Source organism: Pseudopipra pipra, chromosome 10 (assembly GCF_036250125.1).
Source record: "Pseudopipra pipra isolate bDixPip1 chromosome 10, bDixPip1.hap1, whole genome shotgun sequence".
NCBI lineage: Eukaryota > Metazoa > Chordata > Aves > Passeriformes > Pipridae > Pseudopipra > Pseudopipra pipra.
The window spans coordinates 16,885,591-17,130,071 of NC_087558.1; the positions used below are offsets into that span (position 1 = coordinate 16,885,591).

General features: G+C 39.9%; 1 protein-coding gene and 1 long non-coding RNA gene across 6 annotated transcripts in view; one reads left to right on the forward strand and one right to left on the reverse strand.

Annotated features, from left to right (window-relative positions):
* The window catches only part of LOC135419737 (uncharacterized), a 14,187-nt gene extending 5,836 nt beyond the window's left edge, over nt 1–8,351 (forward strand). Inside the window, exons 1-2 of the long non-coding RNA XR_010433128.1 lie at nt 1–5,257; nt 5,310–8,351. The exon at nt 1–5,257 is cut by the window's left edge and continues 5,836 nt beyond it. This is a non-coding gene — a long non-coding RNA (uncharacterized LOC135419737). The remainder of the gene's footprint in view (nt 5,258–5,309) is intronic.
* Nucleotides 8,352–102,431: 94,080 nt separating this feature from the next.
* Nucleotides 102,432–237,768, reverse strand: NYAP2 (neuronal tyrosine-phosphorylated phosphoinositide-3-kinase adaptor 2). 5 transcript variants are annotated; one of them, XM_064666505.1, is made up of 9 exons: nt 236,507–237,768; nt 229,672–229,914; nt 177,883–178,181; nt 161,980–162,033; nt 157,053–158,150; nt 138,198–138,407; nt 130,446–130,549; nt 106,219–106,492; nt 102,432–104,176 (listed from the first exon to the last, which is right to left on the reverse strand). In XM_064666505.1, the coding sequence occupies exons 2-8, from the start codon at nt 229,875–229,877 to the stop codon at nt 106,265–106,267; spliced, it is 2,199 nt and encodes a 732-aa protein (XP_064522575.1). In that variant the 5' UTR covers nt 229,878–229,914; nt 236,507–237,768; the 3' UTR covers nt 102,432–104,176; nt 106,219–106,264. The 5 variants fall into 5 exon arrangements, with proteins under 5 accessions (XP_064522575.1, XP_064522574.1, XP_064522573.1 ...); XM_064666504.1 differs by having other exon boundaries at nt 102,432–106,492; nt 237,262–237,768; XM_064666503.1 differs by having other exon boundaries at nt 102,432–106,492.
* Nucleotides 237,769–244,481: the final 6,713 nt, after the last annotated feature.

Consider the following 244,481-nt stretch of genomic DNA (forward strand, 5'->3'; position numbering starts at 1 on the left):
GAACTGGAAGCTCTGCACTGAGGTTAGCAGCAAACATTTTCCACTCATCTGAACATACGCTGGAATTGGAAACAGGGGCCAAAGAGGCCTCCTGCAATCCAATTTGCTTACAACTCATCTTCAGCTCTCTGCTGATGCTTAACTGTAGGGTTTAGGAAATAAAGCTTATAATTTACTGACCCATTTAGTATCAATATGGTGAAAAACCATAAAGAATGCACACTGTGAAATTAAATCGTGAAATAATGTTGAGGTGTTTGATAAAAAGTGAATACGATTGAGTATCTCTGATTACAAATACACACCATACACAGACAAATCAAGCCTATTTATCTGTCTGCACGGGTCCCCAAAAGATAGAAGACTGAATAAATTGAAAAAATATTGTGTAGGTGAGAGGGTGGGAGTGTGTTTTCTGAAGTGCATTCTAACATTCATTATGTGGCTCTGTGACATTACCAACACATGTGACTGATACAAACACAGCTCTACGTGTGCACACAGGCATGTGGGTGACCATGCACAAATTCATAAAGCACAAAGACCAACCTGGTTCTCTTTGGGGTTCGTGCTGCATTTTGTGTCCTACACTTTGAATTTTCATTTTTTTTGCTAAATTGGTGTCTCAGAAATCTTCTATAACTATTTGAAAGGACAAGATTTTTTCAACAGTTGCATCCCATGCTCTTCTGAGATATATGGATGTGTAGAAACAAGCTGAAAAGAGATGCTCCTGAGTCACCCCACTGCAGAGGGATGTCCCCAAGGAAATAAAGCAAACCAAAGACACTAACAGCCCAGCAATCAAAAGGAAAACACACCAGAGTCTTTGAGTCCTCCTAGGAGAATATGAGTGCTCAAGTCAGAGGAAGACCCGCCCTGGGGAACACAGTGGGTGCAGCTAACTTGCCTGTGCTACTCTTGAGAGAACAGAAGTCAAGAACTAGAAATACTAAAAGCTGAAAGACTATGAATGAGATGAAACTAGAACACAGAGTCACTGTTCTAGAACTTTCCTTCTCCCCTACCCGTTCCTTTCCCAATTTGGTGTCAAATTAGAATTAATTCTAAATCGGGTGTAATATGCTTGTAGGGAAGTCAGCTGCACTGGAATGTTGCTACAAAGCTTCCTATGAACAGGCTCCACTTCTATGCACTGCACTACAAAAATGATTAGCACCTCCTTGCCAGATTGCTCAGCTAAAGCTAAATTGAGGAAAGGGAAGGCAAGCCCTTTCTTGAGTATTCTGCAGATCCAGGTGGCTTGCTGGAGGCGGTGAAAAGGATTTCTTAAGGCTATATAAGGTAAAAAGGCTACTTCGAAGAGCAGGTTCTTCTGTTTCCATAGAAAAGTGAAAAGGATATTTACCTGCCAGTTTGCCTCTTTGGGATTACCTGCAGAAGACAATGCAAACCCCACATAGAACTAGCGGAGATAATTCTCAATTACCTTGGCCAGGAGTTTTTTTGGTTCATTGCTGAGTCTCACTTTTTTGATTTGAAACTCCAGCTTTTTAATGATCTACCGAAGGCAAAATGCCTTTACACCCACCCACTCCCAACATTTGAACTTGAGGAAATTTATAAACGGAAGGGGGAAGTGGACAAAAGGTATTGGATTATTGATGTTACACATAGGAACTAAGTTTATGTTTTACATTACAGTTAAACATTCCTGTTACCTCAGACAAATAAATAAAGGTTGCTTAGAGAATTACTCATTCATTTAGTGTCTAAGGGTGGTAGATGCAGCATGCAGGAGTACAGTAACATTCCCTTTACTAACTGAAACAGGTTTATAGCCTTCTAAAATAAGACTACTACAGACTGTGCAGTTTGGGTGATTATTCATGGCTCAGTCACCGCATACAGGGCATTGGCTTCTGCTGCATCTGAAGGTGCTTGACATCTCCTAAAGTCATGCCAAAAGTATTTCAAGTTGGCCTCTCAGAAAATGATGCACATTAAATTAGAGACCACATCTGAAAACTTCAGTTGATTTGCTTCATATGAACTTGAATTGAACCTCAACCTTAAAAAAACAAGGCATATTAAAACATAAAGACTGCTGAATGGTAACCATGACAACAATACTTCCAAAAAACCATAAGTATAGCCAACATTTGTATATGCTGTGAGTGATAATACATTCTTTTGTATACTTATTAATACCACTTTATGCTGTGTGCATGACTTTTCATCAGCAAAACTGTACATTATGCAGGACTTTCCAGCTCTTAATTTACCTTTGATGTTTTTAACAAAATGAAATTAGGTCCATACAAAATGAAATTAGTCAGGATGTTCCAGGTTTTAGGTTTGGGTTCAATATGGTCTCAAAATATTGTTCCAGTTTTAAAACTCTGTCTTTTGGTAAAATCTGGGCTGCAACTATGTGTTGTGTTCCACTGAGCCATAATATTGGTTATAATGTTTTCACTTTTTTTTCCCCCAGTTGTGACAAAAAGAGTGACATTTTTTTATGGTTTTGTTTTGGGAAGAAGGATACTAATTTTCAAATAGATTGTTATGTTAAATGTACCTTTTTTTCTATCTACATGTCTGTTATTTTTCAGTCCTTAGACTAAAGGACAATTCTTTAGTTTGGACCCTTGTTGACACTGAAGTAATGCTTTATGTCTCATTTTTATAATTCATTTCATCCCAACCAGGGTGCATTTTTAATCCCCTTTTCTCTAACTAAATTGAGGAATACAGCCCTTTACATCAGTTTGGAAAGAAATACGTTAGTTTATTTTGAAATATCCTGCCAAGGGACATTTTCCTAAATGAGTATTTTCTAATCTTTAATTAGTATCACAAATACTTTTGCTGCCTGCACATTCTTCCAGTGAAAGGTTGTATAGAGCGAGTCACTGCATTCTGCATGTCCTGTGGGACTGTGTGAGGAGCTACACACTCCCCTTTCACACAGTAAACGAAAGCTAAATTCTTGCTTTTCTTTTTTTTTTTTTTCTTCCTTTTCGTTAGGTCTGAAATGCTAAAGCTATAGGTGCAGTCCTGAGGGCTGAATGCTGATGCTCAGGCCTTCTTGGGTGGTACCAGGGTAAGGGTTGATGTAGCTCTATAATTCATCTGCCATCTCTTCTTTTGCTATTATGTTGCTTTTCTGACCTCTTATATATTTACTTCATAGCATGGATACGGTGTTTACTATTTCTTTGGGGACATAATGAATTGCAAAAACAGTGTCCTTTCCCCTAGCAAGACTAGAGCATAAATAGTTCAGTTGCTATCAATCAGGAGCACTACACATATATATAATTCCTTATGTGTTTTTATATGTGTATATGTAAATTTATATGTACATAAAATGTAGAACACTGACAGTGTGCTAACAGTCCATTAATTACTCGGATATGTGTCTTTGGCATCAAACACTTCCATTATACAGCACATGGAAGCAACAGCTAAGGCAGCCTTAGAGTGCAAAAATCTCTACTTTGGTGCCAGTAATGCATATAATTCTTAGCTCACCTGTGACAAACTGTGTTAAACTGCAATCATACCTTTTAATCCCCTCTATGCTTTGGGAACTAGACCTGGCTTGCATCTGGACTGTCCTCAATAACTGTCTCAGAATAGTGACTTCAGTGAGGCTTATCCATCCTGCAGGGATAAACCTTAAATATGAGCTGATGTTTAATTTGTCTTGACTTCTTCTGTCTAGAGAACCTGGTTGGCTTCTCACAGGCTAGAACCAGAGTGTAAACTAACACATAAGTAGTATGGACAAGAAGGGTGCTAAGATTTGACTGTAAACTGCTTCCCAAATTAGCATGATTGTAGAGGTGCTATTAAAACAAATTGTTCAAGGCTGTAAAGAGACCTCCAAAACTTGAATTTGTGAAGCTCTCATGGTCTTAAGCTTAGGGCTCCATTTCTTGCCTTTTTGAAATAAAGAGCTTGAAAATGGAAACTTTTCTTGTCCTTTCCACTTGCCTGTTCCAGGGTTCATGTAGTTTAGATTTAATTAATTCTCAGATAAAAGGACTGGTATATAAGCAGCAGTTTTTTATGAGTGACAGCTGAAGTGATGGCAGCATCTACTTTCTATTGATTTTTTTCAGTCTAAATTGTCCTTTTCTCAGTGCGTGGAACCTTGTTCTACTTTGGGGACAGCAGGAATATACAACCAAATAAATCCCATCTCCATCTGCATGCTCCCTCCTTTCTTCATCTGGCACTTATTGCATGAACATTACTATAAAGTTACCACAAGACAGTGCTGAGGGCACAAATGCACCTCATTAATTGTTCTAGGAATGAGAAATTAAAGAGTAGTGATATCCTGCAGGCTTTAAGGGATAGAAGAATCATTGGATGAGCAATAAAAATCTGTCAGTCTGTCCTCTTGGTTTGACCCTCCCTCTGGCTTTTCATTCAGCCCAGGCACCCCCTTGGGCACTCTCTGGACATGAGCTCCTGCATTGGCAGCAGTTCATGCCTGCTGCTGGCACCATGTACCCTGCAGTCAGCTCCTGTAACCAATGCCTATTCAAGCCATTGGGCAAAAGTCCAGCCTGGAATCAACCACAGCACTGCTACATCTTTGGGTGTCACCAACACTAATTGAAATGGCAAGCAAGGCCCTTTCATAGCTATCTGGTGCCAGCATACTCCTTCCATCTTAACTGCAGTTGGCCCAAGAAAACTTGACATTAAAAGCACTGTTAGCTGGGATTTATGTTGCTGTGATGCTGCAAAATCTTTAGCAAAATGGGACATGTAGAAGCAGCAGCAGCTGCTAAGACACCCTCTCTCCTCCCACGACAATACAGCCACGTTGTACAACCCCCCAGATGTGCAGGGCATCCCCATGCATGGCTCTGTGCCTGTGCTGGTCTGCACACAGTGCCATGCTGATGTGTCTGGGATCCACACTAGCTGGGTTAGCGCAAAATCCAAGCTCTCTGCAGTAAGATTTAAATTCTGGTTTGCAGATAATACGGAGAAAAGAGGCTCCCTCAAAGTCCTCTGTGAAAAATTACTGCTTCCCCAAACACTTAGGGTCTTTAAGAGACAAGCAACAAACTGACTTATTTCTCCTGTAAGTTGGGAAAACACATCCTTTACTGCTGCAGAGGTTCCTAAATGAAGCACAGCTGGATGGCTGCCAGTCAAGCCTTAGTGTAGTAGTCGACTGGGGAACAAGGATGCCCTGGCAACCACGTGTCAGTGAGGATGCTGCATAATTTTTAACAAATGGTTGTGAGCTAAGGCTGAGGGTGGAGGTGTGGTGGGGAGGGAGGTCTGCTTCCCAGGGATTTACATAGGAGCTGCTGCAGAGAGAGTGAGCAATTTCTAATGATGGAAAGCAATGCTGGAGCAATGGAACCTTAGATGTTTAAGGCTCAAGAGCCTTCAACAATTTTGCAGATGTACTTACTCTTTCTTCTGTCTGCTTGAAGCTGTAAATGCGACCAGGTGCCTCACCATCAGAGGATAGATATAAGGGGAGGTTATGCAGGCTCATTTTGAAAGGGGAAAAAGCTGTGCTGTGAACTGTGATTTCTTTATACCACACCAACATATGTTTGATCCCTGATTTAGTTTTGTAGCTTCAGTCTCCCTTTGTGTAAGTGTGCATCAGTGCCCTGGTGGTTAAGGAGTAGTTGTCATTTCAACATAAATTTTCCTGCTCTCCTAGAAAGCTGGATCAAGCCACTTCTTGTATGCTGAGGAGGCAAGGTAAATCTCTTCAGATAATTGCTACACATCATTTGATGACCCCACTCTGGGCCAAAGGTCTCCAGGGTAAAGGTTTTCATGCTTTCATAAACCTAAACTTCTGAGGAGGACAATGGAGACAGACCAGTGGTTTAAATAAATCTCCAGAGTACCACTGGAGTTGCAGCTATTAACTGAGCATGTTCATCAATTCTGCCTAGTAATGACAGCCCAAAACCTATAGCAGCTCTTTGTGAGGTGCAGGTGAGGTCTGGTGACTTTGCATATTCTGGAGAGTCCTCTTCCAAACTTTGGCACAACAGGAATGGTCACCGCTAAAGAACAGATGGTTTAATGCCACAAAAAGCTCCAGTTCATTGGGCAGTGGAATAAATTTGAAGCATATCTCATGTATTTCACAAAGATAATGTAAACCTATTATTTAATAGTCAGTTAATACTAGTCATATTAGTTAATATTTATGAAGTGTTTTAATTTTAAAATTTATTTTAAGTTCCCAGAGAAATCATTATGAAGTTGCTGTAGATGTTATTATTGCTATAACTGAGAGGAACAATAGGGTTCTATAATCTACACAAATGCTAATATTGTTTTGTTTCTTAACAGTACTTATGTGCTTTATAAAATGTTGTGTATTGTTCTCTGTGTCCTCCGATCCATGGTAACTTTATAATGATATAAAACATTGACATTCGGGGATTGGTTTTTACTGTCTTCTTTCATACAGACTTCCATAGAGGATTTGTTAATGGTATATGTGTGTGTTTGAATTAAACCCTTTAATGCTAGGGGAGGAGATCAGTTTGACGTGGAATTCAACTGCTGTTGTTTCTGTAAGGAGAAAAGGCCTGCTGGTTTTAAGTGTCTTTGAGTATATCTGGTTGACGGAACAGTTTCCTCAAGGAAGTATTCATTCAGTCAATGTCCTGAAGGGTTAAGAAAACAGAAACCCATAGTCTTAGTGAGTTGTTGTTATGTACGTTGCCAAGGGAACTGTAGCTGGAATGTTTAAATGCGTTGTTTCTCCCCAGACCCACAGGAGTGGAGCTTGAGTGTCTTGGTGTGCCCTAATCCTCTCAATTAGTTTTTGTGTGGTGGGGGGCTTATGAGGCTGAATCAGACTAAATACTTGTTAGTGACACTAGGTAACATTCCCACCATGCTGGATGGAGTGAGTTTATCATCATGCTCATCACTCATGAGAATTACAACCAAAAGCAGAAAAGGGAGTATATTGCTCTTATTGCTTCTCCCTGGACCCCACGGACTTCCTTTAGTAATGTATGTTATAGAAATTAATGATACCAAGGAGCTCTCCATAATACTTAGGTAAGAGAAATCATGAAGTTCATAGATCTTGACTCACATCTTTAGTATCTGTTTTGTTTTGCCTTACATGCCATTTAACTTGCTTCACTGGTGTAAAGCTGGAGGAACTGCTGTTGAAAATTACTGTATCAACAGAGGAGGTAAATTTTAGCCTTGTTTACATATAAAGGGTCTTGCATTATGACAGGTTAGTCTGCAGAAAGTAATCAAGCACTCCTTATTGCCAGATCAATTGCTGTAAGAAAAATACCCAAATGTATGTATCTGTAGAGGTTGACTGTGCCCTAGATCTTTCCAGAAGCTGGGAACAACACTCCTTTTATTGTGCCATCACTCTCAAATATTGGGCCTGTTCTTCCACCACGCTTTTTTCATGAGTTGTTGTCAGCACCCAGTTGGGTCAAAACTACCTGAGCAGCACTCAATCCCTTGTTGAGTCAAACATTTTTCCAAGCACAAACTGACCTACACTTTGACTGATTTATGTATTTCTTCTGGTATGTGGGAGGATTTGCATACAGGGGAATGTTTTCACTTTTGTACTTGTACCTCCTTCTATCACTCAACACACAGTTTTTAATACAGTCCCAGATAATTCTGTCTTAATATACTTTGAGCCAAGTCTTGCTCCAATGGACATGGAAAATACAGATTACCTTCTCCTTACAGCTGCCTGTCAGGCACTGGAAAGCTCAGTGCTTTCCCAAGGCATGGTTTCTAAACACCTGATAATTCTTGTTGCCTTTTATGGCTCCTAAGCAGGACCCACATCTTGAGCTATGGCTCCTGAAGCAGATAAAATCTCCATCCTGTCAGTGTTGGGCAGATTACACACATTTTACACATGAAAGTCCTGTGCATATGTCCTGCTGTGAAATTTCCTTTTTTGTTTCTGTCTCAGTATGACACCATTGATCAACAGGCCTTTCTTTCTGCACCCAGATCAAACAGTGAGCTTACTCTTCATCAGGTCCTGGGGTCCTCATCCTCCAGTTGTCCAGACTGAAAGTCATCTGAACTACAAAACAGTGAGGGAGACTGATTCACACTTGAGTGTTCTACAGGCAGTGATTCCAAAACTTTTTTCAAGCTCTTAGATTTATAAAAGTTAGGAAACCAGATGATAGTAATATAGTGATAGTAAAATCCTGGAGAGTCAAAGCTTCCATCAGTGGTCAGAGGCCAAATGTCCTATTTCCACTATGATCAGAATGAGCTCTGGGATGCTGACAGCACACATTTCCCAACTGTGATGAATCTGATGATTTAAAATAAAAGAACTAAGAAATAAAAGCCAAATATTGATCAAAGATTCTATGTCTCTTTTACTCCGTGTCTTTTGGGATCATGATGCTAAGAAGGGCAACTCACAGTTTTTGGTTTTTTCTACAACCTATTTTTGTAATTTCTGAAACTCCTGCACAAGTTAGTTTGACTACACATTTCTGCACAGTCCTGAAAGCTTAATGTAGGGCTGGACTGAAGTGCATTGGCAGGAGCTGAACATGGCTTGACTGCAATCTGCTTGGCTCAGGTTTATACTTCATCACCCAGATTCATTTACGTTTTTATTTAAAATAGTCTCTTAGAAGTCTTTTTAGGTATCTCAGGTCTTGTAAACTGAATGCAAAACAGAAGCTATGATATGAGCTGAGTTCGCTATGTAAAAGACAAAGAACCTATAAAAAACCCTATAAAAAGCAGTATAACCAAAGCCCTGCACTCCTCAGAGGAGTTAATCCTGCAATAGGTGCTAAAATCCAGAGCCTTAACAATGGGGTACCCCTTACATTTTTCTCTTGCCATTTGCAAGCAGAAGGTGAGGATGAGCAAAAATCTGCTTTTTCTTTTTATTAGGTGCAGGAAACTTTTGTTTTGGCAGCGCTTCTTTTTGTCATTCACAAAGTTTGTTTTTCTCTTGATTTTTTTGGGGAGCTTTTCTATTTCCTGTCAGAGTGTGGAGGAGAAAGCTGTTCTCCTTACTGCGCCCCTTACAGTGCCCCTCAGTTACACAGCACAAGGAAAAGAGAAACAGAATCCATGGCATCGTGCAGAAATGCTGCACTATATAGTTTGCCCTGGTTAAACATTCCCAGAAAGGGAATAACACAACGCTGTGGAGCTCCTGAACGTCTTTTGACCCTTGTGCTACAGAGACACTGGCATTTAGGATTAAATGGGAACAGCGCTGGATTCTGGGCAAATTGGTTTTCAGATTCAAACTACACAGATCAGAATTATTTCCTGTTGGTATTACTACAACCCTATCTCCTCCATACCTGAAATCAGTGGCATCTGGAGCCTTGAAAAACAATACTCAACAGCTGTGGGAGAATTTAATTTGATTTAGACATATACTCCAATCTTCAGCCACCTTTTTTGATCTCTCTCCAAACTGCTCAAAGTATGTATACAAAATAATGCTGAAAGTCTTGTATGTGAAGATTTTTTTGTTTGTAATTCTGTCCTTGTTTTGCCTTGTTTTCTTGACATCAAGGGAGATGTCAAACTGGAAAAGAAAAAACACTTATTTAATCGTATTTTTCAAACCCTACAAGAGGCAAGAGTTGCGTTTTGGATTGAGTTTGGGGTGGTCTCACTTTCTCCTCAGCACTTATCTTGTAATTCATGTTATCTTGCTCTAAAATGTTTTGGTGAAGGAACCTGTGCATTGAATCTAGTCAGCTCCTTATAGCTACTGGGGTTTTCTGAATTCTACCTCGGTGCATTCATGGCTAGTGGTGCCTAACGACAGAACGGATCAAACCACTAGATCTAAATAGCAGCTTACATGAAATTTGAATGTGCATTTGTAGTTTGTGAATCTTGTGTCAGCTGCTTTTTCTTTGCTGCTAGTATTTGAACCTTGCACATTCCTATGCTTTAAAGATGCACCTTCAAGATCAAACACTTTATCTGTTTGTAGTTATGCTTGTCCTTAAAGCATCATGTAGTCTTTAAAGCTGCAAGAACTATTCAAAACTAACACGCCTATGAGAGGCAAAGTCCGTGCAGAATGCTGGATGGCAGAGCAGGTTCTGGTTGTGCTCAAAGTCAACTGCAAGTGGGAGACAACAGGATTTTAATAATGTAAACAAGAAAAAAAAAAGCCCTATCCATTAAAAGTGCACATTGGAATTACATAGTAGCTGAGAAGAGGTTTCCACAGCAAACGTACTATTATGTAACAGAAAAGCCCTTTCTGATTTATAAGCAATATTATTGTAAACTATAAATTTTGGTTTTTCTGCTGTTCTGCCTATTAATAACTTTCCATTATGTTCAATTAATTAGTTATTGGAAAAACACCGAGACCAGGATCCGTACAACAAATCAAACCTTTCAGCACAATCCAGTACTGGGGATGCTGTCATACATCTGCCTTTTCTGCCAGGCTGTACTGTGTGGAACAACAACAACAACAGCAACAGCAACAACCCCAGAAGAACCCATGGCCTTTGATTAGCCCTTGCATTTTTACACTGGGATTTGTTCAGTTGATATAAAATGGTAACTCATGCAGTCCAAGTCAACATTACAGGGGGCCTCTATAGGGGGAAACACAGCCCCTAAACATGCTTCCCAGAGTCCCCCTGTCAGGTTTCAAGAATGCAGTTTTAACCATCCCTAAGATGAACCCCCCACCAACTTTTACAGAGGCCACCCTCTGCTCACAAAACCTAGTCCCTTCCCTGCAGGCATTCAGGACCCTTTGAAATGGAAAATTTATGCTGTACTGAAATAGTTCATACTATAATAAACAACTAGTGCCATCATTCTGCTGGTATTCAGAGCACAATTAAACCTGAACCTCATGTGAGGACTCCATTTGGGGTGGAAGATGGTGCTGTGGGGAGGACAGGCAGCTCACCCTCAGAGAGTCTTGCCTAGTGCAGCAGGTTTTACTGCTTGTCCTCCCCACCCCTGCAACCCCCTGAACAGCCCCGTTCTCCCTCCCCACATTTACTTGAGGCATAGAGGCTTATGGGGGATTATATAACTTATAGGTCAATTTGTTGTTTGGGCAGAAGAATGTGGTATGTTGGCTGAGGCTGTTTGTTTGCTTAAGTTCTCAGAGTTCAGTGAGGTCATTTTCTCATCTTCCCTGTGTTTTCTGTATTTTCCACAGACCTGCCAGCCTCAAACAACACCCTCTTTCTTCACATTAGAAATGGAAACACGTCCTCTGCAGGAATTTTCCACTTAATAGCTCCTGCTTTCCTACCGGGGGCCTCAGTGCACCACCACTGCAATGCTGTATTTCTTTCCACTGCAGTTTGACATTTTGCAGCCAGAACAACGAACGGCATTCACTCCATCCTGATTTTTGAAAAACATATCTCTATAGGCCCACTGAACGCACCCAGTGCAGCAATCACCAGGGGGAAATGGCAAAGGTATTTAAACATCATTACATGTCACTGAGGATATGACATTGTCTGGTAATAATGCTCTTTTATGCAGTCGTTTTTTCTTAGTCCCCCATTCCTCCCCCCTCCAACCCTTTATACACACAGGCAGACACCAAAGCCTCTGCCCTGCTCTCCTGTTACCAGCCACTCTCATGTTCTACACTTGATTGCAATTGTTTGCCGTTGTGAATTATTTCCTTTGCATGGTATTTGCAAACTGTGTATCAGGTCCTGACACCGTGAGGAGCAGAAATGCAGATTGCAGATAATCTGAGCAGTAAACAAGAAGCCTGCTTTAAAATGCGCTGAGTGACCTGTCTGAAAGCAGCAATATTTGCAGACTGTTTACTGCTGAGATGCAGGGATGTCGCTGAAATGCAGCAGCCTGAAGACTGGAGCAAAATGGGATCTCAGACACTCGGTCAAGCACAACGTGTAATTTTTTTATTTGTTGCTTACATTGTGCTTTTTCTAAATTTGGAGCAGTATTATAAATTATTAAAAGCTAATTTCCAAAAATCCCTTTGCTGTGTTTGTGAAATATTTTTTAATCCCTTTACAGGAAGCTAAATGGATGGAAGTAAACATGTTTATTGCTAGAAGGAAGGTTTCCCCTGTCTGCGCAGTGGTAGAGTCTCAGACAGCAAGGTCCCAGTAGGTCAGACTGGCACATTGAATTGCGTATCAAATGAAACTGGTATTCTGGAAAAAGGGTGGAAAGAGGAAGAGGGGTGTTAGTGAGGAGGTTGCTCAGGCCAGGAGGGTGGGCCACTGAAAAACAACAAGGAAAAAAATAGGATTGATGATTTGCAGGACACCTAGGGTATTTCTTTCAGGGGGTATTACTTCCACTTTTAACCAGGAACAAGAGCTGGAAGAAAAAAAAGCGGCAGGAGCTGACAGCTTTGTGCTGATCAAAGAGACGTAGCATTGAATGCCTTCTTTTGCTAGCTATTTATTAGAGAGAGAGAAGGGCTCCTTTGCCATTCTACTTGGGAGAGAAGGGATTAAAGATCAAAAAAAAAAAGGAGGGGGACCGGCATGACTTCTTTGTTCAGAAAATATTTCTCTCTCTTTTTTTTTTTTTTAATGGTATGCCGTGCTGTCCACTACAAGACAAAAAACACCCTTTCTTTTTATATCATTGCTCCTTTTCTTTTCTCAATGAGGAAAATTTCTGGTGATAAACAATTCCAGTATTGGGTTTTTTTTTTTTCTTAATGTAAAGAAGGCCCCCTTTGGGAAACTTAGTTAACTGTCTTTTAGCCTGATTAACCTAGGAAATAAAGCTTAAATGCACTGCTGGGATTCTATTAGGATCATCAGTTCATACAGATAACAGCAAAAGGTGTTAAAATGCACTTTGCTGGTGCAAGTGATCTCATGTTGTAAAAATTATTATCCCCAGCAGAACAGGGAAGGATTAAGGGGCCATGTCTACATCTGGGAAACTCCATAAGTGTTTTACTAGCATTAATACATGTATTAATCACACACATACACAAAAAAGGCCTGTCAGGATGGTGGCAAATGGCACAGTGCATTAAACCTACTCTCTTAAGTCAGTGAAATGTGAGCGTCTTTATTCCTAGAATTGCAATAAAGCTGTTAAGCAGTATGAATGCAGCTGGGGAAAGCCTGCTTGTGTGATTGTGGATCGCTGTGGATTACCTGTCTTGTAAAAAGAGAGACTGCTACCAAAACAGGACACTCCCATTGCAGAGACTTTGAAGAAATCTGGGGTAAATTCAGTATTCTGGCCCCAAATCAGCTGAACTACATACATACATACTGTATATGTATTTGATTGCGGTGACCTTACCGCTCATTTATATTCTGATTTCTGTTAAGTGGATCAGAAGGAGAAAATCTAACTGCACCCCATGCTTCTGTTCCCTCCTCTGCTCCTTATTTCAGGTTGCTGCTTCCCAGCACAAGTGAGAGTCAGGTTAAATGGCTGTGCAAGCAGGGCTGAGGTAGACACTGATAAAAACAAATGCTGTTGATCAGACATGTGAATAATTCAGCAGATGAATAGAGTGGAGTTTGACACAAGCAGCATTTTCCGCCTTCATTCCATTTCCATTTGCAGCCCCTAAATTTTGTTTCAGCTTGAGAGCAACCACAAATAAAAAATGAAACATGGACAAATACGTGACCAGCTTTTTATAAGGTCTATTACCAGCATTAGGCCAGCAAAACAAATAAATGGTGACAATCTTTAGGGTCCTTTTTGACTCTAGCCTTCACCACCACTGAAACAAATCTAAGTCCTTTAGATCAGGAATGCAACTCTTGGAAAAACCAGAAGTGCTCATATTTGTTCTGTAGTCTCCTTTCATCTATACTGTGTTTGTTGGCAATCACCACACTAGAGCAGCATCTAGGAATGTCTTGATAAAAACTACTTTAGCACCGTGATAGGGGTGATAGTGAGACATATTATTGACTTCATTGCTAAAAATATTATAGTTATACATGTTCAAATCCTGTCAAGCAGTTGCCTCTTTCATTCCAGTATTAAACACTTCTCTTTCAGTGGATATTTGGAATATTGTATATGTCTGTCACCACAGCAATGACATTTGTTATTTTGTTCATCAAAATGTCACCTGCCTATCAAGATATCTAGGATAAGTAGGACTGAGAAACTTGGTTGAATCATGCACAGGCTTTTTTCTGCCAGCAGATGTATTACAAGAGACACTTACATTGATGTGAAATAGCAACAGAATTCATCTTTCCTGCCTGTAAAGCTAAAGGAATTAACATTTGCCTTACAAGGATATTTTAGTGGTTCCTTCACACCATTAAGGGGCTGGATGGACTATTAAACCAGTCAGTTCCTGATAATGAAGGATTGTTCTTAGAGTAACTAGTACTGCAAAGAACTTTAAGAAGGAAGAGGACTCTGTAAATGCTAAGCACTGTAAGTGCCATAGTATTTTGAGCAAGTTAACTGGATACTTGGCTGCCCTCAAAGCCTGAAGAAAAGCTTAACCAAGGGCCTAGTAAGTCACCAGCTGACAAAAGAGACAGGAAATAGGGGTGCTAGAAAAGCTGAAAGCAACTTCTAAAGAGGGAGGCAAAGAAGAAATGAAACACTAAGCCCACAAAAATACAGTGAGTTTTTTAGAAGTGACACCATTATGACAAATGATCAACACTGTTTCAAATATACTGAATTTCTCCACCCATCCCTGAGTAGATCTTAAGTACCCTTCACCGCCTTGGAGTCCGATTTCAAGCCAAAATGTCTGTGTTAACTAGTTTTGCAAGTGCTACCACTAATTGAAACCACATAATGTTGCAGATATGAAATAAGACAGGCAGGGCATCCCTGCTGAAAAGCTACCCAGCAGGACAACCCCTTTGTTCTCTTGTAAAATAAACTGATTCAAGGGAAATGTTGTCTAAATCATTGCTTCTAAATGTATACAGAATTTCCTCCGTGCTCCTCCCATTTTTCTGATTAGCTATCAAAAGATTTTATTATTCTTGTAAATTACAAAAATGGTTGTAATATGCATACTTGTCATTTCTAGGTGTATAAATTTTGCTCTTACAGGGATTTTACATTGCAAATATTATGATCACCTGTGGGTAGGGTAGTTAATTAGCAGTCCGGGTCCTATTTCATTTAATTTATACCGGAGTAATCTAAACTAGGAGAATGATCACAGCCACACTCAGTAATTTAACTCCCTCCTTTCAAAGCTGTTTTATTAATTGTATTTTAGTTGTATGTTTTCAGGAAGCTTTTACGGTGCTTGCTTTCCTGAGCCATGTGATCTCCCTCCATTCTCAGCTCCCCTGAACCCGGGTTATTTGTCCTTCTGGGCAGCGTTGGCTGCATTCCATTGAGAAATTAGAAAGGATGCAGCTGTCATTATTTTGTCAATCATAAAATCTGAGACATGGAAAAAGTCTTAGGAAAGCAGGGGAGTCATGTAACTTCTATTGAGAAAACAGATTATTCCCCAATACTTTCAACAGTGCTTTCACTTGACCTAAAAGGGAAGGGTGAACTTTTATGATCAAGGCTTGGATTTCCCAGTGGATCACTGTGATGTGTGAACATAAACATCACTTTATATGTGGTTTGAAAATTCACAAAAGCCACCCTCAGCACTTCTTGGGGAATAACTTATTATATAATTTCATTTTGAGCCTCATCATCACTAAAAATGTTGGTGCTACAACAATCATTTAGCTACATACATTAATGCCAGTGGAATAGACAATATTCCTGTAGCCCAGACCAAAAGCATCCAAGTTATAGCATATTCCTTGTCACTGTGAATGGAAAAACAATAGCATAAAACCAGTAACGTGCATATAAGTTGTTCACTTGCATTTTGGAAATGAAGGCCTAGTTCCCTGTGTGCCCCTTTTAAATTGATCCTAAAGCGACTCTGAGATTTAGGAAGACTGACAGGGTTGTAAGGGCTTGAAAAAAATCCTATTTTTGTTTTTCTCTCTGAATAGATAGAAGAAAAATAATTTCATTGTAATGACAAGATTCCACAAAAAGATTGTGCAGTTTTTCTGCTGAAATTTTGATTGCAAAATAGTGGACAAATAGGTTAAGGCTTGCTTTTAACTTCTGTAAAAGAGCTGGCCTTTGGTGATGCCATTAGTATTCCCAGTTAACCATATTCTCATCATACATGCATTGCAATTTAAAATGAAATAACTTCATAAATTCCTACCAGTTTCTGTATGTCTGCTACAGATTATACACCAAAGATCAAAGTTCTAACATCTGTTCATGCTGGAAAATATCTTTTGCATGTGTATTTTCTTAACTAAAAATTCTTATTTAACTATGTCAAATAATTTGGTACTTAAAAAAAATTCCTTCCTGAGCAGTGCTTATCTTGTTTGTGTGTATGGAAGCACAAATCTCTATAGATACATCATTTTTAACTTAAACAGCTGGTAGCAGTCTAATTTTCTTGAGTCCATGGCCTTTGGAGACACAAATTTCCAGTCACTGGTTAGTCTCCAAGTAATGGGAAACCTTTTGTAAAATATGGCACTTCCAGAGGAGGAGGGAGGGCTTTCCTTTAGAATAAGAAAAGTGTCTGTGGATTGTGTTTGAAGATACAATGTATGATTAATGATTGTCTATTCACTTGAAAACAGCAACTCTTACTAAGTGAAATGAAAGTGCATCAGAGTAAAATGTGGTCTGACTGAAAAAAAGAACCGAGCCCAGGAAATCCAAGCACCAACTTTTTTTTTCTCAGCAGTGAAAAACAAAGGGTAGATGTATCAGGTTTAAATTTTCAGTGAAGAAGCCAGACATTTTGTTGCTTTCTGTCTACTGCATAGATTGGTCCTGAACTCTGCCAAGGGTTGCATGTTGCTTGTCTGGGCTAATGAGTAAGTTATCAAAATACAAGATATATGACAGCAGTCAAGGCATTAATGAGCAGAATTCTGAGGGCTGAGGGAGCCTTTGCAAATCCCCAAAATAGAGAGAAATCTCTGCTTGAATCATCTTCTGTTGTGAGTTGGTATGGCATCTGCTGCTCCAAGTCTAAAAGCGGAATGAATAGACAAAGAGTTTCAGATGTACAAGCTATGCTTAATCACCAAATAATAACAAATAGGAACTCCACAACAACCCTCTGTGAGATCACGCTCAAATTAGCTACACATTCAAGTTTTAGAGCAACAATTTCCTCACTTCTATTTATGGGAAAACTGTAGTATATATACCAGCCACAGAACTTCCAGCATCACATGACACGGATGATTTTCTAATTGACTCACCCTCTATATTGCCTCACACATGGTCTTTTAGGAGCTTTTTTTCACTGCAGAGCTCAATGAAGCTCACTGTAAAGCTCTTCTCAGGAGCACCTCCTGGCCAACTTCTGGGTGTGAAGAACAAAAAAATTGTCAGAACATTTCATGGTGCCTAAGAGAAATGTTTTGTCTGTCAACTTTGTATATTAATCCCAGCTATATCTATCTGCTTTCTGTGTTGTCATGTCAAACTGTGTCAGATGAGCCAGAGAAGAGTTTGATTTCTATGTAGTGTTTTTCATGCTGAAATTATTCCGCTAGACATAGGCAAGTTATGAGTATTATCAAGGGCTGTTAAATGTGCTCAGTGGGTAAGCTTCATAGAGCAGTCAAGTTGTGGTTAATGATAATTCACATGAAGCCCAGACAATGAGATCTCTTGTTTGAGTGGGAGAGTAGGAAAATCTTGGCCATAGACTCCGAGTATATCAGTATGTCCCTAACTTTTTTCCTTTCAAAACTCCCTCTTGCAGCAACCCAAACTTTACTTTTCATCTGCTCCTTAATGTGCCTTTTCCTCATTCAGCCAGACATAAAATACTGCACTTTGCTGCATAAAGGATGAAGTGTTTTAGAAGTAGATTAAAAGGTATTAGACACCTAAGCAATGCAGTTAGGATCACAGCAGGATTTTTCAGAGGTGAAAGCAGGAGGCCTTAAACGGGAATTATGTGGCCTTTTGCTTTTTTAGCTGCCCAAAAATTTAAAAGAAACAAAGCAACAACAGCAAAATCCTACTGTATTTCCTCTTGGGGGTCACTGGTCCAAGAATCATTTCCAGAGGAGCAGGCTGAATCATTTAGATTAAGAGGAAACTAGAATAGTAATTGGAAAAAGTGGAACTTCTTTTAGTATTTCAGAAGAACTACTGGGTCCATTGGAGTTTATATGGTTTACTGCAGAACAAAATGTATGTCCTGTCACTTGTGGCAGAAACCCTCCAGCACAGCTCGACAAGATTGTGTCTGAGGCCCTCAGATTACATTGTACTTGTGACCCACATTTACATTCCAGGTATTAATGAAAATAAAGTAGCACTCAGACCAGCAGCAATTAGTCTATTATTTCAAATAATGTTCTTTGAGTTGCTGCCTGAGCTATCTCTGCCAAATAATTTGAGATTAATTAACATTGTGCTATGGGTCTCTCTTGGTGAAGCAAATCTATTTTGGATGGAGCTCTACCACAGACAGTGAGATAAAGAGCATTTGCACATTTACCCAACGTGTAGAGCATCTGGGTGCCTGACTGATAATCAGCTTCAACACCAATACATAGTTGGGTGTTTAATACAGAGTCCTGGCCATGTACCCTGACACTTAGAATCGCCTCTAACCTTGGGGTTAAAAGTTTCTCAAAAAGCAAAGGCTCAGAGAGAGTTTTCTTACAATATGGGACACTGGTGTGGACATTCCGGTATTTCTCACTGCTAAGAAAGAAGATAATTTTTTTTCCAATTTCTTGCATGTATAAATCATGCCTCTCTGCATCTCCACTACTTGGCTTTAAACAAATACAAACATCATACAAATTGATGCCTGAAAGGGAAAGAATATGCTTTCTAGAAGACTGAGTGAAAACAAATGTCAGTTTTGGGTCGACTGAAACATTTCATTCCACCCAAAACCAATTGTTCACACAAGTCTAAATAAAAGGTGCTAGAACCAAGCAATAAAAGCTGTTGCCAGAAGCAGGGCTGGATCTGAGTTGGTGGTCTGAGGCTGCGTCACTGCTGTTCAGTTACTAGAGAAGAAATAGGTATATTTTCAATTGACAGATAAGAAAAACATAATGCCCTTTTTCTCTTCCTTCCCCACCTCCACTGCAGGTGGCTTCTCCGTCATATACTGTCCCACCCTCCCTCCCTGCTTTGAGCCACAATTAGCACGTATTTTCATAATAAAAATAAGCCTCTCCCTCTGTCCTCCCAGCTGTGTTTCCCACCCAGATTCCCATTATGAATCAAGACAAGTACATGTGTTTAAAATAACAAAAAATATGTCTTCCTTCCCTCCCCAGGCTTGCTGTCTTTTTCCACCCATCACCTCAGCTTCACTGAAATATTTCCTGGAGGGCTCCAGAGTTTCTGCTGAGATGAAGGTGCCTTAACCATCTGATTTCTCCTTCAGTGTTTTTAGAGCAAAATGTGACCAGGGCACTGGGCAATAACATCAGGAGTCCTTGTCACACTTGTTTAAGACAGTCAGATGAAATAGGCGCCAAAGGATAAGGCAAGCTGGATGGAGGCTCAAAGAAAGACCAGAGGGATGAAAACTCTACTTATCTATGTGATTCCACAGGGTTTACACTGCAGAGCTTAGCTTGCTGACAAACAGGCCCTGCAGAAGCACTCCCAGCTTGAACATTAAACTACTGTGCAGAGTACATAAGTATGGAAGAATATCCTAGCTGGGCAGATTTTTGTATGTTCTCCTAGATGGATTAAAAATAGATGCCAAGAAAATTTATTCATGCAGGAGTCCCTCCCCTATTCCGGCAGAAAATGAGAGGCTTTCCATAGGTTGATGTGGCATGTACAGCAACTCTTCTCTGATATGGAGGTACATAGACTGGTTGGAAATATTACATTTTTTCCATGATGAGGATAGTTGTGTTCAACATCTTTCTCCATACCTCACAATGGTTCCTCTAGAACACAGCTATTGAGATATTGAATATCTTAAGACACTCCAGAACAAGCCTATTTGTGTTTAAAGGTTATCAGTAAAAATGCTGGAAATATTTGAATGTGTGCTTTCTGAGAGAAGTTTCTGTCCTGTTTTAGTTCAGTGTTGCATGATTTCGAAGTTGAACACTATGCTACCATCTCTTGGAATCTGACCCAGGCTTTTTCAAATGAAATCCCACTTCATGCTTCTCAGCCTTCAACATCTGAGCTTCTTTTCAGTCTTCAGCTCACTACTCCACGTAACCAAATGAAACCAAGTTTTCATCCTTACTTGCCTTGAGCCTCTAATGGTAGCTGGGGTAGCTCCCCTACAGAAGAAAGATGTACTAGAAAAGTTTGTTCCAAGGTCCAAAATTGGCCTTGCTTGGGCACTTCTATGTAAAATTTTTCCCACAATGAAAAACACTGAGGATGTTCTCATTTTAAGTGACTTTTTCAATGAGAACCGCCATGACTTGCAAGAAGCTGCAAGGGTACTGGTTACTTGAAATGAGCTTGGCAGACTGATGCAGAAAAAGTTATTTTTTGCTTACCTAACCCAGAGGATTGCATTCATAAGCATGGGGTCATGGACATTGGCTCAGTTTGCTGCTGGCTGAAAGGGAATATTTTGTACAAAGATGTTAGAGTTTCGTATTCTACAGTTACCTTATCCCAGTATCTTACATCCATACACAGAATATCAGGCCTGGCTGATGAACTCTCCAACATGCCAAGTGTGAGCCCTGTTGGCAGAGCAGCACAGGTCCTGAAACCTGCCAAGCTCTCTGAGCTCTCAGGGTGGGTGGCCAAAGCAAGGGCCAGCTCACAGCTACTGGGGACATGCCAAAATTGAACCCCTAGCCTGTGGGATGGGCACCCACCTGGCTTGCTCTGCATGTGACATGTGCCCGAGTCAAGCAAACGTTCGGGCAGGTGCATCAGCCTTTCCTTTTTTAAAAAACAGGGCCTAGCTCAACATGATTTTCTGTCACTAAGAAGTATTCAGCCCAGTTCTTAGCATTAATTACAAGTATTCATAAGGGCATTATCCAGCAAGCCAGAGGGGACATTTAAAGGACACCTCTTAGTATATATGAAACTATTCCATTGCCTGTTTTCATTGCTCTGCAGGTACTTTGAGCAACTTATATTTATTTGTTCAGGCTTCTAAAGGCTGAAAAGGCAAGAAGCTTGCCATAGGTAAGCACCACCTCCATATGCTGAACAATTCAGGACCTTTTTCCCAGTTTTCCATTATGGGATCTCACAGCCAGTCCACCAGCTTTGATGCTTCCACATCTACCAAAGAGTTCATTAGGAAAAGGACAGTTTTGATCCTCAAAAAAAGTGCAGTGGATGACATCTCTGCTAGGGATTAACATTTCTTGCCTATGCTGGATTCATGCTCCAGAGGGGTAAATCTTGAGAATATAGTTTTTCCTTGAGAGCTCCTTCTCCAGCTGCCTTTGATGCAGAACAACACACAGGTGTCTCCCCTGGCAGAGCTCTATCTGGCACAGGCCGCGGCCAGTTTCACAGCCAACCACTATGGATTTAGGTTTCCATCTGAAAATACTGCATCTTATCTAGTCATTAACAGAGGCCAGAACAAGTCTTCAACCCACAGCATGGTTGTTTCTTAGCTTCATTCCCAGTACAAGTTAAAACATGTTTTTATTCTTCCCAAAACAGACTGTTTTCCCATGACTCCCTATCCCTGGAAGAAGAGCTTCTCTGTGAGGATTGCCTGCCTTTCAGCTTGGGCGGGTCCCAGCCCTGGCTCTGCACATCAGGCAGCTTGGAGGCAGCACTTATCAGCCAAATGGCAGCTGCAGCAAAAGGGCAGTTTGGCAAGTGGCATGTGGCCAGTGCATGGAAAGCAACATGGGCTTTAATGAAGAGGGGGAAGGGGTTTTTGGCTCTCTATGGCAGTACAGGTACCATATGCTCAGGGTTGACCCTGAACAGTATGGGTGGTTTGAAGCAAGACAGTTAATAGATCCTTTATTGCAGCCAATATTCTGTACTATTTGTACAAACAGAACCTGATCTCCCACAGCTCCTTTGGAAGGAAACCCTATCCAGACCTCTTAGGTCAGGTACAAGATGATGCCCTTAATGTAGAATGAGCATCTGCACAAGCTATCTTCACCCTAATCTTGATGCTATGAAGAATCTTTGGTGGTGGGAATGACCCACGCCCATCCCTCAGAGAGCATGATAAAGGACAGTAAGATTCAAAGGACTTGGTTGGCGTCTTGTGGGAGCAGGAAACTGAAACAACTACTGCCTTTCCATGGGCTGTCAGGCAAGTCAGAGTGCAAAGACTTGGGTAAAATGTTCTGATAGTCCTGTACATGAGGTGTGAACTGCACCAAAGGACCACAAGGAAAACCACACCTGTTTATGCCATGTTTACACCTAGTGAAGACACTTGTCAGAAAAGACACGTTTTTCATTTTCCTTTTTGCTTAGGAGTACAGTTTGCCTGCATAAAATTAATTTTAGAGAGAGTGTACCTTGGGAAGATAGAGTTCAAGGTAATGGATTTTTTTAATGTTTTGTTGTTAATTTATTTTGTGGGCAATGCTCAAAACATGTTAAATGCTGTACCAGCATGCCCAGGGCAAAACCCAACCAAACAAAAAAAAAGGTAAATTGAATCATTTACAGAGAACAGGCTGGTGCAGACTTTCTGCTGGGGTAATCAGGCAGGGGAGAAAGCATTAATGTTTCTGTATTATTAAGCTCTGGTGTGCTTGTCATAACCTTCCACCAGCTTCTGCATTTACTCACTAAAACCTGGCTACCAGATGGCATTATTTGGCTTTGCCTGTGCTTCTGAGACACCCTAGTATCATCCTGTATTCTATCCAGAACCCCTTGGTGTGTTGTTATACAGTAAGAAGAGTGAGTCTGGCACCTTTCATTAGCAAACCATGCAATAAATAGCATGAGATCCCCAGGAACAAGCTGGTGCTGTTTTAATGCTCATTTAAGTCTAGCATTTTTCTGGCCAACCTTCTCTGGATTTTAATCTATATCATAATTTCATATTTCTATTTTTGTTTCTGAAAACTTGTTTTCTTTTTACCTTCCTGCATCAGGAAAAGCAGGCATAAAAGCTTCAATCACTTCATTTCTTCCTCAGTAGTTTTCTGTCCTTATGATTCTAATGTCAGTATTGATTGGGTGTCAGTTAACCCCTAAATTTACTGCTATAAATAAAAAGCAAATTGGCCCAAATATATTTCTCATCATCTTCCGATTATTTATTTCCTGCAGTGTTTTCTGTTACTCTGCCTCACTCCAGTGATGCCTGTTAATATTTTTGGCTTTTAATACACATTTTAGAAAAATATTAATTTCTGAAACAGATTTTTCCCCCTATTAAGTCTCTGTGAAGAAACTCATGAAGAAGTTGTGGCATTTCATAATCAGTTGAGTAATCATCCTCACATATTAGTGATAGCTAAATTTTAGTTCTATTTATATTCTGCTTACAATTTCTGTTCTGTGAAGTTTGGGGCAACCCTTTCTAGAACTGAGTGCTGCTGTGAGCTATACTTTTCATCTCTCAGCTAGCTGAAGGGCCTGTGGTGGCTACCTCCAGCCTTAGGCAATGCAGAATTGTGTTTCATAGTCTATACAAGTGTTTTGCTTTTTTTGTTTAATCAGTTCTGAAGAACCATCACATCTATTGAAAGTTCCAGAAGCTCTTTTAAAACAAGCAGCTAGCAAGCCCTTAACTATGGGGCTTTATCAGTCAAGACTGGGATAAAAATCCCTAGATGAAAAAAAATGTTTGGCCCTTCAGCCTCAGTTCTCTTAAGGAAACAAGTACAGACCCTGCAAGATAAGTGAAGGATGCCTTTAGACCTGATGTTCTCTGAGTGTTCAGACTAGGCAGTGAACCCTGAGCTGCTTCTGGCTGTGGCCACCTAGACAGACCTTGGACCCCCATGGCCTCTTCAGCTCTTCCCCACAAAACTTATTCTTTTGGAGTCAGACTGTGACTTTTACAAACATTGGCTGCACTGACAAAGTGTGTGCATGGGGCATCGACTCTGAATTAGGAAAATCCCTCAGTGGGATCTATTTTAGATTATATCACAACTGCTTGTTATTACCTAATTTTAAAAGTATAAAAGGAAAATTCATGGTCATTTCCCTACATAAATAGTGAGGGAGAACCTTGACATCTTACTGCCATGAGTTGTGTTGTCTCATGTAGTAAACCTCTTCAGACAGGGCCTGGTGCAAACTACAAAGTCTGTGCAGTTGCACACACATTTGTCTCTGAGCTGAATTCCATTTCTAAAGCTCGAAGACCTCAAAGTATGGCTACAAAATTTTAGGACAGCACAGTTCCTTTTGGCAGTGCCTCCAAGTAATGGCTTTTGTTCTCTCAGGCTTGAAAGGTCTTGCAGTTAAATTGCACATAGAAATATGAAGACAAAGCAGTGAATATAGTGAGTGTTCATAGCCATTCATTCACAGTATTTCCATAATGAAATTGCTTGCCCATGTGGTTAAATAACATATCTAAGCATAATACATCTCTGCAGGAATAAAATTCTACATATTAAAATTCTATTTGTCACCTACTTTTAGATTCTTCTAGTGATATTACAGTGAAGTGACAGGAAGAATAGGAATAAACATTTTTAATTTGGTGACGTTCTCAGAATTTCTATAGGACTGAGTTCTGCCACAAAGACTTCATCTGTGCTTGGACATTTGATTCTTTTTCTCTATTTGTAACCCAAAGTGGAGCACAGGACAAAGGTAAATTCCCTCCTGAAACAGAGCACAGTACAAAGCCATTTCTTGTAAGGAGAAATCACAGATGTCTACCTTTTTTTCTTTCAACAGATAGTTTAATGCCATCTTTTCTTTTTTTTTAGAATCATAGAATCATCAAGGTTGGAAGAGACCTCTAAGATCATCCAGTCCAATCATCAACCCAGCACCACCACTGTAAGCCCTAAATCACATCACCCAGCACCAGATCTGGATGCCTCTTAAACACCTCCAGGGATTGTGACTCCACCACCACCCTGGGCAAACCTATTCCAATGTCTGACCAATGCAACCCTAACAGTGACATTTCTTTTCCTAATATCTAATCTAAATCTCTCCTGTCTCAACCTAAGGCCATAAATTTCCCAGTGAATGCATAATAAATTCTTCATCTGTTGCAATTTAGATCAATTCTTTAGATTAGATATAAGGCAGAAATTCTTTACTGTGAGGGTGGTGAGGTGCTGGAAGAGATTGCCCTCAGAAGTTGTGGATGCCCCATCCCTGGAAGTTTTCAAGGCCATGTTGCATAAGGCCCTGAGAAACTATATATAGTGGAAGGTGTCTCTATCCATGGAGGGGGTTAGAATGAGATGATCATTAAGATCTTTTCCAACCCAAACCATTCAATGATTCTGTGATTTCCTATGTCTGAAGACACTGCACTAGAGAAATGGCTTCTGGTTGCATTATTCTCTGTGCAGCAGAAGAGAGGTTTGTATTTGTTTATAGCATTTGTGAATTAATATCAATCAATAAATATGCCATTGAGGACCCCTAAGGAAATCCTCAGAGCTGCATTAACTGCATTCTCCAAAACCAGTGACCTCCGTAAAGACCTGATGAGACACTCCTGCTGGTGGTGAATGTCAATAACACAAGCAGAGAGAAAGCTGTATGGTCAGCCCCTGGGCTGAACCCCATATGTGCTAAAAACTTCAGCACAGCAGCCCTCACACTTTGCTTCTCTTTAAAAGTCACTATGCTATTGCCTTTTAGTCCCCTTATTTAATTTACAGTGGTAGTGTCTCTCATTGTGCTGTCTCTGCGAAACAGCTCTCTTTAGAGTTGCAAAAGCCTGCTTTGCTGAAGACACACATACAACCCCCTCATTTAGAGCTATATAAAAGAGCTAAGAAAATCTTCTGTTGGTGAACTTAGTGGAGGTTTTACCACTGACATCAGTGAGGCCAAGATCCATCTTTTTCAAGCAAGACTGAAACAGTAGGTGACTGGTGGAAATTAAGCAAGAGTTATAACTCCCAGGACAGAAAAACAGTAGGCTGTCATGTAAATCTTTGGTGTAACAGGATCAATGAGCGTCAATGGAGTTTTATGAGTATACATTTATTTATACATGTCTCCCTTTTGAGGCAGAGCTTACATGTCCTTGGGAAGTGCTTCAAAGCTCCCACACCTCATTATATAGATGTATGTAAATATGCCATGTGTAGTAAATACACTCATAAAGTTTTATTTTAGAAGTCGCCTTTCCAATCTCTTCTAATGTTATCACTAAGCAAACAGGCAAACAAAAGCCTCACAACCACATGTGGAGAAAAAAATTGTGAGTAGCATTTAAGCCACCTGTCCAGATAACTGCTTTGGGCCCATTGGATGTGCCAGCAATGGAAAGGTCAGAATGAAGATGCTGGCAAATGAGAATGAAGGGCCTATCCTAGCACAAGGTACGACTGTCGAAGATTTTGCTCCTCTGTCAGTCTGAATCCTGAGACTGCTGCTTGGGTTGGGGATGGCAGACAGCAGCAGGGCAGGTCCCTTCTGCAAGCTGACTTGTGTATGAAGGCTTGGTTAGCCAAATGTGTGAAGGGGGCTGACTGGGGCATCCGATGAAGTGGAAGGAGCAAGGTGTGCTCAGCTTTTGAAGCAGGAAATGTGGCAGGAAAAGCTGCAAGAGGACACTTGCTCCAATAGCCCTGGTGGTAACACAAAGCCAGCAGCACCCAGATGCCCTTGGAAAGGACAGAGACCCCACACAGACTCAGAAGTCTGCACAAGCAAGACAACTAAGTATGTGACCGGGAAAGCCTTACATTCAGACAACAAACAGCAGAGAAATCCAGGAACACTTTGAGTTCTGAGAAAAGTTCCAATCTCACTTCTCCATTCTAATCTGGTGAGGAGTGGCACACCCCAGCATACACCAGGATGAATGAATAGGCTAACTTTCCCAGTTATTTCTAGGGATAGGCTCCTCCTGAAGAGACCTGGACTGCCTTAAATGACGGGATGATATGATCATCCACTGCATGATGACTTTGCAGTAAAAATTGATGAATAAATCAGAGAGAGAGATCACACTTGGAAGACATATCAACAAATATAAGAAGTCATCCCCTGTAACCAGACCTTCCCCAATGTTGAAGTAAAAGTAATGGCTAGAAACTCCTGAGTAAATATATTTCCATAGATTGGTCTCCATTGTCAAAGCTTAAAAAATTCTGGAGAAGTACTGATTCAACAAGTTTATAACATTAATATTCCTATGGTGCAGATAATTTCCAAACAAAGAGAGAAAAGGGAAAAACAGATTCAAAAATGTGATGATTCCCCCCCCACCCTTAATTTAAAATAGACAAATACAGCAGTTCTGATTTGTGATATTTTCCAAAGACTGTATTTTGTGTGTTCCAGGGTGGAACAAAAAGAATTTGAGACCTTTAAAGTTGCCATAGAATGGAACTGTTGTTCTCAGGCCAGTTATTTAAGCAGACTTGAAGTTATAAGAAATTGCCTCAGAAATGAGAGATGTAAAGAAAGAGAGGGTCACAAGAGCTGAGAAATATGACTGTATGTTTAATTCAGGGAAGAAAACCAGTCTGCTGTCATCTCTCTGATTCCAAGGACTACTGTCTTAAGGACAACACATAAGACCTTTGGAATGGAATAACCTTAGGCAAGTGAGAACCCACCCATAAAGCACCTAATAATATCATAGCAGAGCAAGAGGACATTTTTTAAAAAGTTGCCTTTATCTCTCTCCAAATAGCCATGCAGATGCATAGCCCAGCCCAGCAACTTTGCAAGCAGTAACACCTGTGAATAGTTGATAAATTCTGCAAAAGTCACTGTTTCTCCTAGCTCTGCAACAAATAGAGACTAGAATTTATCAGATTAATAGTTACAGTTTGGCTGTCCAATGCTGAAAGCCAAAACTTTTTTTAATGGAAAAAAAACGTAAGATGGTCCTTTTTAAACATTTCAATGTTTCTGAAAAGAACTTTTATGCTGCTTCTGCACCTCATGAAATCATTATTTCTGGAGGAGTTATCACCTAGTTCAGCAGCTGACCAGCATTTCAGTATTGGCTTTCCTTTAAAAGAAGACATCAAAATAAGTGAAGAAAGTGGCAATGATTGTTACTAGAATTTCCCAATTTAAATACAAAGAATTAATCAGAATGCACAGTTTTACAAAACAGAGTGGTGATCAGGACAGAAGGCAGGCTGACTGCCTTTCTTTCAATGCTTATCCTGAAGCTGCTATATCAGCTAGTGAAGCTGCAAACCCTTTGGGACCCCGGGTGCCTCTTGCTAATGTCTGTAAAGTCCTTGTCACATTTTCAGCTCTGTGTTACTATTAAAGCCAAGTTGTAGATTCTAATTCTGTACAGAGAATGAAATGTGTATTAAAAGGCACAGTAGTGTGCAGCTCAAACACAGTGCCTCTCTGCTTCATCCCATTCAGGCAGTGTGTCCTTGTGCCTTGTTTGTACAGCATGGAGAATTCCTGATTTGCAGGTGAACAGTCCTTGCAATTGCTCACACTGCAAATGAAAGCACTTACTGCATACTCTTCAAAGGAAACAACTAGGAAGGGCCTACAAATGTGTTATACTGCACTGATAGCTGAAGATATGCAGTATGAATTTATTTTTGTTAACAGTCAGAGAAATAATGCCAGTTATTTTAACTCGCCCTTGGAGTTACAGCTCTGAAGGAATGTGCTAAATGCTATGCATTTCTCATGTGTCTATTTGAATATGAAGATTCAACAGCATGAGGCTACATCTGTTCCAAAGAAAAAAAGATCAGTGCTTGGCATCTTGGTGTGCACTGTGCTACAGTTCATCTGATTCCTTGCAATGCAGCTAAGATCTGCATTTTTAATATTGGCTGGCGGTGCCTCAGCTTTTGGGTTGTTAGCCTAAATTGCCTTACAGATGTTGGAGGTTCTGGGAGTGAGTACTCTTTACTGCTTTCAAAAGCCTTAAATGAAAAATCCAATATTATTTTGGGAGGCACTCCAGAATTATCAATTGCCTAAATACATGAATATTTCAAGTGCTCCTGAACATAATAGTGCTTGAAAACCTCATGCAATAATATTCTCCAATGCTATAGAGATTACTTCCCATTATATCTCTTTGAACATTGATTAAATATTATTTGCTACTCCTTCTAGAATTTATGAGAGGCTCTACGAGCCTTTAAAATATCTTGAACTTGGAGTTGCTTAGTCAAGTCAGAAGCCCTGTTGCTCAGTTTGAATATGTATCAAGTTCAGATTTTTTTCAAAGGCGGAAAAGCAGCACATTATTTTTCCAGGGGCTCAAGTTTTGCAAGTCATTCCGATACTTTTAGATAAAGATGCTGAAATAGTCTCAACACGTGCAATAAGCAGTGTTTAGTATCACACAGAGCTAAATTAGAAAATACACAGAAATGACTCCATTTGAACTTGTAAACCTCACAAATAAATGAATAAACAAACAAACTCCCTAAGTGTCCCAGTTTAACACAAAAAAAACGGAGCAGCAAATGCTGTCAACTGCATCTATGTCAAGAAGTAATTTTCATAACTGGCTTCATTTTTGGGTTGCAAGGGATGCAACAACCAGCCAGATGCAACATCTGAGACTTGCACTATTCAGCTACATTCATTTCACCCAGCATTAGCTATCCCAAAATGGCAAGTCTAAGCTGATTGTGCTGCCTCACCACTCACTGCAATGAGACTGGTATATCCAGAGATGTCTAAGAGAGCAAGCAATGAATAGCCCTTTGGAGGTGCTACACCTGGAGATAAATCTCTCCCTAGCTAAAAAACTGAATATAATTCAACTTAAGCTCAAGCAGATACTTGGGAGGATATGCAGTTCTGTTACTGTCTTACTGTTTCATTGGGTCAGTCCTGCAACGTGGACATTTGCATCTGGTAGAATCCGTGTTGCTGAACTGACCCCCATATGCACAATTCCTGACACTTTCAGAAGTCGCTTGTGTTCAACTGTTTATAAAATAGGAGTTTCAAAGCTGTATCACAGAGAATTTGTGGAAACAAGATTTTAAACCGGCACATGTGGGGATCTGCCTCATAAATGCTTGAATATGTAAAAAGTACTGTGTGACTTCTCTAATGAATAACAACTCAGCAGCACAGCTTGACTTTCAAATATTCATAACCAATTCATTAAATAAGAATGAATGGAAGAAAATTATGATCACAGATATTCCACAAACAGAAGAGAAAGCAAAATGACAGTTCTGATGTGTCCTCTGAATATTTTCTTGAGGAAACTATATTAATATTTAATGCATGTATTACCTTTTTCAGTCAGCTCTAATTTAAGTGAATTTCATTCTCTGTGAAATGTCTGCTAATAGAATACTAATGCTACTAATAGTTGCTTGCCATACTTGGAGAGACGGGAGTTAATATTACCAACGTCTGTGTCTAAAGATGTTTTTCTTAACACTGAATTAGAGAATGCTGTAACCATGTAAATTTATAAACTAGCACAATAGAAATGGAAACAGTGTGTCAGAGAGCTATTTAATCTATCTACATAAATACATAACCTCACAGATGGCAAACAACCCCAGATTTGAGCAACAGACTGTGAGCAATACTGATACTAGAGAAAAGCATGTCTCTCAAATGGCAAAAGCTGGGGTGTCTAACAGCAAAGTCAATACACCATGTTTCTAATTAGCCTGAATTGCCAAAGACCTGCCTTGAGCTGCCAGCTGATCTTCCCAGGTCTGTGACTCACCCTGTGGTGGAAGGTTCTCCTCATGCACCCCAGGCCCTGTTCCCTATGAGCTACCGAGCAACCTCTGACAGGGGTCTCCAGCCTAGTGAGCAGAGCACCCTGTTTTCAGGAATATCCCCAACCTGGGATATTCCTGAAAACACCTAGCCCTCCTCCTTTCAGGGATGGCCTCCCAGCCTTGCTGACTCACAGGCTTTCCAGGACTGATGGTAGAACTGGACCCCCGAAGCTTCATTGCCATCCACCAGATGTTTCAAGAGCAGATACTTGCCACCCTGAGTTGTTCGATTTCAATCCAGTTAAAACTACCTCATACTTAGGGAACACCTTTGTATCTACACCTTTGTAAAACTAAAAGCAAACTGCATGCAGGATTGAATGCAATCTCTTGATGTGAGGAGATGATTTATTCTATTTCCTGTCACTTTTTGCAGCTTAGTCTTTTCCTTCAAAGAGGAACAATGAAGTAAAAAATAATCACATATTCACATGATAATGTAATATCATTAAAAGGAACTAAAGGCTTAATGAGTGCACTAAACAAAGGTTATTTTACATGCCTGATGCTTGTGGTTTCTCAGTCGACTTTCTGATATCCATGGAAATGACTGACTTTAAGAAACAATGGTTCTATGCAAGTTTAAGGACTTAAAAACAAACATCCATACAATGGTATGAGTGATGGTCCTAGGACAGCAAATCTTCAAAGATATATCTAACTGGACGAAGAAACACCAAAAAAATATAAAAATGAATGAGCCCACACCTGCCTGTCACCTTGGAAGACCTTGCTTCCCAGTGAGCATACCCAAACACTGATGTTAAAAGTTTTAGGGACCACATCTGGCCCACCAAGAGCAGCTGAGCATAGGGTGAGATTGCTCGGGGCAACCACCACTTCTCAGTGCCTTCTGCCTCTTAGATGGATGCAAAGACAGAAATCTCATGGAGATTTAGAGGGGAAAACACTGACAAGTGTTTTGGTACTTCCCAGAGACTCCCTCTGAGCAGCATCCTCTCACCAGAGGTCTCAGGCTACACCAGGCATCAAGGTCCTTTCCATCCTTCCCCAGTGCTCCAGGGAAGCAGAAGGCAGGATGTTTGCAAGCAGTTTACTGGTACCTAGAGGAAGATTCAACCCTTACAGGACTTTTGGCAAAATCCCTCCTTGGCCCAGCATCTGGTAAAGCTCTGTCCTGCCAGCAATGAGCTGGGCTCTTGTGAGACTCATGTCATGGCTCATACCCCCTGTCTGGTTATCCTGAGACACGTGGTGCCTATGGCACCGGGATGTGTTCCCGTGTTTTGTATTACATCCCCACCAATATTACAGGCACAGCTTAACCCAGACTGGTGCTACAGCTGTACTGCAGGGTGGTGTCAGCTCATACCCCATGAGGGCCAAGCTTTAGCCTGTGCCCAGGCTAGGGAGGTATTAAGAGGCTGAATCTGTAATGGATCCTCACTGGACGATTGGTGTTCAAAGGCTTTGATTTCCTGCTTCTTGATTTTATCCCAACCCCTCTCATGTGTAAGTGAACCCCATTAATCCATCCTGGCCATATCCAATGGGCACTGGTGGAGGGAAGGAACTCAAACTTGGTTGAATATCGGTAACAGATGTGTGGGCAGCGGTGTGGGCAGCTGGCTGCTTGTGAGGGATCAATGGTAATGGCTGCAGGGAGATCTGAGAGCTTATATTCATGGCTGTAGAAAAGGAGAGGCTTTTTGCACAATGTTTTGGTGGATGACACAGAGCACTTTATTCATAGTGCTAGGACATTGCCCATAAGAGCTGAGCCTTTCTCTCCCCTCTTTCTGGAGCACGTGAAGTGCTCTGCTCAGACTAGGAAAACAAATTAGGTCATTGACCTTCCCCATGACCTTGACACAGATTCCAGTTTGCATTGACCAGCAGAGTGCCTACTTGAATGGGACCTGTCCTATCCTCTTTCTCACCATGCCTCGCCCATTTCAAAGCGGCAGAAACAGAATAGATAACCAAAGTTCAGAGATAAAGGATTTTTTTAATAGCAGAACCCTCTTGGGGCCTCCCTGTCTTCCTAATTTAAGGCAACTTAGTTATTTCGTTCTAATTCTGATATTTAGCAATGTTGACAGCTCTAATACATTGTAGATCCTTCAGATCATATTGTTAAGCCAGCTCACTTTTACAATTTAAACTGAAAAAAGACAGATGCCATAAATTGTGAGACTGATAGGTAGTGACAATTGCGCCTGCATTTAAACACAAAGTACATTTCGTTCCTCCTTGTGCTGCTTTCTCTAGTCAGAGAGCACTCAAACATTTTCACAGCAAGAATTGTATCTTAATAGTTTGGTTTATGGGCCACCTCTTGTGTCATGGGAGACCAACACAGATCACTTCTCCTCCCTGTTGGTTAAATATCAGAAGTATAACAACTACAGTTGTTTATATCAAGTTCCTCATAATAAAAAAAAATTAAGTATGCCTTCTAAAGTATATGACTGTGCATGTAAACAAGTGTTCAGTTATGGCCAGAGCTTTATAATCATTTAGACTGAGGCCTGCTAGATCCAAGGCACAGGCAGATATGCAGGCAGCAGCTTTTTGCAAACTAAGTTTTCTGCAACTGGGAAATCTCCAACATGTTCCCTGACTAGCTCTAGTCCTAGACTGGGAGTAAATAAACATGCAGAGGGTTTTCCCAGGAGTAGGTATTACACCAGTGTTAATGAGGGAATAAAACCCATTTTGTTCTACTCCTCTCCTAATGAATCCACGCTTTTGTAGGTTTGCCCAGAATTCATGCCAGTGATTGCTGCTTCACCAGGAAGGGACCTGAAAGGAACTGAGAATGTGATGTAGGGCCATTAACTGATGAGAAGAAAAATTTTGCAGCTAATCATAATGCAGTTTAATCAACAGAAGTAAAGAGTAGGGTCCAGACCCATGTGCATAGCCACAGCTTTCAACACACTTTAGGCTACTGGTTGGTTTTGGATCACAATTTGAATGTGGGTGATGACCAAGAAAAAGTGTTTTCCAAAGCAGTCATCACAAGCCTAATTTGGTCTCCTGTAAGTCAATAACGAATTCTTGAATTTCTGTCAACTGAAGCAAAGTTAAGCCAATGTTAAATAGTTTTGAAAAGCTCACCCAAAAATCTTACCCAGCCATTCAATTCCCGTTAAGGATCTGCCTGTATAAATTCACAAGCAATGCAGATGCACAGTTCTAACATGCAACTGCTCTCTCTGCACAAACAGGATGGAGTGGTTTACATGCAGTTAGCAAAATTGACACATCCATGATCCTTTTACAAATAGGCATTTGATTTCTCTGCATGGGGAATTCAAATGTGTGCTCAGCGCAGATATAAGCCATTGCCCACATATTTGTGCAGAGGGGAAGAGGGCTAGAATAAAACATTTTTTGTTGTGAGGTGACTTTTCTTGTCTAAGAAGACATCTTTCTCCTTCAGCTATGCAACCTTAAAGATGAAAGAAGGTTCTAGTTCACAGAAAAGCTATGTGCTTTGTTCAAGATAATCTTGAAAGTTACTGAGTATTTTGTTGTTCTAAATAATTATGCCAGCTGCAAACTATTAAGATTAAATATGTGACCCTAGACTGAGCAGAAGGCTAGTCTCCCACAAAGGGAGTTGAGCTGAAGTCTACATCAACTGAAGTAGGGATTTCAATATTGCTCCTCAATTTTATAAGAAAGATGTTCGTATACAATCCTGGCAGAAAGGCAAACAGGTGAGGAAGGTTGATATATGCATGCTCTGCCATGGGAATTTTTCTTTTTTTTTTTTAAGTAACAGGAAAGAAAAACTTGATTAGGAGGATGTTGTAAATCAGACAAGCAACTTTTTACAGAAGGGTTGATGACTTTTTAAAATTACTTCAATAGAAATCATCACAGCTATTAATATTCAATAGCTAAGTGAGAGCTCTTTAGAAATAAATAGAGAATACAGAAGGAGGCACTTGTGTATCAAAGTAGGAATTACTTATCTGTCTGTAAGGTGTCCCTGGGGACCTGTGCACTTCTCCTTGGTCACCAACATTTCAGTTTCTCATCTGTGAGTTCACCCTGACATTTTCACACAAAAGAACTGTATTTCTCGCTCAGGGTTTGAGTCCCTCTTTCCCTGGCCCCAAGCTGGAGCTGCTTGTCAGGAGAGCTTTGTGAGCCGGCTGTGTCTCACTGACTGTCCAGACACACCAGAAAACCACCAGCTGGTTTTCAGCTCCCAACCCATGTCTCAATATGCAGCAGAAGTTTGCTGCCATTCAAATAGAGCACTTCCCTCAGCCTTCTCCCTCTGCCGTCACTGTGCCATGCACGCTTGTAAACATTTTCAAGCATCATAGCTATAAAAAAGTGAAGCTTTATAGTAACAAAATACTTATTTGTCTCCTAAAGTGCTTGTCTGTAATTCAGTTTAATGATGCTGCACTTTCCTGTGGTCTTTCATTGCCTAGAGGGTACTTCGTATTGATTAAGCCATTGTGTAGGTCTCAGTAAAAAACAACCACATAAAATGCAGACTGGAAGGGGAAAAACCTTCCTCAGGTGGAAGGACACATATATCAGAGTAATGAAACTTTTGATTTGGAGAATTATTTAGAAGAAATACAAAAAGAAAGAAATTTAGTGCTTAAATAGAAACCTTAATGGAGAGGATAGGAAAACACTCAGTCATTTTGTTGTTCTCTGTCCTTTCTTAAACAAACTGACCATTCCCACCACAGATTATGAAACGTTGTTCTATATTCACTGCGTCAAGTCCCAGCGAGTGTATACAATTGCATTAGGTTTGTGTGGCCAAGTTTTGGTAGTGGGGGCTATAAGGGAGGCTCTGTGAGATGCCAGAAGCTTCCCCCCATGTCTGGTAGAGCCAATGCCAGGCAGCTCCAAGGATGGACCCACCACTGGCCAAGGCTGAGCCAATCAGGAATGATAGTGATGCCTCTGGGATAATATATTTAAGAAAAAAAAAAATATTTGTGTAGATGGAATTACGGCCAGAGAAGAGCGGAGTGACAACATGTGAACATGCAGACACCAGGTCAGTGGAGAAGAGGAGGAGGAGGTACTCCAGGTGCTGAAGCAGAGATTCCCCTGCAGCCCATGGTGCAGACCAAGGTGAGGCATCTGTGCCCCTGCAGCCCATGGAGGACCACGGAGGTGCAGAGATCCACCTACAGCCCACGGAGGAGCCCCACACCAGGTGGATGCCTGAGAGAGGGCTGTGAACCCATGGGAAACCCATGCTGGAGCAGGCTCCTAGCAGGGACCTGCTGACCCGTGAAGAGAGGAGCCCACGAGCACAGTTTTCTGGTAGAACTTGTGGCCCTGTGGGGGGACCCATGTTGGGGCAGCCTGCACCTGAAGGAAGGACTGAAGGACTTGTGGCCCTGTGGAAGAGCGACTCACATTGCAGCAGTTAATGAAGAATTTGTTGCCTGTGGGATGGATTCACACAGGAGAAGCTCATGGAGAACTGTCTCCCATGGGAGGGACCCCACACTGGAGCAGCAGCAGATAAAATCTGTGAGGAACCGACTGTAACCCCCACTTTACATCTCCCTGAGCCACTGGGCGGGAAAAAGTAGAGCTTGGGAAGAAGGGAGGGGTGGGGCAAAGGTGTTCTTAAGGTTTATTTTACTTCTCATTATCCTGCTCTGATTTTGTTAATAATAAATTCTATTAATATCCCCAATTTGAATCTGTTTTGCCCGTGACATTATTCGGTGAGTGACCTCTCCTGGACCTTAACTCAGAAACATTTGCAATATTTCCTCTCCCATATCAAGCTGAGGAGGGGACTGATAGAGTGGCTTTGGTGGGTATTCTGGCATCCACCTAGGGTCAACCCCATCCAACAATATATATACACTTATCTAAATTCCAAAATATTGGGGTTTGGCCAGTAGCAGTTCTTAGCAAACAATGATTTTTTTTTTTCCCAAAGGAAGTAAGTTATAAGGAATTAATAATCAAAATGTTATGTGATAAATGACAAAAAGTGATCCAACTAAACTATTATGCTTATATATTTAATCAGTGGTCTGAAAAATAGGACCTATCATTTGTATTTTTATGTCTCAGAGTAAAATGTTCAGAGACCTTTCAATACTTCAGATTGGTAAGAGTTAAGAAATTTCTTCTATTCTAGCTCCAGTATAATGAAAACTCTCTCAAATCCTGTAGAACAGGAGAACACATTTTCTAACGTATTTAGAGCAGCCATATAAGAAACAGGTAATGAAAAAAAAAAGTAAGGAGCCTCAGTGAAATATATATAAACCATCACCCTACAAGGACCAGACCCCATACCTGACTGCTAGGCTCCCACAGTGAGCATGGAAGTGCAGGCATCTTTAGCAGCATGCAGGATGCCAGGCAGAGAGCTCCCTTGCACAACCAGAAGGAAGCAATATACACAAAGAGCCTGGGGAAAAGTCTTGTGTTACTGCCTTTCATGTATAAGTTTACAGGCTGGTGCTCTACACTAAAAAGCGGTGGCAACTTCAGCTTTCCCTTCTTTGATGGTGATTTCTTGAAGCAAGCTGTGACTGACAAATAAAAATACTCCTTAGACCACATTGATGACCTCTTCTAGTAACAGTATCAGCCTGTAACTTCCAACTTTTGCATCTTAGTGTAAAACATCAGCTTCTAGGTATCTTTATTTTTTGCCTTTCAAAAGCAGAAATTGTTTTGAAAGATGCTGTGCACTATGTAGAAATTCAGGAACTGCTGAAATATTCTGCTAAGAACGTCATGTATGATAGCACCATGTGGGTCTTAAACCTGAGCTTTGGGGTCTCTAGATTGGAATGCCAATATAGAGCAACTCCCAAACTGAGTGCTGGCTCTGAAGTGAGAAGTAAAGTCCCCCTTTTTAATTCCATGTCTGTTTAACTTGCCGGCATGTGCACTCACTAGTGAGTAGCCTCAAAGCTGTCATAACCAAGGGTCTTTCTAAGTATTTTTCACTGGAAAATAATATTTTGTGCCGCTTTACAGCTCTTACATTATTAACCACACGATTGGCACAAACTGAAAAATGGTTTTTAGAATTCCTTTTAGACAATGCCTAAGTTACCAGTTTCTTAGACACTAATGAGATGTATGTGCTTTTAGTGTAGCACAGAGCTACACATAAGCAAAGCTAATTTTTATGGCCACAGCATTTTCTTACAGACATTCATGTGCAACACTCTTATCACATGGTAATATTCATGAAGGACTGGAAAACAAGCAAAATAAGACCTACAATTTGAATGATGTTAGAAATAACTCTACAGACGGTTTCCCCAGAACAGCAATCTAGCACTAATTGCTTCAGCCATACAAGAGGAAATACAGTCTTGACTGAAGGCCTGGAATTCTCTTTTTCAGAAGACGCATGGGCCTGGAAACATATTTGTGTTCCTAACTGTAAGCATGTGAATAATCCCATTAGAGAGATTTTGTGACTTGTTTTATGCTCAAAGTTAAAATCACAGTAAGTGTTTAGAGGATCTGTGCCTAAGGCAGACGTCAATATTGAAAGAAAAAAAGCAGTTAATACACATCAGCTTCTCCTTTTTTTTCTTTTTAAAGAGTGATACCATTTGCTATCTTATTTTTTGCTGGAAATTGCAGGAACAGAAAATTCAATTTTGTTTTTAATAAATAATTCATTGCACTTCTGATGTTTATACTTTTTTTTTTTTTTCTGTGAAATTACTTGAACTGGGAATTTCTCCCCATGCGTTTTGTGTCTTTTTTCACAGAGGCCTGATGAGGAGAAATAAATGCTGTAAAAAAACTTGTTGCTGGCCATTGCATTAAAAAATTTAATTTCAGTAGCTTCTTTGTTGTCCATTTACAGACATCTAAGTCATACTTAAATATATCTATAGCAAACAATTTAATCAATTAAATAGATTCCTGAAATAAATGCTTTTGTAAATGTTCCAGAATTTTTGAGTGTATTGTATCTATTCAGGCAACTAGCAATAAATATAATATTTATATAAAAAAATCACATAGAACATTACTACTACAGCCCAAGTAATAGAGCTTGAAATAATTTATGGCAAATAAACAGCACTTCAGGCATTTTCTTTGGCAACCATTAATAAACCATGAACTCCAGGATCACTACAAGTCATCACAGGTGATGTACAGTACTGCATTGTAGCTCATCCAGAAGAGAATAAGAAGTTTTCCCCATTCCATGTCTCTTGGGCTGAACATTTTATCACAGATGAGGGAGAAACAGTTTAGATAAACAGCTTTCAACTTAGAGCTGTTCAGCAGTGTAATCCATTGTGAGAAGCCTGGGTATGAATCATTGACACTGACCCACAGGGGTGCTCTCTGATGTAGGTTTAGTGAGGGATAACAACCATGTAGCCATACATTTGATGTATTTTCCAGATTTTAAGAATGTAACCTCTATAATTTGAGGCTAAGAGTCATAACCAAGATTAACACTTCGCTCCAAAGGAAGTAGCATGGGTATATAAATTGAAGAAAGAATTCAAAGTGATCTCATGTAACCTATGTAGATAGCTGAGACAGTAGTCACACAGCTTCTCTTGTGACATTTTCTGTCCAGTCTTAAAATTTGGATCCTGTGCAGTAAAAGAAATGCCAGTGTCTTCACAGTGTCCAACTCCTATGCAGGATCCACAGACTAGGTAACTGCATTTTGCTAGGTGCACTGCCTGGTGGTGGTGGCAGCTGAAAACAGCATGTTATACTAAAAATATATCAGCCTTAGAGAGTAGCTGCAGGATGTTTCTCAAAGCCTAGAGCAAAAAGTATCTACAAGTAAAGTTGTTTGGTAGATGTTCTTCATTTATGTCTTTTGAAAGAGATAATCACAGTGTGGCAGCTGTAAACAAAGGGAGGCTAATAAATTAGGTAACTTTGGAGTTTCAACAACCCTAGGAAAAGAAGCAACAAATGCCAAAAGAAGCTGCAAAATTGCACCTTTGTCATGCAAATCCATAACCTTCCTGGGTTCTAGTCCAAAATAATCAAGCTTTCCTTGCAAACAATCATTTCTCTCACCTCCACATAAAATAAATCCAGCCTCTAGAACAAAATGATAAAGGAAGACTGAGAACAACACGACCAGAGTGACTATGTTAGAAGGATTGCCTTTGGTTCTCTCTTACAAGATTTGCTAGCTAATTCTCTTCTTTCTTGGTACATGCTGTGCCAATATAATGGAGAGCAGACAGGAGAAGGGAGATGTGTATGGCCATTGAAAATACAGATGTGATTTTAAAAACCATGTAGAAGACAGCACAACTCCAATTGTCTTCTGGTCCCAAGGGAATCCAACCCATGTAAAAAATTAGCATCACTTAAATGACCTCCATCACATAGTTCCAGAAGAGTTAGCAGAAAAATCCATGAATATTGACATGCCTTCTGTGATAGAGATAGGCCATCTTTTTGCCTACTCAGAACACCAAAAGCAGGTTCTTCACACACTGTGCAATAAAATAAATGTGAATTCTGGTATAAGAATAACCCATCATGGGCTATAAAATGAGTTGGTGATGCTGCAGCTCACAAAGCTCCTGATCTGTTTCTGGAGGCTAGGAGAATACATCACTGAGGTGTGCCTGCCTTGCTCTCTCTCAGTATGGTTATTGACCTCTGTCAGAAGTAGAAAATGGGCTAGAGAGACTGTTGGTCTGGTCCAGTACAGTTATTCTGATGTCCTTGTTAAAAAATATTAGTCTGAGCATGGTTTTTAGAGGTACAATCATCAAAACCCTGTCTAAAGTCAAAGGCAAGTTGGATGTTCAGATCTTCTAAAAAATCAAGCTCTAAGTACTTTATTCATTGAGGCTAACAACCAATTTTGAAATTAGCAACCAGTCTGAATATTACATATGTAAATGGCACATCATTCTCCTGGTATGGTTCTCCTTTCCAGGAACACCTTAGGAACATCCTGTAATTTGTGTTCATAGAAAAGCTAACAAAAGACAGGTTTAAGCAGCACTGCCAGCTTGTGTGATGTTATCACAGGCCTGACAATATTTCATGTTTTCTTTAATGTCTAAAATCCTGGATTTATTATGAGAATCACAGATTAGACATTTGAAAAGGTAAGCTTCTTGTTCTCATGTCTGCAAAGAAAGCTTGAAAAATGGAATTTTAGACTCCATAATCAGAAGACAACCACCTTTGCAATCTTTACATTAAAAAAAAACACACACAAAAAAAATCCAAAAAACCACCACTATATATATTTTTTGGAACCTAACTCATAAACTGAATGTTTTGATTTACCATTAGTGCTTAGCTTCAGCTTTGCAATACAGTCATGTTAATGTCTAATTCTTTATGTTTTCCATATGAAATTGGCAGGCTTACACATTTTTTAGGGGCTGCAGTTTCATGACTGGTCAACATGAGTTTGCAAAGACCATAAACACAATTCCTTTCTCTCACACTTCTTCTGGATCATGACCAACCTGTTGAATTTCCACATTTAAAGTGAAGGAGGCAAATATTTATATTTAGAGCACATTCATATTCAACTGATGGGCCTTTATCAGCACTTCTGGACCTTGGTATCAGCACTGCTGAACTTTGGTATCAGCACTGCGTGGAGAGCTCTGACACTGGGCCAGAGCAATGTGTATTTTCTGCTTCTCTGACTGAGAGATACAAATGTTCAGTTTCCTCCAGATTTAAGAATAAACTGTTGTTGACTCTTGCTGGGAGAGTCAGCAGATTTAGAAAGAAGAATACAGACATTTAAACCTTGATGAGCAATACTCATCTCTGGTCTTACTGCAGTTGCCCTGAAGTTTGCTTTCAGCTCTCATTCCATGGCTCCCTTCTCAGCTGTCAGTGGACAAGTGGCAGTGTCCTCCCAGGGCATCCACCAGGTTTCTGGCCTCACCAGGAGGGCAGACGGTGCTGGGCATTGAACACACACCATGATCCTCCCCACCAAACCAGGCTTGCCTGATCCCCTGTGTTGGATTCACTCATAGTCCTCCTTAAGTCTGCCTTCTTTAGCAGCACTGGCAGGTGCAAAGAGACAAGTACTGCAATATCTGTCAGACACCCACAACTGAGTTCAGAGGGCAATTGTTAAGGCTGCAGATAGTAGTTTGTTGGATCCCTTTGTGATGCTCTCCAATGGGTTTCTACTGCCTCCCCATCTGCAGAACTCCTGCAGAAGCCTGCTTTCCCTGGAGCTCTCCAGGTATGCCCTGCTTTTCAGAGGCTTACTGTGATGTTTGATTTTCATACTGCTGGGAAAGAAAGAGACAAAGTTTCTGTTCTACTCTCTACTCTCTTGAGATAGGAAAAAAGTATAACCAAGCACTTTTTCCTTGACATTTGCTTAAGGCTACAGGAGAAGGGATGACATGAACACAACGCTCTGAGGACAGGAGTGAAAAGTAGAGCCTGATGACCTTCAGGTATCTCATTTATCTGAAAAATTGTCCCTGGTAAAGATGCTGCATGTTACTACCTCTGTCTGCTGAAAGCAGATGGCTTGCAAGGTTCTGTCACAAGGTGGGTTGGTTGCAAAGATAGTTCAACCAGCTGCATCCATACCCTTTACAAGTAGCAGAAAGACAGCCTCCAAAGGATGATTAAAAAAGAAGTCTGAAAACAAGCTTGAGGGTTTCTTTGTGTTTCATAGCTTGAGCTGCGGCCAGAAAGAGTTATCCATGCTTGGTGCTTCTCTTGGAAGCTTGGTAATAATAGACAGTTCCTGATCATCAAAAGCTGCCAGCTCCAGCTCTAAGCCACCACAAGCCCTCATGAGAGCTGGGCAGGCAGAGCTGGGACTTTGCTGCCCTTCCCCATCTGCCCATGGGAGCACCACCATGGCCACCACTCTAGAGTCTGGATATTCTTCATGCCAAATACAGACTCATTAAATAGACACCATGCAAAATTATTCTCTCACCAATATGCAATGTTTTTCTATCTTCAACCTCCATACAGAAAGATTTCAACAGATACTAACAATATTTTGTGTCAGATTTTTAAAAAAAAGAGAAAGAAATGGCAGAATAATATTGAAACTCATCTCCACCATGACTGAGTTGTAGAATATTTAGCTTTTGATAAGTGCTTATTGGTACATAAAGAGTAGCTTTCATCTGAAATATAGCCCTGTACTATCCCCAGCAGAAAACTAATCTCTCATTTAATATTTCCTTTTTTTAAATGGATAAAATTAATACCCTGTACAAAACTTTCCTGTTTTAGGGAGACTGTAAAGTAAGAGAGTTCAGTTTGCACAAATATTTTTGGTGTTTTGTCACCAAAAATCTGAGGGGGTGGAAGAGAAGGAAAAGGGTGGAGGAACCTCTTGATCCCTGAGTATTCCTAGATACCAGAAGTTCCTGACAAACCCTAAATGGAGCTTAGTAAAGAAGAATAGGACTAAGCCTCTGTAAATCAATTATTTTAATTGTAATTAATATTAAAAAAAATCTTGTAACTTCAATGTTATGCTTTCTGAGGCGTATAATACATAGTGACCAAAAGGCTGTATCTTTGCCTGCACCCCAAGTAGCTAAAATGGAAATGAAGTAGGTCTAAAAAGAAATAATATCTAATAAAATAATTGAGAAATATAATTATAAACATCACGTGGTATTTGCATGCATCAAGAACTTTTGATTTACCAGTCCCAGCCCCAGTATCACTTCTCACCTGCCCATTCCTGAACCTACATGGGATTTGCTCGTTTTTGGGGCAAGGGGAGAAATCACAGAGCCTAACAGCCAACTCTGCCACAACCCTGCAGTGAGTCCATTGCTATGAACCAGTTAATAAGGTAATTCTAGAAGCCCAAGTTTGTTTCCGTAGCTACACAACATTACACAAACATTTTGGTTGCAATTTTGTGGCAATGGTTTCACAGTTATTTGATTAAAATGCAGTGCCTTACTGCTTGGAGCCTGGGAGTGTCTGATATCAGTGAAAGCTCTTTAGAAGTGCTACGATTTAAAATTACAGCTTACCCTGTTTGAAGGGATATTTTTAGTCTATTTATTCAGAGTGTAAATATAGTTCTGTACATCACTGGTTTAATGTCTCTCTTGAGCTGGTCAGAAAGACACTTTACCCGGCACCAGACAAAGGTCAACAAATGGGTATCTTTTTTTCCCTCCTTCCTTTCTTTTTTTGTAAAGCTGCATTAAGGGTTTTAGAAAGCAAAGTATCTTGTCAGCAAAGGTTGCACATCTAACCCCCCTTTACTGCAGTGACCTACTTATAGGAAATACTCCTATTGAAAGGGGCTTTTTCCAAGATCTAGCATTTCAAACAAAAACATATCTAAAATTAGGTGGAAAGAGTTTAAGGGATCCCTGAGCAAAGATAATGGAAGGAATAAAAGGCGAGAGAAGGGAAATGGTGATGAATCACCATGCAGTCAGGAGGAGTGATGTAGTGCATATTTCTGTGAATGGCCATTCTCTGGCTTTATTATCAACAGCCCCATGAGTTATTTATTTCTGATTATTTGTTTGGGTGTCAGGGGGACTTTTTTGCCTGCAAACCCCTGGAAACCAAAGTTTTATGTACATACAAAAGGCATAGTGCAGGCAGCCACATCTCTGCTCAGCTGTTGCCCTTGCCCTTGACCTAAAGGGACCCTACTTTCCACACAACAACCCGAGAGCACATATTTGGTTTCTGTGTTAATGTAGCTCTGGGCTTTTCTTGAGCTGGGTTTGCTAGTTGTGCTGAACTGTAACAAATTCTTCATGGAGTGGTAGGGTTGGGTTGATTTCAGGTTTGATGTGTGCTGGGGGAATGGGAGAGGAGGTAGAATTTCTTCTATAATTCTCTCTCCTAAACACGTTGCACTTCCAGTTGGATCATACCTCAGTCTTACTGCATTTTACAGAACTGGGCATGCAGAAAAGACCACAAAAGTGGGCTCTGCAGTTTTCATTTCAGCGGAGTTCCCACCAGAATAAAAAAATATAACAGCAGAATTTTGTGTGGTGTTTCTCAGCATGTCATTTGGGAGGCACAGAAAACTAGCATCTCTCGTATCATGAACTGGGGAGTGAAATGTAAGCAAGGGCGAATGCATGTAATGTCCTTTTGTTGAGTTAGAGGTGACAGTTTTTTGAGCTGAATGCCAAGGGACAGAGGAGCTTGGCTGTCCAGAATCTGAGGCAAGGCAGTGAGTTTTCTGCAAATTTGCTAAAACATTTGTGACGAGGAGGCATGACACAGACACACAGATGTACATCGTGGGACCACCCTGAGAAGCTAGTGTTGTTTCTAAGGACACAAATTTATCATAGCACATGATAGCTATTCAGACACAACCTACTTTTAACATCTTTTCAAGACTTAATTTTTGAGATTGTCTATTTCTTACTAGCTTACAATAAATGAGAAAATTGTCCGCAAAGGAACAACATTTCAGTAAGAAATATGGTTCTAATGTGGGGTTTTTTCCAGTTTTGATTATATTTTAAGGCAAATCTCCCCAAAAATCATGTACCAGAGAGGCAGGAGAGACTTCGCAAGACATTTCAATCCTGTTCCCAGTTCACTACAGGTCTGGGCTTGTGTCATGATCTTTGTATGTCCCAGTTATTTATGAAAAGTGTCTGGTGAATATCTCAATCTCATCTAAGCACTCTGAAATTACATTCTTAACATTTAATCTATCACTCAGACACCGGTGTGACTAAATAGTAGAAATTAAAAAAAAAAATCAAATTAGTTTAATCCTTACTCCATTATCTGACCCCTCTTTTGTTCCCTTATTTACTCTCTCCATTTCAGAAAATGGAGATTTCTACTTTCTCAGGACCATTAAAATGCAGGGAACGATCTGGAGCAACGCTCCTCTCCCCAGGCTGCAGCGCAGAGGCTGTCGATCGCCAGCTCTGCACTCGCCTGGTGTGTGGAATACATATCGACGTCAAGGGGAGCTCCTCCTGCGGAACAAAGGTGGAATGCGCAGGCGGGATCCGCCGGGGCACCACCGAAAAAAAAGGGGGCTGCTCCTGTGCGGCAGATGAAAGATAAATACAGTCTCCATTGCAGGCAGAAGAATGGTGTGACGTAAGTGGTTTTCCTGTCGATTTTTATCTCACCCCAAAGGAACCGTTGACAAAAATCCCAAAATGCATAACATATGGAATAAAAATATTGGGGAAGTCTCTTGACACTCCAGCGAGGTACACGGGAGCCCCGAGAACAGGGCTGTAATTTCTGTGCTGTGTCTATGGTTGTGCGTCCCCTGAGCACTTTAAATTGAATTTGCAGTATCTGCAGGCTGTGACGGGACTCCCCTAAACACTGCAGTTCTCTCAACACAATACCTGCAAAAGCTTCAGTGTGCAAACAGCCCTTTCTGAATTCTGCTCATGGAAGCTGGGTGGGTTTCAGTGTGTTCTGAGCCACCAGCTGTCCTTTTTCATTTCTTTGTTAATTACGGATATAATAAGAAATGTGTACTTTAACCTGGACTTTTATAAATCTCTATAACCACATTGCTTAGTAAGAGAATTAAAACTTGTTAGCTCCTTCCCCAAGTGCTTTTGTATTTTTTAATTGCTACTACATTAAACACAGATTATTTATTATTATTTTATATAATTTGAAGTTTTAGGACTACATACAGTAGTCTGTATCCTGCTGCCTCTAGAAAAATACTATTTCTTATTTACAAGGCAGAATTACTATAGGCAGACAACAATGTGATCACTGCCTAAGCACATTGCCTACCCCACAGCAAGGACTGCACCTGGAAAATGTTTATTATAGCCAGAAATACAGCCCTCCCTAATATATTTTAGGATGTGACTCATGATAATGACTAATAGAAAGTTACTTTACTCATAAATCTGCCCTGTCCCTAATCCATCTGTTTTTCTTGTTCTTACAAAAGGCAAAACAATTTGGCAGAATGTTTTTACTCAGATATAATACATTTACATGATTGACTCTCCATTGCTGCTGGAAAAGCAAGCCATTATATCATGAGAATATACTGTAGGAATTCCTTTTTGGATAACATTTTTGCAATGGCAGTTCCAGGTGAGCCATCTAGAGGCAAAAGTAAGATTTTCTTAAGAATTCTCCACATTAGTAGTGTAATGAATTCCTTTTCAAATAAATGTCCTAAAAACCTCATAGCATCCTGTGTACCAAGAGCTAAGATTGCCATCTGCTAAATTCATAAATCTCTTACATGCTTTAATTTCCTGCATGCTCATGCTATGAGTTTAACAGTTTCCTCCACTTTTTAAAAATAATTTCTGAGAGAGGTTTGGATTGCTTTATGCTAATGTAATATCAAGAAAAGCCTATATTAACTATAATAAATAATATACCAATTATAGGAGGGAGTGTAGAGTTAAAACAACTTGGAATCTCTTCCTGCTCTTGACTCTCTGTGTGACACTGGAAAATTCTCTTAACTGGAGTCAGTTTTACCGCCCACAAAGTATGGCTCATGATTTTACCATCTTTGTAAAGCACTTTATGATCTTTGACTGAAATACCAAAATACTACAATAAAGATAAATACACAGGAAATAAAATGCATGGCCACATTCTGCCTTTACTTCCCTCTTGCTTAATCCTATTAAAATCAGAACTACACAGTGCATAAATCAAAGCAGAGCAAGCAGTCTTCTTTGCACTTAGCAGTAGCAGCATCACAACACAGCTTATGAGAGAGGCATAAAAGTCACCAATCTAAAACACAGCTGGGCTGATCTTAGAATAGGGGTGCACCTGGTGCACCCTGTGGGAGAGTTTAGAGTGGTTAGTAATCAAAAGCTTATTTACTATTAAAATTGCTAAATTCTTTTGAAAACATTTCTATTCACACAAATGTTCCCTGTGCCACCTAAACTGAACCTCTACTGAAATATGAGATTTTCTTGTCACCATGCTGGCTAAAGCACTGCAGCCAAAAGCCTGACCTCTACCACAGGCCCAGCACTCGCAGCTGATTACAGGGCACAGGGTTAGTAGGGCTGCCCAGGCTGTCAAGCAGGAGGTGTAGCTTCAGCTCCAGGGACTCAGAGTCCCAAATCCAGCTGAGACTATCCTGATTTAGAAATTGTTGGTGTCCAGTGCAGCCACAACTACACCAGATACTAAAAGTAGACACACATGCTCTGCCTTTGTACCAATTACAGCAACTGCAATGGGAAGCAGAAGTGAAAAACCTCCCTTAGTGGCTTTGTTCCAAGCCCACACATGGACATCTGCTACACACACAAAGTCACCCTTGGGAGCTGGAAGATTCCATCTTGGGCTACCAACAAGGCCTCAATGACTGTGTTTAAAAAAATCTGTATGAAGCCTGGGCTGTAATCTGTCTGCCACTTAACTTTTCCCAGTAGTACAGAATGTGAAGCATAAAAACATCTACACCAGCATATGTCTGACTGGACACACACTGCCTGTGAGTACTGGTGTGTGATGCTGGTCTACCAAGGGTGAAGGTTGTTCATGTGGAGGTGAACATGGCTGGGAGCTTTGGGAAGCAAGGAAGGATTGGAGTAAGGAATAGGTTGCTGATCTCTCCCTTCCCCAAGTTCACAGGGCATATTAGGATAGCCACTCTGGGAACACATTGTGTTCTTGTCAAAAAAATAAATGAAACAGATAAAGGCAAGGAGTCAACAGAGCAATGGTTCCCACTGGGAGCTAAAATGAGTCAGAAAGCATCTTATAGTCCGGAAATACAAGCTTTTCACGTGGCATGACAATATGCACGGAATGGGATGGTGAGGATGCATGGAACAAAGGGGAAAGTCAGGATACAAGAGCACATGGACTTCTGCCTGATCCTTTCCTGCAAGAGCTGGTGTTCTACTGGGGCTCCCAGGGACTAGACTGACCAAGTTCATAACCTCAGTATCTTGGCTGCTGGGGTGTGATTTAAATGAGGAGGTTGACCCCATGCCTGTTCCTTTCTGTACCTCTGGATCTGGTGAGCCATGGGCAGCCCTTTGTCTGGCTCCCAGCACGCTCCAGGTGCACGTGGCTACCTTCCGTGCCAGCGGTCAGCTGGACTCCGGTCCCCATTTGCTTCGGACAGCTGTGGTCTCCTGTGGCTTCCCTCTCTGACCCAACATCATAAATGCCTGATAACATATTGGAACAGTTCTTCTTTCACCCTTCTCTTCTGGGAAATACAGAGGATTTTTGTTAACCATTTAAATAGTGCCAGTGCTTGCTTTAATTTAGTCAGAGATGCCTGCTATCAGCCTAATAGTAATAAAAGAATTCGCTGATTTTCCACAGGTACAAGCAGGATAAGCCTCATGTATATATCACAGACACTTACTCAGACAGAATAAATAAATTCCATCCTACAGCTGTTTCCTAGGTAACTGAACCAAGACCACGGAAACAGGCTGTGTGCAGCTTAGAGTCGAAAAAACAAAACTGCAGCATTTCTTTCTGTCTCCAAACTTTTGATTTAGTGGGACTACAAATATGATAGAAATGTTTCAAGAATGAAATATGTAATTGGAAAATATGCACCTATTGTCATGCAGCCAAAACACATGATCCTGAGAGTCCTGCAATATATCAATTCTCTAAACTGGCCAGAACAAACCTGTCTGTGCTTGGATTTCTGCCAGCGCCCAAACCCCTGGAAACCTGAAGGAACCAGTCACCAAAAATTGTGTGGTTGTGCTTCTCAAACATGAAATCTAGCTACCTTAGGCAAATAGGCTTTATGTGTAAGGTGAGAGGAAGTCTCAGTCTCAGTCTCCGTCTCCTGCTCTACAAGGGACTGGTGAAATTTCTGGTATCTTCAAGCAATGCAAGGGCTCCCTGTCATTAACAAACCTGAAGGTCCCAGCAGATGGTACCACCTTGAATCAGCAAGATATGAGCAAAATTTTTCCTTAGTGAAACTGTCTGCATCCACAATGCAGATGTACTGCAGGAAAACAAAATCAGATCCTTTAAAGCCTTGTTCTGCCTTATTTTGTCCATGACAGAGACTTCCATATTTGCATTTCTATTCTTTTCAAATATACGCCTCTTATCAGTGAATGGGGCTCTCCATGTTTTCAACAGACTTCAGAGTCTGCTTTTGTGAGAGGTAACACCTCCTTGCATATTTGCATCTCCCTGAGATTAACTACACTTGATGATGACTGATTTTCTTGAGGTTTTCTTCTTTTTGTCACCCAGAGGAGCCTGGACACCTCATCACACTGGGGTAGTTCCTGGGTCTGTATGTGGACTACCATCCTGGGGAGCCAGCAGCAGAACCCACTTTCCTCAGGGATGGAGGAAGACCCTTCAGCTAAGCAGTGCCTTTCTCTGCCCACCAAGAAGGGACAACTGTTAGCAAAAATGGCTCTGCTGTCACACTGGTGAGTTAGAGGGGAAAAAAGAAATTCAAAAATTAAAAAACCATGCTCTTTGTCAGGGAAACAGGCAGGTGGAACTTTGCACCTGCAAGAACAATAAAAGGAGAGCAGTCGTGGAAAATTGCTGTAGCCAGACAAAGGTAAAAATTATTTGGCTTCCCACAGTGCAAAAAGCTGAAGTACTTTCTGTAAGGACCTTGCATTCAGCTAGGAAAATTAGAGGAAATAAAATCCATTATAATGGGTATACCCTCATTTCATCTACAGGAAGAGTAACATGCAAGTAATCAGATGCTAAATTATGTTCATCTGTGACATTGTAATAATTGCTTCCAGATATATATTGTGCTGGTTGAAATAAATGTATTTGTTTTGATGTGCAGACCTATGGAACAGTATTCCTGCCTTATGAGGTAGCAACTTTTTGTGATGAGAATCACTCTAAATGTTACTCTAATGACAACAGCCCAATAAATAAATATATAACTAAACTGTTTAGTTAGCTGTAGGATCACAGAAGATCATTAGAATTGATGTGATCTAGTTTTTGTCTCCTATCAAATACTCTGAAGAATCAACAAATGTAGTAATTTTAGTTAATAAAATAAAAATAAAGCCCTTCAGTTGTGCTAATACATCTCTAGCTATTTTTATAAAAGACGTAAAATGTGCATACCAGTGTGGGGAAGGAAAGTTTTTAAGGAGTGACACCAAGACAAACTCCTATTCCTGTGTATAAGGGTCAGAGAATCATAAATATCAGTGGGGAAAAGAGAGGTCTTCTGTTTTCGTGATGAATTACATGCAGTTTTTAGAAAAGGCATTAGAATATGTGCCCATCCACCCAGAAACTTGAGTTCACAGGTTGAATTTCAGGAAACATGGTGCCAGCTTTTCACTGAATTACATTTGTGCGGTCCTAGTGAAGGTAATGGGGTTATATGAGGTGAAAGCCCATGCAAAAATGGGCTCAGCCAGTCTCTCTAGAGGTGTGTAGAAACCATAGGCTAGAGTCTGATCACTTCAGCAGTGATTTAGTGATTTAAATTTGCTATGTTAAAGTCTACGGACTTCAGTGGATGAACTTGTTAATGTATGCCTGTGCAAATGTAGGTGGAGTCAGATCACCCACAGCCATATCCAGCCCTGCAGCTGTGAAACAGAGTCAAATTCAGATAATATGGATTCAATGGTTCTGGTCCGTTTCACTTCCATATGTAAATTCTCAGTCTGCAGGGAAACAAACTCCCTTCTTCTCCCCTTCCTGTTTCAACTCAACAACTCTTTGAAAATTGCTTAATCTGCCCTTTTGCAGTTCATTAGCAAAGGGAACATGCAATATTAACTGTTCATGTACAGCTCCCACTAAACCAAAGAAAACAAGTTTTCACCTGCACTTCAAACAGAACATCCTTAGATGACTGGAAAAATAGCTTAGTTCTCCTGTTAGTTGGCTGGTCAGAAGTAAGAAATAAAACTGAACAGCACACTTTGTCACCAAAATCCAGAGATCTCATTTCAAAGCCAAACACATTTGTCAAGCAAGAAGGCATTTAGTTGCTGTAGTCACTTGCCTGAATGTACCTATTTTAAAATTTGATCACCTACATAAAACTAAAAATAGGATCATATCAATTCATTGGCTGCAAGTCATAACCTTTCTTTAAAACTGTGCACTAACTTCAGGTCCTGTGAATACATCAGGCAGTAAAATCCTGATGTTATCATACATCACCTAGCTAGAAACAACAGTCCCCTGGGGTGAAGCTCTTTAGTAAGCATGGCAGGTCCAGGATTTTGCAGCCCAGCCAGTTCAACCTTCCCCTGGGTAACAGGGAAGTGCTTGAGGGCGAGGCTGGGCACACAAATCACAGAAGTTCCCTCCTTTCTCTTTCAACACAGCTGGCCAGGCACCAGGACTCAGCCTGCCGGTACCTGTGGCCTTGGCATTTCAGATGCAAGGGTGCATAAGTTACTCTGACTTGTTAAAAGCAGGGATATCTCTCTCCTGAAGACAATGACATTTATCACAGAGAACACCTGACTTGAACAGAAAGCTGCAACCTGCCGGGGGACTGCAAATGATCTGCAGGTGTCTTGCATGGAAAGCTGCCTCTGACTTCAGTTTTGCTGTTTTCTTCTTCCTGCTGGATAGTCTTACTTACAAACACAGTTCAAAAGCAACCTGAAGAATTACTAAACCAGTGAATCACTAAGGCTAGATGGTCTGAATGTGTAAATACGAAAGGGAATGTAAAAACAGACGAGAGCCTTGAGGAGTCAGACTCAATGCCATGCTGATGGTGGACTCCAGGAGAAGAATCTATTAATATTGCCTGATGAGTTTGCTCAAGCAATTCATTGTAACACACAAGTAAATGTAGAAGAAAACTGTGTCACAACTAAGTTTTAGAACAGAGATGAGGTCACAATCATGAGTAAAGCTACACACAGCCACTGAATTCTGTAATGCAAACTGCATACAACTTACAGGGTATAAAATGAAACATATCCATGACTCGTCTTATATTTTCTATTCAACCTTATTTCTCCCATACCTGTAATTAATGTTACACTGAAGCTCAACCAACTGTCTTCATCTTCCATCAGACTGCTCCTATCTCAGGATTCATACGGGGAGTTGCCCTTGTTTAAAGTAATATTCAAAACCAAAGAAGTTCACTACTATCCCAAAGAGCCGATGGAAAGATCATAAGGCAGCTTGACCCAACCTCTCCCTTTAACTAAAACAGATCACTGACAGAGGAAGATTTCCCCATATTATAGATACTACTGTGTTTAGTAGATCAGGGTGTATTACAACATCAATCTCAGTGCAGGATCTAAAGGACATCACAAAAGGAATTAAGGTTCATTCATCCTCTCTCTCCATCAACTCTGTGAACCTGGCAGGACTTTTGTCCTCTTGCTTTTAGGTGCTTGTTAACTTGTTTCAGTCATTCTCTTCTGGCTCTCTTCTAGCCTAGCAGACTTTTTTTCTATACAAGTCTGAGAGCAAATTGAAAATATAAATTAGAAGGAAGGAGTTTAGCTTTGTTAAGTTTGCAAGCTGCACCATTTATGCACGTACTTAGAGAGCACAAAATGTATAACATTTGAAAGGAAACAAGTCCCAAGTAATTAACCTCAAATACTGTAATTATCAGTGTGTTGTTCTTTTTTTTTTCCCCAGACTCTTAAGAAATCACTTCAATTACTGTTTTGTTATTATGGAAACCACTTAATATGAAACACCTCAGGTTAGAAATGTTAATAGATGAGCTTATGTGATCACAGAAAATCTTCTAGTGATAGATCAATAGATGTGGTGTAACTGGCAGACAGCCATCAGCTGCATTGTTTTTTCTTTATTTTAAAGAGATTTCTTACAGAATCTGGCAAAGATTTAAATTTCATTTTCATATGAAATTAAATGGTAAAATAGTGGTATGTTTTCCTTAGGTTTACTCAGTGCAATCTTTCCTGACTGAAACAACAGTTGGTATTGGTCATAGAAATGCTCATAATTTCCCACTGCATAGGTAAAACAAAATGTGCCCTTATTTCTCATTCCAGCACCCACTTTAACTTTGTAGGAAAGACAGACATTTGGTACACACCCTGTAGTTCAGGTGACAGTGGTTCTCTTCTGCTCCTTTCCTCCTTTTTCTTGATCCACTTCAAAACTCACTTTTAAGAAAAAGTTACATTTATTTCAAACGACCAGTGGTATTACCCAAACAGTCCTTACTTTGTTGAGAGGTCAGTGAACTAGCTCTCAAATCCCTAAAGAAAACTAGTGGGATTGAGATGCTACAAGCCCAATATCAACATTTTGCATATCTAAATAATAGAGACTGTTCTCTCACTCCATTTCCATGGAGGGTGCATTGGACATCAAGCCTTTCTGGCATGGATAGATCAATGCACTGAACCAGATCAGTGCTTCAGGGACCTCCTCAAAGCAGGTACTCTGCTGGACTTGCTGGTGTGTAGGCTTCCAAATATAACTGAACTAGATTAAATAAAAAATTATAGACAATTATTGGAGTCTGCTACAAATACAGGTAGGTGGTAATATGGAAGACTCTACAGGCAGGACATGGTTGTTACACTGACGTGAATTGTGATATCCTCGTTTTAATTTTAAAATGTGAAAATAAGCAATAAAAAGCACTCAGTGTTTGCCTCACAATGATAAATCACAAGTCTGTAGGACATGTATTATTTTTCCTAGGCCAAATTCTTATTCCTTATGATAGTCACAAGTATTTATAGGTTCTCACTGAGTTGAGTGAATGTCCTGAACACCCTGTCATGTTACCAAAACCTAATGATCCCTCTACTGTTTGAAGATAGATTAGAGGAGAATGCATTGGCATAATCTTGGCAAAATAGGAGGTCTTCAGCTACCACACCAGAAACATCTCCATCCCTAGATCTATGTGCCCCAGTATGTCTTTTTCCCTTGCATTATATAATCATTAACAGCAATAAATCAATTGATTTATTGTAACAACAAGCAACCCTGGCATAAAACCCATCAGGGAACTGCACAAGCAATTAAAAATACAATCCTGCAGAAAGCATCATGAAACTGATAACATAAAATGAATAAGTTATTAAAGTTCCACTTAGAATTCTTATGAACCTATAAATATATAGTGCTGAAATATATTAAGTTATTTCTCCCAAACATAGATAGCTAGTGCTGAAATACATTGAAAAACAAGGTATCTAGTGAGAAACAAGGGACATAGACTTCATTCCATAGGTCTGAATAACCCTTTGCAAAATAGATTATGCTAAAATATCTCACATGCTAATAAAAAATGTTCTTTGTTCTTAGGATTGGCATATTCCTGAGATTGAGGCTGTGTGTCCCCACTTTGATTTTTTGCAGAACTAGAGAGAATTATATGGTAATTGCTGATTCTGCAATAAGAGTGCTGGCAATACTGTTAACTGACTTCCCCTCCCAATTTCCATTGGTAATACAGTAATTTTTCCTTCTCCAGGATTATATTACCTGCCAACACAACCCCAAACGGCCTGGAAAAGAAGGGACTTTTATTGCACTGCTTTAGGCCATGTCTACATTGGGTAGTTGTACCACTTTAACTGTGGTTAGCTTACATTAAAGTAGCTGGTACGTACATCAGACTGGTTTTCAAAGTGATTTAATACCTCAGGCTACACTAAGCATCCCTCCTTAGAGCAGACATTAATCCATTTTGCAGGGAGGCTGTTCCCTGTGGAGTTCATATGGCCCTAGTAGCTCTGCTGCCACAAGTCCTTTGCTTAGTAACTCTGTACTAAGCTGCTTTGATATTTCTGTACCTCCAGTGTGTTGACTTTGCCTTGGCTAGATGCACTGTTTAATTATCAGTAGCCCTACAGACATCAACATATCAAGTTTATTTATCTGCTCTAGGACACGTGTATCCCTCTGGGTTTCTTCATGTATCCATGCTTAGTTCTTAGACCTGACTGCCCTTGCCAAAGTCACACACCCACCACAGGAAGGTATCCCGCAGTGTCGATGCTTGGAGGAAATTGCTGGAGCAGAAAGGCAAAAGGCTGACCAAAGCTTGACTCAAGGTGGAGTCAAAGCAAAGGACTGTGGTAAAATGCTGTAATACAAGAGGCTGCAATGGAAACACAAGCAAAGCATGAGATGGCAATTGTATTTTTGCACTCAAGACATAGACAAAGTCAAAAACTAACATGGTGCACATTGCCTGCAGCAGCACTGTGATAAATATCCACAATGGAACTGGCAGGCTCTGGGAAACCACTAAGAGCAACCAGCATGCCATGCACACATGAGATCTGACCTGGAAGAGAATTACAGGATGGCTGGGACTCTGCAAATGTGGTAGAGGCACACTGAGCCCCAGGACAGCCACAAACCCACCAGCCAGCTTAAAACCACTGCTGGGACTGGCCAGCAAGTATGATTTGCTGTATCATTACAAAAAGGCTCATGGAGATTTCAAAGGGTTGAGGTTTTTTTGTTTTAAGTTACATTGCAGGAGATAGCCCCCTTCCAGCTGCTTGTTCAGCCCACTCATACAGACATCACCTTTCTCCTTTAGCACACAATGTTCACAGCTTTCCTCTGTCTCTTTCTTTCCTGCTGTAAAGACCAGGTTACTCCTCCCTCAGATTCTATCCCCACGTTAAAAACACTGATGCTTTTAATTTCTGATTTCAGGTACATTTTTGTACTTGTTTTTAAGGCTTTATCCTCCTAACACAACACAATATAATGTCTCCAAGAAGAGTGCAACTGTGTAGTAGCAAGAGGAATGGGCAGGACTCAGCCCTTGCATCGCAGCACCCTCAGTCCAAGGAGCTGGTGGTGAAGCTCTTGCTCTACACAGCAGCGAGGGGGTGAGCAGGCACTGAGAGATGCTGCTGGACTGGGAGGAGCAGCAATATATCCTGCCATAGAGGATGTTAGTTTGGGATAGGAGAGGGAAGAAAGGAGAACAAAGAATCTGCCCTGCATTCTGCCATGCAACAGGGTGAGAGGACAGAGAAGACATGCACCACATCAGACCTTGTCCTGAGCCCAAACACCTCACTGTGGCTGCTGGGCACCAGATGAGGATTGCAGTCCACATGAGATGCTGTCATTACTACCCTAGAGATCTTCAGAATGAGAAGAGTTTCAAGCTTTGAGGATTTGCTTCTTCTTTGCCACAGTACATGTTTACTATGTCTTAATGCTTCAGCTGTATGTCATTCATTCTCTCTTTCACTCCATTTGGACAAACAGGCCAAACATAATATGGGCCTTCTTGCACACATAACTGAAGTAAAGCATTGCCAAAATTTTTACTGATGCTAAGTCTTCTGACAATCAGCAACTACATCCAGGAGGAACTGATTCCTTTCATTAAAAGCAACTATAGGACTTCTTCAAGTCCATGTATATGGCCAATGAATATGAGGGGACCCTGCAAGCTTGCTACAGCACAGTCTTTGGGGAAGGCACTTTTACTGAAATGAATGGAGGACCAGGACCCCCCATTTGTGTTTCTATGGCAGAGAAACAAACTGCAGTTAGAGTTGCAGACAGGACAATGGTTTGCAAAGGCAGTGAGTTCTCAATAGCCCTTGATTGAAACTCTTGAATTCACACTGCTTCAACATTCAAATTTCAGAAAGAGAGGAGAGCTCTTGATTCTCACTTCAGTTCTGTTTCAAGAGAAAAGACTCTTTTCCTCTCCGGTACAACAAAAGATAGTAAATTTTATTTGTTCCAACCTTTTGTCTGAATAAAAGAGAGCTATAATTCATGGGCAAATGACAATAATATATCACAACACGGCCTTTGCATTTGTCTTTTACACTTCAAGTTCTTTCCTTTACTCTTGAATTGGCTGTGAGCAAAGGGAGTGACAAGAGCTGCAAATATAATCTTGGGACCTCTGTATGCAAACGTATGAATCATCAGTGGTAACTGGCTATTTGCCTGACAACAAGCATCTAGTGCCAGCTACCTATGCAGAGTAGCCTGTCAGGCCTTCACAGGGCTGTTCCTGAAAGCTGCAGGTCTGCCTGAGGTCCTCCATTGCACCTCCTCTCCAACCCCCATTCTCAATACCCAAAGGTCTCAAGACTGCACTGGGTGTTTTCCTTTATTCAAGGCACCTAAATCAATTCTGATGTTGCTTCCACTCTTTTTAATTTCTAAGCCACAATATGTGTCAGTATGTAACACAGTTTCATATTTAGCACTGTACAGGTGAAAAACTTGTCCTGAATAGAGCCACCACAAGTTCCTCTTATTCCTAGAAGCTCCCACTCCTGCTGTACATTGTGGTCCATGTTGTGAGGCAGCAGTAAAGAATTCAGGGTCTGACTGCCCATCTCTAATACTGTCTTTGTGGGTGTGAGAAAAGGCCAAGCATTGATTTCACATGAGAAATTAATTAAGCTCTGAGCTAGCTAGTGTCATATTATTAAACACGTTACACATCTATCAATACCTAAGCACAGAACTGTTCCAACGAGGTATAAAGTTCTACAACCAAACCAGATCCCACTGAAATCAAGTGGTAAGACTTCCACTGGGCTTCAGCAAGCCTGGGATTTGCTCTCCATGGATTGTTAGGATTGCAGTTTTTTAGTTTGGTTTCCTAGGGGAATGGAATTTATGCAATCGTGATGTGTGTACAAGCATGTCAGTCTACCACAGTAACTTTGTACCTACTGGACAATTTCAAAAGAGAGCCCAAAGGCACCAAGTTTCTATGAATTCAGTAAAAATAAGAAGAAGGGTAGAAGAGAGAGGCCATATCAGTGCTCAGATAAGGCTAGGTGGCAAACAGCTCACTCCTTGTTACCTCTCAGATAATCCACACAGGAGGCAGATGTAGAACACCAGACTTTAGTCCTGCAACCCATGGAGCAGTTAGATTTTGTTGCTTTTTTTGTCATTCTATGCTCAAGAAACAAGATTAAAATCATTAAAATTTTACTGTGTTTTGGTGTGTTTATTTCATTAGAAGACTGAGCATGCCAATGGCTGCACAAGTGAGCAGAGGAGTTGCCTCAACAAATGTTAGTAGTGGTCAAAAACCAATTCTTCTGTGGCACTGTCAGACTCTCAAATACACTACCTGCAGAAACAACTGGAAACTCATTTGAAAGAACACTTTGAAGAGTAAGGTATTGCAAAAGCTTGAGCTCATCTCTGATTCTTGGGAAGTCACTGATGCACCATATTAAACTACTCTCAGATTTGCATCTCAGGGATTTTCTCTGGTAAATCAAGAAGAATTTATTTCCTAAATATGATTTTGTGGATATTTTTTAGATAAGCACAGTAGCCAGTTTCAGCTGGCTACTTCAGGGGAAGTCTTGCCAAATTTTAGCCATGATTTTACATTTTCTGCAGCTTTTCTTCTGGGCTAACACTTAGATAAATATAAAATTTGTCTTGGTCTCCTGGGGCCAAACTCCCTGTGGCTAGAAATCCCATGTCCTATTAATAATGTTAAGTGAGAAGTTGCTGATACCATGACATGATCAACCAGGCTTACTAGAGAAAATTTTGTAACGAGCCAGAATTTTACCAACAGAGCATCTCTGTTTCTCAGCCTTCTGGAAACAATTTATATCAGTTGCAACTACCAGTCCTTAAACACTTTCCATTTTCACCAGGAGGAATGATAACCTTGAAGCAGAAAAGATCTGGGGGATATGACAGCTGTAGCAAGACACAGTGTGATCAAGATTCCCCAGCAGTGTAGTTAAAATATTTTAATGGAACTACAATAGCTGATCAAGGAAACTTGCAGTACTCATGGGTAGAGAGAGAGGATATTCAAGGTCCTTATATCTGTGATAACACGCCAACGGGGACCTTTGAGTACACTATAGCCAATTTACTTTAGTTTAAATTCATTCCAGACCATAAATTATTAAAACAACCAAGTTTCTTGCATTCAAGCATCCTTATACCCTGATGGTTCTTCATTCCCACTTGTTTTATAAGCTATGCAATTATATACTTTTAAAATTATAAGTAATTATATACTACATAAATGCATAATGTCAATACTATAAAACACTTGGTTTGGCCTGTATGTAGAGCTTTGTATCATATAGGAGAGAAAGGATAGAGTGATTGTCATAGGAAAGGATGAGAAAGGTTGCAGCTCTCTTGCATGATGCCTTGGCACCAAAATTTCCAGGTGAATGACCCAAGCATTGTAAGACAGCTTGGTCAGTGCTTCCAAGCCCTTATACTCGGTGGAAGGATCTGGCAGTTGAGGGCTTCAGCACGAGCTTATAAAAATACAAAATGTAACTTTTTTTTCTTTAGGAAAATAAGGTAATTCTCCTACAAGGAAATTATTACAGGAACCACGACATAAATGACATAATAATGTGTATCTCACATGTGAGACTGGAAGATTAAAGTTTCAAAGAGCCAGCTGCCTTCAATGTCTGACTTTTATTGTGTTTCCTAAGCTTCTCTGAAAAAGCTCTGCCTTTATGAAGGCCATGGCTGTTATGTTATTTCTAAAGACTTCAGCAGGGTCAGGGTTCCACACTGGCTCTCACTCTAAAATAAACATGCAGCCTCAACCACAAGCAAGAGTGGTTGCAGTGATTTCTGTGAAGTTGTGTCGTGCCTTATGTCAGAGGGTGGCCTAGATAGTCAGACTGGACCCTTGTGGCCTTATGAAACAATCAAACTTCACATTCTAAAAATATGATCATTTGAAGAAAACAAAACCTTTGCAAAAATCACATCTTGTGGATTTATGCAGATACCTAAAAATGCTCTGTCAAATCCAGCTATTTTGCATTCTTATTTTAAAATCAGATTTTTGTTGGCTGGAACGCTTAGTAATTGTGGTTGTTTGCTTTATTACAGGAGTATTTGACAGCTAGCAATCAGGCATGTCACTTGAGGAATTCACAGTGCCCGTTACAAGAAGCATCCAAGTATCATTAAACTTTTTGCACAAGGGGATAGTGAAGCATCCCAAGGCTGCAGATGGGGAAGGGAGTCTCTCCTGTCAGTAGCTCACCCACATATTTTTTATTCTTTTGCTTGATTTGATCTCACCACAGACCAGACCCTGCCCCAGGGGAGCATAAAAAGCTGACAGGACCAGTGGCACAAAATGGAGCTGGATTTTGCTCCCCCAACCAAAGCAAAGGGCGTTCGTGGTGACACAGCCCTGGGCTACCTCTGTGGAGTTGTGATGCTGGAGATGCTTGTGTAAGAAGAAGGCTTATTCTAGAAATGAGTTCAGGATGAGCTTTGAACTGTTCACATTCATTGACCAACAACAATTTTTCCCTCCCCGTTATTAGCCAGCTATGAAGCAGGATATTTTGCAGGATGGAGGTGGCAATATATTTCTGAAACTGCTCCAGTACCCCCCCATTCCCCACACTCAGATGCCAGGTATCTAACAGGTCTTCAGCTTTGCCTTGCTTCTTGCATTAGCCATAGGTTTTGTCTGCTGTAAACAAAGCTCCTTGCTTAGAATAACTGGAGCTCTCTACCCTTTGCTGGACCAAGAGCTGTGGTCTCACATGTATAAATGGTAGGATGAATGCTAATATGTTGAAAATTCAGAGGTAAGGTTGACCACAGAACTGCATTGCACACAGATAACTACTTACAAACACTGAAGTCTCTAAGCTCCCCCCAACAAATTCACATAATTTTTGGATCACATGCTCAGGGACAAGTTGGCAATGTATCAATTATGATTGCAAGATGCCTTTTTTACTTTATTCTCCTTCTTTGCCATTATTGCACAGTAAAAGCATTTTACGTAGAAACACGTGGCCATACCTCTGGGGCTGTGAATTTGCATTACTCCAGTTAAAACTAACAAACAAACAAAAAACCCCAACAAAACAATGAATGAAAACCTCTTGCTTTGGGCTTCACTCTTGGTAGGTTTGGACTCCACTGAAGAACACAAAACCAAGTTCTTCTTTTCTTATTCAAGCACATAGGATTTTTTCTTGCACAGCTTAAACAGTGTTTAACTGGATGCTTGCTGATTGACTTGTGCAACTGGATACAAGATCTTTTGCATCGCTCTAGACTACATTTTGTTTAATTCAAAGATTTATTTGCGCGCTGTGGTATAAGTAAAATGAATCTCTGAATTCTAGATAGAATATCAGTTGTTTTGCTTATGAAATTCTAATTCCAGTCATTATGTTTGGGGGATACTCTCAGAAAAGTTAGGATATTTTCGTATAAAATCAGCCTTCTATCATGCAACTATTTGTGAGTGAAAGAGCCAACCAGGATATTGTATGTATGAGAGTGTGATTCAGACTGAAATAAAATCTTTCACTTGTCATCAGGAGAGAAAACTAAACAATGCTAAATATATTCACTATAAATTTTACCACAGTATAGTTTCTGCCCAGATACTTTAGGGCAGCTTGTTCACTCTCTTAGCTTGTACTATTTCCTGTGGGTGCTGCCATGAGAGCTTGTATCATTCAAGAGCAGACCTGACATATGGTTTTCACGTGCCAAGTGCTACTTTCAAAGCCATCGTTCCTGCTTTCAACTTGTAGGTGATGTCTACAAAGAGCTAGAGGCTTCATTCAGAAGAGCAGGGGGGTGGTTTTATGTATAAAAGAACAATATACAAGTATCTTACATCTGTCTGCATGTGAGAAATTTCCATTTGAATGGCATTGAGCATCTTCAGCATGGTCATTTATCTTTCAATACATTTCCTAATTAATTGGTTCTACTTAGTCTTAGAAATTAGACCTTTAGCTCAAGAAATAAAACATATCTTTAAAAATCTATGTGGTAGGTAGTTCATGCATGTCCTGATGATTTACTTCAAAAGCTGCAAGTTAAAATACTTGTAGCTCAGCAAAAATCCTACTGGATCAAGTTGTGCTGTCAGCTGCACCCAATTAATTCCAAAGAAGGGAGTGAAATTATTGATTCTAGATGGACCGAGCAGCATTTTATGTTGATACCAGTAAGGCAAATATTGTTTAGCCCAAATAATTATTATGTATATATTAAGCAGTACAACTAAGCACTGATTTATAAGCCTAAAGAAGACAATGCTCCAAAATATTTTTTTTCCAACATAGAATGGCTTTAGAAGTTATGGCCAAGGTGACAGAGGTTAATTCTTCTGCTCAAGGGCAGCATTTTCATCTTTGCATCTAAACCTACTTTGAACTTGGATAAGTTATAACTGACTGCTGACTGAGAATTGTACAATGGTAAGCATGGGCTGAAACTGGAACAAATTTTCAAATATAGATTGTTTGGTAGCCAAATGGCAATAACATGGCCCAAACCAAAATGGATTGTGCAACTGAAAATACTGCTGCTGATAAGCTATAGAGTTTTTTCTGAAATGCTGTTCAAGAGTTATTTTTAAAACACACCTGATCAAAAAAAAAAAAAAAAGGAACTTAGTTATTTAACAATCTTCATATTAAAGAGCTCTTTGGTTTTCCCAGCATCTCATGTGGGAAGTTTCACTTAACATCTGCTTGAACTTTCATAAAACAGCTTACATAAAACATTTAAAAAGACCCATAAAATGTGCAATTCTCTTGGTTGCAGAAGTATAAAGCAAGAGTAGGGATGCTGACCACACTACACAAAGATAGGTGTTTCCAAGTACATTAAAGGGGATGTTATGCCTGATAAGCTTTGATTTTACCTTTGAATTCATTAAGGGACCAAGTATGGCTCATAGAGGCTTAAGTGTTCAGAAGAGAGGCAGGGGGAGACTGCCAGAACTGAAGTGCCTCATTCCTGTAAAGAGCGTGCTTTCCCCTGGGACCTCAAGAAGGGGGAGTAAAGAAAATGCTTCTCTACACTATCATACAAGAGATTATTTTAATCCTTTTAGGGTTTGAGGATGGAAGGGGAAGAAAAGCGCTCTGTGTGCCTTCTCTCCAGTTGAGTGCTCAACAATAGACCTCAAATGAGATAAAGCTGACTCAAACTTATTTTTATTGAAAATCATTTAGTTCCCAAGTAGCAATATATGAACTTTACAAGGCAAGCTTCAGCTGGTGCCATATTTATTGAAGCTATCATACTGCCTTTAACTACTAAAGCTGATCACATCATCTTTCAATGAATTCTTGCATTATTTTAATCTCTTCTAGAGAGGGGCTCATTTTTTGTATACTTTGTATTTATAGTTCCTCAACTAGTTTTTAAACAAACCTCATCTGTTAGCTAAGAATAACCAAATTTCCACTCTAGATCATGGGCTCTGACTAGGCCACGTTTTACAGTACACAGATCAACCTGAGAGGTGAGAATTCAGCTGGGGTCCGGGGACACCCCAAACCCAGAGCTAGATTCTTTTACAAGCAACATTTCATGCTTGGCACAAGAAGTTCCTCACTAGGAGGCCAGAACATGCCAGGGCACTGCCGGGGTTCCTTGGAGAGGCTGGTTGCTGCATCTCACCTTGGTACTGAGAGGACCTTGTGCCACCAGCCTTTGACCTCCTGCCAAGTGCCAGTGGCTCAGAAAACAGAGAGCAGCAAAGAAGGGAGGGTGTCTTTGGCCCATGCATGTCAGGAGCTGCTGTCTGCAGCCAGCCCTGCAGCACTCCTGTGCCAGCCTGGCAGCAAACAGCCATCGCCTAATCTGAATTTGCAAATGCAACTATTTTCCTCCTGAGCTTAATTAGATTGACTTACATCTATATTAAGGAGGCATCCTCCTCTGCCAAAAGCCATAGCTCAAAGGAAGTTTTTCCCATTGCAAAATCTAGGATTAAAACCAGATGCTGCTAAGTTTCTACCTTCACGTATAATCTCAAAATGATCAGTCATTAGATTTTTTTGTTTCACTACCAAATGATAGTTACAAGAAAACACTAGCATGGATAAGACTTTGATTACTTGCCAATCAGTTTAACTGCTTAAGTTGTGAGCAGAAACCATGGAAAATTGACAGTAGTTAATACAATGCAGATATATATATGCTGACAGAAAAATTAAATAAATTATAAAGGTGATGATTTTCCAATTTCAGTTTTCGCAGAGGTAACAAATATAAACAGAGTTCCATCCACTAAAAATTCACGTACTTTCTGGGAGCAACAACTCAAATTCCAGATTCTCACAGGGGAAGTATTATTCTGCTACTGGACATTTAACAGAGTGGTAAAATGCAGTGATCATTTTGGCAATCCTTTCTATAGTGCTTTGAAGTGACATCTGAGTTTGCCTGTTCGACTTCAACATTTGAAAACTTGTGTCAAGGAAGAAATAAAGCAGAGATATTTCTTAGTAAACCAGAGAAAGGGTTACTTAAAGGATGAGCATGAGCACTTTGAATGTGAAAATGATAAAAAAAAAATTAAAAAAAAATTCAAAGGACAAGATAAATCATGTTCCTGAGACTTACAAAAAACGCGTGGCATATGCTTTAAGTTCCATGAGCAAGAAACTATAAAATACACGTGCTGTCAGAGAGCATGAAAATTCATATTCAGGTGGCTTGATAGAAATAATCATTCCCATACAAATAAACTTATCTCTAGACTCCATGTCTCCTTCCTTCTAATTTGTTCCTATTGTGAATATCAAGGCCTGTGGATGCACTGCTTTCCCCTGTTGTCTGCACAGTGTACTGGTTCTTAGACAGCAAATATCCTCCTGTATGGCTTGGGTGGGGAGTACCTAAAGTGTTGCACTTCAGTTTGAACAAGTATTAGTACACCAAAGCTGTGGTAAAGCCCAGTAGTGAATAGAGATGGGCAAAAAGATGGAAATCCCAAAGACTATTAGTTATCTTGTAAAAGGTACTGAGGCAGATTCCTTTATGCTGAATTACTGAGGCAAGATTCAGTGCTTAAGTAACATCAGTGGTACAGTGTCAACACCCTGTTGTTCCTCACCTGTCACCTAAATCCACGCTGCAACCAGAAACAGAAACAGGAAGTTTTCAGAAGGTTCCAAACAGGACCGAGAAATATCTAGAACAGGAAATCTAATCTTTGTTATGTGTCCAAGTGGTTAAAACAATAATAAAGAATAAAATTAGTTAACATACTGATGTAATGGGCAAGAGCTGAGAGTGTTTTTACAGAGATATTATACTGCTCAAGTCTAAGAGTTACCTGAGTAAGTGACATATCAAGGCATCACCTCACAGCATTCTTGAAACTGCAAGAAGCATTAAGGGCTCTAAAAGAAACTGAACTGCCAGAGGATCTATGCAAGAAAGTAGTAAGCAAAATTCAAAGTAAAATTGCATATGCAAGGAAAATAACCCTAAATACATTAGAATTCATGGTTGCTTAATTAGCTATAACATGAAAATTACATTGGATTCTACATAGACAGTTGTGTGGAAAATGCAGCTTGATGCTCAGCAGCACTCAAGAAGGCAAAGGATGTGAAAGCACAATTAGAAGTGTAATGAACCTAACCAGAAAATTCCATTGCTATGCTAATCAATGGCAGAGCCATAGATACTCTGTGTAGTTACAGTCTTCCCACCTCAGAAAGGGGAAAAAGACTAAAACAAGATTGATGAAGATAATCTGAGAAACCTGTAAGAGCTTCCATGTGAAGATAGATTAAAAAATTCAGGATTCTAGTGGAATAGCTGAAAGAGAGTGCAATGAATGTAATGGGACGTTCAAATATTAGAGGTGTGGATAAGGTTAACATCTGATACCAGGAGTTAGCCATGAAAATAGTGAGAGGCAAACTCAAATAAAATCAGAGGGAACACTTTTTACACACAATGTAGCTAGCTGCAAAACACTATCAAAAGCACTGAATGCCAGAGACAAAAGAGCATTACCTTCTGCATAATTTGTACAAGTTCATAGAAAAAAACCTCAAAGGGCTGTTAAAAACATTAGTGCAAATGAAGCCTTAGGGTTCAAAAGGCTACAGAATACCAAAAAGTAGTATTCTACACCAAGAATCATTTGCCCTGTTTTCCTATTCCTTGCCTCAGCATGTGCTGCTGGCTGGCTGCTGTCAAAGGCAAGATATTAGTTCAGAGGGACCATTAACCTAATCTAGTTGGGCTGTTCTGGATTCAGGCAGGTCAAAAAGACACATGAAGTAGGTCTTATAAGTTCTGAACATTCACACTTCATTTAAAATTATTCAAATTGCAACAAAGCAGATTCATGGAATACTTCTCTTGTTCTTAAGCTTTTGTAATTTGAATTTCCTTCTTATTCAGGAAAATCACTTGACCTCTTCAATTACACTGTGTCCCATAATGAAAATATTTTTATACAGTATTAAAAGAAGAAAACCCAAACCTCAACAACACAACACATCCCTAACTGTGTATTACTTTCTCCCATTCTCTTTGATCCAGTCAATGTAGTGGTTATGCACCTCTCCTCCAAGAAATTGTCCAACTAAATTGTTCCACAGTAAAAAGAAAAATTAGCACCATCCCAGCCTCAAATAATAATTTTAGAAAATACAAAACTTAATAGTTTTGAGAAGATCTTAAGGAAACAGTTTATGAAAGAGAGGCTTTGTGAATACTGTCAAGTTTCTCCCAAGAGCCCACGGACACCAGATTCTTGGAGGCTGAGAAGTTCCCTTATGTACCTCCATGTCACAGAAAGAATCTACATTCAGGCATTTGACTTGGAGTGTTCCTAAGCACAAGGGTGCTCTTTTTCTCCTAGACCAACCAGAGGATACGTGCAACACCCACCCCCATTGCTTACCAACAGCAAGGAGTTGAATGAATGCCACACATCCTTCAAGATGCACAAACCTGTCTCCTGGTTAAGCAGCAAGGTGGTGGAATGCCTCAGTAAGAAATACTAGTGCACCATCTTCCCAAGGAATTGACTTTGAAGATAGTGAAGGGATAAATGTTACTAGGAAAAGGAACAGCTTTAACAGGTATCAGGCTGTAGTCTCCTCGCAGACAAGTTACAAATACAGGGTCTGTTGCATACATGAACACAATACTGTGTTTCATCCCTGTGTAGTCAGTGACTGTCAGCAGAAGGCAGCAATCCAATGCATGATCAGATGTTGTCTAGACTTTCCTGGTACATGCTTCATCCCTGGCACAAGCCACATGGACACCAGCCCAAATTATCTGTGAGGATATATCTCTATCACTCAGCATGCCAAAGCAGGAGAATAAAGTAGGAAAACCTAAAAAGTCAGATAAGTGGAATTTCCTCCCCCTTATGAAGCTGGTGCTTGACTTTAGGAAAGATTTATTGTGGTGTGGCCAAGTCCACTGGATGCAAGTGCAGCAGAGCAACAGAATAACCTCACTTTGCAAATTGTTCAAAATAGGACATCCCTTTATACTGAATAAGTTGGTCTAATAAGAGATACTGCTGCTCTGCTGCTTCTCTGCACAAACCTTGCTTTGTACTGAATCAATAATAGTCAATCTCTTCATATTTCCTTGGGGCTATTTTGCCTTCATCAGTAAAAGAACAGAGAGAGCAATCAAAACATAGATCTACTCTGATTCTCACAAAGATTTTGAGCACAAGGAGGCCAATCAAGAGTAATAATCTTCCATTTTGTCCTAAAGTACTGACTGCTATGTCCTCCACTAAAGTGACCAAAACTAAGTTATGTAGCCTCTTTGCTTGACAAAACATCGCATCTTCGCACTAACCTTTTTCACTCCTGAGCTCTTCTTCCCTTTTTAATGTTTTCAGGATAACTGACCTGTCCTGTAATCATTGTTCAAACCATTTTATATTCCACTGTGATCTTCCTTTTCATCCTACCCTCAAGCTCTATAACAATTTGTAACGATGCTACTGTATTTTATTGCTGTTAAGCAACAAATGCCTGCTATTATAATAAGTCATCTGTGCAAGCAATTTACATATCAGACTTTTGTTTTCCATTTCCAGTTTCTTCTTGACTTCTTCCTCTCCTGCAGGTCTATTCTTACAGTGCACTTTATGACCTGGAAGCCTGATATTTAAATCAGCTATACTGATACAGCTGAATCGCAACAATGACATCACCCTCCTCCTGAAAGTGTTTAAGGGTACATTATTTTCCCCCTGTGCTCAAATTTCCCTTAAAAACAGACTCAAGAAATGAATGGAAGAATTCAGTTTCTTTGTTCAAGTGTATTGTCTTCATTCTCAATTTGTTTTACAGAATGTGTTTGCCAGCTGTTCTTTTATTATTTTCATACCTCTCTATATCCAACTTTCTAGTTAAATACTTACTATTTGGCCCAATTTCTACTCCCTAATGTGCATGATAGAAAATCACAGGCATATCCAAGAGTTGGAATTGGCTCTAACTATTCACCCACAGCCTGTCATGCCTTTCAGTACTTTTTTACTATATCTGTTCCATTTTTTTTAGATGATCTAAGCCAATTTACTGAGGCAGTTTTTAACAGACAAGTGTGTATAACTAACAGAACCTTTACTGAATTTAGCTTTGCTCAGATTCAATGTTTTAAAACTTAGTGTGAAGTGGGTTATTTAATACAATACTCTTGATAGTTGAAGAGAACCCAGTTCTACTCCCAAATCAGTGCAATTTTAAATATCACTTCAATTAGGAAGCCAGATTACACTAGTTATATAAGCTTTCTAACAAATTTAATCTATGATACAATATTTATTTGCCAAGTGTTGGAGCATATAGATAGTATTATTAGATTCCCCTCCTCTTATAGTTCTGTAATGTATTTCCAGGCACTTCTATCACCTCTCTCCACATAAACAGATGGAAGTCTTTCAGACAAGCATACAGAGTCAGGCTGTCTGTATATAACATAAGATACAGCTGTTAGTTTGTGGAATTCAATATTTTGAATCTAATAATAAAGCATTTTTACTTTAACATGAGAAGCAACATTTATACACTGCCTTCAGTTCTTGCCATCGTTTTGCCCTTTATTTTAGTAACTTACAGCAACTAATTCAGAAAATAGTGTTCTAATTTCTTTTAAGTTTTTGCACACCAGACTATTTTTACTAAACTAAAAGTCATGGGAGAAGAAAAGTCCTAAAGAAACATTCTTAAATCAGATGATATATTTGTGCAATTAAAATTTTGCAATAGGCTTTAGCAAAAACTACCATGCTCTAAATGTCTTTTACCGGTGTTCAACTACTGCTTAGGCTTTTCTTCACACCTCCTAATTGTAGCCAGCACCTGCTGCTTCAAAGGAAGGTCAAACTCTCTTCTTGCTGCCAATCAGTTGAGGCCCTTGCAGAAAGTTTTACATGTGAAGTGGCTGTAAGGACAGCTCTGTCCTTACAGTAAGGACTTTGAGTGAGTCAGTCACTGAATTAATGCTGCTGTCAAAAATATCCATCAGTGCATCTAAAGATTTGCATCATTGGCTGTGAAATTTCCAGATACCTTGTAACATGAGTGCTACTGCAGCTGCACTCAGTTATGTCAGCAGATGCTTTAGCAGACAGGATGCTGAAAGAAAATATTCCAGCTTGCTTAACTTTAAATCCAGCAAAACACTCGGATTCTTTAGAAATACTTAGAAGATAACATGACATTTGACACATCCACATTGGACATTACACTGTAACAGAAGGGAACTGGATTGATTTGACATTATTTGTTTCAGGTAACAAGTGATATGGACAGAGGAGAAGCAAGAGATGTCATACCCTGAAATTCAGTAAGGATTTTGAAAGTGGTAGAAAATCATATCCAGAGAGCAGCTGTCAGCTGCTCACTGTCAAGAGAGAAGAGTTTATCGAAAAAAGAGTTCTGCACTGGGTCTGGTACTACCTACTGTATGGAAGCTGGACAGTCAAAGTTAATTTGTATTCTAGATAGGCAAACAAAATATTAAAGATTCAAGTCAACAGGTGAACAAACTGAGTGTTATTCTTACACAAAAAGAACAACATAGGACTGTAGAAGTAGCTGATCTACAGAACGAAATCAGGGAGATGCAGCAGATTGCAAGCACGAATTACATAAAATAGTCCCTTTGCTCTATTGATCATGCAGGTGTCACAGAGTAAGGACTGCCTCCCCTGTGGCCACTAAACCATAAGAATGATCTACATCAATTAGAAAGAGCAAGGGAAAGCAATGAAAAATATTCAAGGCCTAGAAAACACAGGAGATGAGGAAAGAATGAGTGAACTGGAATTATTTAATCTTAGGGGAAAAAAAAAATACTGAAGGACAGACATGGTGAACTGTGGCAAGAAAGGAAATCTTTCCACTCCCTCAGCAAATAGGTTTAGAGGCTTAGAGGTTTCAGCTGATAGAAATGACACCAAAGAAAATGGGGAAAAGCTGTCCAGTGGCAGCATTCAGTTCCTGGTCTCAGGCAATATTTACACCTCATCCCAAATAGTCAAAAATTTTCCTTGAAAATTACCTCTACTGCCTCCTTCACCACTTTTCCTCAGAACTACCAGTGACAACTTTGTTTTTCTATTCATAGTGAATATTTGTGGAACTCTCAAATCCATCTAAAGAATAATTAGAAGACTAAGGGACTGCCAGGAGATGTTCTGGTAGAAATTATCTGTGCACAAAAAATTGCTAACAAGTAAGTAGAGGGATATGAGAGCTGGAAGTCAGGATTTATGGGACATATACATATATACATACAAAAAGGCCTGTCTGGATAAAGAAAGGAACCAACACTCCAGCTGTTACAGAACTTACTTTTAAAAACAAGTATCACACAAAGAATAATAATTTAACAACATCTTGTCTTTCAGTTGTCACAAGTAGAATTTTCAGATAATTCCCACATCATACTTATGTTCTATTTTCAAACTGGGCTTTAGCATTTAGGAAACAAAAACCAAGGAACCCAAATCACCGAAGTGAGTCTTCAGCATTGTGAAGTATAAAGATGCACGTGTCCAGCTTTTGAAAGCACCTAATTGAATTACACAGCTAATTGAATTTAGAAAAGAAACAATTTTCATTTATGTATTTCTTTTATTATGTATTTTTAATTTGTATTTCTTTTTGAAGAGAAATACCATGTTCCTTGCTCATCATCCTTTTCTGAAAGGAGTCATCTGCAGTCTGGTTAAGGCCTTTAAAGACAGATTTTCTTTGTCCTTACCACCTCTCTAGAAGTTGTATAATGGATTCCCCTCTGTCCCAGTTACAGCCACACAGTGCTCTGATTGCACAGTGCAGCCCAGTTACTCAGACTGTATAGGAATGGCACACGTTTCACTCTTGGAGGAAAAAAAGTTCAAGGTGAAATAAAAGTGGATGTGAGTAATACTTTTCTCTTCCTACTGCCCAGTTAGCAACACTGAGACAATATCATAATATTTGTTAAATAGAAAAATTTCTTTAAGCATGATTTTTAGCTTAATTTACACTGAAGTTTTCAGATGAGCAGATTTAATCCTCCAAACATTAATCTAGAGATAAATGGTACATGTGGGATGCTAAGTAGGAACATTTCTCCTCAGTCATCAAGAAAACAGTGTTGCATTATTTTAAAAAAGTAGTAAATAACTTAAAGTAACAATGACATCTTTTGGATATCTGCTCTGTTTAAATTGGCAGCTCAAGCCTTTATCTAATTCTCACCAAATTTCTACATAACCACAGTAATGAAAAATTAACCTTCTGTATCAGAAGATTAACTGCCTGATCTTCCTTCTGCAGAGATAAAGCCAACATGCTGCCCTTGGCTTTAGTGACTGCAAGACTGTTTCTAGAAATTGTTTCTTAAATCAGACTGCATTATGTTCCATTTCAGTCCTTGTTTTGTCAGGGACTTTTCTTTTAAGATGCTAAGTTAACCCATGAATTTAGTTTGTTTCTTTAAAGTGGGCACTGAGCCCTGCTACATCAGAATTTTGACAGTGGCAAGAGATAATATGATTACCTGCTCAACAGCCATTTTGGAAGAGAGAATGTAATGGTTCCTCCCTCCCCATCTCTCCAGAAAGCAGGTAAGGAAGTGATAATGAACATAATTACTTATGGTACTAAGGGTCATATACTCACTAATCACAATTTTTTTCTTTAATAACGTCTTTCACCTTCATTCACTTTAACATATTTTTGCTCGTCCTGTCTTGTTGCACCAGATGTTGCAGAAATCTGTCACAAAGAGCCATTTGTCCTCCAAAGGTGTAATGCAACAATAAGCATTATTAAATACACTTGTGATATAATCTCTTCTAAGAGTTATTATATACTGCACAAAAATTTTTTCCATCTCTAAGAATGAGTTTAATAAAAAGTTATTAGAAAAAGAGGGGCCAAATAATTTCTTGTTCTAGAAATGGCTCATTTATTTCAAGTGTTCTATTTACATTCTATTTACCTCAAATTCCACAATGAAGTTTGCCTCAATCTGGTTTGCATTTCTGAACACTTCTCACTATCTGCAGGTAACTATTTTGGTTACATGAAAAGATATCCAATCCACATTAGCCAGCTTTTCAAATACAATTTAAATCCTTCAAGTTGTTAAAATTCTTGCAATGCTTAACCACGATTTTAAAAGGAAATAGGAAAGAGAGTGCATTATTAAAAAGTTTTCATTGAAAAATACAAGAGTGCCAGGAGAGTACTTTAAGAACATACAGCCACCTGGACATTCTTCTTATTGACTTGAGACTTACTGATAATTTCCTTCCTACAGCAAAGGGGCTTATCCACAGTAAAACCCCTTTTTTGACTGTTTCTATAGACAACTTTAGCATGCCAAAACAACGTGTTAGAATGCTGCCACAAGCCATGACTAGTATCCTAGTGTAGAGTTTAGTAACAAGAGTTAATTAGGAAACCTGTCTGTGTTCTCAAATGCCCTGTTCCATCATGAAATGCATGAGCCTGCCACAACCCAGTCCAAGAATATACTATGCTTTTCAATAAAAAGCCCTGGCCAAAGTTCTAACGCTGCTGCAGGAGTTGGTCCCTGTTCCTAAGTTTTCAAGAACATTTGAACATCATCTATCAATGCAGTTATTGCTTTTAAATTAGTTACAGAAAATTGTTCTTGAAGGAAGTGAAAGAAAAGTGTGCTAGGAATGCACTCAGAATTGGCCTTGAACAGATATAAATTGGTCTCAGCTTTGATGGAGATGAGCTCCAGATTACAGATCAGCCCGATGAACAGGATTTATTTAGGACTAAATTTTACCCTTGTTTATAAAACCAAGCCAAGCAACAATGGAAACCGTATTAGAGGCTACTCACACCTGCAGCAGAATGGTTCAAATACACCCTTGAGCACCCATAGGCTTGATGTACTGGCCAAGAGCTATCACACATCATCCCACCAGTGGTACTGGTGGGCCCTTTGGGTTTCTCTGGGTTTCTCTCTCCTGTTCAGCAATGCCAGGAGAGCACAGGGCAAGTATTGGCAGAGACTCATTCAGCAGCCAAGGAAGTCCTTGAGCCACAAGAAACGTCTTGCCCTCCTCTGAACCACAGGGTTCTGTCTTGCAGGCACCACAGAGAGAAGAGAACAAACCCTGCTGGGGTCCAGAGCACTCACTAATGTCACCCTGCTGAGGAGGGACACCAGGGCCCACAACAGTTTCCTTGAGAAGTCTGTTTAAACCCATCCTTAGAGGAACATACTAAACTAAGACTATTCTATAGCCTGTATGACCATCCAACATGTAGCTATCAAATACACAGTTAAATTAGTCACAAATTAAACCAAAGCATATGACTCCTGCTGGATAGACTAAAATAATTTTAGGGAAATAAATACATATTTTCAGTGGAATTTGACAATCAGGATGTGTTAAATTACTAAGGTTTAATGGTTTTCCTGTGGAATCTAGTAAGTTTTGAAGTATGTTCTCAGATTTTTCTATAGAGACATTTCAACCTTGACAGATACCAAGATAATGATCTTTTAGGGGCATTATGTACTTAGCTGACACAAATAGCGTATTTTAATTACAGTTAATAAGAGTCAGATTTTGTTTTGAATTCTGTGATGTCAAACCTGGCATCCTCCTTTAAGGAATCTGTACAAAGAGCATAATAGGTTTTTTTGCTGTAACTCATCTTGACTTTTTTTTGCTCATGTCAGTTTGACCTCGAAGAGAACATGATGTCCTCTGAGATTCTTTTTTTTTTTTTTAAAAAAGTCACACTCAGGGCCAACAATTCTTTCACTAAAGAGACCTCTGTACCTTTAGCTGGTGAAAGCTGTGGCTCTATCTAAGAGGCAGTATTGGTTGTACTCTTTGTTTACAATAGCATACAGATACAATTGAGCTCTGATTCCAGAAGCATTCACCCCTAGTACTGGAATCTTGTATCAGTGTTAGAAGTCCAACGGGACAAGCTGTTAAATATATGACAAATCTGTACAAGCTGATACAAGGTCTCATCCTTAAGTTATTTAGACAGGATAAGAAACAAGGCTCCTGGAAGTTACTAGACAATATGAATAGCCCAATTGATTTCAGAAAGCGTGTTTATACATCACCTGTTATTAAAGTAACTGCAAATTTGGGTTATTACACTAACAATCAATTGTAACTGATGTCAGTTAATTCATTACATTTGCCTGCATGTAACATCTGATGTTTTTTCTGATATCAGAAGCTGTCCTTCAGATTCCATCATCCTGCAATAGTTTAGCAGATAGCTGTAAATATGCCATCAGCCTTACTAGGATTTCCCTAGATAGTTCAGTGGAAATAAGCAAACAATCCTGATAATAGCAGAGATATTTTCCTACCATTACTGTTCAAAGGAACTGGAATTGACTATGAGGAGACCTTTAGAAAATCCACAAGACTAAGTTTTTCCTACATGCAGTGCCAGTCAAGTGCTCATGGACACTAATTTCTTTGCCTGATCCATAAAGTGTGTATACAAAATTCATCAGGCTCAATAGGGATATTCATCTAAGACAGATTTATGCTTCCAAATAACCCTGCTGGCAGCTACTTACTCATAGACAGTAAGGCCAAAATGGACTGTTAAGACAGTCTGTTCTCCTGCATAACACAGGCCAATGAACCTCACCCAATAATTTATGCTTCAAGACCATAATTTGTGTTTGAGCTATAGCATCTCTTTTAGAAAGATCTTCAGTCATAGTTTAAGTGGAGGTGAAACCACTACATATCTAAGTAACTTGTTCCAGTGATGAATAATCCTTACTGATAAGAGATTGCCTTATCTCTAATCTGAATTCACATAGCTTCCCTTTTCATCACTGGATTTCTTTGTCTTTTCCAGATGAATAAAAGAGCTATCTATTATTTTTTCCTACAGAGATACTTGACCACTGCTAAGTAATAACCTTCACTTTGAGAAGTTAATGAACTAAGTAGACATCTTTCAACATACACCATGTCTTTGTACCCTAATTAATTTTGTAGTTCTCCGCATTTGCTCTTATTTTTAATGCATCTTTTTTGAAATTTCATACCAAAAGGGGCCACATCATTTCTATTCCACCGAGACTCTTTCTTACTAGATGGTTGCTTGTACATAGTGAACAAACCCTCACAACTGTGCCCTCATGAAACTAGGACAAATTACTTACATAGAAAAGCTTTATAACATTAGAGTAATTGAAAACAAATAAGCAATTAAAGATGCCTATAGAAATCTTGGAACGTAATTCCCACTGACAGGATGAAAATATCTGATCCAGTATAAACCTAGTACTGGATATGACTCAGGATTCAGTGTGCTATCAAACACAAGAATTTCTTGTAACTACCTTATACTTAACAGAAGCAAGATAAACTCCAACTATTTTTAGAATATCAATTTTATCTAAACTTCATATTTGGGTGTGTCATTTTTAGCTTTAGGCTGCATTTCAGCTCACAGAACCTTTGAAAAATCCCCCTAACAACAAAACCACAAACTTCTGACATTTTTTTACCCCACTTACAAAGTCAGTTTTGAGAGGAAAGAAGTTGTTTGCCAGTGAAGTCTGTATTGTTTGAAAATAAATAAATATAAACAAGTAATTAGTTCTACTTGCTGCTGTTTAGAAGTGGCATGCAGTTAAATGAGCCCTAAAACTTCTGAAAGCTTATGCGTGGGAACAAGCACTCTAAAGAGCACCTTCTAACCCATTCCTTAGCTTGAGCCAGGATCTCTTCTGTTTCTATGTCAAGTTGTCTCCCAGGAAACTAGAGAAAGCAGTCACTTCTCAACTCCCCACAGATTTGTGTACCCTACTTTCCAATTTTTCTTCTCTCTGGTTCTATTGGGGAGCTCCACTGATTTCTCTTGATCAGTTTAGGCACAGTGTGTGCATACACATGCATTTATTTATGTACACACATACATATGTGTGTATGCATTCCAGCTGAATTGGCTATTTTTTATTTTTTTAATGGGGAGGATTGGCTGTGCAGAAAGCTTTCCTTTGGCCTATGTGCCAGTTCTCTGCCTAGGCCAAGCCAGTTACTATATGCAGCTACAGTGCATGAGGCTCAGTGACTACTTCTGAAAATTATACACATGTGTACCTCACAGACACAAGTGGCATTGGTCTCATGGAAGTAGAGAGAAAAATCAACTCAAATTTTATAAAATATTTATACTGTCTGATTAACAACAGCTGTTTGATGCTGAGCTCTTCTTTACATTTTGTAACAGACTTCTGAATCCAAGGCAACTGCACTGCATTTGAGAAAACAAACAAAGAAGCAAACAAAAAACAAACAGCCAGCACTAGAGAATCACTGAAGACAAACTAAACTTATTTGATAGAGATGTGATATACTACTTCTGCATGCTTTGTCTATTCCTACTATGCATTGGACAATGCTGTCTTTTTGACTGCTTTACAGCAGTAATATCACATACCAGACACATGACCACCCAAGGTGGTTGCTTCTTTTATTGATAAGGCAATTACTACAGCAAAGAGGGTTAGGGGATTTCTGTTGTAAAACAGAAGCAATATTAAATGAAGATCCAGGGCAACTAAGGTCAAGGCTTTCATTAAAAATCTGGATAACTTAATTACTAGCATTAACAATTAGAAGCTAGGCACATTGTGAAGATGGTATGTTTAATGAAACCCGTGCCTCAGGCACCAGAGTTGGCAAGACATTTCTTCATATTTAATGCATTGCACAACTACCACAGATTTTGGTTTCCTGCTAAAGAGCACCCTATGTACAAGGGACCGGAAAATATATAGGACAAAGCCTTGCTCTAACAGGTGCCTCTGCCATTCTCAAATACATGTTCAGCAACGTCACTGGTGGCCCATTGGACCTCTGGGTGAAACTGTGATGGACCAGGACAAAAGAGACCTGGCCTTCCTGCCCTGCTGAGCAGGCCCTCTCTGCTCCAGGTGAAGAAACACAAGTATAGAGTTACCATGGAGGCCAGTACAGCACTAGGAACTCTGTTAACAGCTAGAGCTGTTAGAGATCCCCTTTACGTTATCTTCCGGCTATATGGTTCATTTCTCTGATGTAGTTTTGAGCTTAGTTTAACCTTCACATTTCCTAGCCTATTATTTATTCATGCACCAAAGCAAAAAAAATTAATATGGCTGTAAAAAACCCTACATTTGGAAATCTCCATGCATGTTTTAAAATAAAAAATCTAGACCCGTCAGTATAACCTCGTTCTTGTGACTAGAAGAGGCCTGCACTCATTAGGAAGAGCAAATTTCTTGTTTGATGCTTCCTTCAAAACAATCTAATATTAGAGTTCTCAATCCTACCTATTTGTTCTATTAATCTCTTTCAAGTCAGTTATTTTGTGCTGGTAGTGTCTATATGTTTGGCTCTTCTGTGGTTCCAGGCTTCTTTTACCATATGGATCTCAATGAACTTGAGTCTTTTCCAGAACTAGTGAGGAGTTTTGAAATAGAATACAATTCAGTCATCACTTCTTCAGAGTTGTACAGTTTTACCAGGTGAAAGTAGAACATAATAGCATAACTCTTGAGTTTCCATGTGTTATATCCTGCAGGATTCAGCTATTTTTGCTACTAGTGGCTTGTTCTTATGCATACACAAAGGAGGCATCAGAACATAATTTCAGCTCTTAGAGAAGACTTGCAGTCAGATATCCAATGATATTTTACAAAGCAGGGCAAAGTTTCATTCTTATTGTTCTATTATACATGGGAAATTGAGGAGCAGAGGCAGCAGAGTGAGTCACTGGTGGACAATAGGAGGTGGGTTCATTGTTTCCTGCCTGTTAGACAGATAGGCAACCCAGGAACATAAGCAAAGACACTGAACTATGTCTTTATCTAGATGTCTATCAGTGCAAACCACAGAGATATTGATAGCATGAAAACTGCTAGATGTTCTGCTTTTGCAATGAGGACTTCTGTAATTTTAGTTATTTTAACTCAAAGCTTAAAAACCCATAAGACACATGAAAATTACCCAAGGCAGTGAAATTTAAAAAACTTTAAATTTCATAGCATTTCTTTTTACAAATTTTTAAATTGATAGACAGTTATAAAAGATCATTTTTCTATGCAGCTAGAACCAAGCAAAAATGTGATATAAACCTTGACTTGGCAAAAAAAACCTCATTCAAATTTCTGTAAAATTTATTTTTAACAAAAGAGTTTGCCTCTTATTAATGTGTACTGTGAGATGCTATATAGAAGCAACTAGAAAGGCCCAGCACTATGATGAGCTGGAAAAAATTAAGTCACTTTTAGGATTTTCTAATGTTATAAGTAATTAAGGTTTTGACTCAAAGTAATGTTTCCTCCAGATGCAACATGGAAACCACCAAAAGTCTGACTCATTACTATGAGTTATAAATCACAGATTAAGTCTTGATGAAAAGAGCCGTGGAACAGCCCACACAGTTGAGAGGTATTTAATGATATAAACAGCTGTAACATTAGTAGTCCCCTTCAACTTCATCAAATGAATAAGAAAACCATTTTTCTGAATTTTCATGTTATACTCAAGTGGTTAGATAATGAAGGTTTCATTAGAATCACAGAATTATTTAGGTTGCAAAAGGCCTTGGGTTTTTTTTTTGTTAAATTTGTGATATGTATTGTTAAATGCACACACGTCAACTGAAAACATATAGCTTCACTGTCCTTTGCATTTTGAACTGAGTATGGAAGAGTCTAAACCAAAATAAACCAGAAGCAACATGAAAGGTACAAAAAAAAATAAAAATAGACTGTGTCCTTCTGAGAAGTGTAAACAATATTGATAAAAACTATTTCCTTAGGAGACTTCATTATCACCAATAGTCCAAGCACAAGACATCAAGATGGTGATTATGTATGCCCCTCAATGAATACTAAATCCAAGGTAGACATACACATAATACTGGCTTTTTATATAGGAATCTTGAGTGCCTGAAGTGAGACACATTGAAAGTTTTTTAACTTACCTTTACTCTCTGTTTTGCAAGTAGTCTAGGACAAGTCTCTTGTTCTGGAAAAAATTACTTGGTTCTCAGTCCACAAATGCTACCCTCTCTGAAAGGGGAGAGAAAGATATCTTAGCAATGCAGGAGGAGATTTTTAACTTACCACATTCAAGAAAAGCACCTCTGTAACATCTCTCTTCTAAGTTATACTGCAAACCTTTCCCAGACCTCCTCACCTCCGAGGCACCCACTCTCACACCAAGCCAAAAGCAGCCCCAAAAGCACTCCCATGGCTCCTTTTGTGCACCTGCCTTGATGAAGACCACTCCCAGAACAGCTGAGTGATTCTCAGAACAGCTCAACCTCCTCGTCTAACAAGACTAGCTCCAGGTTTCCAAAGGAGATTCAGGTGCTGAGGTGCACGTTTATCACAGCTGGGTGTGGTTAATTTAGTGACAAGCTGTGGATGCACTTAAATAAATGCTGCACATGATATAAAGCTTTTCACCCCATCACAGACAAAGCTGACTTTGACATTGATACATTTGGTTCTACTTGAGAGATTGTTTTATCTGGCAGAACATTTTACAGGTGCATATACTGTAATTCAGCAGGATTGCGTGACTCATTTGGTAATTAGTGGGAGGTCTTTTAGCAGGCACAAACAAGAACCCAGGAAACTTCCAAGAAACTTCTTTCTCACCTCCAAAGCATTATATGCCAGAGTGAGGAGTGGCTGACCCTGAGCAGAAACACCTGGCAATTGCCAAGGTTGCTGCAGAGCCAAATTAGACATATAAGCAATATAAGTTAATTTCATTATATTTTGCTGTTCAGAAAAATATGGGAAAAAAATTAGATTAAGAACAGGCAACACAAATGATCTCATCTGCACTTCTCAGGTATACTTTGGTTTGGATATTCATATGCAGAAGTTAAGAAGCCATTGCAATATGCACATTGTTGTTTCTAGTGTTGTCAATTAAACTATTAGGACTTTTAAGAGAAGGATACTGCTATAACTCTTCAACATTGTTCAGCTACAGTATGATTGTTCTAGGATTGACTAAGGGACCTGCTGTAAAAGGATGTCCAGCATTAAGGAAAGGGCAAAAAAACCCCCAAATCTGTGTAAAAAGTGTGGAAGCTAAGGACTCTTCTAGCAACCTCTCTTGGTTCATATTGCCCAATAACCTTGTTCTTTCAATTACAGTTTCTGTCACCCTGCAGGGTCATTGTCATAGGCAGAGCATATAGTGAGAAATAAATCTTAGGCTTACTCAGGTAGACAGAAACACACACACCCATTTCAGTATGGGCCACCTCTGACTTGTTCCAGCTCAAGTCTGTGATGAAGAAATCCAGATTAGTTTAGTTTCTGCCACCTGCTGAAGACTCAACATTATAGAGTCAGCATTTGTAGGAAGAGGTAATAGCCTTCATTAGAGGAGCAGGGGAAAAAAAGATGGAAAAGAGCGGAGTAGCTCACAGGCATTCAGCCTGTCAAGCCATGGTCTGCCATGTAGAACACAATTTCAGACATGAAGACAGGCTGAGTGCCTGAAGCACGTCTTTTCCCAAGAATATCAATCTAATAAAAACTATTAATTCTGCCTGCAGATCTTGCCTGCCTTATGCTTAGATTATCATGGCTTCAGAAATGATCTTACAAACATTTGTAAGATCCACTGCTGGCGGGGACAGCAATGCTGCTCCCTGCCAGGCCATCCCTCTCATTTCCCAGCCAGAAATAAAAAGATGTGCTCTCTATAAGAGTACTCTGAAGGGAGAGTGGCCATCATGTTCACCACAATTAAAGAGCAGGCTTGTAAAAAGTATGCTTGGGGATTATAAAAGAACAATCTTGCTACTTTTATGTCTCTAGTTCAAAGATGCCAATCCTGTCTCTATATACTGGAATAACTGATTTAGACCACAAGATACAGACTGTTACAGACAAATTGCCAACTTCAGGCCAAAGTAGCAACAAAACATAGTTTTTAAAGAGGCAGGTAGAGCTCTGAGAGAAATGAATCAACCTTTCCCATTCATCCCTGACCCTTTACAGTATGTGAAAACTCAGTCAATTAAAGAAAACAAAAACTAAAAAAGCCAAACCAAAAACCTCAGACCAACCCTAAACCTCTTTTTTGACTAAACACCACAGCTGGATTTACTAAAATTATAGTTGAGACCACTGGAAAATTGCTAGGGTGATAAAACAGCTTGTATCATAACCACCACTTTCATTTTGCTCTGTGGTTTAAAAACGCATCTGATTTACTCTCTAGTACTTTTCTTGTCTGAAAAAATGTAGCTATACAATCCTTTGCGGTTAAAACTATGGCTGAGTCATTCTACTTTGCCACAGCTGACTTATCCTTCAGAAAGCTTGCTCCCACCACACTGTCTGGAGAGTGATTGGGCATGTTTGGCCTCTGCAGAACCAGCCTGTGGAAGGAGACCATGTATATCCCCACGGCTTGAAATCATACAGGAAGTTCTTTAGAAAGCTAGAGACTAGAAAGAACTAGAAAATGCACGCAAGAAGGAATGTCTAAACACAGTAACAACAAATTCAGCAAAGTGTATTTCAGCAGTTGTTAGTCTCTTTCACATCTTGACCAGAGAGTGAAGCAACAACAGGTTGCTTCCTGCACATCTCAGCTTCCCAGCTCCAGGTTCTCACTGAAAGATTATGATCTGCCTACAGCAGATTATCCATTTGACTGACTGATTATTCATATGGGAAGGAAGAACAGAGACAAGAGACTCAAGACTTTGAGAAATGAGGGATTAAGACAAGGTCGAGGGAGAGTAGGAAATGGGTTGAGGAAAGGTGGAGAGGGAGAAAGTCTGCCAAATTAACCCACTGTAACAAGATCACTTTTCATTTTCTTCCACTTCTGCTCAGCAATACTGCATGGACATCCCATGCTGGTTTGCAAATCCAGTAGCCTCTGTTACTTCCCTTACTTCTGTCAACTAATGGTATAAATATGCCAGATCCAAACAACAGTAATATGGCAAATATGCCCTGACAGACTTGCCAGGTTTTCATTGCATGTGCCACCCATAAACTAAGATTCTGATTTTCTCCTGTGAGTAGCAATTTCTCCCTCCCCCAGCACCCTTTACCAGACTGTCCCAAAACTCAACATCTTCCTCATTAACTATTTGGCACCAATTCGTTTATCATGAGAGAAGATGCTAAACAGTTGGTGCGAGTAGTCAGGCAAAAGAAAACAACCAAATCAAACCAAATATTTATTTAAATAGACTCTATGATAAAGGCTGTTCTTTGGTTTTCACATCCCCAGAGTAATCACAGCAGATCTCATTGAAAGTAGAAATTCAGATATGATACAATCTTAAATTATCAGAGACAAAAAATTCAGCAGACTGTGTTCTCAGCTCATAAAACCACTACATTAAATGAAACATATTTACTGCAGCCCTCGAGGGTGCATGGGAAAAGGATATATTTTGTACTGTGCAAGACCTATCCCAAGTCTATTTCATTTCACCTGGGAGTCTGTTTTCACTGGTTTTAAGTTACTTCCTTTTTATCTGTGCTCAGTGAAACAGGGAGTTAGATACAGCCTGTGCAAAAGAACAATCCAGGTTTGTTTATTTAGTAACATGTTCTCCCTGCACAGTGGGATCCTACAGTGCATTTGGGTAGACATTTTGTGTTGGGTAAAGCTGCTCTAAGCAGGTGGATGTAGCTGCTTTCCAGGGGACTCCTGGCAGCCAACATTCACGTAGCACAGGAAAGGAAAGAAGCCCATGACCCTGTGCTGGAGCAGCAATGTAGCAGCATTAATGGCCAGGGTTTAAATGCAATTTAAACACACCATCTTTTCCTGGGCCAAAATGGTGCAGAAGTGACTTTGAGAATTTTTTTACTTCATGAATGACCCTTGAACAATACAAGAGACAGAATATATAACCACAAAGATCTGGGCCAGAATACTGATAATGCCTTAAACATCTCTCATCTCCGAACACGAAGCCCAAGCTTTATTACAACATAACTGTGGATCCGTTGATAGCATGAGAAACAGAAAATGAAGTAAAATTTATCCTGTGGAAACTTTTACCAACCATTTTTCACCAGTATCTTCGTTTCCAAGTGCAGGCAGAAACCATGGTTATATTGGACATTTTGTGGCTAACCCTGGTAAATGCTGCAATTATAATACTGCAGGTATGCAATACTGACAATTCTGAAAGATTGTTCTCAAATATATTTCTGACAACACTTTTTTTTACCTGTAGTGCACAGGTGATTGCAAAAATACTTTGCTTTTTACTCCATGATATAAGTATTGGTCAAGGGCTGAGAGATAAGGTGCCAGGGGTGCCCTCACTGCCAGGTGAACCAGCCTTGCAAGGGAAGGGGCTCCTCTGTCACGATCAGATTTTTCCCCAGGATTTTGAAAATTCTCAGATTAGGCAAGATGGAACATGAAAATACCATATTATTTAAAAAAAAACAAAACCAAAAAAACAACAAAGTACAAGTGTTGTTTTCTAGTTCAGATGTGTGTTTTATGCTGTCAGATATGAGCCCATAAAATATAATAGCAGTACTACATGCAGTCTGTTATTACAACCTAAGTATTGTATTGTCATGACAATATGAAGGCAGCACATTTGGTTAGACAGAGAATCTTAATGTTATCATTTCCTGATTTTTGAGTGCATAACAATGCATTGAATTTCTCTTAATGCAGCATTTGTAGTTAGCATCTTTTTAATCCCGAGTATTCTGTGAATGTAAAGTCATTCAAATCTAAAATTGACAGTATTTTAGATTCTATGAATTTAGAAATATTCAATAGGGAAAAAAATACTAGTCCCCACTTTTTATCTTCTTTCCAGCACTCCTCAAAACAATTTATTAACAGCACATGTAAGAATAGGTATTTATAATAGAGAAAAAACCCCAAATTGATAAAAGATAAGTGCAGCACAAGAAGAAACATTCACTTAGTCCCTAAGGGATTGAATAGTTTTCTCTACAATAAAGATTTGTCAGGGAAAAACCTAACTATATTTTCTTTGTTGTGGTTCATATTGAGTTTCATTCTGGTGAGCCAGGTGGTACATAAAGATGCAAAAATCAGATTTTTCAGACAAGCAGCAAAGCAATAAAAATTAGGACTATGGCAGAGGGATTATCACAAACCCAGGAAAAAGACTACTAAGAAAAAAAAGATAAAGAACTAAACTGCTGATTATTTTTGTGATATGATGCCAGGGTAATATTGGTATGCAACTAACCTCTAGAGCTCAGGAATCCATCTGTACTCTGGAATCAATCAGCTCTAGTACAGAGCAAACTGTGGAAGGCATCCAAGGCAGGCCTCAGTTGCTACAGAGTTTGCTTTGACTAGATTTCATCACTGTATCCACTGTCCTTACCCAGATTCTATGAAAATTTGACTGTGATATCAAATCCATCCTAATATTTAATCTATGTGAAATAAGTGCATCCAAAAGCTGAAGCAAACAGGTACAATGCCACCATTTCTCAGAAATTGAGACTGGCTTTGTAGCTCCACTTTTGTAGAGCATGCTTAGCAAAACTGCTAAGAGGAAGGGTAAATCAATGCAGCTCTTCACCCTCTTTACACAAACACGTACCTATCACAATCATACATTTATACACACACACAGCTTCATGTCTGAGTCTCAGATCAGTTAAGAGCACTTCGGTTTCTGAGGTAAGTCAGTACTCAGCCATGCATAAAGAGCAATGCAAAGTTTAGCATGGAAATAACCACACGAGCCAGCCTGGAAAAGCTTCTGGATCAGGGAACCTTTTCCTACCATTATAAGTCACTTTTTTCGTCGTTCTTGGATTGCTGGGGTCAAGGCACTGCTTCTGTTTCACCAACTTAAATTCTGCTGGTCAGGCTAAAGACTGCAAGGTTAATAAGAAAATGTATCTTAGTTTTTGTTAACCACCACAAAATTTCGTTAACATAGTAACCAAAAATAAATTAACTGGGCACATATCTCAGTTTCATCACTTCCATTTGTATTTCTAATATTCCTGAGTGTTTTAATGGGCGTTATACTTGTGGTAGTCTGGAAGACTTTGTGGAAGAAATTTCTTCTGTGACCCACCTTGAATGGTCAGGACTGGGCAGATTCCTTCCTATAGGAAGAAATTCTTTACAGAGATGGTGATCAGCCTTTGGAACGGGCTGCCCAGGAAAGTGGTGGATTCTCCGTCCCTGGAGGTTTTTAGGATGAGGCTGGATGTGGCACTTAGTGCCATGGTCTAGCAACTGTGGTGGTAGTGGATCAAGGGTTGGACTTGATGATCTCAGAGGTCCCTTCCAACCCAGCTGATTCTATGATTCTATGAAAACAAAGCAGAATCTGAAATTTAATTTTATACTCTGTAAACATAGTGCCACTGGCAACATGACTTACATTTCCCTTCAGAGGTCAGTACTAAACTTCAGTAGTAAACAATGGCATCGTGCCAAACTTCCACATATGAACACTAAAAATAGAATCTTGGTATTGGTATGTGATAGAGAAAAGCCAAGCTCTAAGTCAAACTGAGCTAAGCCTTTTTCACTTAGGCCCAGATCCAGAATTTCTCCACAGGCACTTAAATCCCATTTGTTTCAATTTCCCTCAGAGAACTAGGCAAGTATGAGTCCTGTCTTTAAACACCCTTGTGAACCTAGGACTTAATTTATCAAGTGCTTAATGGAGGCTAAGGGTAATTTATTTATTAATATTCTCCTGTGTTTCCACTCCAGAAACTGGGGCTGGCATGAAGTTAACTACTAGAAATTGCTTTGACAAAACATGGTCTTGTGAAGAAGCAACAGTTAGATGCTTTCAAAAAGAGTTTTTGAGTACATTAATGTTTTTAATTATATTTTTTACTATTTTAGACTTCAATATCTTAAGACTGTGTTCCTAATCATTCAGAGAGGAATTTCCATTAGATACAGGGCTGTATGAAAATTTTAAACCATAGCAGCATAGGCAAAATGAAATCATTTGGTGACTGAACTTGTGTTTAAAACAGATTCATTCATTATTCCTTTTAATTGGAGATGAAAGTTGTCTGCATTATAGGAATCAAATACACTCCTGAAATCTCTGCTCTCAGGAATTCATCTACTACCCTTCCTTTCTTAATCCCTTGCCATGTTGGAAACAAAGAGAGAGGGTAGGTGAAATAACAAGTCTGAAAATAGGATATAAAGGAAAAAAATACCCCTATGATGAGAGAAGGATAGAAAAAAAAAAAAGGTAAACGTTACTAGTCATAGATATTTTTCACTGCAGGGACATAAAAACCCCTAATTGAAAGACAGAACATGAAGGAAGGTTGATGTTGATGAGGAAAAGGTAGTGGCACTGTACCATGTATTTTCTCCTTCCTGAAACATTGCCTTCAACAGATGTTTTCAGAGAAGCCATTAAATCAAGGTGAAGTTTTCCAGTTTCTGCAGGAACACTGGGAAATACTTCTCAATAAATGCATAGCCATGATTTATAGAAATTTGCTTCAGGCAGATTTTACTGTTTTCAGAGAAAATTCATACGAAATGCACTGAAAAATAACTTCTTGACATGAACCTCCAATCTGACTTCCACTCAACAACAACAAAAAACCCCAACAACAAACAAACAAAAACAAAAATCAAAACAAACCCAAGAAGGGTTATTTTCTCATAAGCTCCTATAAAGTAAATAAGTAAGACCTAGTTTTTGAGATCATTAATCATGACAGCTAATCCTTGCCTCCACAAAGATGCTCATCAGCTCCAGGATAGTTTCTTCTGTGGTTGCAGTGCTCCCCAGGGTGTAGAGCTCAGTAGTTTTGTCTACAACCTAGAGACAAGAACAATATCTAGTCACATCTCCAGCCTCCATGCAATCAGGGAAGCCTGTGTTCCTACTGTTTCTGTTTTGCAGCATCAGCCCAAGTGTTGCCAGTGAGAGAGGTGTAGAAGTGTTTTATGAGCACATAATTCCCTCTACTCAAGCACAGTAACAGGGCATGGACAAAGTGGTAACCAACAGGATGGCAGAACTGTGTTGTTCTTGCATCTTTTTCTGCATTTGAAAAATTTTAGGAAGAATGAAAAATTATATATTTTGGCAGATTTAAATGAAGGTTTTTCAGGTGCTGAATGAAAAAGTAGAATGTCATCTTGTTATATCTGTGACTAAGGAAATTGCACAAAACATTCTTCTAAATATTGTGTTGTGATTTGACATCAAGTATAAAGGAAGAGTTTTGATTTCAAACAATTCAAGCAAGAGAATTTAAGAGAATTTAAGCAAGCTCAAGATGAAATGCCTTGCTGTTAATATTTGAAATTACTCAGCCCAATATAAGTTTGAATTTAGCAGATGGAACTCTTTCTTTAATGGCAAAACCCAACGTGATTAATCTAGGATTTAAATGTTATTTAACTCCAAAGTGTTCAAAATGCTGGAGTCAAATATTGTAACCATAGCTAATCTCAAAACAAATGAGAACACTGCAATATGGTTCAAGCCAAAAGAGGGAAGATGAATGTTAAACAACATCTGGGAGCAACACAGTCTTTTAAAGAAGCAATTTTGCTTAAAGGAGACTAGTTAGAAAAGATAAACAACTACTTCCTCCTGTAATAGAATATCTGAGTTCTATGTGGTACCTGAAGTGTCAAATACTGTAACTGAGGGGCAAGAGGCAAAAGTTCTTTCAGAGCCATGATCTAGAGTTAAACATAAAGGTTGAAATGAGAATTAATATTTCTTTCAAGCTCTTGAAGTCATTTTAGTGCATCATAGGCTACAGAAAACTACAATGCTTTCTCTAAAAGTGTCTAAAGGCAGAATAAAGGATTTCCAACTACACAATTATTTTTTGCCTCTCACACGGCCTGGTTGGAAATAGATTTGTTTACTTTTTTTCTGATGGAAGAAGTTATTACTACAAAATAACAAAAACCGTGCTGAAAGAGACATACTGCTCAGGAAATTATTATTTTACAGTCAATCACCAAAAATTTTCATTTAAAATTGCAGGCAGACATAAGCAAACAGCTGCTGAACAGGGGAGCAGACAGACTTAGACAAATGTATACGTGCCATAATTCTTTCTGAATTTCTCAAGCAAAGTGTGATCTATTCTTATTTGAAGTCCAAGGACTTGTTAGTAATTTGGAAAGTATTGGGTAAGTATCAATTCAAAGGACCCATTATCATTAATTCCAGAATAAGGAGCAAGTCAACAAGACAAAAAAGCACAATATTTTAGATAAAAAGAAAAGTACACATTTCAAAGAATTACATTCATATTACTACCTTGACATTATCATTAAGATCATGCATGTTGTTGTTATAATTATCATTGGCAAAAACACTCAGGCTGTGCAATTTAATCTTATTTTTTTTATTATACCAGATGAAATGCTGGTGTCATTGTCTAGCTCTTTACTTCTCTCATATCTTGAAAGTATCGTTAGATATCGTGAACACTAAAAGTATTGTTATCAGGAGAAAATGGCATTGAATACAACAAATCCCTTGTCCTCCCACTCCCAAGAAGGAAATTTCTATGCAAAGAAAAGTAGGGAGGTGCTACATAATGAGAAAGGTGACAGAAAGCATGGAAAGATAAACCAGAGGAAAGATAAGTGGGGGAGAACACATGGAAAAAAACCCCAGGGATTGACTAACAAAAGTAGTTTCACTAGATAGCTCTCAGAATTTAAAACAATACTGACTGTGAAGCTCCACTAGATATTACAGCCCTCGCAAGCAGCCTCCTTTATCCTGAAACATCATCAATCCTGTGGCCAGGACCACGGAAATGTCACAGTCACAATGCTCCTTTCCACCACAAAGCACTCCCTACATGCTGCTCCAATATCCCCACTGGATGTTGGACAAAATCCAGTGAATGTCTCAAGTTTGGAAAATTATATCTATTCCTTCAAAAGGGATAGAGTTTTGAAAGATTTCTTCCCTTCTGGGAGGGGGCAAAACCTTAGAAATGTGGGGTTTTTTCTTTATAGAAAGAGAATTCTTGGAAAAAAAGGAATGTTTTGGAAGAACTGTAATGAATTTTCTCTTCCTGCTGTCTGCTGAAAAGGATCTTAGTAATTTCATAGGACTAAACTTAACCTGAACACAGTTTGAGAGAGAAGCCAAGCTCCCAGATATATATGGCATCCCTTGACTGGCTGCTTGGAGAGGCAGTGAGGCTGCAGGGTACTCAACATCTTCATCTCCCAGTAAGATATTCAGAGAAAAAAAAGCTTCTCAGTTTCATTTTCTCTCTTCAGACAAAGTTTTCCTGAGGGGAAAATATTTTCTTTCCTGCAAAATCCTAATTTTCTCATGGAAAAATAGGTTATTTCACCAAAAAAGGCATTTCATTTCTGCATGATGGAAGAGATCCATATGATTTTATCATCCGATAAAATTGATTTCACAGTAAATTTTTGTAAAATATTTGATAGGAACAGATTATCAGCTCTTGAGAAATCACTCCACTGCCTTTCTATTTAGATCTTCATACTTTATATTTTTAATAAAAATTAACTTCTTCCAAAGGAATAATTCTCAGAAATAAGTTTTCTTTTTTATGTTGGAGTTACTGTTCTTTCTCACCTCTGTTTCTTCTTGCAATACCCCAGTACTCCAGTTGCTCATCAGGAGTCATTGGGATATTCAAGAAGTCCTCAAACTCATATGGTGAAATGTTCTCAGTGTCTTAAAATGCAGAGATGCCTAGACTGTCCCTTGTGATTCCTGGGAAAGGTTCAAATGATCAGCTGGGAGGTTCAATTACTGAGAATACAGAGTCAGTAAAATCTCACATCTCAAGCATGACACAAGAACTGGGAAGGACGAAGTAACTAGAGATTAGATGGGATCTCCCCTCTTCAGAGATTAACACAGTACAGTGAGCAGCATAACCACACAAACCCCTTGTGCCCCCTCTACATCACATGGTGAATCATGTTCAAGGTCCTTTTAACTTTAATAACTCTGTATTCTTGCTCCATCTTGCCAAATTGATCCTTTAATCTCCATGTGCCCAACCGAAGGCTTTGTTCTCACACAGCACATCCCTTCCCAAAGCCCAGCTGGAACCTCAGGGGCCCACACTCTTTGTTGAGACCCCCTGGTAGTTTCTGCAGTGATTTACCCAGCACATTCAAGAAATACAAGGTCATAACCATTAACACCTAAAATAAACTTTGTTTCAGTTTTGGTTTGGGCCATTATTATTTCTTCGTTCTCTCTTAGGTCTGTTTTTAATTTCATTATATTTTTTAAGAACTATATTGAAAATGTTCCATAAAATCCATGATACACAAACCATTTCACTTTTCTTGACAAACATGCTTTTAAAGATTCAGACAGAAAAATATTTGTGATTAGTTGCAAGTAATGCATTATGGCCACCCCTTTCTAGTTGAAGAACATGAAAATGCAAGATGTCTTTATTTCCTTTGTTCCATAGGAGCTAAATTATGAAATAGGTGGGCCTTTGTCCAATACATCATTTGAAAACTCATCTGTTCTGACTTTACCAATTACTCAATGAAGAATAAATGCCAGTAATTCTACAAGAATTTAATTTTGACAAATAACGAAAAAAAACCCAAAATAGATCAAAACCCATAAAAAGTCTACCATGCACCAAGTTTGCTATATAATTTACTTGGAAACTGTAGTTATCTTGTCTCATGAACACCTCAGGAATGACCACCCTACACTAGGAAGCTTTGCAAAAGTGTAAATTAGCTTATGAATTAGTCTGAAGCTAAGATCTGGCACCCCTGGTTAATAAGATACTTTATGCATCTGTGATCTTTTGAGAGCATTGTACATGCTATTCCTCATAGAAAATGTCTGTTGTTCCTATAGGAATCAATGAGAATTATGAAAATCTGTTCTTTGAAAGGAAAAAGATGAAGAAGCACAATCCTGCCTTGTAAGAATACTGGCAGAGACATCTGATGAGTTAAAGTCCTGATAGCTAGAAACTGTCAGACCTATAATCATCCTCAAGGTACTTAAAGAGCTTAACTAATTATGCCTTTAAATATCAGCATCGTACAAACAGTTGAGTCATAGATCTTTGTATAAATGAGCACTTGGAAAATCTGAACAACTCTTACATGATACATTTTGAAAGCTGAAATGTGCTTTATGGAGAAGGCTTCATTCTCTTATGTAAGGGACATTGCAGGCTCAGCTCAGGTACTGCAGACAGGACCAACTCAGTCTCTTCAAGTCAAAAAAGATTTGCTCACACAAATGTGTGAGCAATGTGTTCAGGAATGATCCAAAATAGTCACACAATAAATGGGGTGACCATGAATGTAGATCATCGAAATGTGATGCCAAGTGGCTGTTGCTAGCTCTGGGACAATTTATGACCCACTTAACCTGTGGGCCCAGAGGCCTGCAAACTCTCTCTGGTGCTGGTTTCTGCACGGCTCAGAGCTCCACGTCTTTTGTAATAGCAGAACAGACGATGTGTATTTGCTCATGCTCACAGCAGGAGCTGCACCTCTATTCTTGCTCACATAGCACTTGGGGTAAACATACAGCATTCAGCCTTGTATTCAGAGTTGTCCAGACTTAAGAACCAATGGATGTGTAAAGTGTAAATAACACCCAGCAACTGTATTTTGCTTCAGTATAGACCTCACTCCTTTCAAACTTCTATTGTCCTTCTGTTATTTCAATTTTTTTTCTTGCCTTGAAACATCATTTGTTTATGGATATAATTTTTGAGATACCATGTGTATCTTTAATTTTAATTACAGTTTCAAGGTACTTTTTAACCTACAATTAGCACAGTGTAAAGCTGAAGAGCAGCATTGGTTGGACCCAGAATAACCTTGCAATTTTCTCTTTATTCTCAGTATTCAAGCTCTAAGGCTCCAGATTGTTTGATTCCTATTTGGATTTTTAGCCCATCATGAACTTGACACAGTTGCTAAGATACATATCAGTCTGCACCGTGTTGATATAATATTATTTAAACACTTTAAAGGGCAGCCTAACAGCTCTCTGTAAACATAAAACTCCACCATAAACTGTTCTCAGCAGAAACAAGCAGCCTGACATAAAAATTAAATCCAGGGTATTTCAAAGATTACTATGGAAGCATCCATGAGCATCCACCAACCACCAGCAAAGCACCTCACAGTTGTGTGGCCGCCCTTACGAAGCCCCACTGTACACACAGGTCCTCTGGCTCAGTGCCTGCAGCAGCCACCCTGCCTGCAGCTTCCTATCCCGTGAGCCTCCTCTCCTGCTGTTGCTGTCACAAGTTTTCTGGGAATTTGATTTGATGTTGATAACCCAGGCCAGCAGTTGTTTCCAGAAATACCTCAGTAACCTGCCCAAAATCAATCTGACCAGGAGCCCTGCTCATGACTGCAGGCTTTGCTGCACTGCATGCTGTTAAAATAAACAATTAAAAAAAAAAAATTACAAAGAAGGGCCAGAGAGTCACACAGACACACAGAGAAATACAAGGAGATAACACAGGCCAAACTCACAAGTCCTTTCATGTAATTGATATTTATATTCCACGGTGCTTTCTTATCTTGGAAAACAACTGTATGGAAAAAGGTTTAAAGATGATGCTAAGAAGTCTTCCCTGAAATACAAAGTAACCCTTTCACAGAGAAAAGACTTGATGACGATATTTTCTCGGTGGTCTTTGCTGCTCAGCCTTAGCCCATGGACTGGGGAGGTGTGTGTCCCCTGATGCCGTGGCCACTGCTGACACCATTTCTCTCTGACACAGGCACATGAGGGAAGTGTCTGACAGTGCCTTGCAAACAGCCAACAAACCAGAGCAGCTCACTAACCATAGGACAACAACAATTTAATTTTAAGAGCTGAGTCAAAACCTGACGACTCCCATGACCATTTCCAACTCTCTGAAGTTAGTGAGGAATACCTTAAGTACAAAATATCCATACCTGGGACCCAAGATGCAAGGATCATGTCTCATGCTGGGTATTAACAGCATTACCCCGGTGCAATCGTCTCCTGCACCATATTTGTATTGGCAAGAATGGACCAAGTATTCAAAACCAGAAAAAATGATCCCAAAACTGTATATTGTTTTCAGGGTGAAAATATTTGTATCTACAACATATCTTGATGACTTCACAATACTGTAATCTTGAGGACAGTTTCACAAGGACCAGGCATAAAAATGGGTGATGCAGGGTGCTAAAAACACTCGAAAATTCTTTCCCATTCACTCAGTTAATATCTGTAAATTTTATTTTTTTACTAATTATGCCAAATATCCTTGTGTCAGCCTTAAATTTTAACAGTATCTTTGGCTGTTTTCCTGGTGTTATTTAACTGCATTAATTATGACTCTGGTAAATGTTTGTTTTCTCCCTTTTAGTTTAGCTTCCTCCACTACAGCATATTCAGTCTATTCTTCATTATTTCACATATTTTGGGTCAGGCTACTAATTTTGCAGTGTCATATCTTCTCTTTTCCGTGGTTGTTCAAAATGCTGCATCTTTTCTTCTATCTTGTTTTGTCCTTTTCTGTATATTCCTGTTCATCACTTGAACTATTAAGTTTCCAATTATGAGATGAGTAAAAGCAGAGCAGGCTGGGGTGCAGGTAACAACTCTGATCACCAGGAAAGTCTATAGCAGCAAGGGATGCAAAGACAGCTAGTCCAGAAAGGATGGAAAAGTGGTCTGCAGGTGTATGGCTTTCAAATTAATATACTTACCTGGGTATATGAATATACTGGGGGATTCCTCTCTATGCACGTGTGAGATTCCTCTCCAGCATGAAAACAACAAAATACTCTCAAAATCTATGACATATAAGGAAAGACCTTTTCTGCAAGTATTTTCAACATTCCTAACACATGGAAATAATTATGTCTAGACTTCTTTTGGGCGCACTAACCTGCAGAGATCTCAGTCAGTATATAGGCAAAGACTTTAATGAAACTCTTCATCACAGCATGATCTCTGGATTATTCATGTACCTTTATTAATCATCTGCCTTCTAAAGACCATTATATCAGTCAGAAGCAAACCCTGAGTGGAAAGCTGTAAATAATATCGTGAAAGGAGAGAACTGGAAGATGTTGACAACAACACAGATGGTCTCTCCCCCTTGCAGAAAAAGAGTTTTTATCTTAGAGAACAGGCCACATCAAAAAGTCTTTTTTTCTGTCGATTTTCAGAGTCACATCATTTTGTGTGGTCACAGAGACAACTACTTCTCATGATTCTGAGGGCTAGTTTTAGAGTTTTCTTATTATTCATGCTGTCCTTTGACACTATGCCCACAATCAGCTCTTCTGAAGACCACACTGTGGTCACTGTCCTAGTGCTTATGTGTCAGTACGTCATGCTCTGCTACTCCAAATTCCTATGAGATTTTTTTGTTTTGTGGAAAGTCCAATAATTTTGAAACTTTTTTCCAAAAGGAACAAGGTTTCTAGTCTTTCCTATTGCCAAGTCCTAAACACCACAGAAAAAACTGGTTTTCACCTGATTTTTTAATTTATATATAAAACTTACTTATTGTTAAAAATGCATTTCAAGATGCAAAAAACATTCCACTTGCAAAATGAATTATATGACAGACAACATTCCAAAATTACTTAATATTTTTAAACAAAACCAGAATTTTAACATCTTCTGCCATTAAAAAAGTCTCTAGAAAAAAGTCTTCCTGCTTGAATTTTCTGATCAAATGTACTTCCTTTTCTTTGCATTTATCTTCCTGATATGTCCTAACATTTATAATATACAAAGAAATTTGTTCCTCTTTCTCAAATTAAAAGTGGAAAGCAGACCAATTAATATTTTCCTTAAAGCCAAGTTTGAGTGGTACAGTAATATCAGACCAAAATTTGGCATGTTACTGCTAATCCTGCCAGCCTAGAGCAGATGTGAACCTCCTTTCCTGAACAACCACCAGTGATCACCAACCTGACAGTCTCCTCCAAGCACATGGGGAGTGCTCTGGGCCATCAGAGGTGCAAGAGATGGTATCGATTCCCTGCCCACTGTACACACTCAGCAGGAGAAGGGAGAACAGAAATTCTTCTGTAGTCCTACTCTCATCCCATGAAATTGTTGAAACTCAGTAAATGAGAGGCTTGTGGAGACCCAAGACATCCCAGTAAGCACATTCTAAGATCTGTGTCACACTATTTCATATCTGTGAGTAAATATTTTCACCATTTTAAAAAGAAAATAAATGAAAGCACTGTTTTAAGATAGAATCATAGAATTGACTGTGTTAAGATCCATGCTTGGATGAATATTGCACTAAACATACCTTTTTCATTGTAAATTCAGAACTGGTAATTGTCCCCACATGTTCTTAGGCCACAGTGACACTCTCTAGTTACGAGTTATGAGGAGGGCTATAATGTAAGAAAAATCAATAATGTTATTTTAAAATGTTCAGCCATGAAAGAACAATCAACGGATGAAAAGACCAGGAACAATCGATTTCAATGAGCAGTTCATACTGGGTAACAAGGCAGCACAGAAATAGATAAAGATTGAACTGGTAGGAAAGAATATTTAAAGCATTAATTAGATACACTAGAGCTTAATGCCCCTCAGAAGAGTTTTTAAAAGAAGGCACTGTCTTCAAGTTTCACATTCCATTACAGAATTACATCTATCAAATAGCACTTGACAAATGTGACACTGAAAACTATTTTCTTTTAAAACAAATATAATTTGTTAAACTAAAGTATGTACTGCTGTCTGGATTCTGCAGGAGCATGTAATGTTGTTTCTTGTACTCTCTCAAGGAAAGTTACTCACATGTCTAAGTAAAAAAGTGCCTAAATCTATGGCAAAGTAAATTACATCTTCAAATTAGGATTTCAAGCCAGAGCTGTCATAACATAGTATGAAACTTTCTTAATGTGAAGGCCCTGAATGCCAAAAAGGCACGACCCTTTTTTCTTCTGATTTGTTTTTTTTTTTTATACAAACACTTAAAATCAGGCATCCATCAAGTTTTTAAGGTATACATACATGCACACATGAATATATGTGATATGTCCATACCTTGTCACAGCAAACTAATTTACTCCTTATTTCACAAGTTTACAGGAGAGTGTCAGTAGAATACAAACATATCACAAGACTCACACCCACAAACCCAAGCCAAAACACCCACAGAAAACTAGAGCAGGAATGTGAAAAGCATCCATAAGGTGCACAATGTAGAAAATGGGACTAGATTAAAAAATGGGGAGAAGAGGTAAGGGACTACTCGAGGCTGAGGTCTCCAAAGTTTTAAAATGTTCTCTGAAATAGTGGGACAAATTGACACCAGTCCCTCATTAAGGCTTTGATTTACCTTTTGACAATATCAGACAATAACAATCTACCCAAAGATAAATCAAAAGTGTATGAAATATTTTCAGTCCAGAGTAAAACTAAAAGTGTATTTCTCTATGCTAGCACAGTGGTAAATGCATTATTAATTATTCTTCTTGGTTGTATTATCTAGTGCTCTTCAGTCAAGATCAGTTTGAAGGATAGTGGATACTTTGTCACAAACAAAAATCCAAAGTCAGTATTTTGTCAAATTTCCTATCAGTTTGTCATGGAAACAGTATAAAACTTCCCTAAACATGCCTTGAATTACCAGAACATGTACATTAAGTGCTGTATTTCACCACACCAAGGCACTAAACAATCCTTCCCTCCTTTAAACCCACTAACATCACTTGACAGAGCATTCATTTATCTTATGGACATACAGAGAAGGAAAAACCTGAGTGAAAAGCACTACTTATTCATTCTTTCTCAGAGAGAGAAGGACAGAAAGTGATTTATATGTGGTAGAAACATCTTAACATAAGCAATAGTATCTCTGTGGAAATTAGACAGGCAGTAAGAAAGCTTTCTTGTGGAAGTAAAGAAAGCCTGAGCTGAAACTTGCTTTTCTATTGGACTAAAACTTGTCAAAATTTGAAATTTCTTTTGGTAACAATTTTCAAAATACCATGTGTGTTTGAATTCATGAGCCAGGTGGAAAGTAAAGGAATCTGAAACTTTTTGCAAAAATAAAAATCTGACATTACTTAGTTCATTTCCAACCCTGTTATTACAAAGGGCTTTCAACACTTCTCTCAGACACAGATTCAGAGGATTAATTCAGACAGCATACTGGAGATTCGTACTTCTGTCTACATCTACAGAAATAGACTTAAGTGATGAAAGAGAGGGGAGCTTCCTAGGATAAATGAAACACAACAAAACTACAAAGGAAAACACAACTGGTCAAATTCGCAGTCCCAGTCAGTCCATAGCAGTAAATCCCTGGCACAGCTGTTGGCAAGATCGTTCCAGCACTGACTGTGGCAACTGTGCAGTACCTGTTTCTGCAGGGCTTGCAGCCATTCCCTGGCCACACCTGAGGGCACACACGTGTTCACAGGGGTGTGTGCACTGTCAGAGCTGCCCCTGAGCTGCTGTTCAGGTAAGACGCCTGGCTGGGCTTTCCCTCAAAGGTCACCACCTCTTTATAATGCTGCAAACCCCAAAGGGTGCTGCAAGGTGCACTAAATGGGTATTGAGGGGCTCAGGTTAGCTTAAATTACCCTTCTAGGTGTTGATTTTCAATCCTTTGACCCTATGTACAGTACTGCAGGTTTTCTCCTGCTGACTGCTGCTGCACAAGGAGTAGAAGTCTAGTTTTTGTTGAGGCTGATGGCATTGCTTGCAAGCTTGAATACTCTGAATATGTTGGATACCAGTTAGTTTGGAAATTTGCTCTCTTATTCTGTGGCACCACTAGATTAGATACCTTTTCGGAAATTAGGCCAGATGTTCTGTCACCATGGCCAGGAAGAGACATGGCCAAAGTCTTACCCATGGTGAGTATGGAAATTTTAACTGACACAGTTCAGAGGATGAAGCAACACTCTCAAGGTGATGCCTGGTCAGTCAAATATGTACTACAGCAAAAAACTCATCCTGTCAGCTTATTCCATATGCAACTTGTGTCACCATATCCCATACACAGCCAGGAAAAGAAATAAATAAAGAAACAAAGTGCTAGTTTCAGACTTCTTGGATGGGCCACATACTTCAGTAGAAATTGTGACAAAATTCTCAAATGTTGAAGGATCTAAAATCCAGGAAGAAAGTGAAGGCCTCTGCCTGCGTGGCCAAGGACACCTCAGCCTCTTTAAACTAGAAAAATAAACACACTAGCCATTCAGTTGTCTTGTTTACAAGAACAGTAAAAAACCCCTGAAGAATCTGGGAAAGAAAAGCTCTTTGGTGGGAGCTGGATTCCACAGGAGTTAATTTGAATTTCCCCAGCCAGCTGGAGCCCAGGGAAAGCTGACTTTCCACTACCCTGCACCTTGTAGAATCATTTACACTTCTCAAGTGGATGTAAAAACACGATACAGACACTAACAGAACCATTTAACACCCACTTTGCAGAGGTGTTAATGTCTAAACAGAGCATTAAGGTCATAGAGAGCGGACCCAGAGTCATTCAATTAGGAGCGACTGCTGAGGAAGCACAGGCTCCTCTCCTCCAGGGCAGTGACAGCCGGGGGCTTTCCCCTGCCTCCCAAACAGGAGCCTTTGTGCAGGGGCACGCTGCGATGGTTACCAAAAGCTGTTCAGAGGAAGTTACCTTTTGGTGGGTGGGTGTCACATGTGCTGGAGAGCTGAGTCCCCATGACCTCCCTTCCACCCGGAGCAGTGCCTCTGAGCAGACCCGCGGTGCTCTGCCCGCTGCCACCCCAGCCACGGGCTCTGTCCCCGTGGGGCACTGCCACGCTGCTGCACTCCACTGGAATGAGAGCACAGAGGGAAGTTATGGCAGCCAGGACTGGCCCAATATGGAGCTTGTCAGCCCAAAGCACACCTGGTGCACCTGAGCAAGGGCTGTGACCTGATGAAGTGCTGGTCTCCCCAGCTGGAGAGGTGTAGCTCCCCCAGGGCAGAGCTGGGTACTGAGAGTGGAGGGCATCAACTGCAAAAGTGGTGGGAAAGCCCCAGAGGGAGCAAGAGCGGTGTGGTCAAGGTGCCACCATGCCATGTTCGGGAAAGGGACTGTGCCTGGAAAGGGCAGAGCAGACCCAACTCCCTGCAGGGCACTGTGCCTGGCCCTGCTGCCTCGGGGGCACCCTTGTGCTGGAGACCGAACTTCAGTGTTTCCTGCCACGTTCCCAGCCAGCTCTCTTTCCCCAGCCCTCCTTGAAACTTGCTGTGTATACACGGAGAGCAACATTGATAAATGCTACCCTCTAAAATAAAATTGATGGTGGTTCCTCCTTCTGCTCTCCTCGTATGTTTTCGTGAGGGTTAGAGAGCACAGAGCCAGCTGAAAACAGGGGAGGTAGAGAACAACATTAATGGGAACAAAAGATGACAGGGGAACTTCTTGTACCTACAAATATATTTCCCAAAGCACATAATGAAAAAAAGGAATGAGACAGAAAGAGAGGACAAAGGAAGATGAAAATATGCCACAGGTGGTGAAAACACTGAAACTGCCACACACCTCAGTGCCAAAAATCTCAATTAAAAGGTGACAGGTGTGTTACTTTGTTTTGAAGGGAAAAAAATGCCCCATAAGAGATGTTGGCAGGTTTAGAAAATAAATGTCAAATGCATTCAGCCTTGCCTTTGAGCAGTGTTTCTTTTCAGTTGTCTTTTGTTTTTGTAAATTTTATTTAGTTTCCTGCAGTTCCCTTGCCAGCTCTGTCAGCGCTGGCCATAGATCTGAGAGATGTTGGCCGATCTCCCCTCTAACGGCTGCTCGACTTCCCTGCTGTGCTCAGGGCAGGTTTTACTTGTTCCCAAGCAAGACAGGCCCCTCTGTGCTTTAATTGCTTCGCAGCCACTCTGGCACCAGCTGAGGTCACCCTGAGTGACTGCGGCAGAGAAACAGCAGAAACTCCAGCCAGAGGTATTGTGGCGGCTTTTAAAATGCAAAAGGAGCAGAGACCCAAGATAGAGCACTGCAGGCACCTTTCCACTTTTAAATAAACTTAGAGCAAATACAAGTGTAAAACGCAACCATTGCTTTTTATGGTCTTGTCTCCTTTAATTTAAACCTCTTCTGTTTAAGAAACAATGGTATATAGAAAGTGTTCCTGCAGTGGCAGAGAAAGAGAATACACCTATTTTAACTAGGGAAAAATCTGAATTTGCCCCAGATTTATGCTCCCTGCTGCATTTGGCAATCCTCCCCCTTTCATTCTCTGTTCAGATGCTGCTGTCTCCAGCAGTGGTCAGGCATGGCATGTGGACTAAGGTGGATGTTGGAAGTCAACCTGGAAAGTCTTTAGAAATGAGCTAGGACACAGGACTTCATGAACTATCCCATTTAGAGCCATCAATGCAACAAACTGACAGAATCTCTGTCTGGAAAAATCCTTGTAAAACAGTGCTCTGTTTATTTCTAGCCACCCCTGTAGGATTTCCGTGTGAAACATGGAGCCTGGGAGAAGAGGCTGGAATTTGCTTTAGAGGACGAGTCACCGTGAACATCCATGCCAGGGGTTGGGGAGAGGAAGAGGAGTATGAAGAGGTAGCAAAGTTCTTCAGCCATTATATGGGCCCTGGCAATGGGGTCACTGCTGAGGAGAGACAGGCTGTGCCTCAGGGAAAGCAGGTCACTCCTGGGGCAGAGAAGCACTTGGAAAGCACTTCCCGGATCATTAGTGACCTATCTCAGAACCAGCTCCTGCTCAAGACAGCCAAAAGATTCCCGCTGGTGCCCTTCTGCATCCAGGTCTATATGAACATGGATAGTACCTTTTTCGCATATTAAAGGCAGCTTTTTTTCACAAAGGGAGAAAAATTTCGTCTCAGTGCCACAAATTACTGTTTCTTACTGGGTTCTTTATTAACTACTTGGTTACTCGCTCTTGGAAACCTTTTTAAACTACAAAATGTCTTCTTCAAAATATTAGGGGAATGTCTTCTTAGAAAAGTTGTGGAGTTCCTCTGCAAGGGCTGGGTTTTACATCCCAATGGATGTAAATATTCAGTTTGGAAATAGGAAGATTATGCTTACTTTTAAGTAGATATTTTAGAGCTTCATGGAGAGTGTGATGAGTCCCTCTCCCATTTGTGGATATTCTTCAAATGGAGATCTTTGAAGGGGGAGTCTTTCAAGTGAGCATCTTCCTTCCCAAACTGTGAAAAGTACTTAGGGAAAAATTTGTCTGCTCTTCAGAGAAATCTTATCCTAAGGATTAAGTTGAGGATGGCACTCATGGCATTAGATGCAACCAGGCATGACTTGCAAATACTAACCTATTAAAGTAATTAATTCATTTCCTCCAACAAATGGTGCGATTAAAAATGTGCCTAGGGAATGCTATAAATATACATCCATGACTTGACTTTTCTTCCCAGGAATCTCTGGCTAATCCCTAGTGAATAACCTGTCTCTTAAACCATCAAAAGAAAATGAACAGCCAAATATTTTAAACTATTGCTTTTTATTATAATTACACTGGAGCACAAATAAATAAGCACTAAATTATTGTAAAATATTGTCAATGCACTAAAGAAAGCAGAATTGATCTTCAAACAACATCTTATTACTTCAGAAGTATCAAAGTACATTTAATTACATCTTACCTAAAAAAATCAAGTACAAAAATGAAAAGAAAATTAATATGTATTTATACTGTGTATATAGAAACGGCTAATAATATATGATTACAGTTAGCCTCTAGCTACTCCTTACTCCTACACAATCTCAGGCACATACCTGACAATTTCTAATGAAATATAAAAAAAAGCAACATGACATTCAATTTCAAGATATTGGTAAATGTATTACATCGGAATGAACACAGAATGATTTCATTTTATTTAAAAACCCTGTCATTTAAAAACATAGTGCCATTGTCCACTTAAAAATAAACAACCCAAACCAAAAAAAAACCCCATACTATTTTATACCATTTGCTTTAATTTGTCAAAAGGAGCGATAAAGTAGACATACATTGGCTAATATACGTAAACACATTTTTAGTGCAAGAATAACAAGACCTGTGACTTTACTGTGCTTTCTTGAAATCACAGTGCACTTTACACAAATTGCTACACTATAATGTTTACCTTCAGGAGTTTAAAGCAAAATAAGTGCATACCGAACAATTTCATATATACAGTCTTCATAAGTGTGTGTATATATGTGATCTGTATGTATATACAGATTGCATATTTATACAGACTACAGCTTTAATGACCGTGTGTAACTAAGCACTGTCATTCACCCTGTGACGCAGAAGCTGCTGAGACAAGAGGTGGTGTAGGGAATGTTTAACAGCGTTGTGGCGGCAGCTCTCGGCAGCACGATGTGCCTTTTACTCGAGGGATGTGGTGGGCCAGCAATCAGGGGACAGGTCAGTGGCCTATGTCCTGTTCTGGCTCTGTCCATGACCTTCGGAAACTACTCCACCCGAGCCTCACTTCCCTCCTCTGTAAAACGGTTCTCGCAAGTGTGAGGTTTACTTCACATTTCTAAAGTGCTTTGAAGGTAAGTGCTAAGTTATATTTTACTTCATCATGTTGTCACGCTTTGAAACAAAAAGCCATTGTTTCCATGGGATACAATGGAGGTCTGGAAGCACATGGGCAGTTATTTAGGAAGGACAACACAAACAGTGTTGAGCAATAAAAGCAAAACAAGGAGTGGTTTGTGGTGGGCTAAGTGTACAAGCAAGTCTGCTTAGGACAAGAATGCTTCAATTCCCTGATCATTATTCCTATTACATATTGATATGAAAAGGACACGATATGAACAAACACTGTCAAACACGTAACTGTTCACATTAACACCTGCCTTCCCCCAAAGGGCTGGGCACTGCAGCCCAAGGGTCTGGACTGTGAAACTGCTTCAGCAGTGGGGTTTTAAAGGAACTGCTCCGGGAAGAGACCAGTGTGGAGAAGGACTATCAAGATTGACTGAACACCAGCTTTCATTTTGTCACCAGAGACCTTGTGCAGCTGGGGGAAAGGGCTGAGCTAAGTATTTCACACATGGTTATGGAAAATTCTTCTCTTGCCACATTACAAGGAAGACAAAGCATAAACACTTTCTGAATAATGAACCTGTTATCTCAATAGATTTCTCATGACCAACAAGTTGTCTTCTTTCCAGCAGATTCTGGAACTTTGCGAGATCTCTGGAGTTTTTCTTCTGCCATTTTCTTTCTTTAAAAAAAAGAGAATAAGCAGAATATACAGTTGGTGTCTTTTGGATGTAACATGTATCCAAAGATTCCTTCACAGCCTCTGTGGTTTTTTCATGTCTTCTGTCATTTTGGCTGTGAAGGGCTCTTTAAATCCGTGTTTCAGTTGTGTACCCAGTCCAGCCACTGTATATTCATAACACACCCATATTTAATGTATGCAGGTATATACGTATGCACACATCTATGCGTATATATAGATACATGCATATATACATATATATGTGTGTACACATATGCATATATACATATACAATAATGCTAATATACATACACACATATAAACACACACTTCATCTTTTACAGAAATCTCAGTTTGGACATCAAAATATACATTAGTTAATTAGTTATAAAATATTTAAAAACTTTATTTCAGAGGCTGAAAAGAAACTACTACTGATAAAGCATTACTCAAACTCAAACTTTAGCAATATAGATTACAAAAACCTTCTAAAATTTGTTATTTTTGGTTTTTTTTTTTGATCAGCAATTACAGCTGTGGCAATGCTGTCAATATAATTTCAAAGAAAAGCCAATATAACAAGAAGTTTCAAACAACACACCTTTTCTTCTCGGCAAATATAATATTAAAATGATTGTTTTAAAGAGGGATGTTTGTGCTACCAAACTTCAGACACATAGATAGAAATTTAAATATACAAAATATATGCCATAGATCTTTTCTTTTCCCTACTCCACAGAAGTACAAGTTTCCCTTGTTCTCAACAGATTGTTTTGGAAGATATTTCATCGCATGGATTTCACCCTCATAATCAGTATAAGCCATCTCTTTCTCCTGTTAAAACCAGGAGGTCATAATTCTTTGGTCATGACATAATATTCTGTTAAAATGGGTGTAATATAATACAGGATTGCAAGCCAATTACAGAAGCAGCCAGGAAGAAGAAGCGGCATAGCCGGGAGAACTCGTTACATGGGCCTCTACTTCAAAACCGCATGAAATCAAGAGGGATTTCCCTACTGGCTTTCAAGGGGTCTGAATTCCAGCCTTTATAAACAACACAAGGAAATCTGACACAGCGCAAGTAAGGATGTGTTGCTGGATTTAAAAACAATAAAAATGTAAACAGGTTTTTGTCGCCTTTATTTTTCTGGACCAAAGACAAATGTGGACAGGAACGGTGGCTGCAGTGGCACTGCCTTAACCTGCTGAGCAACCGGGTCTGTCCGTCACGGGCTGTACAATGCTTAGTCACAGTGAACCATGGTCTCTGCTAATCAACTGAATGCAATGAAGGAAGAGTTTTGTTGCAGGCTTTCCTGCAGAAAATTTCGTTTCTTGGCCAAATAATTTTAGCAATTGATTCATATGAAACCAAGGGCAATTTATCTGATTAACGTTATGGGGAAAACAGATGCAGAACAATTAATATTTTAAATGCAACTCAGGCATCCACATTAAGCACTTTGGTTTTCAGTGCTTGCAGTTTCACGGTTTCCCACCAGAACTCTCTCCTTTGTCCATCCTCCCCCACCCCCCCCAAAGCTAAGGACATCTAACAAGTACAACTCTAGTTATCTTCTACAGCCCTAGCACCATGTTTTTTTGTACTCTTCAACAAAATGTACAACCACATGCTTTTGTACAGAGGCCACATCTAGGCAGGTCAGAGAAATAAAATGGTGGCGGCGGGGGGTGAACAGTAGAAGAAAACATAGAAAATAGGTAATAAAACAGTATAACAGTAACATTATATAGTAAAATTCTTCATAAATTTTTGAATTTTTATATATATATATATATTTAAACAGTGTATTAGTTTGGATGTTTTCAATATATTGGCGAAATATTTACATTTTGATATCTTCTGGATCCAAAAAAATCCTGGATAAATACGTATGCCTTAATCCAGTCAGAAAAGTAACTCTCTCTCTTGATTGACAGATGAGCACTGCATCAGTGTGGGTTTTTTTCCTAGGAAGTTCACCACCTGCAGATAAGTCTTAGGTTAGAGCCTTTGCCTTATTAAGAAAGCAGGCTACCTGTGCTCGGTGCAACACAGTGGAGAAGGCATCCTCCACAGGCCTGTCAAATTGCAGTGTCCCAGAACACAGTTTGTTGTTTGGAATAAGGAGGAGGGCTGTATTTCTTGGTCCCGGTATTCTTTTTCCAACTCGGCAAAATAGGCATGCTGTCCTGTTTGCAGAGTCCTTTCTCTGATTTCTGTCGAGCTTTTATTTCTTTGCAGAGGCAACGCTTTTTTTCGATCATATCCAGCATCGTATGGTCCCCTTGCAACCACTGCATACATGTGACCTATTGGAGGGGGGTAGAGGGAGAAAGAAAAGAAGGAAAAAAAAGAGGAAAAAAGCACACAAATAACTATTTTGGTCATAGATTAAATATGCTGTTTCTTTGCAAGGTCAACTTATTCTTATTTGAAACTCTAATTTGTTTGATGAATAAAATAATCTCTATGCCAACAACAGAATCAAAGCTAGTCTTTACTTCTAACTACTTCTTTAAGAAAAATGGGTAATAAAAGGTCCCTGTTTTAACTTCTCCAGAGCACTGAAAGCTAATAAAGATAAATGTTTTTGGCTAACTAGCACTGGTTGGATTTTAAGTGATGGAACAGATCTTAAAAAGGAACATGGATCTTAACAACATCCTTAAGTTGTGGAAATAAAAAATTCTATACACTGAAACTCATGTTTTATATTGCTTTCCAAATCCAATCTGTCACATTAAAAGCAGGGTGTTAACACTTCTGAGTATCAAGCTAAATATAACTCTCTTTAATTTTGTTACAATGATTTTATGAACTCCATGTGAATTATATGGATTAACCTATCCTACTCTGTGATGATATTTCATTAACTGGAAGGCACTAAGAGTTTAGAATCTCCATGTTTCCATGCATGTAGAATGTTTGAAAATGTGATCTTGATCAAAAAATTGAGGTTAGCATGTGTCTAGCTGTAAGTATATGTCACAGCCCCTCTGAAACCAAGAATGTGGTTTAACTGGAGTTCAGTGGGTTGGTCATGATTGAAAACGTGTCTGCCTTCAAAGGCTTTTGATTGGAACTGAAATCATTAATAGTAAACTATCCTGAAAGGGCTAATTGGTTTTGGATATCACACTGTATACCTGGAAATCAGAAAACTTCCTCTCACCATTAACTCTGCAAATTTAAAGGGATGTCTTGAGTCTCCCAACACGTATTTCCCACACTAGTCATGAATTAAGGATTTTTAAGTGTAAGCACACCATACATTCACAGGGGCCGTCCAAGTACATCTCTGCTCCTGTCATGAAAATGCACGTGTACAGTGATACTTAGGCAGCATTTTATGATTCATGAAGGAAATGTATCCTTATTATTAAAGGTATTTGAGTACATTTAATTGTGCATATGCCTTTAGTTCACAAGTCTTAGAATGCCAAGCGTGGGCATTCACCTAGTTCCTAGAACTGGGGACTGGTTTGCTGAGAAGCCACTATAGAAACTTCTATTGCTCTGAGTAGTTTTTGTGGTCAGCTTGAAGCACAGTCAGCATTTAATGATAAACAGATAAAGAAAATATTCAGATTCATACCAGGAAACAAAGCAAAAGAAACAAATGTGAGCAAGCCTACCAGAAAAAGTAATAATAAATTATGTACTCAAACAGAAAAATAAATAGAATACAAAAATGTGTGTATTTTTTTGTTAAAAAAAGTAAGGAACAAAACAAGATAAAATCATTTTAGATAGAATTCCCTTTCTTTATACAAACACAAAACCATGCTTACCTTATACACCAGATAGTACTCTGAGTAGAATAAGTTTAAACCCCAATATGAATCTCAATATTGAATATTCTTATGAATTTTGAATTACACAGGCAACTTATCTGCAACACGTCCTCCTGAGTGGCCGAGCCATTCTTCGGGAAGTCTGCTATGCCTGCTTTATTAATTGAGTACTTATCTTTCATTTCAGGAGTGATCTAACGTTTACTGTGGTGCAGGCAGGTGTGAGGCACATCATCTGCCACGGCCATGAGACTTTGTCTCTTTGGGTGCCCAGGCTCGGTCCAAAACTCACTGACTGAACTGGAGATTCTCCCCACCCTGGGCTCAACTCCACAGATGTCTGGATGAGGTTCTACCTGACACAGATTTCCTGCCCCTCTGCTCGTCAGTGACAGGTCAGTACTTACGCAGCAGTGTCTTCAGTATGGCTGGGTCCTCCTACGCAGGGAAGGACAGGGACACAGTCTGCACACAATTCATTACCCAAAATATTCACCAGCACACCAGCTTCTGTGCTGGACTTGACGACAACAGCGCTTGAGTACGGGTTTCCTCTTCTAGGCATCGGGAAATACCTTCTCTTTTATAGCCCATCAGGCAAGCAAACAGAGCATGTGCCAATGCCAATCCCTTACGGAACGCGGTGTGCTCCCGTCACCATGCACCACACACAGCACACACAACAGTCACTGTGAGGGTGTCACATCCACACTGCCCCCACACTCACCACTGTACCACAAGCAGTGTACTGCCAACACTGTGTCTTTTGGTAGCTGACCTCCTTCATGGGATTCAAGGGGACTAAAGAAGCATTTTGCCATGCTAATTTCTAAAACACCAGTTGCAACTTCCCAAAGACAGAAATGGTGTTGTAGAATGTATCAGTTACACGGCCACTCTGCCACCCCGTGCAAAACAGCCCCTAAAATAAACCCAAGAATAGGCAGCTTCAAAATCCTTTTTTATATAGGCCATTGTATTTTGTTACAGTTAGTGAATCATATATCATGAAGAATTTGAGTTTTTCCACTTTCCCAGACACAGATTTTCAAGTCCACTTGTGATTTTTTTAATACTATTTTTGTTCAGTGTCTAAGTCCTTCGCACTAGCATTTTCTTAAGTGTACTGTCCACATGGCACAGTCCTCTCCTGTACCTGCATTCAGGTAACTGTGTGAGCAGGAAAAATGTGCAGAGCTGGTACATGCAAAGTCATTTGCTAAAATAGACCAAGTGAACACATATAATGTGGGAAGGCTTGAGGAAAAAAGCTTGAATGTGAAAGCAAATATGAAAGGGTTTTATTTGATAGTTTTGTCTAATGTTTAAGTGCAGCAAATTAAAAACGTTTCAAACAGGGTGCATGGCCTCCTGAAGCTGCAGAACAGACCTAAGAGGAAATCCCCAGCTTGTAGATCAATGAACTACAGATATGGCAATAACCATGTTGATGATACAAAGTCCCAGAGGGTTAACTAAATTTTCAGGGTGTCCTAGACAAATAACAGGTGCTGAGGCTCACAAGCCAGGACTCAACCCAGCTGATTAATCACAGCAAAAGCCCCTGATGACTTCAGTAGGGCTACCAAGGTGTCTAAAGCTAATGTGTTTAACACTACAGACTTAGGCCTAATCCTTCCTGTGACTAAATTGATGGCACTCACACTTAGTTACAGCACTAATTTTTTCGTATCCTCTCTCCTTTCTGGGTTCAGCTTGCTCCTCTGGTCATGCATCAGGTTGTTAATATCCCTGCTAAATCATAACACGGAATTTTTTCAGTGAGAGGCACAAAAAATAATGATGTTACAAGATAATTTATGGAAAAAAGTTGAGCATTCAGAACACTTCACAGCTATACAGCTCTCCTGGGAAAGATCCCATAGTTCTTGAGGAATGGTACACATACTGCAGCATGCCAGAGCTTGGCTGCAGATGTGGATGTAGGCAGACAGGCAAAAACTGCATCAGCACTGGAAGTAAGAGCCAACAAGACACAGCACAGGAGAGACAAAGTTGGTTTTGACTGAAGAATCTTGGCCCAAAGCCTGTTCTTACTGAAGAGGAACTAGAGAACCAGCACCTATGTTAGGACTGTGAGAAGGGACCTTCTGGAGAGTCCAGAATGTGTATCAGGTACTACGTCACATAATATCCTTTGGAATACAGAATTTACTAATTGTACATCAGTTTTTGTTTTGAAGGAATTTTTGCTCATTAGATTATCCAGCGTCTAAGAAACTTTTTTCTTTCTTTTATTTTAAATCAGACAGAGCAAGAGAGTGAAGGAAAACACCAGGCAAAAGCCCAGAAGTTTGGACATTCATCATGCAGGGGTTGGAAGTAGGCTCGAATCCTCGATGCTAAGCAGGCAGTAAAAGCTACGTGATAACCTGATGTGTAGGAAGCACATAGGAACATAGAGGGGTTGGATAAATTCACTCACCTGAACATGACTGAGTGCAAGACTAAATGAGGATGTCTGACAAGTTCCTGGTAACCACACTAGACCTTTGATTAGCCATCGGTCTCCAGTTCTCCTTCAAAAATCTTCTTAAAAGCAAATACTTATGTCAAACTTGAACATCAATGACAAAAAGTAAGAAATGTCTTCCACTATACAAAACTGAATTCTTCTATTCTGTGTTAATCACCCGCTTTGTTGAAGGCTTAAGGAGAAACCAGTCTATGTTGCCACCTTACTTTTACTATTTGCCTTCAGTTTTCTAATACTTTTATTTGAAAACATTGGAAATAAATTTTATTAAGATCTGTTATGCACTCTTGGGTTCTATGTTGGCAGTGCCATGGAACAAGAAGTAATACTATAAACCCATCTTCAGCTAAGAAAAAACATCTTTACAGATCCTCAAAAAAATGTAAAATCTTTTGCCTAAGAAAATCTTTCAAAGTATAAAAAGATCACTTCTTGTGAGTGTTTTAATGCTTTATGAAGGTCAGAGAAAAAAACCAGACAAAGTTGTTCCCTTCTCTGCAAAGTGAAAACAATATATTTTTGTGTGTAGGTGACTCCATTAGCAGTGGGCCTGACTTCATATCTCATACGACTGAAATTTTGTATTATTCCAGAAAAATAATTAGCAGTCCTGATGGTTTACAAATGCATGTATTGCTTAAATTAGATTGCCCTGAGCTAGACCACAAAAACTGTCTTGGAGCAGAGGTTTCATGGGCAGAACATGTCCAGTTCATTTGCTCTTAGAGGCCAAGACTTGAAGCCAGAGGTCAGTACATGCTGTAGCTCTCTGCCACATCAAAATTTACTGAGAAAAACACATAATCCCAGGGAAAAATCAGAACAGGCTTTGGGGAACAGACAATGACTCACACTGCCAGGAACTCCCCTGTGTCAGAGCAGAGTATTTCTGTTTTCTATTGCCCTGGCACGGGCTCTGCCCTGGCCCTGGGCACCCCCACCACTGACCGCAGGACGATGCTGGCACAGCTCCAGCCTGTGCTGTGCCGTGGCAGCCTGCACCAGCAGACCCACAAAAGTGCTCAAAATATGGGTGCTTAAATCAAGAAGGAGAAATGTAAATGAACATAGTTCTTAACTGGGCAGGATAGTTTGGTTTGGCAGGGAGAGTCATAGATGGAAAAAGACAGAAGAAAATATTATCCAATAATACAATTAAGCAGCCACTGATGGACACAACTTTTCCCACCAGTTAACTGTGGTCACCAGGTGGAGGAAACATCTTGTATCTTTTTGTGGGTGACTATTCACAGTATAAGATCAGACTTTCTGGCCCTTCAGGAACTGGACTGTCACTATAAGAAGCAGCAGGCAAAGTGCACTGCTACAGTGCACAAGCAGGTCTGGGTAAATTCCTGAGTACATGGATGCTACTGAAAAAAATACGGTGATACCTGTAAGATACACATAAACCAAATAACTCCATGTAGCATAGCGTCTCCAAATGAAAAACATGAGGGCTGTGAAAAGAAAAATCTGTGAGCAGGACTGAAAATACAGAGTGAAACATCCTGAGCACCAGGCCTGGGACTCTCTTTCTTAGCTGTGATTTTACTTGCTTATGTGTGACATAAATAGCTACATAAATACGTGGATAGATAATGCTCTCTCTCAGTAAAAAGGCATTATGTGCTACATAAGTCTCACTCATATCCTCTTGTCTCAAACCAAGCCCTATGCAACTTTAGCCCAGCAAACCAGGCAGGTAGGAGACGAGAGAAGAGCAAGTGCCGGGAGCAATTCTGCTCCTCCAAAGTCAGGCCACCAGGGTGAAGTGCAGGGAGGATAAAGTCATGCTAATTCCCAGTGCTAAGAGGTGTTTCAGGAAACCTGTCATTGAAAGGTGCACTGTAATTTTTCACACAAGTGCCTGTGAAAACATGTGCTGCTGAAAATGCTATGTGGCAGAAGAAATATTTGAAATATTGTATGCAGGTCCAATACTACTCACTAAGTTAGAAAATGTCAATTTTCATTCATTTTGTGGGGAAAATGTTTTTATCATTTGAAGTGGCCACATGATATTTCATGCTCTGGGGCTTCTTTTGTGGTGTATGAACTTCTAATGACCTAAAAAAATATCTTCCACTATAGCCTACATGAAGACTTTAGACAACACCATATCCCCTTCAGCTGTTTCTCCTCGTGACATCTTGGCTGTTAAGTTCTTGGCTCGCCTGGTTTTAATGCTGTTGGTTTGTTTGAGGTGAAATCGAAAGCTCTGGGCAATAAGGGAGCCCCATAATTCAGTTGTGCTTCCATAATTTTTTCCTAGTATGCAGGTTACCACTTACAGTGCTGAAATTCCAGAGGTTATGGGGTTGAGATGCTGTTCACTTCTGGCCCTCATGAGCATCTCCCCCTCCTGTTGGGTGGGCAGAAGGGCTGACTCTTGAAGAATAGGAAAAACTACATCACACATAAGGGATCATGGATGTCCCATACCAACACCCTTTTCTTTGTCACAACTGCATATCACAGATAAAATTAAAGCCCAACAGCTGATGTGAGGCTAAAACAAAGTGATCTTAAACTAACACAAAATACAATGAAATAAAAAGAAGCAGCAACATTTGGAGGAGATTATTAGAAATGTCTCCTGGATGTGTAAACAAAGCAGCCTCTAACAGTGCAATCTGTGTGCAGTGCTACACATCATTCAGCAGAGCCAAGCATGCTGGTTTGTTTTGGCAGGCTACAGCAAGAGAAGAAGAAAGGCTTTCTGAAAACCACTTACCATCCTCGGGGAGGAAAAGGTACTCCCTCCCTCATGCCTGTTCTGAGACAGGAGTTTCCAAACTCTCTTTCCCACTGAAACTCTTGACGGCACTTTCTGTGGTGCAGATGGTTCCCAGCCCCCTGGCTGGGTAAGGCATTTCCACTGGGAGGGTGTGAAATCCCACTCCTAGAAGGCAGTCGTGTGCCACGGGTGCAAGCGGAGGAGGGCTATGTTAAGTAGCAACAGTTCATAATCTGCTATCTGATACTCTGAGCTCGACGTGGAGGTCCTCTTAGCACATGTTCACAAAAGGGGAGTTGTCCAAAGCAGGAAGGAGTTCAGCCAGAATCAGGTTTCAGAAAATCTGAGCAGCAAGATCCTCACCCAGTTGAAGCCAACAGGAATGTACCGGCTGACTTCATGGGTCCAAGAATTTGACTACAGTTTGTTCAAATGAACAGTAAAAATAACCTCAATAAAAATGATTTTAAAAGACTTCAGGAGAGGGTGCTTGGAAAATTACGTTGGACAAGTTTCTTTTGCTAACCATGAGCTATAACCATTGCACTGCTGTTGAAGGTTGTTACTTCCAATGGCTGCAAAAGTCAGTAAGTCAGGGTAGAACTACAAGCTAAAGCTGCAGTCATTTCTGTCTCTGACAGAGTTATTCTGGAGTAATACTGACATGAAAGACAGCATAATTTGGCCCAAGATAGTTAGTTGTTCATATAGCTCGGTACTGCTAACCCATTCTCCTGTTACTGTCAAATTCAAAACAACAATTCATTATTAATACAAAGCTTATTAAAAGTAACATTATGTTCAGGAACACATGGGATGTGCAAGGTGAGCTGTGAAAGCAGACACTCTCCATGCAAATGGGAGTGCATGGTAATGCTCCCTGGGGACAGTGGACAGTGTAACTGCAAATTCTTCCCTACAGGTGCCTCAAGTGTTTTCTAGAAGATTTCCTATGAAGCCGGCAACCAGATCAGAATGATCCTGTGCATTTAGGTACTTGCATCACAAGCACAAATGCACACACAAGGCGTTAAGCACTGCACAAATGGCCCTTTCTGACCTTTCACAAATTTTTCTTTTTAAGGGACACAAGTAAGATCTCTATTTTCCCTTATGGGAAAGCATGTCCCCAGAACACTAGTCTTAATTTTGAGAAAATGGGTGGAAAGAGCACTCTGTAATCTCACCCTGTATGTTTAGCATTAAAAGAATTCACTGATACATTTCTTTTCAGCTTATGAAACAGCATACACAGCACATTTTAGGGCTCTCATAACTTTCAAATAGCTGTGTTTAATGGTTTGATTTACATTACCCTGAATTTCTAAATTCAGGAAATATGTTTTATTTCAAATGATGCTACTATAGAAAAAAATGAAGAGAGTCTCCGCAAAAACTATAAAACTAGAGTCCCTATAAGAATTACACTATGACTTAATATAATTACATGATACAGTATCATAAAAAATTCTGAATGCCTTTTTTCAAGCATAGAACTAAAAGATCTGACTATATTGTCTTGCACTCTATGGCCTGGCTAATCCACCACTTAAAAATGACTGACAAGAATCTTTGGAACTCCAGGAATTCCCAAAGATTCAAGATTATGAGCAATTAATACTTATCCTAAAATTTAATTAGCAAATGACTAGTAAACCTTCAGCACCTCTGATTCCAGTTTCATGATTCATTGCTTCCAATTACTAAATGTCACAGCTACTTTATACACAACCAGCCTTGCACATACTCCTGTGCCTTGGGTTTTCCAGTAACCCTTGGATTATTGCTGAGGCTACCAACAAAGCAAATTTGAAATGATAAATTCACTGCTCTGCTTTCCATTTTTATGCTGGCAATCAGTCTAGATATATATCTTCCTGACCTTATTTGGAAACATGTATTCTTTTCACCTAAGCCTTTTTTTTTAAACACCAAAAAACTGCTTGAAATGTACTGCTTTATCACTGTTAACACATTCTGGAAATGCTAGTACATTCAAAATAAGAACCTGTAAAGTAACTGATATTGGAGATACTGTGTAAAATCATCTCATGCATCCCAATTATGCAGTCAATCATCTCAAAGTGCATTCCTATTGAGATCACTCATGAAAAATCAAAGCTTCATCTATGCCTTTGCTAAGCAATAAATGCAGAACTCGAGTAACCCGCCCTTATACATCCTGTCATTCACTGTAAAATAGAAAGGAAAATTCAGTATTGTGTTAGGTCAGCCACAGGAGGGACAAAGAATAGATACTTTGCTAGAGTTCAGTGATACAGGGATCTCCTGTGTACCACATTTTGCAGTGCAGCACCTTCAGGGCAACACTCTCATGCCCCAGATTTCCTTGGAAGGTTACTACCCTGTCTCTCCAGCATTTCCTCTTGCTGGAGGTTGCTGGTTAAGGCATGTGTGCTTAAATGCTCCTGAACCAGACTTCAAACAGCAGGATGGTTTGAGCAGTGACCTCGATGACCACTACAGCTGGCCCTGCCTATGGCTGAGTGACCATGTCCACAGTACCACTCACCTGTAATTAGGGTTTCTTACTTTCAATCATGACAACTTTGGAAAACTGCCAGATTCCAAATCTCATACAGAGATGAACAGCCCCTCCCCTTTCGCATTGAGAGGTGGCATGGAGAAGTGAGAGCTGCTGGTGGGCAAGATCCTTTCCTCCTCTGGATCCAACCTCTGCAGATTGCAGAAGCTCTCATATACAAGTGAGCTGAAGGCAGCAGGGTGCATTCTTTAGATACTGCTTCTACCAAGAAGGGCCAAAACATTGAATATGGAAGAGTGAAAATGAGTGGAAACAAGACCATGACTTTGTAAGAACTAAGAAATATGAGAAAACAGACATTGTGGCCAATCCTAAAGTTACAAATATGTGACACCACAAATTCCGTTAGTTTCCCTGTTACATTGGACCTCATTTTTTCCAAGCTAAAACTCACAGATCAGCTTCAGCACTATTTCTACTGAAGTCAGTACTGGAATCCAAGATTTAACTAACTTTTATTCCTGGGACAGATGAAGAACTTCCAATACACCGCAAAGCTCCTAAGTCTGTATATTTCTCTAGCATTTTCAAGAAAATGGTCAAGAGACCAATTTTAAAATAAAAGAAATATAAAATTAGCAAAATAATATATGAAGGGAAAATGCCTCAGCACTCCATGTTACTTTGAAGTTTCACTACTTAAAGTTGCTTTACAGATGAGAAATTTTGAAATATGCACTTCCATTTCTCCTTTTTGGATGGTGAAATTGAGTCAATAATTTTCTTAGATTAATGCCATTTCTCAAAAATTGTACTGATTGTATGGAGGGAAAAAAGTTCAGGAAAACATGACTAAAACCAACACTGAATGTACAGAGATGATCTCGTTCTTGTAGGGGGTTGCATCTTCCTTTTAAAAATGCATAAAAACGTGATTAAAAGACAGAGATCTCCATTAATGATTAATTTCTAACTCCAGTTTGAAATTCAGTTAATTAACAGCTGCTAGAGTTAAAAACTGTACTGAGAGTTTCTAAAGAATCCAAGGATGTAAGAGCTTGCCTCAGTACAGATACCACATCTAATGTTGACTCACAGCAAGATCATGCAATTTCATTTATATCAGGAATGGCTAAAAAATATAGTACCCAAATCTAATATTGACATGATTTCCTGACACACAAAATAGCTGAGATACAGACAAGAGACTCAGATTGGCATCTGCATGCTTTAGAAAAGGGGATTCAATGGATGCAGAGATTGACAAACTGTCAACCAGCAAAAAAATGCTGCTTTTCTCTGATTATATTTGTGTTTTAAATTTTAGTGCAGAAACCAAACAAGAGTCATGATCCCAACAATGTTCCCCCCAGATAGCAAATGCGCTTTTCCAGACTGTAAAAAAAGAGATGGACCAAGCGAATCCAAGAGTCCACTAATTGCCACTGATTTGTGAAGACTTAAGATCAGGCCTCTGGCCCATAAACTCTGAGATCTATTAGTGGAATATGTCCTTTCTCCATCCTGTGTTTTGTTGAGGAAAAGCATTCCAGTTACAGCTTATGAATGAAATTGGAATTTGCTGTTGACCTGAGTGAAGTCAGAATTTAACCCTGTAACTTTAAAAAATGTAAAGAATTTTCTATTTCTCTATTATTCAATTTTAGTTGGGGTGAAGGCTCTTCCTAACAGTGTCTCTGTCATCCTACAAGTTTCTCAGTATTTCCTGTATAAAGATCTGTCTTCTGAGATTTTTCTGAGTAGCTGCTGCCACTCTGCTGCAGTAACTTACTCCACACTGAGACTGACCCAGCTGAGCAATCTAGTACAATGATAAAATTAACTGTAAAGGGAGCAAACTTATCACTCCTAGGTCTCAAAGAGAAACACAGATGATGATCATTTAAGCTCCAATTCAATGAATAGCTTAAACACATGCTCAACTGGAAAATATGTATCAGTCGTCCCCTTGACTTATATTTTGCTATTTAAGATAAGCCAGTGCTTTGCTGCCTCACCACCAGATAACTGAGCCTACATACAGCTGTGTGGTGATTAATTTTACAAAGGGCTAACTAATGATTGTTAGCTGTTTTAATAAATGCCTAATCAATTGGCAATTATATGTTACTGTGGAGTGCAAAGCATAAGAGGTCTGACAAATAGTGTCTGTAATGCTCCCATAAAATTGACTAATAAATTTGGGTGGTTTTATGAAGTCCTAAGGCTCACCTGCACTGGAGAAAACATTCTTTTCAGCCTAAGGCCCTTCTATATCCAGTATTTAATCATGCAAGAAGTCATAGACATGAGTCACCCCGAGACTGACAGCAAGTCCCTCATGTGAATAGAGATGGGATTTGCAGCACAAAAGTCCATCTGGTTTAGGACATTTCTAAATCTTGGAGCACTTGAACAGCATAAGATGCAGAGAACCAAAACTACACAGAGTGGGCTGTTACCAAATATTTTTCAACTACAGAAAACTGTCAGGAGAAACACCAATATATTTGCAATTTTGAATCTGTTCAAACAATTTTTCTGAAAAACTAGAAAGCTTAAAGTTAGTATAAATAATAATCTTTTAAAGTTCTCATTTAAAATACATGATGTTTTTATTTTCATTGTTTAACAAGACAAAATGAGAATAAAAGTAGGTTATCAAAAGTGGGTGCTGGCATTCATACCTTTTTATAATTGTCATACACATACTGCATATGAATAGCCACAGATTTCTAGTGAAAGTCTATGAACAAACACACATACATATACAGAGATATAGAAACGTACTATACATACATACATGAGTGAATATACATATTTATGTGCATACAGTATACAGACGAGATACTATACAGGTACAGTAAGTGCAATATACTGTATAAGGCTATACAAACACCGAGAGAGTCTGGTGAGGTGGTGACAACCATGAGGACACAGCTTGGATGGTTTGTGACTGAATGCAGACGGTGGGGACAACCTGGCCCTTCCACATCATGTTTTATGCATCAGGCACACACAGTTCAAACAGAAACATGGAACAATACATTCAGTTCATATACAAAAAAAGGAGGACAAGTGGGAGTGCGTAGAGGCAACTGAAATGCGTATGAGCAGACAAAAAGGTTGTTCTACCTAGGATACAGAATGTTTGGTTCATTTACAGAAAATGCCTATATATAAACACATGCTTTCATGAATTCATGCCATTTTTATTTCTATCTTTTCCTTTAAGAATATTATAAAATTCTTGCCCTGAGTTAAACATAAATACACACAGAAAAGGGGAGGGGGAAAAAGGAAATTGCATGCTTCTGGGTTTTTTTTAAATAATTTTTTAACCAAGGCACAATGTCTTCAATAGTGGTTGCAAGACCATTTGAAATAAACTTAGCAATTGCTATTGTTCTGGTACTGTGACTAAACTAATTGTTTGCACACAAAAGTCTCAGAACAAGTTTTGAAGTGAATTTACAAGTTTTAAGAGAGAATAAGAAAATTTATGAGAAATGCCTTAAAGAGAGATTCCCTGAAGAGAAAGGAATGCTACTGAATCAAATTCCTTTATAGGCAACTTATTCATGTTTGGACTGAAATTATTTCACATAAATGGCATTATATATTTGTTTAGTATTACTGGAACTTGTTACCTATTATTGGTAGAACCATATACAATGCTGTTAGATCCACTAAAAATGAGACTAAGAAGTTCCAAATCATTTCTAGTTTCTTGTAGTAGGCAGGACAGGACAGGACAGTGATCTCACTGGTTCACTAAGCTGAAAGAGTCACAGCTCAGGCGCACTTGGTCAATGGTTATGGAAGATTTTCAAGGCGTGTATTTCTCCATCTCATTAACCTGCATAAGTATTTTATTGGAAATATTAGTTCCTATGTATGCCACTCTACATGCCTGTACTCAAGTCTGACTCTCAAAAGAAAGGTCCAAGTGCAGAGGTCATGCTTGACTTGCCCCATATTTGAGCCCTGAGGCTCCAGAAGCACACAGTTCTCACCAACCTCCGGGGGCTCTGGAGGGTATGTCACCTTCCAGGGAATAACCACCTGCACTGAGCTGCATTGACTGCAGCACCTGACCCCATAAATCTCTCAGTTGTTCAAAGTGCTGAAACACACCATCTCAACCCTACCAAAACCAGAAGCATCATAACAACCCCCTGAAACCACAGACCATGCAGGTGAGATCTTCTTATGTCTGTCCTGTATCTTTTAAAGAAACTGTAACTCCCAATCTGAGAAACAACTTGGTAAAGATGGTAGTGAAAGCAGGAAGTGAAAAACCTCACAAGTGCTGTATTTCGCTCTTTGTCAGAATATTGTTATATTTGAAAGGTTTCAACAACTTCTGTGAGGGATCTCACCTCTTTCTTTACTCTACTGGCAAGCTTACAAAGTTCATGCAAGAATAAGAAGAGATCTCTAAGAAGAGATAAGAGTAAAGGAATGGAATACTCTTCCTGCCCCTCTCTTCAATTACAGCTGAAATAGTGGCAGCCACACTGGCACTTGAGAGTGAGGAAAGGCATGAAGAAGACAGACTCTGAGTCTGGTGCTCAGAGACCAGTCACTCCATTTCCATGCCTGACACCCTCTTGCTGTGGCATTCTGTTTTCTACAGCTGACCTGCTTTCATCCACTACTGCTTCTCTCCAAGACATCTATTTTGTACCTAAAGACCATGCTACTGAGCTGTACAGAGAAGGAGAGAGCCACCAAAGCCAGGCTTGGGCCTTGAGACCAACCACAACAGCAGCATATGCTCAGATCCACCTCTGCCTGGCATTCCCCACACTGGGAACCAGAGGCCACTTCGGTGGTGCGAGGCCACTGGGCAGACACTTAAATCAGAGTCCTGGCAAAGCAGGACCCAGCAATGCACTGACCTGCTTCTGCTGCACAACCAACCCAGCTGAATGGGAAGAAAAGATGCTGGGACCAACGGGAGACTTGTCTGCCAGCAGAAGACAGCTTTGACACATTTGCTTCTCATGCCAATCGGTCAGGAGTGCCTTGGAGGTGAGGGATGATAGATGTGGCAATTCCATCCACTTCAAGGTTTGCATTTTCTTTTCATTCTTTCTTTTTTTTTTTTTTTTTTAAATAAGCATTCTTTATTTGCAGTTTGCATATTCAGAAACGATTTGCACTGCTCTGGACCTGTGCACTTATTATGTAAGACCAGATTCAAGCTGAAACTCAACACAATGCAATGTGGAGCCTTCCCCAAAACATTAACATTCTTCTTGTTGCTCTCATCCAAAATGTTGACAGCATATTTAGCTGGACTGACGACAGTAGAATTTTGCTTTTGTGTGCAAGAGGTTTGTCTTTGCAGGAAAAAACAACAGAACTGTGTAAAGTAATCCGACTGCTCCCTCTCGTGGGCACGGGGCTCTGCTGCACTTTAGAAAGGCACAAAAGGGTATTCGGAAGTCCAAACTCTCACAAATTCTTAGCAGTGCAAGTTCCCCAGACAGCTGTGTGATGCTGCAGGACACAGCTCATGCCTCATGCCCTGGCACTTCTTTCGAGGTCGTGGCAGTCAGTGTGACTCATTCCTGACTCCTATGAACATGCAGCCTGAACAAGAAAGTAAAATCCTACGGCCCTGAGTGATTCAGGTTTTCAAATACCCTCAGGCCAAACACTGCTCAAATCCAGTCATCATCTGGTAAAAGCTGACCCCTGTCCCATCAGTGTAGTGCCTGTGCCAGGGGCTTCTCTCTGTACCCCATCGTGGGTTCTTCCATGGCTGTCCATCCCCCCAGGTAGGACCCAGAGGATTTCCCTCCTCCCAGCTATTTGCAAAACTTGCATCCACAAGAATCAGTCTATGCCTACATTCCTTTTTCTTCACCTACACAGACACCAAAGACTTCTCCACTGGAGGGGCAGGACTTCTCCATGGGAGGGCCATTTGAGAGAGAGACATCATTTGCAAAGTGTCCCATAAAATGTACCTGTTTTTCTGCTTTTAGACATTCAAAAGCATTTCATTGTATCAGTGACATATAAAACTATGTAAAATCACTGTCACAGATACAGTAGATTGCACTCCAAATGGTTTTTGCACTTTCTAATTTCACAAAAACCAAACCTTAAACAATTCCTGACCCTCACACACTTACCAGTCTACTCCCACCTGCAACCGCTTTCTCATCTGTTACACTGACCTTACAAATCCTTGGGGTAAGACCAGTCTTTGTTCTACACATATTGTCTACCAAAGTGGGGACCTTATTTATGACTATGACTTTTAGACAACACTGCAATCATTATTGTGGTAGATCCTGGTAGCCAACATTAAGAAGGTTTTGGATCCAGTGACTATCCCAAGCCTTATTAAATGGGATGGTTAAACATAAGGAGCAATTAAGTCCCATTAAGTGAATAGTTTCTCGGGCAAAAATAGAAGCTACCATCTAAAGTAATAAATAGTGTATAGAAAGTCCAAACCAAAACCCCATGGGGCTCTGATTACAGAGTGAGTGGTATGGGACTCTTCCCACACAGTGGACATATATTTTGAATAAAGAAAAAGATCAAGTATCAAAAAGGAACAACTATAACCTTGGCTCCAGGAGCACAGAAACAGACATCTCAGAGGCATTGCACTGGCTTGTAGGGGAACACTTGGCATTTACAATAGGGAGAAGAAAACGATTACCACCGTTCCATGAATTGTTTCATATGTTTTGCTATTCTATGTCCAAAACACACAATAGACTTTCAGAACTTTGGAAAATTAGAGGAGAAAAGAGGGACAGTCACATCAGAGTGGCAATTAGCACAGTAGTTAGATACTCCCTTTGAATGCAAATGTGGGAGGCATGCCCCCTGAGATCTTTAACCAGCAGCCCAAGGGGATCTTTTTTTCCCTTTTGTGAACAGACCAAGCATGACAGAAGCTGGATCTTTCACTGCAAATCCTTGTGCATTACAAGAACTACAACAGCAGAATCACCAGAGCTTGATGTTAGTTCCAGTTTGAGATTCATCAAGGAGTGTATCTAGCAAAGGTTTAGAGTACTGAGCACTGCTGTGGGTTCATGCTATGTAACACATACAAGTTCTCTTATTAGAACGCTTTTATTTTTTGTGTTACCATTTCCCTAGCATTCAAACTTGATGAAGGAGCACTTCAGTCCGCAGAGTTCTCCATCTACCTGCAATGACTGTATTTCTTATGTATAATGAAAGTTAAAAAAAGACTACCGTGTTCAGATATGAAACAGTGAATCCTGCTTTATAGGTGCTCATTTCTCAGCAGCAGAATTCATTAACTGCAGCAATCAGGAACCCAGCTCTGCTACAGTGCCTGACAACTGCAGGCTGTTTGCTGACTCTTTGAACTCTTGTACACTACTGCTGGGGAAAATGGCAACTTTAAGCTGAGAACAATAGAAGAGCACAGATGCTTTGTTTATGCTCACAGAGTATTTGCTTTCAGATGCACATTTGCCAACTAAAGCATGATAATGTCAATTCATTGGAAAAGTACTTTGTCTAGGTGCCTTCGAAAATAATTATAGCCACAATGGTAACAATTTACCCTCCTTGCATTCATTAATTACAGGCTGACCACAATGCTTACAAGGCATACAAAGAATACAATATGCTTTATATACACAACTAAGGCTGGAGACACTACGAGCTGGGCTTGTGATATTTAGTTGACCCATTTCAGAGTTATTAATTAACTTAGACATGAGACAAATACATAGCTGTGTTGCTGAAGAATGCTCAGTACTTGTTAAAAGTCAATTTTAAATTATTCCTCTAGAGCTTTGTTTATTTCTTACAATGACCTTAAACTGCACTTAAACTACAAGGTATTGCTCTACTGATGCATGTGGGAAGCAGCCAAATATGTACTTCAGCTTTTTCTTTGTTGTATTTCCCTTCCATCATGATTTTGTTTTAAAATGGAACAATTAGAATGGGTGTTTAGGATTTTTCAGCTGGAGTACAAAATTAAATAATAGTTGCCCTGAAGGTCTCACATCAGTTTTAATGCTAGAATTTTTTTTCATTGTGTGCCTTCTGATTGCATTTCAGTTGGCACCGAAATCCTGAGTCTTAAACAAAATGTTATCTAAGCTGTTGTGTGGAAGAATGGGGATTTAATAAAGAAGTCTGGAGCAAGTCTCCTCCTTCTCCCTTCCTCCCTGCCTTCCCAGCCCAGGGCAGGGGTGGCGGGGGCAGCCCTGGTGTGTGCCACTGCCCTCCTTGCAGGTGCAGGATCTGGGATGCAGGATGCACTGGTGGAATGGAGTGGGCTGCACTGGGCAGGGTGGGCTGGTGGACTGGGCCTGGCCCCCTCTCAGCCCAGGGCTGAGCCTGCCTGTCCACAGCGGGATGGGGGTCAAAGCTCTGGCAGCACCCAGCTTCTCTTCCCTGGCTCTAGGATAAACAAAACTTTCCCTAATCCTTTTGCATCAGCCAAATTGTTCATTTTGAACAGCTGCTAAAGTGTATTTTTGCCCAGGCCCCCTCCAGGATGGACCCAAACAATACTGGGGGGCTTCTCTCCTGTCCTTGCTCACACACCCCGATGTGCATGACACCTCTCCCAGCCCAGCAGGACACAAACACAGTGACAAACCCTCCCAGCTGCATATCCAAAGTGAAAAATCTGCTTCTTACTTCCTACCTACATTAATACACTGGAAAAACTGTGTTGGAAAACTCCTGGTCTCCTGCTTCTCCACTCTGCAAAACTTGGATTTTCATGACCTTAGCACCGTTCTGTCAGTGAGGTCAAACACCAGCACCAGACACCAGCCTCTCTCAGCACCTCTGCCAAGGCTGCTCCCCTGGGCAGGAGGGAAGGTGCCAAAAGTGTGTCATTTCAAAGAGTACCTTTCAGCAGGATCCAGCCACATCCATACTGTTTCTCCCAGTGCCCATGGATGGAGTGTGAAAACCTATAAATGCCTACAAACCAGCAATGGAAATCGTAGTGACTGTTATCTGTCCAGGAGCCTCTAACACACACGGAGCAGGAATGATCCCAACAAGCTTTCCAGGTTAATTAACTGAATTACCAGGTTGTCCAAGGGAACAGACAAGCAGCTCTACATGCTCACTGAGGGTTTAGCTAGGTGAATTCCCTCTGCAGGCACCTCTCTTCATACCACCAATGGGGAAGCTGTATTATACCCCTGATTTAGAATACTCAGAGGTAGGTAGGTCATATGGGGAAAGTAAAGTACTATCTCAACTTGCTGAAGGCTCAGGCAGATACCAGGGAAGTAATGAACTGAGCTGCACTTTCTTTTTTTCAAATAAGCCACAAAAAAATTCAGTGCTGATGCTGATATATTTTCTAGCTTTTTCTTCATTCCTTCAATGCACCTTGAAACTCCATAATTCATAGCTGTCCATGTATCTTCATTCCCTCTTCTGAGTTATTCCTTCTAATCTCAGCACGGCTTCTGGATTTTACTTTGATCATCACTGTGAAGTTTAAATCTTCTTTTCTTGCTTAAATTGGAGCTAGATATCACTGCCCGGTTTTCCCCACAAGAAGACACCAGACTTTAAGAGGTATACACATCCTCAGAATTAAGATAGCATACCTTAGAAAAGCACAGTGCTGTCTGGCCACTGAAAGGCAAATAATAGGCAGCATGAAGAGAGGCTGCCCATTTGCAGATAAGGTACACAGATTTGTAGAAATCTGTCTGAAAATAGGCTCTGCTTTGCAGACAAGCTTAAATACCAAACTCTAGCTATCAGCAGTTTTGTTTTCAAAGAGTGTGTTTTCCTTCGGGCCATGGATCTTTGTTATAAACATGCACTACTGTGCTGCTATGCAGCTTAGTACATGGGATTTTCCAATCACTGTCTACATCTTAATGAAAATGAACCTCACTTTCTGCAAATTCATTTGCAGAAAAAAATCCATATAGTTATATCATCTCTTTTTTCTTAAAAGGGAAATCAGTGGGTTTTTTGCTGTGCTGAAGACTGTTTTAGAGAAGCATGGCAGTGACCTAGAGATGATTTTATGTACATTAGAACTCTGGATGTGAGATGCTCTGCTCTCCAGCAGAGGGACTTCCACAGCCCAGCTTGCTTGCAACACTTTCTTCTTTTGTGACAGACATGCTCAGTGCACACGAATCCTGTGTGCGACAGGGACGCCTGAGCCCATCGACAGAATGTAATCCTTTGTTACCCTGAGGTGATGTTGTGAAGAATGATAGGATGCCAGGGAAACTGCATCACAGTGATGCCTGTGACTCCAAATCCTGCTTGCTTTACGCAAGTGAACAGTTTTGTTCACTGTGGGGGTCCCCTGACAGGACTGAGCATATACCACTGCAGGGGCAAACACCTGACCATACTTGGTACAGAAGCCTCAGGCACCAACACAGAGGTTCCAGCAATATGGGAGAGCAGTTATTTATTGGGGCATCTGTGGACCATGATGTTTACTGTACTTTATAAACCTCACATGTGGTTAAATTCTACTCTTCTCTATCCACTTAGATGGCTACAAAAGACTGTTACTTGACTAAAAAAGACTGTTTTCATTCCCACATAAAGGCCAAACACAAATGGACTTTTACTAACTCTAATGTTAGTCAGACATTTCTTATCTCTAAGATATAACTTGCTGTACTTTCCAGAGTATTTTTCCATTCCCTGTAAGCTTTTCATGAACACCGGAGAATCTTTATAGAATGACAGAATCACTTAGGTTATAAAATGCCTTAAGATAATGAAGTCCAACCATTAACACAGCACTGCCAAGTCCACCACTAGACCATGTCCCCTGCCACATCTACACATCTGTTAAATACCTCCAGGGATGGTAGGAGGGACTCAACCACTTCTCTGGGTAGCCTGTTCCATTGCTTGACAACTCTTTCTGTGAAGAAATTTTTCCTAATATAAACACACTGTATCCTAATATGTGTGTCTAAGTGGTATGGCAGTTCACTGACCATTTCTCCTTGGATTATGGGGGCTTCATCCTGCTCCCTGTCCCTGCCTTCCAGTTCAGGGGCCTTGTACCCAGAAAACAGCTGATCTTACTATTGAACACTGAGGCAAAGAAAGCATTAAGTACCTCAGCCTTTTCATCATCCTTTGTCACTATGATTCCTTCCACAGCCAATAAAGGATGGAGATTCTTCTTAGCCTTCCTTTTGTTTCCAATGTATTTACAGAAACATTTTTTATTGTCTTTTATGGCAGCCAACAGATTAAGTTTTAGTTGGGCCTTGGCCCTTCTGATTTTTTCCCTGCATAACCTCATGACATCCTTCTCCTCCTGAGTTGCCTGTCTCTTCTTTCAAACTTCACAAACTCTCCTATTTTCCTGAATTCCAGATAAAACTCTGTTCAGATAGGCAGGTCATCTTCCCCACTGGCTCATCGTTTGGTGCATGAGCATGACCTGCTCCTGCACCTTTAACATTTTCTTCCTTCTTTCCTTTCTTTACAAGGCAATAGGTGATATCTAGAATGCTTCTCTGCTACCTAAACTCCTCTCTTTAGGATATTTATATTAAGAATATTAGGAAATATGGCTATATGCTACTTTTGTAGCTCAAAAGTGTTTCATGCTTCTGCCATACTACACTTCCAAGCTCCCCACCTGACTTCCTCTGCTACTTCCTTAACTCCTTAAACTTTGTCCTTTCACAATCAATAAATTCAGTTCCAAGATAAACTTATGTTTATCTTTCAGTTTAAATTGAGACAATTCAAGATTTCATCCAAGGCTGCTTCCTCCAACCAGTTCTTTCCAAATGCTCTCCCCATTTCCCACAACTAAGGACAGAATGGCAGGCTCTCTGTCTGGCTCAGCATATTGGTAACTGTTCTCTGATACTACCTACAGAATTTTCCATCAGTATTTTTACAGTATTGTCCATCAGAGACCAGCTACATAATTCTCTAATCATAAGCCCTTTCTTTTTATTTATAAGTAATCCCTCTAATGCTTACCATCAATACACCATAAATAAGTTCTGTGAATACTCACTGGTTACTCCTCACAATTCCTACACCAATAAGCAAACAAGAAATAAGAAAATAAGGCATAGGAGATTTAATGTCAATAGTTACATAGTTAGCCAATATTTGATTGGAATATAATATAGGTTTCCTTAGATCAAATCTATTTATTTACTAAACATCCTCATCACTTCATTGAATTATTGTTTTAAAAACAATGGGCTTTGAGAATTCAGTTCCAAAATGTTTTTCCCAAATTAAACATTCTGAAAACCATCAGTTTGGTATCCATGAAGATTTGAGAAAACCAATTCACAGTCATCTGCCCTTCCCAGATCTTGAATCCCTGTATGAATGTCAGCTGCATCCATCTGATCGACAAAGAGGTGGATAATACAATGCATCCTTTTAATCTTTTGGAAAGTCTAACTACTCATTACAATGTGGTTAAGGAAACCAGTATCAATACAATCAATAGCCAGAGCACACGAAAATAGATACCCTGTATGCCACAATCTGTCAGATTGAGGATGGGCTAACAACCCAGCCATTTGAAACACATTTCACCCATCACAGATTATTTGCTCGTTAAGATGGAATAGGTGTTGAAAGAGCACAATCAAAGTAATGTTTTTATCTGCCCTGGAGATATTCGGACTTCTGCCATTCCACTGAAATCAAGGTTAAATCAACACCTTTAAAAATGATGTTATCATAACAAATGGCAACATAATAGATGGACTGTAAGATATTGTCAGCTTGAAAGGAAGACTTAAGGAGAGAAAGGTTGCACTAGTTTTTCTTGTTTTTCACGAAGTCGTGACCATACCATACATTATTCAATTAACAAGATCACCCTCCTACGGTCACTTGAAAATTCCTCTTATCATCTTTGTTCCTTTCTTCTGTATGAATTGAGGTGGATTTTCCCTCCACAGCTTCAGTGAACTCTGGCCGCAGCTTCTAAGAGGCTCATTATCTCTTCTATCACATCAGCTTCTGCTTTCAAGGCTTATTGTTTAGTTCTTAGTACAAACGAGAGACTGAAATCCCTTCAAAACACCCAAGGTGCCTTTCCCACTGAGTAAACAGCAAAGCATCATCTCCGCTGTAAGACCCATTTAATCAAAAATATATATTACATGAACACTGGGACACTGAAAACCTTTGGAAGTGCAATTACCCTAATTTCTTCCTTAGATGAAGGAACACTTGACGTGTTATTTAAATGGGCCGTCACTTTGAATCTCCATTATGGATTTGATTTGCTTATGTACAATATGCTTTAGAATCGTGCATGGTTCTGTCAGGCTTCGTGTCCGGCAGGGCTCAGAAGTAATACAATAGCATCAGTTCATACAGGTTACAGAATGGTAACCTCTATGGACTACCCTGGCCAAATATTACCTTCCTAACTGGCTATCTGGAGTGAGTAAATCAACCTTACTCTTATGGTCTTTACTTTGGCCAAGTTGCTTATAGAAGCAACTGGCCCAGCTACAAACAATGCAAATATGTGATTATTGCAAAGCAGTCCTCAGGGAGTTTCCCACTCAAACCTCACAGACGTTCAATAGGATTTTGGGGACTGATTCCCCGAAAACTCGCCATCTAAATAAGAGTGCCTGTGTGTGTGCATATACATATATGCATGTGCACATAAATACATATATGTTCGTGTGTCCTTGTGCACACATACACCCCCCACGTACGCAGTGATGTGAGGGCCTGCACACACGAGTGACGTGATACCAGAGTGCTTTGACAGAAGGCATTCACATTACGTTTAAGCGAAACCTCTTCTCTCAATTGCTACTCTCAGTTAGTTCTGTCAAACTAATAATACAGGTCTGTGCAACAAAATGTTACAATATCAGTATTAGCATATAAAATAAAGGTAAGTGTAGGTTTCCCGTGTCTTTATTTCTTTTCCATTTTCTCTCTACTGGAGAAACTTGCCAAACCCAAACATTTCTATTTCTTTCTGTGTGGTAGTTTTGTTTCTGATGAGGAAAAAAAAAGTATCTCTGTTTAAGATAAAAGGAGATGTTGCCCCTTTGATTAGTTTTTCTGATTCCTAACAATATACAATAAATATAACTACAGTGGACTATTTAATAGTCCTGTAAGCATTACATGGTCTATAGCTGAAGAGAGGCTAGCTGCCTTAACTAAACAAAATCACTTGCTGTAAGAGCAGTTTTCAGGACAGTGATAAATCACAGTGTAATACAATCATGCATTAAGCTCCAACCAAATGTGAGACTGGCACAAATATTAAAGTATAACTGAGCAGAAGTCAAGTATGTACAAGTCATTGACAAACATTGGTGTAAGTGCTCTAGACAAGACATTTAAAAGAAATTTACATAAAAACATAAATTAAATTTATCAAAGTTTGATAAATTTCAAGACAGTAAAAAAGTACAGAAAACATGAAAAAATAAAAAGCCCAGACAGTTCATACAGTACAGTTTTACTACATTTATATTACAGAATGAAGACAGAAAAAGATATAAGGAATTAAGAGCAAAGAAAATTCTGCTGGCTGTGGCCAGTGGAATTTCATTGCCAATGGGAGATGCGCACACACAGATGCACGCACAAGCACAGAAAATAAAGACAAAAACCCAAAAAAATCATTTACTGTAACAAATGACAGACACAGAGGTGAGAAACATTTGGCATGTTGCAGCACATGGAGTCATTCACGATTGGCTAACGATGGTACCTGGCTCGGCTGAAGGTCACTGGGTTGCCTGAGCGGTGTCACGGAGGGAGGAGGCACACCTGATGTGGATGCAGACCGACCTAATCTGCAGCTTGCTTTAGACTCTGGAAAGGAAGAGAGTAGAAACACCAGTGAACGGGAGGTGGGTTACTGCTGCAGTAAACTGAAACACGCCGGATCCAGGATTCCCTTGAAATGGAGAATCCAGGCTTGGTTACTAGTTAAGATCTCAGGCATTTGACTGAATCATGAACAGAAGTTGAGATCAGAAGAAGAGGGATTAAGACAGAACCCATTCCATGTCCTGGCCTCTCTGCTCTAGTATCTCTGAAGCTGAAGTATAGAGCATAAACCAGTAGACAGACAGGAAGAACATAAAAGAAGCATCCTTGTTGCCTCACCCCCAGTGCCTTTTCTACCCCTCTTATAATACAGCAGTGATTAAGGGAGTTACAGTGGCTTCTGGTTTCATGGACATGGCAGCCCAAAGACTGACTGTGCTGAGGGAAAGCATGAAATGCCAGAAAATGAAAGAGGCAGTGTATGAAGTGTTGAGGATACTGTCACACTTGGGGATTTGGACATACTTGGAAATCTGATGTCAGTGGCAGTAAATTGAGAGACATAATGTAGGAAGAATGGAGACAAATCAAAACACCAGCAGTGGCAAAGTCAGTTACCCAGAATGAAGGAGATAACAGAAGCAGAGGTTACCTTGAGAGAAAACTCCATTTTGGAGAAGAACTGCACGGAAATTACACAGTTATTTAATTTTCCTTCTGCTGTTCTGCAGGAAGGCATTTCTAAGAAGGTTCCCCATTGATTTCCAGTGCAGGTTATTATTGTACATGCTGACATGAGGTGACCATGCAGCTCAGGAGGCCTAGATGAAGGTTTTTTATCTAAACCATGCTGACACCCATGTGCTACCCCAGCGTTCAACACCCCACAACTGTCTTTTCCTGAGAAAAGGGTCTGCCTGTGTCTGCCCAAGAAATTTTTTTGTCCCTGCCTTTCCTTTATGTGGTTGAGGAAACACCTCTCAACCCATGACTTGGCTCAGATCAATGTGTTTATTCTCCTCATGTTTCATAAAACTTCCTCCCAACCCTGCACCTGCTTTTTCTATTCAGTGTGCAAACACTGAGACCAAGAACATTTGCACTCTCCAGACACACTTTGTACAATAACAGACTCTCACTTTTAGCACTGATAGTATTGCTTTACCATGAATAACAAGTAATTATAACACCATACCTCATTAGAATTTAAAGAATTTTTAATTTTTTAAGTAAGGTTCAAAGAATTCCTCCTATTCAATTTCATGTTTTCAAGAACAGAGGAAGGACCTATGCCTCGTGCAATCCTGGTTTAGCAAATTTGTCTCTGAAGCACATATTTTCTCACATGTCTTTTTCTTATGCCTGTCTGAAATTTCTCCTGCCTCATTTACACTGCTGCCTTGCCTATGTTTGTTCACACTAATATCTCTATGTCCTATGCGGATCTCCAGTATCATCAGTAGCCACTGGCTGGGCCATTGTTTGAAAGGAAGAAGATGTCTATCACCAGCACACCCTTAAGGTCACTTGGCACACCTTGGAAACTTAAGGACAGCTGGCACATTACTCCACATACCAGCAACATGCTGAAAGGGGTTCTTCCAATCTCACTGATAATTTCTCATTGTCACCTTAAATGCTTATTTTCCTCAGACATTTCAGAATTCAACAGGGTGTGGAGAAGAGCTATCCACTTATGCCAGAGCACTTAAACCAATGAAAACATCTGTATGGGTGAATATTCATCAACTAAATATTAATAGGTTGGTTACCATCCAGCTGGCTGAGCAGCAAAAATATTTATGCTGTTCGACGAATGCATTATTCAATCCACTCACTCCTAGTCAGTCTGCAAACATCCCACGAGTCAACACAGCAATAGGCACAGAAAGGAGCAGACTGGTCTCGTCTGTAACCTTGCCTTTTGTACATAATCTGTTGGTTTGCTTTTTTTGGACTTGGGCAGTTACTCTGAAGGTTGATTAGATTTGTTTTTGTTCTGATTTCACACTGTCTGGGTGCCAGATTTCTGACCGTTCTTTTCAGTAACATATATTAAAAAAAATGGATCTCATTATTATATCTCATCTCTCATCTCCTGGAATTTTGCTGGGGTTTCAGGGAGGACAAGAATTGGGTCTTTTTTCAGTTGTTTTTCTGTACTGCTAAATAGAGATTCTTTTTCTGCTGTGACAAGCAGAATCAGACACCCAGCACATAAAAAACTCCAAGGCACTGTCTGCCTATGCTTCTGAATTATTTTCTTTGCTTCAGGAAAGCAGGGAGAAGTGTCATAATTTCCAATTTGGACCTATGTGCAACAACAAGAGATTACCATTTTCTTGCCAAAGAGACTCCTTTCATCTGGCATCAAAGAAATAAAACCTATCACACAGATGAAGTATAACTTCCTTTATCTCCCTCTAATATATGTTATAGTATTAAGCAAACTATTGTGATTTCCATGGTGACTCTCACCAAAAGGTGTTTCAGAGGTGGCTTCATCTAGCTTTTATTTTTTTTTAAAAGTTCAGAAGTTGGGTAGTCAGAGGAATTTTTTTAATATCAATATTGGCAATATTTTTAGACCAAAGAAATACTATATTCTACTGTAGTTAGTGGTCTGAGTAACATCTTCACACTGCACACTACTGGGAGAAAAAAACCAATACATAAATTGTTGCATAAGTGATGCAACACAACTCACTGCTCTGTATTCTGCAGCATGTTATTTTTCAGCTATGGGCAGCCGTTTACTGTATTGGGGCTACCTGGGTTTTGATCACTTCTAAGTAATGGTCACTTCAAATAAATACTTCTGCTTCGGGCTATCTAAAAACTAGCAAGAATTCTTCTTACATACATAAGAACTTTGGTGGTATTATTGTGCACAACTTCAAGTGACGCATCTCTCACGCTGTGACACAATAGGAAAAATGCACTGTTCACCTCTGGGAGCCAGGTGCAGAGGCAGTGGAGTGCTAGTAGAGGATGGTGGGCTACTGTGCCTCAGTCTCCTATTATGTCACCCACAGTAGCCACAACACTCCCAACGTGCCAGTGGCTGGGACCACAGGAACCTCACGTGAGGCAACCCCACACATGTAGTCAGTGCAGTGGGACGAGCTTTACTGCACTCTCAGGTTTAAACTGAGTCCCAGCAGCGCCAGTAGGATGGACATAAGCAAGTGGACACATCCAAAGGGCAGCATTAAGGATGAGAATTTTAGGAGAGACTCTCTAACGCAGAAATACAGGCTTTCCAGTCACAGATAGGATTGCCTTAAAGTTGTGTTCTTAATCATGTATTTAAGCACTCACATAAATGGCCTGTTTTCCAAAAGTGCAAGTACTGTCATCATTACTAAAGATGTAGAGGCTTGGCTGGCTACATTTGAGACAGGGGGTGTTGTAGGATTTTCCTCAACAAAGCACAGTGCTGAAATGCGACAAGATTTATGGAAATATTTTCAATAATTTTAATACCAATGTGCTATGGTTTTCTATATTCTCCAGAAGTACAACAACTCTGCATGATTTTTATTTTTGGATCTTAATGGGAAGAGTTCATTTTCATCCAAGGAAGCCTTCATTCTGCCTATCCTAATCTTAATTCAAAAAAATACTCTGGCTGTCACTTACATTGGAGAAGCTTCTTATCCTGTCACAGTCTCTTCTTTGCACATGAAAAGAGAAATATTGCTTATTTGCTACAGCTGCCAAGAAATGCGTTTTGAATTAAACAAGGCGATGTGACAGGCTGAGAGCAATCACATGCTAAAAAAAAGAAAAAAAAAAAGAAGAAAAAGAAAACATGCATACTGGAAAAATGAATCACAATATTATCTTCATACTGGCCTAGCCATGTTGGTTTTCTAAAAAGAGATGAGTAAGCTGAAACATTATTTTAAATTAAGAAGCATTATGGTGGAATAAACTACATAGTATCCTGTTACTTTAAAAAAAAAAAGTATTCAGGACTTCACCTGCAGAAGCCAATTAGTGCTGAAATAGCACAGCAGCACATCAAACTGAAATGTTTTCACAAAGGGAGCTCTGAACCTGTGGACCTCAGTGTTACCAGATATATCCATAGGTCAAAAGCTTAGCAAGTCTCAAAACCAAGTCACGTAATGAGTAAAACCATGCCTGAAAGGAACCTTCTATATAAGTTTTGAGGATACTTTGCCCAGAGGGAAAAGCTATTAGTGGAATATACTTTGTATCCTGAGTATGAGTGTTTATTTTCTTTGTAAAGTTTTTGTTGTAGGATTTGGCTGTGTGTGTTTGGTATTTCCTGGCTGCTTTGTAACACAAGTAAGTGTTGGGCATTTTTGTTCAGGTTTTTTATGTGTGTTTTTGTCACATGTAGATAACAGTTTTACTCCAGTCAGGATCCATGTGATTCCACAGCCTGGAGGTCACACACCTGGATTGTGGGCATTGGCTAGACGCCCTCAGTGTACAATTCCCAGTACTACTCCTTTTATTTTAGGTGACAGGCACTGCTTGGGAAGAGTTGTGTGCAGAGAACACGAATGACCATCGCAGGCAAGGTCTGGACCTCACCAAGCAGGAGCACAGTGATACTCTCATATTGCAGGTAAGGAGAAAATTTAGGGTTGGTGGGAGCACTCAGTCATCTCTGCATGAAGCAGACCTAACTGGAATGAACTGGTATTTTGCTGCTACTCCCTTCCTGTACCTATGGATGCAACTTGCACCTTGGCTTCCCAGGCATTGCTCCACTCCCAAAGAGCTGAACTTAAATATTCATTACTTTTGCAAACCCAAAATGATAGCCAGTAATTCCAATGAAGGGTGGGCATTTACTCCCTTCCTGATTATCTACAGTGCTTTCAGGTGGGATACTAATGGCTGGCTGAGTGACAAGCTGGTGGTGCTTCAAAAACAGGACACAATAGAGTATCTGAGGTTTAAAAGGCAAAGCAGTGCCTGTCTCCAGCAGCAGGTGGCAATGTAAAATGCTTCATGGTTGCAGTCAGGAAAAAAGCAGTAACGTTCCAGAAAATACTCTTCAATTCTCCTGGAGTGAAACTGAACAACTTTCTGTTTTACAGATTCCATTTGGCTGTTCACTACAATTGCACTGAATTTCCTAAATGTCAGCATGCCCCCAAATCACACTGCTTTCCATGAGAAATGATAGGATGCCAAGAAACAGAAAGTGGCCTTGACAAATGATGTCACAGCGCAATCAGGCACAATGATACCTGTGTGCAGCTGACAGTCCAGGCTCTTTGAACAAAATGGACAGAAAGTTCAAGATTCTGTTTGGAGAGGGCTCATTCTCCCTCTTATCTTACTAGCAGTTTCAGAGATGGGGAGAACCTACAAAAAATCAGTATTGCCACTCAGGGATTTGTTCAGGCCACCCCAATTCCCAGTTCATCTGTGCCTCAGCAAAGCTGCCTGATGAGCAGACTTGAGAAGTCCTTTCACACTTTCTGCTTTACAGTGGAGTAATTCAACCCCATTTTCTTTAATTTATTCCAACACTGCCCCAATAAATGCCTGTACCAGTGTGAACTAGGAGGCAGGCAGCAAACTGTGGTATTTCAAGGACATGTCTGCACAAAAAAAAAAAAAAAAGTAGCCTTTTTTTCTGTTATCTATGATGTTGGAAAGAGAGCAACAGCAATGACGACTGTACTGGGGCCTACCTTGATTTTTTACGGTCCTGTGGTAAATCTAAGCTCTAATTCCTAGTGCAGAATTACTTTATCTCCTTGACTCCAAAACGCATTTGTATTCATACAGATGTATTAAATCTCTCTTCTTGCATTCTGTTACAGTTCTAATTTAATTGCAGAGAATGAACTGTTACAGCTCATGTACAAGTTCACTGAGGAGAACTGTGTACACTTTGAATGCAATGCCCCACCGATTAAAGGTAAAACATGTTGCTCAGGCAACAGCGAGAGACACAGGGGAAAAATATTCAGGGCAGATGAGAGGCAATATTCATCAAATGAAATAGCATAAAACTGCAGGGAAACAAAAGTCATAATCAGCTTTCAGATTTTAATCATAAAAAGGAGTCAAAATTCAGCCAAGAAAATATATTTTTTTCTCTGACAGTCCTAGCAATGTAAGACAAAGTCACAGTTAACTAAATCAAGGCATGATTCAACAACTATTATAGTTTTCTGATGCCAAATGAAGGCCAAGGCCAACATGTTTTGTCTGTTTTTGGAGATCAACCAACTCTTTGAAATAAAACTGCTGCAGAAAGGTTGGACAGCAGTGTAATATTTTGCTAAGAACTTACTCTTTAATTTTAACTTCTTTACTACTCTGCTCCATACTGTCATCTTGTAGAACTGAGAAGGTTGTTACACACCTTTGGTCTAATTATCAGATGTCCCAATACTTTGATGTGGTAGCTTTTAAACCCACCCTTCTACCTGCATTAGCACAGACTCTCTAATACACTGGGAACAGAATTTTTACCAAAAGCTATGAGCTAATCTGGAAAATTCCTACCTACCAGAAGTCTTTTTGAGAACAGACAAGTAAGAAAATGACAGTAATATCCAAATAACCTGTGCTAGAGTCATAAGATTAGCAGAAAAGTCACATTTGCTGCCCCAGGAAGGATTATCTGCAGGGTCTGTAGCAAGAAAAGCTGGACTACATGATTGCTGCAAATGATATGTCACATCAGCAAAGACTATTCAAGTTATACACTGAGTTTCAGGTGTCATTTTCAACGATTCAGAGACAATGTGAGTCCCATTATCCCGCAGGGAAGCGATGCTCTGGGTGAGGCGTGAGCATCTCTGCTGGCTCAGCAGTTTAAAGACTCATCTCTGCCACTCACTGCCCAGCAGATCCCTCTTGCAGGAATGATTTCTTGTTTGAGTAGCTCATTCGTGCTCTTACGCTTACTGAACATTGACCATGAGGCTGCAGTACTATATATGCCAACTGTTTTTAAAGTGGATATTTTTCCCAATCCAAGTAATAAGCAGTGAAGTTACTCTTTTATGAGAGCTGTCAAATCTCAAAAGTAACAATGTGGTACTCATGCAAGAGCCATAGATATCTGTTTATAGATGTTCATTCACGCATCAGTTCTGTTTGTCTTGTCAATTTATAAACAAGGCTGCATCATAATGCCATGGTTTATGGCAATTTACTATTTAATATATATAAAATTTTGATTAATAAAATGGATAGGTGTGAATTTGAGACTTCTGAAACCCATAGTCACTTTTCTAGAAATTTCTTGTACCAGCATAAGTCAAAGGTTGCCTGTGTCCAGTCACTGTGCCCATCACTAAGACAGCCTTGCTTCTGCATAGTGTATTTCTGTTACTCTCTGTGATACCTGAATTTACAAACTTCTTTCTGAGGTGCCGTCCTGGGGTGACTTTGTCATAGTGTCCCCTTTCAATGTCACGTGGAATTCCTTACTTCTTTCAAAATAGATGAACTGCATGTTTACGTGCTTGTATTACCTGCCACCATCCCAATCTGTTCCAGCACAGAGCACAGGCAGACAGCACAAGGCTCACTAGTACAGCAGTCAATGGGCAGGGCAGATCCTAGAAGATAGTTGGAAGTCTAAAGAATCTGGATACTTATCTACATCTGTGTATCTTTAGAGATCCTCCATCTCACAGGGAGATTCATTTGATCTTCCTGGCTCTGCTACGTGACTTACCTGAGCTGTTGCTTCCAGCCAACATGGTTGGGCTGACAGAGGATCTCCCCAGCCTGCTGGATACCACAGGCGGGCCCGGCGTTCCATCCCATTCCTGAGCTTTCCCTGGCTCCCTAGAGGAAGTTGTCCCATGATATCCTCTCTCTTTGTTTTCCAGCTTTGGTAGTGGTTCAGTGCTGTGACTTCTGATCTTCAGCTCATCTAGTGGTTCTATGAAATACACAAGTGAACATTTTGTTACAGTGTCTGCTAATCATCCACATCACATAACAGTCTTTTGCACAATACTCCATATATACCAATCATAAATCTTTTAAGAACAATTTATAGCATTATTTTACCATCTAGGCCAAAACCCAGTAGTTTACGTAGGTTTCAATACAGTTTTTAATTATTAAAACCATACACCATGCAGCAGATGGATAAAATGTAACTTTTCTCTTGCAACTTTTATATGCCATGAAAATAATTTTGAAAATAGTACCCTACCAAAATGTGGTTTATTAAAAATTTATAGAAATACTTGGATTCTTTTCAGCTGTCATTTGTTTGGGAACAAGTTCTTCTTCAGGCACTTTCTAAGGAAGCTCTCTCCTAAGGCAATACTCTGCAAGCTACATATCTGTATTCCTTGGAAGCTCTAACAAAAGCACACAACCCACAAAACAAAAGACCAAAAATCCATTTTGGATGCGCCCAGCTCCATAACCTAGGAAATGAAATTTCACTTGGTTGGAAAATCCTTGGAGTCAGAAAATTACTTTCTGCTGCAACTCCATGAGTTAATATAAAAAGGAGAAATTCAAAACACAACAGAATGATTTTTCCAATGAAGCAGTGATGTCTGCTTTCTTCATGGCTGGTGATTTTCTGTTCTCTTCTCAAGACCCTAATTCTTTTCTTGCACATTGAGCAATACAGGAGGATCAGTTCATTCCTGTTCTTTAACTTCTGTAGCTGTTAAAGATTCACATGGAAAACTAGATACAGAAGAAACATTAGATTGTTCTGTACTTGTAAGAGCTAAGTACTGCGCTAGTCAGTTATTCAAAGTTTGCCATTTACCTCTTTTTGAAAAAAAAAAACAAAACCCTGAGATTTGAATTTTATACTTTGTATTTAAACCCACAGACATCCTTACATGATACTCTCATGTAAGGATGCAAGTTCTAGTCACACCGGTTTATTAATCAACCCCCTGATGTACCTTTAATTTCTGTATGTATCTAATTTCTGTATGTATCTACAGGCTTGGAATCCATATTTGATAGAGACAACAATCTTCCCTTGAGCCCTATCTCAAAAACTTTTTGTTGCTACAAGGGACATGAGAAGATTTGAGAGAGCCAAGCATGGAGAAAATGCCAGAAGCAACTCACAGGCAGGAGATGCCAACAGCTCCCCAGGGGACCTGTGCCAAATGGAAGTGGCCTGGCTGCACAGGACTGTCAGTCGGAGCAGCCACTTCCTCTCCCGGATATCCCCCTGGCCAGGAACTAGGACTATCCAACAGGAATTTCCACTCTGATGATACAGTCCAGAAAAAGAACCACATTCAAACCGCTTTGATTTGCCAGTGGCTCAAAACTCCCCACACTGCTGCCCATGCTACTGCAAACAGTGAAAGATGTACTACCGGATATCTGTAGTAGGTAGAGACCCCACTTGTGCCCAACAGGGACAAAATCTCATGTTGTTTTGGGTTCTCTGACCTTCCAGTCTGCAGATGAACTTAATGAGTAACAACACAGTCAGCCTGGAGTTTCCTCAATGAACGTGAATGACTACTGGTTAACAGTAAAAATTAATGTTAAGGATATCTTACCACAACCTTCAAGTAGTAACACTTCATGAGAAAATGATCAAACAACCCCAGTTTAGGAATCATAAATAAAATTCAGAGACACTTCATGTGACAAAGACCTTCAAAAATCAAACCTCTTCCATGAACTTCTAGGTCACTTACCTACTTTAATGTATGCAAAAAGACACTGCAACGAAAATCCGAACTGTTTGTTTTTCCTAGTTGGTAACCCCAGTAGGGTACAAGGTTGAATAACAGTCTGTATCAATATAACATGACATCTGCCTTTCAGGGACCTTTGCTACGAGATGTCTGTAACACAGCTCTGCCTGTGACTGCATAGAGAGACTTTCTAATACAAAGAGCTGTGCAAAGAGATGGAGAGCCCAAATTATTACTAGATTTGAACTGTTTCAGTTATCAACAAAAAGGCTCTTATATTTTTTTCTGAGCATTGAGCTATCAAAAATAGCAATGTACTTTTTCATGTAACAGAGACATACAGTTATATCTGATTTTTTTCTTTATACCAAAACCATTCACTTTTTTAAGCTACTACTTGTCTGGGAAAGGAAGGCTATGAACAAAGTTTCAAAATTCTTTGGATATGCACACAAATCTCTTTTCCACCAATACAGGATGCTGTCTAGATTGCAGCTTATTCTTTTCAGCAAAACAAAGAGAAAGAAAAAAAGACAAGAATATGTTTTTTAAAAGTCAGAATTGGGCCCTGCAAATACCCTAACAACTTAGTGCATCATTCAATAGAGTTAATTTACTGTGTAATTCAGCTGCTCCTGGAAATGCTGTGATTACATTAGTGTAAACCTTCTCTGTGTGTGCCCCACTGACACTACTTGAACATCACCCTTTGAAATGTCACCCACTCATGTAGTCAGCCCTTGTTACAGTGGCAATGCTCTGGCTGAGTGCAGAGCTAAGGATTTATCCACTTCAGTTTATTTAACAGAGACGCATTTGTACTTGTTGCCTGATAAAAATGATTTGTGCATTCTTAGTTTTATTATCAGCTGAATCAAAGCACAGCATTTCCCTGCAACCAGCTGGAAACTATGGAAATATTTAGACTAAATAAAGATTTGGTTTATGGTCTTGTTCTTCATAAGGTGTAGAAAATCAGTTTTCAGCTGGCTGTCTAGACTTTGTAAATTTACATTCCACTATCCTTTCTTGGGGATTTTCAGTTCACAGTTTATCTGAAAACTAATATTTCCTAAAAATGAAAAGCAGATTGAATCAGTTTATAATGTTGTGTAACCCATCACAGAGCCTGAATCATTATTATTTGGTGATCACTATCAGTAACATTGATACACAGACAGTAAAACAACATGTCAATTTTTTATATAGTTTTCTGTAATATTTCTTTCCTGCTTGCTAGTGAATACATAAAAAAAATGAAAAAAAATTATTACCTCACTTTGACTCAAATATTTTGGGGACGACTTTATAATAATTTCAGCTTCCTTAATAAATGTCAATGGGAATAATATTCAAATTCAATAAAAAAAAAAATAAATCACTTTGCTAGTTCTTGCTTGACTGAAAGAGCACCTCAATTCTGATGCGCCCAGGACAGCTCCAGAAATGCAGAGAGCTCCCCTCCCAGGTCTCAGCCCATTACTGATGCATTTGCTGACTGTCCCATCCATCACTTGGATGATTTTATACTGTCAATAACTACCTGCTGCAAATGTACCTCCATGGAGCAAGCTCAGTGGCACAAATTATGGTGTCTCATAGCAGCATATTCACTGCTCCACCTTTTTGCTCCTACAGCCTGACACACAAGACATGGACAGAAGGCAGAGCACAAGTGTAGCTGATGGCTATAGTTACCTATAGGGTGGTGACCTTATCATGGACTGAAAAACAAACCAGTAGAGTTTCAGTGCAGTGACCTTTTATAACAGCTACAGCAGGATTTAAATGGCCAATTTATTCACATTGATCCATACTGAAAACACAAACTCTTACCAGTCAGATATATACATGTACACATAGACACAGTGCTGAAAGGTAACAGTAGCTGCTGCACAGCTCTTTTCTCATTTTTCATTTCAGAAGCACAGAAACACAGATGGGATCTAGGTTACCTAGTGCTGTTATAAGCCTTAATTTGGAGTTAGGAACTACCAAAGCTCAGTATTATGCTGGGAGCTCACTGAATTATATGATGGCCACCGGCAAATCTTTTCACAGTCAAGTGCTATATTTTGAAAGCTGAGATTATTATGGAAAGCATCTTTATTGTTCAATACTTCTTCCACCAAAATGGTACATAAAAATGTAAATTTCAAGAAATAATTCACTTCTTTAAATATTTATGGACACAGTTGGTTAAACTACCATAAAGGCATTCAAATGTTTCAAGCACTTCCAGCTGTCATTGTATTTCATTTTTCAAGGATATGCTTTTTTCTTATTTATTTCACCTGAATCTCAGGCTTTTCCATTTAAAGAATAAGATGGTGGCTAAAATCTCCGATGGAGTACATATTTTACAAATAATTGGCATGTAAAATTTCCTCTCTATGACATGTCCTCGAATTGCTGCATACTAGGCAAGGCTGGCACGTGAGCTGTGGTACCAGAAAACTTGGAAATGCTGAAGAAAGTGAGAAACAAACTGAGCCAGTTGTAACTTGGACCAAAGAAAACTGTAATTACAACTATAGAAAACATCTTACCTAAAAAGCTATCATTCAAATGAGTGTAAATCTGTGGCCAGTCTGCCACTGATCTTAAACACAAATTAATTTCAGGTCCAGGTGGCTTCTTAGTGCAATGCTAAGTGATAAATTTCAGAACCTTTATCACTGCTTGGGGTTTTGGAGGAAGAAAGAAAAGCAATTGTCTTAAGGAACTTAAATTGAGGGTTGCTCTCTGCCATCTCTCTCAGCTGTGAGCTGAAATGTATAAGGTAATCCATACATTAATAATTTATTCCTTTTTTTTCCTGCGTGTTTGTTACAAACCTAAATAAATAATACATCACTCTAAGCAGAACTTGCATATTGGGGGAATTAAACAGTACTACTCACAGGGTCTAAAATTCAGCATATACATACAGGTGTAAAGCAAAGTAAGTAATTTTGGGTGGAGTTTAGATGAGTCAGAACTCCTGATCTCCTCCAGCCTCGACATGTCAGACCTCACCTCATCCAGCCACAATGGACCTGGCTGAAGGAGCAGGAGCACAGAGAATCCCCAAGGGCACACGTGGCCATCAGGAGGGGTGGAGATGTAGGATTAGCCTGCAGCCAGCATGTGTGATCATCAGAGCTCCCTGAGTCATGTCCCAGGCTGCAGTGCCTACCCTTGTACCTGGGGCAGGGCTGCTGAGCTGTGAGCTGTGTCTAACCTGGGGTCCTGACCAGGGGAATGGCTGGGCACAGCTCCACAAGTGTCCCTTCTGACACTGCCAGCATGACAGTAGCCTGCACCCGTCTGACTGACCACTGCCACAGACACTGGACATAGAGCAATACTCAGCCCTTGAGAGAATCCCAGTTTCTTCTTTCTGCACACCTGGGCTTTTTATTTACCTTTATTGCACAGTTAAAAATTAGAGCTGTCTTTGAATGGATTTCTTGATGTGTGGTGCTTTGTCTGATCTGCACAGCTGTAAATTTATCCTAACCTCTCCCAAAGAAAAATAATCGGCTATTAATGCTGCATGCAAGAAACATGGATAATGTTCCCTGCTTAAGCCATTAGAAAAAAAAAAAAGAGTATATTACACTGTCAGTGAAACTCATATCCTGATCTTTATTAACTATGGTGGTTTGTCTATTCTGACTTCATCCGCTTGCTAATTAAGCAGAAGTTTGCTTTGCATATCAATTTTTAATACCCCTTTTTTACAGTTAAGTGAGAGTTGCAGCAGCCAGCTTGTTCAATTAAAAGCAGCTCTGACCTAGTTCCATGCAAAATCAATATAAAGCCTGTAAGAGTCTCACAAACCATCTAACATTTAAGAAGACACGGCTGAAATGCTTCTCGGCGTTCACGGAGCACATGTTTCTGTGAGCAGTGTAGGGTTTGTTTTGTTTTATCCAGCAGAGATCACATCTGTCTGCTGCAGACAGCAAAGGGAGGGGAAGAAGGATTGCTGAAGAAATGCATTTAGGTGATTTTCTGTGGCTTTCTCAAACCTGCTAAGTGTGCAATCTTGGCTAGGAAAACAAGACAGGAAAAGAAAATGCCACAATGCAATTAACCAAAGACTAATGAAAGAAAGGATAGATTTATACCAAAAGATCAATCAAGGCTTTGGAATAAAAATATTCAATGAAAGTTCTGTTACAATCTGGTTGAAAAAACAGAAGAGAATTCTTTACGTTTCAAAAGACTCCAGCTGGCACCATTAGTCACTTAAAGATGAAGTTTTAAAAATTCTGCATGGTAAGACATACATTCAACATTGTTTGATGTCCTATTGTAAGAGGAAAAATTCTCTTTTATACTGATTGAAATAAGGGAAAACATAGTTTTAGTATTGTTTAAAAAGAGCTATTTTCCGTCCCTGGAAGTGTTCAGAGAATGTGTGGATGTCACTTGAGGACATGGTTTAATGGTGAAAATGGTGGCAGTGCTGGGTTGACAGTTGGACTTGAGGATCTTAGAGGTCTTTTCCAATCCTAACAATTCTAAGTTTCTGTGACTGATCCAAGATGATCAAATACATTTTACAAACATATTACAGAAGTGATGGCAATATAATACATCCTGTTTCCAATGGGGCCATCATTATTCCTTAATGATTTCTTCTAATATGATTCTTGATCTTTCAAGTGTGCCTATTCTGCTGCAAATCACCCCACAGCCTCATCATCTGACTGAAAAATCCACATCTGGAAGATATGTACTGTACAGATGTGCTACTAAAATGAATAAAAGCGATGTCCTGGGACACTCAAAATTAAATCAAACATTAACCAAACATTAAAATTTTGACAAGGATGGCACTCTATTGGCACTCTACAAACAAGTTTTCTATTTAACTCAGACCAGTCACCATTACATAATTAAGCAGAATACTTTATTCTCTGCTTTCACTGCACTTTTTATTTTATTTTCCTTCAGAGCTGGGAATCCTAGAAATTGGTAACTTGCACTTAGAAGAACCTCATCACAAGCCGGTGTCCTCCAGTGCCTGTTTGGGCAAAAGCCTAATTACAGGAAGTAAAAGGGAATTCTGCCATTGACTTCAACAGAGGAAGGGTTTTCCTTCCAGCAGTTATTACTAGAGGCTAGCCAGCCATGCTGATTCACATGAATGTACAGCACAGCTGATCCTGGTGAGCTGAAAACATTTCTTACCTAGTTTGTACATCCAGATCTCCTGCTGATTATCCAGGCTGCCCTTTCAGTCAAGCACCTAAATTTGTGCACATATATTTCAGATCCATAGGTGGGTGAGAACATGGTCTGTGACTGTCTGAAGCAAATAGGATTTAAGTAGGATAAGAAGGAAGAGGACTAGTTTGAAAAGTCTGAATGTGGCAGTCTTGTGAAACTTTGGTATCTCTGACATGAGCCTTGGACTACTTAGCAACACGTGTATGCACACAAGAACATACTGCCACCCTAAACTCCACACTGATCGAAGAAAACAGTGTTAGATAAACCATGCAATGAAACTGGAAGTCAGTGACTGCAAAAAGTTGCCCAACTGTTACTAGGCATTCAATCTGAAGAAAAGATGGTGCCCATTCTTTCTTAAAGGCTTTACGTCTCAGCCCTGTCCACTGCATGTTCATTCTGTTATTCAGGTTCTTAAAATACACCCTTCATGTTTGGCTGAGGACATGATGGTTTGATAGGTCCTGCACATGTCCTAGCACGGTATGGCAAGAAATGAGAGGGTAAGAATGAGCCGAAAGAGCTAAAGTATATAGACACTTCAAGAAAAATGTTCTCGTGGAAAGTTCATGACCTTATGTTTCAAAGCTTCAGTTCAGAAACATCCATCTTTCATAGTAGTCCTGACTATATTAAACTTGTCAACATTTTTTTGTCAAGTTTTCTGCGGAAAAACAGCCCTTGAACTATTTCAGCAGTTTGAACATATGGTTTTTCTGCTGTTTGACCACTTTCATTTCTTCTAAATTGTATGTCTTCCTCCAGATTCAGTAGTAAATGTTAGAAAATTCAAAGATAGTTGTGAAAACTGGAGACAGAAACCCTCACTTTCATATGTTCACATAAAAAAATCAATTACAAAGTTGGTGTGAAAATGAATTCTTTCCTGACTATTTTATCTATTTTTTAACTACTTTTTTTTTTTAAAAAAAATGTATTAATGCATTTCTCTTTATTGGCTTCATTAATGAATTAGAAAATTTGCCTTTCATTATTGGAACACACATCCCATTTGTACAGCTCCCCTTCTACCACAACACATTACCTGTAAAAGAGAATCCTGACGTTGTCTCAACACTGGCCTCAGCTGAATTCTGCTCTCTGTTTTACAGAGCCAGACACAAGCACACGAACTTTTCTGTGCAGCCTCTGTGCCAAGCCTGGCTGGGTCAGAGTCCCAGGCACTTTTTACTCTGTGAGTTAAAGCTCAGGGTTCCTTCCAGTCACAGAATAAAATCTCTATGTCATTCTGGCTTTCTATGCCTTTTAACAAGTTAATTATTTTAGGCCCTCCCCACTTTCTAATTAGAGGTCTCATTTTGTGAACTGGTTTTACTCTTGCTAGCAAAGCAACTGTGAAGCTATGCCAGCACAGACTTCCGATCCTGAGGAAATAAGCAGAATTGCAGATGGCCTTGTACAGCTCTGGCTGATGCCTGTGCTTGTAAGGCCTTACTATTACTGCCTTCACAAGTGAGCAGAGCAGCTTGTGTGGCTGGCACAAGGGTCTCTGTATGTGTTACAGTACACACAAACTACATACAAATTACACAAATACTGCCAGAGCAGTAAAATAGCTATAGATTTCCTGAAGGGAGGTACTTTTTGAATCACGAATTCAAAGACAAAAATAAAGTAATTGCTATCTCCAGTAAAATTAAACACACAGCTTCTTTCTTTCAGATGAGTAGTTACAAGAACAATAGTTCTCCTTACTCATTCTTAAATGCCAGATAAAGTGCTAATTGCATGTTACTGTTTTAACAATAAAATAATTATTAGGGATGGATAATTCTGTTCAGAGGAGTAAAAGGAATGTGAACCTTCACATCAAATCGAATGTAAAGGAACCTAATTTTTTAATATGCATGATTATCCTGACAATTATTTCCTCAACATTCCTGTACTTTTCACCTTATCTATACCTTGCACGTTTGTACACCCCAGTAATTTCATGGTTTGATGTTTGAATCATTTACATGTATAACCCAAATAAAGCTATTTTTAACTCTTTGATTTTCTTGTTACTGATGAAGTCCTGGAAGGTTTAGAGAAACTTAAGGAGAAACATATCCACCTTTTCTCCGTTAAGAGTCTAAGACTGGTCTAAGACTCTTTTTCAGAATATTATCTCTTCTTCCAGGCAACTAGCGAAAGAAAAAGAGGAAATGGCCTCAAGCTACACCAGGGAAGGTTCAGGTTGCACATCAGGAATAATTTCTTCATTGAAAGAGTTGTCAAGAACTTGAACAGACTGCCCAGGGAAGTGATGGAACCATCATTCCTGAAAGGGTTCAAGAAATGACTGGACATGACACTTAGTGCTGGTTTGGTCAAAACTTAGTGCTGTTTGGTCAAAGGTTGAACTCAATGATCCTAAAGGTCTTTTCCAACCTTAATGATTCTATTGGCAGATTAGAAAATGCACTGACAAAAATGTGGAGCATATCATGTGCTCATTCAGTCACTCTGTATTATTCACTGCTACATTCAAGAAACCTAAGTGCAGAGTGGTTCTGCAAGGAACAGCAGCCTAAGACAAGGAGAGGATCCCTCTTGCCATAATTTATAATTGGATCCCTTAATGTATATCTTATCTCATACTTCAAGGACTTTTGGATTGGGTTTTTAATGATGGGGTTTAAAAATTGAGCTTGCTCAGCCAGGAATCAAATCAGTCATGCCAGACAAAGTATGTTCTTTAAAAACGGAAATATCGACTACTTAGCCCAAGAAATTGCCAGTGTTTGTTACGTGGATCAGTAAGATAAAGGCATTTTAAGAAATATCAAGAGGAGAAATAGCATTCAGAAATATTGGAGGTTTTTGGAATGGAAGGAAGAAGCCTTGTTCTTTCCTTTATTCCCCTCAAAGAACTCAAGAGGTTCTACAGCTATAGCTGTGTCACTGTAAGTGCAGATAAGGCATTAATTAAACTCCATCTCTTGTAAAGATGCAATGACAGCAGCTCAAGAGACCATTGAATCAGGTTTTAGATCATAAGATTGCAAAACTGTTTCATTTAACAGTGATCTCAAGCAGCTCCTCTAGATATGATGTAGCTATTCCAGTTCCCAGAGAAAAAAACTGTGAGTTTTGTTTGCAAAATTTTTTTTTTCCTCTCATTAATAATTTTGGGGAAATTGTTTTGTTCTGCTGTGTTTGAAACCTGCACCATCCTAAAGTTCACAGTCCTTATTTTGGATGATGAGGTCTGTGGGATTTTGATTAATTTTCTTAAACAACACTGTGATCTCCTTCCCTGTGATTCAGTTTAAGCAAAGAAACTTAAGTACTATCTCTATATACCTATCCGTGGAACATGTCAAATGGGGTTCAAAGTGCTGTATGAACATGGAGCTTCTTAAAAACAAACAAAGGCCTTTCTACCAATAATCTCTGGTTTTACTTTCAAGACTTAACAAACGAAAATTCACTTGAATCCTAATGCAAAGAAAATCTGACTCTTAATTAAGAAAAAGATGCATTCCAGGGTACAGTATTCGGTTATAAAGACAAGTTCTAAAAGACTGAGCAGCTTGTCCTCTCAAACCACTGGCACTGCCATCCTGGCCGTGCTTCATCCAGGGCATCTGCACCAACTTCCTGAGTGGAAGCTACATAAATAACCCTGCACCATTCTATTAAATCAAAGTAATTCCATTCCTATCCTCTTTTTTTATCCCCATATTTCTTTCACAACAGGAGGATTTGATACCCTACACTGACACCACCTCCCCTAAAAAAAAAACATAGTGGGAAAATTTAAGAAATTGTATTTAGCAGGGTTTTTTTGAAGTTAATATATGCTTATGGCAAACATCACCACATTAAGCATTTCTTACCATTAAGGCTGAGCACCCATAAATTGGTCATAAATTGTATGGTCCTGTTTGAAACAAAAAGGCAATAAACTCTCTGATTCACTGTCCTGCTGTATCACTACACCATTTTGAATACAAGCTGTTCTAGTCACAAAGGATGCATTTATTTTCTTGAAGCCAGAGACACAGATGGTATAAACTGGAGTACCTCTCACGATTTCAAATAAAAAGCAGTGATTTATAAGTGCTGAGGATTTGGTCTAAAGGTCAAGATATTTCTCTGGTTTAGAAAGCTCTGTTCAGGGGAGGGGGAAAAATCAATGGCACTTAAAACTGAGAACCTATTATCATTATCCACGTCCTTAAGTGCAGCACATGCCACTTTGCTTATTCACAACACAGTGAAGTAGGTTCCAGTAAGTGAATTTAAGGCATTTTTCCCCCTCTATTTTTAACAACTCTCAGACATCTCACATCTTACTGTACATTAAACATAAAGAGAAAATGTCTATTTCAGTTCTTTACCTGAAATCAACTTTTTCTTGAAATATAACAAAGAGAGAATAGCTTTACCTCTATTAATTTTTCTTTTTTACCCCTTACAATTTTATTTCTTCTTCAGAAAAAGAATACATATTACAGTCAAGTAGTATAAACAGAAGGAATAAATAAATCTGTATACATCAATCAGAAACAGCAGCTGTTTCCAGAAAAACCTGAGCAATTATTTATGAAATTATGTCTTCTTCAATGCTTCTGTATATTGTCACAATCCCGGGAGGACCTGATTTCCTGATAAGCCTAAATTGCTGAATTAGGAGAGGAGACGATGTCACGGTACCAATTAGTAAAAGTATTTTGTATAATCTCAAAAAGCTTGTTTTCTATTTTAATAACTGCATCTAACAAAAACATTCCTTCATCTTAAAAATGGAGGGAACATCCCACCATCAGTGGGATATGACTAAAAGCCTTTAAAATACACATGCTGGCTTTTCTGTGAAAGCAGCAAGACAACCATCAACATAGCATGCATTTTAGTCAAGGAACAGGTGCCTATTGATTTATCCATTGAAAACAAGTTCTCAAACCTGGAATTATCCTTGGTGTTGAGAAAGAATGGAATTACTGGTGTGCAATGCAAAATGGGGCAGCAGTGGTGTAGCTACAGCACAGAATTAGCACCTAGGGATGTGCAAGCTGCATGAATTTTGGATTCCATTGTATGCCTACCTTCTCATGTGCCACAGAGCTGCCATGAATGCTTTCCCACATTTCCTCCTGGTACTTTTGCTGCGTAACTCACTCCTTCTCACTTAGAGTAAACCTGGGTGAAATGTTGATTTCATATTCAACATTTTGTGGACTTAGCTGAAAGACATTTCTGACAAATTATGATTTTTCTTTCCAGTTATTTCCTGTGATTGTTAATTGGGGAACATACATCAGATTCAAGAAGAGCCTCCAGCTGGCCAGGCTAGAGGATCCAAACCAAAACATTTAGTCCAGAGTGCACCTCCTCTCACTAGGGATCTGGTGAAGGACAATAGGAGACACGGCTGAAGCAGCAGTCAAGACCATTCAATGGCAAAATGAATGTCGTTTTCTACCCAAAAATGTGGCTCCTGAAGGATGCTGACATTTGGTCATCCCCATGTGTACATTTAAATTATGTTCAGTGCTGTCTTCACAAAATCACACGCTCCCTGACAGACGTGACCCTTAGTGAAGGACAGAGCTGTGGACCTAACTCATACCAGCAGCCCAGGCAGCTCACAGTCTTTGCAAGTGCAGGTGTCCACAGCTCTTGCCCTGTATATACGTTCACTGGTGAGCACCTGAATAAAGTACTTCTGATGTTGCAACTCCTTACTTGCTTATATCTTGATAGATAGTAGTTGATGGGCAATGACAGAGCCTTCTCTAGGTTTAGCTAAATGCAATTAACTGTGGCAAGATCATATCCTTGCAGTGGTGAAAGTGGGTAATTCTCTTCAATGCTGGTGTTCTCTTACCTTTTCCTCTGGCACTTTTCCCTACTCCCACTAAGTGTTTGCTTTCAGGCCTAATTTCAGGACTGTCAAATGAGATGTGACTGCTGTGATCATCTCATTTAATCCCGTGCATATCATGGCTCATCAGATTACAAAAGCTAACTTCTAGGGAAATGGCTGCTTCTCCTGTGTGGAGAAGTCAGTTCACCTCTGGCTCAAAGGTTCAGGAGTAACTTCAGTTATGCAGTATTATTTCTGAAAAGCTGGACTGGACTGAACAGCTTGCAATCAATTGCTACAATGCCTAAAAGGGATGGAGAATGGAGCTGACATCCCTTTAGACAAAAGCATGGAAAAAAAATTAACCTAGAGGTTAGAAATCATGTAGGCATTCAAATTTTAGTCTCTAATACTGACTCAGCTGTGCAGTAGTTGGGCAATGGTATGCAATGAAGTATCTGTAATGGTTTTTCTGGCCAGCCTAGTCTTGCAGGTAAACTCTTCCTCCTCAGAATACCAGAGGCTGAGCAGAAAAGCAAATGAGAAGGTAGGCATACAATGGAATCTAAAATTCATCCTCCTTAGGCCAGTATTTCTCATCTGAACTCTGTTAAAAACGCATAAACTGAAATCCTGCCCTGTCTGTGTCCCTCGTCCTGGGCTTAATGCACAAAGATAAAGGTTATGTGGGCCCACATGGAGTGCATTTTCACTTGATGCATTTCCCAAACTCTCTTTTCCAACATATTGTTCTACCTAACAAGAAATCAGAAGTTTCTTTAGGATCAAAGAATGTCCTGAGTTGGAAGGTACCTTAAAGCTCATCTAACTGCAACCTCCCTGCCATGGGCAGGGATGTCATTCACTAGATCAGGTTGCTCAGGGCCCCATCCAACCTGGCCTTGAACATTTTCAGGGGTGGGACATCCACAACTTCTATGGTATGGGCTTTCTCACTTCCTGGAAAGCAGCAGCATTAAACCAAACCAAACCACAAAAAAAAAAGTAGAATATCCCGCTCTAAGTCTCAGCCTCTTGAAATCAACCTGAGCTCCTTTGTAGCAAGTGAGCCACTTCAGCACCCCTCCCCTTCTCCCATTACTTGACAGGTTTAGATTCCTAATTCAGTGTGTACCAGCCAAGAACAGGAAATGTTAATAATTATGCCAATTTTCAATCACTTTAACTGCTTTTGCAAAGTAGCACGTCTACAAACTTCCTCCCTGTATGTGACTAGAAGCTGAAGAGTGAAACTCTGTAGACAAAAGCCAAAGCAGCTCCAAAGTCTTGCAGTGCAGCTTAGGGAAAAAACCCCACCAGCTGCTGTGTGTCGTGTGTCCTGATCTTGCACCTCAAGCACAGACACAGTCAGGGCACACAGCTGAGGTACCTATTCTGTTGTGCAGTTACGATGAATATTTGCAATACTTGCTAAAAACTGGCATGAAGTTCCCAGGAAATTATGAGGAAACTGAAGCCTTAAAAAAAGGAAACAACCGATACACAAAAAGAAAGGCTGGTCCTAACAAGGGTTTACAGGAGCATCTCACACAGAGAGCCTTGAAGCCACACACAGCCTTAAAGCCATTGCAGTGCAGATGCACAGCAGCTTCTCTTTAGGATGTGGGTAGCCTTAGGCACATGACTCCAGTGCTGTATTACCATGGAGTACAGTGTGTTTCTACGGTGCAGAAAAGACAGAAGCAGCAAATACAGCTGCAGAAAACCTCAAGACCATTCCCTCCCTCTCCCTCCATAGTTCCCTCTTTACTGAAGGACACAGGTAACACAGGCACTCAGTGCTCACAGTAACAACAAAGGGAATGTGTCATTCAACATAGCTGGATTGAGTGGTCGTACCTAAACATCTTCCAACCACATCAGAAAAGGACACCTGGCAGTGTTGTAACCCTTTAAATTGTTTCCTTCTAACCTTTGAGGACTGAAGCTATATTTCACAGGGGTCAGCCAAGTGTTAGGGCACACTACCAATGTTATCCCACACAAAGGCAAGAAGGGTTAAGGAACAGTCAGTGACAATTAATAGTATCTATCTTTTCCACTCTTTCACATTTTTCATGCCCTACACCTTTCTTCAGTTTTCTGTAGGACTCTCTCCATCTTTCTGCCTTTCTTTTTTTTTAACTTCTGATTTGGCCTTACAATTTACTTTTCTTTGTTCTTTTCTCCTCACTTTCATAATTGTGCTGTAATGCATATTTAAGATGCTAAGAGCACACGAGAGGATTTTTAGGAGAACACAGCACAATAAGTGAGCTGCTTATAAAACCCAGATACACACATCACAGCAGCAGCAGCCAGTGGATGCTGAGTGTGTTCAGCAACGTGTCTGGAGCTTCAGTGGAAGCTCATACCCTCAGAAAATGTGGTCCTTAGGTGACAGACTCCTTAGTATTAATGATTGATCCCAATTTCTCACTAATGCAGAAGAACTCTAAAGAAATAAAATGGAGGGGGGTAAAAAGGGAAAAATGGCAGAAGAATGAATAAAATAATACAGAAAAACTAAAAGGACAGCTTTGCTTGTATATTAGAGCTGTTGACTGGAAATAATCTTTGTACAGTCACACCACCTAAAAAAAAAAAAACCCACTCAAAAATGCTACAAAATTAAAAGCCAGCAAATACATTTGGAGCTTGGACTCAGATGCCAAACTTCTACAAAGTCAGTTGTACTAACAATAAAGAGGAGAGAATTATCTCTGTAATTGCTGCAATATTTTCCAAATGCACTCAGCTGAATACAAAATTTATTTTTGTGCTTTTTTTTAAATACTAGCATATGGTAGTGGGAGCTTCAGACGAGTCACAGAGGGTTGAGTTTTGGAGGATTCAATGAGAAAATTGCTTGAGATGTGGTCAGAATAATTTTATATTTTAGAGGCAAATATTCTTAATTTCCTAACATGACTTTATAATAGTAATATACCTTCTTTTTTGTGTGTGTGTTTATTATCCTCTAGATTCTGGAAATATTTCTGTATGCTGAGAGAAAATTACACTGACATGACAATTATAAAACCATGGCAGTCCCAGTTAGTCCTACTCTATGTATTTGCTCTCCCACTGCTTTAAAAACCTAACCCAGAATGGTGTAAATGCCTTAGGCTTCCAGTGTGATTTGCAAGAGCAAGGTTTCATTAACATATTGTATGAGTAGTCCAGCCTCCCCTGCTATCACTATGTATAATCATGACATGTAAATGTGACAGTCTGGTCAAATTCTATGTTCAAATCCCCCAATTTAGATTCTTTATGGTGGATCATTTCAAGACATAAAATGTTAGACCTATATGTCTTTTCTATAAATCTTAGAGTGTCTTCTACCTCTGTAATATCTGAAGACAAACCTGGTTCTTGCTCAGGGCAGTAATCCCACAGGATTAAGTCATACTGTAAATACCAGACAAATTACAATCGGATTAGGTGAGCAGTCTGTTCATTTACTCAACACAGCTGCACTCCAGAGTCTTTTCACCACTGGTGTCTATTTATAGCACAAATGTGTTTTTCTTAAAGTAAATGAACACAGTTTCCATTTCATATCTCTGTTGTCTTACGGTTTGTAACCAATAAGGAACACATTCTACTTCCTAAGGAGCAAACAGAATGTTCCTTGAGAGGCCAAGAAAGCTGCTCTTGGTACAGATCTGCAGGGCAAGATTTAGTCTAAATTTACTAGTGAAAAGTCTCTTGAAACGTTTGCATTCAATTTCAGTTAAATGAAATATAGAAAATATCTTTCTGGAGGTAGATATGAGACAGCAGCACAGATATGCTGAAATGTCCCAGGACTTCTTCATTGCAGGAATTTCTACAGTTTCCAAACCTGCTTACACTGGTGAGCATAAAACCTTCTTATAAAGCTCACTTGGTAGATCTGGTGTAGCATGGGGTTTACAGGGGCTTTCTGCTCACTTCTGAATAAGAAGCATGTTTAATAATGTTCAATATTACATGCCCTTCGCCAAAATTTCTCTAACGCTTCGCTGAAATTATTTAAAAATGTCACATCACATCCCTCACAATTACAAGAATCATCTTGCCTTTTAGACACAAACTTGCTCCCATCCAGCACACAAATCTGGCATTACTGAATTTTTACTACTGCAATCAATTAATGAAACCCATGGAGCTGAGATATTCATAAAACAGGATTAATGGTTGCAGGCATGAAAATATTAAAGCCAAATTAAGCAAACTGCTGTGCCAAGTAGTATTCTCAATATTTTGCTAAGTCCATTCTCACCTCCACCTTCTGATTTCAGAGTCATTATTCCTGAAGTCCACAGAGATAAATAAGAATAATACTGCTGAGGCTGGGGCAGCAGAGTCCATGAGTCAGGAGGAATGTGTTGTAGGCCAACCCACCCCATTACCTCCAAGCTCCCTGATACTTACACACTGGCATGTGCTCACTAAGCTGCAGAGGTGCAGGGTAAACAACCTCTGCCATGGAAACCCAGAGGGGGTGTTCTTTTGAGCCCCCTGAGCATGTCCCAAAGTGATGTGACCACATTGCAACGAGTAATGTAAGAGAGGGGCAGAAACACAACTTGAAAGGCAGTGTGGAATTCACTTCTCTTCAGTAGTGATGCAGCAGCCTGGAAACCAGAGTACCTTCCTTTATCAGGTATAAACTAGAGTAGCTTATCATATCATATTTAATATGTTACAGCTGCCAAATAGGCGTAATATAGTACCTACACAAACGTGAGATCAGCTGTTCTCCTAAGAGAGCTTTTCCTTTAGGCAGGTGACAAGATTTCAAAGTCATAAACTGATTTTACTGAAGCTGGAGGAGAAAGCGTCCTGAGCCCGCTTTGCACTCTGACAAGAGGTGCTAGGGTGACCTTCCCCTGTGGGACACTGTCTTGGCACCACTGAATAGGAAAGTTTTTGCAACAGAAATATGGGTGCCAGGTTCTGCATTCATGCACACGTGGGACTTCTGTTGATATCATTAGGAGTTTCCACATTTCACTAGCTCAGAAGTGAACATGTTGTAAACCTGAATGTATGTGGGGCAGTGATTTTATGATACAGCATATGACAAGTCAATATTGGCTTAAGGTTTTCCTGCACAATTTCCTCCTGTGCTTTTCTCTGTGTGTGGGTTTATAGGCTGTGTGTGTTATAGATCGTGTTGGTTTTCAGATCAATTCACAGCACAACCTCCCAACCAGTCCCACTAGCCCAGCTGAAAGAGATACCCTGTGTCACAGCACAGAAGGAGGCAGTGGGAAGGAGAGGAATGGTTTACAAAGAATCACAGAATCATTTAGGTTGGAAGAGACCTCCAAGATCATCGACTCCAGCCTTTGACCAAGGCTTAACCAAAGTTAAGCTAGTACCTCTGGTTGGTATCATACTTGCCGGGATCACTGGTCAAGTTAAGGGTGATCACCGGATCTTGGCAAAAAAAACCCCAAACAAGGACTGTTTGCTTATTTTGCTACAAGCTGCTTGGACAATGACTGTGTCCTAGCATCCATCAAGAAAGGAAGGATGTGCCATAGCAGGAAGATCCCAACTCACATGGAAACATTACATTTGTGGAAAATTAATGAAAATTGATTTCTTTTGCAAGACCAAGTCATGAACTGTACTTCTGTACTGCAGTATACATACTTAAAAAGCTTAAAAATATAACAAAATGAAGACCAAAGTGATTTTGACAATAATATTTTTTCTTTTTGTTACAAGAAACTTATATAAGGAATTCAGACTTCTGAGATATCTAATATATATAACATATTTAACATATCTAATGAAAGATACATTGTAAAAAGAAAAATGAGGAAAAATTACATCAAGGACTTACTTTCTGCAGGTTCCTTAGATCTTCTGCCACTGGAGGACTTCCTCAGGAGACTTCGTCCTGAGGTGAAGAGGCTGGTTAGTTCCTCCAGAGGACTGGTGGGTGTCCGAGAACGGGAACCACTCTGACAGGATGACCCGTAGGTACTGACAGAGGCATTTACCATCTTTCCTCCTTCTTGCAATGTGTTTCTGGCTGTAGAATGAGGCACTGATGGGGAGCTTCTTGAGAGACTTCCTGAATGTACAGAGTCATAAGGTGGAGGTCTTTTGAGGCTTAAGGGGGTGAGAGACCTACCCATACTGACAGGAGAAGGTGAGGCAGAGTGACTTTTAGGATAACCATGTGGAGATTGTGTTCTGTATAAGGTAGAAGGATGAGGAGGTGAGGAGGTGTGCCCAGGGGTGCTAGTTCCATGAGATACTGTCTGATCTTTCTCCAGTTTTTGATGGCCTGGTGTATGAGGTGGCAGTGAAGATGGAGAAGCTCCAGCTTGTTGTTTGATGTAAGACACATTTTCTAAAACGGGAAGCTTTGTGACCTCTAGTGGAGTTAGAGGAGACTCGTCAGAATTTGGGGAACACTGCACTGGTGCTGGTGGGAACACCAGCAGTGGAGGTCTGTGAGAAAGCAGATTTGGAAATGGTGGGGGTATATCACAAAGCAAGCCCTTGGGAGTAGATGGCACTGAAGACTTGGTGAAATCTAGGTCAGGCACTGTGGGAGTAGCACACTGAGAAGAACAAGTGTGATGGTCATATTCACATTGACATTTTGAATCTTGGCCTACATCATCAAATATAGGGTATTTCATCTCCTCATAGACGGCTTCGCTTTGGTCATCCTCATCTTTTTTGAAGTCTCTGAGAATATTCCCAACCATTTCAATATAAACAGGCTCTTCTTCCTCTGTGTCGGGAGCAGGACTGCTGACCTGCGATAAAGAGGCATCCCTAGTGAGTGTTGTCTTCATAGGGCCATGCTTTTTGATATATGTTTCATCAAAAGATGTGCTTAGCTGAGTGTTTGGATTTCGTTTCGGCTTAGGAGGTGGAATCTTCTTTGTGTATTCATCACTGTGAGGTCTTGGTTTGGCTGACACTGAAAACAGAACAAAATATAAACTAATCAGAAGCATGTAACACACTTTGTCAACCATAAGATTTCCATTACAGTGTCATAATTCTGGAATGAATTTCCTGGGACTAGCTTGTTGTTGGTTTTCTCTGGTATTACATCAGTAGAACATTATAAAAATAACCCTATATTCAAAACACTCCTAGAGTTCCCCCAGAATGCTCTGACACTCCAGTAGTTAGTGAGCACTTCCCTTCCTCCGAGACATCTGTTCTTTCTCAAACTCTTTGGGACAGGGGACTTTCCATTTTTAAATATTATGCTTTTCAAATATCACTGTGGGATTTTAAAGATCCAAAGAGTTGCTTAAGACATAACACTAAGTTTCAAAAAAAACTCCTTTTGGCTCCAAGAGAACAATTAAGATCCTGGACATTCATACTGGCATGACAGTGATGTAACTCTGAAGTGACACAGGGATGAAGCAAGACCTTTTTAATTATAGTAACTTCTTGCATAAAGCACAACAATTCTCTCAGCACTGACTGAGAAAGGAAATGCTCATACACAAACTGTAAAATCTACTGTTGAGATAATCCTAATTTATCTGGAATCTATCCCATTATTTACAAGATTTCACCGAAGTCAAGGAGGACCAAAGTATCTCAGATTCAGATCCTTTCCACACAGGTTATTTATAGGAACCTTGTCTTTGAAACTATAAATCAAAACATTGTGATGAAACTGATTTGAAATGAGAGGTCAAGGGTTTCTTAGAAATTATCCTTTATGAATTAAACAATAAAGAAATTTATGGAAATTGCATTTTGTTCACTTTGCATAAAGAGCTAATAAAACATCTCATTAAATGTTAGGGTTAATAAAATGTCTCATTAAATGTTTAGGTGAAGCTAGGTTTTATCCAAAGCAGATTCAACAAACTTATTCAGAAACAAAAGTTACCACATACATCAAACTTCGTTTCTATTCCTATACAGTGATTGACACCTCATTAATAAATTTCCCAGTTAAAAACCAAAACCAACAAACCAACCCCAAAAAACTCCTGTACTACAGGCCAGTTCTGAATGGCAGCTTTCCCACCTTTCCAAACTTTGTTGTTCCTTGCAATTCACTGCTCCAAATCTGCCACTGTGAACTCAGTGCTCAGAGACATTTCCAGACACCTTCTGCTGAACCATCAGCAAACAGCCAGCAAACGTCTGATGTTAAACCAAGCAGGCAGTACTCATGGAGTCAAAAATCCTCTCTTAGAAACAGCCTTAAACATATTATGAAGGCAAGCAGTGAGGCTCTGCTCTGCCAGCTCAAAGACAGTATTTTGAGGACAGTACCTGCGAGGACTCTGGCCCAGGGCTGGCAGACACCTGCATTAAAGCACCTTACTAAGGTGATTTGGTTGGTATCAGAGGAGGACTCAAACACAGTGTTATCACTTTGTCACAATTCTGCTTTGATCTGCTAAATAACCTCTGTTCAATTCCCAGAAGGCACAGCAGTACAGGCAGATGATAAACAAGTTTTGTTTAGGAATATGGAGCTGCGAATGTACATATATGCACATGTACACGTATGAAGTAACGAGACCACTCTTCATCAGCAGCATTTGTTTAAGCTTAACATACAACTAAGGTACAACAAAGCAAAAAGAAAAAGAAATCTTTCCAGAATTAAAAGAAACAAAATAACACTCGAAAAATTATATTATGCTTTCATGATGATTCTAATTAATGTGTTCCACTTTGCAGCAGGCTAGGGACGTGCAAAAGCTACCACAGATAAGAGTGTTTGGTAGCTTGATAATTTTTTTCACTGTGTGGATATATCCTAATGCATTTTAAATTTGTCTTTTTAATTAACCCAAATTAATTTTCTTGAATGTATTAGGCTAGACTTTTGGGAATGAGATGTAGGCTACCAGAATCTTTTGGGCTTTGCAGAAAATACTACTCCTGATGTATTTGACAATGCTAGCATATCTTTCTTGCCATGCTTGCAGCTAAATTACTATTTCCTTTTCGTTTACTCTGTTATTTGTAAATTATATTTGTATATATTCTATTGACATAAACTTGATCTCAATCCTCTCTCCACACCTCTGTTAATCTGATTTACAGCCCTGTCAAAAGCAATCTTATTCAGATTGCTGTCATTAAAATGAAGAGAGTCAATGACTGGCACAAACTGTCTGATCATTTGTGAATGTGTTGCATATGACCTGAACTCTATTTTAGCTACATCTGAAAATTGTACACAGAGGCTTCTCCCAGTCTTCTGTTCCCTGTGCTTCATGCTCCTTAATGAATACCTGAGACAGAAACATTTCCTGATCCTCTGCTGTCCTCAAACCCCTGTTCCGTGTGCTGGTTTCTACATTTTCTGTGCCACGGGTGTCCCACTGAGAACATGCTCTGCCTTACAGCCACATCCCCACTCTTTCATCTCTTTATCTGCAGAGATGTTAAGGACGGACAAATAATCAAAACTTGGGATGCTCTTGTGTCAGTGGTCATTCAAGGATAGTGTTAGCTGATATTTTTATTGAAAAATAGCCAAAAGTGGTTACAAGTACTGTGTTTTCAAAAAAAATTGCTCGAAAAAGCATATTTTCCTCTTCCCTCCTTCCATTTTCACAGTTTTTTATCCAATTGATTAAGTTCTGCCACACGGTCTAAACCTGTCCTGAGGTGCTGTAGTTTGCATATACAACATTACAAATTACATTACATTACAAATGAGGAAATGAGAAATGTCAAGGAAAAATGATTGACATTCTGCCATCTAGTCTTGTATTTTTGCATGGGTTGAAACTAAGTACCAAGTGACACACAGAGCCTCATCTGTTGTTGCATGATATGCAGCATTAGCCTAAAATATCTTGGTGACATTATCAACAAAAAGGTCAAATGACCCAATCTTGCTGTCTGAGACAGAGTAAAACGTGACAAAGTGATTTACTTTCCATTTTGTTTCTAAAGCATTTTTCCTCTGCCATAGTTAATTTTATTAAACCATCTATTTCCAGGAGGTGGTGTGTTACTGAGGTCTTTTTCCTTCTGTGACAAATTGGACTTTTCAAATTACAATTTTGAACTAAATGTTATAAGTATTTTATAAACTTTAAAAGGTAAAAAAGTATCTACCTCCCATATATTGCACTTCCTAGAGAAAATACACAGGTAAATGGATAAATAACAAAGGAATCATTTAATCATGACTGGGAACAGAGGAACTGTTCAACATCTACCATGAACTCCCCTTGGATACAGGGGGACATTCAGGAGGCAAACTGAATTAGCTTTAAGAAGCTAATGATGCAAGACATTTCAGTTTATTTAGCAAAGGTTTCTACTCTAAAACAGAGCTCCATGGCAAGGGCTGAATTCTACAGGACACCTTATAGTGGAATATGGATCATGAACTACCGCTCCAGCCTGGAACAACAGAGAAAAAAACAGGAATCCTGCAGCTAAACAGAGCTGTACAAAGCTAATGAAAGGAGCAGGAAGTATTTGTGCAGTTTCTGTATTACCAACATTTGCCAGAGATAGATGTGCATGAATGCAGAAGCCCTGGCAAGATCCCGTACTCCATGAAAGGGGATTATTTGGCAATCTCCAGAGAGGAATAGGCAAGATTGCTTGAAGTACTTGACATTTATCAGGCAGAAAAAGCATTCAGTGCCTGCTGAGAACATAAACTCCTATGAAAAGCAAACCATGCTGACATATTGGTGGTACACATACTGCTGTGTTGTCTACCCTAAACATGGAGTAATTAAGTGCTTTTCAACATGGATTACTATGTCCTTGGTGCAACTGTTGCCACTAACCTGTGTTGAAACTCTGCCACTCATACATCAGCGGACGTGGGTCCTGATCCAAAGCTAAATGGAAAAAATGAAAGTGAGAGCTATTTCTTTCCCTGCCAGGTGCAACTTTCCTTAAACATCCATCTCAAAGTGCTTCTATCACAGACACACACAAACACAAGTGACCACCAGGCCTGTGAGGAGTTTGAGAGATGAGAGGCGCTCAGAGGAAGAAAACTCAGCATCTGCTCCATGGTCCTCTGCCCTCACAGGAGCTGCCACAATGCTGTGCTAGCAGACCCTTGTTTGCATCAGAACCATCCAAATTACCATGACTGATAAACTGGAGATACAGTAATCCTTGCAAACAGCAGTGAACTTCACAAAGTTTATGTTGCTTGGGCAGGAACTTGCCATGTTTAATAGTGTCCTACTACCAAGCAATTAATTATCCAGCTCTAACAAACCTCAAGCAAAACAAGAGATGTAGGCTCTAGTAACTTCGGTTCTTGTCTCGAAGCAAGTAGCACAATGCCTAAAATAGCCTCACAGAAGCCCTACCGAGAATATGACATTTTTGAAATGAGATGTATGTAGCGCAAAGGTTATACGTAGCTTTCAGACATGCCCAGATAATCTGCCTTTCAAAGTTAATTTTGGAAATACAAAGTGCTTCTGGTATTATCCTTTACTCTTTAAGGAGAGACTGAAATATGAAAATATGTTGTCATACCGCCGTTTATTGTTTGCTCGCTGTGTAAGGAATGAGTGAAAACATCTAAAAATTAAAATTAATTTTGTAATTGTCCTTTGGGTGTTTTCCAGCTTTTAAATTTCACAGACCAATCTGATGAATTGCGCTGTTCACTGTAAAAAACAGAATAAACAGATGTAACAGGAAAATTCCTCCCTTTCAATTTTTACAAGAGGCTATAGGATTCACATTATTTCTAAATGAAGGAATGAATTGGGCCCTAAAAATGTTTAAATTTCTTAAAAATGTGACTTTAAGTGTGGAAGAAATTTATCTGATTGTATTTTGAGGGATACCTCTACCAAAAGGAGCCTCCAGGAGTGAAAGGAAATAGAATTTCTTTAATTAAATCCTGAACGTGCTGGATACTGAATCACAGATACACAGATTCTGATTCACATCACATAATTCAACAGAGAAAATCCAGCTCCAGGGTAGTACAGAGCCTATATGTATATATATGTGTATGCAAGTTCAAGACTGAATAACCCCACTGGCTCTAATGAAATGAACTGCTTGTTCAAAGTTGCACATCATTTTAAGTGCATTTGTGCACCAGTGCTTATATTGGGTTGGATTTCATTATCTCTGTAGGTGAAGTTTGAATATTCTTAGTGAAACTGAATTTAAAAAGGCACAGTCCTCTGAACTGTGCAAAAGATAGGAACTCAGGAGACCTCAGTTTAATTCATCTCTTTGTCACAGGCCACAGGGCCTTGCCTGTCATTTTACCCCTTAATGCTGCCTTTCACTATCTATCTTTTGCCAGTTAAGGTTCAAAGGCTTTTTAACACAAAGTTTTTATTTTAATTTATTTGGTTACATCGAAACTTGCACGGAGCTTCCTATCATTGGAAAGCAACAGCAGAAAACTAAAGCAAATTTAAATAGTTATTGGAGACATGCAGTGCTGAACATGCATCTTTTCTTCTCCAAGGAATATTTGAAGGCAAACGTTCACCTACTGTGAACAGTCAGAAAATATACACACAAAGATGCATCTTAACAAATGATTATGGAAACATCATCACTAGATGGAAGTAACATTAGAGACTGTACCTCTGTCACAAAAAAAACCCTGGCTTTCAAAATAGCACTGTCCTCATGGACACAAGGCCTTTCCCTGCAGGTTACCTCTTCCTTTCCTAAAAGATCCTCTAAAAGAGGGGAAGCACATGGAAGGAAAAAAAGAGCCACCTGATTAATTCAAATAGGCAATAGGTGGTTTCAGCACAATGATTTCATGCAGTACATATTTCTTCTCTGCTCCTGAATCTATTAGCTCTTACTGGAAATTATTTGGGCATTTAAAGAAGACAAAATTATACTGAAAATGAAAGGACTAAAAGTCAATGTCATAAAATAATACTGACGTGCTACTTGTATGTCTCAAGGCTATGATTAAGGAGACTTCCTCAAAAGTATTCAGGTCCCTTTATTTTGGCTACAACTTCTTTTGCCTTTTAAAATGATTGATTTCTGCTCTAATTCAAAGTGGTGGAAAGCTAGTGGCTTTGGGAGTGATATTCCAGAATTAAACATCAGTACAACAGAGAGCAGAATTGGGCCCTGCAGTTAAATTCAGTTCTGCATTACTCCAACAATACAACTACTGCAGCTGATAGGTGCTGTGCTTGAAGACATTGTACTGCCAGATTCAGTTTAGGGCTCTGTATCTGGGCCACAAAGCTGAACTCTCAGCCCCAACACCCCAGCTCCTAACCCGCTCTATATGCCAAGATTGCCACACCCGCCTGGGATTCCCAAAAGCCAGCACTGCCTTGCTGCCAGTGCCTCCTCCCAGCACAGCAGGGGCTGCCAGTCCTTTGTTCTGCAGCATCGAGACAAGGGCAGAGCCAGAGATGCCAGGATACATCAAAACCTTTGGATTATCAGCATGCTGGAGAGAGTCCCTCCGAAAACAGCCATGTTCCAGAACAGACTGGCTTGCAGGTTTTCTCATCCATAGACCTCCACTTCTCTGTGTATCCACCTGGCACACTGAATCCCACTTATTAGTCTTTCCTACAGTGAAAAGGTCTTCAAAAACTTTAAAAAAAATTACAAAGTAACTAAGTCTCTGTCTGAATGCCCAGCCTCGTGCTCTCACATATTTTGAACTTCACATCCTAGTTCTTTTAAAGAATGAGTAATTGATGTCCCTGATTTTTCCAGATAACGTTGAATAGGTAAAGAAAAAAAGAAAAGAGTATTTGAGGAATAATTACAAATTATTTGCAATCAAGTTGTTCTGTACTATTCATTGAGGCTAAAAGTTATTGTCAGTCAGCACAGCTCTGGAAAGGCAGAAAAAGCAAGACTTTGGATAAGTAAGAAAAGAATAGTCAATTTGAATCATCCTCCTTTTACAGGAAAACTGATGAGCTGAGTGCAAAAGGAGGCAAACAAAAATCTCACATAACTTCTTTTAGGTTACTCTCTGAGTATCCATCCAGAAAAATATCCTTGAACTAATATGCCCAGGCACAGTGGGCCAGGATCTATGACATTACATGGGTATAAGTTATGGCAGTTCCAGTGGGAGAGGTTCTGAGGAGGGAGCAGTGGGAGGATGACTGGGGAAGGATCCTCAAGGATCATCACACTGCCCACACATGCAACGAGTACTTTCAAAGTGCTGGTTCATTCTGTTTCAGACAGCCTGAAGTCTGCAATATGCAAATCAGATTTTGCAAATGGTGTACCAGTGGTAATAAAAATTTTTGTAACTCTATATATGCTGAAGGAATTCTAGATATAGAAAGGCAATTGTCATGGGAACTTATCTGCCACAAGCATCATTAATGAAGAGTGTGCAAACAGAATTACTGAAACGTGCTGGCAGAGAAATTAATTTACAAAGTGTATGTGCTTGTTTTTTGGTGGCTTTACTGCAGAAACATGTACAGAGCTGGAGCAGTGAAGAGTTACCCATGGTCACAACAGAATACAGTGAAAGAGCCACAGATCAGCAACATGCGTAAAGCCCTTCCAGTTTATAGCAGCATTTATGGAATCTTAACTGTCATCTTGGAAGACAGTTTGCTGTTTTACTGTAAACTGACTGCTATTGCTCTACTTTTGCAGCTCCCCACAAACTGACTGAGTTTCAAATGGAGAACGATGGGCGACCCTAACCCTAACCCCCACTACCCCCCAGCTCAGCATTTTTGATGTGGTGCAGTTCTCATAGAGTTGTCACCCTACACTCAGCTGCCCCTTCTCCCTCTCTGCGGTTTCCCTGTAGCTATTCCCTGAACATCACACAGAAGATGGTGAGGCTCTGCATTTTCTGTGAGTTTCTACAGGCTTTGCCATGGGATGACTGCAAGCACAACAGCATTTCTGTTGACCTGTAAAAAGAAAATATCTCCCTTCTGTTCAGAAAGGGATGCTTCTGAGTATGTGTAAAGAGCTAAGTCCCATCAACACACGCCCTAGACACCTAAGTCACATGAGCCTGGTACGTAGAGGGCACCACTATCATACCAGTAAGCCTTTGAGGGCTGAGCTGCTTATTCCTATGTTACCTGCTGCCCAAAGGGCACTGAAGGTCTCAGTGGTATCATCTGGCAATGCTCATGTAAACAAAGGCAGACTCCAGTCAGTGCAACTCCTGGCTTCACAGGATCAACACTGCTATTGATTACCAGCTGCTGTAGCTCAGGGCAATGATGTGGGAAATCGTTTGCTGAACTTTCATGAACTTCTTGGAGAAGGCATGGTACCCAGGCTTTCTGACCCAGTGCTCGTAGAGACACTGAACAAAACTGATCTCTGAAAGAGTTCCTGGCTCTGGGGCATTTCTAAAACCAGGAGATGCACCCAAATAGTGAACTGTAAAATTATTTACTGGGGAAATGGTAAAGAAGGAAATAAAGCTAGAGGAAGAGCAAATGCCTAATGAAACAGTAAGTTTAACTCAGCTCCTTCATTTATCTAGAAAAATAGTCTGTATTTGTTTCTTTGATTTAATTGTCGTTTTGGTTCACAAGCAACTAGACCAGAACACTAGCAGTTACTATGTGCAAAGACTTGAATAATTTATCCAGAGATATGGGACACTTCATTTTTCAGATCCACAGCAATGCTTATCTTCTACTTACAGCTACAATAAGTAGGTCAAATGCATTATTTGCTTATATAAGTAACAGTCTGTTTGCTGAGCATCTAAAATAATTGCAGTCCATTAAATGAAGCTGGCAGACCTACCGAGGTGGTGGTGTGCAGAATACTGAGCTCTTGGGGACTTCAACATGAGGTTTACTGTGTCCAACTATTTCACAGGCACGGCAGTTCCACACTGGCTCCTGTGCGTCCTTGGCATCTCCCACCAGCAACAAGAAACCAATAGATTTCACAAACCCTCTCTCCCCCCAGAAGTTCTCCGGGATTTTTGCAATTCTTTCTTTTTGGCTGTTGTATAAAGAGCCTCTTGCTGCCGCTGACTGACACATCCGGCAGGCCCTTCTTTCTGCCACTGAGCTCACATTTCAAAACACAGCACAAGGTTGATGGCCGGGGTCAGATGAGTCACCACAGCAGGAGCATCAAGAAAGAAAACGAGCCACAAGGAACAAGAGTTCATCTAAAGGGGCACTCTTTCCTCTGCCAAAAGGACACAAGGTGACCCTGCAGAGGCAGTTACTGCTCAGTTGTCACTGAGCATCTTTTGGGTAAATATGATGATAGCTGAGGTGGACAGAGCACTGTCAGAGCAGCTCACGGGCAGGCAGCAGGGCCTGGAGATGTAACACTAGCAGCACTGTGGTCAGAGGCTGAATGGTATGAAACACTCACAGTAATCAGCTTTAGGAAAAATGCCTCATAGTTATTAATTTTACTTCCATCTCCATAGGGTTGACTTCTCTCTCCTCCTCAACTTTAAATAAAGTGTTGACAAAATTACAGACAAGCCACACATTATCAGCTGCCTCCACTTGGAGTTTCTCTGTGTGCCTGGCATCCATCATTTCTTCCTGCATTTATTTGCAGAGTGGTGTAGTGAAACCAGTAGAGCCTGTAATAGTGTTGATCTACAAGGGTCATGCAGCCAAGTCTCATCACCATAAATTCACCTGGTATGGCTGCAGTGTACAGCACCATTTTGACAGTGTTGTGCACAGTTCCAGACAAGCTTTAGGAAGGCCACCTCCTGTTTCAAATGCCAGGCTTGACCTCATTGTTCCACCTGAGAAGCGAGATGGAGGGTGAAAAGGCAAAGATGGAGCACAAAAAGGAACAGCCTGTTTACAGCCTGTTTCATTTTGTTGCTGCTCAGAAGCAAAGCTCTTTGCAGGAATTCAACCACACCACCGAGGCACAGTCTGTGGTAGAGCACAGCTCAGAACAGCCTGAGCTCTGAGGCAGGTTGTTGCCTACCATCTCATGGGACTATCTGTTCTGTAAACCCATGGCATTCAGCATTTCACAGATCTGGATCATAATGGCAGCTCAGATTTTGCCATCCTTATTCACGCTCTGCAGCATCAGTGATACCATCAGGAGGCTGGGAAAGGGAACTTGAGCAGTTCCTATGCTGAGTAGCTGTTTGAAGTCTTGGTTTCCACAGTGACTGCCCTGAGTTCACAAATGAAACCCTGCCAGATGTGCAGAATTTCACATTAGCAAGGACAGTATTTTTCACATAATCCCTCCTCTACTTCTTTTTACAGTGCTGCTCACAAAAGCACTGACACGTCCCATCAGCTCAAGCTTTGAATGTGAACAGAAACACTCTGATCATAAGCTGATTGCAAACTATTTCACTAACAAAGCCTTTGTTGCTATTCCTATGTTACAAAGGAGGAATCTGTGACACTGAGAGCTCAAGGTCATCTGTGCCAGTAGTGGTAGAGATGTGAAGGGCCTGTTCCTCCACTTACACCCTTGGGAGATGATGGTTAGTATTACTTACAGAAGTCTTCATTTGCCATAACACTTCCTGGCATGCAAGCAGGCATTTTCAGAACTGGGATCATATAGCAATTAGCCGCTGTAGATATTTAGCCACAAACCTAGTAAAAATTATTTGCCTTTAACAAAAAATAACAAATTCAGAACCACAGAACACTGAGTTTTCATGTTTTTGCTTGCAAACCCTCATAAATAATAAAATAACATATGATCAAGTTTTTGCATCCTCACTAGTTGTATATCTTCAAGTTTGTGCCTGGTACACATTTGTATGTTTGCTTTTTTGGTCACTGATTTTTCTTTTAATCAAAAGTTTACTTACCATCTTATTCATCAAAATGCAAATATTGAGAGACGTCCATTGTCACAATCAAAAACCTAACCCCACTGAAACTTTCCCAATTGAGGACAGTTCTGGTATGCCCCCACTGATTATAAGGCAAGGTTTATAACCAAGCCATCCTTCAGTATTTCAGCAAGAGGAAATAGAAACAGCTCCATTTGCAGCCATGCACGGAGGGGAGAATTACAGGAATCTCCTTTACTCCACAAAGCACTGTTAGGACCAACAACCCAAAGGTTATACTGCTCCCAATACAGCTGAGGTTTTTCAAGCATGTTTATGCTCAAAGAATCGTGTACTTGCAGTTCTGGTTTTGTTTTACTCTTAAGCATAAGAAGAGCTAGAGTCCTCCAATTGTTACTGTAAGATGGTTGAATTTGAAAGCAGAGTATTATTTATGATTAGTTATGATCATCTCAGAGAAATTATGGAAGACATGGCAAATATTATACCACTGCACTGGAAATGGATATTAAGTTATGCCTCTCGCTGGTGTCAAGTACACCATGCTCTGGCTTATTTAGATGCCCATATCTAAGGCTCCCCTCACCCTGAACTAGCAGTCAGCTGCAAATCCCATGAACTTTGGGGTATGTGTTTCTTGTTTGACATGCCAGAAGCTAGGCCACTAACATTAGCACCAAAATTGTGTGCTTAGTTTTATTTTTTTCCCCTCATACATCTATGAAAAGCCCAGGCTGATACACTGTGACCTCCAGGCAAGTTGATGGCACTGCAAAAAGGAAGCTGTGCTCTGCTGAGCTGTCACTGCTGTGCACGTTATCCCAACACAGCACCGTTTGCACACGTACGGACGGAAAAGCATGAAGTGCCAAACACAGTTGTAGCATGTCAGCCATATGTTGCCTGATGTCACCCAACATTAAGCCAAGTGGAAAAGATGAAAGCAGCAAACCAGTGCACCAACCAAGACTACTATATTCAAACAGTCATTAGAAGGAAATTACCAATGAAACAGAGGCTAACCATGACAGGGTCTCACCTGGAGCTAGAATTGAATCTCTTGGGATGTGATTCTGTAAGCACTGTGCATTCCCAGTAAAGCCAATGTGACTGTAACCTGTACAAACCTCTTGGCACAAAATACTTTGAGAGCTCAATCATGCTTCACTCCATAAGGATTTGTCTCATTTGATTGTTTAAGTGAGAACAAAATTAGGGCACCAGTTAAAAATAAGGTAAGACAAAGAGGTGGAAATCCAATGCATTTGCTGTAGAACAAAGAGTGCTGCTGTTTTGTGTTTTTTCCTTTAATTCCAAATGAGTTTTGCACGCATCTCTATTATCATAGACCAGCTCTGAGAGTAAACAGAGGCTCTAGGATTTCAATCTGATCCCTCAAGCCCTTACTCATTTGTCCACAATGCCTTTAACAGACAATACCAAAGACAGTATGCAAAACAGAAGCATAGTAGGAGTGTTCTCAAATTGTTATTTTTGTAGTTTCACAGGCATTTCATTTTACTTAACAAATTGTGATGGGCTGTCAAAACAAGGCAAGAGAATTAACCTGGATTTCTCCTCCCCTCCTCTCCTGGCCTTGACTTCAGAGCCATTCAGTGAAGCAAAATAAAGCAAGAATCTAGTGTTTCATAGTATTTCAACTCACAGGTGGAAATGCTGAGAAGGTCCAGTATTATGGTTCCCTGAGGTATAAACAAAATAAAAAATGAAATAGAGTCACAAATAAGATGACTTACAGTGACCTGCTGATAATGAATGGATTTATTGACACTATAACCTTAAAGTTACATAGGGGCTGTCTGTTGAGGCTGCAAATTAACCATGCAGTGAACAAGACCACCCACGTGATAGCTTCCTTCAGAGACTCTCTCTTCATTGTGGTCTTTCTGGCAAAGATTATTGATTCGGACACCTCAAAGAGCACATCTAAAGTACTTTCTTGGCCAGGTTGGCTCTAAAAGCAGCATAGTGACTTTCATATGATGTGAAACCTGTGGTAATACTCTCTCCTAGATCCCAGCTGACTACATGAATAAGTGGCTGATATTTCCTTGCCTTGTTGGTGTGTTCAGGGACTACAGTGACCCTATATAGTCAGCAGACTTCAGGCTAGCAGCAGCCTGAGAAAATCTCTTATACAGCATGTCTGCATTACACCTGAGACTGCTTTTAGGTCTGAGATGGTTTTGCTAATTCCAGGGTAGATGATGTGCATTCACCAGTACAGTTTGGGCCTGGGGTTGTGACCAGGCTTATAAACTTTCCTGAGCCCTGATACACTCTCTACACAGTAAAGTGTACAGAAAAGCCCACATGCTCACAGCAGGAGTCACAAGTATTTAGCAGGGCTTGCTGGCTTTGGCTTAGGGCAGGCAGCTCCTCCTGGACATGCTGCATTTGCAGTCAATCTGGTAAATCAGCCCAACACTCCCTGAACTTGCATTATTAAGGCTTTTCTGTTATCAAGAACATCACAGCTTCCATCACCCTTGAGAGCAGAGCAATAGCTGTACCACAGGGGGGCTGCACGTTGAATTTTGTGCTTTTTCACAAAGGTGCAGTTCTCAGCAAATGAGCAACATCCTATCCAGAAAAGACAGAGGAGGAACACATAAAGCAACTTTGTTAAATTAAGAGGAATAAAAAAAATACACTAAGTACACAGGATAGACAAGCAGAACACAGCTAAAGTACCAACTGCCAAGTCCTGGGCACTATGTGATTCCCGAGTGGGTAACTAGAGCTTCGTGTCTTTTACCACTGCATGGTCTATTTACTGTTCAGTGCTTGCAGCTTCCATTAACGTTAATGAGTATGCATATGTGCCTTGAGGGTAAGAACATATTCCCTCTGTAGCTTCAAAACTTGTTTGTAAATCCCTCCAAAATCATATTGTGTTCATTGCTCTGCACAGAAAGCTATTATAAACACTATAGGAACTGCTGCTTTCATTCCTTCCTTTCCCCTTGCCCTCCCTCATCTGAGGGACCAGAAAACAGATCTGAAAAGATGAATGGCTGAAGGAGGTGGTACCTGCAGGAAAGTAACCCAGCTCTGGGAGCTGCAGTCTGAAAACTAGCTCGCTGCAGGGAGGGCCAAACTGAAATCTCGGCAAAAGCAGAGAAAACCAAATCCCAAAGCACTGAAAAGCTGGCAACACCATCATCCCCAAAAGCAAAGCCTTTGAAAATCTCTAAGCTATTAAATGACAGAAAACATACCAAAATCTTTGCCATGTTCTACCTGCTGGAATGCAGGTCAGGTGGAACAAGCTGCTTCAGCAACCAAAGCTGCCAAACACAGAGCAGAAGCACTGCTGGGCAGAGTCCCAAGGCACAGTCAGGCCAGTGGTGCCCCCCACCCTCCCAATCCCTGCAGCAGCATAGAGGCTAAGAGGCAGGGCTGAGCAAAGGGTTCTACTAGAGACTGCATGGCTCTAATGCTGCTGCTCTAACTCGTTTCCGGAGTCATGTATGATAACAGAGCCTCATTCTGCTGACAACAGGGCCTGTGATTTCTGCCACCGTCTTTGGCTTTTCCTTCCATCATTGCCAGATGCCTTCTCCCAACGTGCACAGTTTCAAGTTAAGTTCTCTCAAGCCTCACAGGCTGCAAGAGATACACTGCAGTGTACAAAAAAATAATTGACCAGGCAGCACTGAGATCAAGAATCAGATTAAGGTATGTGAAGGAAAGCAGACATTGCTTTACAGGTGGTTCAATACCAGCTTGCATTATACCTATATAGCTAACATGAACACTAGCTGCAGCTTCCCATGGGGCCAAACACTGTGCTCAAAACACAGTGCAGGCTGTAGGAAAGAAGAAAGTGAGCTAAAAAGCATACGGTGCACAACATACAAGCGCTCCGGTCTCTTGGGCACAATGCAGCTCCAGCTGAGCACCTCAGGGGAGGATGGCTCCAGGGCATCACACCTCCAAGGATGGCTCAGGAGGCAGCACACCCTGTCCTGCTACAGCCACACAGCCTGCCCTTCCCCTGTTCCCAAACCCACACCCCAGCACTGCAGACCCCAGTGGCACCCGGCCCTTGTTGAGAGGCAGCACAGTGCAAGAGCCATCGCACAAGTCTCATGCTCACTGCTCAGGGCTCTGACAGACTTCACTGCAGGATGCTGCTCACCAGACCTGCCTGCCTCACTTCTGGCACAGCTCCTGCCCTGCAGCAGCACCTGTGTCTCAAAGACGTGTCCCTAAAATACTGCATTCTGCTATGTGAGCCCTGGCTTTTCACGCAGGCAGGAGACCAAGCAGATAGCCCAGAGCAGTAGTGTCTTAAACTGCCCATACGCAGGTCAACCCACCAGAACTCTTCAGTCCCTTTAGACTTGTTAGGTCTGAATAGGGCTCATTAATGGTATTTCTCACTTTAGAAGGCACGGATAAAAAGATCTGGGAATAAGATCTGGCTATAAGGAAAGACATGACGTGGTTACTGCAGAGGACACTATTTCAAAGTTCAGGTTAAATACATTATTCACCAAGGTAAGAAATAAAAGGAAACCAGCATTATGCAAAACGAGCAAAAATGTTAAATCCCTTTACTCCAAGCACTGTTCAATGAGAGTAGCAAAAGTTCAAGTTTACAATTAAGAGCCACCAGACTAGCTGACAGAAAACTAGATTTATGGGCAAGACCAGCTGGACTGCAGCCCCAGTTACAGTTACCTTAATTGCTTTTCTCCAGAGGAAAGTTTTCCTTACAAGTTGCCCACCTTTAGGAATTGCTGAGCCTATTGTATAGGCTTAGAAGGCAGCAGGAAGAGGGATATCTTCTTCCACATGACACTTGGAAGGAAAATACTGAACAAATTGAATGGGTTTGACAGGTGGGTCCCCTGCAAGTATTTTCCAATATCACAAGTATATTTCCCTTTGACTCTGTCAGGACCAAAATTACAACCATGAATATAATTTTAAAAATGCTACTCTGAGTTTTAATTTGCATTTGTGTGCACATTTGTATGTACAATGCAAGCACATACAACTTGCATTTTCATTATACTTGTGTAAATCACATATACATAAATTAAATTATATTACATATATTCTATGTGTATTTATTTATATAAAGTAGTCCTCCATATTACTAAGTAGAATTTTAACAAAACATTAACTTTCAAAATGCAATTCAGTTATACTTTCTAATTTATGTTTGTACTGCAGCAGATCTGTAAGCCTTTCCTGTGGACATGCAGTGATCATATCAAAAACACTGCTTGAGGCTGGTTACATTGGCCAATTATACTGTTTTATTACTTCCTTTTTCTGTAAGATTGGGCACCAAAAACACATCAATTAATTATGCTCCTGCTTTTTCTCAATAAAGAGCCTTTCAGGAACAAGATTAGATATGCCTTCCATGCTGAAATGTAATTTTAAATTACCCTTTTCAGTTCACTTCTCACTTCCAATGTGTGATGCATGGGGCACAGCTCCATTTGTTTGCTGTTCCTACCAGAATTTGAAAACTCTGAAGAAAAGACAACCTACATTTTTAAAAACAACTTTCTAGAAATCTGTCACGGAGGAGAAACGCATTGGATGGAAGGCGTTCAGTGGGTGCATACGAGAGGGAACCAGAGGAGTAAAAAAAATGGAATATTAAAGCACAGGAAGGGACACAAAGGGTGGAAACACAGCAGCAAAGTCAAGTTAAGGAGAATGAGGCCTTGGGGCTGGAGAGTGCTCTTTCAGGCGGAGCCAAGGTACACTGGGATGAAACATAGAAACCAAGGTGTTATCCTGCTGCTGCACGATGAGACAGGGTTAATATGTGTCACTGCAGCCTAAAAGATTCTCACACTCCCACAAATAAGGAAGCAAAAGCATTTACAGGAAAAGTGTACAGGTCTGGTGTGGGTGTCACTGATGCTATTTGTGCTTCAGGAAGAAAAGAGGTCTTTCAAGCTCACGACCAAATTTTTTCTGCCCCTTCTGCAGTAAAGACAGACTTATAATCAAACCAACCTAATATTATGGCAGTTATTATGATGGGATGAATTCAATATTTTGACTTTACCATGATAAGAAAAAGAATCAAATTTACTATCAGTAGCTATTTGGGATTTTTTTTCTATAAACATTATCAAAAAGCAAAAAGTAAACATGTTTAATAAAAAAGAGTGGTAAGACTGTCCCTGGTTGTCTAGAAAATGCAGCAGACTACTTTTCAAAGTAGCCACAGGGTCAGACAATAGACATTACAGTCTGAATTACTCTGCATTGTCATAAAAAAATGGAGCTGGGAACAATTTTGTGACAACTCCTTTGTAGAGATTCCACAGTAGTTGATGGAGAAACAACAGGGGTTTCATCATTATTTTCCATAGTTCCTGGAAAAGCTGTAGTCATTCAGCCTGCAAATACCACAAATACATGCAAATGTGTGAGACACATGCATATACAAATATTCGGGTACAAGATGGACAGCACTGACTGAAAGTTAAACCTGTGCGTTCTTGGACTTGAGCTTTCAAAGACCTCCCAAGGAGAACATGAATATTGTATCCTATGGACTGTCTCACCTGAAATTGGAAAGATACTACTGCATAAAGAAAAACATAACCTTTGCTCACAAACAAAAGACTAGCAGAATCCAAGTTTCATGCGATTCTCTAAGCTAGCCACAATTTCAGACACTAAATGTGCTAGGAATTAATTTTAGAGCAACACTAACGATTTCGTATTTGGTGTCAAAGCTTGTTTAATATTTTATCAATCGATATCGCAGATAGGAACTTTGACTTTCATCTAGTTCTGCTCATCTTTAGATGTTCTCATCAGTGTCCATAGTCTTTATACAAACATGCCTATGCTAGCCAGATGAATGTGAAAATTCTGTCATCAAAACAACATGTTACATTGGAGTGCACAGGTGATAACAAAGCCTCTCCTAGTGACAGCAAAACACCTCAGAAATCCAGCCTGTTCATCCAAACATCATGTTGTACCATCCGTGAGTAAATCTCAGTCTTAAAAATTTGACTGCTTACTTCAAAAATAACCCTACAATCTGATCTTTCTGTATATTAAACTCTTCGGTGAAACCCCTGTAACCAAAGACACAGAAACAGGGCAGACATTTTGAACACATGAAAACAACAGTGTGCCAATTCAAAATTTCCAGGAACATCATCATTTTAGCCTAAAAGTACCCTTTGTTGCTCCACATACAAAGCAGCAGAATGAATACAATACAAGTCATATATTAAGCATCATAGAGATTCTCAATGTTCCATGAAGGCATTTAGTCACACTGAAAGGTAACATTTAGGTATTATCTTCTATGCTAATGATGCAGTATTACTCATTCATCAGTTCTTTCCAGAGATCTTGCTATGAATATTCAGCTTGTGATTACAATAACAAATTCAAGGCACTCTGCAATACTTAGCTCTCTGGTATGGTAGTACCACTGTCATACAGATTAACCAAAGTGAACATGGCTACAGTACCACGCATGTCACTCATAACCACCAAGTGATGGGATAGATCAAGCTCGGTGTGGAGGATGCAAAGTGGCTTTAGAAACAGAAATGTCAACCAACTCCAAAATTTGAAATCTGTCAGAAGGGACATAACTACATATTCTTTCCTTGGACTCAAATATCATGAAGCTTGTGCCATACATTCTCCTTGTGTATTAAGTTGAAGAATTGAAAGACTTCCTGATATGAAAATTTAAATCTGTGTGCAGCTCAAATCTGAATCTTTTCTGTGAATGTTTTGGTCCAGTGAAATTCTGCTAAACTGTTTTTATTAAGGACAGCTACTTAATGCTTGCATTTGCTGTGTTAGTCTGCAGTGGAGCTGATGTAGTGGTCACTGTAGAGGACAAGCTATGGAAGTAATGGTAAATGTCACATGCAAAACAACTACCAACGGCATAAATAAAGCCACAGTTCTTTTCAGCGTTTGTGTTCAATTTCACAATCATAGACTTACGTGTCACCAGTTGAATTACACATTCATGTGCAACTTTGTTATAACTGACAACTTTTTAAAATCAGATTTGCTTAAAAGGGGTCATAACACGGATATAGCTAAGAAGTATTTCTGGCCACACCACCAAGCAAAAGGGATATGTGCTAAGAGCACAACGTACTGTATGGGATGTCAAAACTGATATGTAACACAGCAGTGGGAAAGACCAGCACTGACCAAAACCATTCACACTGTGAGAAAGAGTATCCCGATAGCTCCTAGGAGGGAGTACAGCTGGTCCTACTGCTGCACAGAATGCATTTCCAGCATGGAAGAAAGGAAGGAGAGGATGTCTATAGCGTTAGCTCATCTTTAGTAGTTCAGAGTAAGGAAGCAATATCCTTATTCCGTCCATTTGTTAATTTTCTTCTGAATGCTGCACTGGTTGAAAAGTAACTGGGAGGAATGGGAAGAGAAAATGCAGACTCAGACACAAACAGAAGCTTTGGGCAATACATTATATCATCCTGGGTACAATTTTTACTGTTGGATGACATTTCCTTGCTGTGGAGTTTCAGGGCCATGCAGTATCCTTTTCAGTAATTTCTGTTCTTCACTCCTTTGTTAAGGAGGACCCTTTCCAGAGCTGTGGTTTGCACAGTGCTACTGATACGGTCAGTGTACCTTGGCTGGTGGGCAGATAACATTGTCCTACATGCCAACTGATAGCAATCTCTCTTCCTCTTCATTTTGGATAAACTCAACTCATTTCCCAGTATACAATCAGACCATGTAAGTGGTACAGTTCTATGACATATGTCAAAGGCAAAACTATCCACTGGTCCAAAATTTAGACAACAGTGATCTAGGATACCTGTGCTGGCACTGACACACAATTCTTAAATGCAAAATTATCAGCTGGATGATCTTAACAGTGGTTCACCGAAACCCTTTTTTTCCAAAGAATTACACTGTTTACCTTCAGTCCGGTCCGGTAGTTTCCCACTTTTACTTGTTGTTCCTGTGTTGACTGTTTCAGATGAGGTGCTGAGTTTGGTGTTGGGGTCTCGCTTCGGTTTTGGAGGTGGCTGCTTACGAGAGCTGCTACTTTCATCATCAGTTCCTCCAACAGAATGAAGAGACTGGGATCTCACGGTAAAGCCACTGGAGCAAGGATGAGGCAGTCTGTCCTGAGGAGCCGGCATTGTCATGAATCCCATGCGGAAATGTTTCCCCACGTAACTGCCTTCATTTCCTCTTGCTACTTCTCCACCTATGCTGTAAGAGAAAGCACAAATGTAAGTAAATGATCCACCTTCGCCTGAACTGTACCTGGAACCAGGGTCTCACTTCTGCCTCTGATGAGCAGATCCTACTTTTGAATTTGAGAACGAGCAATGCTCTTTTCTTAAAACAAGATGACTATGAGAGGTCTATTTTTCAATATAGGCCAACAACTGAGATGCAGATACACTGCTATGCACTCAAAACTTTACAAGAAGAAACTGAGAAAAGTTTTTGTCAGATTTCATACCATTGTGACTAGAAATTGTCTATAGAATAAATTTCAAACATCTGAAATCAGAACTGAATTTTCAGGAAGACAGGAGACTGTGAGTTGGGCAAAGAATAATGTTTTAGAAATACAACACTGTGTTTTGATTCACGCTCCCTGACACTCATCTTTGAGTACAGATACTCATGCAGCTTGGGAAACAAGGCTTTTGGGGTCCAATCAATCATTTCTCTTGACATTAGAGAATGGTAAAAATTACTTGGATATAGGAAACTGAACATTAACATCTCATGAAATCCATATAAAGCTGCAACACAAGTAGCTTCAGAGTATTAAGTTACAAATGTAGGAGATGAAAAGGCCATAGGCTGTGGGACACCAGCAAGAAAATAACCTCCAACCATTCAGAAATGTAGGTATAGAAGAAGGAAATTTCAGTTGAAACAAGTGTCCTCATACCAAATTTACTGTGGGTGGCAGAACTGAGAACCTGGTATTGTTCCTGCCCTACTCATGCAGGCTTATCAGTTCTGAAAAACAGCTCTTACTGGTGCTTATACTGTAAACCTACTACACATTTCAATTAAGGCAATTCAGTGACTATGCAAAGAAACTCAGCAACACACACAGGTCAGCATGGGCCTGTTTGCAACAAGGTTTGAAATGGTACCACTGTGGGCACACAGAAGTGTTAGTACAAGAACTGGTAAGTCCCAGAAAGCCCTACTTAGCTCCTGTTTCCCCTTCACACAGAGTGAAGCTCTAAGCGGGGTCAGTGTGCTTCTCTGAAAGTTTCTTATTCCATGTTGCCTTGGGCTGGTGCCATTTATTTGGTGCTGGAATGCATTTCCTTCTTTAAAAACAAGAACATTTCTTAATAGTGTGAAGAGTACAAGCTGTACGTAATTGTCCTAAAAGCATCAGACTGGCAACAAGCAGTGCACAACTTTGTGCATGATAAAGCAGAACTTTTGTTTGCTTACTATTGTCCTTGCATTTTTATTCCATTTCCTCTCTGAGTGGAGATGTCCCCCTGAACAGGTCTAATTGATCATGTGCCACTCTCCAGGGGCATTGACACCTAACCACATGTGTGAACATGTGCACACAGGCATGCCACACACATGCACACACTGGTCCCTGTTCATAACTAAGTTATTACCAAATCCTAATTGGCATCAATTCCAGAGGGATTTGCAGGCAGAAAGATCAAAAGGTAGAACTCATTAATTTGAATATTTATAAAAAAACTGTAGCTAGTTGAAATGATTAACTATGCCTCTACTAATCTTTCATAAATTGTTCTGAAAATAATATAATCCTCTGACACTGGACTACAAAAAGGGCCTGTCAAATTATTTAAAGAAGATTACTATCCAAAAATGCTGAAGGATGCAGGTGGGGAGTCTGTTTCCTGCCTTAAGTCCATTGGATAAATCACTTTTAGCAAATAAAATTTCATTTTGCCAAGTTTCCAGTATTAGAATTCTTAATGGGTTATACTATTTAATTAGTGCATTTACTTCACTGCAGTTTGAAGGTGTTTAAAGCACACAGTGTAAGACACATTCTGTTCCAGAATGACTTGCACAAATTCCATGAAGGTGACAGGTTTCATCCTTTTCCTAAGAATACACAGAACTGCATTTATATTAAGCACGAAGTTTTTTTGCCAAACTGCTTCATCTTGTATTCCAGAAATAAAAACTTTCAAAATATGTCTGGTGTCTAAATGCACTGTCTTATTAAACAATTAAATCACGTCCTTTCTTTCCCTTCCCTCAATTTTTTTTCTTCTTTACTGAGTTCCTTTCAGTATCATGGATGCAAACCTCCTACCTGCTTCCTACACTTCCTCCACAATAAACAGCCCTATAGCCAGGTCAGAGAGAGGTTGCAGTTACAGACGGGGACAGAACATTCTGTTCTGCTTCACAGTTGAAGTAGATCTGGTCTTGCTTTTTTACATCCTCTGCTCAGCTACTAGAAAAAGCAGCAGGACACCATTTCCCCCTTCTCAGCCACATTCAAAATAGAGTCCATTCTTCTTTGAGTGTAGGAGCCAACCTGCAGCTGATGGTTAAGCAATGTAAACCGCAAGCTGAAGAAGACTAGTCTCTAATTCTTGATTCAGGACCCTGGTCATTGACCAGGATCACAAAAGGCTTAGGCTTATTACTTACACTGGTAGCAATCCCTGAGTGTTGGCAGCAGGTTTCTGAGCAGAGCCTGACTAGTACATGCCAGCCTCATACAAGGTGGAGTGCCAAGCTCACATCCCAGTATCACAGAATCAACTAGGTTAGAAAAGACCTCTGAGATCATCCAGCCCAACCTATGATCCAACACTGCCTTGCCAACCAGACCATGGCACTGAGAGCTACATCCAGTCTTTCCTTAAACACCTCCAGGGACGGTGCCTCCACCACTTCCCTGGGGAGCCCATTCCAGTGTCTAATCACTCTTTCTGTGTAGAACTTCTCCCTAATGTCTAAACTAAACCTCCCTTGGCACAGCTTAAGACTGTGTCCCCCAATACAGACCAAAATTCTCTGTGGTACAAAGAGAAAGGAATCACTTCAGACTCTTACCCAGAGCCAAAGTCCAAAATCAGGATGACAGATTTCAAACATGGCATCCCCTACCCTCAGGTAGCAACAAGCTGAAGCTCCATTTAGACTTGTGCAGTGCAAAATGCTGCTGATGTTACATCATGAAACCAGACAGAATTAAAGGATTTATTTATATACTCCTCCTGCTTGCAACCATAAGAATTGGCTGGGACCAGTGTGTGTCCCCCTACAGCACAAGCCAAGAAACCTTTACACACACCTTGTTACATAAATGACTAAAGAGACAGTGAGAGAAAGTAATTGTGTAATCTCACTCCATTATTTCTGACAAGGAAGAGTCTGTGCTCCTCATTGTGTTGATAATGAGTTCTATTTCATTTCAAAACGGTATTAGGTGAGTTGCTGCAAGTATTACATAGTTTATTAATATATATGGAAATACAGATTTGGATTATACCTCTGGGAAGTTTCAATTCAAACTTGGCCAGGATCAACTGCTTCCCTGACAAAGAATTATGCATGGCATTCAAATAACTGTTAAAAATGCAAGATATTTGTCTCCAAAGAGAGACATGAATTATATAACAACAAAATTAATCATATGATCACTCATGTTACACACTTACATCAAAGCTGACTTTGTGCTGAAAAAGCACTTTAGTGTTTGCCAAGTTTAGTGACTGGTGCTGTAGTGAGTAGAGAAAAGGGTGCAATGAGGTTGGTTTCAGACACCCTTAAGAAGACTATTCTGAAGCATCTCTCCTTTCAAAACCACATTACAAGACTTTTCCAAAGCCTTCCTAACAAGGCCAGTGTAAACCATTGAGTGCTGCCAGATTACATGCTCTCTTCCTGGGTGCACTGCAAGGTAAGCAAGCTTCCCATCCTTCTCCTTCTTCCACACAATACTGGAATTAAATCATTACAAAAATACCAATATTATTGGATCTGCCTTAAATCAGTAACAGTGGATTTCAGATTTCACTTTTAAAATATGAACAAGTGATCCAACTGATGGATCCGATGAGTCCTGTTACATCTCCAATACAGGTTTTGTCTGTCAGCTGAGATCAGCTGAGGTCAGAACTGGGCTGGCATTAAATCACACTGACCTTGCTGCTCCTACCTGTGGTATCAGCCTGCTGGCACATAGGCTGTAATCATGGCAGTCCTGGACACATCACAGTTCAGCTTCTGGTGCTCTGCCTGCTCTGTTCTACCATGTAGATATTGGGGTATTGACCTAACTACAGCAGAGAATAATGGAATTGTTTACATCTTTGAAGAACTACAAAGGAGAAATATTTTATATTATTCATTTTATTACACATCACAAAAGGGCCAGTTATAGAGGAAGACTAAACATTAAAAATGAACACAGTAAGTACTCTAAATGGATGCAGTGCGGACAAGGTCATGTCCACCTTGCTTTGTCATGAGTCATAGTGTTCCTATTGACTATGAATATATTTTTAAGTTAGATAACTAACATAAATAAGTTTTCATCACATTGTTGAAAAATACGTAGCAAAGAAAAAGTATCCAGAGACTGACTGCCTCAGTCAGTGTGGTCTTTTTAATTTGCATTGTTCCTACTCAGCATTGAAAAACAAATTTAATTTGCTGTGCAGTTTCATTAATTGGTCCAAGCAGAAACCAAATTAATTCCTGGAAAAGAAATTAATAGTTGTATGAAAACTTTTGTTTTACTTGGTGTTACTTGTTTAACTATAAACAATGTGCAGTTGTAAGGAGTAGAAATCTTGAGACTACCTAAGTTCCATAAAGTCAGAATACCCTAGAGGTACATTTTCCTCCCAGCCATCTATCTACTCTTGTTCTTGGAATTCATGCAAAAATTCTCTTATCAGTTCAGACTTACAATGGATTAGTTTCATGCCTCAGGCACCAAGAACCGTTTGGTAGTTCCCCTCATCTTCGTACAATTTCTATTTTTCTTCCTGTGCTTCTTTACGTGAGATATTCTGACTTTTTAGCTACAAGTTCAAAACAGGAGCTACACCTGACTATGAGACTTGACCTCTTAAGCAGGAGGAGGGGGAATGTCCTCTGCTGGGGACATGGCATCTTTGGAGGTACTTTGCCAATCTTTGCTGTGATACACACCAATTGGGGACCAAAAAAGGTCACCATCCTTCTAAATGTTAAAATTCCAGAGAACCAAGAGAAATTATTTCAATAGCAGCTCCTCTTGTGCTTGAAGAAGACTCAGTCACAGATACTGGTTTGTTAGCTGGCAGAAACTGAGCTGGGAGTCTCTGCAGGCTCCTGTGTGGAAATGGGGAGAACTATGAATTACAGGGCAAATGATGCACATGGATGGCCAGGCTTCTTCCCTCTGGGGAGCTGCAAGCCCACAAGGAGCTAACCCCCCATGACATGCTTCTAATCCATCACGGAAACCATCTGAGTCAGAGACTGAAGAATAGTCACAAAAAAATTAACTGTGATAATATAGGAAGAATTTTCCATAGAAATTACTATACAACAGCAAAACCACAAAAGAAATACAAATACATAACTCAGGCATTTTGTATAAGCTGGTTTGGCTGTGCAAACAGCAATTTATCCCATAATGCATCTATGTTTTCTGGGTTAAGAGAGTAGCTATTGTTATTTTAACCATTTCCTCACTCTTAGAGCAATGAACACCCTGCTCCTCTGCTCATATCAAATGTTCTGCATATGAAGGCCTGAAATGGCTTTGAAATGTCTATTCCCCATCAGAATAAATTATACACACATATACTAGGGATGACACATTTTACTTTGTATCTGAGAAGCACTTTCAAGATTAGCATAAATTATATTTGTAAATTAGAGGTTGGATGCCAAAAAACAGAAGATATACTATTTTTATCCCCTAAACATGATTTCAGCAGACCATGAAATGTAATACTGAAGAAATAAGAGCAGGTTCACAATCATGGATTCAGGAACTGTGCTGTAGGTATGCTTCTACACAAACCTACAGGATTTTTATTACAAAAATTAAACATATAAATTACATACATTTCTATTTTTTTAAATCCCACTTCAGAGGTCCCCCTCCTTATTCCCAAAGAATAGACATACTTTTTTTTTCTCTGTATTACTTTTCTGAAATACTTCAAATGACTCACCGTGATCTTACATCAAGATCCAAAGGATAATACTACCATCCTTTTAGATACAAGATAAAATGTAAATGAGTCATGACAAAGGTCAAATTTAGAGCCATTTTGTGCACCTGGAGGACTATTCAAAGTGAGCAACAGACATGTCTATGCACATCTAACATCTTACCTCTGCCATATGCCTCTGCATTTGAGGTAGGAGATCAGGTGCTGCTTAAGAAGTCAGGTCTCTCAGGATACAGAATACATTACTGCTATAAAATAAAATTTATTCTTTTATCACACCTGTCAAACCCACAGGCCCAGGGTTTGATCCCACAAATATGCAATGAGCTGACACCCCCTCTTTGAGTGCCTGCATTACTGCCCTGAAATACCCAGGAAGTTTTGTGGAAATCACCTGTCACTCGTGAGCCTGTTGTAAGCAACGGCACTTGCAGATGTGTGTCCACATATTCTGAGACTGGATTATTTCTTCAAACACTCTGGGGTACTGTTGAGACTCTGGCTCTACCACCCCCAACAGGACTGAATCTTGCTCACAGAAGATTGCCCAGATGAAACAGAACTACAACTTGTAGCTGTACCAAAAGATTAACTGAGTCCCTGGTGAGCAACCAAAAGGCAGTTGTAATCCCTATGCAGTGCACAATGGACAGTAAAAGCAAAACTAACCAAGATTGTCCACAGCAGGTTTTCCATATAATGTCAGAAAACCTGATTTCAAACGATGATCTGCTATGCTCTGAAGTGAACTGTTTCTGTAATGCAAAAGGTTGAAAATGCTACCAATAGCAGTAGTTCTGGGGAAAAACAATCAAAACAAACCCAAAACAGTTTATAGGGAACGTTGATAAATAAAAGCTCTGTATGCTATTTTTACAACAAATTTGACATAAGTTAAGCAGCTTGGAAAGGAGCAACTGAGGAGTAAGGATCCACAGAGAGCTTAACAGAACTGTAACAGAAGTGCAGGTACTACTTCTGATTTCCACTGGAATTCTTTCGCCCTATAGTAGGCTGCCTCTTAAAACCAGGACTAAGGATGAGTACATGGGGCTGAACAACCACAAAGGCCTGACAGTGCTTTCCTCAAAGACCAACACTCACTGCTGTATCTGGGGCACAGGGTGCCCAGTGCTCCAGCCCCACGTGTGACTGTGACCCAGCTGACGCACATGGGAAGGTCTGTGAGTTGTGAACAGACAACACTTAACAGGCGGGAGTGAAACGTGCTCTGCTTTTATATGGCTACAGTTATTTTTGATTTTGCACTGGGGGACGCAGAGCTAAAAGCCAGCAAATGAAAGCTCACATTTTCAGAGTCACCTAGAATTAGACATCGACCATATGCAATGGTTTAAACTGAGTGCAAATGCATGTTCGTGTTAATGGAGTGGGGTTTTGCATCCTGTCAAAAATGGGTGGAGCTAGAACAAGGCTGTGTTTTTATCACATTCAGTGAAAAACCACATGGCCCAGACTCCACTCTGCCTGAGCAACTGTGGCTAAATAAATATTTCAATGAGATATGGGAACAAATTAACATGCAAAATCACTTTTGAGCATTTTCGTAATAAAATGTTTCTTCAGTTTTGACTCAAGGAGTTTTAATGGAAATAAAATTTGCACAAAGTAAAAAAAGCCTTTTCATGGATCAGATGCTGCGAAAAGTTTAAACCTGGAGAACTAAATGAAATGTGCTGACTCTATGAATGGTGACCTGTGAACCAAGCGCTCTGTACAGGCTGAGATGTTGTACTGGGTCTGCCCTTTCCAAATTTCGGTTTATTTTAAACACAGATTGTACAGATGCCCTTCGGAGTCCCTTGAGCAAACATGCCTCTACTTTCCTTTTAAAATCCAAGCTCAAATACAAAGAAAATATTGTTTTAAATAACTGTTTCCTATGGCATCCAGTTCTAAAGAGAAAGGATTCTGAAAGGACCTCACTTGCAGTGAACAGGAAGAGCAACATTTCATTTTGAAGGAAAACTCTTTACAAATTTCACTTCAGTGTGATCTGTAGCAAAACATATAGATTTTTCTTATTTGACTAGTGACCTGAAACTCCAGTTATTCACATAATTCTTCTGATAATATTATCATTCATAACTTGCAGTTCAAAATACACTCCCTGAGATGACCTACCTCTTTGTATAAATGACCTACCTCTTTTATAAATGCCATGTGAGTAGATAAGAAAGGGAGAGGCACTTCCTGGCACAGTGGGAGAAGGTCTCAGTAGCACAGTCACAGTAGGGATATAACAGGGATGTAGGTTCCACTGAAGGGACAGTTTTATGCAATGGCTTGTCTTCTGGCACCTCACCACTCTAGACCTGTTATATTCATATAAGGCAATTTTGTTTCCAAAAATCACAGCACATGACAAAATTCAAGAATTTACATTCTTTTGACCAGGCATATATCTGAATATTTTAGTAATATTTTAGGTACTGCTTTCACTGACATTCGGGTCAGTTTTTAGTTGCTAAAAAAGCATATGCAAACTCAGAGAAGTTGTACTCCCTCAAAGGCAGGGAGGCCCTGCCTAGAGACTTCAACAAATTAGAGGACTAGGCAATCACCAACCATGAGGTTCAACAAGAGAAAGTGCCAGATTCTGAACCTGGGATGGGGCAACCCTGGATGTATGGACAGACTGGGGAATGAGATGCTGGAAAGCAGTGCCAGGAAAGGGACCTGGGGGTCCTGGTCGATGGCAAGTTGAATGTGAGTCAGCAGTGCCCTGGCAGCCAGGAGGGCCAACCATGTCCTGGGGGCTCTGCTCTGCTCTGGGGTGGCTTCACCTTGAATATTGTGGCAGTTTTAGAGAATGTCCAAAGGAGGACAATGAAGATGGTGAAGGGCCTTGAGGGAAGGCTGTATGAGGAGTGGTTGAGGGCACTTGGTCTGTTCAGCTGGAGAAGAGGAGACTGAGGGGAGACCTCATTGCACTTAAAACTTCCTCCTGAGGGGAAGAAGAAGGGTAGGCACTGATCTCTTCTCTCTGGTGACCAGTGACAGGACCCAAGGGAATGACCTGAAGTTGTGTCAGGAGAGGTTAAGGTTGGATATTAGAAAGAGGTTCTTCACCTGGAGGGTGGTTGGGCACTGAACAGGCTCCCCAGGGCAGCTGTCACAGGACCAAGGCTGACAGAGTTCAAGAGGCATTTGGATGATACTCTCAGGCACATGGTGTGACTGTTGGGGATGGTCCTGTGCAGAGTCAGGAATGGACTTGATGATCCTTGTGGGTCCCTTCCAACCTGGCATATTCTATGATTCTGTGATTAGCTATTTAAATAGAACTAAATCAATTTTAATATACAAACTGTATTTTTAAATTTTTATTTTAAGGGAACGCACAGTGCAAGTTCCTACTAACAGTGCAAGTTCCCCTCTTACAGTGACTCTCTGTGCTGAACTGGTCTTTGCACAAGAAACAGAAAATGTAACTCACTGCAGCTCTCTCCAACCTAACTACATTAATGTTCTGCTGGATACATCACTTTGCTGTCATAGGTTCTCGAACCCATAGAAATCTTCACCAGAAAATCCTTTTTGTTCACTGGAAGACCCGTGCCTGAGTCCATTGCCTTGACTTTACAGCCAGCATTACTAACCTTTCTCTTCCTTCTAATGTGTGGAGGAAAGGTTTCAGCTCTTTTGTCAATCACCACTTTGTGATTTAAGTGGACAGCAGTGAGTGTCTGTCCTTTGCAAAGTGAAACAGACTCAAAAAAGTAAGTGAAATATTTTTGACAGATGTGCTAAACCCAGAATACAGGAAAGGGAATCACTCCACACAGACGTGTACATTGGTGTTTCTCTCCTCCCCTCCTTTTTCCTTGGACAGTCTCAATCTGCTAAAAAATCTACATGAAACCCTGTACATCAGTATCAGCAATCCTTATAGTCAAAGCCTGGAGAACTTGTTCATTAAGGTACAAAGTCCTTTTGAAAATCTCTCTGCTTATATCACTTTTCTATGCATAGCAAAGGGATCGTTATTGCCAAAACAGAATAATTATGTTCTTCGCACCTAATTTTAGAAATAATAATATAAAATAACTCTGTCTTGATGGATGTCAGTTTCTTAGCCAGGGCTGTCAGAAGCTGCTTATTTGCTCAGAGCAATAAATAAAAAAGGACATTATATTTTCAGAAACTAAGCTGACTTAATATTACCTGTCAGAGCATGTGAAAAGCAAGTGTAATGGGCATAGAGGTGGTTAAGACCACTGAAAGAGGACAGTCAGCAAAAGTATAGCTTGTCCCATGCATACATATACCCAGTGTGCCCCTGAATAGATTCCATATTGAGGTCTTCCAATATATTCATTGCATCTCCAGGCATTCCATTTAGAAATCAAGATGAATTGTTCAAATGCTAAGTACAGAAATTCTTTTCTTCTCTGTATCTGCGCACAGAGCTAATGGGCCCGACCCAGGAACTCCAGTAGACTACTAAAAGGTATTTATGTATATAAGAATTTAACACCAGAGACAACTGGCTACAATAAAACCTGCCAATAACCTGCCAAAGCTGCCAAAAATCAGCACATGCTGATTTTCATCACTCTCAGAATTACTTTTGCAAATGGGGATGTTCAGATAATTTGGGGCACTGCTGTGTTATGTTGTTTTTTTTTCCTGCAGGAGTAGCTTTTTGCCAAATTTTTGAGCAGAACCTACATCCAACAAGTTCTGATAGTGAAGGAAAGTGGTAGTTAAATGGTCCTTTATGGACACGTACTTACATTGCCCAAAGGGTCATCACTACAGCCTATGAAGCTGCAAATTTTGCTAAAGCAACAGCTTGTTTTCCAAGCTGTGACAGTCTGTGTGAGTATTTTTTAGGGAGCTAAAACATTAAAACAAAGAGCAAACACTTGTAACCTGTATTCAATGGCATAATGCTAAATTAAATAGGGAATGTACTAGTTTAGTTCCCTGCATGAGAGGTGATCAGTTCTGTGCTGTTCCTACTAAGTGTGTAAACTCCCTTTATTCCTCAGGCAACTCTTCAGAGGTGTCATTTATAGAGGAGCATGTTCGAAGTATCTCAGCTTGCAAGAAATAGTGCATTCTGTGCACTGAGGTGGTGAGCTGTGGCAACTGGGGTTACACAAAGTCTGGACCTAATTTTACATTAAAGATGACATCAGAAATAATGTGCTGTTACTTTTCTTTGCTTTAAGAACTACCATTAAAATCTGCAAAGCTGCTGGTAGTAAGTTGCATTGTATGTACATTTCCAGGTCGCTTAAACCCCTTTGAAAAGTCTTCTATCTAGGAACAATAACCCTGAAAAATTATGAGCTGTCTTTCCATTTCCCAAAGCTACATTTAGGCAGCAGCCTACTTTAAAGTAACTTAAACCAGCAAGGGCCTCAGAGACACCTTGTATGTAAGCACCAAGCACTGCAGCCCAAATCAGTTATCTGCAGACTAGGCAGTGCAAAGAGTATCTGTTTGTCTCTAGTAAGAGCAATTCAACTCTGCCTTTTTATTTATTTTAAACCAAGAAAATATTGTTGTTCTCTGCTCCAGAATATATGATACCCCTTACCTTGCCCTGCCACCCAGTGCCCTGACAGGACAAAGAAGCCTTTTGCTCTGTTCTTACTGCACCAGCTACCCCAGAATTTCCAGTTTTGTAATGCTAACCCAAAAAAACTTTCTTCAAGATGGTCTTATGGTAAGGATATTAAACCAGAGCAGCCTCAACTCAAACATTTTGAGCCATTCTGTATAGTACTAGAACAGGCAGGCTTTCAAGTCCTGCAGAGAGCTCATGGCAACATACCTTTTGCCTATCTTTTAACAGGCATTGTCATCCTCTTAATAAATGCAGTAATGGGCTACTGAGTTTGAAAGAATGGAATCATAGAATCATTAAGGCTGGAAAAGACCTTTAAGATCATCAAGTCCAACTGTCAAGCCAGCACCACCACCATGTTCACCACTAAACCATGTCCTCAGGTCTAGGAAGGGTGAACCATACTGGACTTAACACACACACTTCTTTGAATTTGTAGGTGAAATGATTTTCCAGCTTACCTAGAATGGCACAGAGAAATATTAATGTTTCTGGTGATGACCAGCTCATTATTCTGGTCTCTAGAATCTCTATTTTATTTTTTACTCAGTAAGAAGTGAAAGATAACAATTGTTAAATAAAGGCTATGAGCACGTAGTTATTTAGCCAGTGGATACACTGCTTTACAACAAAAGATGATGATTAGAGGTGAGAAAAGATAGAGGCAGCACAATCACATTATTGCAGGTCTAAAGTGCCCTGTGGAAACTTCATGGAGGTAAAGGGTAAAGCCAGCATTTTTTCCATTAAGGCTTTGAGTTATACAGTTATCTGTCACCATATTTGCAAGTTTTCCTTTATCCACACCACACTCCTAAAATGAAAGCCAAGGCTCTTTTATAATATTGCTATTGGAATCTGGAATGGAAAACTAAATGCAATCTAAGGTTGCAAGACACTAGAAAAAATTTGGGAAATCAAAACTACGGTTTCCCAGATGTTTGTTAATGATCCAAGTTGAAGCTTCTAATCTACCCTAAGATATTAAAAAGGAGATCATATTTCACAGGTGTATCCACTAAAATTAGGATAGCTTTGATTCAAGACCCAAAATAACTTGAAGAGGGCTCATGAAAGAATAGTGCCAAGGAAAGAAAATACCTCCTAGGGAGAGATTCCCTCCTGTGAAAGTGACAAAATTGGGTTGTCTAGTAGATACTAACATCTGTAATTCTTGAAATACAGATAAAAATTACTGTAAATTATAACCTTTCATAATACATAAGAGTTATTTATGCATATGCTTACTAATCTGTGTTTAGTGCCCTTCCAGCTGAACAGAGGAACAATTAGCCATAGTACCATGGAACATGTAGATATGTAGCTTTGATTTAAAGAGTATGACAGGCAATCAGTGTGTGTCAGAGGGAGCCTACATCAGCAAAGAGACATGTTAAAGCCACATTTGAATTTTCTTTTTTAGGACTGAACAGATGAGTGTTTCCTTCACGTTCTGAACACAGTGGGATTGGGAAATAACCTGAATTGCAGGCTAGGAGAAAATGGAGTGCTTCAAATTACAGGAAAATGAAGAGCACTGACTTAATTCCTCGCTTTCAGCAGAATTGAGTAGTGCATAGCAAAAAAAGAAAAGCCAAACATATCCCTAAGTCTGTTATTATATTTTTCCAGTTTTGTACACCACACATAGTATGACAGCTAGAAATCGACTATTTCCCTACATTTTTCAGTCTCGTGAGCATTAAATTTGGTTGATGAACTGAAAAAAAAAGAAAAATTGAAAGGCTATGGATTACTATTTTTTTAAATGATAAAATGAAACAGAAATACAGCCAGGGAATGAAAGACTGGGTTCCTGTACTAATACTTATGTACAATGAAAGCAACTAAAGATTCCTTTCAAAAAGACATCAGTATTTCTTCTACAAAAGGTTTAGATTGGTTGTGAAAATATGAACTGACTACCTATTTCAGCTGGACAGTGTCTGATTGCAGTCACAAAACTGTCAAAGATGCAGGCTAGTAGGAAGAAAATATCTAAGCTGATCGAATCACATTTTGCTTTTGAAAGCAGAGACTCTAATCGTTATGCATCCAGTTTGAAAAAAAACAGTACAAAACTGAGAAACCTGAGCAGGACTGTATTACCCAGTCTCCTCTGTCCCATTTGCATGGAGAGTCTCCTCACCTCCTTTGACAAAGCCAGGCTTGGATCCTTCCCACTAATGATTTATATGCTTTGTCAGGACTACAGAGCTAGAGAGGAGTATAAACAAACCGCTCTGTTTTCTATAGAAATAAACAAATGTCAACTTTTTTCCTCAAGCCAAGTCCCTCAGTGACTGGAGTGCATATGAATGGTTGGACAAATGACTAAGGCTGTCCCTGGAGAGGAGCACTTTGTGCCCTGGTGCATCTTGTGCAGGGAAGAGTGAGAGCCAGAGGAGTCTCCCTGTCCTGCCTTTTAACTGCAAAGTGCAAGGTAACTGAGAGCCAAAACAGAGACTAAATCACCCACAAAACAAAGTTCTTGAGATTCAAGTGCCTCAAAATTTCCCTTAGAGACAGTTATACACACATACAATTTACACATCTAATGCAGAAAGCTTCTGTCCCAGCTAGTGCTGTTTTCAATGACAGTGTTGCAATATATAATTTGAAAATTTCATTGGTATTCTTTGCTAATAATGACCATTGTTGTTCCCTTTTGTTTTGCTGTGTGTTCTGTCTTAGCTACCTTCCATCCCTAATGTGTTTTATTATTATTCAGGTCCTTGCCAAATCTGTCCATTACCTGCTCATTAGAACTCCTGTGGTAGAAAATGTTCCTGTAAGAACCTAACTAACTCCAGTATATTTCAATTTATTTTCAGGCTGAGTGAGTCTAAAGCTCAGATTATCAAGGTGAGCTTGCAGTGGTGTGTTTGATAGACTCTGCATCTCGTTGTATTAAGGCAAAGGGAAATTCATCTATAAAGTTTTAACTTATACTTTGAAGGCTGAACAAAAAATAAGTAGATCTAGACCCTCAAAAAAGCTTATCTCTACTGTGGCTTGAAGTGACTAGTAGTTTGACAGGTGAAATAATTTAGAGCATTTCTTTGTTAGACATATGAGAGGGAAATGTGGCAATCAGCAGAATAAGCTTGTTCTGATGACTCTTTCACAACGGAACCCATTTTGGAATTCTCCAAAGCAACTTTAAAATTTCCAAGAGCAGGCAAAGAGGTCTTTTTATTTAAAATTGCTAATAAAACCACTGAGTAGGTCAGTGAGTTGGGCCTACAGCAAGCTCCAGAAGCACAGAACATTTATATGCGATTTGAGGGCTGAGTTCCCTCCAGAATGACTGTAGAGTTCTCACTGCACTGCAGTTATGGCTATAAAATATTAGCAATGTTAAGTAAATTACAAGTTATTACATGAGAAAGGCTTTCCATCAGGTAACAGCTGGGCCTCCAAGCTATCCAAAACAGGCCTTATTACTTGTCTCCACTTCCATTTTTTTAAACATATGAAAATTATTTCCTAACACTTAAACCAAAGAAAAAGAAAAAAGAAACAAAATTCAGAGTTTAAATAATCATAGCTAAAAGCATATAGCAGGCACATTTTATCCAATTTATTATTAAAAACAGCAGCAAAAATTGACTATGATATTGCAGGGGCAGGAGAAAATTAAGCAATGTCTCATCTACTACTTCCAACTAAATTTTAAGCACTCTGGGGCTTTTAATATAAATGGCAATTTTATTGCTGGCATTAGAAAAGTAGTTATCCTGATCTCCAAAAATGCCTACCACTTTCTGGGCAATTCTGTGAATTATGTGTAAATTATTAACCACAGGTCAGGTCATCTCAGACACAGAGCAATTACCGACTGTTGCAGAACCCTACGAAACTGTAAAGCCACAGGAAACAGAGGATTGAAAAATGCAGATTGAATCACTGGCCAGCCACTCCTACCAGAACAACATGGTCTCAACACCCTTTCCCCTTCCCCTGCACTTATTTTATCTCATTCCCTGAGGCAGGACCAGTTGTGCCTGTGTCCAGCAGGCAGTACCATCACCATCACAGCCAGCCCTGGCCCCGGGGAGGTTCGTTTCCACAAGAGCCATAACAGCCCAGAAGCATCTTGTCAGACCAGCCAGACTGAGCAGGGGGAGTCTGGCTCTACCCCAGTCATGCCTTAATGAGATGATCATCTGCCTTATTACAAAAGACACCAAATAAAACTGGATATTTAGGAACTCACATTGTCATGAGGGGGAAAACTGCTACAAAGTATTAGCTTATCACTAGGTATCCAACCAATTTCACAGAAGACTAGCAGCATCTCGTTAGGTTTATAAATATAAACTGTCATCTGTTCAGTCCATTTATAAAATGTGGGAGGGCAGCAGGAAACCTAAAGATTCACAGGGAGTTTCTGGAGAGAAACATCCACTGCTCTCTTTCTCATTTCTCTCAGTCTTTAATTTTAGTCTCATCTTTTCACAGTTCTTTCTTCTCCTTTCTGTACATTGCCTGTTACTGCAGAACCACCAGTCATCCTGTACACTCCACTCCACTGATGGAATTCCTGTGCAAATGCCCAGCACCATCACAGCTGTCAGCAGCTGTATCCCTCCTCTGACATTTACAACAGTGGATCTTCATCATGGAACAAGGGGAAAGGAGGGAATGAGGAGCACTGGGGAAAGCAGAGGCCACCCTTGAGCCTACACAGATAGGTGTAGCTTGTTTTGACAAAGCAGAGCTGAGGCCACAAATGGAGCTGCATGGCAGGAGGATGGCAAGGACTGCAGAAGACCCACTGAGAACATGGGGTCCAGTCTGTACAGTTATCTTGTATAGTTATACAGTCTCATTGACTTACAGGACCTTGGCATCTCCCAATCATTTACGCTTGGAGAACTGCTATTGCTCCACTTCAAAGGTTGGCAGATGATGCAGGACATACAGCTGACCAAAAACCTCAATTCACATCCCATAATTCCCAAACTGCAATCTCAGATCCAGCACCACCTCCTATCACACTTCTGCTTTTCTCCACATGGTTAGAATTTCACCTCTGAAATGCACAGAAATACTGGTCTGAACACAGTGCCCCATGCCAGAACACAGCCTGAGAACCTCAGAGAGGGGTGCATCACAGACACCACAAATCAATTCAATTCAGGAAGAAGCTGTTGACATTATGAACCCCCCCACACACACTCCCTTTTGACACAACTGACAGTGGCAGTCTCTCAGGAGAAGACCAAGCGTTGGGCCTGAAAGCACACCTGTGGTTTGCAGTGAGGCCTCAGACTTGGAAAGCAAGGGCAGAACGCAGATAAGCTTTTGGCTTATCTACAACTGCCATCTCATTCTTTCCCACCTTGCTTTCCAAAGTTCCCCAGCACACCAGCAGGAGAAGCAGAAGTCTGATGACATGCAAAATACATGATATATACAAAAAGGAAAAACAAAATTCCTCATGTTGTCAATATGATATAGCTCTCAGACAACAACCTATGAATGGATTTGACTGGTTGGACAATCTGCTCATAACAAAAGACATGACAGATAGAAATGCAAGAGTGTGTCCAATATATGTGGTGAAATGCCAATGCTGAGGGGACAAATAACAACTGGAAAAAACCCGAGTCATTTTGTTTTTCAGAAGTCAGATAAGCAGAAAGAGGAAGATGAGAAAGAAGGGGAAAATTCCTGCCCTGAACATGCTAAGATACTTCATGGATGGATGCTTATTTGCTGCACTGCAGATACACTTACACATAATAAACCTGAATTCATTAATACTAAATATTTACACTCAGCTTGTAACTCGTCCAAAAAAGCAATTATGATACATCACATTGACAGAGAGTATAAAACCATTAAAACTTGGATCCCTCACACAAAATACTGTGTCAATGCATAGTTAACAGTAACATCCTTAGTACTGTACATGGAAATGGAAATAGTCCAATGCTTTCTAATAAAGCTGTACAAAATCTGTTTTGCTGTGACACCTATCCTGCAATGAGATCCCTTTAACTTAAAATGTGCTACAGTCAAAGCCATGAATATGATTTCAGTTGGCCATTACATTTAGTATAGCTTATTAGGTAAACTAAGAGCTCGTGGGACTGTACTTTAGTTGCAATATTTTCCCAGCAGCCTGACACGTTACAGGTGTCATTCACGGAGGACTTAAAATGCAGAGATGAGCTGGTAACAACAGTACCTTTAGCCTCATGATGGCAGGTGAGAAGAAGCTATACAAGGAGAGACTCTGAAGTGTTTCCAGTCCTCTTGAATCTCTTTGAGAAAGGAATAAATAACAGTAATTCCTTGGTTGGAAATGAAGAGTAGAGTTATTAAAAGTCAGACCCTGAGATGTGACAGTCTCGTTCAGTTCTCTCTTTCACAAGTAACAGTCGTAAGAGTTTAACCATGTGGTCTTTTAACAGGCAACACATTCCCTGTAGAAGACATTGTCCACATAAGTGCTACAGGATATACCTTCCAGTTCTTACAGCACTCTGGCCTTGGAATCAAAGTCTGGTGGAGATAGATAGTAAGATCTCTTGAAATTACCAATAGTTACTTAAGAAATACGTAACCTAAAGCACAGTCCAAATGTACTGTAGGGAAACTGGAATATAAGCTGATGACAGACAGAGGTTTTAGGAAAGTAGTTGTCCACTTTGGTACTGGGAATACATCACTACAACAACATGACCTACACAAGTTGTGGGCGTAATTCTGTATATAAACACATGGTGCCACTGGTAAAACATCAGCTGGCAAGATAAATTGTAAAAGGCATAGTATTAAATCAGGCATTTCCAGGGCTCAGATCCAAAGATACTAATCCTTCCATCAGGATGCAAACTGGCAATATTCCATATAGGAGGACATTTGTTTTCTCTCTGGACTGGATATAAAATTCATCTATTAAAGAGACTGAACTATCTTCTCTTCTACTTTCAACTCCACTACTGAGTAAAAGCATGAAACCATGTTTACCTTCTGTGTGTCTCCAGAATCACCCAAGTGAACACAAGTACAATGACAATGCAATGACACTATTTGGGAAGATGTTGTAATGCTCAGGTCCAGCTCAGATTTAAGATTTTGCATCATATTTCATAAAGCGCATTGATGGTACAGTAGCATGCAACATGTCTGACCAACATCGGAATCAAATGTACTTATCTACTGTATTTTGATACAGGCCTACCTTTGTACATGACTCGACGAGAGTCTTGAGTTTACAAACAAACCCAAAGTTTGGATTTAGATCTGCTGACATGGCTCTCTTTGCTGGCACAACAATGGAATACTTCAAAATTTCTTTGCTTGGAGTAAGGAAATCATTCCAGCGTTCTAGATACCATATCATGTAACTGCTGAATTTTTTTTGTGGCGACCTTCATCCCCTCAAAAAACTCATCTGCAACAAGCAGTTTTCCAAAACAAAAATGGCCATTCTGATACAGAAAGATGATCTGATGATTTAAGTCAAACAGCATGTAAAATGAGTTGGAACTACTTCAGAAGATTCAGTCTATCATCATTTCCTTGAGTTCCAGTTTTGCTGTTTTGTTTATTCTTGAGGCTGAGCCCGAGAACTTAAAATCTGATCTAAGCATGAATATATGTTGCTACTTTGGGCAACCACATACTGTAAATATCATTGTATGTATAAATCAATAAAGATGTCTCATGTATTTCTCTGCTCAATTCCTATGCACTAAGATGCTTCCAAGATGACCAGAGTCAAATAAATCATTATTTTCTGTGGTAGGAATAAATGTCTGATTATTATCTTGGATGTACAATTTCACCCTAAAATCAGGAGGCAAGAGTGTGATATTACCACCGAGAATAAACAAGAAGTTTATTATTTAAGGGAGTATTTCATTGATCCAAACACAAATCACAGTTCTGGTTTACCCAACTCTAGAAGGCCCAAGGAAGTATTAAATGAAATGTTAAAATTAGCATCTACATTATCTCCCAGGTAATGTATTTAATTATGATAAAGGAATTCCTCCAATTCTATGCTGGCTATTCTATGTAAAAAGTGAAGAACCTCAGCCTATGGAGTCCTATGTGTATAAGCAGAGCATTTTCAAGGCCAAGTCTTTCCTACTAGTATGTGTTAAAGTGTGAAATATAGTACAGGCAATTCAGTCTGAAAAACAATTCATTTTTTCTACTCATGCTTACCAGGTCAAGATAGAAAGGTTTTGGATTAGAACCATGTTTTAAGCATAGATTTCTATAATTTAAAAATAAAACCAAGGCTTGATAAGTTGTGCTTTAGTAACCCTAAGAAGAAAACTACTTGTAGAAGTTTGATTTAAGGTATTACCTAGCAGAAACCATCAAACAACTGGTCTGTTTTACCTATGCTTTATAAGACACTTTTGTGCAAAATACATAAAAGGAAGTACTTAGTATTAAAATCATTGGTGGAACTCATGGTCCTAGGATATGGTGTAAAAAGCATCAAAATCCTCAGCCTTTATAACTTTCTATTCATCAGTTTCAGGTCAGAAAAGTGCCATGGAATAATGTTAGAAGCATGTTGTTTACTCTTTTTTTGAAGTCAAGTAATCCCTGCCTTTTCATTTTTTCCTCATGTTGCTTCTAGATGGAGTTACCTCACCAACAAAGTGTCATAATATTTCTTCAAAGTACTTAAAAATACTTTCTAGATGGGGTTTTTAGGATACATAAAGCACAATAAGTCTTTTCACTGCCTTCAAAAATTACAATAAATTATTGAAAAACCCAGCATATTAATATGAGGCCTGATTGCATACTGCAGCAATTAGCAAGGGGATACATCTCATTTAGGCATGTCCAACAGGAAGTTAAGGAGAATAGAGGGGTGCAATAACCCACTCAAGCCTGCAAATATAAGCCACAGCCTTCACTTTGCTTTTGGAGGAACAAGATCCTTTCCTTCCAGCCTGTGTCAAATAAGAGGCAGGAGAACCAGCCTGTGAGCAATGTCAATGAGGCAGGCCAAGTAGACAGCACAGAACTTCAAGGAATGACAGAAGTACTTGTTCCATATGAGTAACTATATTTTGCTCCTTAAAATGTTCTGAAGGAGTTGGGAGCTGGTCAAGGAGCAGAGTTTGGTGCAGCCTGGGAGAGGCAGGGAAAGCTGCTGCCACAGTGACGGTGTCCCTGTGGAAGGGAGGGCTGACAGCATCCTTACACTTTATACTCACTAGACTAGAAAGGGAATTTTGCTTTGTAACTAGAGGAAATACCTTTGGATCTATGAACAGCCACTAACTTTCTGGGATCCAGCAATACATCCTTTGAGCCTTGTCTTCTGTCCAGTCTGAAGTCCTTGTGCAACTAAGCCCCACAGGTGAGGCGATGACCCACTTGAGGAGATGGATCATCTCATGAAATAGGAGTTTCCTGTTAGGAATCAGGACTTTCCTGCATTTGTCTGCTCAAATCAATCCCCAGGGAAATAATGTGCCTAATTACTGACTTTACAAACACTAGAATAATTCCCTTGTCCTTCATAAAGTATCTCTTACTGACCAGCATATAACCTCAGGTAATTAGGTAGATTCCTAGATGGCAAATACCCAAGATTAGTCTTTAATCTCAAGGGAAAGAATAGTGACAGAGCTTTTAAAAGATTTTCAGGTAATTCAGAGAGACATTACATCCCTCATTACAGTCATCTCAAATGCAGCAGAATTGACAGAGTTGGAGTTTCTGGAACGAAATGAGATACAACCTAAAGCACACTGAACAGCCCTTTCCTAAGCATCTCCAGTTTCCTACTGAGCCTCCTCAGACAGGCGATAAATGAAATTTCTCCATTTATTGGGTCATATTTCATTGAACACAAGTGTATGTGTCACTATACATCTTTGAACTCCCTCAATGGCCTCTCCAGACTGTATTAATGGGGCTGTAGCACAACAGAACAGGGTTCAAGTCTCCATTAAGCAGAACTCAGGACAGCAAGGGAGGCTAGCACAGAGAAACAGTTTCATCTGGCTATTAATTCAGGACCTATGTGGAAAAACAAATGATCCATTTCTTCAGAAGACCTCTCTAATTTAATTCTCAGCTAAACAGCAAAGCCATTTCTATTCTTTCCTGACATAAAAGCTCCTGGGGTGAGCAAATCCCCAAGTGAATGTCTGAGGTAAGTCACCCTGGTATGGGATTGGTTCAGACCTGGCTTATTTTAGGGCTAAACATTAGAAAATAGTCCCAGACAAAAAGATTCAAAATGTGATGGTCATACCAGAAACTTAATATGCTGCACTGCTAAACCAACCAACTTAAAGTCACTATTATTTCTTTGCTATTGCAATTGCCCTTAAAGGTCCCACATGGGGACCAAACACTTATCCTACAGACCATGAAAAAGCAAGAACCCAGAGCTAGTCACGAACTAAGGAAAACAGCTACTGATAACCCCTGAATTAAAAATCTTCAAATTGTTTATAAACTAGCAGCTCAAGAATTAGTCACAGAATTATCCAAACAGTTATAACAAATTTATTAATCTATGAATAAAACCATAAGCCCCTTGAGCAATTTATAAAACAGAAAAAAAACATGTCAATTATTTGCTGCAAAAAAGGTTTTCGCCTTTAGCTTTTACTTAAGTAGCTGCAAAAATAAATAGCTTAACAGTCTGCAACCATGCTGGTTTGGCATAACTGCATTGGAATTTAACTCTTAATAAAAAGAAGTTATGATTTTTGAAGCTTGCTTTCATTTCAGAAAAACAAAGAATAAAATTTTTTTTTGTTTTATACTTATAAAGCAGAGAGGATGGACCTTAGAGAGAAGAGACTACAGGATAGAAATCTGGACTGGAGGAATTGCAGAAGTGCCTCTGGAGGTCCCAAGCAGACCACCAGGAGTCAGTGAGAGAACACTCAAGATTCAAAATTCCTGCTTATCAAGGATAAGATCCTGCAAGTTCTCTAAATGTGACCTATTTCAAAGTTCAGTGAGATTCAGACACAAATCTAAACTTTGTCTCAATTGTGAAAACATAGAATAAAATACTAAATCCAAACCCATTTCACATCTGGTTATCCTAAGTTTTGGGCTCAACCATCAAAAGATTATTCTAGAAAACTCTTGAGAAAGAAGTACAAAGCAGAGGCAATACTTCAAGATTGAGTGTTTTGATGAACAGGGAGATTGTGAAAATGGATGGGGAACAACTGAGGAATTACACAGAAGAAGTAGCTGAGCTTCACTGAAGAAAAGGACAAATAATTGATTTCAAAGGGAAAGAGACAGAGTGGTAAAATGAACTATGTGGGGAAACCTCAGAGAAGCTAAATAACTCTTAACACGTATGAGACACTATCACTCATTGAGCAGATCAACTCTAATACTTCCACCATACAAACAAAAAACACCCAGTTATATATAAAGAGGAGTAAGTTAATTATACATGCATATTTTTATGTGAAATACATGAGAGCATGTGGTTATTTTTCAGAGTACAGTCAGTCTATAGTTCTTGAATTATACAGCTACTAATATTTCTATGCTTTAGATACGCAGTGTAAAACGTGGACTGATTTTACTTAATCAAACAATTTAAAGTTTGAACTGCTTTCTATTAAGCTAACAGCATATAATAACCATTAGAATGAGCCATAAAGTTATCATCTTATTTGCATGGATACCATACTAGAGGCAATGAAAGCATTCCAGATTTACACAGTCATTGAGAGGAAGATCAAGTCCACAGTGTATAAACATTAAAAAGACCCTAATTAGAATCAAGTATTTTTGACAATTTTATTTCCAGCTAATTAGCACTGATGTTTTCATTCTAGAACCTGACTTCACTGTATTCCGCAATAATGATGATTCATATCTACATTCAAATAAATAATTCAGCAAAGAAAGATGCATGGAAGTGATTTTGTTTATAGTGCTGTCAAAATTAAATACTTGGGGAAAAAATAAATGTTAACTGTTGTACACTTTTAACAGGTTGAGACTAGACTAAGTGCTATTTACAGGGAATCAGCAAGCTGTCCTGCATACTCTAGATAATTAGAAACCAGAGCAGGTTTCTTGCAATCTGACAAGTAAGGGCTGATTTCTGGTGTGTCCACACACTCCCACATCTATAATGGGAGTGTACAACCGGGAGACAGAAGATGCAACAGTATCAATACGTGACATTTTGGATGGCTTCCATTCTCAAGACTCTCTTAAAATGAGGCTGGGATGCTGCTGGCAGTGTGAGGGAGAGCCCTGCCTTATATCCTGTGCAGGAACATGGTTATGCATTTGCATAACCCAGAACCCGAAACCAGAGTCAAGTTCCAGGACTGTGCTCCACCCTGGGGCTTCTGCCACACTCCTGTGCAGGGCAAATTGCTGCCAGAATATCACCCACCTGCTGTAAGAAAGGTTACACTGAATTTTCAGGTACAAACCCAACAGAACGGGATCACTGCACTTGAAAATGGGTATTGTCATAACTGCAAAGGTTACACGTACAAGCCTCAATATTTAATGCAGAATCTGTAGATGAAGCAGCCTGGAAATACACTAACCACGGAGAGAGACACTTCACATCCAAATCCCAGAAATATATTGACAGTAGTAAACAGAGATTCCTGAAGCACACTTGTGCACAAAAGAATTACTATAGCCAAGGTGATTTTAAGAAAGAAATGATCACTGGGCATGGTTGCTATCAGAAATGGCACAGTGAATAAAACCAAAACATCAGAACAGACTAAGATTGCTGAGAAGGAGAGGATACTCCTGAAGTCACAGGCCATTCACAATTTGGAAGACCTTCATTCATCTCTTTGCTTCACCACACAGACTGCTTGAGAAGACTGGCTTAATGATTCATACCATAATTTATTGAAGTATTCATCCTTTGGAGGCCCTTGTCCTTCCACAGCAGGTGCACAGGTAGTTCAGATACACAGTACTGGTGATTCATGGGATTAAGATGGGAAGAATTTAGGTTTTCTAGCCCCATTTTGCAACCACACTATCGACATCAGGTACCCTGCAGATCAGAAGGTGCAGAGGTACTACAACAAGAAGAAGCACATAGATCCTTACATGTCCTGAGGAGAAGTGGTGCATTACAGCTTCCCTTTGTTCATGTTAATAAAACCAGTTTAACATGGAACTATCAGCAACTGCAAAATGGAACCATATTTTTTACTCCAAATTTCTATCACTTCTATCACTTTGTGTATAAAATATCTCGGTGAGCACAAATAATTGTAATGCTCTATTTTTCTCCTTTGTAAGTAGCAATGCACTGACTTCAGCCACAGTAACAATGCTATACACGAATACCTTGGAGGTGATGTTTCTCTTCTCTTGTCACAGCTCTGCTTTGGTCCAGATTCTCAGCTGAGTAGGCTACAGAACCTCATGAGACTAAAAGACACTGATTTATGGCAACTAAGGATCTCTGCTAAGTAGTAGTAGGAGGAAAAATTATTAGTGCAGTTACTTTGAAAGGCCAATTACAATTTTATTAGAAGAAAAGCTTCAGCAGTTTCAGTTATTTACAATTTAACAATCATGCTATGTATTAAATTGATACAAACTTTTTCCCCTAAAAATAATTAACACTATAAACAATACAAATGAACTGAGTTTTGATCAAGACAGTTTGGAGTACTGGTGGTATTTTCCATTTAGTGAAGCCTTTATTATTACCATGAGTTTAATGACCTGAGCTTAGACATTCTGCTTCATTTTACCACATGTCATTTTTATTCTGCCCTTCTGGATACATGTGTAGGAAGGAGCAGGGCTAATGTATATTGGAAAAATTAAGTCAGTCAATTAATTAAAGTCTTTGTTTTTACATAGCTAACATTCTTGAAGTAGGAAATAAGAAATTAATTCTAAACAAATAATAAAGAATCAACAAAATTAACTAGACCTTTAATAATGAGTGACAGTAATAACCCCAGAGAATAAATTCCATTTTAACTGCAGTAAATAAAAGCTGATGCAACAGACTCATGGTTTTGGTTCACTAGCTCAGATTCACGTACCTCACCTGGTATCTCACTGCAGACAGCTAAGTCTTTGCTGAAGTCTCAGACAAGGTACTGGATTTGCACACATTGACTGATGCTGTTGGATGTAAGCATTCAGCTCCTTCCTTGCTCCCAGGGAGCTGACATGGGTAGCCAGAGTCTGATTTCACACCAGTTTCGCACATCAGTAACATTTCAGTAGTATAATTCGATCTCTGAAACGATGCCTTGACTTACACTGATAGCTGGCCAAGGTGAAAAATCAGGCCAAAAAGACAATCCTAGAAGCAAGGTAGCTATTGCCCAGAGACAGAAAGGCACATACCTCCCACATATCCGTGCTCTGCAGAGAGATTCATTTCAGTCCATTCATCCAGAATAAGCAAACCCAGAAATAGAAGAAATGAAACATTCTGCTTTGGGCTTGGATCCACAGCATAACTGAGCTAAGATCCATCCCCTCTGCCATGGGCCTATTAGCAAGCAGCTCCTACTGCCTCGAGGGAATAAGAAAAATGGGGATAAGACAACTCCATCACGCCCACACCTACCTGCTGCACCAACAGGACAGGCAGGAGTGGGGCACAGCAGCACTGGAGCCAAGAAATTAATTAGTTCTCCTTTACCCAGCCAGATACAACTACTTCTCTTCCCTCCCTTACTTATTTCTGTAGCTGTTACCCTAAGCTGCTAGCCCAGCCTTATGCTTTTGGTGACTACATGATGGACGAGGAGGGAAGTGAAGGCACCTTGGTCCTGTGGCTGCAGTTGCTCCGTCATGCACAGCCCTTCCCCGAGCTTCCCCCGGCCTGCAGCCCCCTTTTCCCCTGGCAGTGCTGCCACAAAGCAGCCTAATCCCTGAAGGGAAGAAGAGTTTGCAATCTCCAGCTCTGAAGCAAAGGCATATTTATTTCAAGCAGGCTCCAAATGCAGCAGAGCTCCATCCTTTTTTTGCAAGATCCAGCCAGTCAGTCAGTCAGTCATTAAAACTGACTGGGCCTGACTGCCGGATTCTGCTTGCTCGCGTTTTACAAAGCAGCCATGGCAGCTCCTCGCTTGCTCCTCTGTGCAAATGTTAGCAATTACAGCTCACACAGACATGAAATGTAGGTATGCAGGCTTAATTAGAGCTGGAAAGATTTAAAGGCAAATATTTTCCTCAGAGAAAACTCATCTGAAACCATACTTCAGACACTTGCTTGGACAGCTTCTTGTACTAAAAAGAGTTATCCACACTGCACTGTGCTGGAGATCTTTAAGGAGAGCAAAGAAATCAAGAGCTCAGAGCAAGCTTTAATTCCAAATGCACCACTGATGTCTATATTCCTGTGATCCCTTGACACATTTCTTTAAACAGCCAGCTGGGATTGCGGCCAGGCCAGCACCATTTAGTTCCAGACTAGAGGAAAAGCTATTTGCACATTCAGCCCTCTGCCATAGATCAGCAGCACTAATAGTTATCATTATGTTATATATAATAATGAATTAGAGCTCAAACATTAACGAGCTTTTAGCAGATACTTTCACTAGACCATACTGCAGTGAATCTGAAACCAAGCAAGATGCTGTCACCTGTCTCATGTGAGTTGATTGTTACAGTCCTAGACAGTCGCTCTACTGTCATCTAAAGTAAAGAGGGAGATATTTTTGAACACCTTTGATCAGGTTGTTTTGGTTTTTTTTAGGTGGAAAGAGCTGAAAATAAGGAACGTCTGGTGCCATGTCATCCTGTCCCCTTACCTACCACTCTCACTGACTGATTCCAGAGAAACAAATTCCGTGGCTGATAGCAGAAACCCTGTCACTTCATCACAGTTGGTGACACAATGAGAGTTTACGTGCTTGAAAATTCGGCTCAGTAAGGGTTTATCTACCATACCAAAATGTGGTCCTGGACAGCAATTAGCTTCCTCCAGCTAAATTAAAAAATCCAAAGTTAAATTTCTTTAAAACACTAAACCAGAAAATATATTTCCTTCTTCAACAGACCCCATGTGAAAACTTTAGAAGTCTGAATCTCCATAAGCAGATTAACTTTGGCATCTCTCACCATGAAACAGGAATATTTAAATCTAAAAATAGCATGCTAAAGCTGTTTTAAGTTGGATAATTCAGTCGGAGGTGGCTTTCATTTCATCTAGCTCTACCTAATTTGCTACAGCTAAAACCTATTTAAGACATGCTGAGCAAAACAGACAAGTAAAGCATCCTCTCATCCATAGCTTAAAACTCCACATTTAAACTTGCAAGTCATTGCACACATCCTGTCCTACATTTAAAAGGTCACATTTGACCAAGCTACCATTAATCATACATCCTCACAATTTAATCAATTGTTAGATAGATTATATCAGTAGCTTTCTGTAGCAGCATGCAAATCTTTTTGCCCTACTTCAACTCATTTCCGACAAAGCCAAGCCAGTTTACAGCAGAAAGGTGAAAAGCTAATGCTCATCTGTTAGAGGACACCAACACAGGAGATGCCTCTTCTTTTTGTTTTCCTACTTAAAGATCAAGGAGAATGTACATCAGCAGGGGGAGGGTGATGTTTAATTATACAATAGCTATGGAGAGATAACAATCTCTTTGAAGTGCTTTAACTTCTGTGCCACTTTCTCAAGTGAAAAAAGAAGGAAGATACTCATCACTTTGAATGATGCCAGCTTAGATCTGGGGGAGGAGACAAAGGGGAAGAATGTCACACTGAGGAAAATATATATTCAAACTGATTAATAAATGTAAACACATCATTAGATTAAATAGCAGGTTAGTTTCCTGACAGCTATGTTGTCAGGAGGAGAGGAAAGAAAGAAAGATAGATCACAAAGCCCCAAACAAACAGCAGCTAAAATACTAGAGTTGTTTGGAGCTTGGTGCTGTTTCTATTTCTGTGGATGAGAATCCTTCCATCAACTGGATGCAGCAGGAGCCAGCCCTGAGTTGTTTTCTGCACTTTGCTCTGGTGTCAGTTAGCTAATTCCTACTTTATTCAACTTATGCATAATTAGAGTCTAATTTTTAGCCACATAGTGATTCCTTATTCCATGTCCAGGATTAGGACCTGGAGTTCTTTCATGAGGGATTTCTTATGTCAAGGAAGATATTCCGGCCTGGGGTAGGTAGGAATACCCTCCTGCCAGCTACACAAAGATTGTGTTTTCAGCTACAGAAATATTTAGGAGTAATCACAGAGAGGGAAAATTCTGCATGTGTCTTGAACTGGTCCAATATGGGAAAACAAATTTGGCAAAAGGATATATTTTAGATTAATAACTTTTTGAACAGGAAAGGCAGTGTTTTTCCTTCCACTAAAATCCTTTAGAAATCTGTATTCTCAATAGGCAAACTATGAACTTTAAAACAAATCTTTATAAAAGATAAAATCTAGACCAAGAACACAAAGAAGAAATTAAATTAATGCCACTCTGTTATTTGCTGAGTGATCAAAAATCTCCAGCTGTGAATTTCTCTATTTCAAAACTCATATTTTTTTAGACATAAGGATGGCTGAATTTAGTAAAAAATACAGACTGATAACCCAAGCAATAGAAGTGTTGCCAATTAAATTACACAGCCAATGACTATCCATGAAAGCAGAGGGAAAAGGGAAATATGATAATTTGAGCAGAATATGTGGGAGGACATAAGAAGTGGTACCTTTTCTTGAGGGCTCCAAATCTGATCACATAGTCTTCACCTATTGCTTACAGAATTCTGGCCCCTTCCATGACACATATATTTATTTAATCTCACATGCAAGATAAATGCCTACACATGTTTTAAAATGAAGTATTGCTTAATTTAAAAAAAGCTTTTTTATTAAATAATATATCATTTCTAAGTGACATATGACACACATGGTTTGATTATCACAGCAATAACTTACACACATCTCTGTGTACTTACAAATACTCCCTAGAGACCAATAAAAGGGCATATGGCATAATAGTATCTCTTTAAATGTAATGGTTATTAGTGGTACATATTAAAGTATTGAAGGTGAACTGAGAGCTTGCTTTTTCTTTCAAACAAAATGAGTAGTTTAAATGGTGGTACCTTATTCACGATGGTATACATCATTTTACAGTGGGAATGCAGCTTTAGGAAGCATCTACTTTTGGCAGCAAAACTGGCTTAAGAAGTTCTACCTCCCCTTCTTTCATAGCTCAGACATCCTTCAATGGTGTTCATGTTACGGTTTGGGCTAAAAACAACCCTTTTATGTGGAAACAGAACAGAAATTTCTTTTCAGTAAACCCACTGCTCCAAATGTTCTTTGTTCCTACCTTGAAAGGCTTACTTTTGGACATGAGCAAGTACTTCTCATAAGTATCCAATCCCACTCCAGTAGAATGACTGGTTACATATTATTTGGAAAACACAGTTTTGTTTCTGTGGCTCACAGACAGGCAAAGCTTATGAAAGCATCTAATAGGCAGTGAAATTTGAATCCAGAATTAGATCTTGAGTTAAATTTTCCCAAATTTTTGAGAGCTGTCTGGATCCAGGGAGTTATGACTGGAGGCCAAACACCAAGCTTCAGTGCCTAAATTCACATATGGGATATGTTTTTAATTCAGAGGCTGGGCTAACATCCAGTGATGACGATGAGGATGCTCATTTCTACTCTCTTTCCCAGTGAAGAACCAGCGAGTGTAAATAAGGGAACTATTTCTATTACAAAAATTGCTGTCTGATGCAATGATGATAAGAGGTCACCACGTTGTGTCTGACACCAAGTAGGTATTGTCATTACAAAATTACACTTTTACATGGTAGCTGCAAGTCTCCAGCTTTCATCCTAGTTAGGTCAGAGGCATCCAGACCCTACAAACAAGTCATCCAGACTCTCCTCCCAACATCACAAATACTACACAGAAACAGAGACTCTGCCTGAGGAATGCAACTTGAGCAGCATCACACATCTCATGGGAATTCTCTGATTTAATTCCAGCATCCAAACATAATCTCAAATAGTGCCTCAGATTTTCTCATGAGCTGCACTCAATACCCAGGCCTTCAGAAATGCCATTCCAGCGTGAAGCATGAGGCTGGTTTAATCTTCCTCAGAGCTTCTGGATGATCCAGTTGTACAGATATCAGACAACATTATTATTTATTGCTTTCCAAACAGGAATAATTAGGATGTGTGTGACTGTTTTTCTCAGCAAGATGCACATTAGTAACTCCAGGACTCCACCACGTTTACCTATGTGTCTGTACACAAAAAAGGGGGGTTTGCTTATCACTCCAGATGTCTGGTGCAAAAGACACCTGGTGCCCACAATAACAAAAACCTGGGACATTGGGCATACAGATGTAAGTAGCAGTTTCATACTATATTCTGCTTCCCCTCAAAATAAACCAGCTCAGTATCACTTTGAAACAGACTGGAGTTAACAAGCTATTAACCCAAGCTACTGATAAAAGGTCTATTGCCTCAAAATTTACATCTCCACAGCTGCTTAAGGAGTACCTTATCAACTCCTTCTCATAACTCATCAACTCTCACTAATGAAAACTGAAACTTGTTTCCAGTTGTTTTCCTACAGGTAATGGAATTATATGGCTTCTGAACTGTAGTCTGTCTCAGAATTGGCAATTAAGGAATGCTACCCCCATTTTATGTGTAGAGACTTTTCCATTATTTAAAAAAAGCACAGCAAGACATAAAGGAAGAAACAGTCTGAGTCTCCTAAAATGATCAACAACTTATTTCAGTTTAAGATGAGTGAGATAAAAAAATCAAGCAGCATTACTCAAGTGGTACACAGGATACACCACACCACTCCCACTGAGGCTGAATGAAGTGTCTATAGGCAGGACATTCCAGTGCTGCTGTGTCCAGCATCCCATGGTCCACTGGTGCACAGCAGAGTCACAGTTAGCTCTGTAATTAGTTCACAGTCTGAATATAGGAAGCAGGCAAAGAGAGGGGAAGCAAAGAAAAACAGGTTTAGTGACTTTCTTGAGCTTGTATTTTGTAACAATGGCAGAGAGAAAAGAAAATCCTTCTCTCCAAAGCCCTACTTTGGTAACTTTTTGCTCTCTTAGGTGCTGATTGTGACAGGGGAAATCAAATTAGTCTCTCCAGCCTTCTTCCTCTGGACAACAGGATACTCCCCTTTAAGCTCTCGTCTTACTTATAAGGCACTGAGGATTTATTTACATCAGTTCAAGTTCTCTTATTGGAGATTTTTGAAATATATATATATAACTTCCAGGAGATGTTTTTATTACCATTATTTATATTCCTATCTCCTACTCCTCATCCTTTCTCCCTTCCTCAATATCCAACTCCCCTGGAAAACAGATGCATTGCAATTTTCATGAAAAGGAAAGGAGCAAAGAAGCACCTGGAAAAACTCTCTTGAAGGGGAAAAATAAAGGAGGAAGAAAAGAAGGCGAGTTAGGCATAAAAACATTTCCTGAGAAAAATCCATGCAGAACTGGATGACACTGAGTGTTTGGACTTATAATTCTTAAGCTCAACTGAACCACATCTCTGTGGGCTTCTGCTTGAAGATGTAAACAGCTCCAGCCCCAACAATGCTTTTGTGTTAAAAGCAGCAGTGGCAAAGCATGACATAAATATTCTTTGTCTCATACAGGAAATGATTCCATTTGCTTTGGGAACTATTCAATGTTATCTACTACCCTCCAACTTAAAAGTTGTGTACAGTAAGAAAATAAAACCAAACACCATGATCACACAATAAGAATAACAAGCACAAAACAACTCACGGGTACTCTATAGGCTGAAATTTGTTTGCACAAATTATTCAGTGAGCCCTTATAAATAATGAATGCACTGTGGAAGTCACGATCAGTTTATGAATTATTTATTAACTGAAATATGGGCTGAATTTGTCAGATAACCTTATTTTCCACAAATCATTCAACCATCTCCTACATTAAATGGTACCAACTGGTCTCCAAATAGCCCTACCTACAAAATATAATCCCATGCTTTCTGTGGCATGAGAAAAGCTTTTTAAACCAAATTTCTAGAGACCATCCATAACATTGTCTGTCAAAGCTTTGCTCTAAAAACAAGTAATTATCCAGAACCAATACTAGTGCCATCCTATATTTTAATTACCGAAAGCTATAATGTGACAGTTTGGCACCTATCCTATCAATCCCGAGTCTGAAAAGAGAATATGAGTGGAAATTACCTATCACATAATACTTTAGGAATACTTCTGCCAATCACAGTGCCTTTAAAAGGAGTCATTATTTTTGAGTTGTCTGAGAGAGAGAGAATAACTAAAACACTACAGCAAGTGAATGAACATGACCAGAAATTTAAAATATGTAATTTAAAATTATTTTAAAATGCTTGGGAAATTAACTGAAACTTGACAGTTTATAACATAGACTTCTTTCTTGAAGATGTTGCTCTACAGCCTGTTTAACTATGGAATCTGAAAGTAATTTATCAGTATATATAAAAAATTTCCACATGGAAGGTAGTATTGGTATACAAAAACTGTCCTGCTTGGTTGGACTCAAAGTCTAGCTAGCCTGCTGTCTTTGATGACACCCAAGGTTTACAAAAACTTGTAAAAAACAGGCAGCAAGAGCTCCGTCATGCTCACAAACATCAGAAGAGCAAGCTGCTCCTCTTGACCCAGTTCCTCCCAGGTGCCAGAGGCATATGGAGGTGTTACCACCACATCCCTCCAGATTTCAGGCACTGCTTATCTCTAGCCCTTTCACAACAGTCACGAGGCAGAGTGAAACTCCTCTCAGTGTCCTCCTTTTTCAAGCATCCCACAGAGTCAGAAAAATCTTGGCTGAGCGAAAATCATGGACCATCCTATCAAAAAGCACGGTGACTTTACAAGTAAACCCTCAAATGCACAGGCAGCAGCGAGTTTAACACACCATTACTGTCAAATGGCATGTGGGGCCTACCGCCTTAATTTAATGCCCTTGATTTGCTGAGTGAACACCGGGATGCAGAGCCCACTCTCCGTCGCACGCGATGTCAGCAGCCACCTCGGCTGCTCCTTCACAGCCTGTCACACCTTCAAAGAAAGGAGATGTGAAACAGCTGGCACATGCATCAGCTTGAGAAGAAACAACTTCTCAGGTGGGATTTCATCTCCCTTGGGGTGGAACAACTCCACATGGTGGAAAGCCACTAATGATCATGCAGTGCTGAGCTGAGAAAGGCAACTGATTATGCTGTATTTGTTGCTTGTTTATGCAATTGTAAGGCAGGATTGCTGCAATAGTGTCAAAAGACCTGGAGTGCTCGTGACCTTTTGTTTTGCTTACTGCAATCTCTACTAGTTTCAGCAGCACGATGGCTGTTAGCAAGGAGCAAGCACTGAACTATTTATTTGGAGTACAAATGAATAATGAATAGGAGCTGAATCAGGACCCTACATCAGCATTCTTATTTTAATAGCATCAAAATGCAACAGGCTGCTCAGAAATAAACCAAGCAGAGATGAAAAAAAAAAGCAGCATTTCACCAATGGTTTATTGCAAATAAAGTTCAGGATAAGTTCATCCCAAATGTTATTCCAGTAAATTAAAGAAGTTGCATTAGATATGATGTTAGCCCTCACTGCTTCAGGACAAGTCGTGATTTGGGAAAAGTAAGAGAAGTCATTGATTGAAGATCCATTGATTAAAGACTTATTGATTAACAGAATCCAGTTGGAATCCATTTCTGGCTTCTCATCTAGACAAAAACAATGAAATCAAAGTGGAAGCAAATTTAGCATCTTCTGCAGTGATGGGTGCTTCATTCTATTTTTCTTTAAAATTATTATCCTAAATCAACAGGTATTCTACCATGGCTGAGACATGGTTATGGTAATAGGATGTGCCATTAGCATGGTCAGGAAATGGTTCACTTGCAGCAATTAGAACTGGCATACAAGCCTTCATTATGATTACAAAATTGTCAAGGTTTTTGACCACCCATGCTTTTCTTCCAGTGTGGTTACAGTGTAATCTGACCACAGACCCATCACACATTCCCATTAAAAACCAACAAAAAACATATCAAAAGCATCAGTCTGCAAGGAAGAAGAGAAAGACTAAACTATCCTAACAGTTTCCTCCATGAATAGGCATAAAGGCCCTAAACGCAGCTGTTATAAGAAGTGGAGATCCCATCTTATGAAAAACGGTCACAGATTGTGCTCTATTGAGAAGAACTGTCCTTCTGTTGCTTTGAGACACTTGATAAATAAAAATTGAAAAAAAAAAATAAATACCAGAGACTGAGAACCCTGCTCCCAAAACCTACTTGCTTTAGGCTGGAAACTAAATACTTAATCATGTATGCAATGAGGTTCTAAAATTGCAATGAGAGAAAACTGGCTACTTTTAAGATTAAGCTAAATTTTCTCCCGAATGCTTCAGAAAGTCATGAGAGACATTTGTTCTAAAGAATGCACAACTGAATCTCCTGTTCCCCTTCTAAGTTCAGGTGAGTGGGCTCAGAGCAGGGTCTGAGTTCATGCTGTAAAAGCCTCAGCCACCACAGATTCAAAAATGCTCAGATATATTTTGCCGTTTCCTAAGCACACAGACAGAGAAAGATGAAAAGGACTGGGAAAAGTGATTTGCATCACTTTCAGCAGAAAGTATTGCAAGGAGACAAATGAGGACACAGCAGTGAAAACAAAGCAACTACAAAGGTGAGGCAATCGGAGAGTATGAATCAGCTAAGGAACTTTGCCACTGCTTGTCAAACAAATTATTCATCAAATTACTTCTGCTGGTCTTTGACTGGTTCTAATAAATAACACAAGCTTTAAAAAACACAGCAGGAAACCAGCAAGATTTGATATCTTTATATCCTCTGCTCTCGTAATCCCAATGGAGAAACTGAAAATTCTTGCAAACTGAAGACACCACTGAGGAAGCAAAGAATCATTTTCAATCAAACAACCTGAAATTTGTTTTAGTTCAAACTAAAAAAAAAAGATCAATGCTTTGACTTCACAGAGAAGGAGAGAAAAAGAGCAGTCAGTGTATTTCTTTCTCAAGCTGTCATTTCATGCTCACCCTTCTGAACAAGTTCCACTCACCTCAGCTATCCTAAGGCTACTTCAGCCTTTTAAACCAAAAGCTCTGGTAGGTCTGCACCATATGGAGATGGCATCCCCTTGCAAATTCTAAGTTACTTACAGCCATACAGTAAACGTTCAGGCAATCCTGCTTATCCAGGCACCTTCTGTTACAACTTTGGCACCTGGGTCATACAGGTGGAGGCATTTACATTTGGATATAGTGCAAAATTAAATGTGAAAATGGTTATATCTGGTGGTGGAGTAATATGGAACAAGTACCACCTTAAATCATTGATGATTCAGAAAGCACATGGAAATAACCATGGATCAACCACTGTTGGCCTCCACATGATCTTAGTCTATGGGGTGTATCTGAATCCGGGCACCCTTTTACTGCTTCTAGACTTCTATATCGGATTAATTAAAAAACCTCTGCTTGACTGCCCCTTATGCTCTTCACTGAAAGACCCACAGAGTCACATTTTCCTGCTGTCACCAGCACAGAAACCACAGTAAACCCACAGGACAGAGCACGTATCAAAGGGATCTGGCAGACTAACAGTGGTGCTGCCTTACAGGGAGAACAGACAGAGATCCATGGCAGGTGACAGCACCTCTCTTCTGAAACAGTTGCACACAGGTATAAATGTTGGCTGCATCACTGAGAAAAACAGCTCTGTCTTGTGCCCTGGGTTTGTGCTGTGGGATTTGCAGCTGCCACAAAAGACCCCAACTGCAGAGTTTGCCACCCAGGCCCCCTCCCAGATCACTGCCTCTGCAGTCTTTTGAGCTCGTTCCTTTTTGGCTCGGGGAATAGGAGGCACCACTACAATACCTATATACAGACCAGCTACTGCACAAGCAGTAAATCCCAGTAGTTGGTTGCTCTGCCCCATAAAATGTAACATACCCAGGACGATGACTGTCAGAGACAGACAGCATAGATGCCTGAGCTCTGTAAGTACCTCTGCAGATCACATGGAATTCGACCTCATGCCATAGAAACACTCAAGGCAGGTCAGTACAACTTTGTGAAATCAAACAGATACAATCAAGTACCAAAAAAGTACAAATGTGTCAAACACACTGAAGGCCATCAGGTACGCTGGCAGCTTTTCCCACCAAAACCAAAAGCCCTTTTCCTCAGGGCTTTCTGCAGCCAGACACAGCATTGGGTAGTGGCAGTGAAGTCAAAACAGATCACCCAGTGACAAAGCTTTGCCCTCCCAGACTTCGCTGGCAAAGACTCAGCTCCCTCCCTTTAGGCAACGTGCGGTTTGGTCTGAGTTACATGTGGGAGCCAACAGCAGATCACTGACACCCCAAAGAAAAGAGGAGCAACCACCAGAAAGCCCTTGCTGAGCTCCTGTGGCCTAAGACACAGCCTTCCAGAGCACTCAGCAGGTGTTGGGGGGAAAACTGGGATTTAACCCTTTGGCTGCCCAATGCAGACTTCTACTGTTGGATTGCTACCAGCAGAAGTTAAAAGAATGATCATCTGTGACACAAGCCAGTGTGCCTGTAGCTCTGTGTTACTGATGCAGACTTCAAAAGAGGTGTTTTGTCAGAACTTAACCAAGACTCCTTTTGCAACCACAAGGATCAGAGAACGAGCTAGAGTGACACTGAGGGGCTGATACAGTCTCCCTAAATCTCCCCTGTGCATCCCTGAAGAGGTGGATAGGAGGTGAGAGGTTACTAGCCTCTACCAAAAAAAAGCCTTGCCAGATAAAGTTGCTCTGGGACAATTTTTCTAGGGAATTGACCTGAAGTTTGGCTTTGCAGAAGCTTGGTAAAAACATCTACCTTCATCTGTCCCAATGAACTCCAGTGAACAAAAAGATTCATAGCCCTTGCTGGGGCAAGGTGCAGAGGTCAAATACCAGGACAACGTCTCCTAACCTTCCCAGGGCAACATCCTATGAAACAGTAATGCACCTGTATGGACATTCAGCACTGCATTGTCAAAGATACTGTTTGCACATGAATTCAGACTTGAGCTTACTATTAGGATGCTCAGAAGTGCTTATCCCTTTAGTATTGTAGTGAGTTTTTCAATTTTACAGCTAGGGTTTCACATTGGCTAAAAATGAATATTTATTTCCATTAAAGACAAAGCAATGGAAGATGTTCCCATTCTGAAAACAGGGGGAGGAACCTCTGCTTCTCTGTTTACAGTTTGTACTTCATTTACCAGATGCATGCCTTTAAAACCAACCATGCTTAGGATGGCATAAATCTTACACTGTCTCCATAATAACCACAGTGACACAGAGAAATGTAAACTTCATTGTAGAACAAACTTAGTTTGCACCCAAAATAAATTGCAGTACTTATTTCGAAGTACAAGCACAACACAAAACATTTTAGAAAAAGAAACATAAAATGAATGAATGACTTGCTGGTCAACCTCACATTACCATCAACACACATTAATAATGGAATCATAACACAGGAACACCAAGCACTGCTATGGTTAAAGTAAGAACATTTCATTTTCCATCAAGCACAGCCATTAATTCTCTTACTATAAAACCTGTATATAACTATACATTTCATTTTTTCACATTTTTTTGTGTTATCAGTTAAAATGCATGCAATGTATGTAGATATGGGAAGTGAGAGGGAAATTAAAATAACTGATATTTACACATAGAAAAAAAATACAGGTCAGAGTTCTTGTGTCGCTTCCAAATGCCCTTAAAACTGCATTTGACAAGAAAATGCATTCAGCTTATTTTGCACATAGCTTAGAATTCAGGGCAGCCCACAGCTCTCCCCCTTCGAAGTGTTTGGAAATGGTAAACAAATTGGCAGATAATTACATTCTGTCTCTTAGCAACCCTAAATGTCTTGCAATGAAGTTATTGGGCTTTTTTTCTGATGTGTTCTGGTATGTGACATTATTTCCACAAATTCTAGACCCAGTCTGACAAACCCACTTCGCACAGAACCTCCTGGATCAGCACACCAATAAATGACAGCAAAGATCAGCTAGTGACAGCTACCATCTTGTTTATAATCCCTTGGGAAGACAATCCACAATAAACATATATTGAGGACAAACAAATGACTAAGTAGGAAGAGGCTAGTCAAAATATTTTGTCACGAGCTGAAATAGCCTTTTCCACTGCCGTAACTGCAAACAAACAGTATAGAAACCTGAGGTTTAAACACAAACCTTTAGATAGCAAAACTCATTAATTAACTGAATAAACAAAATTTTGGAATAGAGGAGAGATTTGGGCCAGTTTCTCAGAAAAAAAAAAATGATTGTGGTAATCTTTTTGAAAATGCAATCCCACTTGTAGGAATGAAGGAATTCTAAAGAGCTGGTTCACAAAAGGGGATATATTGCTGCTACTACTTCCCTTCTGCAGATGCAGCACAACACAGAAGCAGCAGACTGCTAGGAGCACATGTCAAAATCTTCACTGCATTTCAGCAGAGCAGAGAGGGCCTTTGTTCAGTGCCTTCCAAGAAAAGAAATGATCTCTAAGTTTTCTTTCCCTCTTAACAGTATATCAGAGCAAGAATTATTAACAAATTAAAGATACTGAAAAATCTGTACTGTCTTAAAATGCAATAAAAACAGCAACCTATAATACCTTATTCTGCCAAAAAGATTTTTTGTTGCATATCACCTTAAATGTCTCCTTACTCAAAGGTTGATTTTGTATTTAAATCCTTGTACAATTGCTGGCAGACATGCATGGACACACACTTCAGAAGAGAGCACCTTTCTCACTGTGTCCCTAACAACACAAATATTACTCCTTCTCTGTTTAGTGGTCAATTTAGGTACAAGTACCTCTCTAAATTAATTCCTAAAGCAGGTTATTGTTCCTTTACCATGGATCTTCCCCGAAATGGTAACCAAACAATAAACTAATTTTAAACAGAACACACGGAACCAGCACTTTCTCACTGAATAGTGTTGATTATCAGTATTTGCACCTTGACTGATTACTTGGGAAATGAAGAGGAAAATCTGACAGACTGGAACTGAACACTGAAAATAGATTTTCCTCAAGTTCAAAAGCAACATCATAAATCACAAAAATTATTAACTTCAGCACATGTACTTAAGAGTTGGTTTCTCTATGACGCTTGATAAATTGCATCTGCATAGCAGACAAGAGCCTGAATAACTTCAAGTGTTTTTTGGCAATAACTAATTAAGACTAATGCAGTATTTCACAATATTTTGTTGCTGGGCACAGTGTTCTCCATTTTAGTCAGGCACCTGGTGATGTAGCTGGGCTCAAATGAAGTGCTTGCCACAAAAACCTCAGGTTTCAACTAGAGGAGAAAGAAAAACCATACTGCTTCAATCAGGCACCTGACAGAGGAGAGGCAAACAAAATGGGAGAGAGATTCCTTTCCACTGCATGTTGTTTTAGTAAAGAATCAGTACTTCAGCAGCTCCCTTCCGTGTACAACAGTGTGCTCCTCCTCAAGAACAATGTCAGCAGGCAGCAGAGATCACACTGACAGTGCCCTATAGCAAAGGAATCAGGGCAAGACTGCACTGGTGCTGTTCTCCTCTCCTTCAGGGACATTAAGGTCAGACACACTTGCTTCATTCCAGCCCCATCTCTTAAATCGTCTTTGCACACCACCACTCATTCCTTCAGGGTTTGAGCCCTTCAGATTTCTTAATCATGTGTCAGACATCTCTTAAACAAGCAAAGTTAGGAAAAACTTCTATCAGACTACATTTTGTTGGGCGAGGAGTCGGAGATCATTGTCATCAACAGGTCTAAGTGGAAGTGTATAAAGCATCAAGGAGCAAAGTAGTTTTGGGAATGCTTTGTTGATAATGGAATGGACCAGGGATGACTTTGGCTTTTTTTTTTTTTTGCTCTGTCCTCATTTACTCTCCTGAAACATAGTGAAATCTAGGAGGTGAGAGCAGAAAATGTGTCCAGAAAAACAGTATGTTCACCATAGCTCACTCAATTGCAAAGAGCCCCTTAATGTCTAATTAAAAAAATACTAATTAAAAACCCCACTATCTCGACACATAGATTTTTTCCAAATGAAAGACAGACAGAAGAAAAAACCTATGAGCAGAGTCTTTTCAACCCTCATCCGTTTTTTAAAAAGCTCAACACAGCATCTAAGAGGAGAGGAAGGAACACGAGCGAGATGATGCTGGTAAAAACACTATGATGCTCAAACACAGTTTCCCTTTAAAAAGCTGCCCGGGCTAGAGCAGTCACATGGCCAAATGGTGTGTGTCTGGGTCTGTGTGTGCCTGTTTAATAAGCCATGAAGCTCTTTGGCTGAACTAGTGTGTGCATCATGTGATACAGGGGTTGCCATGGCAAGTACATATGCGGTTCTTGATCCGCTTCATCACGGGCATAGTAGAATTCAGATTAAGAATGCAGGAATATGATTTCCCAGGAAAAAAAGCTGCACTTTGCTTTGCCTAACAGTTCAGATGTAAAGCTGAAACAATTTATCTCTTAAATGGCATTTGTGATATACTGATTAAAACCTCTTAATCTCAGAACAACAGGCATGTAGCAAAAATGGAAACGGTTCAGTCTTCAAAAGCAGCTGCATTTTGGCATAAACTGCAGTACATAAAATTCAGAATACTTTTACAGAAATACAAAGAATACTGTATTTCTGCTTCAGCCCTCTAAACTCTCATAACTGGTATAGAGAGGAATGGGGGATGACTGTTCCAGTGAAATAACAAAAATCATGTCAAACCAACTCTAAAATTCAGTCATTGCCTTTTTTAATGTGGTAATGCACAGGCTGACAGTCAATGCAAGAGATTCCTTTGAAAGATGTTCCTGACACCAAGGTAGAGTTTCATCATCAGAGTTTGAACATCTGGTACCAAAATTAAGCAGCTTGCTAATACGGCAGGTTAATAAAGACCCGCATCGTGTGGGTTGCCATTCCTAACCCAGTGATGGAATACAGCTGGAGTTACTTGCAACCCAAAGCCAGGTTTACTGAGATGATTCTGTCTCTGTAGGGGCAGCCATAGGACTGTTTTACCAGAGTGATGTCAGTTCTAGTGAGGTACTTTGTTTCTGCACTTTCAGGAACCTCCCTATGATGCCAGAATCTAACATGAAATGCCCAAAGACTTCTGGCATACCTTGGCCTTCAGTGTTTAACAGACATACAGAGGGTATTTCTGTGTGCTACTGCTCCTATAGAAAAGATATCTAAGTCCTGAAATGATTTCAGATACAGAACAGCCTTTAAGCAAAAATTTATAAGGAGCCTAACCATAAAAGTGAGTGCCCAAGCCTCTGAGCAAATATGTAAAAGCAGACAGACCCCAATGTAATTGAAATTTTTAATAAAAGTCAGTCCTTTGTCTCCATGCTTGTAGAAGCACCTGAAAATGGATAACCTGTATTGAAAAAGATAATTGATTCTCTCAGTGTTTCCTTCCAGCCAGAAAACCAAATAAAAATTCAATTTTAGTTAAAGCCAAATAGATTCCCTGCACCCCTACACTGGCTTCCTAAGTCTGTCCATCATTTACATGGGGCTGCTCTTGAAACCAACAGCACCACTCACACTTGTAATTGCTACCAACTCAGGGCATCTAAAGTACAGAGCTCTCCCAGCACATAAAGATCAAGATGTTGTCTTTGTTCTTTCCCCTTATTAGAAGATACTCTGCTAGAGCTTCATGGGTTGAATTCAGATCCTTCTTTTTTTTAACCTTTTGCTTCTTACTCCACTTACATTCTTCATGTCCCCATACATGCCTCACTTCCACCATGTACCCATAGGTTTTTCTACAGTAGCAATAAAAGGGAAAATCTCCACTAAAAACCTCTTGCTGATTTAAAGGAATGGGGATACTAAAATACAAAGTGATGCTCCAGGATTTTCTCTCCACTAGAATGGGCAGCATTTAGCATTGATTGCTATTATTTTTGATCGGATATCCATAAAATTGAAGACCGGCACCCCTGCTGACCCAGTCAAGATGTTTCTCCCATAACAGAATTGCATAACATACAGATTATAAGGATTTTTTCTGAAACTACCTTGAATCCATCTGCCTATGGAAGATGAATATCAAAATCTAACCACTAAAATATCAGATGCAGTCACTAGATGCAAATAACTGAATCTGCTGTAATACTCAGTTTTATGGCAAAATTTTTGATATCTCTCTCAAATTCATCTCATTAACAAAAATCAGAAAAATGAGATCACCAGTCAGAGCTCTTACTAACATGATTTTGGTCTTAGCAGACTAATTTTTTAATTAGCCTCTCTTTGTTTACTTATTCAGACACACATATTGTGGAGAGCTGCAGGATTGCCTCATGTCAGAGTTACAAAGCGGAGCATAGGATAAATAACTTCCCACATTTCCAAACACCTCTGTTTCAGCCCTGAGCTTTCTGCAGACAGCGGGAATTTGCTTCTCCGTAGCTGCATGCAGAGAAGTAAAACAAACTTTGAGTTTCATTATAGAAGATTATTCTCTAGATGGGCTCCATTTTTAAACAATTTCTTTTTGCAATACTAAAGGACTCAGCAATTTCCTTTTGTCTTTAAAGATTCAATTAAAAGTATGTTTCAGAAATTAAATTACAGCATAACATTAGCTAAGGGTATGAAATACGGCATTTGCCCCAGCATTCAGGGAAAGGCTGTAAAAAGCAATTCACTTAATGGCTCCAACATGTGATCTCAACTTAATAACTAAAGTGCCCTCAGCTCGCAGAGGATCTACTGGTGAGATACACCCTATATAATCCACCAAAAGCAGAAATGGATTAAACCCAGGTAAATCTTATTAATTTATGTAAAACCCTGCAGTTACTCTCATTTTTGATCTTTTAAAATGTTACCATTTTGTCAAGAAACATGCTTGTTGGCAGGAATGTTTCTGTGGGTTTCAGATGGTCTCCTCAATCTTGACACGTTCCAGAAGCACCTACCCGAGTGTTGACAGTGTTTGTTTCTCTCCAGCTTTCAGAGAGTACTGCTGGATGTAATTCATCACAAACACTGGGGATACGCTTCAATTTATTCTTTGCTCTACTAATATAGGGAAGGAAATGAGCAGTCCCCTAACTCTTCAGCTGTCCCTTTAGTCACCTGTTGGGTACAATTTCAGCTCACACTGTGAGCTGTCTTTGCTCAGCGTGCACTGGGTTAGTGTTTCAGAGGAATCTAATTTCCATTTGGGGTCCTTGGGTACTGTGCAATAAAGAGTGAAATAAAAAACAATTTCACTTATGACTGCCTTCTGTGGGACCACAGCAGCTCCCTCTGCTCATTCACAGGCTCACAGCAGCTCGCATGGGGAGCTGCAGCATCCGCCCCCGGCCCAGCGGGGCTCTCCCGAGGGCTGAGCTGTGCCCACCCACGCCGGATCCACCACGGCTGCTGCACAGGAGATGCCTGCTGGCTCTGTACTGCTGGTGAAGGCCCTGTTCTCAGCACACACTCCACGTGATGGGCTTTCTTTGTTTGGTTGGTTTTATCGGGGTTTTGTGGTGTGCTTGTTTATTTTTATATATTTTTAAACTGACTATGCTTACGATTACAATTCAAATTGAAGTAGAAAGCCAGAAGGAAAAATAAAAGGAGTCTCAAATTAACTATAAACCCCACAGCTAATGACGTCTCTGCAATCCATTTCGTCTCTAATCTCTCCTTACTCCTGTTTTAATCCAATTGCAGAAAAAACTAAGCAATGCACATACACATTCCTTTTTTCATACAAATTTTAGCCACTGATCTAGCATAACTCGACAACAAGACACCCTTCACCAGATGGTTCTGCTGCAGAAGTAGTGTGACATTCTTTTTTTTTCAGGGGCATACCCAAGAGCAGACTCTCTACTTTAGGCTAAGAAAATTAACACCCCAATCAAATAATCAAGTACCATACAGTGTTCCTACGGAGGAATATGAATAAATAAATAAATAAATAAATAGAAGCATGCATAGCCTGTCAGAACAGTGCTGAGAAGAACATGCAAAGGGCACAGACGCCTGCCAGCTGGATGAGGCTTAAAGCAATCTTTATTAATATTAAACCCAGCCAAATACAGCTGTGATTTATGGCCCTTAAAAGAGCAATGCACTGAGCTGTTTTGCCGAAAGAAAATGTTTGTTTTTCTTCAACTTTATGAACAGCTATTGTCAAATAATGGATTTTCCTGAAGGTACAGAAAGATTCACTCTTATTATTCTAATGCTAGCACGGAGCATCAGTTCTGCTGGGTTCTCAGACTGGGGCTACATATTGCCAGCGTTTATTGTATAGAGAGTTCTGGCAAAATTTTCAAAGTGCATGTGAATATGCATGTGTGCATGTCTAGGACTCTGACTAGCTGCAATTTTGCTACTAATGGCTCATGAGACTTCTTTCTGCATATTTTCTGTACAAGTATCTGTCCTTCAGGTTTAAACATGAATACCAAATTCAGGTCACAGGCAATTACAACATTTGTCAGGTGTCAGTGAACTTCAGCATGGAGTACTTTTTGGTTATTGGAAACCTTGAACTAGAACAGATCAATGCTTTTAATTTGCATATGAATTGTGCTGAGTATATTACTGAATGTACTTCATTAATGGAGTCCATCCTAGATTAGTTGCAAAGACTCGATCTGGGTATGACTGAAAAGCCTTCCTTATTTTTTATCCAGTCTTCATAACAACAGTTTTTATTCAATTCTACTCTACTCTGTGCAATTTCATAATATACTTGAAGACATTTTCCAAACAAATGCAAACCTTTGACTAGAAATACTGGCACCACCAGAACTCTACAGGACCATGCAAAATATCTACATTTTCATAGCTCTACATGCATCTCTCTTGCTAAGAGGGACTTTTCAGTTAGAGGCAATGCTGGATAATTTTAACTACCAGGGAGAAGTTAGAATTACACATCCTATAGTTAACAAGCAATCAAGAAATAGTGAGAAAAAAAGACTAGAAATAAAAGTGGAATGGGAGCAAATGACTGCAAACTGGTCGTTAAGATCCATACGCCCCCCAGCATCTTTCAGAAACAGCGTGCCAAGGACTGTCTTCCGGAGGTACAACATAACTCCTCCAGGATGACTCAGAGTGCCGAGGCGGCACCAGCCTGGAGGTTGTATGGGAACACACGCCCAAATGGAACTGGAGCAAGGCCAGCTCGCTCATTTACACAGGTGGTCAGACAGCCTGCGAACACCCATAGCACAGAGCCACTTCGACTGGATTTTAACAAGGAGAAAAAGGGGCTGCAACCTCTTCAGAAGTCTTCTGGACTCTCTATGACCCCACACTTCTAATATGCTTTTAAATGTAGCAAATGAATCCTGAGCAAAAGTGCACCCACCTACATAGTGGGCCAGTAGAGGTCTGAGCAATTTGTGGAACGATGAAGGGGAGGAGGTCATGTAACTTGCCCAAAAGAAAGTAAAAGTTGTAAGCAGAAGCCCTAAAATCTGGGAAGAGTTATCGAAACTAACATCAATATTTAAATGGCAAACTGATAATGATTTCTGCTTTATTTCCTTGGTACTTTGGATTACAAAGCTGGCTATCAGCCTGCATGGTAAATTTTAAATGACATTAGTCGCATGACTGTTCTAAAATAAAACTTCTCAGAATAACGGCAACAGCAAAATAATATAGTATGCATTGTGTCTGTTGTTTATTTTGTGTGGCAATAATACAGGCAGCCATATGGATATGAGCATTTGGATGGGAGGATTTGTTGGCTAGATCATCACATCTGTTTACTTATAAATGCAACAAAAATACATTTGGAGGTCACTGACTGCACAACCATTTTACTTACTCCTGATGAATAAAAAGCTATCAATGCTACTCTTTCTACATCAACCCAACCTCAAAAGAGACCCTATGATATTTTCATGAGAAAAAGGTTTTGAAATCATAGTAAAATAAGTCTCTATCACACTTTATCAGCCACTTCCACTGCAATGGTGGTATCAGAGCAATAACTTAATCTAGGATGAAATGAGCATGCAACATGTCCAGGAGGAAGATAAAGAAAACAACCAGTGCCCCAGTTAAGCTTCCTCATAACACAAACCCTTTGATTAAAAGGAGCATGTACCACTGACCTCATATATAAAAATCACGTTCACTGAGTGAACTCAGATTTTAATTAAAAACAAAAACAAACAAAACCCAAACAAAAACACACAGAAAGAAAAAAAACCCTTCACCAACACACCAAGACAATAACAGGTTACAAGCTTATAATATATAACGTCTCAATAATGTGTTTGCAGTATTTCAATCAAGGCTCTCACTGTGATCCAAAATATTTATGGCACTTCCTTCACCTTTTTCTTCATGTCAGGCTATAAGGATATTGTAATCTAGCAAGCCTGAATTTTTATTCCTAAAAACTTAGAAATGTGTAATTTACTACACAGACTTTCAATTACAGATAAATGTTCAGAAAAAAAGAATAGTGCTTTAAGAATTCTTTCACCCACAGTATTGTTCTGATTTCAAGACATTATTAAGAACTTTAAGTTCATAATGAAATTATTTTATTTAGGTTATTTTTTACTCTGGCAGAAACACTTCAGCATGTCCATACAGTCTAAGATTACACACATTTTCTCAGCTGAACAGAGCTTTTGGCAGTGAATAATCCCATGCATAGAAACATTTTTATATTTGCTTGCTGTCACCCACGCTCAATAACACAACTTTCAGCTGAAGGACACATAATTTTCATCTTGTTCATGAAGGAAACTAAGGATAGGAACTACAGAACACTGCAGACAGATAATACCTGAATTCAATTACTTCCACAACTTAAAAAAAAAAAAAAAAGGTAAGCGAAAAACATGATCTTACTTTTGCTGATGGGTTAGTCTTCAATACTTGATTTGCCAAAGAAAGGAGAGGTTAGGATGACAGCTGTTCATTACAATTCCTTCTTTACTACAAGAGCTTAACTCTGCCACTGGCTGGCTGGCCCATTTCTGTTTGCTTTAGCACAGAACAGTGCTCCTAAAAGCTCCTCCTATTGACAGCATCTGCCTGGATACTTCCCTCAACAAGCAGAAACAAGGTTTTCCACAGAGCCATTTACATCCTGGGAATGAGCTACAAGTAAGGGAAACTAGCAGAAGTAAATATTTTGATGATTAAGTCCAGGATTTGGCAGGTAGAAATTCATACCCACTAACATCACCAGCTTTACACCAGAGCAGTCACATCTTCACAGTGATACAAATCAAAACAACAACTTCCCTGACAGAAACAGTAGCTCAAGTTATGCCTAAAAAATGGAAGCCAGAACTTTAAAAGCATACATCTCTTAAAAGTGTACCTATTACTGCAACATGTCTGAGCCTTCAGAGAAGGAGGGTTCATTATTTGTTCATTACAGGAGTTGGTATTTGTGCAATTAAGAAAAGCATTGGTGAAGTATCCACACAAAACAATGTATAATAAAGTACCTAAATATATGTATTTCAATTATGGGTGAATCAGAAAGCAACCGCTCATTCTAACAGATGCCCTATATAAACTCCAAATATTCACCTTTTTCCTGGCACCCAAAATAGCTGAGGCAAATCTACCTTCTGTTCCCAGAAATGTTGCCTAGGGCAGATATTGTATCATGGCAAATGTACATGTCACAGTACTGCAACTTTATTGCCAGTGAAAATGATACTGCTCCATAACTTTATTTGCAATTTATAGGCTCTGTGGGAAATATACCAGTACGTTCTCCTGGTCTGGACACAGCTGCCTGAATAGACAGGGTCATGTAATGAGACCAGACAAATAAAAGATGGAAGAAAAAGGTCTAAACATTAGGTGATATATATATTTATTTATTGTGGCTTACTCTCAGCTACTAATCAGCACATTAACCTTATTTTCTCCGCATGATCGCTAAATACCATACTAAAATTAGGTCAGAAATTCAGATCAGATCAGCTGACTCAGCCCAGCAAGATCAGACAAAGACTAGTTGCTGGGGTTTTTTTTCCGATCCAATACACTGTGTTTATCTCCTGAAAATAGATCCATACATTTTTCCCCACAATTAACCTATCAGAGCCACACATGATGAGACAGCAGTCACACTGAAGGTACATCAGTGCTACTGAGGAAAAACAACACAGTGTATTCTTTGGAAGGCAAAATGTACAATGAAACATTTTTTTTTTTCAGGTCATTTTTCAGATCTTGTTTTCAAACTGCTCAGACTAATGCATTTCAATGAACTTAAGTCATTCAGCAGAGTTATGAGATGATTTAGGTAAATAACAGCTGCTTCCAAATAGTGTTGTGTGTGAACACCACCACTTTATTAGCTAATACATTACTCATTATTATGTTTTTAATATACACAACCAGCCTTCTTCTAAGAGAGACCATCTGAACACTAAAATAGCTTCTAAATACAAAAATGGTAAACTAGCTTCTAAAACAATTCAATAATTGGACTATCAGATAATTTTCATAAGGTACAAAGGACTTACAGCTGCTTTATTTTCATCCCCACATGCCAAAGAAGAGTGTTTGTGGGAACCCCTGATCCTGCTCAAAAATCTACCTGCAGCTAATCACAGGGGATGACTCCCTTGTTGCTAAGGAGATTTTTGCAGCTGTTGGTAGTCTCCAGACTGGTAGCACTGTTATCACTGCACATGTGCACCGCTTTCTATCTAGGCCACAGTATCAGGAATTAGGGATAATATAAATATCCATCAAGATAAGGTAAAGACCTAAGGAATATAGAACAGAACAAAGAAGAAATCAATAATCCTACTTTACCTTTCCTGTCTGCTATGTTTCAATAGATAACATGGTTTTGGATGAATCTCTGGAGGTTACTACAGGGAACAGACTCAATTGCAATCAGCCTAAGTGACTTCAGACATCATGGTTGCTTTAGACAGATCAGATGTTCTCCCTTGGTCTGCCATTGCTTTTAGTCTTTCTAATCAAGGATCACAAGGATTTTTATTTTTTTTTTACCTCTACAAGTTTCCATAAGAAAGAGACAGAGAAAAAGACTTGAAGAGAATGTTTTTCAAGATTTTCTAAGGTGTTTTTCCTACTTTTTTTCCTCAGAGAGATATTGTTTATCCCCTCAGTGTTACTGAGATAAGACAGGTGGAGAGGGATCAGAGGGGACCACTGCAAACACAGTTTCCCACAGAAGAGCCCAATATTCAGGAAATGTTGATGCCTCCAAACCACATGCAGATACATGCTGTTCCTCTAATAAACCCACTACATTGCTGGTCCTAATCCTGTCTTCAGCTGAGGATCAGCTGAACTGATATCACTGAGGATCAGAACTCTGTCCTCAGTGATATCAGTTTAGCATGAGCAAGAATTTCATGGTTTGGCTCAGCCTAAATAATCTGTATTTGTCCAGAGCTCTTCATCAAATCACTTTGCCAAGATCAATAAACAAAACCACATAAACAAACCACAGCAGGAAATACTGTTACCACCATTCAAGTTAGGTAGAGAAGTTTGGCTAGAGAACTACAAAGAACCAGGTCATTCTACAACCTACTCTCTCATGTCCCAAGAAACTTCTTCAAAAAAACCCCCTGTTCTGGTACTTAGTGGCCTTTATGGTCACACATACAAAAGTACACACAAACAGGTTAGCCAGAGTACAGCCTAGTTAGCTGTATTCACCTTAATTTTACATTATTCTTATCACTCCAACTAAATTGCTGACAATCCAAAAAGCTCCACTTCCTGGAACATAAAGCAGCCATATTTTTGCTTTACATTCCTTTATCTCCCTCCTCTGTCAAACTGTATGTGCTGCTCTTTTCTTTTTAATATTCCATCAAAATAATCAGACTATTGAGGCGGTGCTTGAATGTTCACAGCACAGCATGTCTGTTACACCTGGATGTACAGTACCCAAGACATAGCACAAAATTTAATCACTTAAACTGAAATACAGAAGACTCATGCTGGGGGAAAAAATTCAAAGGGTCTCTCAGTTTGTGCTCAAGCCATCCATTTGCACATAAAAGTATAGCATTTGGATGGATGATTTTAACCTCACCTCAAGAAAACCCATTTTTTTAATAATGCAAATGTGTATGTAATAAGTATTTATATATATTCCATTCAACCTTCTTCTCCTCTCCAAGAGGCTGCAGAGATTTCATTGATATCCACTGGCACAAGAGGCCAGGTCAGGCAAGTGCTCCCCTCATTAACTGTCAATTAAAATCAATGGAACTGTTCAAGAAGAGTCATTATTGGGTACTGCCCATCAGGGGCTTGATCCATTTTCCTTTAAATGATAGCAAGATTGTTACTGACTTCAGAGCTCACAGAATGGAGAGGAAATCGCTAATAACAGACTTTTTTTTTTTTTTTTTTGCAAAACCTCAGATAGTTATTAAAAAGCTTTGAAAATTTACCAGATTTAAAACATCAGCTAAAGGAGAGTTTATTGTGACCGGTGAGGCTCTCCCTGTCTCACTCACACACAAATATACCTTTGCACAAAGTACAAACGGTCCATCTAAAATCACTGAGAGTTTGAGAACCTATTTTTCACTAGATCTACATCTCTTATTCTTGAGACCCAAACTTTTTGTTACAAATCACACCTGTTCAAGATGCCACACAAGCTCAAACTGAATACATTGAGATGGGAATACTCTCTTCCATTGAGGGAGGAAGAACCATTCACCATCACATCTATACAATGTAAAGTGCAATTACAAGCCTGACATGGGTCAGTGGTCTGCACTGCTTTTACCAGCAAGCTGCTTGGAAATCAACTGGTCTACACATATTTCCCATATCTGAGACTGAGCCCCTCACTTTTCATTCACTCTGCCAGACCACTCATCTTTTTATCAAAATATTTACCGTTTTATTGCTTCTTCTTGTTTTCGACGTTTTTCACTCTTTTCTTTCAAGTAAGCCAGGTTTGTTTCATTCCTCATGCGATCATTCTCTCGAGCAATGTCTGATGCATTCTGTATAACCAAGCCATCATAGGCCTTCATCCCCATATCTTCAATATACTGGAGAAAAGCGCCCAAAGTGACCTCCTCCTGATTAGAACTCATCATCTTGCAGGAGATAATGAACAAAGGAAAGCAACGTTTCCTGCAGGTTGAAAAACACATAATACCTTAATCAGTAGGAAAATAGCTTATGGTTTATGACAGCGAGATTGTGTCAGTTGTAATTAACATCTTCATAAGAGACAATTTTTCAGACTTTCTCCTGTTTAAAGGATAATAAACAAAGCAATTCAGAACACAGAACATTACTCGAGACAAGAGGAGACAAAATCAGGAGTCTCTTCTTCCAGGCCATGCAGATCCATCCAATTACACACTGTAAATCCCAAAAAAGTTTCCCCCCATCGTCTTGCTTTTTATAATACCCACCAGTTGCATTGACACTGACATTCCCCAATCTCAGTTTGAATTCTATTGAGAAGGCTTTCATCACAGGACAATAGGTGCTTTTTGCAGTTTAGATAAGGCTGCACCAGAGCAGATTACTAAACAAAATTCCTATTCTTAGGAAATTCCAAAGTTCAGGTGAAAAATATTGTTCAATTTTTTGAAACAAAAAACTTTTTTTCAAAAAAAATTTTCATCGGGTACAAAATCTAGAAAGAAATATTGTAAAATAGTTTCCTGTATTTCTTAGTAATGTAGATATGAGCCCATAAACCCTGGTCATCTGCTGCCCAACAGCTTGTTAGCGTGAGGCTCAAAAATGGACAAGACACCCCAGCTGAGCTGGGTCCTTCAGAACTCTAAAGCCCTGAAATTCTCCAGACTTCCATACTTCTTCCACAGGTATGACAGGCACTTGGGTTCACAGCACCTCCAGCTAAGCAGCAAGGAGCAGACACACTTAGACCCTCAGGTCACTCCTGGCTCTATGGTAGGCAACCTAAAAGCTCTCAGAAAGGCCCCAAAGGTTTTCCACTCATCAACAGACATCCTGGGAGTTGCAAGAACTCTGGTGGATTGACAGATCAGTAAATACTACAGGAGACTAAAGGGAAGGTAGAATTTCAAGAGATATGCTGTCTCTCTCTAAAGTCTATGCATTGGATTAACTACTTACTAGATAAGTAAAATAGAACTTTTTATTCAAAAAATAGTTTTGCCATCTTATTTTAAACACTGAGTCCTGTAGGGTCCAGAGACAGGACAACCTTGAGTTGTATTGTGTGGGGTCCTCATTTTACAATCGGGGAGTCACTGCAGGAGGGACTGAGTGACCTGCAGGCAGACCTGGCAGCTGAACTCAGCTCTCAAAGGCACGTTTGCTTATTCACTCCTACAGCATTCCTCCCTTCCCCGAAGAAGGATTGTGAGACTTCTCGGAATCAGCCTGAGAACCCTGCCAGCAGTACAACTAGAAATGATCTTATTGAATAGACAATGAGAATCCAGTCTGCACACAGATTTTTAGGGGCAGGTTTCCTGTGTGATCAGCAACAAAAATCTTTGCCCCATTTCCTAATGTAATGTCATATTTCTCATCTTTATCACATAGCTGAACAAGTAAAATTCTGATCTGAATAGACACTGCTCCTAAATAAATAAATAAACAAATAAATAAATAAAATGCTCTTCAGGATTCCAGCAATCCACTGTGGGCTATCAGGCACAGCCCTGACCATGAGAATGCAAGGGATGAAAAAAACAGAGAAATATTTTTCCACCCTTGAATGTTTTCCCCCCCGTTTTTGATTACTTGAAGTGACAATGGCAACAAGCATCTGGTTTCAGGCAGTTAATACCTTAAAAGCACACCAATAATTTTCTCTTGTTCCCCATGTCTGTATATCAAAATTATATCTATACAATGATGACATGACTGTTAAAATGATGAAGATTCAGAGAATGCAAAGACTCTGCTCCTATTACCTCTTCTACCTCCCAGACAACCTTTTCTATCAACTAAACCTGAACATGAGCATAAGGCTGATGTTCAGGGTCACTGAAATGATCTTTAAACATTTTCAGGCATGGGTATAAGCATCTCCTACTAATCCCTGCAGGGTAAAACCAGTGAGGAGGTCTTAGTGCAGCCCAACGTGCACGCATGGCATTTTACACAGCTTTGACACTGGAACAGACTAGAACTCCACTGGGTTGGAACAGGCATTCAGCCATTCCATATATTCACCATAAGTGGCACACTATCTGCAAAGGAGTAAATTGGAAAGCTGACAATGAGCTAAACAGATTCTGCCAATGTTACTGGTGCTTCAGCAGACATTATTTTAGACCAATTCCCAACCTTGCTGATTAAAAAATGTAAGTCCAGTTACCAAAGCCCCTTCCTAGGAGTGTGTCTCTACAGCATGACACCTACCTGACTAAAGCCAATGCTAACAGCATAGACAGCTCTAACTCCACCATCTCTGAACTCCTTAAATGATATCTGCTCTTTGATGGTTCAAGTCCAGGCCATTTCCCCCCCCACAGATGGCTATTTCACTGGCTTTTCCATTTTGGATTTCTAATAAAGCCTTGTTTCTGCATATGTTCAATTAAATTGAAATAAACCTGCACAACAGAAAAACCTCACCCTAGTAAACTCAGTGGCAGTATTGTCATTGATTTGTCCAGTGACCAGATTTTACTCCTGAAATATAGTTGAAAATTTTATACTGAAGATAACTTCAACAGGCTTTAAATAAATCCAGTTCTGATTCATTTTTCCCCAAGACATAGAACTTCATCTGCTTCACATTCTCTTTCATGACGACAATACTGCATATTTTTCCCTCATTGTTTTCCTTTCACTTTGTAAGTCAAAAATGAGCTGCCACTTAGGATATACTGAATCTCCTTTTATTGTGATGTTTATTTTTTGAACAGGAGGATAAAGTCATTCCAGTTGCAAAAAGACTGAAATAAAAAGCTTTTATTCTGCTGTATGCACTGATGAGATTCTTCATGTGCTAGTTTATTGCTGATGTTTTCTATTACTAAATTCATGCAGAATGACAAAACTTACACACTGTTTAATAGATAGACCAAGATATATTCTTTGTCCTAACTGAGGTCCAATCCTGCAACCGTACTGAGCAACTGTAGCTATTGAGCTCCTCCCATGACTGTGATGCTTGCACGCTCATAACACCAAATTCAGTTTGGGGTACTTCCTGGAGGTAGCTGAGGAAGACACATATTTCAGAACCTTAAACCTGCACATATGGCACCAACTCCAAAAAGCCTCTGTGCAAGCAGCAAGCATTTTCTGGATCAAACCCCCTGTACCTCCTGCATGCATGGTATTTTACAGCCTCGCTGCATTTACTAATAATTTACAGTTGTGCATACTGTACTTAAACAGGGATTAAAAATGCAAAAAGCTTAACTAATTACTGTAAACATTTTTATAGTATTAGCATTCCTTACAAGGTACACTAGGACCAGTTTTATTTACAGGTATTATTGCCACTGCAGAGATACCATGTTACCCTAATAAATGTGCATAACAACTGCAATAAGCTGCAACCAATACATGTGGCCCATGGAGTCCCATGCAGTGCCTGCTGTCCTCCTCCTTGGAAAATGGCAGACAGCACTGATCAACCTTTGATCAAAGGTTCTGCTGACTTGTAAACTCAGGCAGTGAGCAATTCCTAACCATCTGCCAGGGCAGATACAAGTACAGGCAAGTGTTGTGCTGGAGTACATTTATATTTGATTAAAACTATGCAAATGCAAGTTGTTAAATAAGTAATGCAAGCTGTAGGTGAGGCACCACCATTCTGGTGCCCCTAACATGCACACTGTGGTCAAGGATTTTGTTAGTCAGTGACAAGTGCCATACAGAGTCACCTAAGTATTTGCAATCAAATTGCTTTCTGTGCTTTTTTTTTTTTCTGAAATCAAGCAGCCCTGGAATATTCTAACTAGGAGTTGCACCATTTGAAAAACTGTTTAGACACTCCTTTCTTTTTCTCCTCCTCATTGTGAAGGAACAAAAGGAGACAGCAGGGCAGAGGAAAAGCACTGGAATTCAGCTGTTGGAAGTCAACAAACTACAAGGTCAACAAAAATTGTTTGGAGGAACTTGGTTCTGAGTGTTCACTGAACATGAACATGTTTGAAAATTCACCTGAGCACATGGAGACAAAGAAGGAGTTCTCAGTCATGTTCACTTTGCTTCTTAAAGGTCAAACTAACACGATGTGAAACCACTCTGAGAGAAAAAACATAATCACACCCCTTCATACTCACTGACACTTGCCCCCCCAGGTACCCCCAAATCAAAGGGACACTGGTAAAGGAGCACAGAGCAGCTCACACTGCCCTGGCTCGTGCTTTCAGCTGTCAGCATGGGAGGAGTACAGCAAGAAAGATTATTTTTTTCCCTTTCCTGCCAGTGCATCTGGTTTACTGGCAAGGGCAAGCGGCCTCCTTCCTGGTTTGCTTAGAAATATTTACATAACTAAATTCAAGATCATTGTATTGATTCAGATACAGTTTCTATGGGAGCATAATCCATTGTGTTTCACAAGACTGTTGCATACTCTACTTCTAATTTAACTATTTGCTCTGATCCCAAATATACAACATTCTCGGTCCCAAAGCTCCTCCTTTTCATATGATCAGTGTGCAAAAATATTGATTTCAGAATATGAGGAGTAATCGACCCAATATCACAGTATCCAAGCAGTGCTACACACATGAAGATTCAGACATGCCATTCTCCTTCTTATTCACATGAGGATCCCCAAAATATTAGTTGCTTTTCAGTTTGCTTGACAGCCATAAGCTGCAGCTGTGCTGCGTTGAAAATTGGCAATACTGACATTAAACTGAAGGAGCTTTTTGAAGTAATGACAAAGGCACTGATTGCCTTCTTCCAAAGCAGAGGGATTTTTTTTTTAATTTTAACATAGGAGAACAGAGCCTGGAATAGCAAGTGGGGAGTTACCCAGAGTCCTGAATCTAATATCTAATTTATAAAGACCTACTACACACCTCTCCAGTCCTGCCTGATTCCCTCCCAAATACTGCTTCCTCTCCTTGAAAACACATCTGCTTTCACATTACCTATCAACTCCCTCCACTAAATTCAGTATATTAGAAGGATTCTGCACAAATCAAGGATGCTAATCAGCCTATCAACCCTCGAGTTTTGGCTGTTGCATTCTAGTTGCTTGCAAGAAAATAAGAGCAAAGTAGACAGGCCAGCCATATCCAGTTTTCACAAACTGCTGACCACAGCAGCACTAATAAGGACCTAATGGTATTGGATGTACAAAAAATACTTTTGCTGTGACCAACAAAAATTTGGTGATGTAAAAATATACTAGAGACTAGTTTGCAGAACTCTTATCATAACTGTGCCTTATATCAAGTGAGATTTGAAATACCCAAGCACTTGAATGTGATGATACAAATTGCTAAGACATGCTTCTTAGAGTTGCATCCCCTGCTCATTCCTAACAATGAGATGGCTTTACTGTTTTCACACACGGTGATGCATTAAATTCCAATGTCAAAGAGGAAAGACCTTCTGAAACTGGCTGCAAGTTTCCTATTGTGTGTCATTTGACAACTATATATGCACATATTTTAAAAAAAAAAGAACCAAAGAACCACTGCCATTATTCGGAAATACATTGTACAAAATACATTTTATAGTTTGACTGGGACAGATTATATACCTGGTCCTCATTGTACTGCACAGCACGAGCTCTAACACCTGGGCAATATCACTGAAGCTAAGTAGTGCTGAGCCCTTCACTTCAAGAGGTTAAAAGACTCTCCTTCAGTAGACTGCGAATGCTACTGGATGGATTTAAAGAAATAGTCCATTTCTATAGATGTTCTATTCCTCCTATGAAGAGCTGTGTTCCCTATAGTTTTAAGGACCAAAAAAAAATATCCTGAGACTTGAATTTTGGCTCCCTTCCCTCTTGAAAAGGAAAAAGGTCTTTGCTTAGAATGACTCCTCTATGACTCCAGGACGTAAAAAGCTGTTGTTTACTTTGCAATACAGCAACACTTTTATTACTTTTATCCCCTGAGGAAAACAAGGCATCCTCCTAACCACATGGGTATTGGACAATTACAAACCTAGGTTCAGAATGGCCAACACTTAAGTGCAGTTATGACATTTTACTTCCCAATATGATGCAGAAGACTTTAAACAACAAGAAGAAATAAAATCACACAACGCACAGACATATACACAGACATTCTGTGTGCAAACAGGAGTGCATATGAACTCAGAAGAAATCACGAGCTTCTTGCTGACGGACTTATTTTTTCCTCCTCTTTAAGAAAATGAAATGGAGATTTCACTACCACCAGCATCATGTTCATATGCTGTAAAATATTAATGGTACAGCAGGTCTGATAAGTAACTATCATAGATGTTGGAAATTATTTCAATTAATTAATCAGAAAATATAAAAGAATGGTTTTAATTATTTAACAGGGCTTTCTACAAACAAAAAAAATTCAGCTACAAAATGTCTCTATTACAAGCACAATCAACACGTGAAGTACACAAAACCAGGCAAATAGACTTCGGCCTTAAGTTTAGCAATGGCTTGATTAATACAGTCTAAAAATACATGCAACCTCATTATGCATTCTGACTATTCATCATTTCACTTTGTAATATTATTTTTTCATTCTAATTAGCACCATATTTCATTAGCATGCTCATAGGATGTATTAAAATATGTACGTACCAAAATCTAAGTCCACGGGGACCACTAAGTGCAATAATCAAAGGTGACTTTTGCCTGTAAAAGCCCTTTCCTGTGGTTACCTCAGTGCAGTCGGAAGGGATATTTCAGCACCATAAGAAACAGATTTTCAGTTAGGCTCAGTTTTTTCTTCAGTTAAAGTGCATTAAATCTTGCTGGCAGAATTGCCCAGATTGTAGAATTCGACATCACTACGAGTCAATGTGTTATGTTACAGATCTTCTTAACATATGATTAAAATGGCATGGAAAGTTTGGCTTTGGAAAAAAAAAAAAAAACAACGCAGTGGAAAGAAAAGACAAGTGCTTGCTTCTTTAAATCCACATTCAGAGAAGAGAGGGTATGGATAATGGGAGGGTATAAACAACACCCTGCTTTGAGGTCCAGCAGAGAAGAAACTGGATGATTTTTACCCACTTTACAACACAGACGATTACAGCACCATCATATGCACTAACACAGAGATTTCTAAGGTGCCTCATTTGAATATGTTCCGTGGAGACAAAAAGAAAGGAATATAAGGAAGAGCAAATATCCTATCCAAATGGCTTCTTGCAGCAAGGAAAGATGCTCGCTCGCTCATTGCCACTCAAATACAGAAGGTCTGAAGCAGTCTGGCTTGTGGCATCGTCTCTCTCTCCCCCGTGACTACAGGCAGGCTTGCTCTCACCGGCTGCCTGGCTCTGTTGGTGCTGTTGTTGATTAATCAGGAATTCTCAAACAAAGAGCAAGCCTACCTTCGGGTGCCAGCAGGACTGTGGGGCTCCTCTCCTGCTGCAATCCGGCTGCCCTGACCCCCCGCGCAGCCAGCATCATCCTAGCACCTCGGACAGCTCCGCCGCGCCGGGCCCATGGAGAGGCGGGACGGCGGAGCGGCAGCGGCGGCGGTTCTGGCTCCGGGCTCGGGAGCTAGGCAACAGTCTCGCTCTTATCTCCACTGCACTGAAGTCTGATTAGCAAATAATCCAGTGGGGGGTAAAAAAAAAATCTGCATGAGCAGCACTGTATATCACATGGAGTCTATAGGTGGGAAAGAATATGAAACAACGCCCTTTCCCCCTCCTTCTCCCTTCCCAAAAAAAGAGAAATTGTTCTTCCACGGAGATTGTGTAAGTTAACCTTTAGCCCATATTATGGCTCAGGGAAATGAGCAGCCACTTAAAAGGAACATCTACGCCTCAGTTTGATACCTCATATTGATGTATCTTTTGCACTCACCCTCACTGAAAAGCAGTGCAAGGCACACAATTACTGCTGACGCAGATGAGATTGCTGCTGCTTGGGGAAGGAGGGGAGGAGCTTCTCAACCCATCAAAACAACCTCCCACCACCTGCTCCCATTGCACGAGAACAAAACTACGCCGCTCGGACAGACTGAGCGTGACATTTATGCCGTTTTACTTATATTGATATGCACACGCCGGAAAGAAGCATTCTGTTTGAAAAGCATTCAGGGTGAAACTACACAGTTTAATGCTCATCCAGAATTTGTGTAATGGTTTGGAAGAAAACATTTCCTTTCTTCTGAACTGGATCAATCTATGTTATAGCTCCTCCTTGCAGAGTATGTGCAGTTTTGCTTTCTCTCCCCCAAACCTGCAGCCTGGACACAAAGCAAAAGCATTCACTCCCTGTGCCAAAGCCAGGAAAGGAGCGATGGCTGAATGTGCACAGATTGTGTTACCCCATTGTTAAATGCTATTTGATTCTTTCTCCTTTCTTAATTTCAGGCATATTTTTCTCCAGCATAAATCTTGATTCTGATGTTACAATAGCAGTTGAATTTATTTCTAAAACTAATAACAGGAATTATAGTCACGGAAGGAAATGCTTTCAAAAGTAATGCATGTTCACATGAAAAGTTGTGCAATACAAAATAAGACCCTGCCTACAGAGCATGGGAGAACTTCCTGCAGATTTATTTCCCCCCAGCTGGAATATCAATATTACCTCACATTCAACAGCCTTCAAGATAGCCACCAAGACACACTGCAAAACATAGTGACCACCTTCATGCATTGAAAGCATAGCCTGAAAAAAGCCTGATTCTAAAACTGTCTGTCATATTCATTAGTAATTCATTCCCTGCTCACTGTAATAGTTGCATGTCCCAGCACACCTCTTGCCACTCTCTGAAACAGGACACTGAAACTTCCACATTACATCTCCAAGAGACCGTTTCAAAAGGGTTACCCTTAAGAAGGGTTACAAAGTCAGAAGAACAGGGCTTGAAGATATGGAGGGTTTTCCTTTGTGTCAGGAAAAAAGACCTGGAAGGGAAGTACCTAGAATGTAGAACTGGAGGCAGTCCTCGGAAGAGAGTTCTTTTCCTAGCCCAGAGGCAAGCCTGCAGCTCTGCTTCTGATTTTTTCCTTCCTTGAAGGATATCTTAAAAGCAGCTGTGGCCATGTGCTGATTGGGGAATTCTTTCATTTTCATCAACTGGAGATTCCTGTCACATGATATCCTTTTTTTTCCAGTACTTCTCCAGGACCCTAACTCTGCCCCAAATCATGCACCAAAAACAGAGAAACTGCACAGTCAAATTTGTTTCCAAGTTACTTTAACAAAAATATTACTGTAAAGTCATTGCAACTTCATAAGCAACTTGAAGAACTAGTAATTTTAATCTGAAAGTGTGAAACACTTGGCTATGTGTTCACCACGTGGTTCATCCCAGTAATTGAACTTGTATTTTCTTCTAGACACAATTATCTTCTAGACTACATATGTTATTACACCTTAGGGAGCGTCCACATGTATTGTTCTTGCACCAGGGTTACTGCAGACCATATCTCCATCAGCTGTGGGAGGAAATGTCCATTTTTTTTCCCCCAGTAGCACTATAGAAAGGGCACTGGGATTATATCACGACCTCTGCAAGGCTGGCAGTTCCATTCCTGGTTATCACACACAAAAGTCTCTCATTTGCTTCCATAGTCAGATAACATCAAGCCAGGAAAAAGCACCTACAGAATCGATCATGGCACTTCCTGTGTGGACAACAGAAGGGCTGGACCAAAATTCAGGTAGTGTGTTTTATGTTGTTCATTTCTATTCCCAAATTTCTTACAGCACAGTGCTATGATCACCTCTAAACACGTTTAATGACAACCCTAACAAAGCCATGACTGGCTTTCACTCCTAGGTTATGAAAGAATCCTAATCAGTACAAATCTATGCACCTCCACAAATTATTACCTGTGTTCTCATGTTGCAGAGGACTACACCTGGCTTCCTGGCCTCCAAAGAGCTACCAGTGGAGAACCATTAATTCCTCACAGTAGCTGTCAATCCCCTCTCTCCCCATCTCCTTTGCTCCACATCCCTCCTGGAGCTTACAACCACACATAACTCCAGTAGATGTAGATTACTTGTGTTCGCTTTGAATTTCTGAAAAACTCGTGCAAAGCTTCATTACATAGCACATAGATTAACCTACTTTATTTATGTATGTGTATGTACATGCTCACATATATAACAAATATACAGACAGACAGAGAGAGAGATGTCACTTGACCTGTGGCTGGCATTTGCACACCAGGAAAAGAGAAGATGAACAATGTGGAGCTGCACACTGGCAACTACTCAGTCTTAGAAGAGTTGTGGGATACCCCATCCTCTGCCTGGCTGTGAGGAGGCTGGAGCACACAGTATGTAACAAGGAGAGGGCAGACTGCTGCAGGAGGCTTCTTTGTCCAGGGGATGAGGAGCCCTTTCAGGCTCAATTGACATGCTCAGGATTTGCAGGGCTCAAGACTGCAGCAGAGGAGAGACAAAGGGCTTTCAAGAGGAGGAGAATATTCATTTAAGATGCTAACAGACCACTTATTGACTGAGAACAACAGTCTGCCTGTCCCTAAAGGGAAGCTTGAGGACAAATGGATTGGAGTTCAGTGCCAGTGACTCAGTCTCTGTCCTGGTTTGAGAATGGAGAAGGAAGGCTCCCCAAGAAAAGGAAGCCCCACATTTCCAGGCCTGAACCTGGTAACACCTGACTTCATGCAGGGACTGTTATGTAATTATTTATGTTTATGAGGCTCAAAAAGGACAGGTTTCTTCTCTTTGAATGCACCACTCCATGTATGATCTAAAGCTTCTGCAGAGAAGGCAGTTCCCATGACAGATTTTTATATCTGACCAGTAGGCCATAGATGAAGAGCTCTAAGAATGGAGATTCCACAGGGGCTAAAAAAATCTGAAATAAAAATCAGAAATTGAGGACTTAAACCTGGAGATTCCTGACACCTAACCAAGGGGAGAATGATATGAGCTTACATTCCTGCACCCAAACTCTGCATCCCAGTGAATTGGAATAGAGAGACTACTGAACAAGACCTGTCCATGCAGCAGCCAAATGAGACAGGGTTCCTATCAGTCAGGTTTTGCCAAGACCAAAGGCTCGCCAAGCCAGAATCATCACAGTGGAAGCTAAGGGTGGGCAGTTTACCCACACTTAAAAATACAAGACCACCAAGAGGCTGACTTTGGCTGATTAACAAGTTGCTTGGCTAAGCTAACTTAAACTTGGTTTGCTTATTTCTCCTTTACTCTGCCTCCTTAGTTTCGATTGTTCTTTCCTGTTTCTTATGTGCTTAGTCCTGGCTCTTAATTTTTATTGCTACCAGTCTGCAATTGCTCTCACCTCTTCATGCCCATTGTAGTATGGATTTATTGCCTGACCCCTGGCCACATCTCTTAGCCTAGACCTTGCTATTATTCTTGACCTTTCCAGAAGTTGCATTCAGCTTTTCTTGATTCTAGCACCTACCATCTGGTTCTAGTCAGTCCCAACCACTAGGACCCATTTAAGTGTCTTAATTTCACAATAAAACAATAGTTTCCTCACAGAGACTATCATTGTCTCATGTGTGAGGTGAGTGAAATTTTCAATGACAGTCTTACCTGTGCTTCATTCTAAGTCTGTTTAGTAATCACTGTGATGTCCCTTTAGCACCAAATGAAAAAAAAAATCTCCTTAGATTTTTATTTGGATTTAAACTTGAGTTAATAAATATTTTTAAGCAGAAGTGGGTTAATTCGAGGAAAGTGCATAGAAAACAAACTACATCCAAACCCAAGCACAGTGCTCACCATAACCTTGACCTTAAGAAACTGTCTCAGATTTTGTTTGTTCATGCTCTTAGTACCCACCTACCATCATGCTAAGCTAAGTGAACACTTAAGGATTTGCAATTAATTTTCAACATGACATGCTGAAATAAGTTGAGCCTTCAAGGCTGCTTTTCCCAAATAATTTCGTGCCATGCCCTAGATAAGCTTTAATGTTTGCACCTTTTCCCCTCAAGCATTCTTAAAACCCTGAGAGTTCTGCAGTTGCTCCCTCTTCCATCCACATTTGAGTCCTTTTGCCCCTCTCTCCCTCCTCACACACACACTGCTGCCATAACAAGTAAAACTACCCACACAATGAGAGTAAAGGAAGCTCTCATTACTTCATCTCAGCATTTGTTTCAGCTATTTCACATCCCTCTGTAGAACTCTTTCACTTCCCTGCAGCACACTGGCTCTATCCCTCCCACAACCATCATGCACATTTCTCTCCAGAGTTCTGAAGAGGATTCTTCTAAAGGTAAAACAGTAGAGGGGTCCCTACTCATGTGAAAAGCCAATTAAAGTTAAATGCTTAACTGCCATCTGTGCCTTTAAGAAAAATCTCTTAATTTTCCCCAGTGATCAATTTTTTTCACATGGGACCAATTTTGCTGTTATTGCTTAGGCAAAATTCCCATTGAAGTCCACGGGGAACTTTGCCTGAATACAAAATATGGAGCAAAACCCTGCACTTATTTGCATAGACCACAAATCACAAAGATCATGCCCTGATGCAAGTGATTTATCCTACATGACAGCTAGTGCAACTGGGCTATTTTAAACCATGATTTGTTGTAAAATATTTCATGATATTTACCATTCAAAAAAGAGTCAATTGATTCTTTTTTCTTAAACGGGATGAGATTGAAAGATTCTGGCTGCTTTCCAACCCCATTAATTACTAAATGGTACATTTTCCACAGAAATGTTAAGCTATAAGTAGTTCTTCTGGAGCCAGTTAGCTCCTAGCTAAAATCAATTAAAGCTGGTAAAGATATATTTCTATGGTCAGGTCCCATATACAGACATCTGTATTTATAGCTTAGTGGATGCAGTTGTACTATCAAAACTGTGCTTTCACTGTTCATCTCATACAGGGGATAGTAGGTGGGTTTATTATTCCAGGATAAAGCCAGCTGTGTCAGTATGGTTGCACTCACACGATGCTCTATTTCTGCTCTAGTAGCCTCAATTTTCTAGCCCCAAAGAAGCACTCTTTTTCCTATGGAGTACAAAGGCCAAGCAGTTTAAGCTTGTTTGTCACCTCCCCACCCTGCTGCTCATTCCTATTTGTGAGGCCTCGCAGGGAACTGGGTCATGGAAATGATCCAGAAGAGAAATAATTTTGGGTGAGAATGAGGGACTATCCAAAAAAAAACAAAGAGGATGGTGTTCTTTTCAACCAAATCACTTCCTTGCCCTACACAATGCAGAGGGCACTTCACAGCGTGAGAATGGTCCCTCTGCCAAGGTGGTCCGTGACTTTGGAAGTGAAAAGTCCCCACACTACCGACACTACCAGTGAGCTTAAGCTTCAATCTGAGTGACTCCAGTGCCCAGGCAGCACACATACTAAAGCTGTGGCACTGGGGACTTGGCCTGCTAAAGCCTCAGGAAAAAAGAAAATCCTGCAAGCAGTCAGGGAGCTGACAGGCAGTGCTCCCTGCCCTAGAAACTCCAGAACTCTGACAAGCACATGCAACCGCTCAGCTGCTTTGAGGCAGGCAGAGAAGGGTTTGTACACAAATGTGGCCACGGATGCAAGTTGAAAAGTGCTTTACCAGAGCACTTGAAAATCTCCAGGAATTCCAAATTTGTGTAAGCCAGCACTGCAGCTAAAAAAGAACCAACCTAGGAATGCAGCTCTGCTTTTCCCCCGCCCCCAGCTACTCCTTTGGCCTTATGCTGGCACAAATGCCACGGGGCCGTGTGGCGAAGCAGATTGGGAAACTGATCAAGCTGAGAACTCGCCTGGGATTTTGGCACCACATGGATGTTGTTATTTGTGAGAGGACCACCCTGCCTGTGCGATCAGCGGGCAGCAAGAGACCCAGCACAGGCCAGCAGATGGAAGGCAGGCCTGTTGGGTCTCTCTCAGGAACAGCTAACTTCTTGCTTTCATCCAAGCTCCTCAGAGACTCAGCTGTGAACAAGGAGTTCCAGTGAGCTTCAAAGCATTTCTGAACTCTGAAAAAAAGGGTGCCTGGAACCCCACAGAGTACAAAATCTGTAAAAGCACCGACGATGATGTCTAGAACAAGAGGTTGTGGAATGAGAGATGAGAAACTCCCTTGAAACTTGAAGTCTCCTATCTGCACTCACTGATACAATCTGCAATTTTTCCCCAGCACTACATGCAAATCAGTCCCATAATTCCATTAGGAAATGGGCAAAGATAGGGAAAGCCAGTTATTCACTTCCACCAGTAAAGCATCTGGATCACTACATGAAGGCACAGTAAATACTGAAAGGATGAAAAGACTCAGAGAAGAAATTGCAGGTTGTACTTTAGGACTGGCAAATTGGTAAATTCCTCTATTAAAACACGTAGTTGTGTCATGTATGTTAAGATGGTATTTAAGAGTAAATGGCTGCTATTGGTTGAATTCTTTAAGGCATTAACTTTACAAAGAAATGAAAAGATGCTACTTGTACAATAAAATATACTTAGGGCTTATAAGCAACACACCTATATCATGTATTTTTCAAATCTGTTTGTTTTCAGTACTTCATAAAAATTCACGTGAAATATTTTTTGCTACACACTTTAGGATGAGACAGGATTGCAAGTGAAGTATGGATGAAAAAGCTGTTTTAGCATGAGAAAGCTTGCACAGCTCAA

What these genes read in the sequence shown, in the direction of transcription:
- NYAP2 (XM_064666504.1), bottom strand. Translation starts at nt 229,877, where the DNA reads ATGATGAGTTCTAATCAGGAGGAGGTCACTTTGGGCGCTTTTCTCCAG. An exon ending in CAAGAAGAAGCAATAAAACG is followed by an intron (nt 178,182 to 229,671) that starts GTAAATATTTTG and finishes TTTCTCTTACAG; the next exon opens with CATAGGTGGAGAAGTAGCAA. An exon ending in ATCTAAGGAACCTGCAGAAA is followed by an intron (nt 138,408 to 157,052) that starts GTAAGTCCTTGA and finishes TGTATTTCATAG; the next exon opens with AACCACTAGATGAGCTGAAG.